Source organism: Osmerus eperlanus, chromosome 17 (genome assembly GCF_963692335.1).
Source record: "Osmerus eperlanus chromosome 17, fOsmEpe2.1, whole genome shotgun sequence".
Lineage (NCBI taxonomy): Eukaryota > Metazoa > Chordata > Actinopteri > Osmeriformes > Osmeridae > Osmerus > Osmerus eperlanus.
This window is the reverse complement of record NC_085034.1, coordinates 6,515,183-6,800,468: the sequence shown is the minus strand read 5'-3', so window position 1 is coordinate 6,800,468 and position 285,286 is coordinate 6,515,183. Positions and strand designations below refer to the sequence as shown.

The window sequence follows — 285,286 nt, the reverse complement described above, 5'->3', positions numbered from 1 at the left end:
AGGAGCTGCTTGGCTCCAAAAGAACATACACTTTCTTGGGGGATGAAGAGACTCCTCCGCTGGGATTTCTTCTGCAGAGAGAAGAGGAGAGTGTGGGTGGAGAAATGCTAGGTAGAACTGTAGTTATACCCCCCCCCCCTCCACTTCCCCCACTGCTTCGACCCTGCCAGCGTCCCGGGGGGGAATCCGCACAGACAATCCCTCCTGAATTCCTGCTCCCGTATTTTACATTCAAGACGCTGCGGCGGGGGTTAATAACGATGAAATACGTAAGTCATTCATTCAAGAGGCTGCAACACTCTCGAATGATGAATAGCATCGGTCCGGCCTCAACATGTCCTCATCGTCATCATCATCGGTGTTGGACCTGTTTCACTTCCTGTTTCACTTCCTGTTTCACTTCCTGTTTCACTTCCTGTTTCACTTCCTGTCCCCGCAGCAGTGGAGGGGACCGTGATCAGAGCGGTGGGAACCCTGGAGACACGCTGAGCCCTTGAAGGAGACACAAGGGAACCCTCGCCGCATGAAACACTGAGTGTTCAGTCCACCTTCTTGGAACCGTAACATCTTCTCTATTTCCTCCAGGCAATGAATAAAGCACCTATCTACACATCAATATCAATGTTCAATCGGCTTTCTTTAAGAAGTACATTTCAGTCATTTGACTTGCATGTTCATTTTGACAAACCCTGGTTCTATTTAAGGCAGGGCTCCCCGCCCAGGAGAAGCGAGCTTTGCATATGTACATACTACAACAAGGCAGGAAGCACAAAGTACATTGTAAGTCCTGTGATGGACTTGAAACAGTGCCGAAAGTACAGAGGAGGAAGGGAATAGTGGACATGTCTATAGGGATGCTGTAATCAGCATCCTGCAGTGTATTTCTTCACAAAACTCCATTTACTGTACAATGTGGCATTCATTATATTCTGGAATTAGCTGAATTGCCTGACATGATCATCTCTCATGTTCAAGAACCCCCACCCCCCCCCGGAAGCCTCCTTGAAGTCCCTGGTCACAACCGTGGCAATATTGTCATGTCAAACTCTTGTCATCATCTCGGATCTCGGTTTTAATTGCAACACAAGCGGTGCTCACGCTCCGAGCCAGTGGAGGCTCCTACACCGACAGAGCGCCGGCGGTTCAGAACACCATCTGCGGCGCTGGCCAGACAGTTCCTACTTCGCCTGGTGCCATCGCCGAGATCACAAGGAGCGGCATCAACACTTCCAGTGAGGATCCAACGTGCCTCTCTGTGGAGTAAGAAGGCTCTGTGGCCCTGGAGCCAAGATATGACTGCATGCCTTCCTCTCTCTCTCTCCTGCTCTCCTCCATCTCCTGTCTCCCCCTTTTCTCTCTTTCCTCCCTCTCTCTCTCCTGAGAGATGAGAGAGAGTGTCTGTTTGCCATGGCACCTGCTCCTCAAGACAGAACTGCTCAGTGGCAGCCTGCAAACAGGCAAAGTGTAACCACTCTTGATGTCATTAAAAGCTTGAAAACACCACTTCTGGATTTGTGCGACTGAAAAGAATTCCATCAGCTTCCTGTGAAAAAACAGAAGATCTTTGTGAGTTAAACTCCCCAAGGAGCCTAAATGTTAGAGTGGGATATAGATCCGTGAAACGTTACAAGGAATGTGCATCAGAAGGGATCTAACTAATCGTCAGCCGCACCTTGTCACAGATGGAAAACTGTCAAGATTAGAGACGAGCATATGTGTTCATCATGTATTCAGGGGGATTGTAGGATATATGCGGAAAACGGAGCGAACAGGGCCGGTTTGTTTTTTGAGCTGATGTGCAGTGAGAGCTGTGTGGTGGGAGTGGGAGGGGTGTGGGTGTGTGTGTGTGTGTGTGTGTGTGTGTGTGTGTGTGTGGAGGCTAGCCTGCCGTTTGTCTGATTGCTTTCAGGTGCTCACCGTATCGTGTTTCTCAATGAGGCCCAACACAGCAAGGGAGTGTGAATGTACGTGTGTACGGTGGCCCGTGTGTGTGTGTGTGGCGTTTCTGGAAATGTGTGTGTTTGTGTTTGTGTGTGTTATGTGTGTGATCTGTGGTGTTCTCTGGATGTGGGTGTGCGTGCGTGGGGGTGTTCTGTGTTCCATGGAGATGAGGAGGCCTAATGTATTCACACAGGTGTCCCAGCATCCTGTTCATCTGCTCTCTCACAGAGGCCGCTGTCTCGCTAAACAAACGTCTGCCTGTACTGTAATGAGGAGATGTGTGATCGAGAGCTGCACTTATAATAAATCAGCTGGCTGCATCCACTCAGGGTGCAAAACAGGGAGAGGGGTGGGGGGCAGAAAAAGAGAGAGCGAGAGAAAGAGACAGAAAGAGAGAGAGAGAAGGAGAGAGAGGTGAAGAGAAAGCGAGAGAGAGACAGATGGAGAGAGAAGGTGAGAGAGAGCCAAAGAAAGAAAGAGCAAAAGAAACTAAATAGAACCACGGCTAGAGGCAGAATCATCGTGGCCCCATATGGTGAATGCAGCATGGGTAACATGGGAAGGGAGTTTGCCTACCAGAAGCATACTAATGATTCACTGTCTAATTACACAACTCCAGAGGAGAGGAGATCATTCCCTTCAGGAGGACTCTGTAAGGAGGGACTCCCTAAGTAGACTCTGTACCTCTGGTCTCTCTTCCAACACTGTTTAATGACTCATGGAAGCTCTTTCACCTTCTAACTACTAACCTGAGCGAGCGTGACTGATGATAGAAGAGGACCGCTTTCCCAGCAGCTCATGTTGGACGTTTAACGTTTACATTAAGTCCCGTTCGTGTTTTTTCTTTCGGGGGGGGGGGCGTCAAAGTGCTTCACGCGTTCCCATTCCTCACTCCATGAAACAGCTGATCAAAGTCGTGTTTCACGGGGGTCTGGATCCACCGGGGTTTGTGTGATACGGCCGCTTCTGACGGTCAGCTGCAATGTGTCCACTCAGCCAGACATAGACGTGGCTCACACTATCCTGTGCACTCCCAGGACATCGACCCAAACGGCCAACCGTGACAATCTCTGCCCCTACGTCTGTCCTGCGAACCCCCCCACCCCATCTCCAGCTCCATCACCACCCCGGACAACCCAGACCAAATAGAGCTGTAGAGAGGAGAGAATCTCTCCGGCTTGCAGAACAAAAGAATAGGCAGAGATACACTGAGACGAGGGGAGTCTGGGAGATTAGAAACGTCAATCCTGGTGTCTTGTGCACCTTTCAAGGCCCCCTTGTGGGATCAACCAGAAAGTTGTAATGAAAGCGCAGGAACTTTTCTTTATCCCCTCCCTCTCCCCCTCCCCCTCCTCCTCCTTCCCCCACACGCCAATGCTAACACCACACCCCCATCATCCTCCCTTGCCTGTCCTCATTCTGCCCCCCAATGCAATCTCCCAGGGTCTGTGCTGGGGTGTAAGTGGTGGGAGGGGGAAGGGCGTGGCGTGCTGTGGGGGGGGGGGGCTGGGGGGCGGGGTTGGGGGGGGGATTCACACGTGGACCGGCTGGAACTCTGTCTGAACTCGAGGGGGGCTTTGCTCTTCCTGCTTTCATCTTGGGTCACTGTCAGTCGAGGGCTTTATCTCGATAAAGACGGCCAAGAGACGAGGGCCTGCAGGCAGCCTAACGAGGAGGGCGTCAGAGGCTTCTGTTTGTGAAGTCAAGACCACGGCGTTGCTGCCGCCAACTCTGCATCTCATTCCTCACTGTGGGGAAGTTTCGCTAAAGCATGACCTGCATGGTTTGTGGCCTCTGCAGCTTCCCCGGGTTTGTGTGTGTGTACGTGTTTGTGTGTCTGTCTGTCTGTCTGTGTGTGTGTGTGTGTGTGTGTGTGTGTGTGTGTGTGTCAATAGCGTGTACACTAAGTTGTAGTGTGTACATGTAGAAATAACAGAGGATCATCTGTGGGATTTTCATTGCAGACAATTTTGTAGAGACTACTAAGGATTGTGTTATTATATTATCTAAAGAAACCAATTGGAAAAGGGATTAGTGAGATTAGATCACATCCATAATGTGTTTCAAGTGAATGGAGGGTGAATTGGCGATGGTGGCAAAGAAGATATCCTCCAACACATAGGAATTATAATTGACAACAATTAATTTTATCTGACAACAATTCACTGTAGTTTAGGTGCCCTCGGGAAAGCCGACCTTACTGCTGGGTCTGCCTGTGTGAGTGAAAGGAATGCCTTCATCCAGCGTTTTCATCAGACAGATAAAGAAACTGTCTGGAAACAAAGAAAACTGACAAATCTAACAAAGACACATTCTGCCTGTTCGGAAGCGCCACCAGAACCGTGACAGTTATTGAAATGTATTTTACTCATTTATTATTTGGGCATTGTCAATCTTCTCCTGGCATTGTTGTCTCTGGTGTGCAATTCAGTGGCTGCAGGCGAACACAGCGGGTCACTCGGATGATAAATTCATGACACAATGGAGGGGAAACACAATGGAAGCACAAGCTACTCTGGTTGGCAATAGGCTACCATGTCCAAGGTCCAGACATCAGATACAGGCTATTGACAGACAGGTAGTCTCAATGACACAGGTAGCCAAACCCCCCCCCCCCCCCCCCCCCCGCTCGGCCTCACGGTTCACCACACCATCAAGGTCTCCTAGTTATTTGTATGTAGCATACTTATTTAGCTGGTTGAACTTTACACAAACACTTAATTGTGAATGCTTTTCGTGAGGAAATGAACCCGTTTTCTGCGGGATAATGAAAGCGGAGATGTCTGTCAGCAGACAATGAGAAGGTGGCTTTGATGGAAACGGATTTCCCAGACGTTCTCCAGAGCCAGATGGGTAGTTTTCATTGTTTCCGTGCTATTATTCAGTGGAGGATAATACGCTGCTTGTTAATTATACTAGACAAGGGAAACTCTTAGTTGGAGAAAGTTCCATACTTCGGAACTTAAGGCGTATTATAATTTTTTTTTCATTAGTTCTCTGTAGAATATGATTATTTCTTCCGGTTGCAACTTTCCTCCATAAAACCACCTGCAATTGTGTGAGTGATGCCATGGCAACCGATCCCTCCAATTTGACCATGACTCCCTCTGAACATTCGCTTCACCCATATCCTCCCGGTGACAGCAGAACAGCTGTATCACAAGCGTGCATGAGGTCTTTGCAGATACCCCGGAGGCGTTTGATTAGCTAGTGCTCTGATGAGACGGGGAAGCATATTGAAGCGTGTACTTTGACCCTGTGGCATAGAGGGGGAGGCAGAAATTGTTTAATCTATCACTTAAGAATAAATCTCTCCAGATTCCCGTGTTTTAGGCCTATGCCTGCAATCTGACACACTGTTGTATGTCGTATGTTCGTCGGACCTCTGGGGGAACTTGCAAGCATTAGCTTATCTGTCTCATCGGTGCTCTTAATTAGAGTCCTTGCTGATCCATTCCATGGCGTGAGAGTAGGTACTGCAACACGTCCAGAGATCCCTGCTCTGGTCCTGTTGGACTCCATCATCCAAGCCACACAGTACTGTCTGTAATAAGATCAGTAACATTGTGTGGACCTGCAAATGTTTGGTTCAGGAATGTGTGTCTCCATTTATTCAATTTATTCAACATTTATGTGTGTAAGCATATGGGTGACTAGTCTTCCACTTGAAAGGTCGGTCTCATAGGTAGTTCTCAGTTGTAATACAGTGGGAGCTATTTGCATAGAAAAGGGTATGCTTTGTTTGTTTCCTTTGTATGTAATTAGCATTTGGCTTATGTAAACTGATGTACACACACACATACACTCGCACACACTCTCTCACACACACCTTCTCTTTCTCTCTCTCACACACAAACAAACATACACCAGTCCTATTAATCAATGCAGATCAAGTCAGTGTATCAATTTGTGACACATGAACAATTATCTTACGTGAAATGAACCTGTTAAGTCACGCAACTATGACAATATTGGTACAATAAACCTTTAAGAGAAAACGATGGTGATGGTGAACACCACTGTACCTCTCCATGTTATCATATGGGTGATGGTGAACACCACTGTACCTCTCCATGTTATCATGTGGGTGATGGTGACCACCACTGTACCTCTCCATGTTATCATGTGGGTGATGGTGACCACCACTGTACCTCTCCATGTTATCATGTGGGTGATGGTGACCACCACTGTACCTCTCCATGTTATCATGTGGGTGATGGTGACCACCACTGTACCTCTCCATGTTATCATGTGGGTGATGGTGACCACCACTGTACCTCTCCATGTTATCATGTGGGTGATGGTGACCACCACTGTACCTCTCCATGTTATCATGTGGGTGATGGTGACCACCACTGTACCTCTCCATGTTATCATGTGGGTGATGGTGACCACCACTGTACCTCTTCATGATACACGCTGATACCCCTAGGATGGTGTGCATCTGGTTGCTGTCATCTGCAACATGTATTATTCGTGTGTTAGATACGCCACGGCCACAGGGCCGACTTGTTGTTAACATGCCTTCCTGTTAAGGAACGGGCGAGACATGCTCATTATGCTGATCCATCCTGACGGCAAATCTGCCTTTGTTCAAACATGCCTTTTTACATTTCTTCAGAGTTGGTTGGTCGTGTTCCATCTGCATCATTGACGTCATGTTTTTGATCGTTTTGAGGTGGAGTTTTTCTTTATGTTTGACATGATGTAGACAGTTTTGCGTGCATGTTCATTTGGAGGAGAAGTCATGACTGAGCACCTTGAGGAATGGCTCTCGCTAATCTGATATCCCCTCTCTCTCTCTCTCTTCAGAAAACAAGTGGTTTTAAATAGGGAAAAAACAGGTTTCTGATGGCACCTCATTTAGAAGAAGTAAATTAAAGATAGAGAGAGAGAGAGAGAGAGAGAGAGAGAGAGAGAGAGAGAGAGAGAGAGAGAGAGAGAGAGAGAGAGAGAGAGAGAGAGAGAGAGAGAGAGAGAGAGAGAGAGAGAGAGAGAGAGAGAGAGAGAGAGAGAGAGAGAGAGAGAACAGCAACATTGGTGAGAATGGTTCATAATGTTGGTGACACAGTTGGTGACACAATTATTTTTCTGATCTGTTGGCTGAAGAAAAATTATGAGTCCAAAGACAAACTTTAACTGAAGTAATTTCATGAGCTCATATCAAAAAAAGGCCCAGTTCTCCAAATTAGATTTTCAACCATCTGCTAAATTATCGTCCATGCAATCTCTCCTTTAAGGTTGTTTTAGTTGCTTTTCTAAATCTCAATTTTTTTATACACACTTTATCTTAGACCCAGAGGAGAATTTAAGGAAAACCCCTATATCGGCATCCACTGTCTATAAATGATTAGACCGAATTCATTCCATATCTATACTTTTCTCCAACATGTAAGGCTGACAGGGTCTTTTGTTATGCAAAACTATTAAATGAAATGAAAGTACAAAGCTAGCGATAGCATCATCACCGGTTTACACTGAGCGTCTTTAATGAAATTTCTTTTTCCAAGCGAATATGCGCGCTCCGTTCCCCTGGCGAACCGTTTTAATTACAAAACCCACATTAGATTATGAGACTATACAGCATATGGCAGAAGGATTGGGATCCTTTAATGTGCTCTTGTAAAGGCATCAGGAGGAGGAGAGGCAAAGAATGGCTTTCATTTACCTCAACTGAATCAAGACCGGAGAAAATGTGTGTGAGAAAGAGAGAGAGAGAGGGACAGAAAAGAGGGGAGAGAGAAAGACAGAGCTAGAGAAACGACAAGGAGAACGATACAGATGGAGCCAGCCAGATAGAGAGAGAGAAAATAGAGATAGCGTTCCTTAGTGTTTGCTCTCTGAACTGTATTTTACAACAGGTCTGCTCCCCCCCCCCCGCCCCCCCCTCTCTACAAATTACCATTCATGCGTTGGACAGTAGCCTGGAGTCTTGTACCAACTGTCAAACGTCAAATGTTTTTGTGGCTCTGAGGATCCTTGTGTCATGGCCTTCTGGTAGCATGTGCATATGTATGTATGTATGTGTGTGTGTGTGTGTGTGTGTGTGTGTGTGGGGGGGGGGGGGGGGGGTACTTTATGTGTTGTCCTGTCAAAACACCCTCTCTGTAGCAGACAAATGCTTCAGGTACGAAGGAAGATACTCCTCAAGAGGGCTCTGTAAGACATGTTGCGCCGCGTCGCTGTGGGCCAGGCTTGTCTTCTGCTGGAGGTTCTCCGTGTCTCACGCACTCTCGGGTTAGCCGTGAGGGTCACCTGACGTGTGAAAACAGTTCACTCCAAAACACAGGGCTTGAAATTCTAACTGAAGATGATACAGAGATCATGTCCATAAAAATCGGGAGGAAAATAAAAACATGTAAGGCTGAAATAACTCCAACAACAAAAGAAGTGTGGTTTCCTGGAGCAGTAGGCTGACCAAGGGGGGTTTGGATATCAGTAACACTCAGCATCCATTAGGTCGCTGTCATTTTAAATTCCCTTTTCAAGTCAACAAATGTACATGTAAATGTTTCATTTGATCTGTGTATCATGAAACTCCCCACAGTTTACTTGGATTTTCTGTCAAATTAAACCTGTTACATTTGGAATATATAATATATCCACAATTAGATGTGTGTGTGTAGGTGTGTGTGAGTTCACTCTTGATTGGGACTCACATTGGGTTTAGTGAGGAAGAGTGTGAAAGCAATCCATGTTTTGTTTTACAAAGTGAAGCTGATACATCTTAATCATATCAGTTTCAACAGGAAACTCTGTTGAGAGATCGATCCCAGAGAGAGAAAAGACATCTAGATGAATCTACCTACGGCATCAGGTTAGAGGTCACGAACGCAAAGGTTTCGTTACACAACCATAGTTTATTATTCGATGTTATCACTTGCACAGACAGAGTAAGCTTCAGCAATACCTGTTGGAAAGTTATCATCAGCAAATCAAATATATCAATCTGACTGAAAATAAATCATCTTTGGGAGGGAGGGGGGGGTGAAGAAAGAAAATAAATCACAGCCACTCCGCTAGTGCTGTTGAAAACGAATGAATGTATTTCAGCTTGCATACATTTACATAAACTTTACATGGCCATCCAGATCGGACTCACGGCTCAACACAGCAGAGACAAATTGACGCAGCCGACCGGATTTGACAGGGTGATTTTCAGAAGGACAGGAGCAGGTTTATAAGAGTACTCAGCCACTTCCATCCCACTTATGTTTGTGGCAGATATTATCTGACCGCTGAATAGCTCTACTCTAAAAATGCTGTGTTTCTCACAGAACAATACTTGCAGATGGAGGAATTAGAGAGCCCATTCTCTGCTGCTGATGACCCGCCCTCTGACAGTCGTGATTTAGAGTCGGTGTTCAGATAGCCGATATGTTCAGCATTTCTCTGGGTTCCCTGGAGCGTTAGCTTCCTCTTTCTGTGGTTCTACATTCATAAAAGGATCCTCTGATGTTAAAGTGAAGCATGTGCAAATGAATCTTATGCAGTAATGGACCTGGCTAATATCTGGAGACAGTGGGGCACTATACACAATCACACCCTAGAGTATCTGTGCTGGGGCAATCAGGTCAAGTTCTTTCATTTTTGTTTATAGGGTACAGTGGACTATACCACCTCCAGCCCTTAATTTGAATGTGTTTGCGTCTGGTTTCACTTAGGGTATGTTAGGTTTCCTTGTGACAAAAACTAGAGGAAGGCGCTTTAGCTTTTCTGATAGTCCTTCACAAAATATGGAATTGAAGAAAATCTGTTTGTGTTATCCTTTAAGAATTATCCTGCATCTTCACTAAATACAGTATACTTAAAGTTCACCAAATTGTATCTATTAAGCTCTCCTACTACAGTTTAAAATTTGGGGTTGTTAAACTTTTCATCAAAAGAAAATCCCCTTTGATATACTTATACTTGATCTTGCTAAAATACTGGATTTTCTGTCAAATTCACCCTGTTACACTTGGAATATATCGTATATTCAGAGCAAATACATATCCCACCCAAAAAAACGTACTTTACAAATGATATTTAGGCAAAAGTCACCATTGTAGTCAACTACAAGCAGTACAACGCTAGAGAATAAAAACACTTCTTGTCAACCACAGTTGGCTTTTAAAAATCAAAAGTCCCAAAGTTCACTCTCTTCTCTTCCAGATGTCTCTACCTGTTAACCTGTGCTTTCAAGTCTTTCTCCAAGATCCAAGTCCTCAGTGAAGCAAGTGTCTATTTACAGTAAGGTATTCAGCATCATCTCAGAAGTCCCTGGTGGTGTTCCACAGGTGCACCAGAGACTCTCTGAGATCTCTCCTGCAAACGCCTAGTGGTCCACCTGCAACAGAAACACATGTCTTTTAACGTTACGTTTGCTTGGACAAGCAGATATATAGGTCACACCAGGAGAAGAAGCTTTGCTGAGTTTCTACAGTCTAGTGATGCAATTGCATGATGAGCAAAAACCTTGAACTCATATTTTCAAAGTTTGGTTACGTCACAGTACAGTATGCCAAACACATTAAGAACAGACCAATCGTTGTCAATCTCAAAACCTTTTCTGTATTGTTTTGAGCGTGTCTCTTAAATGTACAGAGTTTAATACGAAAAAGCAACACATTAGGAAAGAGAAGCTATCAGTAGTTATTACGGAGTCTCTCTCTGTGTTCGCAATGGTCACCAAACAATGCAAACTCATTAGAACTCATAGCCAACCAATTTACCTCTGTCACACTGACTGCACACCCAGACAGGGACAATCATATGAAAATAATGCAAAACCTAGTTCAAAAGGCGAAAGGTGTTTTCTCAATAATTCATTCTTCAACTGAGTTTTTGCAATGAACAGAAATGATTGCGATCCACACTTTAAACTCTTTGGTTCTTTGGTTTTGGATGTTTTAGGAAGATTTATTTTTTGCCAAAGGAAGATTTTGACCTGTGCGTACAATAACATTTTCTATCATATTATGTTCTATTTTATTTGATTATATTCTATTGTGTTCATCCTCTATTCTATTCTGTAGTGTTGTGTTGTTATTTTCTATTCTAATCTGTTCTGTTCTATTCAATTCTACTCAATCTGCTGTGATGTCCTAGGGGGATTCCTGGAGAGGTAAACTGAAACAAAATCAGCTTTTGTTGCTGGGCGTTCAGCTTCTCCAAGCTCCTTATGAGATGAGCCCTGACTTAGCACCAGAGATGGTAAATTCTGTCAGATAAAAGAATGGTGGATGTGCATTTTTCTTACTTTACACACACACATCTACCCATGCACACACAAGCATAAAAACATAAACCTGCACACACATGCACACAAACATACACACCAAACCCCCATGCACACACACATGCCCCCCCCCCCTTCCCCCACAACTTGAGTCTGTCAGACACTCTCAAGACTCATTGTCGGACCCTCCTCCAGATTAAATTAGCCGTCATGAAGCTCCCACTGACTGACAGGCTCCTCCGCTTCGCCAAAAGTACATTCTGGAAAAGGCCTCCAGAAGCCTGGCTCACAGGGACCGGACATAACACCTCTGTAACCACGTCCACCACAAACCCCAACTGGCTGACGGGCCGACGGGTCGGTCTGACAGGCGAAGAGGGCTGCCACAGCTGCAGTAATGCTATGTCACTGCTGCTGAATTTGTGTAAAACGCAGACAGTTTTGACAGATTCATTATAGTAACCGACCCCACCAAACCTCGCCCCCAAAATCCAATGTGACACTCAACAATCAGACCGTTTTTTGGAGTCATTTTCAAAACTGTGCACTGCTTTCGGAAAATTTGCTTGAATTATTTTACCCACGGGAGGGATAAAAAAAAAAAAAAACACATTCCACCAAAGGCTGCTCTAGGCCTTTTCTAACTTGATATTACAGAACCCACATAATCATATCAAACCTAGCTGCAGTAGTTTTCGAAGATATTTAGGTTAGATATTTAGGTTTGCATATGTTAAAGGAGAAAGTGCCCTGTCGTGCATATTGCAATACATTCTCCAGCCCCTTCAAAGAGTCATTTACATTCAAGGCTGTCACTGTGATTAATGTGATACTAATTTGAGAATAATTCCATGCTAAAAAGACAAAGGGCACAGGCAGTGTTTTACCAGCAGAGAGAAGTGCCTTCAGTACAAGAAATAAATCCAGCACCACCCCAACACAGTCCTTCTGAAGTGACAAGGTAATGTGATTTTGTGAGATCGTCACAAAGGATGACAGAGAGAATATTAAAAGCAATGTGACACTTTAAAGGTGTGCCCCCCCCCCCCCCCCCCCCCCCGTACATGCCTGTCATTCCTAGAGTAGCTCACTGTGTTGCCAACAGGCTGGGGAGAAATTCACACTCTTTTACTGAAGGTGACTGAAAACGCCATTGAATACACAGATATGGAAAAGGTGTCTGAAGAAGTCACCAAACAGCCCTGGGTTGCCAGGCATTACCCACCCTCTCACCGTGGCAACCAGTCCTTTCCTGTCAGTTGGGGTTAACATGTGCAGAGTGGTACATCATCCTTATTTACATGAACATTTTAGTCATTTAGCAGACACTTACATACAAAAATAGTGCATCTGGTTAGTGTCGCAGATAGTCATGGACCAGAAGCGCACAGTTCTAACAGCATTACAGTGGTTAGTGACACAGAACGGTCTGTATTTTACAAAACACAGTGCATCGATAGCTTATAATTATCATAGAGGGTTGTGCTTGAAATACACTGGGGCTTTACCCGGCAGGAGGAAGACACATTCTAGGATGGACATGTCTTTCCAGGCAATGTATTTTCCATCTACCAAAAGTGCAGAAACATATAGTTGAGAGCTAAACCAATTAGACCAGTACGATGCTGTTTTGTTCAATTTAATTTAATGAATAGAAGAAACGGATTTCAATAATGCTTGTTTATTAACCCTAATCCTATCTTTTGCATTTAGAAAAATAACACCCAAAAATACATTTCTTATTGTGTCATCTTATCATATACGTGTATTTATTTTTTCAAAATCCAATTACATTATTATTTTCTCCAAGGTTTTACTCATACTCTATTTGGCAGCAATTAGTCTTTTGTGGTACATAAGTCATAGGTCCCTTAAGGGGACTAGACTTGATGAATCACACCCTGTTTAGAAAGTAATTATGGTGAATTAATTATGCAGTGATCGTTTTCCATCCAATTAACAGGTAAACAGTAATAGTTAGTTGATTACTCTTTTGCTGGTAAAGTACATGCAGAAATGAAAAACATGAAATACATTGAAACGCATTAAGTTAAAAACCATAATGTTTAACAGTAATATCAAAACGAACACCAAGATAATGGAATCAGACATCATCAACATCAACAAGAAGTATTCATTACCTTAATCCAGCTTCATGGCACCAATGGTTACCAAAGCTGATCCCGGTCGGATGAAATCTTTCCGGCGTTCCATGTTTTCAACGATAACAGAAAAGAGAGAGTGGAGAGGGGGGGGGGGGTGGTTTTAGATTTCATAAGAAAAGAAATTAACACGTGCATGTGGTTTGAAACGGTTGATCAATCCATTGATAGCGCAGTGGTGTAGCCACCAAAATGAAACGCTCCGTCCCGAGGTCCCGACTTCTCCCCGGATCAATAGGACCAGGCACCAGGCAGGTGTGGTGGGGCCAGTCTAAATAATTAACTACAAAGAGAGAAAGGCAGAAACCAAAGTCTAGGGGTCGTCATAACCCAGAGAAGGATGCAGGCTTCAGGTTACCGCGTTAAAAGCAAGTAATTGGAGTGAGTAATTTGCAGGTTTGGGGTCCTCAAGATGGCCTGAGAGTGCGAGGAAGACATGGCAGCAAATTGAAAGTAGGCCTCTAGGGCTTCTATTAGGGACGGCAAACATTAGCCATTTTTAGTAGTGCCACGGGGGATGAGTGTAATTTAAGATGAAACATCTTGACCTTGACAAATGATTGAAGTACAGTGAAGTACATAGAGCTATTCCTTTTAGCTGGTTGAAGGATTTACAAGGCGAATGATACAACTATTTTAAAGACACTTTTATCTAAAGCAACACATAGTACATGGGGGGGATTTGAATCTAGGACCTCTTGATCTGCAGTCAGATGCTCTACCACTGATATATACCCACACGCAAAGATGGTTCTAGAAAGCAGCTGGTTCTCTGAGACTGGTTTATTTTGAGCTGTTCAAGGGCTTACCTTGGTGGTCTTGATCTTGTTCCCCGTAGCGCAGCTCCATCCTTTTAGATCGGGCAGAACTTTGCACTCCTCTCCGTCCAGACAAGGGTTCATCTGGCACCACCACTTCTGCTCCACTATGGAGGCTACGGAAGACACAAACATCACTCACATTACAAGACATCTAACACACAAAATCAATCTGGGAATTGGTTAAATGGGTCGGTCATAAGGGTTGTCCGTTTGTTTGAACCTGCAACATCTTAATCTGTATTAAAATGCTCTACCACTGAATTATACCCAAACCAACATGAAATCTTGCAAATGTTGTAATTAATGTTCTTTATTCATACTTAAGCAGAAGGTCAAATCACAGAAACGGATTATCGGTTGATGTAACAATTGATCATTGCTGTACATCTGTAGATATGTTCTTTCGGTTTCCAACCAACCATGTTATAAAGGCTGCATTTCAAACAATAATAAGACCGTGAAAGGAAGGTAGGTCTCACGCTAAGATGAGACCCCAGGTATACCTCCATGAAAAGGGAAGAATAATTAAAAGGTTAAGTGATGATCATTTATCTGAGATCACCCACAGAGTGCTTTAAACAGGGCCGTTGGCACACAGCTTTAATTTGCAGAGAATGTCAATACTTAAAATGTCATGGAAGAGGTCAGACACAAGCAGGGACTGACTCAAGGTGTGATCCGCTCTCCAGCTCAAAGAGAAGGGCTATCTGCGCCTAGTTGGTGGTCTGTCACATTACCATAGTAAGTGATGTGCTGGGTCATTGATTTGGCAGCTTGAACTGGGCTGGCACAATGGTCCGTAATTGTCCTCAGTAACATTCAAGAGTCGCTTTGTAATCATCCCGGTTCTAGAACGCTCCTTCCCATTTTAGTGGAACGCTGTAGTCTTTGATTGATTGAAGTGGACATTATTAATGCATATACTGTACATGGATCCACCTTTTTGGGGTTGATTATCAGAGATATCATAGCACTATGGCTCTCAATACAGTAAAACATCCATGTATTGTTATTAATAGATAAGAAATACATTGAGGCTAAACTGTTCATCTCTGAAAGGCAAGCATTTCTTTGACTTGGCCTTCCGTTTAAAAATACTGTTGTTTTTTGTAATTTCACACTTATTTCATGGAAGCACCTTCCCTGCTTGCTGCAAATGAGATCTGCAGAAAAACAAATAATTTGAGGATTATGTCAAACGGTATCAACGTGACAAGAATCTGGCATCAGCACTCAGTTGCAGAGGTAAAAAAAAACCTGTGTTTGTCTTCCAGGCAAAACACCACACATGGAGACAACCAAGATGTGTCACGGAAATGAGATTTACTCTTGTGCCTCGCCACCCCAGGTTGTAGGTGCCACATGCACATTCATGCAGATTCATGCACAGTCTTGACGGTCTCCCACGTATTTGGCACACAGCACTATGGGCACTTCATACAAGTGAGAGAGTTACCGTTCAGAGCTAAAAGAGATATAAAATAGTCACTGTTGTCAGCAATGCTCAGCTGACTGTAACAAACACCAGGGACTGATGAGTCATAGAGGGTTTGAATGTCGGAAAGACCCCGTCTGTGCAGCTCTTTAACAGTAATTTACAGATATAAAGGTACTGTAGTGTCTGTAGAAATGACTGATGATCTCAGCAGAAATACCCCTCGTTTAGCTAAAGTGGTAAATCAATGATTCTGCTGGTTCGTACCATCTACGCAGGATGGGGCTGCCCTGGTTGTCCCGGCCACTTGTCCAGGGAAGCATGAACACTTGACAGTTTGGGAGCGTTCCTCTATTTTGTTCTTATTGCAGCACCGATGCAAGGCCACCACCTCACAGGTCCCGGTCCTGACATGGTGCACTGAGAAACACACAAAAACACACATTATTGCGACTTCAGGTACACTCACGTTTAATATTCATACTTCATTAATTTTACATTCTATTCATTTAGCAAATGCTTTTATCCAAAGGGACGTGCAAATAGTGTGCAAAGAAAATATGCATAAGATTAAGGATCAGAAGTGCATATTTCTAACAGTATTTCAGTGGTCATATAGTTTTACGGTTGTTAAAAAGTCTAGCTGCATTTCTGATACTGAATCATGCCCCTGTACATTATCAACAATTACACGCCATGCCCACAAGAAAGAACAAGATCCAAATGATTAAATATGACTGAAGAAACCTTATTTTCATCCCATGATGAGGTTATAAAACACAACTTAGATTATTAATTCACCTTCTTAAGATTAGCTAGTGTTGGCATTAGTCAGCTGCACTAAGGTGTTGTTAAGTGGAAGGAAGGGGGAATCATTGGTTTGGATAGAGCCCAGAAACAGCAGAGTGGTTAGGACTTACAGAGTCGCAAGTATATTTTAAGGGTGGGCCAAAGGAATGTCTTTTCATTTGGTGGCTAATTCCTTTAGAAGCTCCTGCGGTTAATAAAGAACCATGGAAGTCTTCATCAATTTGAAATAAATCCAGGTAATTGCAGGTAGTTTTTGGTCATTGTTTTGTTTGCCCTGTCTAAGTAGCTTCTCACTAGAAGGAAAGAAAGAGCAGTGAAGCTTTACTTTATTTACTGCTAGTTTCCAGCTTGTGCTTCATTGTCTGAATTATTTAGGGCTATGCAGCTTCATGCGCTTTTAATTGAACGTGACATTTTCTCGAGGTGTCTTTCAGCATAGTTCGTTATTGCCCATGTGGTAAACAACAAATTAAGTTGCCGTGCAGAACTCGGCCATCGCTGGCAGCTCTAGTAGCCCCAGCCTACAGTATACAGAGATGGAGTTTCGTACAACAAGCTAAATTACTAGCATAGCTTTGTGCACAAATATTACTGAAGCACAATGAAAAGTTATTGTTGTTTTCTTTCTTAAAGATGCAATACATTCAAGTGTTGTACTTTTTACACAGGGGAAAAAGTTTATCTGGATTGATTAGTTGGAACATCGCTTGATAATTATTTCTACCAGGCCAATGTACTAAAGCCATTGTTGATAGTAATTCGAGTCTGTGGATGTCATGGCAGGGCAGAGCAGAGCAGAGCAGGGCAGCTCTGACTGCAGAAACAGGGAAGGAGAGGCTCTTTGTATGCATACAACTTTTGATGGTGTTTGCTACGAACAAGCTCCCTTGTCACTGCTCATGCATCCCTAACGGAACCGCTCCCTTGGAAGTAGCGTGTCAGAGAGCTGACTCGTCCCAGCCCCCAGCCCCCGCCCCCCCCCCCCCCCCCCCCCCCAAAAAAAAAGCTATGAAAGACAAATATGCTCAGAGGCGTGGCGGCTTAGATCCGTGTAAGAGCAGCACTGCAGATGAACCAGCTCCAGAGGGCTGGCCTGCGTTTCACACAGAGCGGCGAGACGTGTTCAGACTGGTTCCAGAGCCTCAGCAGGGCCCTCTGTCACACCACCCTGCTATCAAACCAAGGAAATAGATTTACTTGGGAATGAGTTTTGTCTCGTAGCCATAGCTTCACCCTTAACCTGCTGTGCTGACATAGGCCCTGAGGAGGGTGAACAGCCTACAGGAGAGCACATATCAAGGTATTGAATAATTGGCGAGGCTGCATCACTGATTTGTGTCGGGCTGCTAAGCAGATCCGAAACAGACTCTGTGGGTCTCCATTAGGACAAGTGTAAAAAACAGCACATCATTATTGTCATCAAACAATTATGATTATCTGAAATGATTTCTCGGATGGAGTTTTTTTTTTGTTTAAGCTGTCTCTCTGTGGACAACAAGCAAGAGGCGTCAAGATAAATTGTTTACATTTCATCAATTATGAAGCAGTTTGTAATTACTGCAATATTCTGCTCTCGTGGAAAGGTGAAGAAAGTGAGATTAACTGCCCTTCTTTTCAGGCTGTGTACAGTCAAGAGGATCCTCTCAGTCACACTGTGGACAAGTCTGAGACTACAACACACAACGCAAACAGTGCAAAATAACAAGATAGTCAGTTTACTAAACACATACAGAAAATGTTATATTGACAATAAGAATAATAACAACAACAATGTTATATGGTATGTTGGTATAATAGTATACAGTATAGAGTACATGTAGACTGAAACTAGATGTCCGATAATCACACAGAAAAGCTTGATATTGCCATCTTCCACGGAAGCAGCAACAAGCCACGAAGGTAAATCCTCAAGGCACACTGAAAATTACACCAGGCAGTGTAATCAAATGTCGTTAAAAATACAATGTAATGAGATTGCTGAATTATTTCCTTACCCGAGTATCGATCATTTCGTTTGGCATGGATGGTGCCCCGGAGCGATACAAACTAGGCCTCCAAAACGGTCAGAAAGCTGTGGTCTAGAGTCAAGAGGAAACTACGGTTCCTTTATTGGTAATCCATGAGTTCTGTTACTGGCCGGCTAATTGTCAGATGTACACCATCAATGGAGAAAAAGCCTTTAAAAAGCACCTATGAACATGACAGGATACTATCATGTGATGCCTGTGGAGCAAAAAAGGCTGTCACATGGCACACACAGGGCTTACTGCTTACTGGGTGACTGAACACTTTGAAGGCCACTGCATATGGGTCATTTACACTGTCTATTCAATGTTCTTGTAGACTATGCAATCTGTCTGGATTTAGACCCTTCAACAGACTGAATACGATAGATTGATTTTATATCTGAATGGATATCTGAATGGATTAAGGATTCGAGAGATCCAATATCTGATCATATCATGAAGGAAGTTAGACCTTAGAGTCATTACAGCACATTTAAAAAAACTATTTAGAGTTACATATTCTTTCCACCAGCATATACAAAACAACAATATTGTGGAAGCAAAGAGCTAGTGTAAACAAGGTGATGAACTGAAGGCTGTGAGCCGAGTGAAGAGTCTAAGTCCATGTGTTTGGTGCTTTCCTGATTGACATGAAAGCTGAAGCACATGACTGTTGCTCCACATCTCAGCATATTAAACCAGACACATCCACTGCACTGACAGAACAGGAAGCGAGAGCATTTGGAAGATAAGAAAATATATACATATGTGTTTTGCTGACAGAATCCACCAATACAATTTATACATGTTTGTACTGTGTGTATGTATCTATTGGGGAGCACTCACAGAGAAAGGGCCTTAGAAAATCAATTTATTTTCTTGACGAAACCAACCAGATTTACCTGGTTTTTCCAATGGTATAATTTCTTACCTCTTCTGTTCTCATGGAAGAGTTTTTATTTTGTAGACTCTGAACGTGTTCTGGGTTCATTTCATCCCCTGAATGATAACAGGTTTAAAGCCACAAAAATAACTCTCTTGGGAAATTAGATGGTGCTGAGGCTATCAGATATAAATTGAATATGTGTGAGATTATTCTGATCCAATTCCTGCTTGAAATGATGAGCGCCTTGAGTGGAGGATCTCTGCCAATCAAAAAAGCCACACGCTGGCCCTCTGCCAACGCACGCACCTCTCTAATTGGTCGACGGAGAGGAAGTGAGCGCAACGTTTTCTGTCATGCCTGCGAATGGCCATCCTGCATGTCCAGGAAATCACCTTGCCAATTACCTGGGGCAGTGTATTACCAGTGGGGGAGATAGACTTGAAACATGTGAGATGCTTCCATTTGTAATGTTCACTCGTAATTGATCTCACTGGGTATAGCGATGCCCTCACAACACACACCTAATAACACAAGAGAATGTCTCAAGAACTGCTCCTATAAATAGTCCTTCAAAGCTCCAAACATTTGAATCCCATCACACAACCCTCAGATGAACATGTCCAATGTAATGTTCGGATTCGGATGCAAACAGTCTGTGAAAAGTTGTGAAACAAAAGTAGCAGGGCTCTGAAAGTTTTGACAACTACAAGACAAGCCAAACATCATCCAGACGTCTCTAAACAACATGTTGTAGGTTCCCTCAGACCACTGGCTAAAGGAGCTCACAAAGAGATCAATAAGCGGGCTGCTCTCGTCTGGGTGAACTTGACTTACCTCTGTGGCTGTCTGTTGGCAAGGGCATCTCCAAGAGAGTTACCATGCAGACCATTAGAAGTAGAGCACCTCTGGTTGCTTTCTGTCTGCATCGATCACTCATCCTGAGAGAGGGCGAGAGGTGACAGGATGCAGGGTTCAATTAGTTGGGTGGCGTATATGGAAATGTGTGAGCATTCATACTTACAGGAGCACCTGAGAACTCAGTGGGGAATCAATTCTACCAGCACCTGTTTTTTTTAGCTTACAAGGTTCCAAACACTGCTGCACATTTCCTCTTTATTTTGCTCTCTTGCACATTTTTCTTTTTCGTCTTTCTTTTTTTCTCACTCACTCACTCTCTCATCTCTCTCTCTCTCTCTCTCTCTCTCTCTCTCTCTCTCTCTCTCTCTCTCTCTCTCTCTCTCTCTCTCTCTCTCTCTCTCTCTCTCTCTCTTCCTCCTTTTTGACAGGTATGCAGGGGCCCTCTGAGCTGGAGAGCAGGAACAGCGGGTGAAGCCCCCCCCCCCCACTCCCCTTGCTCCCCCCTCCGCCCCATGCAGGCCCGACCACGGCCCCAGGTCACAGGCCCTGACAAGCTTGTTGACAGCAGCAGCGAGGGGGAGAGAGAGGGGAGGTCCTGGGCTCCACTGTTCGAATGTAATCCGTTCCTCCCCTCCCTCATCCCTGGACCTCGCGGGGCCTCGTCTCCCTAACGGAGCGAGGAGGAGATCTGCGAGGGCAGCCTGCAGCACATCACCCATCAGGCTTGTTATCCTTGACAGGAAATGATCCGATTTCAAATGAGAGACACAAGCGGCACGGTAATTACTGGAAGAGGGCAGGTATCGGGTGCCGTGAGCCTACTGCGTTACATGCCTCGTTTACGCCCTTTCATGATCACCTCGTCCTCTTCCTTCGCCCGGAGCATTGACGGATAGATTGAGTGTCCCTCTCAGGGGTTATCAGATTATTCATGTAATTAATTTCGGTTTTCAAAATGATGTAACATGACCTGACCTTTGAGGGTGTCGTTGGATGAAAAGACGAATGCAACTGCACGCAACTGCATGAAAAGGCCACTTAAAATGCTGTACGTACTCTATCACATCATACACCTCTATCGGTTAGCAATAAGTGAGTAAATACAAAAGGACTAAGCCTTCATTATACTTGGAAAAATATGCATAAGGCCTCTAAAACTAAAGATGCAGAGTATGATACTGCAAACTTAAGGTTGTCAGGATCTCCTGGGGAAACTGTGCTGAGCAAAGTCTGAAAATGTGATTAGGGACCTGCCAAGGTATTGATTTTCACAGACTGTTCATCAACTGGCTAAATACTCTCTCTCTAACTACACAATCACGCAACAGAGATAAATGACTTGTGTTGTTTTTTTGTTGTTGGTTTTTCTACGAAAATGTTTTGGGATTTTTTTTAACACATTCGCCTTCACATAACCTTTGTTTTGCTTCAATTATTATGTGAAAAATGCAAATGATATATATTTCACAGAAAAGAAACAGACTTTGTTTCTCATTAAGATAGTGACAGTGTGCTAGAATGTTCTAATTGTGTGTTTTATTCTAATAAAACCTCATGTTTAATGCATGCAGCACCTTTTCTGTCACAAAATATGAGGGTAAATGCATAATATATGTAGAAACTGCTACTGGCATAAAACAGGAATATCACACATTTACGTTTAGAGTACAGCAAACACAGAACAAACAGTAATAAACACATACTACCAAAATAAATTGCATAATTATTCTGGGGTTTGTCGTTGAGAGTTGAGGTTGTTTTTATCTTAAAAAGGCACCGGAGAATGTTATGTTTCTGTAGTAAATTAAAGCCTCTTGTCTCATTTTCATCAGAATATCGTGTTTTTTCCAAAGTGCCACCTCAGTGACTTTCCTATTTATATTTCTAATTCATGTTCCTAGTCATCTGAGATTGAAACTGTATTTCTTTACATTATACCCGAATCACCTTCAAAACACAGCATTTCCCCACATATTCTCAACTGAACTGAATTCTGAAGTAAATTTGGTTAAAAGCCAACGAAGCCCAGAAAGAGCCCAGCAAGATTTCCCTTTGTGCTGCACTCCGATCCTCGAACCCATATGCACCTCTTCTTTCTCATTGACTTGTCCCTCTGTGAAGCTAATAGAATGGCCACAGGCCGATGAGCAGAGCTTTAAAAGCCTCTACTTGACCTTGTTGAGGGGCACTGCCACTGGCTCTCCAACAATCGCTTTGCAAAAAGGCTTTTCCACACAGACTCGCAAAAAAAAGTGTTCGCGCTGCAGATCTATATGTATCTAGGATATTTTACAGACTCAGAATGGCAAATACCACTTCACTGTGGAGGGACTTGAATGATTAAATGGAAATTCCAATGAAATGTCATTTTAAATTGATAAAGGACCCTGTAAAGGTATTCCATTGCTCTTTTAGGAAGGGCCGCTTTAAATGTTACTGTACATGCTTCCTGGTTGTCTTCTATAGCTGTGTATTCACATTTATATTTTATTAATTTAGCTATTATCCAAATTACAGTAGAATGTACAAATAGGGTACATCTAAAGTACAGCAGAAGATCAAGGAAGAATACAGTTTCATTAGCTATTGAACTTTGAATTACACTTTTCAAGTTGACGCTACAAAGAGAGTGTTTGAGAGTGGGAGCTCCCAGTCTGCTCTGAGGTGATCTGAGGTGCGGAGCTGGGCCTTAGTGGTCAGGAGCGAGGGCTATGAGCCAGGCATCCTTCCTCGGAGCAGACGCTGCGATCTGACCTGAGAGAGACAAGAAGCATCCAGCAACACTCACTCACATCTAAACAAGGACGTCAGAGATGGAGGCTTTCTCTGTGCCAAAGAGTCAAGCTGTTGCAACTTTAGAAACTGACAGGAATTCAAGCCTTTTATCGTTGTTAACCCTCGTGCTGCCTTCGGGTCACATGACCCAAAGGTTCATAACGAACCATCATTGTGTTTACCCAATTTTACCCAATACAAAAACAAATAAAAATACTTTTCTTTTAACCTTCGCAATGTGGGGGGTCTGAGACAGCCCGACGGTTAAAAGAAAATGCTTCACTTTGTTTTTGTATGCGGTAAAGTTGTCGCAATACGACGGTGGGTCACAATGACTGATGGGTCAGAACGACCCGAGGAGAACACAAGGGTTAAATACTTTAGAGGTTCAATCATGGTGAAGGGTGCTGATATTGGTCAAACTGGGTAGCTGGCCAAGAATAAAGTAACTTGGGCTAGCTGAAACGCAGACCCGATGGTTCAGTACTGTTCAATGATCTGATCCAAAAATACGCTATCCCGTCACATGTAGGCCTACGTCACTTAATTTCTCTGCCGTTAAACCACTATACTGCTCATTGGTGGCTAAAAGGCTCTATCGACCTTGGCCTACTTAGAATAAACGCCATTTTGTTCCATAAACTACAATCTTGTTTGCAAAGGTGGAGAAAAAAACCCTCTTCCACAAGGGAAATCTATTCATCAAGACTTAGTTCATATTCATTTCCTGACTGAGTCAGACTCCGGCAAGGTTGCTTGTGCCAGTACACACATGCACATAAACACGCGCGCACACACACACAAACACACACAGACACGCGCACGCACGCACACACACACACACACACACACACACACACACACACACACACACACACACACACACACACACACACACGAACGACTTCTGTTTCCATACCCTAGTTGACTTAATCACACACACCAACTGCAGTCTTTAACACAGTAAATGAGGGCTATAAATGAAGAGAACTCCACTGCTGTGGTTCAGTCCCTTTACAATGACACAGTGGCTCAAGTGATTTGTGATGCTGTACAAAATGAACCCTGACATAGGTGCTATTCATCTCACAGGCTGTTGTTTTGGCCTGAAGTTGGACAAAAGGTGGCCCTTCATGTGAAGGAAAGGGAGTCAAAAATGTTGTTATTGACGGGAATGAGGAATGGGGTAAACAAGGACAGGTGGATGTAGAAAGTACAAAAAAAAAAGAATCTCTCTCTGTCTCCAGAGCCGGATTTGATACAGGGATTATCTCTCCATTTCTTTGTCCCTCTTTCTCTCTCCTGCTCTCGCTCCTTCTCTCACTAGATCCCCTCTTCTCTCTCCCTTTCCCGCTATCTCGTGCTTTTCTCAGAGCGTGACAGGTTGTCACCTCGCCTGGCTGCGAGACGACGATTGGACTGTCAGAAAACAAGCGTTGTTCGTTCTCCTCCGCAGCTGTAGTCCAGAGGCGCCCCGAGTCCGTTAACCTCTCTGTCACAGGAAACAAAAAGGGGGCGGCCATATTTGGTAACGCTTTCTGTCTTTGAGGTCCTTTTCAGAGTGATCCCAAACAGGACAACACAGCTGCCATATCACCTGCTGATAGGGATGCCTAGGATGCATTACTGACTGGGTTGTACTGTACCCTGAGCAATGTCCATCTGGAGTTTCCCTGGGCACAATCCTAACAAAAAAAATACAAATCTAACAAAAAACTGAAAAGATATAGGAAGCAATAGAATGCAGTGACCAATTCATATAAATAAAACCAAGGACCCTGTCAAGTCTGACCTGAGTGAGTCTGAACCCACATAGACAACTTCAAAGAGCAAGCGTTGAGAGACTCGTTACCCGACACTGACTCTGTGCGCCCTTTCATTCCAGCCATCATAATGACCTTCAGTAATGACACAGAGACGTGAGCCATGTAAGAGGCCAAGCTCGTAATAAACGCAGCAGCCAAATGGCTGCTATCCTAGTTTCCCTTTGATCAGACTTCTCATCGCCGCGTCTGAGACACACACAGCCAGGGTGATATTTCAATCCATTTCCCTTCAAATTATACCAGGCACCATTAGCAATTAGGTTCAGCCAGTGCATTTACACCCGCCACTGTGCTTGTTTCCCCATCCACCTCCCTTTATGAACCATGATCTCATCACACAACGGACTATTTTTAAGCGTCCTAATGTTGCTCTCCTAACCAAGGCTTTATGAATTATCAATGAAGGCAGTCCAAACATTTGTGTGGGATATTGCACAGCTACAACAATCCATGAAGTCATTTTTACTCTAAGAATAAGCAATATGAAAACCAAAAACACAGTTTATAGGTCATTCCTTTCAGTTGGCTCTTTAGGCACTTTCATCCGTCATCAGTTATGTGTTTAGTTTTCTTAAGCACAACAGAAAATGTGGTTATTCCCCTTCTAGACAAGTTCAGTAGCTACACATCTTAAGACATTATCTCCTCATCACACTAATGAATCACTAACAGGCCGAGTGAAATGACAAAACAAGGTGTCTGTCCAATAAACCTCACATTAACATGACGCTAAACCAGCGCCTTCACTTCTCGTATAAGTCGGATGTCATATAATTATTCTTTGGTTTTCCCAGTAATGTGAAAATCTTCCTCCAGTGAAGCCAAACTCAGGTGAGAGTAATCCAACAGTGCATTTATCTGAAGAGGATGCAGAGTGCCCCGTCCTCCCCAGTGTCAACGGACCTCCTTGGGCCTTCACCCTCCGCACAGATCGTATTGAGAATTTAACGGTGATTGTATTGTTGTGTATGACCTCTGTCACATCCGCACAGGAAGTGCAGCTCTGCCGGCACTAACAAGGCTTGATGAGGTTTGGGGTTATTTATAACCTTCCTCCATGCCCAAAGCGGATGCCCAATACCCACTCCCTGGGAGGGTGCAGTCATATCTGCATTAACTATTAGAACTCAATCAAATCATAGATGGATTAATGCTATAACTATTCTGTTCCCGTGCCCCTCCAACCCTGGACTCAACTCTTAATAACCAATGTGAGGCTCAGTACTTTTGATAGAGAAATGTGTAATAAGGTATTCATTTATCAGTCTTTGATGTTCAGCCAAAATGTGTTTATAGATGTGTTTTTACAAGCATTTAAAAAGCTATTGCTGTTGCTTATTGTGTGGGCGTCAATTCACATTGCTTTAGTTTTATTCTGTGAAACATTTAGGATGTTTACGTCTGCCGCAATTATATAAATATTGTATGATGTTAACTGCCTTTACTGAGGCTGCTTGTCTAATCGTCAAATTGCCCTGCTCTCTAGTGTGTGTGTGTGTGTGTTTGTGTGTTTGTGTGTGTGTGTGTATCTCACACTTTTTTATATGTTTTGACAACCTCTAACAGCTTGGTAAAATATTAATGGGGAATATCTTTCAGGCCCTGCTTTCCATCCTTTTACATGCCAACCCCACACAAGACTGCAAAGTGACTGCCTCATTCAGTTATGTATGTAGACTATAGGCATCAGGTTGAAGTAGTCTGTATACTATATGGGTTCGACATTAACTAAGCATTTGACATTTAGTAAAATGTTTGTAAAGACCCCAAGTGTTCAGCGTTGCACCACTTACAGCTGAATATATATTTAATATGTCTTGTGGTTTCTGACCATAGACAAGCAGAACCATCCACTGACCATTCCTGCATTTTTGTAGCAGATTTAACGAGCTATTTGGGAGCCCTGTTTATTTAGATATAGCCCATAAAGGGAAGAAATTGGAACCTTCCACACCAGTATCCCAGTCACAATATGCCACAGTCTATGACCGGGCCTGCAACTTTACAAGTTTTAGAGGACTGACACTGACTTTGATAGACGTTATTTGACAAAGAAAGTGTTCAAATGCAACATTGTCTTATGTTATGTGTATGACACACAGCATAAACTGTCCTGTACATGAACATGGCTCCTATGCTAGATGCTTGCTCAGAAAACCAGGAAGTCCCACCTCGGATTAACAGGAGCCAATAGGGATGGAAGAAGTCTGAACAGAGGTTGTGAGCACCTGAGCGCTTTGAGCTGGGCTTTCATGAGAAGAAAAGGTGAAGAGAGTGCTGTGCCAGAGTGAGATATGCTATTTATAGAGATCTAATGAAACTTCCTCCTTGCCGTACCAAGGACAGCCGAGAAAGTGACAGGTGATGATGATGAAACCTCTTTAATTAGCACCATAGCCCGTAATACCAGAGAGCCAATTATCATCTCAACACTTGACTCGTAATACTTACTGTATCGGGAAGGTTGTAAGATGCAATAAACCGAAACTGGTTACAAATATTTGCAGTGCTGTTGGTCCTCTAGCTAAATGGATAGGATCCTCAGTGAGCTGTGACACATTCTGCAGTATTCTCAGCCCTGCTACTAAGGGATATCTTTCGAGGCAATAACACTTCTTATTTTTTGCCCCATTGAACCTTGGGGACAATATGTTCGTAGATCCCTGCTAAGAGTGATAGGAGAGAGGGCCAAGGTGAGCGGCCCAGTCCAGGAATAGAACTCAATGGTCTTTGCACCCCAGCCTCTACACCAGAAAAAAACACCTGACAAATCTATCTAATGTGAGCCTCAATAAGTTCCTGCCACCTTAACGGATATGTACATGTGAGAGAGAGCGAAAGAGAGAGAGTCTGTGTTTGTTTACAGAGGCAATTCCAGTCACCTTACTGTAAACCGGGTTCAAAACCACACCTCGTATTTCATTTGTTCCGCAGCCTTGTTCTACAGCCTGGTAAAAGGAGGATCCATTAAGGATGCATCCCATCTCACAGGTTTGTTATGCAGCCCCAGCCCTTCAGGTTATCAACATCACTTCTGAGCATCCTCAACCCTCCCTCTCTCTTTTCTTCCCCTTCCCCCTTCCCCTTCCCCTCTCTCTCTCTCTCTCTCTCTCTCTCTCTCTCTCTCTCTCTCTCTCTCTCTCTCTCTCTCTCTCTCTCTCTCGCTCTCTCTCTCCCTCTGTCTCCCTCCCTCTCTCTTTCCTTCCCCCGCCATCTCTCTCGCTCTCTCTCTCCTTCCACCTCCATCTCTCTCTCTCTCTTCCTCCCTATGTCTCTCTCTCCAACCTCCCACGTGTCATAGTCTATGGACTGTACGGTATGCTTGGAGTAGCCGGCTCTGTATTTTGATGAGGCAGGGTTTTAAAATTCTGGAGAGGATCTGGGAGTGTTTAAACACAACGCCCGTGTTTTTTCAAAATGGGGGTGTCAGAGTGGGGGGGTCAATATAATTACACATAGCAATTGAGTGGAGGTTCAGACATTCAGTTGGAATCCCACTTTTTTTTTCTCCTCTCGTCCCCTCTCCTCTCCCGTGTCCTCCCTCCTCCCCAATCTCTCCTCTCTTCTCCCCCATCCTCCTCTTACTTCCTCTTTCACATCAGGAACAAGGAGGGTGAAAAGTTATTTTAGATCCTGTCCTCACGGGAGTTTTAATCCGCGCTAAGTGACAGGCTAATTTGTGGCATTAGATTACTTTCATCGAGACGGTTCAGGGGCTTCTTTGAACGCGCGGGGCCGTAAGCCGGTGCTCTGCCTTGATGGTCACGCTGACTCCTGCGCTGCTTGCTGTCACGGCGGGATCACAGAGGAGTCGTTTCCACCACAGAGCGTTGGACCGAAGTGGACCGATATATATCGGTCCACTTCAGTGTGAGGATGCTGATGATAGTATGTCGAGCACTTGGCTGATACGTGGTGTTCAGGTGCGATCATGTTGAGGTGTTCCGTCGTTATTCGTTGTTGGTGCTGCAGTCTTGATTTGTGTGTAGGGCCATTGCTGGTCTGCCTGTCTATTGCTTTGTGGCACCCGATGAATTTGTGAAAGGACTAAATGAATGCCTGTCTGTCAGTTCAGCGGTTATGTAGAGTTAGAGGTCCCACTAAACGGTCACAAGCCCAGATGCGTCTGCCGTACACACAATTTATTCATGAAACAAATTGAGAGGCAGAGACAGAAACACAGAGGTGCCGACGGGAAGAGAGACAGAGAGAAGGAAGGGGACTGAGGTGGGGGGTGAGGGGGGGGGCTCATGACTAAACAAAGATATAAACCCCCTAACCCTTAAACACAGGACGGGAACTCGTCCAAGAGAAGCCCCATTTGCCTAGGAACATTCAGGGTGTCAGAGGCCAGAACAAGTCGTTAAAGGCAATAGAAAAACGTGAGGATTAGTTGGAATTAATCCATAACTTTTCCCATCTTCTAGGAGAAAACGCTGAAATGGGGCGATATGGAAATGTAGCGGAGCACGGCAGAGAGAGAGATGAGAGGCTCCATCTCCCCTGGAATGAGCAGGGGCTAATGGCTCCCCTGGCTAAGATGGCCGGGCCAGATTGCATGTGGATTTAAATGATTAAGAACATGGTGTCCAGGGCCTCTGCTTTGTGAGCGGAAAGTAATGTATGACAATGAATGGTAAAATATGGAACCCCACATTTAAGGAATACATTCTGGTGATTTTGGAAATTCAGGGCTATATAATCCGGATGGTGGGATGATGGAAACCTATGTCATTTAAATGCACCATCACGCAGGAAATGACATAGTAATCTGTGTGGTGTGTTACAGCATGGGCCGGCTAATGTACAACTGGAATCACATGCATGCGGTAACCACCTGCACGTACATGATATGAAAGGAAACATTAACATGATGCAGTTTTTCCCAGTATCGGACGGGTGGACACAATTAGCGAGGCATCACACACTTGTCTCAAACACTGTATTTCTGCTCTAACTAAACATCACAAAGAAACTTCAAAGGATCCTCACCTAACCCAGTAAAAGGTGAGTACAGCAGAGGGGATCGGAAGGAAGCCAACAAATAAAACCCACATTAGATACAGCCTTCCAGAACAAAACAGGTCCTTCTACAACAAAATATGTAATTCCAGAACATAACAGGACCTTCTACAACAAAACATGTATTTCAGGAACAGAACCTGTAATTCCAGACCAGGTCATTCCAGAACAGGGCATTCCAGAACAGAAAAGTTCATTCTCAAACAGAACAACACATTCCAGAACCGAGCCCGCCACCTCATTAGAACCCTGGAGATGGAACAGTAAGCAGCTGGGCAAAGACCAGGGAGAACACAGTGATGACTACTATCACTACCCTGGCGTTCTCTTACCCGCGCAGCTGCAACCAAACTAGACAGGTGCCTGTGGATAATTGGTTTCCGTGCCGACTGGAAGCACGGCAGGGCCTGTCTGCAGGAGCTCATTACTATCAGTCAGAACGCGTCCAAAGCCCCCCCCCCCCCCCCCCTACACACACACACACACTCCCCAATCTTATACACACATGTGACTGTGGTGTGTATGTGTGTACTTATACTGGGGCCCCTCACACTGTTCCTTGTGAAACATTTATGTTAAAGTTGTCATCACTGCACAGTGGGACATCTTGGTTTAGATGGCTAATCAATAACCCATCAATGTAAAAAAAAAACAATCTCCCCAGGAATACATGATGAATGTTGGGATTGGACAGTGGAACTCTTTAGGCCATTTGGGTCCACGCTGCATTACTCCACTGTTAGTCCCTCTAGCCTGCTTGGCACAGAGCTGGACATGTGTTGGCATTCAATTGCCTTAATGTTGTTCGCTGAGTTAGGAAGACAAATTGGCCGAATTGTAGTGTTTGACTATTGTTCTCCAATCGCCCAGTCTGACTTGACACCCATGCCTGCGAGGCATCATTAGGCTAGCAGCCACAGGCTGGGCATCCAATCAGAGAACAATCCCCAAATCTTATCAAATGAACTGAAGACATTGTCTGTGAGAACTCTAAGGTTCACTTGGTCTGTCCTGATACAATTAAGAACTACAGGGAAAGACGGGCGCCACATTTCCAGAGGAGCTTCAAAGTGTGCTTTTATTCAGACACATGATGCAATGTTGGGCCAGAAATCTCCAATGTTTCTGTCCAACGGTAACTCCTACAAAGGCCTCTTCTCTAACACACTCACTGGGGTCCTATGGGGATGTGTTGGCCCTGCTACTTTGAATAATAATGCGTTGAGACTTCGGCACTCCACTGTATCATCTCAACACACACACACACACACAGTGCTTGCCAGAAGTGGAAATGCTGTGCGCCGAGCAGATGTTTCCAGACATGTGTCAGATCATCCTGCTTTAAATAAAGCCTGGTGAGGACAACTGACACCTCCAAATCAGGTGCAAGCTAACAGGATGTGGAGCTGGCTGTGTCTGGGTGATAGACCCATGGACTGCAGCACTGTGAACAGAACATCAGACTGAACAGCCAAGAACTTCCTGTGTCTTGCTGTTTCAATGCAATGAGTTGTGGACTGTTTTGATCCAGTAAATCGGCTCACAGTTTAGGGTGAGCAGCAGAAGTTCAAGTAATCAATAAATCAAGAGTTTGATCTACTGATTGATTGGTTGGTTGATTGATTAATTGATTGGTGGATTGATAGATTGGTGGATTGGTTTGTATTGGTGGATATTAAGATAAGCAATTGACATACTGTCGGATGGTTGCATACTTTCAGTCCGTTTGTGCACTATTTAATCTATTAATCATCCATGCATACATTCATCCATCCAGTCATTCATTCAGTCAGAATATAGACAGCAAGTGCCAGTGTTACTCTAGTCAGAAACCCTATCCCCCAGCCCACCCCAGCCCACCCACCCCAGACCACCCACCCACCCACCCAGCCCACCCAGCCCACCCAGCCCACCCCACCCCACCCCACCCCACCCCACCCACCCAGCCCACCCCAGCCCACCCACCCCAGACCACCCACCCACCCACCCCACCCCACCCACCCAGCCCACCCAGCCCACCCAGCCCACCCCACCCCACCCAGCCCACCCAGCCCACCCAGCCCACCCAGCCCACCCCAGACCACTCCAGCCCACCCCACCCTACCCAGCCCACCCAGCCCACCCAGCCCACCCCAGCCCAGCCCACCCCAGCCCACCCCACCCAGCCCACCCCAGCCCACCCCAGCCCACCCACCCCAGACCACCCACCCACCCCATCCCGGCACACCCAGCCCACCCCACCCCAGCCCACCCCAGCCCACCCCAGCCCACCCCAGCTCAGCCCAGCCCACCCCAGCCCACCCAACCCCACCCCACCCAGCCCAGCTCAGCTCAGCCCAGCCCACCCCAGCCCACCCCACCCAACCCCACCCCACCCAGCCCACCCCAGCCCACCCCAGCCCACCCAACCCCACCCCACCCCAGCCCACCCCAGCCCACCCCAGCCCACCCCAGCCCACCCCAGCTCAGCCCAGCCCACCCCAGCCCACCCAACCCCACCCCACCCCACCCCACCCAGCCCAGCTCAGCTCAGCTCAGCTCAGCCCAGCCCACCCCAGCCCACCCAACCCCACCCCACCCAGCCCACCCCAGCCCACCCCAGCCCACCCAACCCCACCCCACCCAGCCCACCCCAGCCCACCCCAGCCCACCCAGCCCAGCGCCCACCCTGGCTCCCCAGCCCTGGCCTTGTTGATATGCATTCCTAGCATGCTACTGTACGTGCATACCGGTGTGATTGGATTTCTTTCTCTTCCCCCCCTCGTCTGCTCTGTTCAGACATTCAGGCTGTGTGCCCTGCTTGACAGGAATCTGCGGGGCCCAGGACGAGGCTTTGAACTCCTCGCCCGACTGTTTCTTCCTCTGGTACCACCACCTCCTCCACCTCTCTCACGTTCTCTGTCTCTCTCTCTCTGTCTCTCTCTCTCTCTCGCTCTCTCTCTCTCTACATCTGTGCATCCATCCCTGTCTAATTCTTTCTTTCTCTCTCGCTCTCTCTATTTTTATCTACTGTATATTTCTCTCTCCTGTGATTTCACCTTATGGGTAGGAATGTAAATAAGGCGATGAGCGAGGCTCATAGCTGGCCCTGTCCCCTGTCTCCTGACATTTACCCAGTGAGGGTGTTTCTTCCCCATGAGTTATTCAGAGGCCTTGACAACTTACACTAACCTCTTTTTAGTCACATTTTATACACGCACACACAAACAAAACACACGCGCACACACACACAAACTCAACGCGCACATGTGCACAGTCCCAACACACACGTGTGACACACACCGTACTCCCCACACAAGCACTCCCACATACCCGCACAAAACAAACCAAAATTGTAATTGCCTTGTTGGATTGACAGCAGCTGTGCATCACAGTATCCCATCAACAGAACGATCCACACATGCCCTCTCTGTTGCCAGGGCACAAGTCACATCTGACCTACGCTGGGGTCCCTCTCTGACGGCTCTGAACCAACAGGCGACCATTAGTTGTTACCCACAATCCATCAGCCTCCGGCCTCCCAAGGGGACTCCATCTCCCTGTTTCTCTGTGGTCTCCTCATCCTGTTACTAATGCTTGACTCCATGTAACCCTTATCTCTGAGCTCACTACAATCCCTGATAGGGGCTCTGTGTCTGTAAGCAATTAAAACGCCCTATCTGGCAGATAGCAGGGGGGCAGCGGTCAGAGAGAAAGCCACAGTCTCCCACAATGCAGTGTTTAGGTTACAGCCTCCCGGTTCAATAACCCTGGGGAAGCAGTGTGCCACATCAAGCTTAGCCCGGCCATCCATGCAGCGCGGGCGTGCGCGTGTTTGTGTGAATACTGAAAGCAAGATTTGTTTGTGCGCCTTTGTGAGATTGTGTGTGTGGAATTGGTTAGCTATGCTTATGGGGACCAGAAGTTCCCTCAAGAATATTACAACAAGACCAATTTGAACTTGTGGGGACATTTTCTCAGACTTTCTTTCGTTTTGTTGGAATGACATTAAGGGTTGGGTTTAGGAGTCAGGGATAGTTTTAGGGTTAAGGTTAGGAGCCAGGGTTCAGGTTTGGATATGGGTTCAGGTTAGGGGTTAGGGAAAATATGATTTTGAATGGGGCTGAATTGGGTGTCCCCACAAGACTAGACTAGACTACTTTCTAACTGTGTGCGTATGTGATTGTGTCTGTGTGTGAAATGCTGCGTGTGAGTGTCTGATGTGCGTGCGTGTGCATGTGTGAATGTTTGAAGGCCGAATGAAAGAATACCGCAATGAGAGGAATACGACATCCTATGCCAGATGAATACTAACAGCTATCTAAATACAGCATGTTCAAGGCAATGTCTGCTTTCCTCTTCAATATGAGTGCAAATCTCCACAGTGAGTGCAGTACAGGCACCTCTAGTGGGTGCTTACACAAGCCCTTCTCTCCATTGTGGGCAGTATTTTTACCCACATTAGCTGAATGACTCAAGGGGAGAACGAACGTTGTGGTAAACATGAGCAGTCGAATACATGGGGGAGAGACAGAGTAGGGGAAAGAGAGGGAGATAAAGGAGGGGGGAGAGGGACAGAAGGAGAGAGCGACAGAGAAGGAGAGACAGAGAGGGACACAAAAAAGGGATACAAAGTAAAGAGAGACAGGGAGAGAGAGCGACGTGAAAAGACCGAGAAATAAAGAGAGAGAAAAGAGAGAGATGACGTTCACATTATCAGGAATGTGTCTTGGAATTGGTGTCTGAGGTTTGCTGAGGACCGGGCTGGTGGATACTGCTAAACAAACACTGGTTTTATACCAATGGGCCATTGTGCCTGGCCCTGCTAAGACGCTGCAGCCACTGGGCCACACGCATGGCTAAGAAGCTGCAGGAGAGATAAAACCATCATGAAGGGTTAGACATGGAAGAGGACCAGCAGTGTGAAACGGGATGATAGAGAAGTGGAGGGCTGCTCAGCATGGAGAGGGAGAGGAGCACGGGAGGGGGGACAGGGGAGGGGGGACAGGGGACACGGGAAGGAGAGGGAGGAGAAGAGGGGGGAGGAAAGGGGGAGGAGGGGGGGAGGAAAGGGGGGGATAGGAATGGATGCCTGCCAGCCACTCAGAGGAAGAGAGGGAGAAAGCGAGAAGGCGGGGGAGACAGGAAGAGAAAGAACGAGAGAAAGAGAGACAGAGAAGAAGAGAGAAAGGCTAGAAAGAGAAAAAGAGAGTGATACAAGAGAGAGAGAGAGAGAGAGAGAGAGAGAGAGAGAGAGAGAGAGAGAGAGAGAGAGAGAGAGAGAGAGAGAGAGAGAGAGAGAGAGAGAGAGAGAGATAGAGAGAGAGAGAGAGCAGGAGAGAAAGAGGAAAGAGATAAAAATATGCAAGATTGGAGAAAGAAAGGCCTGTGGGCAGTATATAGAATGTTGAGTGGTTTGCATAAAAATAGGATTCGAGCAAGGAGAGGTTTTGCATGCAGGTGATGCATGCATTTTATATATGTTATATATAACATATAACATGTTAGTTAGTTAGTTAATATTAGCAGTAATAAACTTCTAACCTCTCTGAACCCTCACAAGCTTTCTCCCTCCACGGTCATCATCATCATGATCACCGACCAGCAGAAGGACTTACAATAAGCGACCAATTTCGATTTACTCCAGGCCAATCAGAGTTAAGACAATAAGGAAATTATTTGGAGCGTGGGGTAATTTAGTATCCATTTCTGTTTCACAATGTGAGCTCCCAATCGTGTTGAGTTGATTTGTGTGCAACCAACCAAAGCCAGTTGTGCTTGTGTCAGATTAAACAGTGAAATGCACAATGTGCAAGACACAATGTACAAGACCAAACAATACTTCTAACTAGGTGTGGGTGTGTGTGGTTGTGGTGTGTGTGTGTGTCTGTGTGTGTGGTGGTGCATGTGAGTATGTGTTTGTCTGTGTGTGCATGTGGTGATGTCGCTGTGTGTGTCAACATGTGCCAGCATGAGTGCTTGTGTGCAGGTGAATGTGTCAACCCACATGGATGTTTTGTTAAATAGCTTCTCAGCTTCTGTGGCAAACGCTGGTGGACATGTTGCTGTTCCGGAATGTGTTGGCACATACACATGGATCCTGAGAGAGCCTATCAGAACAAGGCCAGCAGCCAACATTCCGAACAGGTAAACATAATGATGGAGAGGGAGAAAAGGAGAGAGAGGAAGAGGGAGAGAGAGAGGAAGAGGGAGAGAGAGAGAGAGAGAGAGAGAGAGAGAGAGAGAGAGAGAGAGAGAGAGAGAGAGAGAGAGAGAGAAAGAGAAAGAGAGAGAGAGAAGGAGGGAGGGAGGGAGGGATGGAGAAAGAGGAGAGAGGCACAGAGAGGTAGAGTGAGCTAGACTTTGTATGTAAGGGAGGGTTTATTTCTAGGAAAGGAGACTGTTTGGAGAGTGAGAGGTGTGTGTGGAGTGGGGGGGGGGGATCTATGTATGGGCATGGGTGTCTGAGGAAGATTTGGGGAGTGAAGCTCTGTTGTTCTGGCATTTTCCGCTCACCTACTCTTTATTCTGTGGCTGTTGAATTTGTTTTACGTCAATTGAAAAGAGCAAGATCAAAAAGAATAGGAGAGAGGGAGGCAGGGGCGTGGGGGGGTGTGGGGGGGAGGGGGGGAGGGAGGAGGAGGAGGGAATGCCCTCACTCCTGACTCACATCAAAGTCACAGTTGGTGCCAATCAGACCGCAATTTCCTAAACTATTTGTGATAATTGTTTTTTTTTTTTGGGGGGGGGGGGGATGACTCTAAGACAGGACTGAACTAAAGCTCCTGACCTTCTGGGGAGCGAGTCTCGTTGACTGAGGGACACTCAAGGAGCCGTCAGCAGACACCGTACACGCTTAGAAAGACAGGAGAGACACTTAGTTCCATATGTGCCTTTGAAGGACTTTTCTGAGATGGATTCCCGATAGATCTCTGGTTATCGTAGAATCAATTTGGGTTCCAATGTTTACTTGCGAAAGGTTTTGTATGGACACCGTGTTCTATTTAGAACCAAATTGTCTCCTTGTGGATATTTCGATAGGGTTCCAAGACAAAGCACATTTGATCTTTTTGGGGCTATCATTTTAGCTGGCTCCATGGTCACACAGTCCATCCACTGTCAGTGCACCAGTCTACCTTCCTCTGAGACTGCCAGTCATAAACACCAGTAAGACAGATGTCCTATAACTGTAGCATGGACCCTGACCAGGGGCATTGTAAAGGACAATGTGTTGTTTGACTCAAGGAATCATGTTGTTGCTATCAAAGCACTGTCAAAGCATCAGAATGATGTAATATTGGAGTTGAGATTAAGTTATTGTTGAACAGTGCCTGGTCAAACTGCACACTGCTCCTTTGTACGAACCACTGACTTTTTTTATCTGCTGAAGTTTTATATGGACTATTTATTTTGATTTTTGCTCATGAATAAAATGTTAAATGTATCATAGATGACCAGAATGGGGAGTAACACAGACACAGGCCCCCAAGCATGGATAGGGCTCCAGAGGAACCTGTGGTGATAACCAGGCTAGCACTGGACAATACGACACAACACCACGTCCTCGCATCTCCTCAAGGGTCCATTCAACCAGCTATGAGAAGTTCGGAAAATAAAAACCTTTGGAAATTGGATTTTATGATTGCCAATGCTCGCACCAGCTCCCACACAAGTCTCCTGGCAACGCTCTGGTCACCTGGCGACAGGCCCTGACTTCTCATATGTTGTACTTACTAAAATGCGTCTCAAGTGGATACATTAAAAAAAGTCTGTGATGTAAAGGACGCCAGGCCAGACTGACACGGGCAGAGGTGGAGGCGGGACTTGGATACGCCTCATGAAACCCCTCCACTGATCACCAGGCTTTCATGGGCTACCGCTGGTCAATACCACACTAGCTCAGTGTCCTCCACCTGTCCCACCCCTCCAGACCCAGGTCCTCTGGCGACTCCCCTGACCCCCAGCCAGAGGGAGGGAGACTGGACAGGGGGCCGAAGGACAAGAGGCCTGGGTGTCACCTCCTGGATCAATGGGGAAGCTGGGGATGATGGAGGAGGCATGTGACATGACCGGGAGGTGACATTGGCGGCTCCTCCCTCCCTCTGTGTCTCATGAACCCACACACACACACACACACACACACACACAAGCTCTCCCTTTCCAGGCTTGGTCAGACAGTTGGCGCCTAGCGCCGTGTTGCTGGGGGAGGGGGTGGGGATCCTCGTTTACACCTTCAGTATGACCAGTCTGGTGGGAGAAAGCCTAACATGTCCTAGACCTGGCTCACCCAATTAGACAGGTGGGATTTTGGCTTCTGGTCTGGGAAGTTTGTCTTCAGCAATCTTCCAATCCTGGTGTGGGTGCCTCTGTGTGATCTTGCACTCTAATAGGCCCTCGTTTAAATGTCACTTCATTTTGATGACAATGAATCAACTCAAGAGATTCCAAGTGATGTGAGTGCCTGATACTGAGAAAGTTGACGTCTATGAGAATGCCGAAGCCTTAATCGACTCTGACATCATATTGACGTATTCTAGAACTCTCATCTGTTATATGGGCTATACTGTTCTTTTACTTGCCACCAAATTAATGTATAACTATGCACTTCTGATCCTTGATATTCTGCTGTAGGCCTACTTTCTATACAGCATACACTATTTTAACGTGGTTTTGGACAAAGGCGTCTGCAAAATTATTAAAATGTGAAAAACATAATGTAATAGCCTACTGTTTTCTGGTTGATAGGCACTTTTAGGTTACGGGCAACTAGACCAAAAACACAATTGTGGACAATAAGTACTTTCGTTAAATTAAATTATTATTTAAAGTTGAAATCACCTAAATTAAGATACATTTTAGCAGTAACCAATCAATTTTAATAAAGAGATTGTCTGTACATGGTTTATTCCTTAAGGGAGACAAACCGGGTTAAACGGTGAAAGATATCAAGACAGTAGGCTATACAGTAAGCGGCTCCACTAGAGCTGCGCTTTTCCTAGATGAGGGCGATTGACTGACAATTAAACTCATGCTGTGCGCGGCTCTGGTCGAAATCAAGATTAAAGCGGTCTTACTCATTATCGCCGTAATTATTTCAGGCCTGTCTTGATATTGATGCCATACAAGTTAATCGCTTCTTGTGATTGAGCCAATCCGTCCTGTTAGTTTCTGAAGTGGATTCAGTGCGAAGATCTCACATTTGTAGGTTGTGCATCATACCTGCTGATCCGCTCCCTCCGCGCACCTCACGCCCTCCAAAGGTGTTACGGTTGCTTGTTAATCCATAGGTGCTGCTAAATTCCAGCTGTGTGTCTGTCAACTAACGACATCCGTGGGGTTCAGGTTTGTCTTGCTCCAGTCCAATACAGCTAACCCCGTTGGTACAAAAATCAAAAATATTCCGAGACACTAAAATCCTGTCCTTTATTTTAGAAACACACCCAAAATATAATGCACTTATTATGCACCTTTTAATTCCCACCCTACTATTGATAGACGGTTTCCGCGGTCGTCCTACCACTCCCGTGTGCCCTCAGTCTACTTGTGAAGCTTGGTTGGTTTGATGTAATAGTTTATTTTATCAGTCTTGACGGAATACAGAATAAAACGGAGAGACGGGCACGCAGAATTATGGCATTATGAGGTTCAAATCGAGGTAAAATTGTCCCGACTTTTCTCTAGTTGCTTCGCTAGTCAGTACCCCACGGCGTTCCTTCAGAGTGAAGCTTCACGCACAGCGTGCGCACTGATTTATCATAGAGACACCCCACCGAACGCTGGAGCGCGCGGACACAAGCACTATTCCATATAGTTAAATCCAAGTCCAGGCTATCTGAATAACCTGGGCATTGGAGATAATAGAAACTCATGGTTTTACCGCTTAAATCATATTGACCATTAAGGGTTTTATTGGAAAGGCGTTACTGTGCCAATGATTAATTGGCAGCCATGCGAAAATGAGCTGGATTGATCCACAATATTTTACACCTGAATTTTGCCACTGTTCAGTCTAACTAAAATCTCGCAAAGGGATGACCAAAGTCACCATTGTATTGAACAATTTAAATGACATAGAAATAATATAGCTACGGCATTTGCAGCTAGATTGGGATACTTAATGTTGATTTATAACTCTGTCCATCTATTTGTCTATGTTGTCCCATGATAGATTTGTGGCACGGGGTTCACGTCTGTATTCCGTCATCAAGTAGTGCAACAGCGCCACCATGTGGGTGCTTTCGTCATTGCTCTGACAAGTGACCCATCTTATGTTCATACATTATACTGTATATGTTATTTTACGACCATGTAATGGAGCAGCCGAGGCATTTTTCTATTGATACTTCCACCTTCCTAATTAATAATAAGAAATAAAAGTCAAATTGATCAAAAAAGTTTATTCTGTCATGAAAACGTTTCTAGCTACAGACCCTCCTCGCTTATTTTGCACAAATAGCAAAACTTTGTTTAATGCATATGAGGGAGAAAGAAAATCAACAAATAGAGGGATGAAGAGCTCCTCGTGATTGGATTGGCTGTTTATTGGAAGGGAGGGAGGGCAAACAGGAATGTGTTTCAAATGTCTTGTAAAAGACAAGGTATACCTTTCACTTGCTCCTCGAAAAAAAAAAAAAAAACATTTGGCAGGAGAATAAAATCTTATAAAGTCTTAAAGGCAATCTTGAAAGGGGCAATCCCCAAGGGGCCTCCCTGGGTATAGGACAGATCCAGGCTCTCTTGGTTGGAAAAGGATTGTTCGAGCTGCTTCTGGAAGGCATCAGCGGCTGCAGTAGTTTTAATCAGGTGGACTTCATGACCCAGAATCCCTCAGCATTCTTCTTTGATATAGATTTGATCGTCCGTGTCAGACTCCAAGTTTTCCAGCCTGTCAGTTTGTCCACTCATAATCTCGTCTGGGGTTTTCATGAACCTACACACACACACACATAATTGTTATACACACAAATATTAGCACCAGACATGTTGAGCTGTGATGATCATAAACCGTTATGGCAGCTGTGTATGATCCCCTACCTGAAGAGCAGTCTCTGCCCAGGCTCTTTCCTGATGATGTTCAGTTTGTAGTAGTGCCTCAGTGCTCGAGACATCTTCTCATAGGTCATATTGGTCCTATTCTGTAACAAGAAATACCGCAAGAGATTGAGATTAATAGGTAAAACTCCCAACCACCCTCCTGGTTTCTGGCTGGGCCTTATGTGCATGTCAACCCTTATATAAGTTAACAGCAGGAACAGCTCCTGGGTGAGGTAGTTTAACACATTCTCAAATAATATTTTCTTTTAGTGCCGACTGCCCAGTAGTGTTTTGGAAAAGTCAGACATGGATGTCTGCTAAATTACATTGGTTCCCTTGGATACCCTTTGCTGGATTACCGTGGTTACCTTTTGCTAGGTTGCCTTTTAATTAAATTACCTTAGTTACCCTTGGCTGGGTTACCATAGTATCCCATTGCTTGGTCACCTTATTTCCCCATTGCTTGGTTACCAGTAGCTAGGTTACCTTTTTTACCCTTTGCGGGTTTAACCTGGTTACCTGTTGCTAGGTTACCTTGTTTAACCTTTGATGGGTTACTTTGGTTACCTGTTGCTAGGCTACATCGGTATCCCATTGCTAGGTTACCTTGTGGTTGCCCCAGAGCCGAGCCAGGCCATTGGGGTCCATGATACGGAAGACTTTGGTCTCTGGGTCCTCCCAGCGGATGTAGTTCTCGTACCGCGTGTCTGAGAGGAGCTGGTAGACATAGTCCCACAACAGCCGGCAGTCTGGAACACACACGCACACCACGGAAACATCACGGTCACTTGCTGTTGGTGACCTTTGGACATTCTGACTGATGAGGACTTTGACTTATGGTCATTTCTGGTGACTAAGAACATCTTGCTTAGACAGCAGAGTTGTCAAGGCTTTTACTGTGTCCAACGTTAAGGTCTTGCACAAATACTGGAATCACTCTCCCTCCTTCCCTAACTCCCTCCTCCTTCCCAACACTCCATCTCCACTCCACACTCATCTCTCCAGGATTGTCCCCACCTGCTATCCGTCCAATGGGCATGGCCTGCTCCTCCGGAGGGGAGATGGGTACGATGACGTGGTGGTTCCTGAACAGCTCCTCCTGGTGGCCGAGGTTATGCTGCTGCTGCTGCACCAGGGAGATCTGGTGGTGTGGAAGACCCTTCCCCTCCCGCCCGTTCTCATGCGGAAGCTGGGGAGGGGGCACGCCTCGCCCGTGTCGGAAGTCCCCCGCCCCGCCTCCCCGCCCCGGGCTGAGCAGCAGGGGGTGCATGATGGCGCTGGGCATGAGCTGGATGACCCGGGGCGGGGGTCCGTCCTGGGCGCCGGGGCTGCCCGGGCAGGGGGCTTCACGGGGGGTGGCGCAGCGCCCGTTGGGGGCGGCCGGAGACACCGAGAGGGGGTAGAGGTCCTCGGGCAGGTGGTGGTTGCTGTCGGGCAGCTGGGAGGACGCCTGGAGGGGGTCCTCGGCGGTGGGGCGCTGGTGGGCGTGCTCCGGAGGCGAGCGTCGGAGGGCGGGGGCCAGCGGCGAGCGGGAGCGGTGTCGGAGCTCGATGGTGGGCGGGTGCTGGGGGAGGGGCTCCGTGCCTCGCGGGGCCCGGCGTACCGTTTCTGGTGGGAGCGGGGAAACGAGAGCGAGTGTTAAGCCTTTCGGGTATGTCAGGAACGCGAGTACGACGCTGCCGTTTAGTGGGTTAGGGATTGCGTCTGTAGATTGCACCACAGCACCACTCAACCCCCCCCCCTCCTAAACAATGTGTTCTATATCAAAGTCATCACTCACAGTTGTCAAATGTTTTTAATGCTTTGTATTGAATACAGAAGACATTTAAACACATTGTGGAATATATACCATTTGTACATACAGGGCTGAACATTAGATATTCATCTAATGTATTGAATGAATGAATCTGTGTCATTATTGTATAAAAGTGTAAGTTTGGGTTATTTTCCTCCTAAATTTCACTCCAAACCACTAGATGTCCCTACATTCTCATGCATAAACGTTACTATGTTGTCAGAAACAGCTTGTCAATAAGCTTAGACTGCCCTCTACTGGCTGGGAAAGATCAACACAGTAGATTCCGTCCAGGCCTTAAGCATGGCTGTATTTACCATCACACAGTAAACAGCAGAGCATTTGAAGACATATACTACGTCAGAGCGAATGACTCCTCACATGGACAGACACGGGCCTTGTCTAACTTTGTCATGAAGCAGAGCCTCACCAAGACAAACAAGGAAGTAAATATGTGCTTGGGTCATGGCAAAAACAATCACTTCCCCTGTAATAAACCAACCCAGCTTTTGACAAGGAACATTCATCCAATCGCTTGAGTAAATACAGAGGCTGTGTTTCCTGGTGGAGCAGGTTTTTCTGTCAACACCTTCCCCCCCACACACCCTTTCACTGCCCCCCTCGCTTTCTGGTCATTGCACACCTTATAGCACACCTTCCCCCAGGCCAGACTGGAGTCCAAAGTACCACTGGTGGGGAGAGAGAGGGCTCTCTTCTATCAGTCACACAGTGTAAACACACAAAGACACACACAGATACACATGTATGTATCTGTGTATGTACTGTATACATACACACATACTGTATACAGTAAACATAACCATATACATATATGTATGTAGGTAGCTATCTGCAATTACATCTCTGTACAGTAAATACAGGTCGACTTAATAATGCTACAGGAAGGTCTCTCTGAATACTCAGTATGAATAACAAGTAGCCACAGTACCGGGAAATACAGTCTTCTGCAAACGTTTAATGGAAAGCACCGAGATTCGGGCACAATCCATATTTTATGATTCTGAAAATAATTTGGTGCCTGTTAGTCTCTCTGGATTCATTGATGTGCTGGAAGGCACCTAGCCAGAATTCTAGAAAATCCAGAGACACTGGAACCGTTTTTATTTATTTATAAAAAAACACGCTTTGATGATCTAAACCAGCGTCCAGATCCCCTCATTAATTGACGTGATCACATTAGAGCAGTTGAATCTCTCAACAGAGGGCAGAACAGCGTTTCCACTTCAGCAGGACCAACCCAGTTCGCTCCTACCCAAATCCTGGGCTCCTTATTCTAGCAATGAGCTGCTTGATAAGATTAGAAGATTAGTAACAACTGGGGTTGGTTAGGGTTAGGTCCCGCAGCTCTGCAGGAAGAAGGCTACTGTATATACCCTTTCCAAAACTGCTTAAGAAATAAATGATAGTATCAATAATAATAATAATCACCATCAATTTCATAAAAAATAATAGTTATTTTTGTGACGCCTTTCGACATACTAGACGCACAGAAAAGTATATATACACACACACAACACTGGACTGTACGTTGTTTAAAGATGAACGTGTCCACTGAGGCCATGTGGACCGACTGAAGTTCTCCCACCTACCTTCAAGTTTGTGTTGCTGAAGAGCTCCCTCTGCCAGCGAGTGCAAGGAGTTCCCTGGGAAGTAGGTGGGGGGGTAGGAGACGTGAGGCTTCCTCTGTTTCAGGATGTGCTGCAGGAGCTCGTACAGGACGTCCCCTACAGACACACAGGGTCAGAGGTCAACGGATTCTCCCCCCGGGTGGTACACATACAGTGCAGTACAGTACACACAAATGTACATGCAGGCACCCACAGATCCCCCCCCCCCTTCCCTACACACACACACACACACACACACACAGAGCAAACCGGCTCCTGCCCAGATGCTTTTGGTAAATAACAGGGAAGTTACACAAGAAACATCGTCACACACACATCATAGATGGTTAGGGTCTGGTTCTGTATTCTGGCAAGGGAGCCGGACCTGAAAACCCCAAGACCCAAGTCATGGCTTGTGATTCTGGGCCACAGCCAGAAAAAACATTGCTACATCTACGATTGTCTACATCAGGAGTCATTTCCCATCCCTTCCCTTAAGGTTAAGGGGCTACACGCTGTGATTCTGTATGTGAATCACTATGGCAAGTGCAGACAAAGCCCTGCTCTGGTGACATATCAGACCAAGGCAGGGCTGCCCAACCCTGCTCCTATACAGATATTGTCCTGTAGGTTTACACTCCAACCCTGTTACAGGGGGAGATCGTTTCCTGAGGATTACACTCCAACCCTGCTCCTGGAGAGATACAGTTAGGTCCATAAATATTTGGACATTGACACAATTTTCATCATTTTGGCTCTGTATACCACCACAATGGATTTGAAATGAAACAATCAAGATGTGCTTTAAGTGCAGACTTTCAGCTTTAATTTCAGGGTATTTACATCCAAATCAGGTGAACGGTGTAGGAATTACAATACATTTTATATGTGGCCCCCCCCTTTTTAAGGGACCAAAAGTAATTGGACAATTGGCTGCTCAGCTGTTCCATGGCCAGGTGTATGTTATTCCCTCATGGGAGTTCGTTATTTCATTGACAAGGAGCAGATAAAAGGTCTAGAGTTCATTTCAAGTATGGTATTTGTGTTTGGAATCTGTTGCTGTCAACTCTCAATATGAAGTCCAAAGAGCTGTCACCATCAGTGAAGCAAGCCATCGTTAGGCTGAAAAATCAAAACAAACCTATCAGAGAGATAGCAAAAACATTAGGTGTGGCCAAATCAACTGTTTGGTACATTCTTAAAAAGAAAGAACGCACTGGTGAGCTCAGCAACACCAAAAGACCCGGAAGACCACGGAAAACAACTGTGGTGGATGACAGAAGAATTCTTTCCCTGGTGAAGAAAAACCCCTTCACAACAGTTGGCCAGATCAAGAACACTCTCCAGGAGGTAGGCGTATCTGTGTCAAAGTCAAAAATTAAGAGAAGACTTCACCAGAGTAAATACAGAGGGTTCACCACAAGATGTGAACCATTGGTGAGTCTCAAAAACAGGAAGACCAGATTAGAGTTTGCCAAAAAACATCTAAAAGACCCTGTACAGTTCTGGAACAACATCCTATGGACAGATGAGACCAAGATCAACTTGTACCAGAATGATGGGAAGAGAAGAGTATGGAGAAGGGAAGGAACTGCTCATGATCCAAAGCATACCACCTCATCAGTGAAGCATGGTGGAGGTAGTGTTATGGCGTGGGCATGTATGGCTGCCAATGGAACTGGTTCCCTTGTATTTATTGATGATGTGACTGCTGACAAAAGCAGTAGGATGAATTCTGAAGTGTTTCTGGCAATATTATCTGCTCAGATTCAGCCAAATGCTTCAGAACTCATAGGACGGCGCTTCACAGTGCAGATGGACAATGACCCGAAGCATACTGCGAAAGCAACCAAAGAGTTTTTTAAGGCAAAGAAGTGGAATGTTCTGCAATGGCCAAGTCAATCACCTGACCTAAATCCAATTGAGCATGCATTTCACTTGCTAAAGACAAAACTGAAGGGAAAATGCCCCAAGAACAAGCAGGAACTGAAGACAGTTGCAGTAGAGGCCTGGCAGAGCATCACCAGGGACGAAACCCAGCGTCTGGTGATGTCTATGGGTTCCAGACTTCAGGCTGTCATTGACTGCAAAGGATTTGCAACCAAGTATTAAAAGTGACAATTAGATTTATGATTATGTTAGTTTGTCCAATTATTTTTGGTCCCTTAAAAAGGGGGGGGGCACATATAAAATGTGTTGTAATTCCTACACCGTTCACCTGATTTGGATGTAAATACCCTGAAATTAAAGCTGAAAGTCTGCACTTAAAGCACATCTTGATTGTTTCATTTCAAATCCATTGTGGTGGTATACAGAGCCAAAATGATGAAAATTGTGTCAATGTCCAAATATTTATGGACCTAACTGTAACCTACAGGATGGTATCTCTCCAACCTTAATCCAGCACACCTGATAATTAGCAGGTTGATAAGATAAGTAAGATGAGGTTAAAGTGAACACCTACAGGAAGGGACAAGCTCTCCAGGAACAGGGATGGGCAGCCCAGGCCTTAACCTTCCAGGCTAAAAACACAGCTTGCTGTGACAGAAGGTAATGATCAAAACCAATCTGTCAGGTAGCTTTCTTTCCAGTTATAATCACAGTGTCTGCATGTTAAATCTTGCTTCAGCAAGCCTGGTTAACATTGGGCCAGTGTTTAGGCATGTTTAAGAGATTCACTGTATAAACACACTTATTGTGAGGAGACCTTTCTAACTTTAAAAAGGCTTCCCGTGAAGGAAATGGTTCTTATAAAGGAAGTAAAGACACCGCAGGAACACACACACACACAAACACACACACACACACACCCCTTTCAGTTCTCACTTTCTTGTCCTGCAACTTCTGTTCAAGCGGCAAGGGAAATTCCTGGTTGTTACCAGGTGACGGTTAAGGTCGGTTTGTACTTCCTGTTAGACCGTTTACCCGACGGGTCTCTACTTCCTCTACTAAACAACGACACAGATATACAGCAGTCTGTTCTCAGCAGCTGCCTGTCTGCCTGCCTCTGTCTGTCTGCCTGCCTCTGTCTGTCTGCCTGCCTCTGTCTGCCTGCCTGCCTGCCTCTGTCTGCCTGCCTGCCTCTGTCTGCCTGCCTGCCTCTGTCTGCCTGCCTCTGTCTGCCTGCCTCTGTCTGCCTGCCTCTGTCTGCCTGCCTCTGTCTGCCTGCCTCTGTCTGCCTTGTCTATCTATCTGCCTGTCAGTCTGCTTGCGTTTGTTGTCTCTCTTCCTGTACACTGGCTTCACTTATTAACTGTCACCTTTAAGTGTCTCACATTCACACAAAAAACCTGTTCCTCTGAAGTAAATGATTCCACAAGTCAATGAGTGTGTGTGTGTGTGTGTGTGTGTGTGTGTGTGTGTGTGTGTGTATGCGTGTGTGGTAGAGTGGAATTTCTCCAGGGATAAGTGATGTAGTATAAGGTAAGTAAACTCAGAATCACACACACACACAACCTAACTAGAACAGATGATGTGAGCAGTTAGACTCGGAGCCTTGAGAGTTGAGGTACCGGAGTGGGGAGAGCGGTAACGGAAGTCCTCCTTGGTGAGCAGCAGCAGGGCTTTGCCGTTCATCTGGAAGGAGCCGCTGTTGATTGGCCGCAAGGCAAACTCCCTCTCGGCCCAGCGTAGCCATTGGCTAACGTCCTCTCTGTTCCAGAACACTGGCTGTAGGCCTGCGAGGAGGGGGGGGGGGGGGGGGGGGGGAGTGTTAGGAGGATATGCAGTGGAGGAAAGGGGGCCAGGAGGAGTGGAGATAAGGAGGATGTGGGGGGAGGATGTGGAGAAAGAGCGGGGGAAGAGGAGGAAAAAGTGAGGACGGCAAGAGGAGATAAGGAGGTGGAGGAACAGAAAAGAGAAGGGGGGAGTAGGGGAAGAGGAGGACAAGGCGAGAGGAGGTAGGGGAAGGGAAAGAAAAGGATGGGAGAGGAGAGGAACAATCATGGAGTGGAGGATAGGGTTCAAAGAAGGAAGACATGAGAAGGACAAGGGAGAGTAGAGAAAAGGAGGAGAGGAGAAGTTGAGAGAAACGAGAGAGAGAGAGAGAGAGAGAGAGAGAGAGAGAGAGAGAGAGAGAGAGAGGATGAGAGGCGATGAGGGGAAAGAGAAAAACAGAGACATTGACATGAAGAGAAAGAAACAGAGGAGGATGTGAGAGGAAAGAGAGTGAGGTAGCAGAGAGGCGATGAGAGGAAGGAAAGCAAGGGAGGAAATGGGGTGAGAGGGGGCAGAGCCGGCAGGAAGGAGACAGGAAGGAAAGAGGCAAACATGGCGGAGAAAGAGTGAGCGAGAGCAAGGAGAGGAAGTTACAAGTGGAGATGAAAGCGAAAGAGGGGGTCGGTAGGGGAGAGGAAAGGAGAGCGTGAGAAGTCAACGAGAAAGAGAGAGAAAGCGACAAGGAGGAGGAGAGAAAAGGAGAAATAAAGAGAAAGAGGGCGAGAGCAAGAGAAAGAAAACAAGGACATTTCAAAACACGGACGTTGTTATAAAATATCGTCATCATTCTAATATCAGTGTAATGTCCCACACGTCATCATTAGCAGTGTCTCCCGTCATGTTGACATGCCTACCAGATCACATGACTTGTGGATCAGCAAGGAGCACACACTGAGGCCTGGTCGAGGGAATCAAGATGACACCGTGTCACCCTCAAGTCTCAAGAGACGGCTGTTGCTGTCAGCGAGACAGAGAGCGCAGCAATATTCTGAACCGAGTCTTCAGATGACCGCTGACCAGAATCACAGCTATATGTCCTGTCTGAGGGAGTTTGTAAACAACTAAGAACAATAACTACCAATAACAATAACTAACTCGGAGAAAGATTCAACAGTCAAACAAGCCTTTTGTCTAATTATACCAAAATACTGTCTTTTACAACCTGGGGGTTCTATTGCTAAATGTAAACTACAGGTATGTATACTACCTCAGCAGAGCATTGGAAGGTTTGGAAGCCTCAATACAGTTGGCAAGGAGATGGTAACAAGGGTGACAACCCAGCCAGCCAATAATAATCCTCCTTCCAACTTTGTGCCAACACTGCACCCTGTGACGTCAGAACTCAACCGGTTCAGACTCACAGTAGGATTCAGACTCAACCTCACATACTTTCATACATTTTCCATTTTGCATTACATTTCCATGTGATCCATTTCCTACGCTTTTAGGAAATTGGATCAAACACATAGTGACACATAGGTGCACATAGGTGCGTGTCGTTTCGAACAGTATTTGGGTGGGCAGAGCCCAGGGCGGTCTGTATGCGAGAGAGCGCAGCTGCCATCAGACGCTACACTGTCACACCCACACGCTACACGCAGAGGAATCATTTCATGCGCCTCGGTTATCGCCTCCCCTCCAACACTTCCTCTCCAGGCAGGACAGCTGTTATCTTTGGCCACCGGCGCGCGCTCCGTGTCACTGTCACACGAGTAATCGGAACCCGGAGCGATCGCTTCCCCCCCCACGCCAGTCAAACAAAGGAAGTTTTCACGAGAAGCGATCAATATGAAAAGAAACGCTGTCTAGATTGTCAGCTTCCCATTTCCTACTCCCCCCCCCCCTCCTACCCCCCCCCCCCCGCTCCCCCCTCCCCCCCCACCCCCCCTCCTCCCGTACCAACAAAGATAGTGGAGCAGGACTTTGATAAGAGTCAGGGCTAGACTGTCAGAGTGTGGCCCGAGGCATGTCCCAGTACCGACCCCCTGTAGTGTCACAGCTGGAACAGAGTGACAAGCATGTGACAGTGTGAGAACCAATAAGATCATGTTTCATCGCAGGTGAGTCAAAGACACCAGAGATCATGTGATCCACAGGTGGATAGATCTCCGGGCTTCTAACCGGAAGTCAAGGGAAACTGTATGATGATGACCTGAGTATGGCTCGGTCATACAACCCAAGGAAAGTCTTCAGGAACAGAGTCTTGGCAGAGTCAATAGCATGGAGCAGCCGTGGACGTCCTCTGAGTGTGACCTCTAGACCCTGTGATGCACACAGAGAGGGTCCTCTAGACCCTGTGATGCACACAGAGAGGGTCCTCTAGACCCTGTGATGCACACAGAGAGGGTCCTCTAGACCTGTGATGCACACAGAGAGGGTCCTCTAGACCCTGTGATGCACACAGAGAGGGGTTTTTGGTGGTCGGTGGGGGGGGGGGGGGGTCAGACATTTCTGTGGTATTGTCCTGTCCTCTCCCGGGATGTTGGAGGGGGGGGGGGGGAGAGAGAGAGAGAAATGGAAAAAGAGACAAAGAAGGACAGTGACAGAGAGAGGGAGGGGGGGGGGGGGGGAGAAAGAGAGAGGCTGTCAGAAAGAGGTGCCTCTCTGCCAAACCCTCAGAGATCCGGCCTGCCGGCTGGACCCAGCCATCTGCACAGGGCCCAGTGGAGGAAGGAACGAGGGAGGTGGAGGAGGAGGAGGAAGGGAAGAGAGGAGGAGGGGAAGAGAGGAGGAGGAGAGGCGGAAGAGAGGAGGAGGGGAAGAGAGGAGGAGGAGGGGGGGAAGAGAGGAGGAGGAGGGGGGGAAGAGAGGAGGAGGAGGGGGGGGGAGAGAGGAGGAGGAGGGGGGAAAGAGAGGAGGAGGGGGGGAAGAGAGGAGGAGGAAGAGCGGAAGAGAGGAGAAGGAGGAGGGGAAGAGAGGAGGAGGGGAAGAGAGGAGGAGGAGGGGCGGAAGAGAGGAGGAGGGAAGAGAGGAGGAGGAGGGGGGGAAGAGAGGAGGAGGAGGGGGGGGAAGAGAGGAGGAGGAGGGGGGGGGAGGAGAGGAGGAGGAGGGGGGGAAGAGAGGAGGAGGGGGGGAAGATGAGGAGGAGGGGGGAAGAGAGGAGGAGGAAGAGCGGAAGAGAGGAGAAGGAGGAGGGGAAGAGAGGAGGAGGAGGAAGGGGAGCCCAGACAACGTGTCCCACAACCAGTTCCAGCATGGGCTCTGTTTCAGCACAGGAACTTCCTGCTGTAAGGTCAGGGGGCGCAGAGGCGGGAGGGCGGGGAGAGAGGGGGGAGGGCGGGGGGGAGAGGGGAGGGCGGGGGAGAGGGGGAGGCGGGGAGGGCGGGGAGAGAGGGGAGGGCGGGGGGAGAGGGGGAGGCGGGAGGGCGGGGAGAGAGGGGGAGGGCGGGGGGAGAGGGGGAGGCGGGAGGGCGGGGAGAGAGGGGGAGGGCGGGGGGAGAGGGGAGGGCGGGGGGGAGAGGGGGAGAGAGGGGCAGAGAAGTGTACTGAGAGGGAGTGGGAGTGAGGGAGAACAGGGAGAGGAAGGACTGCTGGAGGGAGAGGGGGGCTTAGTGAGCTCAAGTGGGAGGGAGAGGAGGGGGATGAGGGAGGTAATAGGGAAGAGAGGAGAGAGAGAGCAGGGGAGAGGGAGAACGGGGGATGATGGGGGAGAGCAAGAGAGGGGGAACGAGAAGGGTTAGATCAATTGGTAGGGGAGGGAAAGTGTTGGTTGAAGAAAGGGAAGGTGGACAAAAGAGACAGAGGGATAAAAAGGAGAGAGTAGTGGGAGGGAGAGAGGGAGGGAGATGAGCGAAGAATAGACGCTGGTAACGGGGGATAAAAAGGAGAGAGTAGTGGGAGGGAGAGAGGGAGGGAGATTGAGCGAAGAATAGACGCGGTAACGTAGGTGGGAAGAAGAGAATGGAAAAAGGGATCACACACGCTCACAGAGATGGATGGAAGGGAAAAGAGAGAGAGATGCACCTTTCAGCCCCCCCCCCCCCCCCCCCCTTCAACCCTGTTCAATAGAACATCCTTCACATTGTCTTATGTGAGGGAATCTGACACATATTAATCTCAGTATTCAAGACAAATTCAATTTCAGCCTCCTCTCCTTTTCACCAGGGCGTTTGTTAGACGCATGCTTTGGTTCCCATATTTGTGTGTGTATATGTGTGTATATGTGTGCATATGTGTGTGTTTACAGGATGAGACACTCAGGCACGACCAGCGGATCCTGGGGCCCTTGACTAAACCGTGGGCTCCAAATCCTCTGATGACACATCATTTTACTCTGTGGATTCACAAGCCCCCACTCTCTCTCTCCTTCTATACTCTCTGTGTTCCTCTCTCTCTCTCTATCTTTCAGTATTTTTCTCTCTCACTCTCTTTCTCTCTCTCTCTCTCTTTCATACATTCAGACACACACAGTTGCCAAGGCAACTTGCAAGCACTTGGGATGAATGAAGGAGAGAAGGGATGAGATCACTAGTATCTTGTTTCGTTGCTGGCCTACAGAAGCCCCCCCCCCCCAACTTCCTCTCAAACAAACTAAAGACACAGGGAAACAATGTCCCCATTCTCCTTTAGACCTTGCCTCATGCCGTCCGAGTGACAAAACATTACCTGCGGTAAGCTGTTAAGTCTTCGGGTAAAGAAACCCAGTTTGAAGGTGAAGAAACAGCCCATGTACCTGACTGAGCAGAGCTCTCCCTGGCGGCTCTCACCTCTCCTGCTTGCTTCCTTCTCTTGAATAGGGCTGACGTTGGGCGTTCACCGTCCACTGGAAAGCTTTTCGGTAAACTAAACAGAGGGGTGGAAGAGTGAGAGAACGGGAGGAGCCTGAGAGGAAAGAGGGGGAGGAGGATGAGGAGAACGTGGAGGAGAAAGACAAGGGGGGGAGAGAAGGAGGAGGAGGAGGAGGGATGGCAATGACCTTGTGGTCCCAGTGAGTCAGAGACATGCGAGTGTGACACTTTACACATCTCCTCTGTTCGTACCCCCGCTTTCACTCATAACTCTCTTTCATTCTTCTCTCTCTGTGTGTCTCATTTATCTTTCCTCTCCTCCCCCTTCTCTCACTCTCCTCTTTCTACGTCTCTCTCTCTCTCTCTCTCTCTCTCTCTCTCTCTCTCGCTGCTTCTCATCCCCTCTCTCTCTCCCTGCTCTGTTACGTTCCTCTTCCTCCTCTCTCTCCCTCCGATAGGCGTGGCGGCCGCTGTTGACTCCCCCCCTCCCCCCCCCCGTCCCCTTCCTTCACAAGCCAGTACGCGTGTTCAAGTCCAACCGGCTTTGGACTTCATGAAGTCACAACAATCATAAAACCAGTTAGCAATCAAACACGGCTTTAAAAGCGGGGAAGTAGCACAACCTGTTTTTGATAGGTGGTTGTATTTTGAAACTGGGGTTGAGGGGGAGGAGGGAGAGAGAGAGAGAAACTGAAGGGTGACAAGCTGGCACCTGTCAGTGTTCCTGTGTAAATAGTTCCCATTTCCGAGAACGGGAGACAAAAAGTTCCATGTTTAGAAAAAAAGGAAATTGCCATCAAAAGATAATCAACGACTGCCTATCCCTCTCTGTCTACCCCCCCCCCCCCCCCCCTCACTCTGTAACACTGCAGGTATCTCTAAAGCACATGCGTTTGTTTTAAAACAACCTTTTTCCAAACAAGCTTATATATCGCCCCAAAAGTTATCGTCAACAGAATCTGAAAACCACGCTGCGCCCCACTATATGACCCCCTTCCTGTTGGCTTGCTACTGTATTCATCATTCCAGACCAATAGAAAGTATGCGGAGGTCATGCTTTCAAAAATGTTCATGTGATTTGGAACTCAGTGTTGTAGATGAAGATACTGCTTATTCGCGTGTTCCACGGTTAGAGAACTGTGTTCAAGTATAATACACTTTAGGGTATATTATTTGCATACCATCGTTACAATAAAAATGGATTGCTGACTTTGCCTTTTTGAGTATAGAGATTTTGTAACTACTGTCTTGTGAAAAAAATATATTTAAAAAAAACATACTTATATACTACATACACTTTTTTGTTATATTATTATATAATACTGAGTGCTCACACACACACACACACACACACGTACACCCCATGGTGACATGTGGAGCCGGTTGTGAACAGGATGCACAGAAGGCTGCTCTCAGTTTGGCCGTTGGCATGTGAGAACAGTTTCCCTTTCAGAGCAGAAAAGAGAGGGAGAGGAAAAAAACAACAACAACATTTATTCAGGAAGTGCCGTCTGCCCACTCAGGAAATTCCTGAGGATGAGAGCTGCTTCCAGGGGCAGGAAATTTCCCCTCAGAAAGGTTGACGCACACACACACACAGACAGACATACACACACATGCAGCCAGGCACACACACACAATGATTGCACAGCGGCACTATATACATAGTGAGACACCTAAACTAAATGGCACAGAGAGACACAGAGAGAGAGAGAGAGAGAGAGAGACACAGAGAGAGAGAGAGAGAGAGAGAGAGAGAGAGAGAGAGAGAGAGAGAGAGAGAGAGAGAGAGAGAGAGAGAGAGAGAGAGAGAGAGAGAGAGAGAGAGAGAGAGAATGCCGGCAGGCTAACCTAGGCCTACATGATCTGTGACATGCCAAAGTGTACAATCACAGCATAGGAAGTGAGAGCATGCCACAAGACAGGGCCCTCCCATGGGCTACAAACACACATGCATACAACAAACTGTCTATTAGCCTTCCAACTGCCAAACCAACAATGCTGCATTGATCTCCTTTACAACCCTCACCCCACTGATATCTATTCATGCATAACTTATAGACTAACACACAGCTACTGTGTTAATATGACAGAGACAAATCATTAACTACATTATTGTGCAAAACTGTATGCATACTTTAATGTACAGCATACATGCACATTTCCTGCTAATCACTCTGATCAGTCAGTTCATTTAGGTAATGCTGGCAATGTAAACTCCTGCTTGTCATGAACATATTAGGTCCTACATCCTAATCAAAATGAAAAGACAGATGCAGAGAAATGGAGAGACGGGCAGAAAGACTGTGTGTATGTGGGGGTATTTACTGTATCCCACTAAGGTTTGTTGTATCGTACAAACAAAAACACAAACTCTCACACGCACACAAACACACACATAGCATCCACCTACACAGCTCACACGCATGTGCACGGTGACACACAGTACAAACTCTGCTGTAAGAGGAAACACCATAGATCCATAGATTATTAACTATGTAATCCAGCCAGTCATCGGCAGGCATGTCTTCAGTCGCCTCACCAGAGAACCTGGTTTCCACGTGGAACTACTCCTCACATGTAAATGTTCAATGAGACTGCTCCTAGACTTTGACCTATTAGCTCTGGGTTTCTCTGAATGTGGTATCCACAAACAGCAGTGAATGAACAGCTCATGACCTGGTGTAGCAAACCTCACCACAGCCGAAGAAGCAAGTTAGGAGGTTAGGAGGAGACACAATCACTTTTAACCCAAAGAAAGCTGGACTTCCTAACCGATTGCTCCTCCTTCTCCTCCTCCTTCAGCTTCACCTCCCCCTGCACCCCCCCCCCCTTCCTCCTCCTGTTCCTTCCAACTGCTTCTTGTCCTGCTTCACCCCCCCCCCTTCCTCTGCCTCCCCCTGCTCCTCCTCCTCATGCAGGGCGGTGGGAGGAGGTTGTGTTCCCCACCTATAAGGGTTAAATGAAGCAGCATTCTTTCAGGGTGAGGAGCCGGCTGCCTCTCTCTCTCTCTCTCTCTCCCTGATCTAATCCACTTCCTCCCCAGGAAATGGAGAAGGCGGATTTCTGCCCACACTGCAATTTCCTCCCTTCCTCCCTCCCTTCCTTTCTCCTCGCCCACCAACCCCCCCCCCCCCCCCTTTTCCTTTCCTTCCCTGAGGACACATTCTCTTTGAATGTGGGGTTACTGGCTGAACTGTCTCCCAGCACAACAGGCTGTACATCCAGCTAGCAGAGCAGAGCAGAGGAGAGGGATACAGGCATGTTACTAGTCGTCTCCGTGTGAATAAAGTGCTGGATCAATGTCAGAAGGAGTGATGACTGAATAAAGAGAGTATCTTTGACACGACAGAGACACACACGGCTAAAGGGCTGAAAGGGTTTCAGGAGGAGGTATATTGCATAGTGCAATGTAGGGCAGAGATTTACCATTTGTGGAGAACAAGTCAACCAGTTATCAACAAACCAATCAGGCAACCGTATCTCCTGAAATTAATGAATAAAAAAAATATGTATATATATTAAATAATAGAAACACAGGTATTCTATGGAATGTTGTGTTCCTAAGGCAACACACAAGAGGAAGAGGAACTTGGATGGCAGGGGGGAGGTTCCAGTGTAGGTTCAACGTGCATCAACATTTATCTTCTCTATCAGGAGATATCAGACATCACCATAACATGACAGCAGTGTTTTACATTAAGGCTGAGTAGCACTAGCATGTTTGAAGCTGGTTAAATATTGATGGTTTCTTACACAAAGCAGGCCAGCCTCCTGTTTAAAAACTGTGTCTGAATCGTGGCACACTTCCAAACCCACCTGTCGTGCTACTGTCAGCCAGTGACCTGTTGAGACCTGCAGGCGGCCATGCCAGTAGACGTACCGGCAGTGTCACTGCTCCCCCCCGCCCCCTTCCCCCCCCCCTTCATCTCCTGACCCTGCTCACAACACTGGGGAGTGTCTCCTCACATTGTGTTTTACATCCTTCCTTTCTTTCTTTCCTTCCTTCCTTCCTTTCATTCTTACTTCCTTGTTTCCTCTGTCAAACTGGATCTCGCAAGTCTTGTGAAATGTGGTGGGTGGAGGCTTGGCGCCCATCCTAAAACCTTCACCTGCCTAATCGAATCCACAAACTCATCACCTTCAAGACGGCAGGTCCCTTTCTCTTCCTCCTCTTTCCTTCTCTCCGTCTACGGGTTCTTCATTCTGACATTTCTCTTCCCCCCCGTAGTGTGTGTTACTGGTTACACTGTCACTGCGTTACTGGTGACAGTGTCACCGTGCTTCTGGTTGCCATGTCACAGGTTACCGTGTCACTGTGTGTGTTACTCAAGCCCACGCCATGCCATTAGTGTGTACTGAGCTGTTCCGCGACCTGCTGACTGTGTCCTATCGTCATGATGCTTGGTGCTCCACTGTCCTCTATTGTTGTATGTTCTAGTCCAGTGCCTTGGTTCTAGTCCAGTGAAGCTTCACAGTCCAGGTCTCTGACCCTGCACACGCTCCAGCACCTCCAAGCCAGGGAGCTGGTGAGTACGGTGCATGTATGTGTGTCTGTATTCATGCGTGTGTGCGTAGGTGCGTGTGTGTGTGTGTTACTCACGCAGGTGCGCGGGCAGTCTGGCAGGCTCATCCTCCATTCTGCTGGCTGTCCTCGCTGCGGGAGCATGGACGGGGGAGGAAGTGGAGTTTGGCAGGGGGCTCGCGGAAGGACTGAAGGAGCTCCTCTCCTGCTATGAATAGGCACAGAGACACAAAGCATGCCTTACAAACCTCGCCGTCAGCAGCCCTAAACCCAAACACAGCCGGTGTCACCGGCAATACAGAGGCCGAGGCAGACCTTGGAGAGTCAGGGGTCCCAAACATCTCGTGAAAATGTGAAATGTGATCATGACTATATACAAAGTGCCATATTCGCGTGAAACACTTTTAGAAAAGGCAACAAAAACATTGTGAACATTGCAATGAAGTAACATCTGGGAATTGGATTCTGTAACATTCAATAGCATTCCATGTAGAGGAACTGAGTGTTTGCCTCTAAGCATGCCTGACCACATGCCATTGTGATTCATTCAGCAAGTCAAACAGAGACTACCAGTGCTAGAAGCCCAGTGTACCAGGAACTCACAGTGGAAATGTTGCAATAATCTTTTAATCTCCCCGATCACAACTTCCCTACTCCCTAACATCCGAGTAAGAAGGCTGCCGACCTCAAGCTAGCCAGTATCATCCAACGGACAGAAAAACTGCATTCTGTGACCGGGATTGCTTGTTCACATTGTCCACCTTGGGGGTGTAGTACAGTATGAGGATGAGGTCATTCGCAGTTCAAAGAGCTGTAGAGGCTTAACGCAAGTTGGGGTCTCCTACTGGATCCTTCGGTGCTAGGTGGGAATGCTAGTTAGAAGCATTCTGTGTCACTGACATGTAGCCTACGCCAGTTAAATAATTGCTACTTCCAGAGAAGAAGAATGGAGAAAACTCGTATATACATTAGCCTACAGATCATGAAGTCTGGGGGAAACTAGGACTACCTGGAACGAACGTAGACCACACGATCAGAGTTTAAAAATATATATATTTTATAGGATAGAACATAATAGAATAGCCTAATGTAGAATAAGGCCGTGGCAACTGTGTACTTGCAAGGATGTTCATGCTGCTTTGTGTTAGGCTACACGAGTGCAAAAATGACATTTACCATGCAGCTACTTGTTAGACAAAAAGTACGCGTTGGCTAACATGATAAAAAATCACGGTCGTGATGAGTATCTCAGGTAGGCTATGGGCTTCAGCGAAATCAATAAACTCGCGCAGCACTCACCGGGAAGTGTAGGCTACCACAACAACACAGCGGAGAAACGCGTCCTTCAGCAACAGATGATAACCAACAAACGTTGCGGCTGTCAACAACACGACCGCTCCAACTGCATCTCACACGGGGTCCTAGAACTTAGTCTTGTTTCTAGAGATAAGACAATACCTTTATTGGGATTGACGGGGATTCGGACATTTCTCGCTGTGTTCAGATAGTTGTCTTCCTCGCACTTTCCTTTTTCCTTTCTCCTCTTTGAAATAAACCAGACAATCAACCCACACCCGACACCTTTGCCAGACGAGGATTAAGCGCTGCGTAATCGAGAAGTTAAAGGATTTGTTATGTATCCATAGTACGACCACGTTTGTCATAAACACGCGAAACTTCTTTTGTTTTCCTGTCGGTGCGCGCTACATTTCGGCAACGCGTAGGTTAATTCCTTCCTGGAAGACAGAACTAAAAGACGGACATCTCTCCGTCCGTGCTCATTGATTTGGATGTGTAAACGGGCGAAATGACGTGAATTCCCAGCATTGAGCCCAGCCCCCTTAAAGAGAAACCCGAATCAGGAAATCGCTGATCACGTTGAAGTTGGCTAACTGCGGTTGGAACATTGTGTTGTAGTCCTACAAGTTAAGAAAATTATAAAATAATAGTAGGCCTATATGGACTTTTTTTGTAGCCTGTGACTGCTAGGCTATAGCTAGGCTATTCAACCACTGCACGGTGAAATCCAGTCCACATGGGTATTGACATACAGAATTAGCTGTTGTGTAGTAAGGCACCGACGACACATCCACTGTAATAATTCGGTGTAGTGAAGTATAACAATAGTCTAACATATCATGTTGTGACTTCGCAGCACCCGTCAGCCCAGTGCTGATGATATATCGCCCTCCACTGGTGAAAGTAGGCATACGCTGCGATACGACCAAAAGTATAATTTTCTTAAAGAATATGCTATGTAGTGTCAGTATTAGGCCTACATATATAATTTTGATATTTACACGCCTGGATAGCCTACTTAGGCTACTCAACATCATAGACTGTTACATAAACACAAATGTTCTATGGCATGTGTTAGTGGCTCTATTACCGATACACAAATAGTTAAAGGTTTATTCTAGGCTACACCCGTTAGGCCTACCTGTTACAGAACTGTATGTCTACTGTCGTCTACCATCTAGGCTACTCTGTCATTTTAATTTACTTTCTTTTTAGGCTTTTGTCAATCCACTCTTTTTTTCTTCTTTAAATGCGTAACGTGTTTTGCTGTTATTTTGGGTGGGCATAGGCTACTTGACTTCTCGACCTTTAGGATTTAACCATGCCCTAATTTGGTGGGGGGGGGGGGGGGGGTGGAAGATCTCAAACGTAACCTGTTTATACGCGTATATAACGCATCGCAAACTTATGACAAATGAGTAGCCTACAAAATAGTGTCCGAAATCATTTTTATTTACCATATGTAGTGCATTAGATTAGGTAATGGTCACATGTAGGAAATATAGCACTAACGCAGTTGATTGGCCAAGATGTGTTTACCTTTGGATCAGTTTCGATTTCGTTTCCTCAGAAATGAAATGTCCCTTTTTACCACTAGAGGATAGGCTGAGTTGGCAGTAGAGCGCTCAAACAGCCTGTACGCCATGAAGTCTGCAGTAACTAAGCTGCTCTGCATGAATAATGGATCAATGAATTTTGATGAATTATCGGCCAACTATTCGTTTGGCAAAATATCTCAATTGCGGGATGTCCTTATTGATAAAGATAGGTTTCATTCCGCAGTTGTTGACGGAGAGGAAACAGTTATAGCAAAAACCAGACTTCGGCTGTGTATGGCCAGAAATTGTCACGGATGTATGAACTTACACCTATGCAAACAATTTTTGCTTGGAGTTTGCCAAAGGTAGGTCAATTATATTTATAAGGAAATTAGTTTTTCCCCTATGAGTTCAAGTCATAGACTTAAAGGGCTTAATTTGAGCCGGAACACAATCCGGAACCTTTTTTATTGGATCCGGCACCTCCTGTGTCACTATGAAAAATAGTGTAAATTTACATTTTGTAGACGCTCTTATCCAGAGCGACTTACAGTAAGTACAGGGACATTCCCCCTGAGACAAGTAGGGTGAAGTGACTTGCCCAAAGACACAACGTCAGTTTGCACAGCCGGGAATCGAACTTTCAACCTTCAGATTACTAGCCCGACTCCCTCACCGCTCAGCCATCTGACTACCTAAATTACTGTTTGTGTAGTGTTCAACGCTGTCCGAAATTATCTGCTTATATACAGGTTCAAGTGTGTGTACGTGTGCGTGATATAAATACAGTGTTTATGTAATTTACAGTGGGTAGGGGAAGTATTCAGACCCCTTTAAATGTTTCACTGTTTCATTGCAGCCATTTGCTAAAATCAAAAAAGTTCATTTTATTTCTCATTAATGTACACTCAGCACCCCATCTTGACAGAAAAAAACAAAAACTTAAATAAATATCAAATGGTCATAAGTATTCAGACCCAGTATTCAGACCCAGAACAAAGAGTGAAATGAATAATGAATAATTTCCATACCCACTGTACATTAAGTGTGTTGTCCATGACGTGTGTGTGTGTGTTTGTGAAAGAGAATGTTATACTTCAATAACCTAGATCCTTGCTTTTGACTTCAGAGTGATGTGTCGTTTCGGCCATGACCTCTTCTTAGGACAAAATGCAACAGTGCTGAGAGAAAACGGCTTGGAGGTCCTGGACAGAGAAGAGCTTTGCACTTTGTTGCTCCAGAATGACTCATTCTTACCCCCTGTAAGTGAGCAATATATCTGTAATGTGTGTGTGTGTATAGGGTTGGCGGATCTGTTGCACTGTGTAGTTGACTTTTTTTTAGCAGTTCTATGTGTTGTGACTAGTAGTAATTGTTGAAACTATCAATTGTCTTGTTATCTGAAGCACGATTGCTTCTTTTGATTCTTTAAAACCCGAACTAACTGAACCTTCCTGCTAACCGGGTGGTTTAGTTTGCATGTAGAGAGAAAGAGACAGAACTTTTCAAGATGGGTGTCACGTGTCAGGGTTGCTCATCAGTATTGCTTCCACCTGCACATTCTTTTCTCTAAATTGAATTTGAGAACAAACATCCATGATAACCTCTCCTTGACCATATCATCCTCCTCCTCGTGGCCTCCTACCCCAGGTGTGTCACTCCTACAACAACGGTGTGGGAGAGTATGGGAAGTGCCCCGATGGCGAGAACTGCAGGAGGATGCACATCTGTGAGAACTATCTCCGCGGCGCATGCAGCTGTCCGCGGGCGCACGATTTCTTCGAGCCCCACCCTCTGAAGACCCTGCAGGACAGAGGAGTCCCCAACCACATCATCGGACGCATCAAGTCCATCTACACCAGCATCGAGGCTCTGAGACACCAGGATCGGGCAGAACACGGCAATCGCCATCGACCATCAGCCGGGGCCGCACCAGCAGACAACAGGGGACCGAACAGAGGGCCGCAGAGGGGTAAAGGTACTGTAGAGGCAGAACCAGGACGGTGGTGGTCAAAGGCCTCACGCCAGTGCAGTTACATTGCTGTCATATTCATGAAAGGAAAACAAGTTTTCTATGAACTAAATCATCATTTAATGGACATTGGAGGATACGATATGTACTGTAGTATTGTGCTGCTGGTTTTCCTGAACTACTGGTGTGACAGTCGATGTTGGCTTGACTAACCTTTTTGTTTATCTTTCCTCAGAGATATGTTTGTTCTATGTCAAGGGCAGCTGCATACATGGCGGTAAGGAAATAGTGATTTTGTAGTGATGAATCTGTTAATCCAAGCATTAATCCAGTTCTTTAGAGGGAGGTGCGTTTGATTGGCATTTAAAATTGGCCTGAAAGTTGACATCTATAGATCATTGCAGCTGGTACTGTTATCAAGTGCAGGCAAGCATTTCACAGTATTTGTAAAGAGTAATCGACCCAGGTCTGGTGTTTCAGACAGGTGCTTTAAGGTCCACTCCACCCTGCCCTACCAGTGGGAGGTGAAGGAGGGGAGGCAGTGGACAGCCCTACCCAACAACGAGGAGATTGAGAAGGACTACTGTGACCCATCAAAGACATACGGGTTTGTTCAGTTTTTGCGGAATCTTTTCTTGCTGAATCTTAATGCCACAATGTATACAGAACGTTACACAGTGAAGGACCTTCGATAATGACAGACAACATAGGCCAATATCTTTTTTATTTTCTCCCTCCCCAAAATGGACAGAATCTGTTTTTCCTTCTTTTTCTAGTCAGGGACTGGAGCCGGTGTGTTTTGATGACATGACCTGCGGCCTGAACACAGCCAGACGTCTGTCAACCATCTCGTCCGTCCTCCAGCCCAGCTTCATCCTCACTACTGAGTGGCTGTGGTACTGGCAGGATGAGTCTGGGAACTGGATCCAGTATGCTACAGCAGTGAGTTGGAAACACTGTAGTTCAAGTCTATACTGTCCAGAACAACACCTTAGGGAGCTAAAGAGAGTTATAATACTATGGAACGGTGTTTTAGACAGTTCTTGTATTTTTACAAAAGGTTCTTTCCATGGGGTAGAATTTCTCTGTAACGCAAACTTATTTCATGACTTCCTTGCAGAGTGCAGCCCTCAGGACGGCCAGCATCACCAGTGAGGATCTGGAACAGAGGTTCCAAAGTGACGACAAGTCAGACATGGACTTCACCGCAGGGTCTCAGAGCTACACTCTCATTTTCAAAGGTCAGTGAGGATAACTTGACAGGAAATAAATGCAGCACTGAAATCATGCTGTAGCTGCTGTACATTTTAGATCTGACAGATCATTTTAACATTAACAGCAGCAGTGTCCACAGGGAGGTGTTTTGTTAAATGAATTACCTCAAGAATAAGAGGCTTGTCTCCGTAGACATGATGCAGACAAACAAGAGATTTGGCACCAGAAGACCTGTGAGAAGACGGCCCAAATTTGTGTCTTTGTCTGATGCACAAACAATCAAAACCAGGTACAGTATTGATGGGGACATTATACCTCTTTTTTGTTGAGCGAAGTTTGGTGATGGAAGTAAACTATTATTTGTTTGTCTTGGCAGATCAAACCACATGTTTATTTTGTTAACAGTCACTGTAACTTCAACACCTCCTATTCAACACTTCCATTTTTCTTTATTTCAGCAAAAGAATGCCCAACAATCAATCCAATTTCAAAGCCTTACCAGGGCACTGGGACAAGGCTCAAACTCCTGACACAGGATTCAAGGTATGATCTCCTAATGTAAGGGCATTCCTAATTAGCCTGGCTCTGCTTTCCTACGTACTTCCGCTCAATTTTGATTTTGCTTCTGTACTAGGTCTGGCCATGAGGTAAGTAAGTCAGATGTCTCCGGTAATTTTTCTACCGGCCAATCAGCGAACAGAGGGAGTGGCTGTTGTGCGCTAGTTTGTGTTGTAGTTCCGTAATGGCGGCGGAGAAAGATGCGAGCTAAGCCATTCGGTCCGTTGTGGCAACGCTGCCGAATATCCATAAGTTAAAGCCGGAGCAAGAACAAGTTTTGCTGAGTTTTGTTGGTGGCCATGATGTTGTGGCCCTCCTCCCCACGGGGTTCGGGAAAAGTTAGATTTTCCAGCTACGGCAGCTAGCTCTGTTACAGTAGTGGTGAAGGAATTGGCTAAGGCGAACGCTAGCGATTGGTTATGGCAGATCAGAGTGGCTCTGGGCAGATCCAATAGTTTTAAACTTCAACAGAGTACCCGCCTACAAGGAAGTCAACGCTTGTCAATGGAGCAAGGCCAGACTCCTTGTACAAATGAAATGTACGAGAGTCTGGTTAGGACCAGGCTACTTCCTAATGCCCTTCTTTCCCATTCTTTATTGTGCAACTTTGAAAGAGTGTATCCCTCCTCCTATACATTGACATTATACCTCTCATCCTTTACCATTAGAAAGTTCTCCTCCAGACATCATCATCGGAGTACAAGGAGATCGAGCAGCTTTTCACCAGTACTGTCAGAGACCTACGCATTCGCAAGATCGAGAGGATTCAGAACCGAGCGCTTTGGGAGGTCTTTCAGTGGTATGCCCCTTTCTCACATGCAAGAACCACGTTTATCAAAGTCTGTCAGGATGTTCTGCGACACATCTATTGTTGTATGTTTTCTGAATAGGCAAAGGGATCTGATGAAGAAGAGCAATGGAGGAAAGAATCCAACAGAGAAGAAGCTCTTCCACGGCACGGACTCCAAGTACATCGATTCTATCTGTCACAGCAACTTTGATTGGAGGATCTGTGGAACGCATGGGACTGCGTATGGAAAAGGTGGGACAGGACAGATCTCTCGTCAGCATAGATAAGGTTTAACTTACAATACTACTTAATGTTCGTTTACAGTAGTACTTTAGTGTAGTTTACAGCAGCAGTTCACATTATTTTACTTTACTACTGTACTTTACGGTAGGACAAATAAATACTTAACTCTTTGTACTTTATAGTACTTTACAGTATAACTTTAAAGTAGTAACTTACATTATAACTGCACAGTAGTAATTTACAGCAGGACATTACAATATTAATTGACGATATTTTACATTAGAACCTTGCAACAATATTATGTATGCAGAATATGCAAAATGGTTGAATATTTCTTTGGATTATATATGTCTCTTCCTCCTCAACTATAAGGGAGCTACTTTGCCAGGGATGCCAAATACTCTCACAGCTACACAGGCCAGTCACCTGTCAAGTCCATGTTCGTGTCTCGTGTGTTGGTGGGAGACTACACCAGAGGAGACTCCAGCTACCTCCGCCCTCCCTCCAAAGATGGAGGAGACACCGTCTTCTACGACAGCTGTGTAGACAATGTGACAAACCCCTCCATCTTCGTGGTGTTTGAGAAACACCAGGTCTACCCAGAATACCTCATCACGTATGGCGATCAACCCCATGTTCAGGACTTGCCACACCAGGCATACAACCGTCGAGCACAAGCACCCACCAGAGCCTCAGTGTCTCCTCTACAGTATAGTCAATACACTACTCCCAATACACACTCCCCATATCAAAGGCAGGATGAAAACTCCAACAGCTCATGTGTTATGTGTTAATATTGGGTAATAAAATACTAAACTGACATCAACATATATATATATATATATATATCAATGCAAGTTGTACGTGATTTGAAAATATACAGCAAAGTTTAGCAACTGTATAATTATTTCTTAGTTTATCATTCTATTGGTCATTGTGTCATTTAAGCACTTTTAGTCTGAGTGATTAATCCCCTTTGTATTTTATCCTAATTGCATGAATCAAAGATTATCGATCATTTGTCTGTGTGTCCTTATTTACACTATCTCTTCCGTTTGCCTTTACAGTGTAGACAAGGCTAATGAACCACTATTCAGACTTTTTGTATTATTTATTCATCAGGATTCATTGCAGGGTATCCCATTGTAGAAAGTTATGTCATTATTTTACAAGGAAGCCTGCCTACAAGAAACATGTTCGATAAAATGTGGATATAGACCTTCTGTAAGGTAAGGTTCAACTAGTCCAAAGTCCTAGTGTAATGGGCTGTGTCTGAAAGTTTACACAGAAGAAAAGGCTGATGGTTTAGGCATGACTACTGCACCAACAAGGCCTGATGTGTAATAAAACAATTCATTCTAATTTAACAATGACTTTTTTGGGCTATTAATATGTCATTTATTTCTATAGAGGAAGCCCAGATACAATCTAATCTTCTGTTGACCAGCTCATCCACATGCTTTTGAAAAGAACATGTATTTAATATATCTAAATGCCAAGGTACTTGTGTAGTAACTAAATCAGTGGATTTTATTAAGTTTAGAGCTAACATGGCTAACCTCGTCAGCCATGTGAACTGTGACCCAGTGTTAACTGTGAACACCCTGGACCTAACACAAAGCTAACACAAAAATCTCTTAGCACACCTTGAGATGTGTTAGTAAGGATATATTCAGACCTAAAGCCTAGTATAAAGACTAATTGCTCTGTAATGTAAGATAATTCCGTTTTTTTGCATTTCTTCAAGGGTTTTTAGGAAATATCAACCAAATCTGTCTCCTGTTTTCATTTCAATCTGTCGTTGTGGGGTTATTTTGTGTAATTTCAGGTGCAATGATGCTCTCAACGTGCCTTAATCTACATTATGGATTGTTGGATTAAAGTAATTGAATTAAAATGCAGCTTTTTGTGTTGTTTTATTTGAATCTTCTTTTTGACATAGGTGGTGAAATTTAAAACTTGATTGAGCATGTCATATTTCCATTGTGTGGGTCATTTCAGTGGAACTTTGGCCTTTGAAGGGAGTGTAACAAAATATGATTTACATAACATTTGATTGGTGAATATGGGCAAAAATAGAATAAGTTTCGGTTTCGATTCATCAGTGGTAGCCCTGTCACAAACACAAGAACCTCCTCAAAGCCCAGCTTGCAGTGGGTCGCACAGCAGTCTATGTTGGGCAAACACAATGGAGTCTGAAATAACAAAACTACTGTGCGCAAATTATGGATCAATGAATGTCGATGAATTAACGGTCAACCTTTCTATTGGCGACTTAAATGAGCTGTGGAATTTGATTGTCAATCGAGAAAGATTTTCTATCGCAGTTGTTGACGGAGAGCGAACGCTTATAGCAAAAACCACAGTTCGACTGTGTATGTCCAAAGATTGTCACGGTTGTATCAAATTACACCTATGTAAACGATTTTTATTAGGAGTTTGTCACAGGTAGGTCAGTTATGGATACGGAGACTCAATATTTCCAAAAGTGTGTTTGAGATCTGTCTTTTTAAATAGGCTGCGTTAGCCTACCCTTTCACATATTTTTTGTCACGTGATAGGAATATTAAGCCTGCCTTATTGTAGCAAACCAATGTTGAATGTGTCTTTGGTGTTTGTGTGTGGATGTTAGAACTAACGTAGATATTTATTTGTGCCTTAAGAGCTGTGTGTCGCTTTGGACATGACCTCTTCAACGTTCAAAATGCCATGGTCCTGAGAGAAAATGGTTTAAAGGACCTGGACAGAGATGAACTTTGCAGCTTGTTACTCTTAAATGACAACTCACTCTTACCCCCAGTAAGTGAGCAATGTATCTGGAAAGTATGTGTGTAATTGAGTTTAAAAGGTTAGAATCACTCCTCAGTGTAAGAAAAGAGTGATTAATTGCATGAAGCTGGTAAGAGCTATTTGCATTGAGGAGGAGAAGACTTAAACCAATTCTGCTTAGTTACACAAAAATAGATAGATAGAATTGCTCTCTCAAATACTACTTCACAAACCCCTTTGATTATCCTCCTCGTGGCCTCCTACCCCAGGTGTGTCACTCCTACAACAACGGTGTGGGAGAGTATGGGAAGTGCCCCGATGGCGAGAACTGCAGGAGGATGCACATCTGTGAGAACTATCTCCGTGGCGCATGCAGCTGTCCGCGGGCGCACGATTTCTTCGAGCCCCACCCTCTGAAGACCCTGCAGGACAGAGGAGTCCCCAACCACATCATCGGACGCATCAAGTCCATCTACACCAGCATCGAGGCTCTGAGACACCAGGATCGGGCAGAACACGGCAATCGCCATCGACCATCAGCCGGGGCCGCACCAGCAGACAACAGGGGACCGAACAGAGGACCGAACAGAGGACCGAACAGAGGACCGCAAAGGGGTAAAGGTACTGTAGAGGCAGAACCAGGACGGTGGTGGTCAAAGGCCTCACATTTTGGAGGATATGATATGTACTGTGGTATTGTGCTGCTGATTCCAGGCCCTATTCCTGAACTGCTGAGTTGATGTTGTCTTGACTAACCTTTTTGTTTATCTTTCCTCAGACAAAACTGAGATATGTATGTACTATGTCAAGGGCAGCTGCAAACATGGTGGTAAGGAAATAGTTATTTTGTAAAGATGAATCTGTTGTATAATCCAAGCAGTAATCCAGTTCTTCAGAGTGTAATTTCAAAGATCACTGAAAGTGAAGTGCATTGGATTGGCGTTTAATTGGGCTGAAAGTTGACACTTATAGGTCATTACAGATGGTACTGTTATCAAGTGCAGGCAAGCATTTCACAGTATTTGTAAAGGGTAATCGACCCAGGTCTGGTGTTTCAGAGAGGTGCTTTAAGGTCCACTCCACCCTGCCCTACCAGTGGGAGGTGAAGGAGAGGAGGCAGTGGACAGCCCTACCCAACAACGAGGAGATTGAGAAGGACTACTGTGACCCATCAAAGACATACGGGTTTGTTCTGTTTTTGCAGAATCTTTTCTTGCTGAATCTTAATGCCACAATGTATACAGAACGTTACACAGTGAAGGACCTTCGATAATGACAGACAACATAGGCCAATATCTTTTTTATTTTCTCCCTCCCCAAAATGGACAGAATCTGTTTTTCCTTCTTTTCCTAGTCAGGGACTGGAGCCGGTGTGTTTTGATGACATGACCTGTGGCCTGAACACAGCCAGACGTCTGTCAACCATCTCGTCCGTCCTCCAGCCCAGCTTCATCCTCACTACTGAGTGGCTGTGGTACTGGCAGGATGAGTCTGGGAACTGGATCCAGTATGCTACAGCAGTGAGTTGGAAACACTGTAGTTCAAGTCTATACTGTCCAGAACAACACCTTAGGGAGCTAAAGAGAGTTATAATACTATGGAACTGTGTTTTAGACAGTTCTTGTATTTTTACAAAAGGTTCTTTCCATGGGGTAGAATTTCTCTGTAACGCAAACTTATTTCATGACTTCCTTGCAGAGTGCAGCCCTCAGGACGGCCAGCATCACCAGTGAGGATCTGGAACAGAGGTTCCAAAGTGACGACAAGTCAGACATGGACTTCACCGCAGGGTCTCAGAGCTACACTCTCAGTTTCAAAGGTCAGTGAGGATAACTTGACAGGAAATAAATGCAGCACTGAAATCATGCTGTAGCTGCTGTACATTTTAGATCTGACAGATCATTTTAACATTAACAGCAGCAGTGTCCACAGGGAGGTGTTTTGTTCAATGAATTACCTCAAGAATAAGAGGCTTGTCTCCATAGACATGATGCAGACAAACAAGAGATTTGGCACCAGAAGACCTGTGAGAAGACGGCCCAAATTTGTGTCTTTGTCTGATGCACAAACAATCAAAACCAGGTACAGTATTGATGGTGACATTATACCTCTTTTTTGTTGAGCGAAGTTTGGTGACGGAAGTAAACTTATTATTTGTTTGTCTTGGCAGATCAAACCACATGTTTATTTTGTTAACAGTCACTGTAACTTCAACAACTCCTATTCAACACTTCCATTTTTCTTTATTTCAGCAAAAGAATGCCCAACAATCAATCCAATTTCAAAGCCTTACCAGGGCACTGGGACAAGGCTCAAACTCCTGACACAGGATTCAAGGTATGATTTCCTAATGTAAGGGCATTCCTAATGCCCTTCTTTCCCATTCTTTATTGTGCAACTTTGAAAGAGTGTATCCCTCCTCCTATACATTGACATTATACCTCTCATCCTTTATCATTAGAAAGTTCTCCTCCAGACATCATCATCGGAGTACAAGGAGATCGAGCAGCTTTTCACCAGTACTGTCAGAGACCTACGCATTCGCAAGATCGAGAGGATTCAGAACCAAGCGCTTTGGGAGGTCTTTCAGTGGTATGCCCCTTTCTCACATGCAAGAACCACGTTTATCCAAGTCTGTCAGGATGTTCTGCGACACATCTATTGTTGTATGTTTTCTGAATAGGCAAAGGGATCTGATGAAGAAGAGCAATGGAGGAAAGAATCCAACAGAGAAGAAGCTCTTCCACGGCACGGACTCCAAGTACATCGATGCTATCTGTCACAGCAACTTTGATTGGAGGATATGTGGAACGCATGGGACTGCGTATGGAAAAGGTGGGACAGGACAGATCTCTCGTCAGCATAGATAAGGTTTAAAGAAGTTACAGTCCTAGGCTACTTGATGGTAGTTTACAGTTACTTCCCGCTAGTTTACTTTACGGAAAGCAGTCATTTACCATATTGTTTCCTGAATACTTCACAATTGCACATAATAGGAGTTTACAGGAGAACTTTCAGTAACTGTAAAGTATCAGTTTACATTAGAACTGTACAATAGTAAATTATTTTAGTTAAAAGTAGATCCTTTCAATAATATTATGTATGTAGAATATGCAAAATGATTGAATACTTCTTTGGATTATATATGTCTCTTCCTCCTCAACTATAAGGGAGCTACTTTGCCAGGGATGCCAAATACTCTCACAGCTACACAGGCCAGTCACCTGTCAAGTCCATGTTCGTGTCTCGTGTGTTGGTGGGAGACTACACCAGAGGAGACTCCAGCTACCTCCGCCCTCCCTCCAAAGATGGAGGAGACACCGTCTTCTACGACAGCTGTGTAGACAACGTGACAAACCCCTCCATCTTCGTGGTGTTTGAGAAACACCAGGTCTACCCAGAATACCTCATCACGTATGGCGATCAACCCCATGTCCAGGACTTGCCACACCAGGCATACAACCGTCCAGTCCCAGCATCAGTCTCTGTCCCTGCCCCATTCTCAGCTCCAATCCTTACACGAGCCCCAGTTATATTCCCAGCCACAGCCTCAGCCCCATTCTCAGCTCCAGTACCAGCCCAACGTTCAACCCCAGCCCGAGCTCCAGCCCTTGCACGACCCCCAGTTCTAGTCCCAGCCCTTGCACGACCCCCAGTTCTATTCCCAGCCCCAGCTCCAGCCCTTGCACGACCCCCAGTTCTAGTCCCAGCCCCAGCCCTTGCACGACCCCCAGTTCTATTCCCAGCCCCAGCTCCAACCCTTGCACGATCCCCAGTTCTAGTCCCAGCCCCAGCTCCAGCCCTTGCACGACCCCCAGTTCTATTCCCAGCTCCAACCCTTGCACGATCCCCAGTTCTAGTCCCAGCCCCAGCTCCAGCCCTTGCACGACCCCCAGTTCTATTCCCAGCTCCAACCCTTGCACGATCCCCAGTTCTAGTCCCAGCCCCAGCCCCAATTCTAGTCCCAGCCCCAGCATCACGTACCACAGTGTCTCCCTCCCACAATAGTCAGATAGAGGAAGATGCCCAGCTGGCCAAACTTCTCCACTTGACATACAACTTTCTACCAACAGACTCAGCCTCAGCCTCAGGTACCACAGTGTCCCCCCCCAACAATAGTCAGATAGAGCAAGATGCCCAGCTGGCCAGAAGTCTCCACCTGAGATACAACGTTCTGCCCCCGACTTCAGCCATGGCCTCAGACCCAAAGCCCTCTCCGGCTCTGGCCTCAGACCCAGAACCAGACCCAAAACCTTCCACATCATATTCCAAACAACAAACAACAAAGAAAGACAAATGTGTAATCAGCTAAAATCTCAAATGAGTGACTAGCAAACTATTAAACATTAACTTGCCACAAATCAGAAATATTAAAATCACGATTTTCTGGGTGAGCAGAAAAGTATGCTTTTTCTGTTTTGTTGAAACTTGTCCAAACAATTGTATTCAGCTTAACTTCATGTGTTGTATCATGCTATTCTTTCATAGTTACATATTTCAGTGGCATTTTAACCCTTTTAGAATGTGGTTGTTATTGCACACACCAGGATAATCATATTGATGAAATGTAACCTCAGCATCACTGTAAAACTGATTATGATAAGTTAATTATGTATTGATTGAACACATACGTTAATGTACCTTACACTAAAGCAGGAATGTATTCATCCATTTTCTCCCTTGTATATTTTAATATTTTCAGTTTTCACACGGGACTAATAAGGACAAAAAAATAAACTGACAGGATGTCAGAGTTTGTATCTCTTTAAGTGAAATCGTTGGGTTATTTATTTACAGCCAGTAGTCAATTACGTCCTGGCATTCCCTATATCTATACTACAGGACTTGCCTGGCTACACTGCATGATCAAGTCACAATACAACTGCTCCACTGTTTATGACCACAAGAGGGCACCAGCATTCAGTTGCTAGGAACCCCCTTCAACAGAAAAAACATCAAATAATTCACACATGACATTGGTCACTATGTACCAGTTACTCTTATAAAACTCTGTTCCCTGCAAGACAAATGTGTCACCAATGATGAGCTGGATTTGACAGGCCCCTCCAACATACAGCATGTATAGTACATAGCCTTTAAAATACTTATAGGGGTCTCTTGCATATTTTGGATTATAAATATATGTAATAATCTGTAAAAGTGATCTGTGAACCCAAGGTCTCACTGAAGTGTTTCAAATGGGGGAAGAGGGGGAATGATTCACGTGGCGTTAGCTTGGAAGGGGCCAGACAAGGTCTGGATGGATAGGACCTTAATGGCCACCAGGAATCAATACTCACTGGAAGGAGGGGGCTCTGATGGACGCACATAAAGACGTTCCCTTACCATCATCATCATTGATTCGGTTTCGCTGGGACAAACATCAGGTCTGGTTAACCCTGAACAGAACAGTACCATAGTACCATAGTGGAACAGGAAAGTTAAGGTTAGGGGATCTGAAAAGATCTATCTGGCCCTGTTTTCCACTTGTGCATTGGTTTGCTGCTAAACTCAAGAAATCCTTCCTACTCTGTAGGGAGTTATCTGGTGTTCATTTCACACTGTGGCCTCCCCTCTCGTTGATTTTCTTGACATTTTTAGCCTGGATGTCTGTGCCCCACCCTGTGTTGATTAACCCTGAAATGATTCAAATACATCTGTGCTGTGGAGGAACAGTAGAGCTAAGCAGTCTACTTCGTAAGAGCTTCCCTCCTTCCCTGGACCACTGGATGGATTGGCAGCCACTGGGCGATTGTTGCCAGGCGGAAGTGGTGCACTGTGACTTCCTGTTGAGAGCGCCGTGGGTGGAGTCTCCAAGGAACAGTGTGGGTCGGGAGAATCTGGTTTCCACTGTGGTATGCACTATGAGATATGAATTAAATATGACTCCTTCTCCTTTTTTGCCCCCCCCCCCCAGTGGGGTTTGAGATGATGCTAGTGGTGGTGGTTGTATCTGCCGAGTCAGGGGGTTTGCTCTAGGACTTAGGGAGACAGTCTCTGTCTTAGTTGGAAATCAGACAAATGGCCCTTTTCATTCTCAATCGATTAGAGTGGAAGTTAGAGAGCTCATATAAAAGAAAATCAAATAAAAGAGCACAGGCTACCACATGAATAATATTGTGTTGATTTAAAGGAACCCCGTTAATGGCTTCAGATAGAGCCAACTGCCCCGTGGGCTGTTATTGATTGATGTAGTCTAGTAGGCCTAAATGTGAGAGTCTTAACCCTTGTGTTATCTTCGGGTCATTCTGACCCATCAGTCATTGTGACCCACCGTCGTATTGCGACAGATTTACCGCATACAAAGACAAAGTGAAGCATTTTCTTTTAACCGTTGGGCTGTCTCAGACCCCCCACATTGCAAAGGTTAAAAGAAAATTATTTTAATTTGTTTTTGTATTGGGTAAAATTGGGTAAACACATCGATGGTTCGTTATGAAACTTTGGGTCATGTGACCCGAAGGCAGCACGAGGGTTAACAGCCGTGATCTATCGTGTAGAGTTACAATAAGCAAAATAATATTGGCAGATGTTCAGGTCTCCTCCACAGAGGAAATAAAATCTTAATCAATTGCAATGTTATCGTGAAAGTCCCTTTAAGAATATTATTGCATGTATTCAATTCCAACAGAATAAATAATTAAATTAAATACTCTCCCAAATTAAACAAAAGTAGGTGCCTCACCAACCGCACATATGCTATTTTTATCTGGTACATAACCTGAAACTAGCTCAGATGTATTAATAATATGAACACTTCTTGAACCCCCCCACCACTTCTCAATGACTAGACTCTAATCTTCTTTGCTCCAGCATCCATTGATGTTTGAACAAAAACGAACATTGAATATTCAGCTCTACTCTGACATTGGCATCTGTGCTGAAGCACAGCAGCCTCTTTGAAAGCTTGGCTGGAAATGCTCATTAAAGTCTAATTTCCACACAAACAATTCCAGGATTGAGAGGATAGGTAGGGATTAATTAAAAGTGTTATATCATGTCTTCCCTCCACTGAAATCTGTCACTGTATCTGCCCTGCTGCAGGAAGTTAAAGGGGAGAAAGAGTGTGTGTCTGTGTGTGAGAGAGGAGCGAGTTATGAAAAGAGTAAAGATTGTGTATCTCCAGTGTTAGGGTCTTTCTGACAAACCTTGTGAGACAGCTAGACTTTTTGACCACCTTATGTAATTATAAGACTGCATACTCTTCATAGCTATTTCAGACCCATCCATAGGAGCCCAGTGTAGGCAGTGTGTGTGTGTGTTCCTTTAAACATGGCACAGCAGGGCATCCCTATGACCAGAAGATTACACCTGGCAATAAGGTCGCGCCACGCAGACCGCCAGCCATATTTAATTCATAAAAGAAAAACTAACGGCTACCATACTTTGAAATATTTATGTGGATTGTCTATGTAAGTGGGGAGGATAGGGGTTTCTTCATAATTTCAATAAGGATTCATCCAATTAAACACATCGGACGGCTGCAGTAATGAATACATTACGCCGCTAGTGTTCCCACAATGCATTGTGGGACACGGAGACTGGCTGGCTGGCGAGGCTGAAGCGCGAGCTGCTGCCGAGGATAGTGACACAAGCGCAGAGGAGCATCACCACCCGCTTAGTTATAACATACAGCATCTCAGGTAATATGCTTCAGAAATTTTAACAACCGATTTGATACATGTTCCCGGTCAGTAATTGAATGTATTGAGATTGCCAATTCAGTTAGTCTTTGTTTACGGAGAGTCTCGATTTCCTGGGCATGGATCACAATAAAACAACTCTCAGGCAATCTGTGTTATTGAATTATTGCAGGGTCTCAATATGCATGGTCATTGTTTTCGTTTTGGCCTGTTTCAGCAAGGGATGCTTGCTTCCTGGGTCATCCTATTGTCTGTATTGAGCGATATCCTTTCTGGATGTGGCTGGTGATTTATAGCTTGATGTAGGGTGAGAAAGTCAGTCGGGGAATTCCCTGAGCCATGGCTTGATTGCATACTGCAATGTCACACCTGCGTGCAATTATTTTTTTCGCAGTGTTTTGGTTGAATTTGCAGAAAGCGTTTTCGCATCGCAACACAATTCAATCCGCAAGATGAGTCGCCCATAGTGGAGTGGCACGTATTGGATAGCTTATTACGCAGAGCGCGTCAACGCACGCACTTGTTGAAAATGGAATTTAGTTATTTATCAGTTAATTGATTATGACTTGATTTCGGCAATGCAAATCGTCACCTCATAGCCAAGTACAGATGTAGTCCGCAGAGACGTAAAGGATTAATTGTCATAATCATTCATATGTGACCAATGTATGTGTCCAATCTGTATATGTACATGGAAGCACCATGAAATATTTAACAGGTTGTCACAGACAGGATGTGCTCCCTGTATGTACAGTAGACTGTGATCTGCTGGAGGAGGGTGTGGAGCTTGGAGGAGAGTGGATGCGGGGCTTGGGGTAGTGGGGGACGGGTTTGGTTGTGTTGGGTGTGTGTGTGTGTGTGTGTGGGGGGGGGGTGGCGGTGTTTTTTTTGGTGGTGAGCGGCATTAGGGTAAGTCGTACTGGAATAAAACCCTGCTGCTCATCAGCAACCTCTGTGTGTGTTAGGTAGCTGGGTAGGTAGTACTGGAACCAGCCGAGGAGACATTCACTCACTAACGAAAGAAGCATTCCTCACCACTGCCTCCTGGCTCCTGGCCTGGTATCTTGGTGGCAGGGGGGACGTTGGTATGCTGCCATTTGCAGTCAGCCACCATCTGAGGTCATCGCCCCAACGCCCGTGTCCCCGGCAGAGAGGTGACGCAGCGTGATGGGCGGCGTTCGGTGCACGAGCTGCTGAGCTGGCTGACTCAGAGCTGCCAAGCTAGGCGGGTAGCACAGAGACACCCGGGGTTCCTTAAAGAACCCTTTCTGGGCCAGATGGCAGCATTTAGGGTTCCATGCAGCATCTTATGAAACAGAAAATAGTTGTAGGGTGTTTTTTTAATGGATTGTTACCGATGGTTCTGTGTCGCAGTATTTTATTTAGGGTGTAAGTTATGTAATGTCAATTTGAACATTAACACTCTGCATGCACTTTGCATTCTATACATTTCAGACATTTCATCACAAAAACATATGCCTGAACATCTAGTGACCATGATCCAGATAGTATGTTACTGTGACTCGCTTGTGTTACCGGTCTGACCCCTGTGGACAGAAAGCACCTTCTGTTACTCTGCCAAGTTTTCTAAGACTTAGTGTCAAGTACAAGTAGTGTGAGAGAAATGTTCAAAGAGAGGCTGTTGCTAGGCGACTGCGTCGTCAGATTTCTCAGGGTAGGCAGCGGAAACACTGCGTGTGTGAGTGTCTGAACACGTGTATTTTCGGAGCGACTGCGATCCACGAGGGGGAGCGAGGCGTTGAAACGTCCTGGGATTGAGTCCAGACACTGTTCCTCTCCTTCACCACGTCGTGTTAAGCAGGCCTCTTCAGGAGCTCCATTCGGGTGAGAGAACGCACGTTCTGCGACACCGGGGATGTACACGGTTGTCATGATTGGTCGTTTGGAATTCTGACACGCGCAAACTTGCGACGCACACAACCAATACTCACGTGTACATGCTCCTGCACACACACACACACACACACTAACCGAAACACTTCTCACTCTTACTACAAATACTGTTGTTGATGTTATCACCTGCTGACTTCCACAAACACATCCCCCCCGGCAGGTTAACCCCTCCCCACAGTTCTAGCCAGCTAGGTGCTACACTGTCAACAGCCTTCCGCCATCTTGTTTCGTTTTTATCATCACATCTGAGAGTAATGACCCTCTTACCCATGATATTCTGACCCTTGGCACATGACTCCTTATGAATAAATATCAACGGAAAGCATCAGAGAGAGTCTCATCAGAGGACCGGCGTGAAGACACCGGTGCCTCTGGTTGACAGCCTCTGACACACTCTTAGACCAGAGCGCTGGTACAGCATGTCTGAAGGCACCTTCACACACACACACACATCTGGAAAGAGAAAACCTCTTCCACAAGGGAAACCTAAGCATCGAGACTTCATATTTATGTCCACAGAATGAGTCACACTCCGGTTAAGGCTGCCGGCATTAGCACACGCACACTCGCCCACACACACATTCACGCACACGCTCACACACAAACATGTCCACACATCTATAGAGGTACATCATGTCGATAATTAGGAACAGCTATTTATTAACCCTAATGATACTCAGGGCTTTGTGTCAAGGCCTCGACAATCCAATTGCACATGCCACTGCACAGCTGATCAAGCAACGGACAAACACACACTGACACTCATGTCCTCCCCCACCCCTACCACCAAGCTCTATCATCACCACCCATCAACACAGCCTCCTGGTTGTCGGGGGCGCCCGCAGCCTAGTATTAGCCCGACACGGTGCTCTGTTTCTGGGCTGGCTGGGAGGTGCACCTGGCCCTGAGCTCTGGAAGTCAAGGCTCTTTGCTAATGGACCCAGGGAGACTGTGAGGGGATGGGGTTGGCTCCAGCAGGGAGGTTTATGAGCTGTGATAGGGCTGGGTGGGTCAGCAGCTGTAACTCAGTGTGTGTCAGCCGTCCCATTCAGACACACACACAGAGGCACACACACACACACACACACAGGCACATACACCCACAGCCACACATACACTGTACGCACATATACGGTACAAAAAAAGCCACACATATACACAGGCACACACACACACAGCCACACATACACAGTATGCACATACAGTACGCACATACCAAGTACACACACACAGGCATTTACACTGTAGCTGCAGTGCAAACAAAGCCACACACATACACAAGCACTCGCACACAGGCAAACAATCACTCGTCACTCGTATTGATGACACCTTATCACCTCTGTCTGCAGTCAAGTTGTTAGTGACAGGATCATCCTCACTCCCTCAGGACTGCCGGGGCGAGTGAGAACTGTCTCTGCTGTCTTTAGGGCAGAAAGATCCCGTCCCTTGTGGATCTATGTTATTGTCTCTGCTGTCTTTAATGGAGAACGAGGGCTGTCTCTTGTGGATGGAGTCTTAGGATGTATTAGTCTCAGAGGAGGACGAAAGCTGCTGAGAATTGCAAAGAAAAAGCGAGGTCAAGCTGTGTGCGTAAGAATAGTTATTTACCCTCTTGTGTTTTTCATAATGCAGATGTTTACCTGGTGAGCCCTTGTTTCAGCACCACAGTCAATGGACAGCTCCCTCGGGTAATTCATTTGACAGCTGAAGCTGTGATTAGTAGTGTGGGACGTAGCTTGATGTGAGGCCACATGTTATCTCTGTGTGTTTACTGCTAATGCCGTTGCTCTTGTCTTTGACGCTGGAGGGTTTTCCCTCATTACGATGCTCGACATCGGAGTAAGAGCAGTACTGTAACGTTTCACGCTAGGTTTCCATAAGTTGGAGAATTCGCTGAAAATCCTGGTCCGCTCTTTCAAAGCCACGTCACATATACGCCGAGGTGCCCCGGGTACCTGTCTGCTTTCTGAGCCATTTCAGATTCGTTTTGGGTCTGTTTGTTATGTGTCTTTGCAGCACTGACCGGAGGGCTAGCTGCCTGGCCGTGGTCAGCCTCAGTGGTGCCCTTTATTAGATCAATACAAAACAAACGCTGTTTTTTCCCCCCTCTGCTCCCTGCCATGTGCTGTCTCTCAGCCTCTGACTCCCCACTGATAGAATAAATGTTTCCTCCATAACCCTCGCCCCCCCCCCCCACCCCCACCCCCTATACTCTGTCAGGCCTCCATTCTCATCTCCTTTCTGGCACAATCCAATCCAGTGGCAATCAGCGTTTAATATCGCCTGCAAAAAGCCTTCCCCTCCATAAAAGGCCTTATCTGGCCCCCCCAGCCCCTGCTCAGTGGCTTCATATATTCACCAGCAGGTTTCTCCCGCATGTCACATCTCAGCCAGGCCTTTAATCAGCCCCTCCATCTCCCTGCAGACCCAACCCCCCCCCCCCCCCCCATAGTGGTACTGGTAGGACTGGTATCTCCTCTCTCTCTCTGTCTCTGTCTCTGTCTCTGTCTCTCTCTCTCTCTCTCTCTCTCTCTCTGTCTCTGTATTCGAAGCGCCTAATGGCTCGCGTCGAAATGCATTAAGATGTCTTGACGATTTCACTGGCGAGTAACTGAAGCCCCGCCCCCCCCCCACACACGCTCCGTTCGCATCGAGCAACTTTTGGAAGCATGTATGAAACCGAGTCACTTCGTCCCAGCCTCCCCTCTTCTCATACATGATGCAGATTGATTGGAATCTTGCTTTGTAGGATTTGCTTGCTTTAACCTCTATACATTCTCTCACCTCACCCCAACACCCCACCCCCTTTTCTCGATGCCCTCCCATCCCCCCATCCCCCAATCCCCCTCCCTCCTGCCTGAAGGGATATAGCTAATCTATATGTATGTGTCTCCTGTGAAAGACTAGCTACACAGTATTACGCAACCCTGGTTTCTGCTCATGAATGGTGACTGCGTTCAAAGGGAATGTGCTCCAGAATGGGGATGACATCAAAGCCCCGTCAGAGCCTAGCGGGACCCACTATCTTTGTCTGCACAACTGAACATTGTTAGCGTTACCTTGGCACATTGGAGTGGAATGATTGTATGGTATCTGTGCAGATTCCTCAATCTTCCTCTCTCGGTTTCTCTCTCCTTCCTGTCATCTCCTGATTGACTCCAATTCATTTATTCACATACCTCACATATTCACATCTGAATAAAGCAATATTCTGCACAAGGTAAAAAAAAAACAGCTTTCCTTTTTAATGGCTTTCTCTCACCCTTTCTCTCTCTCTTCATAACAGAACCACATCTCCCCTCTGGCCTGACCCAGCAACCAGCCCGTCACCATGAACTACCTTCGCAGGCGTCTCTCGGACAGCAGCTTCGTGGCTAACCTCCCCAACGGCTACATGACCGACCTGCAGAGGCCCGCGCCCAGCCCCTCCACGCCCTCCTCCTCCACCTCCACCCCCGCCTCCCCAGCCACGGAGAGGCGGCAGCCCCCAGTGGCACCAAGCCAGTCCCAGGCTCCTCCGGCGGCCTCCGGAGGAGGGGGGTTCCTCAGCTCCTTCTCCAGCGTGGTGAAGAGCGCCCAGATGGCCCAGGGCGTTGCCGCGGCAGCGCAAGCCAAGTCAGCCGCCGCCGCCGCCGCTGCCGCCACCGCCGAGGGGGGGTCTGGAGGCACTGCCCCCCCGGCCCAGCCCCTGAAACCAGTCGTACGCAAACCCAAGATCCTATTGGTCGTAGACGACCCGCACACGGAATGGTAGGTGGCCTCACCCCGCTAGCCTCACCCTGCTAGCCTCACCTTGCTAGCCTCACCCTGCAAGCCTCACCTTACTAGCCTCACCTTGCTAGCCTCACCCTGCTAGCCTCACCTTACTAGCCTCACCTTGCTAGCCTCACCCTGCTAGCCTCACCCTGCAAGCCTCACCTTACTAGCCTCACCTTACTAGCCTCACCTTGCTAGCCTCACCCTGCTAGCCTCACCTTAATAGCCTCACCTTGCTAGCCTCACCCTGTTAGCCTCACCTTACTAGCCTCACCTTGCTAGCCTCACCCTGTTAGCCTCACCTTACTAGCCTCACCTTGCTAGCCTCACCCTGCTAGCCTCACCTTGCTAGCCTCAACGTCTGTTGTGGAGGAGTCTTTATGGTAGAGACTTTAAGTACTGTTTATAAGCTGTAGAGTCTTCCTCAGAGTTTCAGGGTTTGGTTACGTAAGAGGATCTACGCTAGCCGGTTCTAGACAGCTTCCACAGCCCTGTCAGAACGTTTTTTTTATTGTGTATAATTGCCCTCTTTTTTCTTTTACAAAGCCAACCGAAAAAATCCCAGAATTAACCCTTTTGTCCTCCGTCTCTATAACAGAGTTGGTTGTTCTTCAGACCCTGCAGACAGACCTAGGCTCAGATCTGAGAGGACCAGGCAGCGTCAGACTCTCTGCTCAGAGTTTATCTGCTGTGGTTCATCTGTATGAGTCATAAGGATCTGTGTTGAGATTAGATCGCATTCTGCCTGTGAGGGAGGACTCCTCGGTCTGTGTTCTGTCACTGTGTCTTCCCGCTGTTTAGAGACCCCGGGTAAGGCTGCTTTCTGCCATGTTAATGATGCATGGAGTCATAATGCGTTCAGATGGAGTTATGATTATGTTCCAAAAAATAGCCTGTACACAAATGGGATATTTCTGTTTACTTGAGTGGATGGGAGATTAGAAACAGAACGTTTCCCAGACTTGAAGAGTTTGTTTTGCTCTGATCTGGCTGTGAGCCACAGAAAAACCTTGAGTGGCTGTGATCTCAAGACTAAAACTAGAAGGTGTTTTCCATATGTTATAGAGAACAATAAAAGAACCCTGGAAGACACTATTGTTCCTGATAGAACCTCCATAAGGTTCTGTTTGGAATCCAAAAGGGTTCTTTCTTTGCCACAGTGAGGCACTGTTGCCCAATGATACAAAATCTTGTCCCATTAAAATGCTCTCCTGTAGTCCACTGCATTCATTTGGTGCATTGACTATCCCAGGCAATAGAGGGCGCCATATGACAACCAAGATAGCCATGATGCCATCCTCATCCACTCACTGGGAGAAAAATCTATGCAGAACATGGATTTAACTTAATTTGATGTACACCTGGGCCCACCCTCCCCTACCCTCTCTCATGTTGAGCTGAGTACATAAATCCCCAACCTGCTCTTTCTTTACTCCTTTGTGATTGGTTGTGAACTTCCAGTCTGGCTATTGATCTTACAGAACGATAAAGACGCTAGCAGGAAGCTTTGCTATGAATTAACATGATATACTTGGACACCTGTCATCTCTTTCAAATCTCCTCGTAAAGTTTCCGTACGGATTGGTTAATTGGCAGTATGTTTTTCCCCTTTAAAGGGTGCCAGGTGTGAGATAAATGCCTGGTATACTAGAGGCAGCTACTGGAGGGTGCAGCTCAACAGTTAATGGTTGAACAAACCCCCTGAGATGAAGTACAACTCGTAAAATACTTTAAATGCCAAATATTTGGCTGCTGCTTTGGCAACGTGTCTGGTTCACGCTGTTGTTGAAACGTTATTCTCTCCTCCTTCTGTTAGTTTGCTCAGATCGATGTAAAACAAGCACGCAGCTCTCCCTCTCAACAGTGAGAGTTGATGGCCATCAACTATAATGTATACCTTTAGCAGACCCTTTGAACCTCTCGATCCGCAGTCAAATGCTCAGGCCACTGAGCCAGACCCATCACCCCGTGGGTCCCTCAGGGAACCCTGTTCGAGGTGTCTAGCAGTTTTCCAGCTCTGACGCTTGTCTCCCAGTGTATAATCCTGTAAACACAGTATAAAACAGGATAATACACGTCTGAAGGCAGACATCCACAGTGGATGACATCCAGAACACCAGACTTGTGTTCCTGAGGGATATTTTCTCTCTACTAATCTCATGTCCCTGTAAGGGCTTTCAAGGGCCATGTCGTTGTGACCGGTTTGAAGGGTAGCTCACGACAGTTTCCTGAGCTGCAGTCAACAGATGCTCCGTGTTCTTACGGCATCTCCGTAAATCAACATGGATCTTATCTCCCGTCAGGTTTTATGCTTGATAAAACGGCTGCCAGCCAAACTATTTTATCTGGATGGGGAAAGTGCTTCAGGCAGCACTAATCATAGCAGGGGAAAAGGTTGCCCTGCTTCTGTGGGGATAGGTTCAGCTCAGCGGTCGCAGGTTCAAATATTCTCTGTTGATACAAATAGGGATACAAAAAGACAGATTTCTCTGCCTCTGCTAATTGATGTGTCTTCATAGGGATCGGATTAATATGTGAGTGGTGTTTCATGACTAGTTGATAAAGAATGGGTTGGAGCGCCGCTATCTGGGTTGAGGGACAGGGTGTCCATCCCGGCCCCAGGCCTCGGTGCCACATTTTCTCCAGGGCATTCCAGAGGAGAGCCTGCATGTCTCTGGGGAAACCCTGTTCTCTCCTGACAGGCCTGGCCCCCGGGCCCCCAGCCCCCCCGGCCCCCTGTCCCCCTAGCCTCCCAGCCCCAGGCCTCCAACCATCACCCTCAGCTCTGAGTGAGACAGAAAGACGTATACAGCAGCTCTCCTCTACTTGTTTAGCTGTGCTCTGGTCTTACTCTCTTATATCTCTGCTCTGATGTACTCTGCTTAGCTTTCGACATGGCACTCTCTCTTTCTTCTTTCTCTCACCTCTCATTGGCCTTGCCCTGCCATTGCCACAGAGTGAATCTCCCTCTCTCCCCCCTTTCCCCTATATTTCTGCCTGCCTCTGCCCCCCCCCCCCCATCTCACCTCTCATTGGCCGTGCCGTGCCATACCCACAGAGTGAAGAGTGACATGCCGTGAGCCAAGAAGCTGTCACTTAGTTGTTTGTGTCCGTACAATGAACAGTCCCATCTTGTAATCCCAACCAGCCTTTCCTTGGTGACTGCTAACAAGCCTGTCTGCTTGAGATCAACTACATGACTCAGTTCTAGCACAGAGCAGGAGAGGCTAGTCTGCTCTCATGGTAAACATTACCGAGTACTTGACATTTGACATTGTATTCATTTTGCAGACCTTTTTGATGTACAAACAGTGCATGTAGAAACTGCAGCTGAGGATCAAGGCTCAGATGTGTACAGTTGTACAGTATTCTGGTGGGCAGAGTCAAGGAGCGGTCTTTATTTAATGGCCACATCACAGAGTATCCCTTTCCCAGCCACCAGGCCCGGTGAACCCAAAGAATGATATTACAGCGCACCAATCAGAGAACCCGCTGGGCGATGTGTATGCAGTGGGTGTGAGCGGCTTTCGGTGGAACCTGAGCCAAACTGTCTCTGTGGAGATGGGGTGTTTACATCTGGACGCAGGCGATTGGATTTGATCACTCCCGGGAAAAGCCAATCCCGTCGTCAATTCCGTCGATCGGTTTACGCGGCGACAGGTTGCACAGTTCCTTGAGCTCGGCCCGGTTGTTTGTAGCTCGGAGCCTCCTGCACGTGAAGGGGTGTAGCATGTTCTCTGTAGTATGCAGGTCAGGGGTTGTTTAAGATCTGCCGCCTCCGCAGAAACAGGCCGAGACACAGAGAGACAGGCAGGGAGGGAGACCCGGCAAGGAGACACAGAGAGACAGGCAGGGAGGGAGACCCGGCAAGGAGACACTGAGAGACAGGCAGGGAGGGAGACCCGGCAAGGAGACACTGAGAGACAGGCAGGGAGGGAGACCCGGCAAGGAGACACTGAGAGACAGGCAGGGAGGGAGACCTGGCAAGGAGAAACAGAGAGACAGGCAGGAAGGGAGACCCTGCAAGGAGACACTGAGGGGGAGAGGGAGAGGGAGAGGGAGAGGGAGAGGGGGGAAAGTGATTGAAAGAAAGTGAGACACAAAGACATCAAAAAGCAGAATGAGGGTGAAAATTAAGGAGAGTTAACGAGTTCAAAAAAGTTAAGGAGACTAAGAGAGGAAGACATAGGGCGCAGTTCAAAGAGGGCAAGAGAGGGAGAGAGAACGCGAAGGAGATCAACAGGATGTAAATCTTCACCAGTGAGAGGTACCTCTCTTTTTCCATACCAAAAGAGACACTAAAAGGTATGTTGGACTGTCAATTATAGAGAGGAGAAGATGCAGCTTCTCGAAGCATCCCACAGCTTGTTCTGGCCATGCTTGGTCTGTAGCATGTACATTACAAGGCACTGCAGGCAACAGCATGCATCCCTTGACAGATTGACGACCAGCCCACGCCTGCAAAAGGTCAAAGGTCAACTACAGGGGACCCACAGAGTGTTGGCAAAGACACAAGCTGAGGCTATAAACATAGCGTGCTCAACACGCTGTACATCTGAAATGTATGTAGCCCTTCTGCACACACACACACCCACACATATATATATATAACGTCCATATATTTTAGTGACATCCTCTGCAGTAAGTTGTGTGTGTGTGTGTCTAAATATGGAGTGAAGTAGCAGCTTCCTGTCTGTGGCGTTTCTTGACATGCCAGTCAAACTGTTAGTTTGTGATGGTCAAACTCGGGGGGGGGGTTTAATCAGAAGAACCTTCCAGACCAAACTATTTGTGTACAAATAAAGGCTTTGAGTAGCACAACAACATTCTTTGTATTTTGGTGGTGTCATCATCGAAGTGTCCTGTTGATATGAGACACACTTGACCTCAGTTTCCTGCCATGCAGTCTAATGGCTTAATGAGATAGACTGGGTCTGGCTGAGCTGCGAGGACCACAGGGCTTGTTGATGGAGACTGACTGTCCAGTCACGAGGTGCAGCAGTAGCCTCACATGTCCTCATGAGGAAGAGCATGAGTGGAGGTTATGACACGTCACCACTGGAGTATTTTGTGGGGGAAACGACTCTAAAATGTTCAGCCTTCCTGCCGTAAAATAAACAAGAATTAAATTCAAGTTGTTTTGACTGGGTGGTGTTATGACTACAGACTCTTGGGTTTGACCTGGGGGCAAACATGGAGGTGTAATGACAACTCTTATAACAACTTTCAAATATTCTATTAAAGTTATGTGAATATATCGTACATTTTAAGTACACTTCCAATTCCAATTCACCAAAAGGAAAATATGTTAGGCTCTGATTTAATGCAACGAAATGAGATGTAGGTGTACTCTTCCTCCACTTGGGCATATATGGCCACACCGATGAAAACTCTGAATAAGCAAGGGCCGAGAAGATCCTCCTTCCATTTACCGGTCCTTTCATACCTGTAGTCATGTCTCATATATTCAGACATCAAATGACAGGATGGGTCTTCACCAGCTGCACTCCCTCCTCGAGCCTCTCTTCCTCTCTAATTACCTGTCTCATTTCTCTCCCTCGCAGGGCCAAGTACTTTCGGGGGAAAAAGCTGAACGGGGAATATGAGATCCGAGTGGAACAGGTAGGTGCCTTTTAAAACTGAGGACTTACACGGATCAGACCGGAACAACAGGTGACTAAAGAAATGTTCTGCAGTGTTAAGAAGTGTTTGGCAGGGACACAGCTCCGTGGTTCGAGCATTTGACTGCAGATAAATAGGTCTCAGGTTCAAGTCTCTCTCTGTTTGCCGCTTTGGATAAAAGCATTGGCTAAATTCAAAATAATACAAATAAAATACAATTATTTGAATCAAACTGGTAATTCCTAATGCATGGAACACAACAGCCACACACATACAATCTGTTTTCCATATTCTTGAATCCAAGTCTAAATTGTAGAACTCGACACATGATTCCATGTGCTTTGGGCCTCTTCCAGATGACTGGATTCTTATTGGTTCAGCCCTTTTCAGTACTCCACCACCACAAGTTTTTGTATGAAGCTGTAGAGTGGGGATGACCAGGTAGCAAACTACAGGACATGGTTCTTGGGTCGTTTTCTTTAATCAAGTGTCTGTGAAGACGAGAAAGGCCTTTCTTTAGGCTGGCTTTCACTTGAAATAACACAACACTAGAGACCGGTCAGTTCTACATATTTATAATTCTTTCATGTGGAAAGTCTGTGCCAATGTATATGCAAAATACTTAAAGTCTAGACGCACAGTGTTGTTGTTTTTTTTCGCGAGGTAGATAACATCTCTCCCCTTCGAATGTGTTCAGCCATACATCTGTAAGCCATCGGGGTACAGTCGATCCAAGCTGTCTTGGAAATAACGAAGTCGAGGGATTTTTATGGGAGACGGAAAATCAGACCGCAGAAAAGGCAATGCCGCCGATTTTATAGTGTGTCTGTTTGCTTGGTTCCTTACTGCTGTGGTCAGATCGTATTCGTTCTGGAGCTCAGCTTGGGGGAGACCTGGAGTTAAAATCAAGATTTTCTTAATAGATCTGAAATAAAGGGGGTCTTTAGCGTTTAGTTGCGGTTCCCTGCTCTGCAGTGGCCCACAATTAAAACATGTGGCATTGGTAATTAGGCCCCCTAAGTCAACAAGCAGGAGACCACAACGTACCCCTGTGCCCCCCTAGTCATCCCCCCCATCCTGCCTAGAACTTCAGAGTCCCCCCACCTCGTCCCCAACATCCCTCACCCCTTAGCAACCACCTACTATGTTCTTGCCAAAACCTCCACAGTTTCCCAGAATTCACTCTCGGATCTTACTAGGGCAACGAGTCAGTTGCTGATTGCCTTCGCTGGCCCCGCCCAACTCCCACCCCGCCCTCGCCCCTCGCCCCCCTGGCCCTCGGCCCTCGCTCCCCTCCCTGGCTAAGCCAGGGCCCTTCGAGGGTGTCCACCCTGAGTGTGGAACATGGAAACCCAATCCCTGTGTGAAACGTTAGAGCGGCTCGTTGCGAGTGGCGCCTTTTCTAAAACGGCAATAAAAGCAGAATCCCCGGCGCTCTCCCTTGTTATTCGCCTCCTGTCTCTCTTTCTTCTCTTCACACCCTCTCTTTTCCCAGTCTCTTATCATCTCTCTCTTTTTCTATTCATCTCTCTTTCGCTGTCTCTCTTTCCCTCTTTCCCTCTCATTTAAATGTATTATTTTTCATACATAATATGTATAGAATAATATAATATATAACATAATATAAATGCAGTACAAACATACACATGCTGTACATTAAAAGCAATCATTGCATGGAGTGACAATATGCCTTGTTGACTGGCTCTAAAGTCATGGCAGGCTGCCACATACTTTGCAGACAAGTTTGAATAGTTAGGTTTGTCTCCTAATAAGAAAACCAATTTCTCTCAATTTGTTAGAGAAGTAACTTCCAAATTCTCTCTGTTTGTTTACAATTTTGAGGAAATATGTTCGAATTTCTTTAAGTGCTCATTCAGTTAGGAAAGGGAGCTCTGTGTCCACCTCTCCCTGTGAGCAGAGGGAACACTGCCTCTCCTCCCTGTGAGCAGAGGGAACACTGCCTCTCCTCCCTGTGAGCAGAGGGAACACTGCCTCTCCTCCCTGTGAGCAGAGGGAACACTGCCTCTCCTCCCTGTGAGCAGAGGGAGCACTGCCTCTCCTCCCTGTGAGCAGAGGGAGCACTGCCTCTCCTCCCTGTGAGCAGAGGGAACACTGCCTCTCCTCCCTGTGAGCAGAGGGAACACTGCCTCTCCTCCCTGTGAGCAGAGGGAACACTGCCTCTCCTCCCTGTGAGCAGAGGGAGCACTGCCTCTCCTCCCTGTGAGCAGAGGGAGCACTGCCTCTCCTCCCTGTGAGCAGAGGGAACACTGCCTCTCCTCCCTGTGAGCAGAGGGAACACTGCCTCTCCTCCCTGTGAGCAGAGGGAGCACTGCCTCTCCTCCCTGTGAGCAGAGGGAGCACTGCCTCTCCTCCCTGTGAGCAGAGGGAACACTGCCTCTCCTCCTTGGGTAGCCAGGGCTGCCTCAGATTCTGCCGCCAGGCTATTCTCACTGAGTCTGTCCCTAGCTAATGTCCCTTCCTTAGTTTCGATCAGACACAGTGATCAGGTAGTCTTCCACTGTGTACTGTTTGTTTGGATCCATATGGCTTTTATAGTTTAAAGTTAATTAGTTACATCTTTCTCTCCCTCTCCCGCTATCTCTGTCTGTCTGTCTGTCTGTCTGTCTCTGGATGCCATATAAGGTACCAGGCTGAGGCCCAGGCACTCAGGGCACACAGATCACATGATGCTGTAGTTAAAGCTCTAGGCTTTGATACTTCTGATGGCAGAGTTAGAAGAGAGGGATTGGGGGGGGGTTTAGTAGTAAGGTCTGGTATGTATTGACACAGTATGCTAAGATGATACTGTATGTTGCAGCCACACATGCGTACAGATACCTTTACACACAGACAAACACACACCCGCACAGACAAATTCGCAGAGACATCCACACACAAAGACTCATCTACACAAATACCCCCCCCCCCCCCCCCGCCCCACATAGACACACACACTGGCACACACACACACTGGCACACAGACACACTGGCACACACACACACTGGCACACAGACACACTGGCACACACTGGCACACACACACACTGGCACACAGACACACTGGCACACACACACACTGGCACACAGACACACTGGCACACACACACACTGGCACACACACACACTGGCACACACACACACTGGCACACACACACACTGGCACACAGACACGCGCCCCCCACAAAAAAAACTACCCCTAAAATTAGAACCGTTGACTCGCGAGCCCACCGTGATGAATCACTCGTCCAATCTGACAGCACCGGCTTTGAAGTTTACATTTGGCCGACGTCTCGACTCCTATAAAACCCACGGCTCTTTAACACCGAGCACAAAAGACAAGGCTCGCCGGGGGAGAGAGAGCGTATTACAAACAGAGCTCGAGAGTTGGACGGGGCTTACTGTAAAGCCTCAGATCAATGTCACCTTGTGCTTGAATAGCATCGTTTCAGAGTCAACACTGCGCGGCCGCAGATTCATCACATTCTTTCGTCTCGCATGTCGGCTCAAAGTCGAACAGTTTGCAGAGTTCAGGCTGGGCCTGGGAAGGAAAGATGTGACGCTGTCTGATTTACTAGCCCACTTTCTCGAGACCAGATGTTGCCTCCGCGCAGGTGGCTTGACTCATACCTGGCACGTCCGACCGAGCACGTTCCCCTGGATTGGCCTATCTTTGGCACCGAGCGACCTGGATTGGCCTGTCTACACAAGTCCGTTCCCAGGGGGGCTGTCCTATCTGTGGCAGCAGGTGACCTCTGACCCTAGCAGGTCCAGCCAAGCCTGCCCCCCGGGGCTGTCCTGTGTGTGGTACCAGGTTGACCCTGCGCGGCGCTCGGCTGCCGGCTCCTCTCCTTCGCTGCTCTTCCCGATGAGCTGCTCTCGAGGGACTCTTATCTCCGAGGGCCTCCGGGGGTTTGGACCCGGCGGGGGGGTTATCTCTGCACGGATGCTTCCCACTTGGCCGAACTAACGGCAGCACTTGAGGGGCCCGGGGTGTTGTGTGTTGATCAGACATTGAAGGATAAGGGTTTGGGAGGGGGCCACTGTGGGTGGGGGTTGGAGGGGGGGGTGAGCTATCACCCATAATGCCCGTTGTCTCCTTCCTTTGATGTGTTGCTGGGGGAGGCGCGTATCAGATGGTTGAGCGGTTAGGGAATCGGGCTATTAATCAGAAGGTTGCCGGTTCGATTCTCGGCCGTGCAAAATGATGTTGTGTCCTTGGGCAAGGCACTTCACCCTACTTGCCTCGGGGGAATGTCCATGTACTCACTGTAAGCCGGCTAAATGACTAAATGTAAATGTCATGCCGTGTGAAGGGCTCGCCCCCCCCCCCCCCCCCCCCCCGCCTAGCGATCTGCGATGTTCCAGCCTGGGAGGTTTCCTTATCTACGTCATCATCTTGGCAACACCAGAAAGGGACTTCTGCGGCCGTACTAATAGGCGAGTGGGTACGTGTTGGTGCTGGGCTAGAAAATGCCCCGTGGGTAGTTGTTTGGAGTACTCCTGCGTAAATCGCCAACGACACACTGCAATTTCAGCAATGGGACAGACGGCTTGATTGGTTATCCTGGGGGTCTGGCGGTTGTAAAATCTTCTCTGGGTTCCTCTCTTCCCCTTCCACGTTACTGAGCAGGTCGTCAGGGCCAACATCTGCTCAGCAGGCCTATGACCTCAGAGAGGAGAGGACGCCTCGTGCTGTGCCTTGCCGCTCTCCTCCCCTCCTCTCTCTTCTCCTCTCTCCTCTCCTCTCCTCTCCTCCCCCCTCCCCTCTCCTTTCCTCTTCTCTCCTCTCTCTCACCCCCTCCCCTTCTCTCCTCTCTTCTCCTCTCCTCTCTCTCACCCCCTCCTCCCCTCCCCTCCCCTCAGAGCCGGTGTAACCCTGTAATGGCCTCATACCTTCTTGCATGGCAGTGGAGGGCATCTGCCATGACGTTAGCCAAGAGAGGTTTTTGAGTTTGGACCCTCTGTAGATGACCTCTACAGCAGGTGTTTGAGTTTGGACCCTCTGTAGATGACCTCTACAGCAGGTGTTTGAGTTTGGACCCTCTGTAGATGACCTCTACAGCAGGCCACTGCAGCTATTTGCCCCTGTTGCTCGTGTTGTCCCTGTTGCTCTTGACGCCACAGTTGTCCCTGTGGAAGCAGGTACAGTAAAGAGGTTTAGTAAAGTCCCTCTCCCTACTGCTTTGCTGGTCTGTGGAGTAAAGTAGATACAATTGTGTAGTAATATGTGTGGGGAGTATGGCAGTATGGTATTATAGTATAGTAATATGATACGGGAGTAAAGCATTATGCTAGGGCAGTGTAGTAGTATGCTAGGGGAATATGAACAGCAGAGAATGATCCAGCTCTAGATTCTGAAAATGAACATTGCCACAGGTGGAACATCCATTTGTTTGGAGGTGAAGTGTTTCCAGACGGGATAAATGAGCCCTCTCTCTCTCTCTCTCTCTCTCTCTCTCTCTCTCTCTCTCTCTCTCTCTCTCTCTCTCTCTCTCTCTCTCTCTCTCTCTCTCTCTCTCTCTCTCTCTCTCTCTCTCTCTCTCTCTCTCTCTCTCTCTCTCTCTCTCTCTCTCTCTCTCTCTCTCTCTCACTCTCTCACTCTCTCTATAATTTTGCTCTCTCTCCGACATTGCAAATACACTTATTTATAGACCCTGAAGAAACCTCATGATAAGAACATTTTTCCTGGAAACAGGTTGATCATCAGTCTTGTCCCTCCCACAAGCTTCACTCCCTGAACTGTTGCTTTTGCACCTAAGAGAAGGTTGAGGACGACTGTTTGTTTTAGTAGAGTTATAATGGGCGGTTTGGGGTTGGGGTTGAGGGGTGGGGGAGGAGGGAAGATTTAGTCTAAATATGTCTCGCTCGTGTTGTGGTTAGAGGCCTCTATCTACAGGAGAACTTTGTTATTACTTCCAGGAACACTCCTCTTGCCCCTGCAACACACTGCCTCTTTAGAGCAAAACCTCTGAGATTTATAAACAAAGACTTTCAAGGGAGCAACAGGTGTATTTGCGGACCCATGAACAATCAGCCATGCTGGGTTATCCTGGTCATTCCAGGTGTTTGGCTCCAGCCCACCAATCAGGGGTACTGTTTAGAAGTTGTCACATGACCATGAGGAAAGGCACCTTGCACACCTGAACCTCGGTGACACCCATTAGTAAAATGCTAAAAATACCTCCTCTAGGATTCCAAAGGAGCTTTATCCTGTAGCTGGGCGCCAAAAGCGGAGGAGAAGAGAGTGAGAGAAACAGAGTGATTGGGAGAGGAAGGGAGGGAGGGAAGAAGGGAGAGAGAGCGGAAGGGAGGGAGGGCGGGAGGGCGGGAGAGAAGGAGAAAGGGCGAGGGGATGGGAGACCATATTTGGAGGCCCTTGCTGTGTTTACTGTGCTGTCCACCTACACTAAGGGCCTGGTAGCAAGCTGTGTGTGTGTGTGTGTGTGTGTGTGTGTGTACGGGTGCGTGCGTGCGTGTGAGCATGCGTGCGCAGCAGTGGAAAGCTGAATGCAGCCAGCTTTTCAGATCCAGCACACATGCGGCTGAAATAATGTCCTCCAGGTACACTCTGTCCATGCTTAAGCACTTCTTTGAACACAAGCCTGACTTACACCATGCACATCCCGAGACAGGAGGCGGCCAAGAACGCTGTAAAAATGAGGCTCTGCAGCGGCCCTAAGAGAGCCCTAAACCTGAGGATAGTGTTGTGTGTGTGTGTGAGTGTTTGTGCTTATGCGTCTGTTCTGTGTGTTTGTGCACGGGTGTGTTTGGGATTGTGAAACTGTCTGTGTGTGAGTGTATGCGTGCGTGTGTGTGTAAGCACTGCAGTAGAATACTGAGCTGTTATGGCCATGAGTGTAGTTTATGAAGTACTTTAGTGAGAATAACTTTCAGGGGAACTGCATCCATCTCTTCATGTCTTTGCACAGCGTCCCGGGTTACCCAGACTGTATGTTTGCCTACACCTTAACGGCTTACCTCCAACCAATGACAGTGGTCCTCTCAGAGAGCTGGCCAATCAGAGGAGACAGGGAGTGTGCGTTGTCTGCCAAGTCATCGCCCCCTCTCTTGTTTTATCTGGTCGCAGCAAATGTCAATGTAGGCTCCTGCAGAGGGATTTGATTTGCCAGGGTCATGTGATCGAGATATGTGTGTGTGTGTGTTTGTATCTACGATGGTGTTTTTATGTCCCGGTGTGTGTGTGTGTGTGTGTGTGTGTGTGTGTGTGTGGTAGTGTGTGAATGCATATGCGTGTGTGTGTCATGTCTTAAGAGTGTTCCTTGGCGCGCCCCGGCGCTGCAGAGCACACAGATGTTTCTTTCAGAAACGGGTGTGTATCAGCAGGGACGAACAGAGGGAAGGAGCGCAGCCAAGTGTCCTTCAAGCACTCTGAGCATGAGCAGCGCCTCGCTGTCCCGTAAACCAGATTACGGCATTTACTCGCCCCCTGCTCTCTTCCCCCGCCTTCGACAAACACTACCACAGAAAGGGGGGGGGGTGCTTTTCACTTGGCTAAGAAGAAGAAGAACAAGAAGAAAGAAAGAAAAAAATACACGTTTGGTTAAGTTGGCACATTGTTTTCTGAAAACACAGTCCTCCCTCTTGCTGATGTTCTTGCTTCCAAGGCAGTGAGACCCAGGGGGGCAATTTGTTGCATTTCAAATGAAGCTCTTGACATTCTGGGTCATCGCGGTTGCAGCGTTGAGCACATAGACCTGCTTGTGTTCCTCTGAAACATCCTCGTGGGGGCTACAGGGCAGATAAACCAGGCAAAGAAAGTATTGTAGCTTCCCTCTAGAAACATCCCGGTTCTGTACCGTATGACACTGCGATGATCACATTTCACAGTAGAAGAGAACTTTGAGAAAAAGCTTTCCCAGAGATGCCTCCGTGGGACTGTAGGCTGCCTGCCGGACAGACTTCTGATAGTGACATGGGCATCGGTTAGAACTTCAACAACGTTAAACGGGGGGATGGTTCGGGGTCATTCGTTTCGTTCGTTGGCCAGAGAGAATGCTGACACAGATGAGCTGTCCTTCTCTCACAGCAGATGTCTGCGGGACCACATGCACCACGAACTGCAGCTCCACATCGGAATAACGGTGTTAATGTAGCAGACTCTTTTATCCAAAGATGAACCTGAACCCGGGATCTCTTGATCTGCATTCAAATGCTCTACCACGGAGCTCGACCCATCCTCAGATGAGGGAAAACACACCCCTGCAGGGCTGTAACTACACACCCGAGGTTCAGACCTCGGTGAATCCAACGCTGGGATCTGATAAAGTGTTGCGTACGCAGATTAGCACCTCCTTCCTTTGTCATGTTGTGGAGCTAGCCCTCCTGATAAGTGAATTACTACTGCGTTCTATGTGGACTGTTTTGCTTGGGTGCAGACCAGATGCGTCAGATTGAGTTTTTCTCAGTGAGGGTCATTTGGGCGGCCATTAATCCTCCTCAACATTAGTGTCACTGCCCATGCTTTAAAGTGATGTTAAGGAAGACAGATGGAGGCGTTTCAAGTGTGAGGTCAACATGTTCAGGACCCCTCATTGGTTTCTGTGTTCCAGAACCTTGTGGGAGCGAAATACTTAGTGGGGGAGCAGAGACTGACTGGGCTGGGGAACATCCCGCTTGGGAGTACATTGACTGAACCCATCAACCACCATGACCCCTGGGACCTGACCCCATCTCATTTCTGTTGCTGTGTGGCTCTCCTGTCTGTTTGTCTGGGGTTCTTCAGCCTACTCCACTGTGCGGTTCTCATTGAGTTTTTTCACTGGTTCTGTTGACCAGATGAGTCGAATGAGAAGGCATTTTCAGTATCAACATTCCATTGTGGTGCTGATTATAACCGTCTTGGCTGTAGTCGTTTATCCCAGCCAAGACCAAATTGAACTCTTCCACGCTAAAGTCGGTCCTTACCCAAAACAATCTTTTCCCAGACTACCCCCCTCCTCCTCTCCTCCACTGCCTCTGTCAGAATGTCTGCGGGAGCTTGATTTAGTCATTAGGTATCCTGGATACGGCCTGTCACAGGGCCCTCACTGTCCACTGGAGACCTCAGACTGGGATAACTACATTTGTGCTTTTCTCTCTCTCTGTCTCCTGTTTCCCTCTCTCTCTCTTTCTCTGTCTCCTCTCTTTCATTCTGTCTCTCTTTCTCTGTCTCCTCTCTTTCATTCTCTCTCTCTTTCTCTCTCCATTCCCTTTCCAACTCTCCCTTTCTCTCTCCTTGCTGTTTCCCTCTCTCTGTCACTCTCTCTCCTTTCTCAGTTCACCTTCTCCCAACCTCTATTTCCCCCTGCTTCTCTCTCACTCTCATGACATCATAAATGATACGTTATTTTATATTCCTGAACAGGATTGGCACCATGTGATGCTCTCCGCTTCTGTGGTGTAGAGATAGCCATCCTGACAGAGATCCAAAGTGAATACTTATTGCAATGGAATTTCCAGAGGATTCAAATCTTTGGTTTCATATCAAAGTTACATAATATTCAGTTAGTGTGTTTGATCGTTATGCTAACGAGGCTGCATCTTTCCCTTGTGAAAAAAGCATTCGTTCAACTCAATTAAGTCTTTCATCTCAGGTTTCCTGTTTTCTCTGTTCAATGCAGGCGGAGTTTTCGGAGATCAACCTTGCCTCCTACGTCAACACCGGCTGCATGGTCGACATGCAGGTCACCAAGGGAGGAACCAAAGTGGTCAGGTGAGAGAGAGAGAGAGAGAGAGAGAGAGAGAGAGAGAGAGAGAGAGAGAGAGAGAGAGAGAGAGAGAGAGAGAGAGAGAGAGAGAGAGAGAGAGAGAGAGAGAGAGAGAGAGAGAGAGAGAGAGAGAGAGAGAGAGAGAGAGAGAGAGAGAGAGAGAGAGAGAGAGAGAGAGAGAGAGAGAGAGAGAGAGAGAGAGAGGCCGTGTCCTGCCTGTGTGGAGCCCGTCTCTGACGCATGTGCCCACGCCATCCCTCATCTGCCTCGTAGACTCAGGACAATGGCTTTTATTTCTTTTCAGTCACCATCAGACACATTAAAGAGAGAGCGAGAGAAAAATACAGGAGGAGAGGGAGAGGAAACTGGAGGATAAATATAAAATTGCTTCCGGTCACAGAAAGACTGGACGTCACAGATGGTACAGTGAAGCAGCTTTTGTTGTTGAGCTAACTCGTCTTATACCTCCAAGCTGCCAAACAGCAGTGAGTACATAAAAAAAAGGACAATATCAAAATTTACGCATTTCACCCCCTCATATCCTACTGCCCTCGTGGGAGTTCTTTTTTTTCCTCCAAAGAATGTGTCGTGTCAAAGACACAGTTGCGGTTTTTAGATGGCCGTTGCCATGACAACGTTGCCATGACAACGTCACCACGACGTCACTCGTTAGCTGGTGTACGGTGGTTTTCTCACCATTCCGCGTGTTTCCCTGCGCCGTGAACGCCGCAGTGCTCCCTAACGAGGCGCTAACGCCAACAGGCCACGTTTCACTGCAGCAGAGCAGGGAGATTACATCACCACCCTACTTCCTGACGGATGCCAGACTTCAGCCCCTGATTGGTTAATTAGATCAGCTAATGAGATGCATGCTGGTCCACGTCGGACCCATGCTTGTCCAGAGAGTCAACTGTGTGTGTGTGTATGCGTGTGTTGTGCTTTGTATCCACAACATCACCAGAAATCACCTCTTTATCAGTGTTGGGTGCAGCGTTTGGACAGGAAACCTGCAGGAAATGTTTCTTTGCCATGTGCAGCTTGAAGTGAAGCAGGGATAATGGCAGTTAGAGACTGGCTAGACTGGTAATAACAAACTGATTAAGTCTGCAGCTTGTTGGAGGAGATTCCTTGCCATCACTGAGTTCATTGTAAGGGTCAACCATCGTCAGCCCATGGATGGAGATGGTGGTGTTGGGCAGGGGGCGGTTTGAAAGCACCTCCGACGGCCTAAAGAAAGCAGCGCATAGGCCAAGGCAAGGCTTGACTGAATTTGACCCCTAATGATGATATATCCCTTTTTAGCCCCGAGACTGATTTGAAAGGAATGTCAATTGCTTCACTGTCTCATTCTCCTGTGTACATTTAGAAATGTTTCCCACAGATGTAGTATGGAACCCGATTCCCAAGGACAAAGGATTAGGAGCTTTTAATTTAATTACATCTTTCTACATCTCAGTTTGTATATATAGTCATGCAAGGTAGGGTAGCTTAGGTCTCATCATAGCTTAGGTAGGGTAGGTGAGGTTAACAGAGAAGACAGACCTGCATGCCCACAAACAGACAAGGTAGATTGCATTAGCAGATCCTTGTCTCGTTTTTTTTTGTTGTTATACATCCTGTCTAATGCTCTGTCTCATAAGCTACCCCACACACCCCAAACCCCCCACTTGAATCACCTATTTAACTAAGTGCCCTCCTGCTTTAAACAAAGCCTGTAATTCCTCAGTCTGGTTCGTGTTATTACAACGAGCATATCTTGCTGCCGGCATAATAGCTCAATTCAGATTTGGATCTTAACACACCTGAGGGTGGTTCCTCCTTCCTGTAGGAGCTCGGGGATGGAAACGTATATCCAGGCTGACCGACCACCCTGTCATGCTGTTGTCAGGAAAACAAACAGTCCCTCATATTCCCTTTAAACTCATAACCACTCTCATTTCCTTTCTGCGTGCTTATGTGTGAATGCATTTCCATGTTTGTGTGTCTGCGTGCATGTTCACAAAGTGTGCATGAGGGTGCGCGTGTTTTCATGCGCGGGTGCGTGCATGCTTGTGCTTGTGGGTGTGTGTGTGTGTGTGTGTTTGAGCCTGGGTTTGTGCACACCTGTGTGTGTGAGTTTGAGTGTGTGGTGTTTGACTGGAGCCCTGCCCAAGCAGCAGTCCCCTGTGGCAGGCTTGACCAAGCCACCGCCCATAGAGTTGAACCACGGCCAGGTCCCTCTGGTCCCTCTGGTGACGCTGGGCCAAGGGACCGTGACCGCAACCGCAACCGCTCCCCCTCTCGGAATAGTCCCCAGGCTCCGCAAGACCACACCACAAACCCGTGACGATCTATCATCAATCATGTACAGAAATGCCAGCTTGCTTGTTGGTCCCCTTAGGTGTGTCTCTAGGTTTTAGCTGGACCAGAAAGAGAGAGAGAACAATGTTGTTCTTTGTCCTTGGAGGAAGCACTGCTCACCACGAAGGACGTGCGAGGCGCCTCTTATGGAGGTTTTAAACCCTGCTTATCCAACTCAGACAGACTGATTGTGCGGGAGATTGCACCCCTGGTTGCCATGTTGAGGCTGGGGTTGACACGTGCACAGATGATGGTCTCTGGGACACGTGCACATCCATTCGGTCATCCCTCTGGGTGCTGCTGTTGGAGGCTTTAAAGATAGATGCAGCTGTAATGAAATGGCCGCAGATTGTTTTAATGGTCTCTTTTCCTTTAATGTGCCACGAGGACTGATGAAAAGTGCCCGAGCGCCAGACCATAATATGTCCACACCAGAATCTAACAAACAACTGTTCATGATCCACGTTGAGTTCACCTACAGTATGTCTTCTTGCCTATTTCTTTTAATGAGACAGCAAGCGATTTTTTTTATTGAATATAGATCCATCTCTGTCTCTGTCTCTCCTCCTCTCTCTCGTTCTCTCTCCTCCTCTCTCTCTCCCTCTAGCTCCATCTCTCTCTCATTCTCTCTCCGCTCTCTCTCTCTCCCTCTAGCTCCATCTCTCTCTCGATCTCTCTCCGCTCTCTTCCTATTTCTTTCTCTCTCTCTCTCTCAAATTAATAACTCTGTACCACAGGGTTCATCCTCCATTAAACACCCTTTATAGCCTCGCTGATGAGCTGTTCAAAGGGTGCATTTGCATATTGTCCGGAAAGAGATCTCTATTGGCCTTGAGTGATAGGGATCATAAAACAGAAACAGTCGGCTTCAATGTAATCCACTTCCCTCTGGGAGTCATGCTTGGGTGAAATTACTCTGATTTAAGAGATGGCAAAACAAAGCTAATGGTTGAAATGAGTGCGCTAATGTAGAATGTGTGTAGGGCAGCGCTGCCATTAACTCAGGCCTAGCAGTCACCACGCCAGCGGGAGCCGTCTCTCTGTGCTGATGACAGACTGGATGTGTGCAGGCAAGCTGGCGAACTCAAGACACGGGTCCTCCGATGGGGGTGGACGGGTTTGACAACTTTGTTGTCAGACATGCGAGTTGGTGTTCTGGTGTTTCTTAATAAACTCTATTCGTCTATAAGTGTACACTTAGTTGGTCTATACGTGTTCACTTGTGTATTAGCACACTCTGTATTAGTATGTTAGTGTAAGTGTTTAAGCGTGCACGGTGTTAGTCTGTAAGTGCACACTTGTGTATTAGCGTGCACTGTTAGCCTGTAAGGTGACGTTGGTGTATTCGTTTGCACTGTGCGCACAGCTCGTATCAGTCAATAAACAGTTTCATAAATAGACCGGGACCTTGGACTGGAGCGCGCCGAGCACAGAGCAGCTGCAGTCCTGCTGTCGCCGTGGTCACCGCGGCTGCCTGTGACACGGCAAGTGGTGCGTGTCCCGTCTTGCATAAGCACGACTCCGTGGCCTCGGCTGGCCTGAGACTCTCAGCTCGCTCGCGCCCCTCACTGGCTCCCCTCCAGCCCAGACCTGCGGAGTGGACGAGTGTGAGCTGGGGCCGAAGCGAGCGCGTCGTGCGCGTGTCACTTGCGTGACAGTCAAATGGTCGGGATTGGGAGTTGAAACAGGATGCGATTGACCGGTCGACGGGCATCAGAACAGTTCACTTGCAGCCCCCTCGTCAGAACAGGTGCCAGACACGACACGCATCCGAGTTGAAACGCGGTTTGGGGGATAAACACGCGTGAACAAGATTGAATCAGCGCAGCGTGCCTGCCTGCGGTTGAAGGAAACGCTCTCCTCTTCATCGGAAGCAGTAAATATACATATCGTACAGGCATTTGACCTTTTATTAATATACAGACTGTTCCTTGACTCTGACCACAGAAAGAGTCAGAACTAGGCACTCCAGATTCTTGATCTGCTGTGCCTTCCACAGTATATGCACTATTAGTATGTTGCTTTGGATGAAAACATCAGCAGATGCTTGAAGACAATGTAATGAGACATGTAAGCGCACCCAGATGTAACAGGACCTGGCGGGTCCCTCAAGGCCAGTTTGGCTCAGCTCCCAGAGCACTTTGCAGTGAGGAGGATTAGCCTGTGTTAATTGGCTAGATGGTCCAAAAAGATTAGGTACTCCAAGGAACATTCTGGTGCCCCCCACATCCCCCCCCCCCACACACACACACCTCCTTGACCCCCCCCCCCCCCCCCTCCCTCTATGTCCATTGGGTAGCTTTTTTGTTGTTGCAAACAGTGGGTTGAAAGGTAACGTGTTAATGTGTTGACCGATGACGGCGCCCGTTTGGGCGGAGCACTTGCAGCCTAACCCTAACCCCGTACCTCTTCAGACCAGCCACGCTACACAGACGCCGTCGCAACACAGGTCGGGGAGAGCCTAGGCATTAGGGAAGTGACTCCTTCCTGTGAGCGAGCCAGTGAGTGGTCAAGTGATTGAGGGGGAAATTGATGTGTTTATACGGTAGAATCTCCGGATGAAAGTATGGAAGCCGTATGAAATGTTAGACATGTTAGATATCCAGCTGTCCCGGTCTGTAACGCAGGCCTGAGCCCCTGAGATATACGGCCACCACTGACAACAGCTGCCCGTAAGGCATGCACGCGTGTTCACTGAAACATAATACCCTCTGTCTACATGTTAATGTACTCCAAAGTGCTACATGTCAATGTGCTCCAGTTAACAACAGGCTGTCCACACTAGATGATGTGTTTAGTACCCTAAAAAGAAGAGAAAACATTGTTGTTGTTGTCTAATGTCCTATGACTGCTTTGTCTCCGGGCAGATCCTTCAAGCCAGACTTTGTCCTGATTCGCCAGCATGCCTACAGCATGACTCCGGGCGAGGACTACAGGAGCTTGGTGATTGGCCTGCAGTTTGGGGGCGTGGCCAGCATCAACTCTCTGCTCTCCATCTACAACTTCTGCAGCAAACCCTGGGTGGTACGTGACCTATGACCCGCCCCTCGGTGTTATTCCATCCTCTCCTCCATTCTGAGCTCACGCTCTCCTCTCCTCCTCCCTAATCCCTCCTTTCTCTCGTTCCACTCGCTCCTCTTAAAGGGGCCCAGCGTTGAAGTGGCCTCAGACTGACTCATCAGGTCTCTTAGTGAGAGACATCACACCAGTCTGTGGGTATCTGACCCCACTGCATCTTCCTTCCTTCCTTCCTCAACATCCTTCCTTCATTTGAACGATCCTTCCTTCCTGTCCTCCTTCCTACCTTCCTTCCCTCCACCCCCTCTTCCACCCTCACCGCTCGCTTCAGTCCCCCCACCTTAACCCCCGGCGGGCCACTGATTTATCTGGGCTCTTAGAGGGAGTCATAACACCTGTGTGTGGAGCAGTCAGACCTGGTATGGCCTCCAGCAGGAGATGACTCACCCTGATTTAACCGTGCAGGGCTGATGCAGTACGGTGGGCTGGAACCACGCCACGTTTCACTTGTACGGTCCCAGTCCTCGCACCCAGACAAAACATGTCCCCCGGTGTTGGATAAAAAAAACGTTCCTAACCAAGCACGCACTTGACTTTTCAGAGGTCCGTCAGCACGGCCTCTAAATGTACTGTAGCCGGGGGCAACGCTTTCTAACTCTGCGCCCTGGGTCGAGGTAAACATCTGTAAGACGTCTCTTTTCTCACTGTTTGTGTTTCTTTCTGTTCTTGCAGTTCTCACACATGATAAAGCTCTACCATTCCCTTGGCCCGGAGAAGTTCCCTCTCAACGAGCAAACCTTCTACCCCAATCACACACAGATGGTGAGTTCCCGACCTCCTATCCATTTATCATGAGACCCTGCCGTTCTTCACTCATAACTGCCACAGGACCTAGATACTGTACTCAGATGATCCTCATACAGAGATTTAGAGGGTAAAGAGGCTTCTAACTATAAAATCTGTGTACGTGATATACCTGAGAGCCAGACTTGAACACATACACACTAACTGAAATCACCCAACGCTACAGTCCTGTATCCTGCATTCAAAAAGTCAAAATGTCCCTTCTTGTCTGCGATGTACCTGGGAGTGTACAAGCTTCTTCCAGTGGCAGGAAGTCTCCCGGCGCAGTGGGTACCTCTGTTTCCTGGCTCTTGGTTCCTCAGGGAACATGCGGCACCTCAGGTTCTCCTAATACTCCCCATCTCTTGGCTCTCTTGTCCAGTCACGTCAGCAGAGTTGGCGACGATGCCTCCGTCAGTACAAACACAGACGGCTCATAGAGAGCTGCTCTCAGAGTAGTCATAACAGATCAGTTGTTATGTCTCAGCACAGAGGTAAAGGCCTTGCATCTTCGGTGTTCCCATACACACATTACAAAGGCAGTGAGTGTGTGTGTGTGTTCAACTATGTGTGTGTCTGTTTCTTGGTGAGAGCCCCGACACCTGTATCTGTGTGGAAGCTGTCCTCATTATTTCCTTCTTTCCTTATTTCCTACGTTCCCTTGTTTCTATCTTTTCCTCTGCTCTTATCCTTTCATCCGTGTGTTGGTGTGTGAATGTCAATTGCCTATTGCCTATGAACAACAAAAACAACAATAGGTAAACAAATAAGTACAGACTCTGATAGCCAGTTTTTCATTAAATCTTTATTATAAAAATATAAAACACAGAAATTAAGTCAAACATTTCTGTAACCCTAACAAGAAAACATTTGCCCCCTCCCCCTTTATGGATCAGTGTATACACACAGAGGTGTTTTCAGACTTAGACCAGCTTCCTTTTTTAATGCACTCTGCATCAACTTGACCAAGTGTTTCTGTGTTAAGCAGAAAGTATATTTACACAAAAAATGAACCACGAAAATACTGAGACAGATACCACAGAGGGATTAGATCCATGCAGAACCACCAGAGGAGGAGAGGATGAGGGGAAACTGCTTGCAACTTTGGAAAGTCATGGACCAGGTCCATTTGGGTACGTGTGTGTGTGTGGTGTGAGCACGTCTGTGGTGTGAGCAGGTACGTAGGTACGCCTGTTTTGTTTTGCACGTCATGTAAGCAACTCTTTATAAACATAATGCGCTATTGTAGTATAAGTGTGTGATGAGCATTGAGTACAGTAGACTTGTATACTTGGCTTGGCATGCTCTGACCATAGTACACATAACGTACAGTACATGGCTTTTTTTGTCAAGATCATGGTTTAATGTCTGTCCAAGGAACTACAGTATCACTCCCTCTGGGTTGTCTGCTTGTGTGAGAATGGAATGGACTGAAGACTCTACCCCGTATTGGAACAAAAGCAGAAGAATTTAGTGACAATAATGTTACTTTGATTTGTTCATCTGAAACAGTTAAATACAAAACAAAAAATTGAATATACAGTTAGAAAACATAGCTTTGTGTGTGTGTGTGTGTGTGTGTGTGTGTGTGTGTGTGTTTGTGTGTCTGAAACCTCTGCTTAAAGTGTGATTGTGGGGGGGAAATAACAGACATGGTGGGTACCGGACGAGGAGTGAGAAAAGTACCATCGTTATAATCATCTAAGGGAGTTCAAAACACATAACTAACATTTCATCAACAATTTATAAACACAATTTGGGATTATGGTCGTTCATAATGGCCAAACAGGGATTTATGATGAGACAGTTTGGGCCAAAAACTCTCGTGAGATTTTTGGCAAATAGAAAGGCTTGTTGTCTGTTTTGATGAACAGACATACTTGTTCTACAGAGGTTTCAGTGAATATAGTTCATTGTTTTGTATCTTATATCATATACAGCAAATATAAAATAAAACCTTTATCCAAATCTCCACAAACAATTAAGTATTCCCTGTGCTTGTGCTGTAATATCCATTTTTTGTGCTTCGAGGGAAAATATATCATAGATTTACAATTTATTCATCTGTTCAATTCATTATTCAATCTGCTTGGTATCAAGAGCGACAAAAATAAACTTTGCGGTAAAAACAATCAGGGAAGCAGAGATTCATGCATCATCCATAAATAGACATGTCACAGTTCAAAACTGTGAACATACATACACATTGATGTGAATCAAGACTATTATTAAATACCAATAGAATAACTTTGTGTGACTGAAGCTTGAGGCATCGCATTCCAAGGTCGCATTCCAAGGTCACCTATGTTGGCACTGACCTTGCACTTTTAGAGTTTAAATATTGTTTATTTAAATAATGTATAAACTGTATTGCTTCAGCTCTGTCACCCTGCATCTCACACTAAATGAAAGTTGTTTTTTTACATTCATGTATTGATATTTAGCTATATATTTAAGCAATGTTTTTCTAATGTACACTGTGTTTATTTTTTTATATTTAAGATCTGCATTTAAAGGGCTGTGTTTATTGCTTTCCCAACCAAAAATAGAATCTAAAGGACATCTGGCTGACATTATTAGGTATAATTTAGTAGCATAACAAAAACAAGAAGGACGTTTGGTAGAACTGAAATGTACAGCATAAAACAAAAAGGTATTGTTTATATAGAAGTGCTTAGACACAGGCACTGATTGTTTTTTCTCTTGTTTAGTTTTTTAGTTTTCGTTGTTGTTTAGTCAGGGAGTGGTTTCTCAGGTCCTGTAATGGTTCACGACGGATGAGGACGGGGTGGGGGAGAGAGGGAGGGGGTCTGTGTGGGGAAGGTCAGAAAGGAAGAAATGACAGAAAGCAAGGAGAGAAGATGGCAGTGGATAATAGTTTTGGGAAAAGGTGTACGCTTGCTCAGGGGTCGGTGGCGTTGATAGTTGTTTTGTCACGTGAGGTCATCCCCCGGTACCAGCTGCAGTAGCCTTCCTTCTGTTGGACGCACGCGTAGTGCCGGGACTGGTAGCCGGGGTAACCGAAATGGGACAACATATCCGTCCACAGGCACTCGTTCTTTGAGGTCACAAAACAGGGCAGGTAGTGGCAGGGCTTTATCTAAAGAGAGAGGAGCGAAACGGAAGATGTAGCCATAAAGCAGAAATAAAATGATTTGAATGAGCACATTAGCGGTAGACTCTCTGTGTTAACTGTAAGCGTGAGTTTGATGTACAGATTGGTGTCTTGTTGTTGTTTTTTGAAGGGGGGACACACTTTTTGGTACATTTTGAGGACAAATAATGAGTTACTTAGTAGTGAACAGAGTGAGTCTACAGTCTAGCGTACGTGAACAGAGGCCAAGGCAGAATTAGAAACTTAATAGGACAGGGTGAAGCATGTGCGTGATTGGGTACACCAGATAACAGCTGTTGATGAAGAGAAAGAGCAGGTGAATTCATGAATCTGAACTTGAATACGGAGGTGGAAAAAGGGTTCATGGAACTGTTCTCAATGAAAATTACGGTAATTCTAACCATTACCATGTAATTTTACTTTCCTAAATTTAGATTTAGCTGTCTTCAGAAAGTCAAATATTCATTTTTTTATGCTCCTTCTTATACTTTGTGCTTATAGAGGCAATGGAGAAGACCAAAAAAGTTTGGAACTAGATATGAGCACTGTTTCAGGTATTGCGTTTCATTTGATAATTTATTTTTCTTTTTGCCCATGATCTTTCAGGAAGAAAGACCTGTATTGGAGTAAAGATGTGTAAAGACGTGCTTCAGTGAAAGCCTTGTGTGTGTGAAAAGCAGAGGAATCAGCAGTACAGATCGTAAATACTGGAGCGCGTGAAGCCGAACATGTTTGGTCTCATGGTGTCAGCCCGATCTGAGGAAAATGTCGATTTAGACTAAATAAATCGAGAGAAGATGTATAGTTCTTGTAAACCGGTACATTCCCTGTGGAATCAGATGTGTCTATATCTCCATCTGATCGTGCTACTGGATACAGCATTCGACAGCTGGGAATCATAGTGTGAGAAAGATGCAGGGAAAAAGTTGGCGCTAAGCTGTTTAGGGTGAGGAGCCAAGTGAGGTGAGATGTCTGTGCTGTCGGCGATCAACACAATTCAGCTTTAAAGTCGGTTGTTAAATGTAATAGTGCATCGATGGAACGTCAGAAGTGACCTTTCAGTTCATCAGACCTTAAGACTCGTTGAACAATATCAGTCTCTTGATTTTGCCGAATCTGCATTGTTAGGCAGTTTGGTTACGATGGAGAGGTGTTGGCCCTTAGGAAGCATGTCTGGCAATCTGCTTATGCTTCTGATGGCACCTAATGATGGGAGCAGATGTCTGGGGCCCTGCAGTACGGTAGGATATTTATGAGTTTGGAGACTACAAATACACGAGAGCAGACTGTGCATTAAGGACGTTCGCCAAAGATCTAGGAATGCTAGGGGTTTGGAATGACAGTTAAAAGAGATTCCAGCGTAGTTAAGTTATTTAATAACTCCCAAAGATCATCGTAAATCTTTCTTCTCTGTCTCCGCCTGTCACTCCCTGTTTCTTTTGTAACATTTCATGGAGGTACATTATCCGAAATGATGTGAAAATGAAAGGGGACACCTTCAAATTCCTGGTTCGTTGCAAGTATTACTTTGACAGTTGAAAAGCAAAACCATTCAACTACCATCAGAAATTGAAAGGTGTATTCCCCTGTAATCATACATGTACATGTGTCAAAACATAACATTTCAATCTCTTGGACAGCAAAACACATTTTAAAGCTTTCCAAGTACAGATACAAAGAAAATGCAATCGTTTCCACAAAGTGGCAATCTACAGGTAGGCTACTGCCTGTGCTTGAATGACCCTGTCTGTTGATAGTACATTTTCAGCATTGCATTATCATGTGTTTATTGGTGATCATTTCATTTTAGCTTCTAGCACATCGACATGAATTAACTAAATGAATGCATTAAAGACAATGCATTTTGACCCTATAAATGCCAGGCAACTAAATACACAATGTTTCCCTTTAAAGCGTCACCAGTAGTAGTTACATGTAGTATATAGTGGAGATTATATAGTGACTTTTTTGCACCCGATTTTGCACCTCTTTAGAGGAACTGGGGTGGAACTCAGGGTAGAACTCAGAGTAGGAACCTGTGCTTCAGCAGAGTGTTCTGTTGTCCTTTCCCCTGGTTTTTGCCTTTCCCTCTGCCCCGGCCTCTACCCCGGCCCCGGCCTCTACCCTGTCCTCGGCCCCTATCCCTGGCCTCTCCTTCGATCTGCTGCTGGGCCTGCTCACCGGGGGCGCACTGGTTCCCACTCACCCTGCAGTTGCAGCCTAGCTGGTAGCGGTGGTTGATGCCTTTCTTCTGGGACAGAGAGAGGCGCTCCCACCGCTCGTTGAAGTTGCACAGCCCGGTGTAGACCTTCCCATCGAACACGCGCCCTGGGGGAGGGGGGGGGAGGGGGGAGGGGAGAGGGGGGGGAAAGAGCATTGGTTGGAGATGGGAAACTTCAAGTGAATCTTTTTCCAGACAAGGTGTCGGTCCTGACCGAACATTGTAAGTCGATCTAGTACAGTAAGGCCATATTAAACCAAGACCGCTAATTCTGAATGTCCCAAAAGTCGTCAGTCCTCTATATTTAGGATCACAGCTTACTACCGATGTTAGGACTGCCACCTCTCGGAACAGGTGCACTGCAGACCACTAACACTCAAGACCCTGGCTGTTCATCACTCTGTATCTACCCAAACATGTCACTGCTGCACAGGGATCTGACGCCTAGCTAATACAGTCCCACTCCTTCCCCCTCCAGGCCCCTACACTTCAGCCCAGGACCTCTTTTATGTGGATTGCAGCAGTCTATTGCTGACTTAATAGGCCCTGTGGAGTGTTCGACGCGTTTCTATGTAGCTAATCAGGAGCCAAGCAGTCATCGGGCTTGATAAAAGGGGACGGCGTGAAGCTGATCTCTCAGTCGTCAACGTACTCAACATGCCTGTAACATAGTCCTGAAGCCATCGTCCCGGGAACCACAGTCCTTATTATAGACCCCCTGAGCAGAGACGGTGGGCTGTGATGTCATCGCCACCCTGCCACAGTAAACACACACGTCTTTGTTGCCTGGTGACTTCCTCCGTTTTCACTGGCTCCTGAGGCCATGTTCACAGGTTTAGGATATAGTGACGGGAACACGCTAAGCGTCTATATGGCCGGTTCTGGGACGTACAGTAAACTACTCTTTAACTCGAACCAGCGCATCGTAAATGCTCCTGCAAGAAAATGGCTGAAGCTTCCTGTTAATTATACAGAGCGTGGAGAGTGTTTTCTACAGTTTTTATGTCCAGAATAGGAGGGAAATAGACTTGAAACAAGTGCCCCTGGGCTGTGTTTTCCGCACAGTGGCAAGCAACAGGTTATAAATAGTGGGAAAGTTTGTGTCACAGAGCAGCTCTGGGGGGGGTGGGAGGGAAGGGACTTGCATTTAAACTAAACAAACTGAGGCTGCTGTTAGCAACCCTGCTTTTGTGGCCTTGTGTGTTGTTTGGAGGGAGCAGGACCAACATGCTCATGTGAAAGAAAAGTTCATTTTAAGACTCATGAGAAGAAGAGAGAAGTTTACTGGACTACCCGTTTGATATTTCCCATTTTATAATACACAATACAGAATGTTCAACATGAATTATTAGAATTTCGATTTGTATTTGACATTCAATATAATACTTTTACCTATTTTTTCTTAAAGGTTTTATTCAATGACAAAATCCCTCACCTGTAATCAGGTACTGGTATTTATTGATGTCGAACTTCACTCCACACAAGCTCTCGGAGGCGTCAGTATAGATGTGCTGAACGTGCTGCATTTTGGTGAATCCTTTGTACATCTACAGAATGTGGCACAAACAACATTGTGTTATAAACAAAATGCTTTCACTGAACTGCACACAACCAGCTTTTGACATAACAGGATTGAGTAATAAGCTGTTTCGAAAGCTGTGCCAAAACAATGAGGAATGGAAATGATAAAATCTTATCAGATGACATTTCTGGAAGAATTGCATGATGAGGACAACGTAACAGATTCTTATCTTTATACAAATACTAAATAATTGTATTACATTACTTATTATCACGTTGTCACATTTTTTATGTGTAAAACTGTGGTTTGTTTCAGCCAAATCAGAGAGGTACAAACAATCCTGGACTCAGTCAAAGTTAGCCCTGAGATTTGCTAGAGCTTTTGTACAATGTCATTTATTTGTGTGGAAACAACAGGAAATCCCTGTTTAGACATGCTGGTCTTGGGAAGAAAACAGTCATAAAAACAAAAATAAAAACTAGTCACGGGGCTCAAAATGAGGAGTTTCTGGCTGAAAAACTAAAAATACACAGGAACTCTCAAAGGAGTCAGTTTGTGGGTTTTGGAGGGAAACTCTTTCTTTAGGCACTCTTCATGATAAACTGTTAATAGGTCACAGGGAGGCCATCATTGCTATGTTAGATTTGAATCTCAAACAGATTAAACTAGATTAGACAAAATGGCCAGAGGCCAAGAGTTAATAGAGGAATATACCGTAAACAATTTCTAAGCCTAATCCCCTGTATCTTAAATGTTATTGTTGCTTAAAGGAAGTATGTAGCCACATATGTGACCTGGAGGAGGATAAGTTATTACCTAGTAATGCAATCATTCATTACCATACGCTGTATCTTCTGACGTAAATGATGCCTTAAGATGTAATGCCTATGAGAGCCTCAGTGATCACAGAGCCTTGAAGAAGCTTCTGCACTCTCTAGCTGCCTCATCATAATGATGTCTTCCACAGAGCTGTCACTGCCTTTGAGGTAGGCTATTTGTGAGATTACACACATTAGTCCATGAGTTTCTAACTGTTTTCTATATTACCGCAAAGTATGTGTTAGCCCTACAGAGAATACTTTGTTTTGTCCCTTTGGATAAAAGCATCTGCTAAATGAATAAAATATCCAATATAATGTAACCTGCCACATACCGTTCCACTAGGCTTATAGCACAGTAGCGGATCACAGATGTCTGGGTGATCTGCTGATATTGAGTTTGATGTTAGATATTAACAGGAGCTCAAAGTTTAGAGACGGCCATGACTCACCTTCATCTGCTTCACTGTGTAGCGTATCGTTCCAAAAGGCCCATCCTTCAGAAGCTTCTTGCCAACCACTTTGGCACGGATCACTGTGGATAGAAGACAACATATAACATTAATATATGCAGTGATTCAAACTGACCATATTTTAGAAGCCCCATCCATCAATCCAGCTTTTCAAAACTGGACAATTCAGACCCCACGATACACTTGACTTCCTTATTGCCCTTATTAAGTGACATCCAACAAGGAGTGGTCTCTGCAGGTCATCTATTCATCAGATTTTTGACTGCTGCCGTTTGCCAAGAACGTCTACTGAAAGGGGGGACTAGGGGTGGTGGGGGGGGCGGGGTGGAATTGAGTTTGACAAACAGAGACCAAAGGAGTCTCTGAGGACAGAAAAAAGGAGTTCACCGGCTTGTTTTTTTCCCCTTCTTTCAGCTTCATCTCTACATTGTAAAACCATGTGTCTCCTGTGTTTAAACAAGCTTCCATCTGTACTGAGAACAAGGGTGGAAAAGATCTTATCGGCCCTCGCCCTCATTTAAACAACGTCTAGGTGAAAACGTTCGGCCGCGAGTCCCAGTTGTTTGCTTTCACTGTTGGAGTGAGTAGGCCAGTTGCAGGTGACTAGCTTACGAGCAAAGCCTCATTTAGGCCGGTGAATAGCCCCTCCCCCCATACACACACACAGTACCTACTGCAGTCGTGTGGGCCCAGGGGTGGTTGTGTGTGTGTGTGTGTGTGTGTGTGTGTGTGTGTGTGTGTGGGGGGGCGGGGGGGACTCTGTCTGGTGTGAAGTTCACCTGCTCCCGGACACTAGAGAGTCACAGACATAACTAAGCCCTGGGATATTTGTTATCTTTAGCCTGGTGGAATTTCCTTCTCACATTCCTTTGAGGCTCACATTCCGAGATGGGTAGGAAAAAAAAAGAAAGAAAGAAGATAGAAGGGGAAAAAAGGAAAAGAGTCTCATTCCTTTCGACTGTAGTCAGAGAAGGCAGTGTCATTCTTACAGCCTGTGTATATTCAGTCCCATTTGCTTGGAAAGGACTAGAAAGGTGGGTGTGGATAATCAGACATACATATCTGACAGCATATTTGGATACTTGAGAACACCTTGTTTAGCTCGTATAGCATTCCCACCTCCGAATAAATAAATGACATCACTTCCAAGTGATCAAGTAAAAAATGCCACTGACATTCATGTAGCAAATCTCACATTCAGACAAACTGCAGATCATTTATAACCAATCTCCTCAACAAAAAAAAAAAAGATTCCCTTGGGGATTCATTCTGTCCTTCTCAAAGATCTAACCAAGGTCATATGCTCTATAAATCTTTCAGCTTGTATTATGAGCCTTCCAGCAATGTTACCTAACAAAGCTGGGTATGTACCTACCACAAATGCAGATAAGTGTTGAACAGAGCACAGGGCACAATTACTGGGGAATGTGCAGATATGAAACTAGATTCTGATCCCACTCCTGCATCTGATCTGAGCCAGTTATATTCAGGAGGGGCCCCGAGCAATACTTTACCCCTGACCTCCAAACAAGGCAAGAAGCATCAAAAGAATTGCGCACATAGTTTTCCAGGTCTTCTGTGGGTGCCTGCCATGAGTCAGACCTGGGTCAAACGCTTTCTCCAAATACCGTCAAATACTTCGGGGCACCGGATTTGGCTCTCCCGCTGACGTGAAACCAGCAGATCCGTCGCATGACTGCAACCGTAAGTAGCGGATTGAATGCAGTCACATGACTTTCCTATACTTTAATGTACTCGATCTTTCTCCTTGACCCAGGTGCGTTGCTGTTTGAGTCGTATGCGGTAATATGAAATCTAGAATTACCGGAGCTACACCATCCTTTTTGTTCCTAGTAACTGCCATTCCTGTGGACAGTGGACACTAATTTGGGGGTGTCAGTGTCATTGCTCTGTGGAATGTAGGAAAGAACCCAGCTGCTTACGGGAGAGTGGGTTTGTGTCATTCCCTTCGGTGACCTTTCAGCCTCTAAGGGAAGCCTCCCAGAACAGACTCCTCAGAATACGACGGTACTTGTTACCACAAGCTGTCTTTCAGTAAATGTGTGTCTCTTCAGGCGCCTGTTCTCCCACATCCAAATGACTAAATTGCTGATGTTTATATAACCCAGTTCCTAACCAAGGACTGCATATGATATCCACCTGACTTAAACTTTAATAGACACAGCAGCTCGAATCTCTAACAGCTAGGCTATATATATGGCACTGTAAGTGGCCCTCTCTCTCTTTCTCTCTGTGGTGCAACGGATAAGTAGCAATTACAGGGAAGTGCTACACCATTCTCAGTGCATGCATATTTATGCACTGAGGTATTTAAACAGATGTTCTAGGAAAAAGGAGGATTTTTAAAAATAACGATAGAAGAAATTAAGGTATCAGGGAAATGTGAATTAATTTAGCAAAATATCTCTTGTAGAGTGGGATTACTAAAAGATGCATTCAAATACTAATCTGAACACAAAGGGGATTTCAAATCACAGACCCTGTGGTTTTACTTTTGCTGAAGAATCTTGCAGTGCACTCCCAATTACTGACAATAAAGTCAGCCTCACAAGGTTTGTGTGTGTGTGTGTTTGTGTTTGTGTGTGTGCATGTGGATATGTGTATGTGTGAGAGAGTGGGGAAGTGACAGTCGGTTTTAGTATGCGTAACATGTTCCAACTTTGATGCGAGGGGGAGGTGAAGGATTCTCAGTGGGACACGCCAAAATAAACTCCGAAATGACATTCCCCTGTTGGAGGTGTGTGTGTGTCAGAACACTTTGATTGTGGGAATACACTTGACCTGGATTGAAAACCAATGTCCCTGTAGGCTTGGAATAGAGCCATCTATTTCATTTCAAAACGAATGCCTTTCAGTACATTACAAACAAAGCTCTGGTGGTTAAAGCAATGTTCGAGTGGTAGAAAAGGGATGCCTTAGTTAACCGATATGTCTCGTGCTCATTGGATGAACATGTCAAACTTGCGGGGAATCCTGCACCTTTTGACCTATTGTAACAGGCCATCCTGGCAGCGAGAGATGAAGCAGCTTGGATAGCAGTGAGTTGGTCCCAGGTGACATAATGTTCCTTATAACAGAACCTGCATTCTCTTACTCAGCGTTCGATCGGTCTTCCTGTTGGGGAGCAGTTAGATGGTGAAGTGGAGCTGACTGCAAGGAAAAGAGCCTGAATAGATTCTAGTTACTCAGTGTTGCTAAATCACTATCCCAAATCCTGTGGAATCTCTGTCCCAGACACTACCAACCCCTATTCCAAGCTAACCCCTATCCCAAACCCTACCTAACCCCTATCTCTAAATGACCTATATCTCGCCCTAACCCCTATTTAACATTTAACCCGATTCCAAAGAATAAACCTTTAGACTAGGCCTACCTAATCTCTCTCTGGAACTTTCTAACGTGTCATTGGTGACAGGAACCTCCAGCTCAACCCCCGGACTTTCCCTCATATCCACTAATACATATTGTCTAACCGTACACCAGATCAGTCTCTCTCTAGGTTCTTATCCCAGGCTAAGCATGCACACAAACCTGAGTGTAATCTTCTGTATTAAATCGGTGCATGGTACAAGTATGGGGAGCTTTGCTCCTGTCACCGCAGGGCTTTGGGACTGGAGGGTTACAAACCCTCAGGGCCAAAGTTGAAGGCTGGAACATTAATCTGAAGCTTGAAAAGCTTTGGGGGAAAACAGCCCTCTCCTTGAAAGCGTGTGAATGGGCCTGTTTCAGTTGCCACCAAATCACAGCCAAGCAGGTTCACACACTCACCCCCCCTAAAAAAAGGCATAATTGGCCCAGGTATACAGGATGAAAAATGTCAGGAAATGGCTAATCCCAGTTGTCTGGAAATGCAGCGATGATGGGGTTCACTGAGGTAGGGGAGGAGACTTCAGCATGTTGAACTCCCAATGGTAGTTTGTCACTGCGCTTCTTACTCTGAAATCCCCTCAGGTTGTTGTTGTTTAGCCTTTGTTGTAGTATTTAGCGTAGCCTCATTTCCTCATTCACAAGGCTGTCTGGTTCATTCGCCATAGTAGATGACGCTTGCGGTTAGAAAACGGGGCCTGTGAAACAACAGGAGCATGCTTTGAACTGGCCTCCGGGTCTCTAACAGGGATGATTCATGTTCCCCCATATCGCCTTTGAAGTTGACAGTGGAAATTAGAGCCTTTCTCCACACACCAGGCAGTGCTGCTCAACTTGGGACACGTGAATGAGGTCCCCATTTGCATATGCATCCACTTGTGCTCCATGTAAAAACCTTGCTGCTTGACCTTCACAGAAGGTACATCTCTGAGATAGGAGATTTTTGCTTCAGGTTTAAGGCACCGCTGCACCATTCTGTAGTCGTTTTTTCATAAATATCCTGAATTTTCATCAATACTGTTTTTATCCAATACATTTTGCTGCACACTGTAGGATTCGGAGGGATGTTACATCACTGAGTTGCTTATCAAAGCGTGTCAGTGTTTTGTAAACATCCACCTCATACCACTAAGATGATGCAGTACACGTCTTGGAAGGGTTTTGGACCTGTTCACCATCCCACATTTGACATACCCTGTTTTGACAATCTTATGGCACGCATTTGTTTGGATATGTCAAGAAGATTCAAATAGAAATATCAGTCACTGCACTGTTTGCTGGGGCACCAGAGTTTTGCTACACTTTCCAAAAGCGTCATGGCCGAGCCAAGTCAAACTGCACATACTCGTGAAGCTTGATCACAACACATTGGGAATGTTGCATGCTGTAACGTGCTTCAAATATATTCAGTTGCGCAATAATGCAAGAAAATTATCTTCTAACGTGGAGAGAAAATTGCTCAAAAATGATCTCACAATGCATGGATAGCTCAATTACAGAGTCTTGGAGCGATATATTGATACAATACCCTGTTGCAAACTTCAACTTAAAAAAAAGAATTTCATCACTTTCTTCTTTGTTGAATGTTTAATGTTAAATGTTTTACAGAGCATGCTTAGATGAAAGGCTCTTGAAGTCAAAAACATCCTAGTACTGGCTCTACAGCTCCATGCGTATCCAACCATAGTGCTTAGCAGCAGAAGGGAACAGGCATCCAATGAGCCACAAGCGTTCAAAGAGACCGCTGGGCTAAGCCAAAACCTTGAAAATGCGGATTTTGTGGAGCTCACAAAATATCACTGGCCCCATTGAGGCTAGGCCTAGATTCTACGCTGGCATGCATCTTTCCTTTGCCAACACCATGAGCTGAAGCAGGAGTGTTGAAAGGGACTGGCTGCATGACTGTTTGTCATGCTGACGTTTACCTACACCTTCAACACAATGCAACCAGGTCAACTGGTTGAAGGCACCTCCACAAAATCATTCATTCCCTTTGGCATTATTGTGTTTCTCGGAGTTACATTTACATTTAGTCATTTAGCAGACGCTCTTATCCAGAGCAACTTGCAGTAAGTACAGGGACATTCCCCCGAGGCAAGTAGGGTGAAGTGCCTTGCCCAAGGACACAACGTCATTTGGCACGGCCGGGAATCAAACTGGCATCCGTTAGATTACTAGCCCGATTCCCTAACCGCTCAGCCACCTGACTCCCGGAGTTGCAAACACTGTGAATGAATGGTTAACTTAAAAACGGCATGATGATGTACTCATTCAGAACAGCTCTGCCCTCCTGTGACGAGAACGGCAGCGTCCGTCTACAGTAACTGTCCTCTCACTTCTCATCAGACGGCAGACACAGCCTTCTGCTCGGACTGAGGAGCACTTGTATAGAAGAGGGAGAGGCAGAGCCCAGTGACGTCATAGTTGGTTCCACTGTGAAATCCTCCCACAAATCTGCTTGTTCTCTGCTGAAGGGCACTGGACCACTCGAACCACCTTAATGGACAATAATGGCCATCTCTTTCAAAGCTAATCTGCTCACCCATATCCATAGTGTGTTTGTGTTTGTGTGTGTGTGTGCGTGCATGTGTGTGAGAGGGGGAGAGAATGGGGTCGGTCGAACACACATTGACCCAGCGGCAGAGGAACTGCCCCAGTTCTACAACACACACACACGCACACACACACACACAGGGCTAATAGGCAAAGAGCTCTTCACTCAAATACCCCCTCTGAAATATCTCAGTTGACCCCTATCTATTCCGCACTGCCTTTTTTGTTAACCTGCCTAAGAAACCCCTATTATACTTTGTACACATTCTTGGGTTCTAATGTATAAATGGGTCTAAGGTAACAACAGATTAACGCGTGGATCTGGTTGTATCAAATAACTAGTCAGATTGGGCTGGGATTCCTCAGTAAAACAGCACTATTCTGGGATGTCAGTGTAATCATGACCCGGTGTTAAAGCATGCATTACAAAGCCTTGTCCCTTCTCCGTGGCTCGAAGACCTAAGTGGGTCGCAGTCTCAGCTCTACAAGCAAATAAATGGCTCGCATGAACACCAAGTGAGCCTAGATAAATAACTTGTCTTTGACTGAGCTGTCTAAAACGGACTCCGTACATAACGCTAGAATGTTAGGAATTAGCAGATCCAAGTATGTGTAACCTGGGCAGAAAATTGGGCAGAAAACTTGCGTTGTGTGAAGAATGAGGGGCAACTGAAAACCGGAGCTGGAATATAGAAGGCAGAGAGCATGCTAGGCTAGATAGAATACCAAAAAAAGACCCACCAAGATCACTTGCTATTTTGGCTCTTGAATAGCATAGAAAGTCAAACAGTAAATTGATCCCAGGACAGTAGCAAAACAGTGAGTCTGCACTTTAAATTTGCCGTTGCTAACCTCCACACATGGGTGCAATATTCAAGAAGCAGTAAAATAGTTGGCTGGCTACCGTCTGCCTGTCTGTTCCGTTTTATTGCTCAGCAAGAGGTAATTTGCTCTGAAAAACATTATAGTCAGTGGGACCTGTTTCTATGGAGACGGTTAGCTCGTACTCAGGAGGAGAGAGAGGGAAAGTGGGTTTCCTTTCGCCTTACTAATTTGAGAGATGACGCATTGATCTATTCTCCTCAAAATAAACGTGCTGTAGTAAACATTACATCTGATACAGTTAGAATGAAGTGTGTCAGGCTATTTTCAAACTAACTTGGATGACTAAAACCCGAAATAACTTTGCATTGTAATGAACATTTTGCACAGAATACAAGATACGTTTTACGTTCATTTTAAATGCTGAATACGACCAAAATAATGTGTAATGAAAGAAATACAATATTTGATTAAGGCAATTCACACATTAAAATCAGATTTAAAACTTATCGTTCAGCTTTTCATGAGTACTGTAGATTGATATAGTGCGCGCGATAATCAACCTATTAAAGTAATCGTCAGAGCTCTAATGTAACTGTATTAACCAAAACTTTGCCAACAACCCTAAGGAATCTAGTGAGACCCTCTTCTTCCCCCCCTTTAAAATACATTTTTGAACTTTATTTCTCAAACGTGAGACTCACCTATGTCAGAGTTGCAGTAGGCATCTTGCGGGTGCGAAAGAGCGCACGAGCAGCCTTCTGTCAGTTGGTTTATCAGGAGGCTGCCGAAGACAAGCAGCACGCTGGTCAGCTGGTAGAACGACTGCATTTTTTGGACTTTTTTTTGTCTCTTGTCTTGTAGTCTAACTTTAAATAAAACAAGCGTCAAGTTCGGTTATAGCTCTTCAGAGTATCCTAGTTGCGCTCGCGTCTCTGCGTATGTCCAACGCCTGTCTCCGGTCAAGCTGTCACTGCTGCTCTGCTCGCGAGTCACAAATTACATATAGTGCGCTGGATGTGAACGCCCCCCAGAACCACCTCAGACGACAGACGGAGCGGCCAATCACGACTCACGATGATGCCATTCAGAATCACATAGACATGGCATTGGAACTTTGCACTGGTTGTATTTTTTCTTTCTCTCTTTTTTTCTCATCTCTAAAACATTCCAGTCTCAGCCCAAACCGCTGGAAACAGCTCACTGAACGGAAAAACATACGAGTCTGATGTAATTCACGTCACCTACTGTGTAATGCATGTTGGTCCATACCTGCTTTTGCTTGTGCCAATGTGCACAGTGTTTGTCTAGATAGTCTGATGTCCTTACTGTATGGTCATCTGGTCATATGTTGTGAATACAGAACAGTTGAAAGCAGTGTGTCGCTATGAAAGCAGGGTGTTTCTACTGTTATGCAGTCATACACCATGTGCCCACAAGGAACTCCTGTGTGCCCACTATAAAATGAGTGGTGACACACTGGTGAGGGGTGGCACATGGAGGTGGGTTGGTAAACTGCCAGGGTGGGTAAAACAGATACATAGAAAATAGACATCAATGCAGAATATAAAATTAAACGAGAGACTCTTTGAGACTCTCATGTCGCATTTATCGGCCAAATTCTAGTTTTTCTTGATTTGACACAGATCCTCATTAGCTGATGCATCAACATCGACTAGTCGTCCTGGGATCTGCACAAACATGGCCAAACATTAAAAAAAAAGAGAAGAAGAGAGTTCCAAACCGTAGCAAATAAACATAAGATAACTGGTACCGTCAAGCTCCTGTCCTACACGCAGCCATAATTAACCGTTTAATCCTAATCACGCTTTAGTCCCCTTCTGTTTATGTAAGTGTTCAGCGAGCCGAGGGGAGATATCACTTGGGTGGCTTTTCTCCGGGGATTTAAGGAGCCAGGTTAGGGACGGCCAGTTATGCAACCGAGCCGGAATAATCCCAGGTTTCAGAACCATGGCACTAAACAGGCTTTCTCATTAACACTTCTCAATCTTCAGGGATTTTCACTGTTTACCCCCTCCTCAAAAGTGGAGCGGCAGCTCGCCAAAGACAAATGACATACTGTTTATATAAAGAATGGCAGTCTGTGTGTGGAAATGTTCATTTGTAGTTGAAAATACATTAATATATATAAACTGTACATATGGGGTTTTGCATGACAGACATATTTCTAAGGCATTCAAATCTGTATTCAGTGTGAGTCAAGGACGGCCCTGTGTTCTCATGTCATATTGTTGAAAGAAGGATGTTACACGTCAGACTGCAGGTCATCTGCCAGTACACTAGGTCATCTACTATGTTGGGATTAACTGTAGGGGAGCCTGTTGATTTTAGCATTACCCTCATCCTCTTCTATGGAACATAATATTATTTTTCACAATGCACTTACCTATAAAATTATCCATTGTTTGTTCAGTGGTGCGTGTCAGCACATTCTGGAACATTCGCCACATTCTGGAATGTCTGGTGGCTGTCCAATAGGCAGTAATAACTAACATGTTGTTGAGTTACTGGCATGGAATGGGATCACACTGAGGCTCCTCAGACCAGTAGCGTCAAACGACATACCTCGACCCCACAAAGGTGTCGCAGCATCGCACCAGCTTCCAGGGGGCTTCCGGAGAAACCGAATCAGAAAACATGGCCGCCATCGTTAACCATCAATCAAGCATTGTTACCAGTTGTGAGTCATTGTATTTGCGCCATTCTTCTCTGAGTCAGTGTCTGGGGGTTAGAGGAATGAGGGTTCTCGTTCTGTGTTATTATTTCTCTCAATGAAATCTCCCAGGACCGGATTCTACCACTTCCGTTGCATTGACTGCCTGTGACATCACCCAAAGCCAAAATCAGACATTCCACAAACAAAAGGTTAATATTATCAGAATTGAGTTGTTGATTACATAAGAGAAATATGTAATAGCAAATATTACAATACCTCTTATCTGTCTTAGCAGTATTTTAAGTGTTGGATAATCACTTTCGTACAGTATGTTCAGTATTGCTGTGTCATTGTTACAGTCAGAGATTATAGATTGTTTGGGTGCCCGAACATCCGAGATATGCACTCTGTCACATCTCACCACATGTCCTTCCTGATCTGTTCGACAAAGGAAGAATATCTACAAAACAGAACCCTCCGGAAACGATGTTGTCTAAGTAGGCCAGCGTAGTAAGCATAATAATGCAGAGTAAAGTGCATTTTCATCTCCAAAAGTCTAAGTATAGCCAAGACCTGTTATTTGGTTGGCCCACCGCCGGGGATCATGGGAAGACAGTGTACTGGAGGTGTCTGGAGCCTGATCTTCTCTGTAATGACAAAAGGGAGCGGGGCGGTGACTCAGAGGAAATACCTTTCATCTGCCTGACAACCCGCTAAATAGACACAGGAAGAGGCACGAGCTAAAAAAGATTGTGAATGCCGAAAAGGCTCTCTGGGGGAATACAACCAAACATGACTCACTGGTCATGTCCCCCCACCCCCAGAACACATGCCATTGTGCTTAAGTAGGACACCGTGATTAATTCATTTAAAAAATGAAATGTAAAACACACTTACAGTATCAGCAGCTGCTCTGTAGTCCACAGTAAATGCTCATGTTTGACAGGTCAGTCAAAAAAGTGGCTCATTCAGGAATGGAGATGAACGCCAGTGTTGGACGTTGGCCGTGAGTCCGTTGAAATGTTGACCACCCAAACCATTCCTTGTTGTCTAAGCTCAACTTTGCACAATATGGCGGCCTCCTAATGAAACGCAGTCATGTGAGCTCGCACATATGCTGTCCTCAGACCTTGTGTCTGAGGACTGTAAGACTCATAGAGTGTAAGTGACAGACTATTCAATTAGGACTTCTCTTTCCTGGACTTCTGGCCACCCATGCGAGAAAAATAAACGTTATACTTACATATATTAAAGCTGGCAATAAGTATGTGAATATACAAAATGGGTACATTTTAAGCACACTCAAATTGTGTAGACAACGCTCTTACGTAACACATTTGAATTTGTTTTAAGTATACTCTTTTTCTGCTTGGGCAAACAGACCAAACAAACCTCCCTTTAGATGGCCTGGAGGACGAACCAGATTAAACAGTGTTAGACTTCATAAGCAGTGGAGTGGGGAGTTGCATGTTTTTTTCCTCAACGAATCAAATCTCAAACATCAGAGTCAGTGTTTGCTTGTCCTTGTGTTTAATGTGAAATTGTTTACTGCTTCTGTTTTGACTTGGTATGCTCAAAGTCAACATTGATTGTTTATGTGCACTTCTGATCCGATTATGATGCACCATTTCAACGTAATGTTTTAAATGTGCTATAGAAATGTGCTTTGGCTTGATCTGACTTTATCAAATAGCTTATCAGAAAAGGATACGCGGATAATACTGTTATCTGAGACCTGTCAGCACAGAACGATAGTTTCGAGACGTCCTCCCCCGCTTGCCCTACAGATCAGTTAACCAGGAAGTGTAATCATCACCGTGGAAGTGCTCATCCCCTCCCAGTGTTTATCATAAGCCCCGACGATTCCCCATCTCCTTTCAACATTTCCCCATCAAAGCGGCCGTGGATGTCAGTGACTCCTCTCAAAGCGGGGCCACGGCCCGCTCCCCCTGCTCCTCTCAGGGAGGTTGGAGCATGACTATCAGCTTCCAGCCCCGTCCAGCGGAGGAGGCTTCTGGTCCGGAAACACAAGCACGACCCTGACCCCCCCCCCCCCCCCCCCCCGGGTTCCCACTCACTACGGGGGCCTTCGTCCTCCAGGCAATAAACTGTGACGGATAGCCGGTGACCTCTGTGACAGTAGTGGGACCATGGTGCACTGCACCGCTGCCCTGCTCGGAGAGTGAGGCCGTGCTGGACATATTTGGTATGCGGTCCGAACCGCCCACCCCCCCACACACACACACACACACACACGCACACACACAAAATGACTATGTTTGCTATGAGATAGCCACCGCACCACCCACCACACCAGCCATGAATGAGTGGGGTGGGAGGGGGGAGTGGGGGGGGGCACATGACTGCATGGAAATAGCTGAGGTACAACGCCATGACGTTGAGGGAACACCGAATTCTTGTGGTCCTACTGCATGCTGAGAAACAAGATGACCTCTCAGTTTGCATGATGTAAGGATCCGTCGGTCCAAAAGACACTGGATGACTGTCCCTAATTGCAAAGCTCTGCTTGAGAATGGTGGAGTATAACCTATAACTGTATGTCATTTTGACATTTGACATTTTAATCATTCGGCAGATGCTTTGATTCAAAGTGACATACAAATAGTGTATGTACAGATTTTGGGACTCTGAAGACCTAAATAAAGTTAGAACAAGGCATTGCTGATCCTTAATTTTCTGCAGTACTCTCTATATGCCCTAATTGTCCGTCGCTTTTCATGAAATCATCTGCTAAATGGATATCATGTAAATGTACAACAATGCTCATCAGAGTGTTTCCTCTGCTCTTAAACCAGCAGCATTTCCCAGAAACTGGAGCCAGGAAGAGAAGATATGTGGGAGGATTGTATGGGGTGAAGGGCTGGGTGATGGGAGGAGGGTTGTCAAGGTTAGCTAATCCGTGAGGGAGCCTAGGGAGACCCGTGATTCACGGGTCAGGAAGGTGGAGGACTGTGGGTTTGCCGGATGTGGACGTCACAGTTTAGGGAGAGTTCAGAGTTAAAAATAGACTTGGTTTCATAGGACTACCCCTGTTCTCCATTTCTTGCTCACTAATTGGTAACTAAGTGACCGTGATGTTATGAGGCTCTCAGGAAACAACTTTTTCTGGGGTTGGTGGATTGTGGTCTGTGGGTTGTGTTGTGTTTCTTCAAACTGTCAAAGACAAAAATCTAAGTGACGTAATTGTGTTTTTGTAAATGTAGTTTATGATTACAGTGAATGTGGACTGTTATAGTTACTGTAAATCTATGACCAAGGATGCAGCTCCTTTTCCTTCAGAAAGCTGCCATTTGGCTTGGCCCATCTTCAGCACGTTCTGTGGTACAGACATCATGGGTCACATTTTGCTGGAGCAAAACATGTGAAATTGAAGTTCACTGCATTACTGATATGCTGCGCCTTGGCTGTGCCACAGTGATCATTAATCATTTTTTGATTCTTTCATTCCCCTAAAAATACAAATGATTAAATACAAATGAATAAAAGTGATTTCATATGCTTCTCCTTACATTCTGAAATGATATATCATATTTTCAGCTCTGTACTGACAGGTTTAATGGGTGTAAGTCTGGTTGACAATCACTGACCACTGTCGACCGTGATAAACCCTACTAACCTCAGTGGGAGGTACTTCATCCTATTTTCCTTTTCACTCCTGGAATCTCCCTGTGGCCAGACATAAGATTCTACACAAACATTTATCCACAGCATGGGAACTCTTTTATTTTCCTAGTTGTCCATAAATCCAAGATGGTGTTTTGATAACTGAGGGAAAATAGTCAGCTAGGTCGCGGATTCACGAATGTGTCGTCTCCCACTCCCGTTTCCAACTTTGTTGTATGCATCTTATTACAGTGTTTGGAGTGTTTAGTCTCACGGCCTTGGCAGAATATTGTATCGGTCTCGCTCTGTAAACTGGTCATAAAGTGTCCAAGCGTTGCGCAGACATTGTATAGACATTGTTTAATACGGAGTAAGTGTAAAAGCCACACATTAAACAGAGTTGTTTATAAAAAGGTCATTCCCTACCCACCCACCTGCCCCAGCCAATTCCCGACAGAACCCCTCGTCCCTCCCCCTCGACCCCTCCACCCTGACAGTCTACATGCTCTGGTTCCTCCTTGTGGCTGAGCACACTGCTTCTCCAGGTGAGGGATGGCCGGGAGCCCGGAGCCCAGGAGGAGCAGCCAGGGCTGGGGAGGGAGTGAGACATCAAAAGCCCTGAGACCAGCTGCCCGGTTCTCAATCCCAGAACCCGCCCTCCAACAGTATAAATAGAGTCCCATCCAGCTGTTCCCCCCCAATTTTTCATCCCTTGATGCTCTCTCTCTCTCTCTCTCTCTCTCTCTCTCTCTCTCTCTCTCTCTCTCTCTCTCTCTCTCTCTCTCTCTCTCTCTCTCTCTCTCTCTCTCTCTCTCTCTCTCTCTCTCTCTCTCTCTCTCTCTCTCTCTCTCTCTCTCTCTCTCTCTCCTCTCTCTCTCTCTTTCGTCTCTTACCCTTCCTCTCGTCCCCCTGGTGCCTGGTATTAAATTGAAAACAGTAGTGCTGCTGGCACTTAAGCTCTGCTGTGGCACAGAGTTTTCAGACGACGTCCCCTTCCTTCCTCTGGTCCAAACCTGCGTGCGGCTGAAACCTTTGAAGGTGTGTCTCACAGACTGCGTCAATTCCACAAAGATTTCTGTCTTTAGCCTCCAACTTTCCTCCTTCGAGTGGAAATCCCTTCAGCGTTGGTGCTCCCTGCCCTACTTCCTGTTGAAAGGCACGGAGCGTATTATAAGGACAGGACGTGCCAGACGTGTCATAACAAGGCGTTCCACCTGGAACCACTGGCGATCAAAACCAAGTCCAGGATTCCACTGTGCTTCTATGTACAGTAACAATGGCACATTGTACACACGACATTCCACAGTCCACATTCGACAGTATCGAAGGCTTTCTTCTTCAGGCGTTACCTGGGTTACCTCTCTCCCTCCTGACCATCACAGAGGTCTCAAACGGATCCCAAACGGGGTTCGCTTCCGTCAGGCAGCGCCAGCGCCTGTTCCGTGTGCCTCGCCCCGGTTCTCCTTGACTCTGAACTTGTGAATCCGTCGGGCCATGTTAGACTTTGGCCCTGGATCAGGCTTTCCCAGTGTGTTCGCTCGGGCGGGAACGGCGGGTTTTAATGGTCTGGGTGTGGACGGGATCAAATCCATTTCCTCTGGTCCCTCCGTAGACCGGTGCTATAAAACGTTTTCTGAATATGCCCTTATTTTACACTTATTGTGTTTTCTTTACTGTATGTGTTTTATTTTTAACGTACGGTCTGTGCCTCTAATGGGCCCTCACTGGTCGTAGTGTAGTGCAGTTTAGACTGGAGAAATACTTAACTGTACAATTGACACCTACTTATCAGATTACTGTAACACTTGCTAAGGTGTGTGTGTGTGTTTGTGTGTGCGCAGGGGGCGTGGGAGATGATCGTAATAACTGTCACCAGTCCTCTTACTGCCCTGCCCCCGCCCCCACCCTTGCCCCCTCCCCCGGCCTCTTGGTTTTTTTTTTTACTTTCTCTGAGAAACTTTTCTAATGCCCTACAATCTCTGTCTTTGTTGTAGTGTCTACTGATCCCAGTAGAAATGATGTAAACACAAATCTGTTGCCAGACCACCTGCTCTCTAGTCTGACAGACAAATTAACTTTTTAGATGTTTTATTTGTTCCCCTTCTCATTAGCATATTGTTAAAATGGGAAACTCATCAGAGCGGGGCAAAAAAAAAACGTTCCTCAATCTGTCATGGAGCTTATTTATGATTACAGCCCAATTTCCAAATGGAGAAGTTGTGTCTGTAAACATGACGGTTATCAACTTTTCAAGTTTGATGTTCGAGTGAAACTGTGATACGGACTGATTTAAAGGGTGATACACATGTAAAATAATGACTGATTGATTTCAAATATGTAACTAATTACACTGCCTGTATGCCTGCCCTTTCTCTCTCTCTCTTTCTCTCTCCCTCCGTCCAACTCTCTCCTTCCCTCTCTCCTTCCCTCTCTCCTTCCCTCTCTCTTTCTACCTCTCTTTCTCTCTGTCTCTCTCTTTCCATCTCTTCCTCTTTCTCTCTCTCCCTGTTTTCTCCCTGAGCGTGTTCCCCCTTTACTACGCTCTTCATATGAGCTTCCATCATGCGAGCTTCCAGCTTGTCACCTGTATTTATGAACCCTGTGACTTTGCTGGGTGTGACTACAGACATCCCCCCACCATGGCCCAGACCCTGTCCCACGTCACACGCCAGCTCTGCGTCCAAAACAAAAAACCTGGAAAATGGGAATCCCACATCTCGTTTGCTCTTAGACAGAGAGGAATGTGTGGCAGCGGTGATCGTTTAACCAGGTCTGGCCTCGCCGGAGGCCTGTCTGTCCCGTTGATGTTATTCCCTTTTCATTCCCCCCCCCCTTCTTTTTTTTTTGACTGAACCCTGAATGGCAGCTGAAATGTAGGTTAGTGAATTGATCTGCACTAATAGGTCTACCCATTGACCACAGCAAGCTTGACCACAGCACTGAACTGAAATAAGGCTCCACTGGTGGTGGAGGAGTCTGGCCCTCCACTTAAGCATGGTGAGGAGGGGGGGTGGGGGGGTGGAGGCATCTATGTGTTTACCTAAAATGAATAGACTGGGATGGAAGTAGGATCTGAGTGTTCTGTTATTAAATCATATGGGTTAACCAGCTGTAATGTTGCCCACCTGCAGCTGGTCTGTGTGTTTAGAGAGGCTGTGCTGCAGGGGAGGGCCCTCTCATTAGCTGTCCCTGCATCTCTCTTCTGTCTAATTCTGCTTCCTCTCATTGACCCAGAAAATAACCCCCGTGTCATGACTGACTGACTGATGGTGCGTTGTAAATATGTGGTAAATGGTGATTGATGAGAATTCGGTTATCTTCCATTTCGATTTTGTTTCCATTTCGGCAAGGTCCAATATTGGATTTATGTAAGTGATGGTTTTGGAAAAGCCACAAAATAAAGGCAATTCAAATGACAAACACAACCCTATTCATCGCACAATCATGGTATTTTGTTATTTTATGCTGTTTGAAGTACAGTAGACCAACATAGCTAAGTTTGTAACAGGTGTAATAATTGTGTTCTGGAATAAACCTTAGCTATCAGATGAGGCTTATGCCTCAATGAGGAACAGGGTGTCGGACTGCACCCAGTGAGTAATCATCAGGTGGCTAGGCGTGTCAGCCGTCTCCATCAAACGTCTCTCCTTCTCCCAAAATCTGGAGACCTGTTTTCCACACGCATGTTTCAGTCATGGAAACTCGCTGGCATGGGTCCAAATAGGACCCCTGTTTCCATGGCAATAATTAGCGTGCGCTGGTAGAAGGTTGTAAACAGTAACATCGTGGCGATGCAGTCCACAGTCCGTCATGTGGTTTGGGGCGGCTGGTAGCGTAACAACAGCAACAGTACAGACCAATTAAACGGCGTGTCTGAGTCTTGATACCTTCTGGGAACAGTGTGTCCTGCTGCCATCATGTTGAGAGACATGTTTTGCTATGTCTGTACAGCTTAATTGGGGTCTTCTGTGGAAGTCGTTTAACATGAGTTCCGTGTGTTGTCACGGCTGCCTTGGCAACAACCTTGAGCTACTGTTGTTCGAGGATAGAGCAGAACAAGGACAGTTCTCGACCTTTGAAATGTATTTCTAAGTTACTGTGAAAAGAAAATCCACTGGTCATGTCATTTGGCAATTAGGAAAAAGATTCATTTGAGTTTATTTACATATACAGAACAATTACAATTACATTATTACTTCTAAGTAATGACAATAAACATACATATGTGAAATACTAACATGATAATAACAAGAACCCAAGATGATAACGCCTCCCAAGACCAGGTGTGCGATCACACTTAGCCGTCTGGTCATTGATCTGCCGTGGCTAGCCTCGTGGCTGGGCAGGGTTTTCATGTGGAACTTCCCTTCTCCCCCTTCTCTGCCAGCGCCGTCTTTTGAACAGCAGCTTGGGTCACCCCCCCCCCCTCCCGATCGCCACTCCTCACCCCCCCGGGTCCCTCAGTCTGGGCAAGCCATTGCCCTCCTCATCCACCCATTGATGTGGCAGCTCTGTACGGCCGTAATAAAAATTAGGGGATCATAAATGCTTAGATGGATACACCATGTGCTGAGATGGATAATTGATGTGCCCCTAAAGAGTGGTTTAACCCCCCTCCGTTCAGAGCCAGGAGCCTCTTCAGTATACAGCCGTGTCTCTGTAGTCAGGCTGTCTCCCTCTCAGTTGGCTGACCCGGAGGAAAACGGGTTTCGATGTGATACTGTATCTCCTCGATGACTGATTATTGCGTGAGTGTTTGTATTCTGAGGAGGTATGGCTGGCGTGTGGTCTTCCTTCCTATGGGGAAGACTCATTAGTAGTTGTATTGTACAATATTGTGTTGTGTGAGTTTACACTGTATGTGTCATTGTGTTGAAGACACCCATATCCAAAATGGCCTCACTGTTTCCAACCCAGGCATTACATTTACAGGAACCAGAACTTTGAACTATTGCTGTTTTCAGATGATTTACTCATAATCATCCGTAGGTCCCAATATAATCTATTGGCCGGATGGCACCTGCATAGGCTGGTAGGCATGACTCACTGACACACACACACCACTCTCAGTGGTCAGTGCTGGTCCATTGGACTCTGCTTAGACTGTGGAAAACTACTGAGGTCCGGTCATTTGTAGAAGAAAAAATGTTTCGGGTGACTGCTGATGATGTGACGGTGAGTGTGTGCGTAGGTTGTGACTGGCACCAGAAGCCTCTTCATATGGGCGTGGTGTGGTTGTGGGGAGGGAGGAATTTCACACAGAGGTGTTTAGAAGTCCTGAAAGACTGATTCACTAACGACTGAAGCACCTCAACTTGAATGATCTGCTTTTCTTGGCTTAAGTGTGTGTGGACGTAGACCCTGTGTTCAGAACCAGACCCAGGGCTTCCCTGAAGAACTTCCATGATGTCCGTCTGGTGTGGTTAAGTGGCGGGAAGCCCCTGTCATGAAACCAGACCTAGACTGGTGAAATCACAGGCCGTGTTATTAGCTTTAGCTAGTATTTGTGTGTGTGCATGTGTGTTCAGATAATTTCTTTACCATACTGGCTGACACATTCTTAAAAGGCTTTCTGGAATGAAACGTCCAGTCTGGTCTGGAAAATGAGCTGTGTCCAATAAAACACGCTTCTGAAGGCCCTTAGTCTCCAAAGACCACAATGGATATTTCATAGATGGAAACAATGGGCTGAATCTTTTTTACAAACCGATAAACGGCTTCAATCACCACTGTAATACGTAGACTATCCCAATAAGAAAGAAACATTTAGTCATACAAAGAAAAAACAATTGCTTGATGTTGCACTTGTGATATTGACTTTTTGCTGTGCTTTCTAAATGCACTCTTAGAATACCACTTTGGGTCAAAGATATCTGCTGAACGAATACAATTCAAATGTAAAACCAAAGACAAATCTGCAAATCAATCTAGTGTTTTGATCCTCTGTCACACATCAGATCTGGCTTCTTCATGCTTGAACACAGAACCTCTTCCGGGAAGTCCATGCAGGTATTACAGTAAGTTGCTGTCTGAGTTTTGTTTTGAGTCAGGATGACCGATGAAGTGAACAAACAGTAAACACAGAGAGCCTCGTGTCTCGACCTGAGGGTGGGGCGTGGGTGGTGCGAGGAAACGGAGCACAGATGGCCTTGTTTGTTCCTGACGTTCGGCCGTGTCCCAGCTGCTCCGGAGGATGTGGTCTCGTCTCCGTAGCGGAGCGTCGGCGTGTGTGCTATAGGTCCCGTCATCTCCACGGTGATGGGAAAGCCTGGGGAGGCTGGCCCAGACAGAGTGGGCGTCGAAAAACGTGCCCGCCCCATAACAAAATATATTTTCCCTCTCCCTGCTCTCTCTTCGTGCCTCTCTCTTTCTCTGTCTCTCTGTCTCTCTTTTGAGCCAGGGTGTGATGATGTCACACCAGTGTTGGCAGCTATGTGCCACAGCAGGTGCCTCCTCACTGGTTAGCTTCCATGCAGAGAGGGTGAAACGAGATAGTCTGAGATGATTGCTGTTTGAGAGTCTCATACCAGACTCTAGATGACTCTGCTGTCTATAACAGTCTTCATAGATGACTCTGCCATCTATAACAGTCTTCATAGGTGACTCTGCTGTCTATAACAGTCTTCATAGGTGACTCTGCTGTCTATAACAGTCTTCATAGGTGACTCTGCTGTCTATAACAGTCTTCATAGGTGACTCTGCTGTCTATAACAGTCTTCATAGGTGACTCTGCTGTCTATAACAGTCTTCGTAGGTGACTCTGCTGTCTATAACAGTCTTCATAGGTGACTCTGCTGTCTATAACAGTCTTCATAGGTGACTCTGCTGTCTATAACAGTCTTCATAGGTGACTCTGCTGTCTATAACAGTCTTCATAGGTGACTCTGCTGTCTATAACAGTCTTCATAGGTGACTCTGCAGTCTTTAGAGGTGACTAGAAGTTTCTATGTCAGTCTTCTTAGACGTGTTAGAGTCTTCACAGCTCTCCACTGGCTGATCACAGATACTATTGAAGAGTTCGAAATATTGAAAGAAGTTTGCCATATTTCAATATAAGTCAACTTTTTTTGTAGCAAATCAGACAAAGTTTGTCTTTGAACAAGGGTAAATGAGAACGAGATAGATACAGTATATAATGACATTAGTCACTGTTTCATTCTGAGCCAGTGCAGGCTTCTGTTATCTGAGTCTGACGGGCTTTGTGCTAGGCTTTGTGATATCAAACGGTTGACTCATTGTAAGTGATTATGTAATGATCATTGCGTGCTTCAGTGTTTGAAAACAGATTATAAATTCATAGCTAACCTTCCATCTTACAAACCTATTATTCCAGTTCACTGATGTTTGCAGAGATGGCCCTGGATCTCAACAGCACAGCTTAAGGCTTGTGACCTCAGAATGCCTCAACAACAACAATGAATGCTGACGTCTCAGTAAACAGGCGTGTGATTGGCAGATTGGAGTGTTGTCCAGATGGAACACTGACAGCTTCTTCCTGTACAGTATCACTGCTGAGTCATGTCGACTGGTAGCTGGATGGTGATGTGTGTGTGTGTTTGCATATGTCTGTCTACTACTACTGTCTACTGGCTATTGCATTAACTCTGAGATATCACTCTCAAGTGGGTTTATCTCATCTGTGTGGGAAAAAGAGATTAGGGATATAAAGAGAAGCGAGAGGAGAGAGAGGAGAGATGAGAAAGAAAAGATCTGAAAACAGAAATGAGAGAGAGAGAGAGGTAGAGACAGAGAGATATAGACTGAGAGTTGAGAGAGAGAATGAGCTGAGAGAGAGAGCCTCGTAAAGACATTCCCAGGCCAGATAATAAAAGCCTCTCTTTTTAGATTCCAGATCCCATTTACAATCATACCGGCAGATTGATCCAGGTCCCCAGAATTTGTTTAAAAAGAGACCTTTAAAGTCATCTGTTGACGTTTCATTTGCTTTCATTACACATCACCATGCCTGTGGTCTGGCCTGGTGGTCCAAACCCGGCACAGCAGCATGTGGTCTTCCACCCCTCTGCTTCCCAGAACTCTGCTTTTGTGGAACAAACCAACATTCTTCTCAATGTACCTCATGCTTCCAAAATAAGGTGGCTGTTTGAGTTCAATACGGAGGTTCTATGTATGACGGATCTTTATACACTGTGATCTCCGTGTTCCGTCTTTCGTCTGGTCTTATTCGGCGTTAAAGGTGGAAAACGTTTCCATTTGTATTGAGGTTATATCTTCATAAATATATAATTGAACGTCTGCCGTCTCTCCTACTGTACGGTGTTACCAGAGATATCTTGAAACACTGACAGGCTTGGGGAGACCTTGCCAACATGCCAAGCCTCATGGGGAATTCGAACCCATGATCTTGCTGTGAGGCAGCAGTGTAAAGCAGCGCTCCGCCATGCTGTACTGCTGTCCGGTGCTAATGACGTGCTTGTCCTTCGTCCTCAGGCCACAACACCAGCCTTCCCTGTGGTGGTCAAGATGGGCCATGCCTACGCCGGGATGGGAAAGGTAAACCTCTAGCACACATGCACGCATTCATACACAGACACCTCCAAACACACATACAGACACTTGCACAAACACACTTGTACACACACACACACTAAATGCCTCTCTCCTAGTCTATCCTCCTCACATATATCTAGTTTTGAGTGTGTGTGTGTGTGTGTGTGTGTGTGTGTGCGTGTGTGCGTGTGTGTGTGTCTTCAGGAGTTGATCTGGTCTTACCAGAGTCTTTGTTATCTCTGTGTATCTCAAGACTGCCAAAGAAGATGATGGCCCCTGCCTTGCTAGAAGCTAAGGAGGTAGGGATAGGTTGGAAGCTGGAAGTGAGCCCTGTCCACTCCCATGATCTCACCCTCATGAGAGGAAGGAACGGGAGCAGTAGATGGGGGGGGGGGGGGTTCTTGGGGGTTTCCATGTTCGCAGAAGGCTAGGGAAGAGTGCTTCATTTATATAAAATACATTTCAAAAGAACACATTTTGTGTCAAATTCAAAGACACACACACACACACACTCGGTCTTTCACTCGCAAACTGACTGACTGCTCTGTCTAGGTCACACAAGGATCCAACAACCCAACAGCCAGCTAAAAGAAGGTTTACACACAGACACACTCACACACATTAACACACACATCAACACACCCATACAGACTACACACCTCTCAGAAAGAGTTGAGCGTCGTGGACATTATACAGGACCTTCTGGGCAAGGTCTGTGCATTCACACAAACACACACAAACAGACACTTCCTACATGTCTATCGCCTCTCCATCTGAGTATCTGTGTTTCCTCCACAATAGATTGCCCAGCAGCCCTCTGGGGCCCTGAGCCCAGGCGGGTGGGGAGCAGAACATACCTTGTGTGACCTCTGACCTCCCTGAGCACGGAGGGCCACCGCAGGTCAGGGCTGAGAAAATCACATCCCCGTTCTCTTTGCCTTTTAAGTCAGCCGTGCTTTTTAAGACAGTGAACCTGTCGGGAGAAAACGAAAACGGTTGCTGTTGTGAATCATGTGTTTGGGTTTGATCTAACTCTGTCTTTCTGCATTTTGATGGCTTCTCCGTGTTCCATCAGGATGTTAGCTGAGCTTTGAATCCTGATTGAGCTGCAAGCTATGTGAGGCAAGACTCAGATACAGACAAGCTCCTCATTAGCTCTGGTCGTTTGTCATCGGTAACTGCCTGAAGTCATACCAGAAGAAGAGCCCACAAAATATGTGATAGAATATGTAATAGAGTAGAGTATGTAAAATATATGTTATAGAACCTTTTAGATCTCTCACCTGGGTTCTTTCTCACTTGAAAGGATCTATTCTTGCTAATTGTTTTGTCGGTGGTTTTACCAGTGGATATAATGGCATAATGTTACAAATAATGGCCGGGTTTCCCAGATTCGTTAAGAAGCTCTTAACGCTATGAGCTTCTTAGGAGCGTTCTAAGAGCGTTCTAGAGCGTTCTTAGAACGTTCCTAAGAAGCTCTTAGCGTTAAGAGCTTCTTAACGAATCTGGGAAACCCTGCCAATATGAATGATGACCTCTCTTAAAAAAAAAAAAATTGTTGTCTATGTCTGACAGACAAAGAATTATCTGAAATGCCTTTGCCACAGCATAATGATCTGATAGACCTTGAGGACTACCTCCTTTATGGAGTTGTTCGATTTTTTTTGCAGACACTGCACATTGGTCAGTCAGCGAGGCAGTTTGCTCTCCAAAATTAGGCAGCTTTTCCACCTCTCACACACACATACACACGCACACACACACATGCACACAGCTCTTGATCTGGTTGCCAGTGTTTACTGCCTTGCGTACTTTGGGGTTTCTTATTCCAGTATTGGCGTTTGCTTTATTTACTCAATGCATCCTGATTCTCTGCGTGGTTTCACAAGTGAACACCAAGTGAACACCATGTGAACACCATGTGAACACCAAGTGAACACCATGTGAACCCTATGTGAACACCAAGTGAACACCATGTGAACACCAAGTGAACACCATGTGAACACCATGTGAACCCTATGTGAACACCAAGTGAACACCATGTGAACCCTATGTGAACACCAAGTGAACACCATGTGAACACCATGTGAACACCAAGTGAACACCATGTGAACCCTATGTGAACACCAAGTGAACACCAAGTGAACACCAAGTGAACACCAAGTGAACACCATGTGAAAACCATGTGAACACCATGTGAACACCAAGTGAACACCAAGTGAACACCATGTGAACCCTATGTGAACACCAAGTGAACACCAAGTGAACACCAAGTGAACACCAAGTGAACACCATGTGAACACCAAGTGAACACCAAGTGAACACCATGTGAACCCTATGTGAACACCAAGTGAACACCAAGTGAACACCAAGTGAACACCATGTGAACACCATGTGAACACCATGTGAACACCAAGTGAACACCATGTGAACCCTATGTGAACACCAAGTGAACGCCAAGTGAACGCCAAGTGAACGCCATGTGAACGCCATGTGAACGCCAAGTGAACGCCAAGTGAACGCCAAGTGAACGCCAAGTGAACGCCAAGTGAACGCCAAGGGAACGCCATGTGAACGCCATGTGAACGCCATGTGAACTCCATGGTGTGGCTTTGCCTGCTGTTCCTGGACCTTACTGCAGAGGCCTGAGCCAGAGAACAAGTTCACGTATTACATACTTTCCTTGCGTGTTCAGGAAACCACTGTTTGGCCTAGTTCACCTGTCTGTACATGGAACAGAAATGGGATGAAAGAGAGAGTATTCTACCTCTGACTCCGAAGACTAGTGCAATCACTGCATGTTTAGTATTTTGTACTGGCAACCTGTGGTTTATTTGTGTTTCTTATTCCTATTTGTTCTCCTTGCCAGCTGCAAGGAGAACCCACAGAGCTAACAAGTCCTCTCTTGTACAGTATTAGGACTAGAAACTTCTCCCTCTCTTTCTCATTCACTACTTTTTTGGATTTCTCACTCCTCTTCCTCCTTCCGTTTTGTTGAGCCTCGAGAGACAGGGAGGGAGACAGACAGGAAGGGGAGTGAGAGAGTTAAAGAGAGAAATGTGGAGTGAGAGAGAGGGAGTGTACTTGAGAACATCACTCCCCCCCGCGCCCTCCCCGCCCCCCCCCCCCCCCCCCCGCCCCATGACAGCAACTCACTGCTCTTCCCACACACCCTCCCACACAGCATTATGGGGGAAGTAGTTTTGATGGAAACATTGAGACTAACGATAATGAGATAACAAGGGCATGGATTAGGACTACAGCCCTGGGCTTCATCATCCGACATCCAACTCATCGGGCACTGACAGAACGGCATACATTGAAGCCTGTTGATTTATGAGGGTGTCTCCCCTACCTCCTGTTTCCCAGGGTCTAATGGAGGACTTGTACTACTAGATATGTGTATATTAATGTAAACATATAGCTGGTAATTAAGTGGTCTGTCTGTTTCTGCTTCTGTCTGTGGCACTTGTTGGCCCCCATCCATCAAACTTGGTTACATGATGGGAAAGATATCTATGGCTGTACCATATGATGCTTGTTTTCTCGGAATTCTGTTGGTTGGTACAGTACCTGTACAATTTGGTGTATTCTTTTTTTGTACTTAATATTATCTGAAGTTACCCAAGCTTTGATTGATTTATGTCATTTTCCTTCCTGTGTAAATCTCTGTGATATCCCTTTACCTGGGAGCTCCGCTGAGGCAAAAATGCAGATCAAAGCTGATCCGGAAATGTTTTCCACAGCGGGACGTCTAATTAACCTGTCTGTGTTACGGTAGTTTGAAATTCCATCAGGATGCTCCAGTAAAGCTAACCGCTAACCGCTAACGACTCCTCTTCCCAGCTTTGATAGTAGCACGCTAGGTGATTAGCACGGCGCTCTCTCTTCCTGCCCCAGATCAAAGTGGAGAACCAGGAAGACTTCCAGGACATCACCAGCGTGGTGGCGCTGGCTAGGACCTACGCCACCTCCGAGCCCTTCGTCCAGTCCAAGTATGACATCAGGATCCAGAAGATTGGCAACAACTACAAAGCGTACATGTAAGCATGTACGAGCGTCCTGTTGGTTTTTAGATTTGAGAGAGAGGGGGAGTTTGAGGCCTGCAGTGGGATTGGGATCGCTCCTGTCCCGCAGGTCCCAACACAGGGGGCGGGCAGTTTTAACTTTGCTCCAAAAATATACTGCGGGTCCCAGCCAGGATTTGGAGTTTCAACAATGCAGTCAACAAATGCAGTTGAAAAACGATCAGCAGCATGCAGACAGTGTGTACAGTAGAATTCATGAGCCCATACCCTATCTGCCTTCAAGCAGCTCCGTTGAAAAAAAATGCTTTGACTAAGAGGAGTGGAATTGAGGGAGTCTTATCTCGACTCCCTGTCCATGGCTTCGCCCATGAAAGCAAGTCTCAACCAGGCAGTGACACAAGCATAATATAGGCGTGCATTGCAGTCAGTGTTGAAGCATACGATAACATCTTCCCCTTGGGGTCTTCTATTGAACTACAAAAACAACAGTGCTGAGTGACTGTTTATCGCACTGTACAGCTTGTCACTATCCGCTCAGGGGCTGAGTTGTTCATTCTGTTTATCTGACCTGGTGTTCTGGTTTCCTTCTGGGTTGTGAGTTCCATCCGGGGTTCTCTCTAGGTTTTAAGTTCCATCCTACTTACCTGGACGTCTGTGTTCTCTTGGGGTTCCTTGTTCCGTCTCCCTGATCTGGTGTTCTGGGTCTTTCTAGGAGGACATCCATATCAGGGAACTGGAAGGCCAACACGGGGTCTGCCATGCTGGAGCAGATCGCCATGACGGACAGGTGAGTGCACTGTACTCTACCCTGACAAACTAACGTCTGTCATCTCTAGACAGTTCCATACAGTAGTGGGTGCCTGGTATCATTCTAGAAAGTTCTAGAAAGTTTCCAGAATAGGTGTCTGCCACAGTTTTTTAACTTCTAGAAAGTTCCAGAGTAGATTTCTGCTTTTCACTGGTTGTCGCTGTGTTCCAGGTACCGTCTGTGGGTGGACTCCTGCGCGGAGATGTTCGGAGGTCTGGACATCTGTGCCGTGAAGGCGGTCCACGGGAAAGATGGCAACGACTACATCATAGAGGTCAGAGGTCACCCCTAAAGCCGGGCTGGGAGATGACGTCCGAGACGAGGCGCAAAGTCCACTTGTGAACCGCTCCTCACGTCGTGACCCTTCCCCTTGAAATATGACCTGATCTTGAAAAGAAAAACACTTTTGACACAAACCAAAACAATCAACTCCACTGTTCCACTGTAATATTGGACCCTGATATGTCCTTCAGCCTGACCAATCAGGGCTTTAGAGACACCAAGGCCCCCGGGCAGTAGCTCTGGGTCTTGTACAACAGTAGTCCTTTTCTCAGGGTCAGAACATAACAACAACATGCATCATATAAACCTACTATCCCACCCACCCCCTTATCAGAGCCTGCTCGCAGTCACCAACCCAACATCAGGTTTGGAGACCTTGTTTGTTTTTCATGAACTCCCTTAATCAGACCATTGGCCAGCAAATATGATAACCTTGAACACGGTTGGAGTTGGTGCACATGTTGAAATATCATTTCGGTACCAACATTATTGTGACTTTCATTCCCCCCCTGTGGGTGATTGTGTTATCCAAGTCATTAAGTAAGAGACAGCATTGAGAGAAAGTGTCTGGAGGGGAGAGAGCTTAAGGGTGCAGCCAGGACAGATCTGGCAAGATTGAAACTATGAACAAATGATTACTCTGCTAACCAAACAAAGCTTTTAGAATTCAAATAAAGGCATGCCTGACTGACTTGAGCTCAGACTCTTGTCTGCAGGCATATTTTGGGGAAATGTGTCTGCCTGTCAGCCAGTTTGAATGCCAGCCTGCCTGCCTATCTACCTGTTTGCTTGGTTGGTTGGTTGTGTGTCTGTCTGTCTGTCTGTCTGTCTGTCTGTCTGTCTGTCTGTTTCTCTGCCGGTCTCCTTTATGTCTTTCGGTCTGGGTGTCTGTTGTGTGCACAGTGATGTCATAGTCACCTGGGTAACACAGGCCCGCTGATCTTGCAGCAACACTCTTATGTAACCAATTAATTATTTTCAGTGCCCTGGTGGTCTGTGTGTGTGGTCATCAGGTTAAAGATTTATATGGATGGGTGTAACAGTATCTTGGATTAACATCTCGTTAGATTAAAAGGTCTCATATTTCAATAGCATGGCAGTAGTGTACTGTTTGAGGGGTTTATCCTGTATTTAAGCACCTTCAGTCAGATCCATGCTATGTTACTGAGCTGGGGTAGCCACCCAGAGCGCAGCTCACAATGAGACTTTATGCTGCAGGTATTATCGAGTCCTATCTCAGCATAACCTGTGGCTGGGTTGATTCTAGTCTGCTTGGCACCCGGACCCACAGCCAGGACACATCTGGTCGTGAGACAGATCCACCAGGCTCTTCCTGTTGCTCCAGTGAGCTCACTTGTCTCTGGACGAGGCCTGTATCTTCTCACACACACACACGCAAATGTACTTTGGAAACTTTGTGTCAGGACTAGAAGAGATAAGTACATTAACCCAACATGTTTGGAGACAACTGCCTAGTAACATACAAATACACAGACACAGACACACACACACACACTCACACACACAGAAATGTGACAGTGTATGTATACACACACTGTCTGAAGTACCACCAGTCCAGCTAAGATAAATCGTATCCCTCTAACCTGACGTATTGAGACTGGTGACAGCATGACATAATACACAGCATGCTCAGCGATTAGGTAATCCTCCCTCTCTGTCTCTCTCTCTATATACTTCTCCCTTGTTCTCTCTCTTTCTCTCTATCTATGTCCCTTTCTCTCACACTCCCTGTCTACCTCCCCACCACACCTCTCTCTATCTCACTCTCTCTCTCTTTCTCTCTTTCTGTCTCTGACCCTCTGACTTCCCCTAAACAAGTCTGGTTTCTGTCTGTCTCAGCGCAGGGCACAGGGAGAGGTGGTAGGATGAGGAAGGGAGGAGAAAGGACGAAAGGAAGGAAGGAGAAGAAAAAAGGGAAGAAGAATGAGAACCACTCGAGTTGAGCTTTCAATGACAAGTCTCCTTTTAGACCTGATAACAATTCACAATTGGCTTTGCCATTATTCGGCGTGTTTCCTGTGGGCACTGTGGAGCTCCTCTGTGGTCTGTGTGGGCTTTGTCATGGCAACCTCCAATTGTTTGTCTATCACAGTCGCTCAAACAGCAAGTTGTCATAGCTCTACGATGTCCATATTTAGACTGATGGCTTTACTGTGGGTGTGTGTGTGTGTGTGTGTAAAATCCTCAGGAAATCTTGTCCATCTTCCCAGAGAGCTGAGGGTGACATACTGCATTATCATACGCCAGCCACAGACTCGGAGATAGTGACCCCAGTGACACAGTCACTTAACAATGTTACGTCATTACATGACTCGCTTCTCTCAGTCTCTCTCTGTCTCCCTGCGATCTCTCTTTCTCGCTTCCTCTATCTCTCTTTATCTTTGCACCCTTCTTTTTCTCTCTCTCTCCCCCCATTCTATCTCTCTTTCTCTCACTCACACATACACTCACACACTCACACACACACACACACACACACACCCCCCTCCGGATGGAATTTAATTAGCATCGACGGAGACATTAGCTTGTTGCATGTCCCTCTCAGTGGGAACCTGTTTGTGTAGCAGTCCAGATATTACCCATGACACCTCCTTTCTAGTGAGAACTAAAGTCTTTCACCGTTTACAGGACATTTCCAGTTCATATCAGCTGATCAAAACATACAGTGTATCTTTATGTTGGCCTGGAGTGGGATATCACAGATAATTCTGCTGATTATCTTTTCTACTCAGATTACACTGCAGGATGGAGAATGACAGTATTGTATGTTAAATGAGTCATGAGAATCACATTCAATTAAGATTGGTAAAAGACAACATATGTTCTAAGGTTTGGATTTAAAAAAGCATGCATCCATGCTCTTAAACTAGATCTGCCGTAAGTGCACAACAGCAGTGATCTTTCAAACCAGTAAGAGAATGTTCTGTTTCGGTTCACACTATTGAAGAAATCCCCTCATTCACTAAAACAGAAAATAAATCCCCCCGCTTCCAAGCCAAGTTTAGATGTTCCTCATGTTGTAATTCCTGTACTGTTCATCTCAGTACAGACTGTACACCATCTAGCACATAACAGCCCCCAACCTCCCTCTGAACCAAAGCCCTCCCCTTCTTTCCCAGGGAAAAACACCCAGATGTACGCAGGGAAACGGAACACAGCGCAGCCCAATAAAATGACACAACAACACCTCCATATTCTCATCCCGTGGGGGCAGGGCAGCGAGGCGAGGCGCGGCCTGGCGGGTGTCTGGCTGGAGATGTATCCCTTCTAGACCCGCTGGGTGTACCCGTGTCTCGGCGGCCACCGCAGGGTTGTTTGAAGTGAGACTGGGGGGCGGCCAGGCAGACACTCCCCTGGGCTGTGCTCCGTCCCCTGTGGTTATGACTCACGCCGACACACACCGCCGCATGGCCCCGCCCATGCTCCCGGGCCCTGGGAACAGGAGAGCTCAGTAACTCAGCCCCCGGGATGCGAGAGTGCAGACAGCAGGGCTTTCCCCCTGCCTCACCCATCACTAGCCAGCCTCACCTCACCCGGGCCCCCCGAGCCTGACCCTGAGCTTCTGTCTCTTCCCCTCTCTGCCTTCGTCTCTTTCTGCCCGCCCCCCCGCCTCTCTCCCCCACCTTCCTCCCTCCTCTCTCGCCCTCCTCGCCCTCTCCACTTCCCCTCTCCGTCCCACCATCTCCCTCCTCTCTCCCTGCCTCCTTTCTCCCTCCCTTCCTCCTTTCCCCCACCCCCACCTTTCTCCTCCACCTCCCTCTCCTCCATCTCCCCCTCCCCTCCCTCTCCCCCCTGCCTCAGCCCATGTCCCGGGGCATGCAGCAGCACATGCACAGCAGGCTGAGGCAGGGGGGATGTTTACACCCTGTGGCCGGGATGCGTGCCATGCCGTGGCCTGGTCCCGCTCAGCAGATTGGCTACCCAGCAGGCACGGCCCGTGTGCTACTGCCTGCGGAGGACAGCTCCTCCCACCCTGTTTGTTTTGGTCGCGGTCCTCCTCCTCTTCAGAGAAGGAGGCGCTGGCGGTGTGGGGGGGAGGCACGTTGCGTGGTGTTTGGGTTTGAGAAGGCACGTGTGAACAGAATGGGAGGGAGAGAGTGTGTGTGTGTGTGTGTTGAGATCATCCTTTCTATGGGTTTGGCTAGCGCTGATGAGGGGGATCACACATGAGGGGACTCATGCAGAGCAAGCCGTAAGATGTGCGCGTCATGTTCGGTCATGTGTGACTATCCTCCCAGAATGAATGAAGGAGATAGAGTCTGCTTCATCCATTATTCACAAGCATTGTGATCTCACCCGGAATGTTCTTGAGTTATCGGGTCACTATTTTTCTTATCTCGTATTTGGACCGGAACACAAATAGTCACATTCTCATTCTACTTGAATTGTGAGTGAATGGTGTGATCCAAATGCTCAGGATCCCGAAACCTTCAGATCCCACATTTCCACTCACAGATGAAATACTGTACGTCTCAAAGAATCTGAAGTACACCCAGGCTGTGTTTGTCTAAGACTGCCCTCTAGTGACAGTTCTGCTAATGTGCACATTTTTGTTGTTCTGTTTGTTCTGTAATAAGGAATTTGAGAAGTTTATGAATGATAAATATGTTTTAAAATGAAACAAGATGCATCTCCCCAGTCCTTGGCTATAAAAGATTTTGAGCTTCTGATTGGTGCTTGTCGGCAGGTGATGGACAGTTCCATGCCTCTGATTGGTGAACATGTGGAGGAGGACAAGCAGCTTATCACAGAGCTGGTGATGAACAAGATGGCAAGTGTCCTCTTGGGAATCACCACACCACTGCCTTCTGCTGTCAAGGTAAGGTACCGCACGACATCAGCAACCTTTTGGATTTGGACAGTTTCGACTCTCGAAAAGCATAGCAATTGAGCTCATTTACAACCAGCCAGCTAGTGCTTTACGACAGACTTTGATTAAGCCTTCATATTGATAATTGTACCTTTATCTGGAATGCTAAATATACACTGTATCAATATATATATACCGTACATATTGAACTTTGGTAGGAGTAGCTTGTATGGAGTTTGAACATGATGTTTCTGATATCATCTCTCAGACGCAGCCTCAGAGCTCTCAGCCAAGAAGAGCCCAAGGTAGGCCGGCCTCTCTCCACACATCCTCTAACCCAGCAGCTCATCAGCAGCAGCATGTGTGTGTCTTTGCTTGTGTGTGCGTATGCATGTTTGACTGTGTGTGTGCGTGCGCATGTGCGGGCACCTGCGTCTTTGCATATGTGGATGTCTTTGTATACAATGTGTGTGTATACACGTGTGTGTTTGGTGTTCAGGGGGAAACCGCTCCGCCTCAGCCTCTCCATCCCAGTCAGCCCAAGGTTCCCCTCAAAGAGCCCGCTCTGCCAGCACTTCCCCCAGCCAGGCCTTCCAGCCCGGCCCCATCCCTGCCACCTCCGGCCCCGGGGCCCAGAAGCAGCCTCCTCAGCTCAAGTAAGTTAACCTGGTACGCACGGTGGGGCTCATCATTTCTTTCAATTCCTGTTTTTCCTATATTTTGTTCAACTTTTTCATTTTTGTCTTGGGTCCTGCATCGCATGATCTATAAATAGGCTCGATGGATATACAGTATGTGCAGTACGTGTCTGTGTGCCTGTGAAATGCAGATGTATCTGTGAACAACAAGGGGTGGAAACCCAGTTTGGTGTGTTTCCACGATCTGCTCCAGTTCATGTTGAACAGTTTCAGGACTGACTCAGGAATGTCTCTGCAGACATTGCACCTTCTAGCAGGAGAAACACAGTCTCCGTGCCAAACAGTACTAATACTCCTGTTTGACTTGCAGACTGTGTCTGTGATAGCACTAGTATTAGTACTAGTGTATTAGTATTAGTGTATCGAAAGACATCCAACTTATTTGCTGTCTTTCTTGAATAGAACAGGTGTTAATAACAGTATGAGAAATTGAGCACGTAAATAGGGTCGTTTTCTGTTGGGTAGAAAATTGCTAAATCTGTGGCTGTGAGTACAACATGTGCAGGTGAGCTGGGACACTGATGTGGAGACATTAATAAACAAACAAAATATATGTTTTGGTTTTTCCCATAATTTTTCTTCCAGTAAATCTCAGTCGCTGACCAACACCTTCAGCATCACAGACCCGTTGAAGGGGAACCCCACAGATGATGAGGCCAAGGCAGAGACCATCCGCAGCCTACGCCAGTCCTTCGCTAGCCTCTTCTCCGACTAACACCCTCTTCAAGACTCTTCCACCACTCAGCAGCCATGGCTCCAGGAGGGAGGCCCGGTCTGTCATCACAGGTCTCCCTCCAAACAGGAAGCACCTTCCACTTCCTGTTTCCTACTTCCTGTTCTCCACCCTGTTGCATATTTATTGAAAAAATGTCAGTTGGAAAGGTTCCGACAATTAAATTAGTCTGGAGTTTTGTGCAGCGCATGGTGTAATTGTTTTGCATCTGTCCTGTTGTCAAAAAAAGTGCCCTAGAAATGTTTAGTAAGATTAGCATTTTTATTTATTTTAAGAGCATAGGTGTTTTCCTCATGTAATTTGACTTACATGGCTTTCTGTTTTAGGCAATATCACAGTATTTAGAAATTATAACTAATAATGTTGATAGGTTCAATAGCGATGTCTAGCCTATTGCTGGCAACATATCAGAAATAGAACAATTGCCATATCTAGTTGGCTGGCAAGTAGTTAATGTAATTTCACCTGGGCCTATGATTACCAAAGTATTTTTGATAAAACCAGAAACCCATTTGTTAGGTCAAGATAACCGCCACAGTACCTGTACACATGCAATCTAAGGAGCCGCAAATACTGTAAGAACTTGTCTTCCATTACAGGAAAATCTTTCCCCTGAAGCCATTAGTAGTTACTACATGATCTATCTTTGTAAATAGCACTACGTACAATTATCCAACATCTGTTCGTAAGCCAGTGTTATAACATAGTTGTGGAAACCCATATTCCATGTAAAAGGTAAAGAATGTGATTTTATCGCATGATTGTAGCAGGGAAAAGTCCTCCATATGTAATAAAGGCAAGTGGAACAGTGTCAAGCAGGTTCTATTAAAGCGTTGGGAGCTAGAAGAGATCCCTTTGTCGATATCTGAAGTCAGAGATGACTCCTGGAAGGCAGGTATCTGTGAAACATTACTACATTATCTTACTGTAAACTCTCCTACCATTAATACAATATCATTGGGGCTTTCCTAATCTACTGGAATGTCCCATTTTACAACAGTGATAAGTGCATGACAATGAATTCAACGTAAATATGTTTATGTATCCTAATCTGTTTGGAATTGAATATGAATTTCATGGTTTTACCTCATTATTGCAATCAGTTTTCCATGTCAATCTCTTCTAAAAAATGACAGATTGATTATAATGACTGTGTCCATTTTTTGGTGCATTGCTTTGACGTACAGAATACTTTATTTTAGAATTTCAATTTGACATTTTGTAAGTATAAACGTAGTTATTTAACTATATTAATAACCACCTTCTTTATCTTCAGAAATTGTACTTGAAGTTGCACTATGCTCTCTGGCTAGCATCAATAATAGTATTACTTTTAAGGATGTACAATTAATACATTGTGGATTGTTTTTGTTGCACTCAACAACCCCATTAAGGAATTCTAAATGTTTACGTTATGCTCGATGATTTTTATTTTACAGTTTTAGACGTCATTTCTTTGCCTTGGACACTGTGTCACAAAGGACCAAATTGCCTGTTAGACTTAAGACCATTTAAATAAGTATGTATTTTGTTTTATTCTTGATGACATTTGTCAACCACTTTAAGTAATAAATACTTCAGTATAAAAAGCCATAAAAAGCCATGATGTACTGGGAATATGATGTCGTTCTGGAGCAGTGATAACCTATGAGGCTGTGACGTAAATGAGTTCATGTATACTCGTTTCACTGTGGTAAATTTTCCTCACAACATCACTCCTGCTTGTAATACTCTGTTGTTCATCAATTGATAAACCCAAGTGTCTTTTGTCTATGAATGGTAATTTAATTGTTTCATTTAATTATTCTGATTTCTGTTTTCATATTTTCCTTTTTTCTTACTCATAATGTAGATCCACAGAAAACGCTGATTCAAAATGGTGGGAATGTCATCCAGTAACCAAAAGTCCAGCAGATTTTTCAGTGTTCACAGTGGCACTGATCAGAGTAGACGAATCCAACTAAAGTTTCGCTGTCCCTAAACTGGCAAGCAACAACAAATATTTAGACTGTCTTTCAGCATTTCTCAACATTGTGGTAAAAAAAAAGGTGCAATAATCATCAATCATGTTATATTTAATGTTATGTTTCCTGTTAGCCATTAGATTTTACTACACATTTCAACTGTTATTAAGTGATGAACTGCTGAGAATTAAAAGGCGACTCAAGGTTCATAAAACATTTGCATGTCGTTACAATGAATAGTGAAGGGCAATACACCTTGAAAGATGTACTGTGAAGCTGTCTTCTACAAACAAAAGAAAAAACAAGGACATATTTCAATAAGATGACTACACACATCTTCTGTAGAGTAACCTCACCATTATTATGTTGACAGGTTGACAGCAGACTTATTGCGTAAATGTTTAACTGATGTGTTCAGTTTACCACCCAGACTGTCTACTGTGTTATGTTCTCTCATGGTAACTTCCTGCTGGATGGCAGATATTATTGTATGCTCTATAGTGTAAAAGTGTAAGTGTGGCATGAATTCTGACCCTGGTGTGCCTCCGATGTAAGTTGTTGTGTAGTGTTACTGTCTGGCTGATCTGTGTATGTATGAAGTGTGATGCATCATGTGCGTGTTTCTGTAATTCATGTATTTTTGTTCTTTTGATGTCAACATTTATGTTAATAAAGAAAACAACTTTTTACATAGTTCTGAGTTTTTATTTATACCAGTATACATGTGCATTCTAATAACTGGTGTTAAGAGATGTGTTAAATAGGCTATAATTACTCTGAATTAAATTATACGTTTAGAATCAGAATCAGAATTCGGTTTATTCGCCATGTACAGTATGTTATACAAACACAGAATTTACTGTGAATTTACACCCTAACCCTAAAGTACAAAAGTTTAACTATTTCTAAGAACTAAACAATCTAAGAATACAACCATTTAAATATAAAATAAAATATATATAAAAATAAGAATAATGAGCAGCGTGAACTGTTTAACTGTTTACTGTTTAACATGGCAAAAGTTTACAAACGGTAAGGCCTATCATAATTCTCTGCACAAATGTGTCCAAAACTGATACATTCAAGTTAAATCTAATAATATTCAGTTAAATAAATTAGGAAAATATAAAAATATGAGTTCAATTAAATGTTTATATATCGTAAAGCTCGAAAAGCAAACAAATCTTTTGAAGCTCCCTCGCATTACTTGTTGAAGTCCCTATCTACACTCACATCTAACTGATACACCTTCATTCAAATTTGCACTACTATAATATTTGTATTTTTTGCACTATTTGTATTTTTTATACTAATTGTATATTATGTCCATTGTATATTGCCATTTTATATGTCATATTCTTTATTTTTATTCTTAGGATTAGTGAGACTTTGTACCTTTAGTAAAGGTAGACCACATGTTTAACCGTTGTGTTATCTTCAGGTCATTCTGACCCATAAGTCGTTGTGACCCACCGTCGTATTGCGACAACTTTACCGCATACAAAAACAAAGTGAAGCATTTTCTTTTAACCGTCGGGCTGTCTCAGACCCCCCACATTGCGAAGGTTAAAAGAAAATTATTTGTATTTGTTTTTGTATTGGGTAAAATTGGCTAAACACAACAATGGTTTGTTATGAAAGTTGTTTTCTTTATTAACATAAATGTTGACATCAAAAGAACAAAAATACATGAATTACAGAAACACGCACATGATGCATCACACTTCATACATACACAGATCAGCCAGACAGTAACACTACACAACAACTTACATCGGAGGCACACCAGGGTCAGAATTCATGCCACACTTACACTTTTACACTATAGAGCATACAATAATATCTGCCATCCAGCAGGAAGTTACCATGAGAGAACATAACACAGTAGACAGTCTGGTTTGTTATGGGTCATGTGACCCAAAGGCAGCACAAGGGTTAAGTTAAGATTCCTATAATGTTGAATGTATGCACCTTCCTGCCAAAGTAAATTTCTTGTCTGTACAAACTTTCATGGCGATTAAAACCTTTCTGATTCTGACAAGGACATTGCTTTGGGCTGAGCCTCTACTTTTTACAACATTTGGCTCCGCCCCATCCTTGATCAGATCTACACATTGATCTGAGATCGTAACTGCATGATCCATAATCCGAACTGATTGATTCTGATGTTGACTTCAGTGATCTGTATCCAGAGCTCAGTGTTCTTCTTGATGCTGACTTGAACGAGCTGAAACCCGAGGTGCACCGAGAGTTTACTTCAGATCTTTTCTCACCATCCACTGTGGAAAAAGACATGCATAACACACAATTATACGTTATAACCATATACATAATGTATCTGATTTAATTCAACAACTAAATGTTTTTTTTTACATACAGTAATCTCACTTCCATTATATTCTACAAAACATCTCACCAGAAAAAAACTTTGTGGCAAGATAAACTTAATACCAATGTTAAAAAACAAACTTTTCTACTTACAACTTGGAGTTACAAATGGAAAACTATGAGTTTTCCTGGTTCTCATTCCCTGTGTCATCTCTCTGTAGAATGCCCAGTCCTCCTCCACCGTCTCATCATCACTGTCCATCAGATCTTCCACTTTCACTCTGTGAAACGGCTCCGCATTTTTTCTTGCCACCATCTTCTTAATCTTATCCAGCAGCTCTGTGACCTGTGATCTGTCTCCTAAGTTAATGTTGTTCAAAACATGATACCTGTTTTCACACTTCTCAACAAGCCACTGGAGGGCCTTTCCTTCACTCTCAATGTGCTCCTCAATAGTTTTGTCTTCCAGCCAGTCTCCATGGGTGAACAGTATCACTGAGTGATGCCAGACTCTCTCACCCAGTAGTTTCATGTGATCCTCCACAGATTTCCTCATTCCCTCTCTGAAGGGGGGCTCAACATTTATAACCAGGAGAAAGGCATGGGGTCCAGGGAGACACAGCAGCACACTGGACTCAATCTGCTTTTTCACCAGTACAGGAGTCTTTTTCGAGGATAGGTCATTATACCAACCAGGAGTATCTACCATAGTGACTGTCCTCCCTGATACCTCACCTACAGCCTTCTGGAGTTTGGATTGAGGTTGTTTAAGGTCCAGGATGGACCTTTGTGAAGACTTTTTACCAGATCCTTTAGATCCAACCAGGATAATCCTTACAGCTGGGAAATGGAACAAGTGACTGTTAATGTTCTCTCTGCATTCAACATTATTGTAATGCATATTGTGTGTTTCATTTTTCTATTCTTTAAAATGAATGTGTGTATTTTGTCTATGGAATCAAATTTGACGCTCGTCTTCCTAGCAAAACGAAGGCTATTAGCCTTGCTAGCTTAGGCTACAATGCCTAGGTCTATCTGTATTCGTCCACGTCGGCATTATACATTCTTACGCCAATTAGATGATTTCGAGGCTCTCATATACACACCCATGTAAATCTCAGAAACAGTTTGAAAAACTCATGAAACATGATCAGTGATATTAAAAAAAGTTGAATAGATATCAACAAGCTGACCCCCTGGGTAGGTCGATATCCTAATGAAAGATATTATTGCCTAGAATTCTATAGAGGCTAGTGTTCAAATAGTTACTATTAACGATTAACGAATTTAATCAGAATCCACATATTTACCCATTTTGTCTTCTGTCCTTTTGTATGCGATAATTTCTTTACCAACAGTCAAGCCCGTGTTTGTTTAGTTTTGGTTTTGGTTTCAGTTTAGAGTCATTTCAGACGCTCTTATCCAGAGCGATTTACAGTAAGGGACATTCTCCCGAGGCAAGTAGGGTGAAGTGCCTTGCCCAAGGACACAACGTCATTTGGCACGGCTTGGAATCGAACTGGCAACCTTCAGATTACTAGCCCGATTCATTCCCCAACCGCTCAGCCACCTGACTCCTGAGTTTGAATCATAGACTGTAAATAAGCAAAAAATAGCGGCATTGACATTTTGTTATTGGGTGTGCTTTGCCTTCGGCAAGGGCACAACCTTTGTTATCTCACATATATATTTGGGTGTGCTTTGCCTTCGGCAAGGGCACAACCTTTGTTCTCTCACATATATATTATTATTTTTATTATTCTTTTTGCCCCCCTAAAACTCAGTCAATATTTGGCCTACATAGACAACCTAGGTGTCAAAAGTTTCGTCTTGGTAGCGATTGAGTTGCTTCTATTGGGATTTACGTTCCGTTGCATGGCTTAAGTGGAAATTAAGTTTTTGTGGCGAAAAGTGAAGCTAACGGTGGCTAACTTGCTAGCCACAGTCAATGACGCTACTTACGTCACTAACGTCACGAAAACTCGCGTGACTACCTCTAGCAGAACATTAGTTTAGCAGCTCGTTAACTTCTGGGAGATAGCTAAGCTAACTGCTTTACTGCAAGGCAGCTGCAGAAACGCCACAAGCAAAGAGGCCAGGGTGATAACTATTTACTAATTTTACTTTGTGATATGACACACAATTGTGACGTGTAATGTACAATATAAGCTGATTTTATTAAGGAAGTACATCTACTTTCGGAAACAGTAGTCTACTATTTCACTGAAGTATTAGCATCATGACATTAGCCTCTGTTGCCCGGGCAACACATAACAGTGGTCTATGATGCATCTGTTTTCAATCGTTAAAATAAACATTCCTCACAAATACATTTTCGTTGTAGGATTTATTATGACATTACATTACAAGTAAACAATTTGTGGGTGAAATTACCATTACCTGTGGTTTCAAACCAGTGTTGCTCACTGAAACGCTGTAGCCTATGCAAGACACTACAAAAACATTACACAGCTGAAGGAAGTCAAACGGCGACAGAACATGTTCGGCACTCCCCTTACTTAAATCAAAAATCTATCTAACTACTAACCTGAACTTCATTGCCACAGCCTAAACGTTGTCAATCTGTTCATGAAAATAATTAATTTCAGCCTAAACCGTACAACAGAACGTTAAATCCAATTCAACCAACGCAATCGCTACCAAGACGAACACAGCAGTAGTCTAGTACTGTGCCGTAGTAGTACAATTTACCGGGGCAGTTTCTCCACACAGGGTTATATCGCATTTTGCGTTGTTACTGACAATGATTGCTACCAGTGAGCTTTTTATGAATGAGCGATTTTCCACTAAATAAATGTCCATCTTATTTACGTTTTGGGGGGCATATTTTCAGTTAGCAGATGGTACTGTTTGAATCGCGATTCCATCTTCTACTGCCGGGTAACGTCGTAGAATAATCTTCAAAGGGGGTTCTTTATTCATGAATGAATGCAATGAGTAGGCTAAATGTCTGAAAAAGAGATTGTCATAGAGATCAATTTTTACACCGGTCTGCCAAATTTATTCGTTTTGATTCAACGATGAGGCTGCTTCTTGCAGGGGAAATGAGAAGACATCTATTTAATTCTACACTTCACTCGTATTTTCAGTTGTAAATGAGCAGCAAAAAAAAAAATGCTTTTAAATCTATGTAATCTTTATAAATAATAAGTATGCATTTTTATATAAAATATACAGAAATATCAGTTGTAAAAATGTCATTCAAAAACGGACCCCTGTGCAACCGACGCAAGCAAGCACACCCTACAATTTCCCCAGAAATTTTACCCTCTCTAGTTTAATCTGTCCTTCATGTTGTAAAGATCTCATGGCCAAAGTCATAGTTTTGAAGTAGGTTATGCTTCAAATGTGTGAGCTTAAAAAAAAATGCTTCACTACCAACACTAGTCTGCAATGATAATCGATTTACAGTCGATTAAAGTTTCGTTCGACTTAAATTTCTCAAACGTGCTAGGTAACGGAAGCACCATAAGGTGGCAGTCACACCACAATTTTACTATTAACCTAGAGTCGAAATGCTTTGAAACTTGCAGAGCCAAGAGAGACATAAAATGCTGTAACTGTAAACATTTGAACTCTTAACATTTTACAAATCACCCAATTGAATGCGAAATATATCTAAACAATTGTGTTATATATGTTATGTTATTTTAATGTAGGCTATGTATTTCTTTTTACCACACAATGACAAAATGACCATAAAAACAAATGAATGGCTCAAGTAATACACATTATTTTACATGGAATTATATTTAAGAATATTTTCTATGAAAAAAGGTAGGCTTCAAGTCTCACAAAGGTGTAAGTTGTCTCTGATTTTGTACACAGTAGCAGGACAATTGCAACCCTTTCCTTGGTGCAGTTGGTAATGTCAGTGCCCACCTCCAGTATGGCGTCAATGGAAATCATTTGTGTAATACCTAAATTTAACTCAGTTCTCGTCCTTCTACTCACAGTACCTACTCTTACTACTCAAGGTCTGACCATGCGTCATCACAATCTTCATTCATTTGATAAAGTCCTCCCACTCTGAGGCATGGAGTGTTAGCGTTCATGTTTGTGTCATTGTGGGGGTGTGTGTGTTAGTGTCTGTGTGTATTAGTGTATGTGTGTTACAGAATGGTCTCTTTACCTCAGACCAGTCTATTGTGTCTTGGTCACCATAGAGAGCGAGAACAAAATTAAGAAAGATAAATTCTTAAAACAAGGGAAAAGCCTTGGTCGTCATGGTAACTGTAATGCTTCACAGCGCAGACCGCAAAGAGAGGAAGGAAGAGAGAGAGAGAGGGAGAGAGAGAGAGAGGGAGAAAGAGAGAGATCTAGAGAAAGAGATGGATAGAGAGAGAGAGAGAGAGAGAGGGGGGGAGGAGAGAGAGAGAGAGAGAGAGAGAGAGAGAGAGAGAGAGAGAGAGAGAGAGGAGAGAGAGGGAGGGAGGGAGGGCAGTTTAGCTGGAGAGGCCATACATCTCAATTACTCCATGGTTGGTTTCTTATGGGTGCGGATCTCTCATTGGTGTTCTCTGTGTATTTATTCAGTAAAAATGCTGTGTGGAAACTGAGTTCTGCTGGTCAGAGTACCCAGCTGCTGAGGCAGCATCACACAACAGTGTTTGAACTGTGTCAAAAAAGCATCAGTCTGTCACACAGGGCTGTATATTTTCTACAAGGCAGCCCTCGTGAACAGGCTGTGTCATGCCTCATGGCTGAGAGACAACCCCAGCACGATATACAGTACAGTGAACGTATTGTTCTGTTTTGTGGCTCGTTAGCTGTAAAACTTCTTCTGCGTGATTACTAGGAACTCTCAACAACAGAAATGTAGTCAAGTTGATCCTGAGGTATATATTTGCAGCATATTCACTTTTTTTGTGGACACACACCACCTACTTCACCCAGATTGATTTTAAGAGGACGTTTTCAGCATTCATACAGTCTTCTTCAGTCCAGGCTACCCCACACCGTAACACCACAGACTTCACATTAACCTTCGAGTGTTTTAGAGGTTGTTGTTAAATAAGAAGCCTGGACACTTTTCTTTTCTTACTCGAGGGAGGGAGATGAGAGCTAGTCTGACAGCTCCTCTTGGCTGGCTGTTATTGCTGGAACATTAGCCCTCTCTCCTCCATGCTTTCATTTCCTCCATGCATCACAACTGTTATCCCTTCCTTCTTTCCTTTCTTTCTTCTCCTTTTTTCTTGGTCCACAACGGAACGTTTCATCACAAGGGTCTTAAGACCCTGACTCTTGTTGGAGATGCACGTGGACACACACACACTCGTGCATACGCTCACCAACACACACAAGCAATCAGAGTGAATTTCCTGCTATGCCTTGCATGCTTAAGAGATTTGTCTTATCTATTATCCAAATAATCCTTTCGTTTTTTTCGGGGTTTGCAGTTCTTTGATGTGTTTGTCTGTCTGTGTTCCAGCTCACCAGCGCACGAGTCATCTGGGTCGAAGCCCGTTTTCCAAATTTACAGCCACTTTAAGTTCAGCATAGAGCTGCCTTTCCCTTGATTGGCTAGCTAAACAAGATGTATGGGGCTTCTGAAAGGGATAGATTATTAAACCTGTCTTAGACATTTGCCAACGAGGTAACTTGGTATCACCATAATGAGCATGCCATACAATACCACCTGAAACTCTATCAGACCATTACACTTCTGATCCTTGACTTTTTGCTGTACCTAAAAAACAAGTCTCCTAATTGAATGAAATGTACATTATTACAAAAGTAATAATGCTGTCCATACCAGATAGATACTGTCATAGCACTTTGCCACTACAATACTTAAAGAGCTCTGCAACCCTTGACAGTAGTTTGCCCTGCATGTGGATGTGTGTCATCAGAGTATGCAGAGTGGTTAGAATGACTTCAAGGACAGGTAGCTGCTACAAAAAGAAATACTTTTGATGTGGTACACGGCAATCTGTTAGCTGTCTTTCTGTACCATGTGTGTGAGGAAGGGAGGGAGGGAAGGAGGGAGGGAAGGAAGGAGGGGAGGAGGGAGGGAGGGGAAAGGGAGAGTGGGAGAAAAATATATCCATTTAGTTTGAATACAAACAGATACGTTCATCCCCTGCCTCGCAGACCCAGCAGGGGTGAGGATGATAACAGCAGGATTTGATGCCACTGGATGGTGATAGGCTCCATAACAACAGGGGGTCTGCCTGCCCCACCCGCCCCTGCACTAAACACCAGACCAGGAACATGGCCTGTATGTCACCAGTTTTGCAGTGTCTCCACAACCAGCCTTCTTAAGGCACCGTCATGTCCTCCGATGTCCAGCTACCACCCCTGAGGGCAGATTTACAAAATATGTCACATGTCCTTCAGCACGTACACGCGAGCGTTCAAACAAGACCTCACTGAGTAAACAGCATTGTTCAGGGTGTGAGGAGAGATCGGACAGGCCTATTATGTCTGCCTACAGACTTCATGTATGAAGGGGGTCAAGTAAGCTAGTTTAGAGGCCCAATCCGCTGTAGTGTAAAGGGACTGGCTGGTTTTCTCACAGTGTCCAGGAATACACTTGTACATACAGTACATTTCTTACAAGACTATAAAGCTCCAGAGTTGTTTCTGTTGGTTGTATTCTATATCCATCCTGTCATGTGACGGACAGCTTTCTGTCCCTGGGACCCAGCAAATGGGGGTGGGGAGGGTGGTCTCTACAGGGAGGTGCAGCCCTGGGAAGGCAATGGCTACATGTCAGTTATTTCATTTACATTTACGTTTACATTTTAGGAGGATCCTCTTAAAATGACAGCCCTCCTTGTGTCTGTGGAGAACACAACTAGGCTGCCTTCTGCCTCTGTCTGTTTAGATTGGATTCCTTTGCTTTTTTAGACATTGATCTCTCTCATGAGCTTGTTAATTCATTCAGTTATGTAGGACAGTATCACTCATGGTGATTGACAAGCTGTATGCAAATGTGACATTTCTGTCTCTAAGTAGGACCCCTCATATGAGCACCTTAGGTATTTAATATACTCCCCAAACACCAAGCAATGACATTTGTGTAATTACAAACCAACAAAACACGAGGATTAATAAAGAAACAAACATTTTTCCAGACTTATAGACAGAGGGTGTTTAATGTTGTTTTAAGTACAGTTGCACACTAAAGGTGGGGAGATTCCCACACAGGGAAAGGCAGAAACATATCAGGTACATTTCAAAACAACAAAGAAACAGAGTGTCTGGTTAAAACGCTATTACAGTTGTATATCGTTAAAACGTCTTCAAAGTCGACACTGATTAAGGCAATATCATACATAGTTTACATTTAAAGGTAAAATGACACCCAATGAAGGAGGTCCCTGGAATGTGACTGAATAAATCACAATCCCTCTAATCTAAGAGAACGAGCTTTGATTACCGGACATATATACATACACATATATACTTTATGCATATATAAATATATATTATGTTTATATATATATTTATATAATTTTACATAGGCCCCTTTCCACCATGATCTTGTTCTTCTTTGAAAAGCAGGAGATAGCATCTGCAGCCATCTTCTGAACCGGCATAAGGGTGGCATGGTTTGGTATGGGGGTTGGAGGTTGGGGGAGACTTGTTTGATGTTAACATAGCATGATGGATTTCATCATCATGAGCGTATGTTTGTGGAGTGTGTGTGTGCATGTGTTTGGTGGTGTGTGCATGCGGTGGTATGTGTGTGTGTGTTTGCGTGGTGGGGTGTGTTAATGTGTGTGTTTGGTTGGATGTCTGTGTGTGCATGTGTGTGTGTGTATAAGGGCTTAATGAAACTCTAGAAGGTCAACCAGAACCGAAGGCCAGAGAGCCTCAGTGGAGGGCTCAGTGATCGGAGGGGAAGATAACGCTGTTGGTGTTTCACCGAGTCATTCAACACTGCTCTGAGAAGAAACACACATACACAGGGCCCACACAGCATGTCAAAACATTCCCCTACAAACAAACTAGGCAGAGGAAACTACTAATCATTTGTCCATCATTTATGATAAACAAAGGTGGAGTTCTTGGCATGCTGTACATTTTATGCAGCCCGGTATATCTGTTTTTGTTTAGCTTTACTTAGCATTTTCTTTTATGTCGTTCAAGATGGTGAAGCTATAGGTTACAAAACTGGAGTATTCACATCGTGTTGACAGCCATTTTGTAGAATTTCCCAGCATTGTTTAGAGGGCTCAGAACCACTGGTCCTGCATAGAAGAGGTCCCATGGTCCAGACTGCCTCAACCGATCCCATCCCCCAGAGACCTGTTCCCCATCTAATGCGGATGTTCCACTGCCTGTGACCTGTGACCTCAGCATAGCAACATGGTCATGCATCAACCAACAAAACAACGTCCCTTAAAGCCACGGGTCACCGGCGCGGTGGGAACAAAAAAAACATCGGCCCCCTTTGATTTTATACACCGACAAAAAAAGAAAGAGTCATATTCACACCTCCTCAGTTCTTCTACCGTCCGTGGCGGTGAGATGTGCGCAGGGGCGCCCTCTAGCTGCTGATCTTGGTCAGCATCTTGTTGATGGCCTGCTTGACGTGCGTGGTGGAGCTGCGTCTCCTGGCCTTCCCCTGGACGGCCTTCCTGCGCCGCACCTCGCGGCACAGCTCGTGGAACGCCTCTGCCACCGCCCCGCCCTCGTCGGCGCACGCCGAGCACTCGTAGAAGGCACACGCCATCTCGGCGGCCAGGCGCTCGCCCTCCTCCGTGCCCACCTGCCTGGCGTGGTCCAGGTCGGCCTTGTTGCCCACCAGGACCAGCGGGACGTTCTTGGGCCTCTTCACGTCCTCCAGGAGGCTCCGCAGGGGCGCCACGTCCTCGAAACTGCCGCGGTCCGTGATGTCGTAGACGATGACGAAGCCGTCGCCCCAGCGCATGTGGCCTTCCTTCTGCTGGGTGTCCTCCTGAGGGGCGAGACGGGATTAGCGACGGAGACATTTAGCATGCGGCGCGGTGGAACTCCGTGGAGACGCGTAGGCAAGCACTGAACCCCCCTGAGAAAACCACGGAGGCTTAGAGCGAGAGTTTCAGCCTTTGTTTTCGGAGAAAATGTCCTGGAGAATTCTAGTGTGTGTGTTTGTTTTTTGTGTGTTTTTCTTTTTTAAGAAAACTTCACTTTGAGTTATTGACAGTCCTCAGGGAGTGTGTGATCTCAAGACTGTGATTGTACCTCCCGCGCTTCACAAAAATACCCTAACCCTAACCCTGCTAAGCCACAAATTTGGAGCGCTACATTCAGCACCGTGTGCAAACTGAAGCAGCTGCTGCATATTGTATCAATCTAGAACTATCTGTCCTGCTGTAGCACTGCGTACTGGCCGTGTGGCAAATCCCCTGAGTCTCAACCTCACTGTAGGGAGCACTGAGATTCTGATCTCACGTTATTGGCTTGAAAAGACCATATAAAAACTGGAGTGAGCCCACATTCCTGCAGTGGTGCAGAGACTGCGGTCGCCTCTGTACCTGGCTGACTTCTGAACTTTGGGATTTACGAGGTACAAAGACGCCTCCGAGTCCAAGATCCAAGATGTCTTTAATCGTCATCCTCAATCCCCATCTGTCTTTATGTCTACTCCCACCTCTTAATAGCTCTGAGGAGAGCAGAGAGAGAGAGGGGGGGAGAGAGACAGAGAGAGAGAGAGAGAGAGAGAGAGAGAGAGAGAGAGAGAGAGAGAGAGAGAGAGAGAGAGAGAGAGAGAGAGAGGCACACAGAGAGCCAGAGAGAGAAAGAAAGACAGACCTGTTCCTGCACTGGCCCTCATGTTTGCACTCCAGCCCTCACCTTACTGACCACCTAAAATAGACCACAGACTGCCTGTGTCACAGGGGAAATCAGTGTCCACCTACACACAGCAGTGAAGGCATATTCATCTCTGAGCCGGGAGCTGCTCACAAGCCAGTCCGACGGAAAGTGTTTAGAGACTGTGTGATTAGCAAAGAGAGAAACAGCTGGGAGAAAGGCCATGGTTACACTGCTAATACCAGAATCAGAATTCGGTTTATTCGCCATGTATGTTATACAAACACGGAATTTACTGTGGCAGGGAGGTGCAAAACACTAAACATATACAGATCTTAAATTAAGTAAAAGTACAAAAGTTTAACTATTTCTAAGAACTAAACAATCTAAGAATACAACAATTTAAATATAAAATAAAATATATATAAAAAATAAGAATAATGAGCAGCGTGAATGGTCAACATAGTGCAATCGGATACTGAGATAAAGTGGCTTATGCATACTGAATTGCCATTAGATGGACTTATAATAGTTAAATAAGTGAATGAATGTCAATTGGAGTCCTTGGCCTTGTTGAAGAGGCCAGTAGCAGATGGAAAGAAACTGTTCTTATGGCGTGAGGTTCACAATCATACTGACAGGTTCTAGACCAGAACTCCACAGTATAGTTGGCAATACAGCAATGTTGATGATGTTCACTTTGATTCACTGTTGATGATTGTGACGGTATAAGATAAGTATAATGCTGTACACCCTCTGGATGTGTCTGTGCCTACCTGCCCTGCCGTGTCCAGGATCTCCATGGCCACCACCTCATCGTCAATGTTGGCTTGATGGCGATATGTTGACTCTGAAAGCAAAAACAAAACCTGGTCACCAGATGCAGATGGTTGCTATAGTGACCGATGACCCCCGCTTGGTCCCGCTGACCTCCACTTTACCTCCAGGCGTTTTGACCAATGGGACGAGAGAGTGTCTTACACCTGTTCAAGGCAGCAGGTGTGAAGTCTTGTGGTGACCTTTTCTTTGTTTCACCTTTTAAAGGGTTATTTCCCCAAATTTCCCCTTGTACAAAGCCCGTCTGTGTAAACACCACACAAGAATCCTAGTAAAAAAGGATCCCCCAGCAAAGGAATATTTCACTGCACTGAGCTGGCTCCACTGTAGAGCCAAGCTTTTAAAAGCCTGCCGAACCTATGAATGTGGTGGGTTTGTTTTCCTCTCAGAGACATGCTGGGGGTGTTCTACTGCTTAGTTTTGTGGCTGTGGAGGAATGGCAAGTTAACACCGTCAGGATGGTAACGATGTGTGCGTATCATCCCTGGCTCCGCCCCGGCGCGGCCTGAGATGTAAATCAGAGTCCTCGACTGAGCACATGAGACCTCAGGAAGCTGCGGGCGAGCGCCAGGTTGGTGATTTACATCCCCCTCTAGACACCAGACCGTCCTCTTAGGAGCAGGGCTACAGTCTGCCTCTGGGACAGCTTGTTTCAGCAGCTATCACTCACACAACACCCTGCTCCCTCCACCAACACCCTCCTCCCTTCTCCCTCCCTCCCTCCCTTCACCACCATCCACCCTCTATCCATCACCATCCTTCGCCCTTATCCTCCACTCTCCTCCCTTCTCCCTCCACAAACATCGCCCATCCTCTCCCCTCCACCCTTCACCCTCCACTCTCCTCCCTCCGCTCTCCTCGCTCCCATCCTGCCTCGCTCTCCCTCCTCCACTATCCTCCTGTCTCCTCCCCAGCCTTCCGTGTTGAGCTATCCCTGTGTGGTAGAGTACTGACAGGAGGCCTGAGAGTGATTTAACGACTGGTCCAACCTTCCAATCTGAAGATCTGACGAGAGGCCAAAACCCCAGTCATTTTCTTGGCAGCAAATAAGTCATTCCTTTAACACTCGCAGCCTCTCAGCACGGTTCCTGTTGTTGCAGAAGACAGAAGGAGGAAGTCTCAGTCCAGACCACTGCTGCAGACGAGGAAAACGATTGGTCATTAGCCGCCCCTTGATGCTGATGTTTGTACTCGTCACTGAGGTCTCTCAAGGAAACATATCTGGGTTGTCTTGCTTATTTAAATGCTTCATGCATTAACCAGCTGGCATCCACGCTGTTCCATGCGACATCTCGTACCCTTTGCTGTGACGAAATGCCACAAAATCCTGCCTCTTTGTTGGGTGCTCTATCTGTGATTTTGAAAATGTAATCAAATGCAATTCTGTTCACTTCATGAGATTAGATCAGCGCGTTGTCTGGTGGTGCAGTTTTACAATGTAAACGTATTTGAGTTCGTCCACATTCTTATCGGGCTCACATGCTTTCTATTGAATGACAAGGAATGGCGTTCTCTTGAGTAGATGAGAGAGAACAGGAGACAAAGATGGGAACAGGAACAGCGGCTATGACCTCTTTCGACTAAGCGATTTCATGAGCACACTAATACAGTACTGTGTATAGGTATTTTCCTCCACTGTACAACTAGGAGCTGGCTCAACCTGTAAATGCAAAACATTTAAAGACCAGTGTCATGGCAACAGGCATGACTGTGGAGTTCTGGTCTAGAACCTGTCGGTATGATTGTGAAAAGAACAAATGATCGTGTACAATTATAGTTCTCTTCTTTTACAAGATGAAACTTAGGGAGGGTTTGTTTAGAGCCAGTATGTGATGTGTTATCCAGGGTCAGATTCAATGAGACCAGTCTGGACTTGTCCTTATCTGAGAACAAAAAAACTCCTGTGAAAGGTCAGTGTGCTTGTTTTTTACCTATCTTAAGTCTAAAGGGTAGTCACTATGGTGAATTGTATCCACATTTTGAATGCTTGCTTCATAATCACATCCCCTATCAAGTCAGGGGGAGAATTTCGTCAGCGCAATAAATGAGAACGAGGTGTACAGGACGGCCATAATCATATTCACCAAATGGAGTTACGTAACAGTAATCACAGAAAGTGGTCGGGGGGCGTCACAGGTTAATTTTCCGGGGTGGAACGATTTGAAATAATGAAAAACAAATAAATTAACTGACAAAGGTAAACAGATGCCTGGAATCTACTGAGGGAGGCAGGGAGGGAGGGAGGGAGGGAGGGAGGGAGGGAGGGAGGGAGGGAAGGAAGAGAAAGGAGGAGAGGAGGGGCGAAGGAGGAGAGGGGTAGGAAGGATATATGTATACATATATGTATACAGTATCATCTGCTGCTCCTGATTAAATGACATTGTTCATATTATGCTATTAAAACTTGATTAACTTCTTGAACCAGCAGAGGCCAGCGAAGATGTACTATTCTCATAAACACGATGAAATCGGTTCCAGACTCTTCTCTGAAGTTCTTGGAAATTAATCTTCCCTGTGTCGTAACTCAATCTTCCCTCAAAGTTGTTGGCTCTGCGTGGCTTACAGCTAAATGCTTCATCTTTCACACAAGTCTGGTACAAAGTTGGGAGTTGGGAGAAAAATCCTGTTGTGGTAGAGCCTTCAGTCCTGCTAGCTCCTGCTTCAAAAACAAGTGCTTGAACCTGCTCCAATGAGAGCCCCACATGCAGGCTCTACTTTGCATACTAGACTGGCCATGGGACTTTCATGCTAACCCAGACCTCTCTCAGACTCTGACTCTGAGAGAAAAGTCTTTAAAACCACAAACCCAAGGCTCAGGTGTCAACAGAAAGTGTGTTATGTCCAGTGCTATCGCCACCTCTTTTGCCACACTAAAAGCCAAACAAAGCAGCTTACTGAAAGTAGTGTTTCACTGCTGGTGCGCCCCATTGAACGTTAAACACCCACAAATATTTTTTTTCTATCAGGAAAGTCCATTAATACCATACTGTTATTTACAACAGTGGCCTGGCATATAACACAATGATTTTTTGTAAGGACACGGGATTGGAGAGGTACCAAGGTGCCTTTTTTTTCTTAGAAGACAATATGCCACAACAACCTTGTCTTGGACATAAACTTCCCGTCGGAACCCTGGCTGGCCCCAGTCAGGATGAAGCCCCAGAGGTAAATCTGATTACACCGTGGCTACTGTCTGTCCACGTAAATTCTAAATCTTTTGAAGCCATCTTAAAGTGAAAATTCCTTGGGTAAGTCATAACATTCCAGTCTCTGTCTGACGGGAAAGGGTGGCGTGGGAGGGTGGCGAGGGAGGGAGGGTGACGAGGGAGGGAGGGAGGGGGGAGGGAGGGAGAGGGGAGGGAGGGTGGCGAGGGAGGGAGGGAGGGAGGGAGGGAGAGGGGAGGGAGGGAGGGAGGGAGAGGGGAGGGGAGGAGCGAGGGAGAAGGAGGGGTGATTCATGGAGGTACTGTAGGATGGAGGTAAGACATTTCCCTGTAGAAGAAACGTCAACAGTGGAAAATATGTTTCTCCCCAAAGTGAAGGCCAATGGCTTCCTCTATCAATGCATAACATTCATTTCTGAAATGACAGATCAGCCTTGTGGTTCATTTAGCATGACACAGACAGACAGCCGAAACTATGAGGCAGTCTTTTGACAGGACATTAATTGATCTTAAGTCAGGTAAAGCTGTAAAGCTGCCTTCCCCCTACCATGTCGGGTGGATAGCTATTTATTTGAAACAGGAGCATCGAGCTGCCATCATGCTAAGATGTCTATATGTCTAGAGGCAGTGTGGAGGTCTTGTATATTAACTAGCGGCGAGTCATGTGACTACACAGTGTGGAGGCCTAAATGTCTTACCTAGAGTTGGGTCATACTCCCAGATAAAGCGTCGGGTCAGAAACCTCACCACCAGAGCTGAGGACAAACAGAAAAGAAATAGTCAGAACTCACATATCGCCACAGGAAATCAGACATCAAACAGAGACAGTCAAATCACCAAAGCACAACATGACGTTAAAGTAAACACAAAAGCTTTCAATGGCTGTGTCGAGATGTTTACAATGATTGCAATGAACACTTTCTCCGGCCCGGTGTACAATATTGCCAAAAACGAGCTCTGATCTGCAGATATAATGACATCCACTTCAGAGCAGACAGGAACCCACTGTGGATGTTGGTAAATTGTGAAGGGTACTGTGAAATGCAAACTACTCTGCTATAGCAGAATGTCATCAGAATACTAACTAGCTTGACGAGGTTTATGTTATAAGAGCTAATAATAATACTGAGAGGGGGGGGGGGGAGGTAACAGAGTGTCAGAGAAAAAGAGAGAGGCTAGTTAGAACCGGCATCTGGTCTCATCAAAGCATAATTGCCCTCTGGCCTCTCAAGCGTTCACCTTTCTACGACAAGCCTTTCCATGAGCCGCTTCTGTAAAAAAAACATTCTAGCCACAACAGATGACTCACAGCCTCCACAAAACCCAACGATGAAATATCCTGCCACCGTGACACTGGGTGGACCGTTCAACCCCGTTTTGTCCTCAGAGCCGGATTAAAAGCCCATTTGGTTTAGAACCAGCCTCCCTGAGTGCCGCCTGCCCGTGAAAACTAGCAGGAGAGGACGCATGAATGGCATCATGTGATGAATCCCTCTCCCACCACTTAGCCAGCATAAACACATTCAGTAGAGTGTTATTAGCGATGAAATATAAATAATCATCATAAAAGTTTAGTGGCTGAGGATATTTTAATAGTATCTTCACGCCAGCTGGCTATGGGAACTGATGGTTCCCCTGCCAGTCCATTAGGTTAGGTTCAGGAGAGAGAAAGAGAGGAAGAGAGGAAGAGAGGAAGAGAGGGAGAGAGGGAGAGAGGGAGAGAGGGAGAGAGGGAGAGCGATAGTGAAGGGCTTGGTAACCACATATCATCTGAGAAAGAGAGAGATGAAGAGGTGAGAGGGAAAGAGAGAGCGAGGAAGTGAGAGATGGAGAGGCGAGATAAAAAGATAACTGAAGAGCTTGGTAACCACATATAATTTGTCGGACAAACATGACCTGACCAATAAGTGGATTCGAGAGAATGAATATTGACATGGTTCCAGCCTTGCGAACCCATCTTATACTGTATAGATATACAGCTTGAGGAGCGCTCATTGATATCATTAGCCCTCCTTTCATCTACCAATCGGCACGGGGCAGGGATGCTAAAACGTTGAGTCATTCGGGAGCCTCCCAGCATCACTTGGTATGTTACCGTCTCGTTAACTGATGAGCTAAGACGTTCCGCTCCAACGGAACCAAACATTCATCGTTCCCTTCATTCTGCTGCTGCCTTATCGTTCGGGGCCGGCGCTCTCCCTCTGAGTTTTCTCAGATGCTAAATATAACATGATCTACTCCTGGAAATTCTGGACCAGGAACCCACCACCATGTAATCCAATTCATATTCCCAGAGACCAGGGGCCCAACTGTGCCAGGCTGTCTGCTGGTACAGTAACGCTTCTCTCTGGAGCTCTGCTCTGGAGGTGGGAGCCTGGCTCCCCTCCATCCTCCTGTGCCCCCCCTGCCCTCCATTCCCTTCCCTTCTCCTCCTTCCCCTCCCCCCCATCCTCCCCCTCCCTCCCCTGCTCTGTCAGGGCCCCCCCATCTATCTGTTCTACCTGAGAGATACGACAGGTAGGGGCAGGTTACATGTCACTGGCTGTAAGCAGGGCTGTTTATCAGTGTTATTATTCCCCCCCTCCCACCCAGTAAGAGACATGGCTAATGGGACTGGAGGATGCTCTGTAAGGCTGCCAGCGGACCACCGCCAAGGCCTCCTCTGGTAACAGTGACAGCAAGGCTACAAAGGCCCCATTCTTCAAAGTTGGACCTCCCCTACGACCGTCCATCAACCGCCCCCTCAACCCCCCCCCCCACCCCCCTCTCCTCCACCCTCCCTCCCTGAGTAGCTAGTGTCAAGAGAGACACAGCTAAATATCCTCCTCAGCCACTCTGGAAAGCTCATAACTCAAACTCGGACAGTCAACAGTGGAATCTTGCTGCAGTGTTTCCATGAGGACATGCAAGGTGGTGTATGTGTGTAAAGTAGTGTGTGTGTGTGTGTGAGTTTGCACTCTTGGTCCGCTCCACTGTCATTGTTCTCCAACAGTGGTGGTGTTCACCACAGGGGCCGACACACGCCTCAGTAACTCTGAATAGGTCTGAGTGGTCTACTTGAAACTGGGAGGGTATTGCTTTCATAGCGTCAAGCGGCAACACTGCAGCTTTCTACAGCGTGACAATGGGGAAAATTGCTTTGCCTTTGAACTGGAGGGGAACATTCATCATCCTGCCGTCGCTTTTTCCCCAATGTAATTAGCCACTACAAGGAGGAGCTATAATGCCAAATGGACAGCCTCTGACACATTTTATTTTGTTTTTAACCCCCGTCAAGTCTTTTCTTTGAATTGGAAGTGTTTTGTTTACGGAGACGTAGGAGCTTCAGTTTTGGTTCCAGCAGTTTGTCTTTCCACAAGAATGTGGAACTGTGAGTGGCCTGAGCATGATCACGATCATAATCATGTTACGTAATACACTATTAAGTTATTCATGAAACTGTCACATATTCAAATTGCTGTCGGCACATTAAAGACAATAAACAATTATATAATATCAGTTGGTGCAATGCCCAATGAGACATCATGAGACAATTCTTACAAAGCCACCTTTCATTAGTGGAAGCCTGTCAACAATCTCATGCTTTTCGTGTTCCTCAAATACTCCCCCATGCCCCCTAATTGAATGGCTCTTCATTGAATTACGTGTTTCAACTCCTTGTTTTACACACTATGGTTCTGCTAAGCAAAGAAGCACATTCCCCTGCTAAGGCACTTAAATATGTTCTCAAACAAGGACTGCATGTCGTGCAACATTCAATTAATCTCAAAGCGAAGTCTGGTAGACAATGCAGGCAGGTATGGTGAAATCTACACTGAATCTTGTCTTCCATTGTTGATTTTCATGACTCCAGTGTCTCTGAACATTGAATTTCAGGACTTTATATCATATAACATTTACATTTAATCATTTAGCAGACGCTCTTATCCAGAGCGACTTACAGTAAGTACAGGGACATTCTCCCGAGGCAAGTAGGGTGAAGTGCCTTGACCAAGGACACAACGTCAGTTGGCATGACCGGGAATCGAACTGGCAACCTTCGGATTACTAGCCCGATTCCCTCACCGCTCAGCCACCTGACTCCCACATATAAACACAACAAGGAGCGTCACAGTATAAATACAATTTACCGCTGCCAGAGCATACAACGGATGTTTAGTTACTTCGTGTTTTTTTATACAATTTGATTTCAGAATATAGAAAAAAAATTATGAACTGTTCCAAATTCAGTCACAAAACAATCAAATTTAGATCCAAGTTGGTTAAAACCGTCATGGTTGTTGTATGTAAAGACTGATGAACACATTATTTTGATGCTTAATTGTTTTGAGTAAGCATTTGTACAGTGTAAAAGCTTCAACACATTTATTAATTTAATACAATGCCAAGAGTACTAATTACATTTTAGATGCATTCTCGTACTGAGGCACCTCTGTAAGCCCAGACATTCTTGATATAGTAATGTTATCATTGACACTTTCATCCACAGCAGTGTTAAAGAGGGATTATAATCTGTGGCCTCTTGATCTGCAGTCAAGCTCTACCACTGAGCCCTATTCCTTCCCCTCTCACTCTTTGACTCCTTAAACTGGGGTCTGAAACCCTCACTGCTAACCAAGACCAAACATACAACTGGTACAGCAAGTTTCTACACAGACAGGTTCATGAGCAGGACTTCAGATCTGTAAATCCATCAGCTCACTGAGACTTGGTCCAGGCTAAAGCCCGTTACTGCCACACCGCCCACTCCTGCACAGCTAAAGCTCTTCCTAGCATTGGAGAAGACCGAACTTGATCCTCACTTGGTCTAAAAGTTTGCTAGCAGCTGGACGCTCTGCAGTGGGTGTCTTACTGCCAGGATCAATAGCCTCTACAGCCCAGAGTCAATAGAACCAGAGTGGCATTGTGCTCAATAACTGAGCTGGGAAAGATCTTGAGCCTGGTGCAATAAGGACAATAAATAACCGACAGACAGGCTGAGACAGCCACAGACACTGATGTTGGGGTCCTGTAGATGAGGAAATGAGATGTGATTATTGCACTGTGGTAGTAGTATTTTTGTTGTATCTGTTTATTTTTTTATATTAATCTATACATTTTTAAGCTAGATACTGTTATCGAGATGTTATTGTTGCATTGTAGTCATGGAGACATTGTTGTTGCACTGTAGTATTATATGCTTTGGATAAAAGTATCTGCCAAAAGGATCAAATGTCAAAGTTTCCTCATGTTCTAAAGCCCGGGAACAGGTTTATTTTCCAAGACCTACCAACAAGTGACAGAAAGAGAGGTTGGGTGTGGGGGGGGGGGGGCTTTGCATTTGATCTCTTGCGTCAACAGAGTCCATGGGAGGTATTCACCAAAGCCCTCTTTTTGTCCTACACGCAACATGTAGTACATTAGAGGGAGAATGGCATTCTGGCTACAAACAAAGAGCTGGCAATTAGTGGCGTCCAGCTCCTTGTTCTGGACTAGTGCCATGTTACTCATTCACCACCCTCCTAGTGGCTCAACTGCAGCCAGCACACAGACACCCTGCAGGCTACTCTGGTTTCACCAGACTCCCAAGCACACCACTACACAGCCTGGGAGATACTGACTTTGTCCCATATCTGTGCTCATGTGTGGGTATGTATGTAATGATGTATGTGTGTACTCGTGTGTGTGTGAGGGTGTTTTGGGGTATGTTTGTACGTGTGCTTGTGTGTCTTAGCCTGATCCTTCGGACTGTTGTTAAGATCCCATTCCTTAATTTCTGGCCTCAATCAGACCAAAGGACCTCAAAGACCAGAGGAGTTGGCAGCTAGCTGCCATCTAAACACTGCCTCTCCCAGGTGCATTACACAACAATATCCTCACAAAACCTCCATGACTGAATTCCATTCTCACGTTTCATGACGTTATTTGGTGTCTCGCGACCTCGACTGGAACAGTGTCCTTTAGAGACGTCCGTCTGCTTATGGTTTACTTTAGCGCTGGGAGATCCAATCATCTTGTGGTGAATCATTGACTCGTCTGGAGTGGGTTTCCATAGCATAGTGTAAACACACAGAGCTAGGGGGCTCCTTGTAGACGGGCTGGAGAACTGGCTCCACCCGTCTCTGCATCCCTCAACTCCACTGGAGGAGACTCATGTTCAGTCTGTCTGACGTCTCAAACCTGGGAGGGAAAACCCATGGGATCTACACACAAACTTCAAGCAGCACCTTTTCTGATATCAACATTGTGTAAGTGTACGTGTATGTGTGTGTGTGTGCGTGTGTGTGTGTGTGGCTGCCTCGTGACTCTCCCCTTCACGTGTGTCCAATCAGTTTCTGGGGTGGATTATGGTCCAGAGATACTCTGAGATGTTGTATAGATTTGGTTGAGATGGATGTGATGATCGATTTGCGATAGACTCTGCTCATGAATAAGAACAGATGAAATCAAGCCTAGAACGAACAGATGTGTGTGCGCTTATGTGTGCGATTTTATAGCGCCGCCTATATATGATATTAGTTGCTATGCATGCAACAATGCTTTGAGTTTTGCTGGCTTCTTTTATTGCACTTTGAGCAGATACTGTATGCACCTGGCATTTCAAGTGAACCGAATAAAGAATTGATTTGGGCTTTGCATTGCAATGTGTGCTTTCAGGCCTGTCTGCTGCTTTCTTCTTGAATAAGAGTTTCAGAAATCATGACTGGAATTACAATTAAGCATCACACCAAGGTTGGAGGTTCATACAGTGGCTTGTGACAAAACCACAGCACGGCTCATTCCAGCTCCACAGAACAGCGTCAAATGCCACAAAATTTGCTTTTGACAAAGCAAGCAACAACAAAATATCCAGACCACTTCCTGTGGTCTGGGTCAAGACTCCCAATGTCAACACTCAGCACCCAGACCCAGCTTTCCCAGCATGCCTTTTACCATCACCAGACTCTCAGAGCTCTCTGCGTTGCCGCAGTAACAGGCCTTCTATTTGGTCTCGGATGCAGATTGAAAGGTCATCAACGTCAGTGAGATACATGGATGTTGACGTGCTCAGGGACTGCTCTGCAGTCAGGGGCGACTTCCACTACAGACACTGCTGCCAGAAAACGTAGACAGCATTTCCATCTAGTTAGATAGGCCTAATATCATCAACGTATTACCCTTCCTCTCTCATGAGATTATTATGGGATTCATTACTGACAATTATCTGTTGTCGGTCGACACAGATCTGCCTTGCGTCTGCATGACTACACCCTTTACATCCTTCCCCTTTCCGCTCATTAGCGAAAAACGCATATGATTGAGGTTGCCAATAAGCCTCGTTCCTATAAATATGATTTAGAACATGGCTAAGACAAAGGAGATGGAACGCTAGCTGTCAGAATGACTCAATGTTTCACGTCAAACTTACCGCTACTTACCCAGAGATATAATGTGATGGCTGCTTCAGCAAATGTGTTTACAGCTGTACTTTTGATGTTTGTGTGAAGAATATGATGCACACACATACACACTCTACCTCTTTCTCGCCACCTACTTTACCAACTCTCCTGAAGTACCCTCGTCATCCAAAAAAGCAAATAAATGAGTCCTGTAAATCTAACGCACAGAACAGCGTCACCAAACTTCGGATAAGCAAATCCCTTTCTTTAATTTAACACCGTCATTAATCATAAAATATACGCCTTGGAGAGCCCGGGCGGAGGAAATGAATACCTTCATCTAAACACCAGAGAGGTCTGTCTGCCTCCGGCCTCCGGCCTCAACACACACACACCATCCACTCAGCCCTGCTTCTGTTTATAGAGTGTGTTATACACACTCCAGAAGTTTGAGAGCTTTATTTGGCTTCTTGATTGATTTCCCTCCAGCCTGCAGCCGTGGTGCCGTGATAATTCTGTCTGCAATTAAGCCATCAACCGTCCTGGCTGGCCAGTGGCCTGTTGAGTCAATAAATCAATGCCACTCCAAAGCGTGCCACACTCACTGCCTCACAGGAACATGACAGAGCACGTATTTGTTAATCCAGCTTTCTTGCGTTGAAGGTCAATAGTGAATGATAGTCTACTTATCAATATTTTGTTTATTCTTAATACAGGGGTTATGATTTGAAGTATTAAGTACATTCCCTTTGATAAATCTGGAACAATCTATCTAGAAACCAAGAAAAGGAGCCTAACTATTTGTATCAACAACCATTTGGCATGTTACGTAACAGTATTACAGACTCTGATTGGTTGTTGATCGAAACATCCAACTGTTTACTTAGGTGACTGTTGACACAGAGGTTAAAGCATAGGCCTGATGTATTAAGCATGTCTTTAAGTTTGGTATGGTGATAGGGATCATGATTCACTGTGGTCTGATTGTATTTGAGGAGTATCCTGTGCTCGCACGCCATCTCTATTACTCTTTAATGAATACATGTACCGCCAGGAGAACCCTTCTCTTAGTACTGAAAGTCCCCTGGCTCTTTCGCTCTCTCTCTTTCTCTCTCTCTCTCTTTCTCTCTCTCTTGTTTCAACACAACATGCACATGCAGTCCATTAGAAATAGGCCCAATGTGCAAAACACAGGGCAGCACAGACCTAGAGAGCATGAGCAACACATGCAAACAAAGTACATACTGTACTCCATCCCATTATTTGACCTTGTCTTCCCCATCCAACGTGCTCAGTGCCCCCTGATCACCTGCAGCTGATGATATCTCGGGTTTGAACACACCCACACAGGTGTGCAGGCCACAGAGATAGCTGGAAACAGGTCTCCCCGGGCCCAGTCTCCCGTTTCACTTTGAGAGAGACTGAAAGGGGCCGTGAAACCCGAGTCCCTCCACTTTAAAGGTGTTCCATAAGAGCGAGAGGGGCGGGAGAGAGATGAAGAGAGGGAGCGAGTCCGAGCCAAGAAGGTGATAACCGGAAGAACACGAAAGAAAGAGGGAGGAAGAGTGAGAGAGATGCTAAACAGAAGAGAAACCTCCAGAAAGAGAGACCGAGCAAGAGGGAGTGAGAGACAGAGAGATGGAGTCTTTCTCCTCAAAGCCCCAAGGCTGCGTTAACTAGGGCACCAGGGCGGCTATGATTTCACACTTCTCTGTGCCGCTGAAAGGCTGAGCTGGCTGAGCTGGCTGGGGCTGGACTTACAGAGGGCATCGAGTTTCTGATAACACACTGGATCTCCAACTCATTTGGTCACTAAACAATATGAGCTTAACTCCTATTCAGCCTTCCTCATGTGTAACCCAGATGATAAGTGAGATGCAGTGGGGTTTGGGATCAAGTACACTAGATTTAGTCAGTTGAAGGTGATACTCTGGTTTTGTCTTGCCCATCTGATACCTCTTGTGTTGTCCTTCTAATCTGGGAGTTGGAGAATGTAGTCTTTGTCGGTGGTTTTAAGACTGATGTCTGTGATTGAGTGTGGAGGACCCTATTTCGAACACAGACTGCTGTATAGCTTTGATTGCGAAAACCATTAGGATCACTGAGAGATCAAAGCAGCCATGTCCGAGAGGTACAACGAACAAGTGGCTTTTGTAGGTTTATTGCTCTGGCCAAATCATATCCAGATGTTACGCCAATACACTTCATACAAGCTGATGAATGTTTTTATGAACATATAATGAAAATGACATGAGCTTCATGACTTGAGAGCAATTGACAATCATGTTGACATCTAGGGAGGGGGGAACTTCTTTTAAAGGCACAGATGAATCAGAACTTGATTGGATGTGAAGAGTGGGTGGACGACCGACCAGATAAGACAGAGCTGTGTGTGAGTCTGTGTGTGTGTGTGTGTTGTCTTAATTTTCCAAGTGGTTCCAAAAAAAGGAAACATAAAGCAGCGTATTTCCTAATAACCCACCTCTCTTAAAGGACAAGAAAGAAACGACTTAATAGATCCATCATGAAATTGTAAGAGCACTCTCAATCTCCTGACACACAGTGGGGGAGGGAGGAGGGAGGGAATGGGCAGATTTTTTGTTACAAGAGGGAAAAATCCGAGCGATGACTCACACTCCTTTAAGGCGGCAAACTCCGGCACTGAGTGCTTGCAAAGTGGCCATAGGGCGAGATGGAGGTGGACATTATCAGCGCTTGCGTTGGCAAGGGTCTAAAAATAAGTCAATAGATAGCAGACACAATATAATCCGTGAAGGAGAGAGGCAGAGGGAAACAGAGAGTGAAAGGAAGAGAGAGAAAGAGAGAGACAGAACGTGAGTGAAGTAAAGAGAAGCCCACCTTCCTGTGACACAAACGCACCCTTTCGCGGGCGTTCCATTGTGTGAAGTAAGATTGCAGCAGTTGAATAGGGGGAGAGCGTGTGTGGGTGCTGAGGCTGATTGAAGGCCTTTAGAGAGGGAATAGATAAGGTGAGTTCTGAGCACATCCTGTTCCATCCCAGGGACAATAGGAGGCTGCGGGGAGGGCAGTGTGAGGGGGAGGAAGAGATGGAGAGAGGAGAGGAAGAGATGGAGAGAGGGGAGGAGAGGAAGAGATGGAGAGGGGAGGAGAGGAAGAGATGGAGAGAGGGGAGGAGAGGGGAGGGAGAGATGGAGAGAGGGGAGGAGAGGGGAGGAGAGGAAGAGATGGAGAGAGGGGAGGGAGAGATGGAAGGAGAGGGGAGAAAGAGAGGGGAGGAGAGGGGAGGGAGAGGGGAGGAAGTGATGAAGAGAGGGGAGGAGAGGGGAGGGAGAGATGGAAGGAGAGGGGAGAAAGAGAGGGGAGGAGAGGGGAGGGGAGGGAGAGATGGAGAGAGGGGAGGAAGAGATGGAGAGAGGGGAGGAGAGGGGAGGAAGAGATGGAGAGAGGGGAGGAGAGGGGAGGAAGAGATTGAGAGAGGGGAGGAGAGGGGAGGGAGAGATGGAGAGAGGGGAGGAGAGGACGAGATGGAGAGAGGGGAGGAGAGGAAGAGATGGAGAGAGGGGAGGAGAGGAAGAGATGGAGAGAGGGGAGGAGAGGGGAGGGAGAGATGGAGAGAGGGGAGGAGAGGGGAGGAGAGGAAGAGATGGAGAGAGGGGAGGAGAGGGGAGGGAGAGATGGAAGGAGAGGGGAGAAAGAGAGGGGAGGAGAGGGGAGGGAGAGGGGAGGAAGTGATGAAGAGAGGGGAGGAGGGGAGGGAGAGATGGAAGGAGAGGGGAGAAAGAGAGGGGAGGAGAGGGGAGGGAGAGATGGAGAGAGGGGAGGAGAGGGGAGGAGAGGACGAGATGGAGAGAGGGGAGGAAGAGATGGAGAGAGGGGAGGAGAGGGGAGGAAGAGATGGAGAGAGGGGAGGAGAGGGGAGGAAGAGATTGAGAGAGGGGAGGAGAGGGGAGGGAGAGATGGAGAGAGGGGAGGAGAGGGGAGGAGAGGACGAGATGGAGAGAGGGGAGGAAGAGATGGAGAGAGGGGAGGAGAGGGGAGGAAGAGATGGAGAGAGGGGAGGAGAGGGGAGGAAGAGATTGAGAGAGGGGAGGAAGAGATGGAGAGAGCGGAGGAGAGTGGAGGAAGAGATGGAGAGAGGAGAGGAGAGGAAGAGATGGAGAGAGGAGAGGAGAGGGGAGGAGGAAGAAGAGATGGAGAGGGGGAGGGGAAACGAGCAAAGAGGAGAGGAAAGGGAGAGGTGGAGAGAGGAGAGGAGATGAAAGGGGAGGAAGAGATGGAGTGAGGAGAAGAAAGGAGGAGAGGAGAGAGGATAGGAGAGGGCTGATGCTAATGTAATCCATTTCAATCAAAGTTAAGAGCTCGTTGGTGGACCCTGAGTGCCAGTGTGTGGGAAGAACATATCACATGCCTCATTCCTGTAGAAGAATGTAATTACATCTACGCAGTGCTTTTCATTCCCTCTGTGCAGTTTACATGGTTAGCCAATGACGTATTGACCTGATGCATAGGAGCGATTATCAGCCTGTCACAATCTCTGATAGTGTACAGTAAGTAAAGCATGTAATGTATGCTATCCAAGGTTTGAAAGCAAAACAATTTACAAACTGTCTGTGAAATGGAATACTCACCCAGCCGCACACATACACACACAAACACACACGTGCACCCACACACTCACGTGCACACACGAGCATAGACTTTCAACAGCATCAGACATGCAGAAGCCTGTTCGTCACCCTCCATGCACGCAGTCCGTACACAGGCAACACAACACAGTCTCTGGCCCCTCCCTGTATGCGGCCCCCATCTTCATTTCCTGTCACCCCTACTCTCCCACACGCCTCTCAACTCTTCTTTCACCTCTCATTTCCTCTCTCCTCCTCCTCTCTGCTTCCCTCTCTCCTGTCCCCCCTTCTCTTCCCCAGTCATCGCCCTCTATCTTCTCTCCGCAGGCAGCCAATAGTCAAGTCGATGAGTGACTCCCCGCAGGCGGGGGTGAGCCCTCAGCCCGCTGACAGACAAGGGAGCAGGACTGAGTGTCTGTGCTTCCTGGTGCCTCCACAGAGCGCCTCTGAGAACCCTTCCCCTCCTGAGCAGCCTCTGCTGCGGACAGACTGAGAAGGTCCTTCCTGCTCTTTTCTCTCTCTCTCTCTCTCTCTCTCTCTCTCTCTCTCTCTCTCTCTCTCCCTCCCTCCGTCTCTCTCTCTCTCTCCCTCTCTCTCTGACATGCTTGAATATTCTACTTCTTGTTTGGGTTGGCGTCAGGCCAGCCCCTGGTTGAGTGATATTTATGGCATAGAGGCCACATGCTACCAGACAACAACACTCCCTGTGGGCCACTAAATCACTAGGATGAGGGGAGGGTTATAGGTTGGCCCACAGTAGGCTTCGACAGAGATGTAAATCAACAGTGTTATTGTCGGACATTCAAGAGAATGGCTACTTTTGTTTCTTTTCGTTTTTTGATTCCAACTCATTATCACAACAAGCAAGCTCTGTGCTTCATTCGCAGTAAGTGCATGAAAGTGTCTCTCTGCTTGTGCAGAGTGTAACAGCTCTCTAGGATGCTCCTTGGATCCATCCCAGGTCAAAACAAGAATTACTGTCTGTGTGCTGTCCATTTGTCAGTCAATACCTTACAATCTTGTTTGGGTGTGTGTGTGTGTGGGAGCTTGTTTGTGTGTGTTTTAGAGTTAAAACAAGTCCAAAATGATCCTGGAAGTTTCGCAATCAAGGACATCAAAGACAAAAAGCCATTTTGGGCTCTAAGGAAACCTTTGAAGTGGAATACAGACTACAAAATCAAATAAATACTTTTGGTAATAAATGGCTATTAGATATGTTTGCTCAGTATTGGTCTTTCAAAACATATAGTGCCAGTGCCCCTATGTACGCCAAACAACCATTTCACACACGAGCAACATAAGCAAGTCGTAACTCACCAAACCCATTACATACACCATGCAACGTGTAACATGGCACAGAGTTGCTCAGCACAGTGATTACCTAAGGCATATACAATGTGTGGCTATAGCAGCTCTCCAGAACTAACATGAACTGGAAAAACACAAAGTAGTTAATGCAGTAGGCTGAGAAGTTTTCTAGAATGTCTGCATTATAGAACGTCTGCGTTCCACGGAAAAATATACTGACTTTCCCCCCCAATGCAAGGATGGTGGTTACTAGGAATTTGCACTTTGTCCTTTAACGAAATGTGTATCATTTATGTGGTCTTTGATTTGCTACACATAGAAATGTAATATTCTAAGGTGATAAGGATGAAAGTATGACTGTGTGTGCCAACTAACTTTCGAATGTCTTTTCACAGGAATTGATTTGTGTTTGAAAGCATATCTTCGGGTGCGGCTCAGACTTGCCAAGCAGGGCTAAACCCACAGGTCCATGGCCTGCTCGTGAGCTGGCACACCCTCTGATTGCCTTCATCACTACCTGCAGAGTGCAGAGATGCAGGTGGAGTCGAGCCGCCGGCTGTGAGTCCCCCAGCAGCCGGGACACGAGAGCCTTCTGCAGACTGCTGCTTTCAGACAACACAACAACACATGACTGCAGGGGCCTGTTAACAATCAGACAACCATCAGCACATCTACATGCTTGTGGACTGGGGCAGGGAAGCCAACAAGGTTTTTTTTCTTTTGGCTCCCATAAAAAATTTAAAAACTGCCCATATCCCTCCCCCTTTACAACATATATAGTGGGCACATTTTTGAAAATTGGACCTTTGGACCTGAATTAGAGAGCACAGCACTTCAGGGAAGGAGTCAGGGAAGATTAAAACCCAGATGGACGGGAACAACGTCCATTCGAATCACAGATTCCCTTCCTCCTGGAGATGCTTAATTTCCTGAACAAGCCCTCCTTGAACAGGGCAATCGTGGGCTTGCATAATGCAGCCCACCGTGATGAAGGAGAGAGAAAGAGAGCAAAAGAGAGAGAGAAAGCAAGAGAGAGCGAGGAGAGAGAGAGAGAGAGAGAGAGAGAGAGAGAGAGAGAGAGAGAGAGAGAGAGAGAGAGAGAGAGAGAGAGAGAGAGAGAGAGAGAGAGAGAGAGAAAGAGAGCGAGAGAGAGAGAGGAGAGAGAGAGGAGAGACGTCTTGTTTACGTTGGGTGCATCCATGGATATGGTTGTTCCTGGTCTTCAAGCCTATTTCACATCTGTGAGAGAGTGGTCATTCAATCATATAAGCGGAATACCGAGAGGTCCAAAGCACTCGGTCAAAATGAGAACACCATTTAAATTGATCTGTAGCTAATGTGTAATGTGTGTGAATGTGCCTGTGTGTGCGTGTGTGTGTACGTGCACGTGCACGTGTGTGTGCCCTGTCCATGCAGTGTGAGAGTGTGTTTAGACCCTTCCTGAGTGAGCTACTTGCATTAAGCTGATTCATGGTCAGCTCCTGCCGCTGGAAACCATAAACAGCGGTCTTTCTGGAACAGCATGCAGACTTGTATTATTGTTACCTTTCTATGCCTCAGGAATAATGGAGAAAGAGAGAGACAGACAGAGACGGAGAGGCAGGGAGGTAAGGATAATTAGAGAGAAAGAGAGAAACATATATGTAGAGAGAGAGGCAGAGAGAGAGAGAGAGAGAGAGAGAGAGAGAGAGAGAGAGAGAGAGAGAGAGAGAGAGAGAGAGACAGAGAGAGAGAGAGAGAGAGAGAGAGAGAGAGAGAGAGAGAGAGAGAAAGAGAGAGAGAGAGAAGGAAAGAGACAGAGTGAGAGTGAGAGCGTGAGGATGTTTGAGGAGCTAGCAGTCGGGCAGACGGGTCCTTTTATGGGGCTGCTTTTCACACTCAATAAACTCCATTTCCACTTCTGGATTCCCAGATAAAAGAGTTAAACTCAGGCCAAAAGAACATCCAATATTGTGGGTGTTTTTGTGATGATGAGTGTGTGGGTGCCTGTCTGACTGACAGACGTACTGAACTTTTACCCATTTATACCCATTCCAGACACCAACTACCTCCTGTGTGTCAATAAACCACAGCCTTGGAAACAGCAGTCAGATAACCTGCCAGTCAATACACTTAATACACATGATTAGGACTCTTTATTCTTTATTCTGTCTCTCAGTCTGTCTCCCTCCCTCTCTGTATATTTCTGTATTTATTTCTCTCATTCAGCATTTTGCTCTCTCTCCCTTTTTGTCCCCATCCATCAGCGTGTCTGTCTGTCTGCCTGTCAGTGAGCCTGTCTGCCCTACCCTAGCCCTGTCTGTCTGCCTCTCTCCCTCTCTTCTTGGTGACTAGTGGGATCCAGATCACCCCAGTACCTCCAGTCTCTCTCTCCAGTCTCTCTCTCCAGTCTCTCTCTCCAGTCTCTCTCTCCAGTCTCTCCGTGTCTCTGCTGACTCTCCACAGCCCTGTCTGATGAGCGTGCTCACCATCACTTCTCCATCACGCTCCTGTTCGTCTACAGAAATAGATCCCATTAATAACCCCCCTGTACCTCTAGCACACACATACACACATACACACACACACACACACAAACACACACTCACCACCAGTCCACAGTCCCAAGCCAAGACAGAATCACTTTTTTGAGGGAAGGTGAAACTGACAGTCTGGGGAATTAAAACAGCTCTGAGCCACATGGTGCTACGGAACAATGTCATATATGAGACAGAGCCTGGCAGAACAACTCACTGTGGCACCTTCCAGTACTGTATGTCAACATCTATCCATCCATTAATAATCCATCCGTAAAACGCCAACATTGAGTATTATTATTTTGTATAATATTATATTTGGGGATATGTGCAGGTATCTGAGTTAGGGAGATATATTGTGTGGGTGTGTGTCTGTCTCTCCTGCTGACCCAACCTCTAACCCCGGCTTCAAAGCTAACTCAAGTGGCTGTCAGCCAATCAAGGCCTGAGTGGGAGGGGTCACAGAGGTAGCCGTGGTCACAGTCGGACTAGGAAGCAATTACACCCACATCTGGCCCTGGAAAGCCTTTATGCACTCTCCCTCCCCCTCTCCTAATCACCCCCGGCCCCACCACAGCTCTCCCCTCTCCCTCTCGTCGACCATGCTCTGGCTGTGAAGTACTATGAAGCCATGGTGGAATACTTCTCTCCAACACACTCCAGCTGACTTTGGTTGGAATCTACTGGATGGTTCCAGCCATGTATTGTAGAGATGACTCATGTTACATAACTATGTTTTGTATTTTTAATATACGAATAGGCCTGGTGAACACCTGGTATGAGAACATAGTTGTGTCCTGTGGTGATTCCAGTGAATCAGATAAATCATCGTCTCTTATCAGCTCTGCCATCATCTCCAACATCCTCTCTCATGGTCTCTCCTCTCTCATGGTCTCTCCTCTCTCATGGTCTCTCCCCTCTCAAGGTCTCTCCTCTTTCATGGACTCTCCTCTCAAGGTCTCTCCTCTCAAGGTCTGTCCTGTCTCAAGGTCTCTCCTCTCAAGGTCTGTCCTCTCTCATGGTCTCTCCTCTCAAGGTCTCTCCACTTTCATGGTCTCTCCCCTCTCAAGGTCTCTCCTCTCTCAAGGTCTCTCCTCTCAAAGTCTGTCCTCTCTCATAGTCTCTCCTCTCAAGGTCTCTCCTCTTTCATGGTCTCTCCTCTCTCAATGTCTCTCCTCTCTCAAGGTCTCTCTCCTCTCATGATCTCTCCTTCTAGTTCGTCTTCTCGGTCGATGCTGACCGATTTTCCGCTTCCTTTCAACCACAGTCGCCCTCAGACACTGACAGGCTTTACGATCACAGAAATGCACCTGAACAGCCGGGGAAACTAATGACCTCGTCTTCCAGGAGCGGGAACTCGGCGACCTCCGCTTTCAAGGCTGTGATTGGATTCTAAAAGAAAACGCTTTGCAGCAGATAGCAGGATGTGCGATACAAAGCAGGTCTCCTGCATGTATCATCATCCACCTCCCCTCACTTGGGCCTTGACGTTTACAGCAGGACACACTGTGCTGGGACAATAGGTCTCCGACTCTTTTTATCTCCACTTTACCACACACTGTGAAGACAGACAGGCACTGAGACGCTGGGAAAAACAGTTTTTGTGCTTGTTTTGTGCAAAACTGTAATCTACAGTCTATATCCTTTGAAGTCAATGTTCAGTACAAATGAACATTTCATTGCAATATATTTTTTCTATCAAACTGTATACTTTTCCATTGTATTCTATCGTACTCAAATATATTGCATCATACTCTCTTCTATTCTATTCTAATATTTGCTCTTGCATTCTGTTACATCCAATCCTGTTGTTATTGTATTACATTGTATTATGTTCTATTGTTCCACTGGTGTCCTGATCACTGGGCTCCAAGGGGGCACATGCAGCTGCCTGGGAGCCCCAGAGGCCTTGGGGGAACAGGGTTATCATGAATCTATCTATCTGAACCACATGTCTCCTTATTGGAGTTTTCATGACAGGCCTTTCCAATGACCTCCAGCTGCACTGGTATTACATAGGTGGGCTTCTTAGACAAGTGAAAGGAATGTTTTCCTGCACAGTAGATTACCACAGACAGAAATCGGTTTTAATTAGCAGTCGGCGTGAAATGTATGCCGTGTTATCCTGTTGGACACTGTAGATAGTGTTGGTAACTTATCTCTCTGGCTGGGTCATCGACCTCATGAGTAACAGAATGATTGAATGCAAGATTGATTGATTGTTACTTGGTAAATGACAAGTAGGACTGAAAGAATTAACAACCATTTGCGTATGAGGTTTTTGGCAGACTGCTCAAAGTTTGTTCTGAAGGGGATTGAAGATATCAAACCTGACAGAAATACTGGCAAGATGAAAATGAGAGCGATACAGACGAGATAAAACAGTTACAGATCTTTGGACTGGCACAGAGTGAGAAAAAACGGGGGACAGAAAAGACAAAGAGAGAGAGAAAAAAAAACAGAGAAAGAGAGAAAAGGAGAGAAAGGAAGAGATAATAGAAGAGTGAAGTCAAGAGAAGAGGAGAAAAGTAGAGAGGAGAGAATAAGACAAACCTACCGGATTTTCCCACCCCTGCTCTGCCGAACACGGCCAGTTTCACCTCTGGGCTCTTGGCCATGACCACGAACACCGAAAATCAGCCAGCCAATTACAGCGCAGCGCTGACAGTTCCCACAGTGGGTGTGAGATCAGAGGCCCATCCTTCACACCACGCAGGAGCAGGGAAGTCTGGGGAAAGAACACACCACACACCAAATGCAGGATTAGGGTCTGAGGATACTGCTGTGACTGCAGCAATGAAAAATGATACATGAAGGTCTGTTCCTGTTTTTTATTAAGACTGTGAGTCATAAAGTCAAATAAAAATACAAAACGGTGTTACAAGATAACAAATCAAAACTAAGTGCTTTGAAGCTTTATATCTCAAGATAATCCAAGTGGGAATTATCTTGCTGTTTTCATTTGAAAAGGGGTAATATCCCCCTCAGTGAGAACAGTGGTATCTTACTGATAGTGCTGATAGCCATGCAGCCCTGCTGGGCTTCATGTGACTCAGGTCTCCATGCAGAGCCCCTCTCTAACAGGCCGTCCATCACTAGGAAACAAGACTGGTGTTTACCAAGGATGGACCTCTTCTCTCTGACTGGCTGTTTCTCTGATTGACTGGCTGTTTATTGGCTGGTCCCTGACTGGCTGCGTATCTGCTGGTATCTTCAGCCGTGTAATGGACTGACTTACTGGCTGTTTCATCACCTATCTCACTAACTGACTGGTTCCTCAGCTATCTAAGTGACTGTCTCACACCTGCTCTTCTGCCAGATTAGGCTGAGAATACCATCCGCAGCGTTACCGAGGGCAACCGCATCATCGCTGATGTGAGTCACACACGTCATGTGCAGTGGTGGGCTTTTAGCAGCCATTTCTATCAGCACTGAAGAGATGAGTTAGAGAGAGAGAGAGAGGGAGAGAGAGAGAGAGAGAGAGAGAGAGAGAGAGAGAGAGAGAGAGAGAGAGAGAGAGAGAGAGAGAGAGAGAGAGAGAAAGAGAAAGAGAGAGAGCGAGCATATGGCTGGCAGTCTGCTGAATTACTCATTCATATTTATGACAGATAACTATGAGCCCAAAGCAATGTCAATGCTACACTTATCTTTTTTGATTCACTGACAAAACGTATCCCGAACGCAATTTGACCCAATTAGTTTATCATTTATAATGTATATGATTATCGTAACCCCTTTCAAACATTCGCAGATGCACAGGTCCCTCAACCTCATCTGTTTACTAGACTGGTTCATGTTGAAGGCTAATGACTCAATTCATCACTGTCCCTCACCCTTGATTATAACCTGGCTCTATCTTCACATCCTTCCACACCACCACTCCATGACACGTCCCACCATAGCAACATGCCACACCAAACCATCACAACACACCGCAACCCCACCATAACACACAACGCCCTGCCAGCACGCCACACCAGAGCAACTCGCCACATCAAACAATCAAACCACGCCCCTGCCGTAGCACAATCACGACACAGCCCCTCGCCATGCCACCCCTCACCCTCTCGCCATACCACATCCCAACACACATGGCACAGCACAATCCAACCCCCAGTTCGGACCAGATCACACCATACCACATACCACCACACTGTCATGTCTCACACACACCCATACACGGCATTCCACTGCTCTGCTAATGAGATCGTGTGTCCCTGTTCGAACCTCCCAGGTTCCTGCAATGCTCAAGTGGAACATGATTAGCACCATCAACATGGCCAAGGATGGACACATCTGCATCCCTCCCTCTCCTCCCTCTGGCTGAGCAGGCAGGCCTGGACACAGGAGGCTCTCTCTCTCTCTCTCACACACACACACACACACACACAAACCACCCTAACATTAAGATGAGAGCCTTTATCTCCTAACATCCTTCCTCCTGCCAAAGCAAATGAAGGCAGAAGACTCAAGAACACTCAGACTGCTATTGCTGTATCTCTCTCTCTCTCTCTCTCTATCTCTTACACACACACCATCACTATAACTCAGCAACATTTACCAAATGCAACAGCTGGTCAACCCACACACCAGAGGGCAAGAACACCCAGGATGAGGAGGAGGAAGCAGAGAAGGAGGTGAATTAAGAAGAATGAGGAGTCCAAAAAAGAGGAGGAGGAAGAAGAGGCCTGCACCTGGCCCCCCTGTGTGTGTGTGTGTGTGTGTGTGTGTGTGTGTGTGTGTGTGTGTGTGTGTGTGTGTGTGTGTGTGTGTGTGTGTGTGCGTGCGTGCGTGTGTGTGTGTGTGTGTATGTGTGTCTGTGATTACATGTGAACATGTGCAGATGTATTTGTTTGCCTATAGCTCTCTCACTATATCGTGGTGAAACATTTTGTTTAATGTTGTGCCATATGTTTCATCTGAATTATAAGCGCTCCCGTTTGGGCGGGGACTAAACACAATTAGCCTTTATTTTTCTTTCCACACAGAACCAAACGCCTAGTACATCGACTCAGCCTTTTCGGGCCTTGCAGGCTACGTTGAGTCAGCAGAGAATCAGGGTGGTGGCCAAGGCCAGGGACAGATTACAGGGTTCAGACGCGTACCCTGGGTGGAGACCTGACTGGAGGCTTGAGCCATGGTGAGCCGCATGCTAAAAAAAGGATCTTCACAAACCACAGGGGTAGTAAATGTGTCTGGTATTCCCTTCACACTGTCAGGGACTGTTGTGGAATCAACAGTGGACTACGGAGTTGGGTGTGGAATCTTGCATGGTTAATGTAGAAATAATAGCCAATGTATTTAAAACTTAATAACAGTAAGGGCCTAAATCTTTATGAACATGTTAAATCTGTATACTTTCCACAGTCTGAAAAATTAAGCATATTTACGGGTAAATCAGCTATCTTTTGGAACGCTCAGAAGCGGATTCCACAACGTTATACAAATCTGTCACGGCGGAGCGCTGGTTAAAGGCGGTCGACTGTTCGCTTTCCTTTTGACTCTCCTGAATGACCTGCTCTCTGAACATCTGATCTCTCACACAACACTCCGCGCTGTCACATCAAGACGCACCAATCACGTATTTCTCGATAATATGTTCCTTATAAGAGCACGTCATATTATTCTAACTTCCACATGCCGATGCTGGTGGCTGATCGACTTCATATGAGTGTCACTACATCATGACAAGTTGTCCTACACAATAATTGAGTTATATCTTCCAAACATCTGGTTATAGCACGCAGTAGGCCTATGGCTCTCAGTAGCCTATATAATGTTGGCATATGAGGATAACCACTATATGCTGGAAGACATAGGTTATTAGTCTGTTGTAGGCTATCCATTGTTGTTCCAGAACAGCCGAATGACAATAAACCCATCAAACTCCCCACACCACAATGATATGTATTCACATTTTATACAAATTTAAAAATGTTATAGGTCTACTTATAAAATGCAAGTCAAGTCATTTGGCTGCAGTACGCGGTCCATATGATTGGTCTGATTTCATTTGCCAGCAGAACCAATACTGGGTGTGCGGTCAACGTAAACAGACAGGGATAGTGGACAATGAACTGGAGTAGGCTACATGTCACACAAGAGAAGAAACATTTTACGGTTTTATGGTCCACTCACCGGAAATAGGATACGATGACAACAATTTGGTATTTGAGCAAGCTGATCTCAGCTCTAAAAGTTGATCAGTTTTCCTCCACTTTGCGTAAACGTGCAGACGATTTCTTGACCTTCCCAAAACCAACACACGATATGGACGCAGGGCAGCGCATGCACTGCTAAATGCGATGGGTAGACACCCCGGATGTCGTCCGGTCCAAACTGACTAAACCACGGAACAACTGCACGTTTGTCCGAGAGCTTGTTTCAACTGGAGGGTAGTTGAAAGACTGAGAGACAAGCTGCTGAACTTGATATTTAAAACCACAGTGTGCTGCATACCCTTGCATCCTGCATCAATTTGAAGCGGCACAGCACCCTCTACTGTCGGCATATAAAACTAATGGAGGGAGAGGAGTTGGAGGAAAGTTCTATGAAATCCTTCAATATGTTCTGTGGAGTTAGGATATTGAGTTAGGACTTGTGGAGTAAGGATAGTGACCACACGTTGGAATAACTGCCCAACATGGAGCAGATAATAAATAGAAAGATGTTTACATCTTAAACATGATAATATGATGATAACATTTTAGATTATTTTCTGGTGACGTGATGTTTTTTTTTGTTTTGTAACTTCGTTAGAGACTTCATCTCTGCAATCATTTATGCAGCTTTATGCAGCTCATGCCAAGCTAAACACTCGAGTGTTATGGAAAATAAAAAGCGTTTATTATAAGCTTATGCATGTTGGAAAGTGTTTGTACTTGTATGTATTGTGCCTCCCACAATCATTCAGTCAAAAGAAAATATTTATTAAGATCTATAAACATCTTATTTCTCAAAATATGTATTTGAAACATTCAAAACAATCATTCAAGATACCACGGGAGAAGACCTATTTGTAACGTAAATCGAAATATCAAAAACTTTACAAAAAGTCAATACCCCTGAAAAGTATTAAATCATTTGTAACAGAGATGGTTGTCAGGCAGGAGACACACAACCACGCCTTATATACAAAGTTCACTAAAATATGTACAACATGATCTTATTTCCAATCATTAAACAGCGACCCACAGTAACCTATATTCACAAAAACTAACATAACAGGATTGATAGCCTTTAGACTACTTTTATTTCCATTTTCAATGTCCAGTACCATGATAGATAGATAGATATATGATAAGCAGAGATGGGTTATATGATGATCAGATGGTTTAAAAACTTTTTCAAAAACATTTGGCATTTTGGTCTTGGCCAGTTTTAACTGGCTAATCCATACCCAACCAGGATCTCCTCAGGCTGAAAGCATCATTGTATTGTCTTGCAAGTTGACCAACATGCAAGTTGGGTCCATGTCCAGTAGAGGGCAATAAAGACCCACCACACACCCTCCCATACAAATATCCCCAGTCCTGGTCCAGGCTGCTCCAGTCTGGATGGATGGATGGTGCTGGATGTCAGTGGATCAGCCCCATGGATCAGAATGGTGCAGCTGGTTGTAGTTCTGAAGCTCGATCTGGTCCTTGATCTGGTTGATCAGGACTTGGGACAAGAGGATCCCCACCAGCTAACAAGGAAGAGGAATAACAAGAAGGTATTTCGTTCACTAGTGGCAGCGGAGACGTTTGTGTGTGTGTGTATGAGCATTTATGTGTCGGAGCGTCAGTGTGTCAGTGACGGTGTGTGTGTCTACCTGTGGTATGGCCAGGCCCAGGGCTATGCCCCCGAGCAGAAACAGGTTGCTGTGGATCCAGTTCACCAGCTTGTCGATGCAGCCGTTGGTATAGATGAAGGCTCCAGCCTCCAAGTACTTCAGCTCCTGCATCCCCTGGCCACACATCGTGTTGATGACCGCCTAGACATGAAGAAACATACTTCCAGGTTAATCCGATAAACCTGTTCAGCTAAACGGACAAGCCACGAAAGATAATCACAGAGGCCAATCCGATATGTGTGAACAGTAAGAGAAGGCGTGGCTGACCTGGTCTTTGGATATGAGGCAGCAGGAGAACGGGACAGAGCAGCGCTCTCGGCTGGGGTTGTCTGGAGTGCAGTTAAAGTACATGTTCTGGGACCAGTCGGTATATGTCACACCTCCACAGCAGCTGAACTGGGGAGGATTCAAGTATAGTGTTTAGAACTGACATTTTTATGAAAGCTTGCGTCCTATAATGATGAGATTTTATGTAAATATCATTACTTCTTTCTGTCCGAAGTCAATGAGGTTTTGAAGATCAATGTCATCCCTGTAATGAACGATAGCCCTGTTGATGATCTCAGTCACTCTATTACGAGCCTTTGGGAGGGGGGGGAAAGATAACAGCAATTTCATTTCCAACTATGCATCCTGTTAGTGAAGGCCAATGATAGTGAAATTAGTGAGTCATTTAATTATATACATATATTTATTCACAGAACACAAACCTCTATCATTTTTCTCAAAATAAACATCCCAAAAGGATTGCGTGTGTGAAAATAACAGCAGTCTAATATACTGAGCAACAGAGGGCGCTCTTTACGTAGAAGAAGGGGGCTTGGTGAATGTACAGGTTACCTACTGCTTCTTACTATACTACACCGCTGAAAGAAACTTTAATACTGTACCTTATCTGAGAAGACAAAGCCAAGGACGCCAGCAGCTAACTGAAGCAGGAAGATTATTGTCAGGCAGATGCAGAACTAGGGGACAGAGAAAGACTGTTTTCATTCAAAGGCCTTTCACAGTGTTTTCAAAGCCTTCAAGTGTTATATAACTTCTAGAAGCACTACAGTATCTCACCTGAACACAACATCATGTGAGCTGTCTGCTACATTACGTGACTTGTAGACTACAGCATGTCACCTGTACACTACATCATGTGACCTGTACATTACCTCATGTGACCGGTACACTACAGTATATCACAGTTCAGCAGGCAGACCAGACCACTAACCGTTTGCAGGAGGCAGATGTTCTCTCTAAGGGAGCCCACACAGCCAGTGAAGGTGATGAGAAACATCAACACCCCCACGACCATCAACAGGATGGCAGGGTCCACGGACAGACAGGCCATAGCGGCCTCTGAAGTACCCAGGGGAGAGAGGGGTGATGGAGGGTGAGAGGTGGAACAGAGAGGGCAGAGTGATATGTCAGACAGAGAAAGAAGGGCAGGAGATGTAAAGATTTAAAGAAGGGGATTTGAGAGGGTCAGATGAGATTGTGCCAATACATCAAATATTTGGTTAATTTTTAAAGCACACTGAGCTCCTGGTAATTCTTTTTTTAATAATTCACAGACATATAAAAAAAAAAGTGAAATAGGATTTGTAAGCAGTAGCATTTCTGAAATTCCTCATGACAAAATTACCTTTGGAATCCTAAACTACTCTAACTAAAACCTCTCTAATGTGATCCTGGCCATAGCTGCCTTTGGTGTGTTGTCTGTCTCTGCATTCAATAGGCATGGTTATAACACAAAGCCATTGAGGCAGTTCTTGAAACTCAATACTGCCCATGCACCAACACTTCTGGCAACATATGCGCTGATTCCAGCCCTAACAGCACACCAAACACTTTCCTCCAATCACTTATTAATCAATGTATTAATTGTATATTCAATTGTGTTAATTCTTGGTTTAAAACATATTTTACGCAGTTGGTTTACTTTCATTGTGTACAGTGGGGTATTTATTTAACCGAAGGTTATTTACCTGCCTGCTTCATCATCCGGGCATACACACCAATGGATACCATCACCAAGGAGATAATCTGAGGGACACAGAATGAGAAAAGAAAACCTATGGATCAATGTAACGCAGTGAGGAATGTTTCAACATTCTTTCATGAGAAACATACAAAGGAGTGTGTAGCATTCTCACATTAAAATGAGGTCGGAAAAATTGAATACTCATCATGAATCATCAATCATATGAATAAGTAAAATCTCAAATATGCCAGTGGGAGTTAAGGAGCAAACGTTTAATCTTTGGTGTTATGAACACTGGAGATGCTGAGGGGGGCAACTTAAAAAGCAGAGCATGGGGTTGTGTTCTCTTCTGTCTCTGCTTTAGTTTGACTAAATTAACTTGGAACGGTAAGCGAAGTCTTGTCTTATAATGGGTCTTTCACTCCCCACTCAACACTGAGGGGGCTACACAGCCCCAACACAGCCCAAACAATACAGATCCCCCTCCCCCAGGGTCCCCCCCACCCCACTCCCTCAGGGTCCTCCCACCCCCCTCTTCCAGTCCAGACCCTGTATCTAGTTACCACACTACACCTTGTGCTTTGGGGAGGGGAAGGGCAGGTAAGGTTTTATACCTGACAAAAGAACAGGGACAATACACGCTGTTTTTATGTGTGAATAAAAATGCTGACATTTCTAAAATGCTGCATGACAGCAACAGAGAATCTGGTTATATCACAAACTGTACCTAGACTATCTTTTTGTTTGTTGAGCCACAGATACAACACAATTATACAGACTAGATTTTTAAAGGATCCTTGTCTCTGACAGCCTGGGGGGATGGAAAACCAAGTTTAGAATGCATTCCACACAGCACCTATGCAAGTTTGCACAAGATTTTATCCTGTTCCCACAAGCCCAAGATCTAGATACAGTTAGAACAGCATGCACTGCCTGAGGTGGCATTTTGTGATAGAACAGTCAGGATTTTTTAAGGTTAAACTTAAGTTCTACAAGTTAGCAGAGGCTCACTTTTCACTCTGTACGGATCTGCGTGTTTGTTACCACTTCTCTGTTGAAGTTTCACAGTACATTACTCATGTTGCCTCAATACTGGGCATGTATGTTTCATGGTGCAGAGTAGACAAAGCACTGGGCATAAATCCATATAAATACTGTTAAGTCATCCATTCTAACACCTCAGAAAAAGGATATGAAATCGTAGTCTGCAACAACAATTTGTTCTAATTCTGTGGGAGTTATGTATGAAATCCCTCTACTGTGGTACAGTGGGTGGGGGTTTTGGCTCTCTATTCACTTAGAACAGCACATTAACTAGGTTGGAACATTATTGCATGTGACACACTATTAGTAATGACTGTACACAGTGTGTTGTAAGCATTACACCGGAACTACAGGCCTAGATTCTAGGAGTGCTGGTATGGCAAGCCATCCTAAAACATTGTGGCTGCTGTCGTATCCATGATTAATTTTCTGTCTAACTGAATAACAAACTCCTGTTGGCTGTATGTTATCTTTGTTTTCGCTATTCACTGCAAATTCCGTCCTCTGACCTTCATGCCTCTCTGCTAGTGCCCTTCTGGATCTGACTTGTTCCCGTGGAGCTACTATCATGACATGAAAGTTGTGTCACATGCATTAGTGAGTCAGTCTAGTTTGGAGTATATTGTTTCAAAGAGCTCCAGTGCCCCGTTGACAATCTGTCTCACACTGACATTACTGGTGCCCTACAGCTTCCCCATGGGGATTAATAATGTACCCATTCATCCAACCATCTATGTATCCATCTATCTATCTATCTATCATGATGAAACTCATTGACCCAAGAACAATGAAAGCCTTGAAAGAAAAACAACATTTTAAAATGAGAAAATGTGTGTGAGGACATCCATTTTAGCCAGTACGCCATGTTTAAAGTACCCTCTCAAGATCTGAAGGGAAACAAGTTTAAAAGGGTATTTACAAATATTAACTGACAACTCCTTGGTGGTTTGAGTGAAGTGTCTGAGATGCGTAATCTGAACGCTTATTTGACTGCCAAATAGATGTGAATGCAGGATAAAGCATGAGGCCCTCTTCAGACAGAGCCCTGCGTCGCTCCATCAGCATATGAATCAAATAATCTTAGAGCCTCTTAGCAACAGTGTACTGCACGAAAGGGAGTTGTGAAACTGGATTGGCATAAAGTACAGTGTATTAAGGCTGGGGGGGAAATATCTTTTGTGTTTTGTTTACTGAGTCGATGTTAAATGTTAAATTGATTTTAATCTTAAGGGCAGATCATTCTTGATATAGTGTCTAATTTCGTCCAAATTAGACTATTGGAAATAGGTGAAACTTTCAGTGGAATGTAACTGTGTTCAGGTATGGACAGGCATTCCTCAACACGCCTTGACCTCTTATTATACCATCACGATGTTCATCAACAACAACTAGATAAACCACAAATGATATAGCACAAGTGTAAATTCGTATAACATAGAACATCTAAATCAAATGGAGAGGGACAATTATGGTCTATCTGTAAAAACAACAGGAGGTTAGTCCCATAGTAGACTGAACACCTGATAATACTAATAAAATCAGTCGATAATGCTTATCTCCAGTCTCAGTATAGACAAGAAAATCCGGTTTGATACTGGAATACTGAATCTGGCATACTCACTTTATTTTATCCTGAAATGTTGATAGAAAAGTAATAAAATAAAATGAGTTTATGTATTGCTGCTGCACTACACTGAACATTACAACCCTCCAAAATAAATTATTAACCTGCCTAAATGCCTAATCCGGTTCAATTGTTATGTTAACTTGACTTGAAACCAACCAGAAAAGAAAGCAGTAAACAGCTTTACCATCGAATACCTTGTTTTTCAACACAACACTTACCCAAAAAATTAGGTTGAAAATGAAAAGTAAATATTTGACCACTGGACTAACAAACGTAAAGTCCTCGTCATATTCCTGTCCCCTTCTTCTCCCCATGTTAACAAGAATATCCAGATAGTTCCTGGGTAAATAACCTACAATCTTGGTATAGTAAAGTTCAACTCAATGCATTCTGTAGGCTATTGGTCACAAAAGCATGTTCGCGTTTTTCCCGATGATTGGCACGTTTAGTCATATTTCCTTGTTCATGCTTAGACAGGACACGACAGTGATTTGAGAAACCGAATGAACAGCGCTTGGCTGTCAAGAAGAAGGCGTGTCTTCTCAACTTGAAGCAGTAGACTGTCACCTGAAGTGACCGGTCTAGCAGCAACATACGGCGAACATGCTAAATGAAGCCTACACCATGTTAGGCTAGTTAGATTCATTTGATATCCTCTTCGTGGCTTAATACTAGTCATTTTTATGCATCGGCTGGTGTGATTGTGTGATGGCAGGATCTCATGATTTACTGGTCGCTCCGTCCGGTTGCAAATGTCTAATACCCGGGTCTAGGTGCATTAGGCTCACAAATCCATTGGCCACCACGTCGCAAATTGTAAAGTTAACGGTTTAGTCAGCACGCAAGAACCATGCTTCTGCCTGTGTGACGGGTAAGTCGGTAAATCAATGATCAACCCAGTGATGTACAGTTGCCACAGTCTGTTGTTAGCTTGCAGACAAGCACGTCATCTGGTGGTCACATACTGTCTTTGTATTTTATGCCGAAACGGAGGTTAAGCCGTATTCGGAATAGTATTCGAATAGTATGAATTTTTGGTGAGGAATCGAAACAATATTAGGCCTACCTCAGTCTGTGCATTAAATACAAATATAGACGATTAGAGAACGGCACAGAGAACGCCAGATACATTCACAATTCCTCTTAAAAGAACCGTTTAATTGTAAATATCGGAGCTTCCCTTAATTCATGGTTACACAAAGACAATTTTGTCCAATTCCAACAACAAACTACATTTTAATGTAAAATACAAATCCCATGACCACGGGACGTCTGACGTATAGCGTGACGTGTTCGACACACGCATCAAGTGATTTTCTCTGGAAGAGTACATGCAGCTGTCGACGGTTGTGAAAGGGCATTCCGGGTGTTAAACTGTAACTGGAGTCCCCGGTGCGAGGTCAGTGTGTATAATATTGGTGTCTCCCTAGTGTGTGGCATCCTAGGCAGAGGTTGCGAGAGGTAAGACATGGTCCATTGTCCGCATCTTCCATATAACTCTGAATGTCAGCTTATGCAGCTATCCCATCCCTATCTCGCCATAACCTGCATTTCAGGTTTTAACCCTTCAAGTAACCTTTATTTGTTTTAAGGCATATATATTTCTTGCTATTTCTGTCGTTATTAGTGACATCATAACCAACTACTTACAAACTTATGTAACTATAAGGTTAACGTAGCTAACTGTGATTATGGCTAAATGAGAGAGATCTCTCTTATTAGCAACAGTAGCTAGTTCCATGGCTACTTAACTAGTCATGTAGATTTTCATGAACAGGTTAGCTACTCCGCAAGTGTGTGTTTCGGTGGCGTAAGAATTGATTCATTAGTGTCCTCAAATTTGTACATTGAATGTTATTTAGTAAAAATGTCAAGGACAAGGTGGCTGTAAGTGCTCTGTACAACTAGTAGATTCCTTAGTGTTGTGAGTTGCATCTTGAAAGGTCAGGGTACTATCATGGTCTGTATTGCTGTGACCAGCCTGTCTGAAATGTAGCTTGGGCAATGTCATTGATTACAAATGAACTTCTAGCCTTTATTGATTTAAAGAGCCATTTATTGATTTTCAAAGCAAATGTTCAATGTTGCATGTTTCTTTTTTCATCTGCCTCTTTTCCAACATGATCTCTTATCAAATATTTAGTTATCAAGAAACGGACATGAAATGTTTTGCACCTGTAGTTTACTTTTGAGATTTTTCTGATCAATGAAAAATATCCTTAAACATAATTATGTAGCCGAATGAAAGCAAGCCACTGTGTGAACAGGACTCCACCACCAGAAGCAGCGCCAGAATTGTGGTTTTGTGTAAAAAAAATAAAATTAAAAAAATAAAACGTATTTCTGTCTCTTCCGTCTCAGAGCAAGACAGTAAACCAGAAGACCAACCAACAGAGCAGGAAAGAGAGAGGGAAAGACTGCACGATTGAGTAAAAGAGGAAGAGGGATAGCTCCACCCATCGAGCAAAAGCAGGATATAAGTGCAAAAGCCAACCAGCCAGATGGACAGTCACAGTTAAGTGGAGACAGCCGGACAGAAAGTTGCGCCCAACTTCCCTCCCCCTCTACGAGCCCTCGTCTCCTCCTGCAGCTCCTGCCCACCTGCCATGCCCGGGGGGTCCTCTCCGTGTTATGGAACGTGTGACGCTTAGCGAGGAGGATGAGCCCTCTCCGCTCGTGTACCGTGTGGAGCGGCCCGTCTACGACGAGGCCTTCCTCGACACCCAGCTTCTGCATCACAGGGTCAGGAGCCCCAAGACCCTCCAGAAGAGGCTGGCGCAGCATGTCAGGTCAGTACTCCCTGTCTCTGCTTCAATAGTGAGGCAGTGAAGCTTTTTGTGTTTACTTCTTTGTTTGGTCTGTCTTTTCTCTTCCAAGCGCTTTGGATTTGAGATAATGTGATGACTTATGAAAGTGAGATGTTTAATGCAGTATTATCTAGAGCGTTTGATGTCTTTTTGTTCAGTATCTGAAATAAAACAAGGAGTATCTTAATGTAAGGGAGGGAAGTGTATTTTGTTGGCAAAAAAGAAGGCGTTTTTTAATTGGAGAAAAGCACCCATTCATTCTCTTGTCTCTTCCGCTTTCTCTCCCTCCAACACAATGACCCCAGGTGTTCGTCTGAAAGGGCCAAAGCCATTGCTCTGAGTTTCCTTCCCATCCTTACATGGCTGCCGTCTTATCCAGTCAAGGAGTACCTCTTTGGCGACGTGGTTTCAGGCATCAGCACAGGGGTCATGCAACTTCCTCAAGGTCAGTAGCTATGAAAGACATTGTCAAGGTCTATGTCATACATGAACATGGTCAAGGTCAGTACCTGTGACATACATTAACAAGACAAACATAGTAGGCAGATAAGGTTCTAGCATTTCAGAGAAAACCCCCAGATGCCAGACTTCCCAGAAAGCTTGTTGTTTTGTAAATTTCTTTTAGAGGGGGGGTATTATTTTAGTATATTTCGTTTCAATGCAATCTCTCGTGTTTTTCTGCCTCTGTCTCTCCATCTCCCTCCCGCTCTCCTTCTCTTTGTCTCCTACTCTCCTACTTTCTCTCTCTCTCTCTCCCTCCCTCTCCATCTTGCCTCCCTCCCTCCCCAGGTCTTGCCTATGCGATGCTGGCTGCTGTGCCCCCTGTGTATGGCCTCTACTCCTCCTTCTACCCTGTCCTGCTGTATACCTTCTTTGGGACCTCCAGACATGTATCCATAGGTAAGCTCTGTTTTATTTCTCTACTACTAGGAGTTATAGAACGTCAATTAGTATACAGTATAGCTTGTTGGGTTGAAGGTGTCATAGATTTGAGCTTGCAGAAGTTTCTGCAGTAGACTAACTGCTGTTTTCCTCTTCTGCTCTTATCTACACTGACACCAACTTACAACTCAGATAACTTTAAACCGTTCCTTGACTCTGACCACTGAAATACTGTTAGAACTCGGCTCTTCTGAGCCTTGATCTGCTGCTATACTCTCTTTATGCTGCTTTGGATAAAATGGTAAATCAAGTGTAAATGTCATGATAAAAGCGGATCAGGATGTGGCCTTACAATACTGCCTACTGTCTGGTCTTGTTTCCCAGTGGAGATGAAGGGTAGGGCCCCAGGATGGGAGGGGGGGGGCATAATACCAAGCCTATTACTTCCCAAGACATTTAATCACACACCCCCACCCCAACCTGCCAACCCCGACCTAATAAACCATCACCTTTAAGGATACTTTATATCCTGTCATCTATTATTTCCCTGGCAACTGTTGACCTTTTAACATAGCCAAGAAGGTTTCACAATATGTGCCAAGAACAGGTTGACCTCTATGAATCATGTCAAACGTCTTTAATCAAGGGTGTGTTCTCTGAACGATCACTCCAAAACTCACAGATGACAAGACTAATAGTTGATTGTTGGGTTAGTGTAGAATTAGAAATGTTTTGACAAGGCACGACATATTGTGATTTGGAATCTGATGACCTTGCCTGATTTTTGGGAGGTCATTGGAGTTCATGGGATTTACGTTACTGTCAAGTAAGGACAGCCATTTTTTACACTCACACATTTTTAAAAGGGCTTGTGCTGTCTTCCATTTCACCTGACACGCTTTTACCTCCCCCACTATGGAAAAGTCCTGAGTCATGCCTATACACAAGAGAAACAGAGAATAGTCAGCTGGGAACTGATTTAGGTTTTTGAACGTTGTCCCACTGGACCAGAAGTTCTCAATAGGGTTGATTACTTTTGATATTTGACAGCTAGTTCTGTGAAGTATCTACCTAAAACATTAATGTCTGGGCAGTTGTCCAACTGTTTGGCAATAAGGTCTGGTGAACAAAGGCATGTATGTCTACACACACACACACCTCTTCCCAGAATTCTTTACTGTTGAAAAAACAACAACTATATGAGTATGTAGAAGGCCCCCTGCTTATTACTATAAGCACAATGATGTAATCTGAGATTACTCCCCTCTACAGGGGGTTGGTTTAGGTGTGGCTTTGACGCCTGTGTGTGTGTGTGTGTGTACACTGTCTGGGACAACGCTGACGCCTGGCCACTGATTTGTAGTTATGAGATTGTCTCTGAGCCAGGCCTAGTCAGTGTTAGCTGGTGCCCTGCCACACTGACGTCGCCTGAAGGAGGTGTTCTGGACGCATGTCAGGTGGGAGCACAGAGGAATGCAGTTCTGAGAAAACCTTTTTATTATTTATTTTAATAAATCATTTGGGGCGCAATGGCCCATACCCGAATACATTACATACAAGATGCATGAATCTACTTAACTAAAATGCTTAAATAAAAACAACCCAGGGACGGGTCAGTGGGAGTGGTCATTTTAAAAGGCGCAGCGGATAGTTTGCTGCTGTCCAACAACGAATAATCACACCAAGCACCATGTGATTTAATGAAATATATATTTATATATTTTTTTAATTATTTGTTCATTTATTCAATAAAAAAAATTCAATTCAAAACCATTAACAGGTGGTTCTTGGGCAGCCTAACAGCGTTTGTGTATCGGCTGTCTCCTCTGCAGGCACGTTTGCAGTGATCAGCCTGATGATCGGCGGCGTGGTGTTGAGGGAGGCCCCAGACTCCATGTTCACCATGCAGGCCCTGAACGGGACCAACGGCACCCTGGTGGACACTGAGGCCCGGGACACCAGGAGGGTGGAGCTGGCCGTGGTCCTCACCACCCTGGTGGGAATCATCCAGGTGGGTCTGCCTTCTGCGACGCTCCCCCTGACCCGTCCCTCACACACACACAGACATGCACGCACAAGTTTCAGGGTGCAAGTCAAACAGGTCTACCCGCTTGAGGTTGTTGGGCTTGCGATAGGATCTCATCACCAGGACACCGTCTCTATTGTGTGTTTGTGACGGTGTGTTTCTGCACATGTGAAACCCAGTAGCCAGCCTGTCGGGCTCTGTCTCAGGCTCAGCACTCAGTGTTGATGCAACACGCTGGGATCCACACTGTTTGTTGATGTGCGAGCACACAGCCCTATCGGATGCTTGCTCCTTGTCGTCTTTGCGTATTTGTTTATTTTCTCTCCGTGGCATGTACCAACAGTGAAGTCATGAAAACTAGTCGATCATTTATTAAGTATTGTTTCATATTGGAGGTTGTTAAATGCGTAGACCACATATATTTCTCATGCTTATGCATTTGCCTAATGCCGTCCTGGGTGTGTCTAACATTTGATGAAGTCAGAATCACATCCTGCTGTAGGTTTAGATCATTTTAACCTCTGTACCCCCCGTCCCCCCTCCCCTTCCCCCAGCTGGTGTTTGGGCTGCTCCGGTTCGGCTTTGTGGCCATCTACCTGACGGAGCCTCTGGTCCGAGGCTTCACCACCGCCGCAGCCGTCCACGTCTGTGTGTCCCAGCTCAAATACCTGCTGGGCGTGAAGACCCCCCGCTTCAGCGGGCCCTTCTCAGCCCTCTATGTGAGACACACTCTGAAACACACACACCCCCACCTAGACACCCCCACACACTCACATACACACGCACATACATACAAACACATTCCTAAACCAAGCCTCCTAATCCCCCCTCTAATTCCGCCTTCCCCCCCAGAGCTTGAGGGCCGTGGTGAGTGACATCACCAGCACCAACGTCACCACGCTCACCGTGGGCCTGGTGTGCGTCGTGTTCCTGTACGGGGTCAAGGTCGTCAACGAGCGCTTCAAGAGCAAGCTGCCCGTCCCCATCCCCGGGGAGATCATCGTGGTCATCGTCTCCACCGGCCTCTCCTACGGCCTCAGCCTATCAGAGGGCTACCTGGTCGACGTGGTCGGGAAGATCCCCACAGGGTGAGGGAGGTCGTGTCTGGCCAGCGTAGCGGCGTAGCGCAGCATTCGAATGCCGCGCAAATCCAAACGCAATGACGCCTTCTCTCGTGTGAAGGCGGTAAAAGCTTCTCTTTCAGCAACGTTTGTGACGAGAAATATTCCCTCCATAACGTGTCCTGGCTTGCCTCGTCAGCTGGCTTTTCACACAAGACGTCTGTCTACAGGCTCCTCCCTCCGGCGGTCCCCACTTTCTCCCTTCTACCAAACTTGGTCACGGATTCCTTCGCCATAGCCATCGTGGGCTTCTCCATGGGGATCTCTCTGGCCAAGACCTTTGCCCTGAAGCATGGCTACAGCGTGGATGGCAACCAGGTGTGTTTGGGCCAAGATTGGCATTGGGATGTTCCGGTTGTTGAGATGATGTTGTTGTTGTTGTTGTTGTTGTTGCACTGGGGTTGAGATGATGTCATCGTTTCACTGTGCCTGGTTCCTTGACTCTAACCACCAAAATACTACTGGAACCACACACGTCTGATCCTTGATTTCCTGCTGTACTTTCCACAGTATATGCGCCTTTTTGTATGTCGCTGTGGGTAAAGGATAAATGACGGCAATGTCAAATGTAGTCAGGATAGTAGTGGTGAGCCACTGGTGTTCTACAAGTGATCTTCTGCTGAGAATCTAACCCCAGCTCTGCGCTGCCCCTGTGCGTAGGAGCTGATCGCCCTGGGGATATGCAACTTTGTCAGCTCCTTCTTCCACACCTTCGCCATCACCTGTTCTATGTCTCGCAGCCTGGTGCAGGAGAGTACTGGGGGCAAGACGCAGGTAACACACGCACGCGCACACATCCTGTTTCTAAGGACACAGTGTATTGTCATGACTGAATGGGAATTCTTTGGCTCCTAAAACATCATAAAACTATATGGCTTAGATAAGTCCCAGACACTTCCTCTTATGCTTATAAGTTATAACTAAGCGAGATAATGGGAAATGATAAAGACGTCATTACTAATCTTATCTCTCTTTCTCTGTGTACGTCAACAGATAGCTGGTCTGCTTGCTTCACTGGTGGTGTTGCTGGTGGTTGTGGCCATTGGGTTTGTCTTCCAGCCCCTGCCACAGGTGGGTATGAGTGTGGAGCCACACACAGCCACAGCCACACTGTGGTTGTCTGAGCCAGCTCAGGGGCTAAAGAGGAAGTCAAACATGAAAACAATCTTTTCCCCCGAAATGATTATCCCCCTCTAGTCTCTTCACGTACCTCACCGCCAACCCTGTTCTGCACTGTGCCACTGCAGACGGTGCTGGCTGCCATCATCATGGTGAATCTGCTGGGCATGTTCAAACAGCTGAGGGACATTCCAGTCCTGTGGAGAACCAGCAAGATTGAGCTGGTGAGTCATGACGCCACACAACCACCCAGCCTCTGACTACGGCTCACTGCTCGTGCCTGGTCACAATGTTTTCAATGCCGTGGTGACAAGACGCGTGTGTATTTTTCCCTCTCTCCCCCCCCCCCTCTCTCTCTCTCAGGCTATCTGGATTGTTTCCTTTGTAGCTTCTGTCCTGTTGGGACTAGATTATGGCCTGCTCGTGGCTGTAGGATTTGCAATACTGACCGTCATCTACAGAACACAAAGGTGCCTGTCCGTCCTCTTCCTCCCTTGTCCCCATCCTTCTACCCTTTTCATTCAAAAGTAAAAGTCTTCCGTTGATCATCGCAAAGCATTTCATTCGATATCTCGGGTGTCGGTAGACTTCACAATGCTGCGTCCTGCGATGTTAACGTTGTCTCCCTTACCTTCCCTCTAGCCCAAAGACTCTGATCCTGGGACAGGTGTCCGACACGGGGCTGTACTGCGATGTGGACGAGTATGAAGAGGTGAGCGGTGCGCCGTGCCTGCCCCCACTGTGATGGTAGAACTGAAGGCTGAGGCAGAGGAAGGGGGGGATGGGTACAGCTCTGTGGTTTGAACATTTGACTACAGATCACAGTTTGCAGGCTTTTTCCCTCCCTGTACTGTATATTGCTTTGGAGTGTCTGCTGAATGAAAACGTTACTCTTTTCTAAGACCGAAACGACAGTGGTGTGACAGGATCTAAGTTCCTGTGATTGCGTTTGTTTCCAGGCAACAGAATGCAAGGGGATCAAAATCTTCCACTCCAACTCCTCGATCTATTTTGCAAACAGCGACCTTTACGTGAATGCCCTCAAACGGAAGGTAAACTACATGTGTAAGCGTGTATGTTGCATGCACATGTGTCATCAATAGCAAAGGGTTAGTTCACCTTTGGTCAGCCAATGTTTGACTGTAGCCCGTGAGCTCTTAGAAGACAGGTTTTCTTGTTCCTACAAATGCTACGCTATGTCGCCGCTTTGAAAAGTAAATATTAGGAGATGGGAGTCCAGCGAGATGGCCTGGCTTGATAAAATGTCTCTTATTCAAATGTTTGCAGACAGGAGTTGACCCCACTCAGCTTCAGGCTGCAAGAAAACTCCAGAAAAAAAGATTTAAGAAAGAGAAAGCTGAGAGGGACAAACTGAACCAGAAGTCGCCCCAGAAGATGAATGCTGTGGTCAAACTGGTGAGCCCTATGGTTGATAAGAGTGCACTGTGGTATTTGTGTGCATTGATTGTGGATCATTCACGCTCTCTCTCCCTGTTCAACCCAGTGTATAATAACCAATGGCAACCTCGCCAGTCAGGGCAGCCACAGCAAACTTGACTTATCCTCTCCATTCCTCCACACACAACGTCTGCACATGACCATTGTACAGCATATTTTAGAAGTCAATAGGAGAAAAAAATCCCCCCAAAATCAAATCAGACCTAGGCTATGATTGTCAGAGGCCATTCATAATACCCACGTTTCCTTTTTATTGGTCCAGGACTTGGAGCAAGGCGTGACCCACGAGGTTGTGGGTGGAGGCGTGTCCCAGACCCACCTGAACCTGCTGGGGAATGGGCAGACAGCCGAGGCCAGCACAGAGGAGTCCGACTCCGAGGTGGTCAGCTTCTTGCAGCCCCTCAGCCCTGTCCGCTCCATCATCCTGGACTGGACCCCGGTCAACTTCATCGACTCTGTGGGAGCCAAAGTCATCAGATTGGTACGTGGCTCATATTCCTGGAGGACTGAGACCCTGCTCTGATGAGACCTGGCCATGTCACAGTGACCCCGTCATCTAATTGATATCAAACTTAAACATGCTCACTCACTCACTCACACACACTCTCCTCGTTCTTCCATCCTGTCGGCCGTTTCTATCTCACTGGTTCCTAGGAGAGGGGTGCTCCAAGGTGCACCCCTGACGTTATTGGCGCTCCAACCGTGTCACATCCTGTCAGTGTGTGTCGGCCCATGTTCAGTGGCCTCACCAGGCTCTCTGTCTCTCTGCAGCTGGTGAAGGAGTACGCAGCTGTGGACATCCAGGTGCTGCTTGCTGGATGCAGCAGTGAGTACCTCTTCTCCTAGGACACCTTGCTGTATTAAGGACTACACGATATAAGTTGTTAACATATAAATGCGACATCTTGTCTTCTGTAAAGGTTTTGCTGGGGATCTCGGGGGTTGATTTATGGTCTATTTGAGTCATTTTTTGTTTGCTGATTGTAAAAAGGGCTGCATGGATTCAAATTAGATTTGATTTTTTACTTCTTTTTTTTTCCCCTCGCAGGAACTCTGCTCGCTGAACTCCGCAGCCTGCAGTTTTTCAGTGGGGTTGTGACCCCGGAGATGGTCTTTCCCACGGTCCATGATGCAGTGCTCCACTGTCAGTGTCACACCGTCCCACATGTCAACCACACTGTCCAATGACGCTCCCCACACAAGATGGCTTTAGAGTGGGCAGTCATATCAGGGCGGAGGTGTAGGGGAGGCATGGAAGCTGTCTGGCCGAGCACAGGGGGGGGGAGGTGGGTGGGTGGGTAACAGGTGGTCCCTGTTCAGATCTTTAACCATCACACAGGAGACACTGTAGACTGACTGCTATTCCACAAGTGCAATTTTTTTTTTTTTTTTATAAAAGATGGCGATGTATATTTGATGAAAGATTGGTGTAGTTTGGTTTTATTGCTAACATTCCTGCAGTCTGAGTGCAGTTCTATTGAGGCTTTTGTTTGTCGAAAGGATTGTATTAGCTTTTTTAGAATTCCATTGCACTTTTCTAGGTTTACATCACATCACAGGTTCAGAGGAAGAAATAGAGTACTGTGTTCAGTCCAGTTTTAGTATGGATTGCTGGAGGACTTTACAGGCACTGAGGGACAGTTACAGCCTTAACATAATCCTGCAGACAAGTTACTGTGTTGTATGGGCCTCTGTTACACATTGGAGAGATCTAGAAGCCTGTCTTTATTTCACTGCTGAAATCCTAGTGAATGCCAGGACTTTACCATCACCATGTGAGTACAAGCACAAAGGGTTGTTTAAAAGTGCAAAAAGTGCTCACTTTGCAATTGTCACAACTACATAAAAAAAAAAAACATTCTATTGTCTGTCGAAATGTTACTCATAGTAATATAAAAGACTGTATAAGCGAGACCAGTCATTATACCAGCATTGCATCTAGTGATTCAAATCATATGAGTGCTCTTAAGTTCATATTATGCTGTATTGTTACTTGTCAAATGTCTGTAATATCTGATGACCCAAGCTCTATAATAAATATTGTTTTTGTAACATCCTAATTGTACTTATGCAGACACATTCTAACTATCTGCTGTATTTGGAAGTTAAGCAGGGTTGCTGGGTTTGCATAAACTGTTTTCAGAAAGAAGTTCTTCGAACACCCATATCACAATAAAGTTTTATTTTTAGGTAATTTTCCAAGAATGACAGAACGTTATGGTTCAAGTCCCCCTTCCCGTCCCCGTGACAACAAACACAAACAAAAACATGATCGAAGGGAAGCCTCAGTTGTAGGTCATGTAGCGAGGGGTAGCGCTGAACTTGGCGTAGGACTTGATGACCTTGTTGACTGCCTCCAGGAAGTCCTTCTCAGTGGCGATCTTCCTGCGGGCTCTGATGGCAAACATCCCTGCCTCTGTGCACACACTACGGATCTCAGCACCTAAGGAGAAACAAGGACACAAACTCGTTAAGATAATGGTTAAATCTGTTAATTGCTGTTGTCATTAGACATTTTCTTTGATAGTTAAGTTCTGTTGCACATAAGCTCATAGGGCAGTGGTTCTTAACCCTGTCCTGCATGTTTTAGATGTTTCCCTGCTCCAACACACCTGATTCAAATAAATGCGTCGTTATCTAGCTCTGTAGAAGCCTGGTAACGAACATGCATTTGAATCAGGTGTGTTGGAGCCAAGACATCTAAAACATGCAGGACAGGTGGTACTTGAGGACAGGGTTGAGAACAACTGCCTTAGCACATCTGGAACACGACTTCAAATCTGTCAACAAGCAGGTCAACATGTCCAGGGGCGGTCCTACTGAGGGCGGTCCTACTGAGGGCGGTCCTACTGAGGGCGGTCCTACTGAGGGCGGTCCTACTGAGGGCGGTCCTACTGAGGGCGGTCCTACTGAGGGCGGTCCTACTGAGGGCGGTCCTACTGAGGGCGGTCCTACTGAGGGCGGTCCTACTGAGGGCGGTCCTACTGAGGGCGGTCCTACTGAGGGCAGAACTCACCGGTGCTGTTGGGACACAGACGAGCCAGCAGCTCAAAGCGGATGTCTCTCTCCACACTCATAGAGCGGGCATGGATCTTGAAGATGTGGGTACGACCCTGAAAAACAGCCATGGTTCAGATACACTTGCCTACTGTCAGAAAGCCAAACAAACACACTGACTCCTATTGATCTGCCTGGTCTACTCAGTCAGGGTTCCTTACCTCCAGGTCAGGCAGACTGAACTCTATCTTCCTGTCCAGACGCCCAGGTCTCATGAGAGCGGGATCCAGGGTGTCAGGCCTGTTGGTGGCCATGAGGACCTTGATGTTCCCCCTGGGGTCAAAGCCGTCCAGCTGGTTGATGAGCTCCAGCATGGTCCTCTGGACCTCGTTGTCTCCCCCGGCGCCGTCATCAAAGCGGGCGCCTAGACGACGAAGGTTCCAACGATTCCGTTTAGGCATGGTTAAGTCAACCACAACACACCTACCCACAGTAAATCCCGTTACTGTGTTTTAAGATTACGTTAAACATAAATGACTGATCGCTGACCTCCAATGGCATCAATTTCATCAAAGAAGATGAGACAGGCCTTCTTGGTTCTGGCCATCTCAAAAAGCTCACGGACCATTCTTGCACCCTGAAATTAGGAAGGAAGGTGGATGGAGGGATGGATAGAGAGACAAAATCGATATTAAGAAAGAGCGAGCGGCCAGATGAAAGCCACCCATACACTGAACAGCAGCATCACACTGCAGGTCGTTCCTTCATTCCTCGTCCAGGTTTGGGACTCACCTCTCCCACGTACTTCTGGACCAGCTCAGAGCCGATGACCCTGATGAAGCAGGCGTCGGTGCGGTTGGCCACCGCTCGGGCACACAGGGTCTTACCGGTGCCGGGGGGCCCAAACAGCAGGACCCCCTTGGGGGGCTCAATACCCAGGTTCACAAACCTCTCAGGCTAAAAGCATAACAGAACAGGAAATGTCATAAAACACTAATGTAAACACTACATTTTTTGTTTCATTCATGCATTTCAGCATACAGCACGTGCTGTTTAGCCTTCCATTGGTTGTTTTTATATGGTTAATAAGGATTTATAGTACTGCCATGTCTCAGAGAAGGGCAAAGGAATTTATCTTAGTCAAATATTTTAACATACCACTGGATAACCTACTGTTTCGTTCTAATCTATATCAGTATCAGTGAAGATTTGATTTCTGCTGCTGCTTTGTTGCAACCCACAACCTCATTACTACAGGCTTGTGATCAGATGATATGCCGTTCTCTGATCGTTAACAGAATGATCACCCACACTAAAAATATGTTAATACTCACATGAAGTAGAGGGGTCTCCACCACCTCTCTCAACTTCTCAATCTGCTCCTTACAGCCACCCACATCGCTGTAAGTCACATCGGGCTTCTCCTCCACCTACAGAGAGAGAGAGACACACACAGAGAGAGAGACACAGAGAGAGAGTGAGAGAGAACGGGACAGAGAGAGAGAGGAGACACAGACAGCTAGGGATGGGACGTATGGCACTGACACATCGATGCTTGTGTCGCAAAACCAATCCGCACAGTTTCGAAAAAGTGTTTTGGAGCTTGTATCAAATTACGAAACCACGTGATAGATGACGTTCAATGCTTCAAACGTCCCGAACTGGTTCGAAGTTTTGCAGCTCTTCTGAACCAGAGCCATAGAGGGAACGAAGCCACCGCTTCTTGTTAAAGACAAATCTCACATTGCCAGAGAAGCAGCACAAGGCATCGCTCGAGTTTCTTCCATGAGTCATTATTATTTAACCAAATCCGTATTGTAATAATTATAAATCTGTGCACTTGAGTGTTGTGTTGTATTTCATTGAAATGAAATATAACATGATAGGACTAGGTAGGTCTATACAGTGCCCAGAAAACAAATGTTGATGATTCGTCAACATTGTCAACAGTAATAATAATTTGTAAAAATAAAGTCCCCCCAGTTCACAATAGGCCTACATATCACAAATGTTAAGAATAAGAAAACATCAGTGTAATCTAGTTTAATTGATATAAAAACCGTATCGTATAAAGTCCGTCCACCCGCATCGACAAGAAACGGCTTTTTCGGTGGTGTAGCTGGTTAAAGCGTTGTACGACAATGTATTAATAATGCGAGTCTAGATACCCGAGTTCGCGCCCCAGTGCAGGGAACCTCAGAAGATATTCTTTAACTTTTACTGTGAGAAAATGACTTAATTCTAACGGCCTACAGATGTATCACAACATTTTAATGTGTGAGCACTAATATCGGATAAAAATGAACACATGCAGCCTTAATTAAAATATTAAATGTAGGGTAGTCTACCGTCGGAGACAACCACTACGCCCCATTCAGCCAGTTTAAACGGCTGCTAGATGACGCTGTTCATTTTCAATGCGCCGATAGTTCGGCTCTTTGGGCCGGCACAATCCGGAAGAAACCACCAAAGCTTCACAAGGTATCGTTCGCCCATCCCTACAGACAGCACAGTCTTATCAGGGTGGACGCATCCCATTCCATTAACGTGTACGCTTCTTTGGCTTTTGTCAATAAAAAGCTATTGATTGTTGTTTTACCTGCATCATTGTTACAGTTGGGTCAATCTTAGGGGGCAGAGGAATGTGGATCTGGTACTTGTTTCTGTCAACACTAGAGAAGTAACAAAGAAAATACACGCGAGTATTTGTTTTGATGCCGTCGTCAACGACATTCCTGTTACTTATTTCATCAAAACGTTACAGCAGTTTTGCCCTCTTCCTTACCCGACCCTCATGCCCTCCTCAATATCAGTAGGGGCCACCTGGTCGCTCAGGTCCACCACAAACTTAGCAAACTGTTTCACGTTGATGATGTACTTGGGGTCTTCAGAGTCGGCATTGATGATTTTTGTGCATCTGTCAAAACAAAACAGAACCGCAATCCATGCCTTCAGTATGTTGGAAACCAACAGCATTTGATGAAAATGACCATTTAATATATAAATTATGAGTCTGTATATATAAATGGCTGTACAATGAATAATAGAACAAAGAAACGGCATCGTAGTATTTGACTTAGATGAAGCCTTGTATTCAGTGAGGGCGTCGGGTACCTACCTAGCCACCTGTAGAGGCTGCTCGCTCTGGAGGGTCTGTTTGTCTGCAGCCAGATCCCATAGTGCAGGGGGGGCCAGCCCGGTGTCAGACTCCTTGATGCCTGGTACAGACAAGCACACATGCAAGGTTAGCACATGTGCTACTACACTATCAGTATGTCGGTCAAGGATTTCCTGTGCGGTAGAGTGTATGCCTGAAAGACATACCGGTCAGCTCATTAATCTTCTTGAGCAGTTGCTGGATATCATCCTCAACCTGTTTTATTTGTCGGGAATAAGTGCTCTGGCCCTGAACACCAGAAAGACAGAAATCACAGATTGTAGTGAACCGTGATCTGCTGTCCCAGATACTATTTGAGATAGTGGAGACCATAACACACCGTAGCATAACAAATGGCAATTAACAGGCTGGTGTTACATACAAATAGTAATGTGTAAGGTTTATACTTACATAGGTTTTCAAAAGGGCAATGTCCCCCTCGTCCAATGCTGAAAGCAAGAAAAAACGTTGGTGAATGAAGTGCCAAGACTAGCCTAGCTGAAATAGCTAGCGCTAGCTAGTATTGTTGATGCTGCTGAACTTGATTTATAACAACATTGTTAAATACCTAGGCCAGTTTAATATGCTGCATATACATGTATACCGCTAAGTAACCACACCAAATGCACCCATATCTTCTACAACACAGTATTCCAGCTAGTTCCATTTTATGATCATCATGACGATGACTTGCTGGTTACAACATTGTTGAACTGGCTAGCTAGCAAGCTAATGACGGTCGTTAGCTTCCTTCTAGCATAAGGATAGCTAACAAAGGAACAAAAGACGTCCAAACATTCATGTAGTACCTCTGATAGGTTTATCTTCCTTTTCCTCTTCTTTAACTTTCCTCTGGTCTCCTCCTAAATAGTCTGGCATGGTCAATTCAGGTAAAATATGTTGACTACAGAAAGAGTTTGTACTTCTGCACAACAAGGATTACACAGCAAGTTTGGACTTCCGCTATGTCTGCTAGGACAGGACACAGTGGTCGGAGTACTATTAAAGACGCACCGTGAATGGTGAAATAACTTTATATTTTTCTTAATGGTTAACTTTATGCGTGACTCAATACTATATTATTTTAAAGTAATGGCCGCTATAAATTCTTGAAATATGGCGAGACAAAATAAATAAGAGTCACTGAACATGTTTGTTGTGAAAAAAAATTCGGAACCAAAGATTACGCAGTACAGTGCACAAGTACGGATTTTCAACGGTGTAAGGCTCTACCCAGTAAGGAACTCGTCTAAGCAGGCCCATGTGGTGCACTGAAAACCGGGCGACAGGACAGCACTTCAGAAATATCCACCTTTAAAATAATACATTTTGCATCTTGATGTGTTTATAGCTCGCGTTTCCAAAATGCTATTAGAAGCATTAGAAGGGGATGTTACAGTCGTCTGTAATGCCATTACCGGTAAACGCCTGATTACCTAATATAATGCTTATTTTCACTCTATCCGTTAGCATTTAGCTTTATAGCTAGTGTAGCTTGCTCGCTTGTAGCTAACATTAGCAACTATAGTTGCTTATAAGTGTGTGGTAGCAAGTGTTAAGTAACGGTAGCGTTTTATTCACATTTACACAGATATTGGAAGTGAATTCATTGGATATGGACGAACAAATACAAACAATACTTTGACAAGCTTTCATAAACTGTAGTACTTGCTAGCCCTCCTGAAAACACCTGCTGTGCTGTACTGATTTCTTTTTGACAGTATCAGCTGCTAGCTAGCTTTGTATGTAGCTATGTAGTATTTATCCATATTATTGTTAAATTGTAGAGCCACCTGTTTTGTTAGGCAGATTATGATGTTCCTGTTTAAGTACTGTAAAATGGTAGATGTTTAGTATATACATTTTCACTGTCTCTCTTTTTCAGCCTCTGTACGGATTGAGGTGGAACCAGTTGGCCGTTGGTTTGAGGCCTTTGTCAAGAGGAGGAACAGAAATGTGTCAGCCTCCTTCCAGGAGCTGGAGGAAGAGGAGGAGCTGTCTGAGGAGTCAGAGGATGAAGAGCTACAGCTGGAGGAGTATCCTTTGCTCCGAACGCTGGACCCCAAAGACTGGAAGGTAGCTAGCAAGCAGGCTACTTCAGATGTTGCCTTTTGTCTTGGGGACTCTTGCCATAATAAATGGGAGGGGTATATCTCAGTGGTAGAGCATTGGTTGCAGATCAAGAGGTCACAGGTCAAACATCCACCCCCCTCTGACTTCAAATGTTGCTTTTGACAAGTGTCTGTTAAACAGTATATTTTAACATATTCATTTTTGTTTTGTCAGAATCAAGATCACTATGCTGTCCTCGCTCTGGCACATATGAGATACAAGGCGACCCAGAAACAAATCAAAGCTGCCCGTGAGTCTTTCACCCTCACGCACCATGGCCTTGTTACATTTTAGAACTCCCTAAACACAGCGCTAAAGCTGTATTAAGTTATTTACTCTGAGTTGTATCCACACAGACAAAGCCATGGTCTTGAAGCACCACCCAGACAAAAGGAAAGCTGCTGGAGAACAGATCGTAGAGGGAGACAATGACTACTTCACCTGTATAACTAAAGGTAAGAACATTAATCACTGCTGTCTTTATATTTTCTCAATCGACTTTCTTTTTATAACACAAGGGTGTCCGCTTGTCTAATTCCAGCAATAGAGATGTTGTCCGACCCGGTGAAGAGAAGAGCGTATGACAGTGTGGATCCTACTTTTGACAACACCGTGCCCTCGAAGGGCGAAGCGAAAGAGAACTACTTTGAGGCGTTTGGTCCCGTGTTTGAGAGAAACGCCAGATGGTCTTCCAAAAAGCACGTGCCCAAACTCGGGACCATGGATTCCACATTTGAAGAAGTAGATCATTTTTACTCTTTTTGGTAAGTATCGAATAATAGGTCACTGTTGACAGGAACACTTGTCATAGATAATGTCCACTGGGAAATTAATTAAGATGAAGTATTACACTTCCACTCAGTGATATATTTTGTTCTCAATCAAGGTACAACTTCGACTCATGGAGAGAATTTTCGTATTTGGATGAAGAGGAAAAGGAGAAAGCTGAATGGTGAGCTACATAACGACACGCTTCCTGACTGCTAGTATTAGAATACCCCCAAGAAGCCATGTTTAGAGCGAGTGTCTGATTTGTTCTCTCTCTCTCTTTTTTTTTTATCTAGTCGAGACGAGCGGCGATGGATTGAAAAGCAGAACCGGGCTTCCAGAGCGCAGAGGAAGAAGGAGGAGATGAACAGATTGAGAACACTAGTTGGTAAGTCCTCAATAAATAGCTTTTGATGGTAATAAGCAATGGGGTCAGTGCATGCTTGAAATGTGTCCTTGCCTCTCTGCAGACACCGCCTACAACTGTGACCCCAGAATAAAAAAGTTCAAAGAGGAGGAAAAGGCCAGGAAGGAGTCTGAGAAGAAGGCCAAGGCAGACGCCAAGAGAAAAGAGCAGGAGGAAAGGGATCGAGTGAGTCCCTGACATCCTTGACTTAACATCTGGATTCACACAATCGCGCCTCCTAGAAAGTCGTATCTGTACTAGATCTGTAATGTTCATGATCTAGATATGCAATGTTCAAGATATGGAATATTTAGGACCTGGAGCGTTCTAGATCTGGGATTTTCAGGATCTGCAATGTTAATATTTGTGGTTCCGCAGGCTCGCCAGGCAGAACTGGAGGCCGCCCGGCTAGCCAAGGAGAAGGAGGAAGAGGAGGCCAAGCAGGCCGCCTTGCAGGTCAAGAAGGAGAAGGACATCCAGAAGAAGGCCATAAAAAAAGAGAGGCAGAAACTCAGGACTACCTGCAAGGTGCTGACAGCCCTGTATTACACAGAAGTTTGAACTGATTGTTGCTTGTCTTTGTCTTATGAGTTCATTTTACTCCATAGAACTGGAATTACTTTGCCGAAAACGAGTCCGACAGTGTGAAAATGATGGGGGATGTGGAGAAGCTGTGTGACGGCCTGGAGCTAATGAGGTGAAACGAAAGATGGTGTAAAAGGATACCGTTTGTGGGGAAATCCAGTTGGTTCACTGTTTTATATGTTTATATATCTTCCTGTGTATCGCAGTTTGCAGTCCCTCAACGAGACCTTGGCCGCAGGTTCGAAGGAGGAGGGCAAGGCAGCTGTAGAGAAGGAGGTACTGTTTGCAAAACGCACACCAATCCCAAAGATGTGACAACCCACCCTAAAATTCAAGACGGGGCTTGACTGTGGCCCGTGAATGCCAGCTGGACCGCTAACGTGTGGGTCCTGCCACCTGTGTGTGTGTGTGCGGCTCCTCTCCAGGTCCAGGGGGTGAACGCCCAGCTGCAGAAGGAGAAGGAGGCGGAGGTCCAGGCCCGCCAGGCTGCACGCACGGCCGAGCAGGCCAGCGGGGGAGGAGGAGGCGGGGGCAAGGGCTGGAACGAGGAGGAGCTGCAGCTGCTTATCAAAGCGGTCAACCTGTTCCCAGCAGGAACCAACGCCAGGTACGCTGCTCAAACCTGGGCCCCATGGCCTGAGTTTCTAGAACCCCAGGCCAGGCCCACTCCCTCTCTTGGTATCCAGGCCCAAATAGTTTTTGGGATACTAATCTCATCTTGTCCTTCAGATGGGAAGTCATCGCCAATTACATGAACCTGCACTCCACCAGCGGCAACAAAAGGACAGCCAAAGATGTCATCAACAAAGCCAAGAATTTACAGAAGCTGGGTAACTATACCCCTAATTTCTGATCAGATGACTTTGACCAGTTCCCCAATTACTGTTATTACTAGAATTATACAATAATCAGCTGTCTTGTAATAATGTGACTGTCTTGTCTTCTGCTTCAGACCCCGTCCAGAAAGATGAGATTAACAAGAAAGCCTTTGAGAAGTTCAAGAAGGAGCATGCAGCAGTTCCTCTGACAGTTGACAACGCAGTGCCATCTGAAAGATTTGACGGTAAGTCATTGGTTTAACTCAAACATTCATGTTAACTCTTCGGTCTGCTGGTGGGGGGGAGGTCACAAACATCTGAGTGGATCTGTGTGCGCTCTCTCAGGTAGTGCCGCGTCCTGGACCGGTGAGGAGCAGAAGCTGCTGGAGCAGGCCCTGAAGACCTTCCCCGTCAGCACCGCTGAGAGGTGGGAGAAGATCGCTGCCGCTGTCCCTGGACGCAACAAGAAGGACTGTATGAAGAGATACAAGGTAAGCTGGCCCCCGTCCGTCGGTTTGTATGTGTAGTGCAACACTGATTCATTATTTATATATCCTGAACTCTCCTTTTTTCCCTTGTCCCAGGAACTGGTGGAAATGGTCAAGGCTAAAAAGGCTGCTCAAGAACAAGTGGGTGGAAAAAGCAAAAAATGACAGACCTGAAGCAAAACGACAGCAACAAACAACTAGCACCCATGTTCTTTTAAAGTTATTGTGTTGGTCTTTATTTTATAATAAAATTCAAGAAGGAAAAAAAAAAAAACTACAGAAGACTTAAATACTTTGTAAAGTTCAGTTTCAGTTAATGTACTGTACAGTCGGCTGCTTGCTACTAGCTTTTGTAATTCTCTTCAGAGGTCAGGTTTTCATCCAGTACATCTCACTGCGGATGCGGTTGTAGTCTGGGAGGTGTTCAATCGGCCCTGAAACAGATGTTTTAAATACACACACAAATTGAATTAAAATTGAAAATTGACTTGAGTAGCAGACAATTATGGTCTTGAACAATACTGAATGTACTGATATTTCTTCAACTGTTAAAATGGACATGTGTAATGGGCATATGATGAGAACTATTGAGCCAGTCAAGTGGATTAATGCAGAGATCTCTGGCTATCACGAAAGAGACATGAGTACATACCAACTGCTGCAATGGCCGGTGGTTTGTCATAGATATATTTTGTACACACGTCCTTGATGGTCTTTGCATCTATGGCCTGTTGAGGTGGACACAAGGAAAATAATATTTCAAATAAAGACACTGCAATAATTTCCCAAAACATTCAACAGCTGTCTTTGGTATGTTCTGGTTTGCACCTAGCCTAGTTTGGCTGCATTATACAAAGAGAGCCTTTGTTTCCTCACATCGATTCTGGCCTCCAGTTCATGTAGTGGGATCCTCCGGCTGTAGCACAGCATCTGTCTCCCTATGTCCTCACAAATCGGCGTGGAACCTACCGGAAGGACACCGATTTCACATGTTTCATTTCATTTAGCAAATGCTTGCATCTAAAGCAATGTAGAAATAGTTCAGCAGAAGATCAAGGTCCTGAAGGGCATAGTTCTACAGTATTTCAGTGGTCAAAAGTAACCACATCTCCGCTACTAGTCATGGTGAACACGATGCGAGAAACACCAGTGTGCAACGCTCACTGCTTCACCACATGGATATTATTTTCCTATACTGATTGAAAGGTGTATTGGAAATGCAGTCAACCAAATGGGAGGACCTACCATCAAGATGCAACAGCATGTTTGTTTTCAGGAGGTTCTTTGCCCTTGCTACTTCGTTTTCAGTAACACTAGTACACAAGGCCATCCTGAGGACAAGGTTTTGGTCAGTAAAATCGACACCAGCAATGTCTGTCCCCACTCCCGATGAAATGATAAATATGAACCTTACAAGTACAGTAATACTGAAATGGGTCTGATATCGGTCATGTTGGGCTTCCGTGTTTCGATTTCCTAGTCCCTCACCATTCCAGCTGGGTGAGGTGCACCATCTCGTTTATAGTGCCAGGCTCACACACCATGTAGAGGCCCCACAGGCCTGTGTCTGTGTAGCACGTGTTGAAGGACTGGAAGCTATGGCACAGGTTGCCCTGGCATGCCATCTGTGCCATCTTACTGGAGAGATTCTGGCAAGACAAGGAAATGGCAGCAGGGTTGGTAAGTGGGATCAGCCAGAAAGCTGACCGTCACTGTGTGTGTGGTAAAGTGGTGTTTTGATATAACCTTGGAGGTTTTATTACAGTATTATTTTTTATTTAAGGGAACAGCACATAGGAAGTATTAGGCTGTTTATCCACTCACCACACCACCCCCAAAAGAGCGGTCCCAGTTTCCGATCAGTGTGTTGGCAACCATGAGAGGAATGGTGTCAGGGTGAGACCAGCCAACAGCCTCGATCGCTATGGCAATGTGTGCCAGGGGCATCTTGTCGTCCCGAACACGGATCTAGAAGAAAGAAAACATCAAAGATGCTTATTATGAATGTATGTGGTGGACTGCATGTTGTTGGTGTTGTTGTTGTTGTTTTTCTTTTACCTCACTTCCTGTGAAGTTGCATGCAGGAAGTGTGGGGGCTTCTCCCTTGTATCTGGCAGGAAGCTTCCCAAAGTGGTACTTTGCCAAGTCAATCAGCTCATTATGAGAGACCCCTGACAAAAAAAATAAGACTCAAAAAATGATCTACCCCATAAATAATGGTCATTCAGCAGACACTTTCATCCAAAGCCATGCCGAGTGTGGGATTTGAACCTGCAACCTCTTGATCTGCAGCCAACCACTCCACCACGGAGTTATACCCAATAAACCAAATGCCTGTTTATCTCTGACCTATATCATGAGGAGAGTATCTTACCTCCAGCAGCAGCTAAGACTATTCTGGGGCCTTTGTAGTGGGTTGTGATGTATTCCACCAGATCTCCTCTGTTAATAGTTCTATAATGAAACATACATACAGGAAACATTAAAGTTACACTCTTATATAGTGGGTACAAGTGGGTTACACTCTACAGTGGGTGTATTCACTACATTTCCAAGGGAACCCTTCACACACACACACGCTACAAGAGATAATATCGACTACAGTTCAGAGCGGCCAACTTACTTGATGTTTTCAGTGGGCCCCAGGATTGTCCTACCCAGAGCTGTGGTTTGATATGCTGTGGCATGGAGGTAGTCGAAAACCACTTCCTGTAGATTGGTCTCCACTTCCTGCATCTCCCTGAGGATGACCCCTCGCTCGCGCTCTATCTCCGACTCACCCAGCATGCTGTTCTGGATGATGTCAGCCAGGATCTCCACAGCTGTAGACAGGAAAGCAGAGGGGAACGTTAAATACTGTAACACCACTCACATGATGATGATAAGTATGCAGCACGTGTGGCTTCTGTGAAGCCCTTTCTGTGTTTGTAAAAGGGCTACACAAGTTTGATATGATTTGAGCCAAGGCTTCTCAATGAATAGGAATTAATAATAAAACATGACAGTGATGTGGTGTTGCCATACCTCTGGGCAGGTCCTTAGAGAAGGCTTTGGCATAATACACAGTCTGCTCTCTGGAGGTGTAGGCATTCAGATGTGCTCCCATGTTCTCAATCTCCAGCTCCAAGTCAAGCTGAGAGCGCTTTCTTGTACCCTTTCAAACAACAGACACACAGATCATTTAACAAATTATGTCTAATAGGATTATATGAACACTATAAATGTACATTTGAACATAATTTGAATCTGTCATCTCACCTTAAAAGCCATGTGTTCCAAGAAGTGTGCTGTGCCATTGTTCCTTTCATTCTCATAGCGGCTTCCAGCGTCTATCCAAAGACCAACCTGACATGGAGATCACAGTTTATTCTTCATCAGAACCCTAACCGATCCCTCCTAATCAAACGCCTTTTATTCCAAAATGAAAGAGGGATTCACAAATTGAGGATTCAGTCACCACCAGGTGAATGATTCTTAAACTTCTACTGCACTTTCTATATGCACTAGGCTATTTGTACATCGCATTGGATAGAAGCGTCTGCTAAAAGAAATGATATAAAATGTGGTGTAAATGAATGGACTAAACAAAAGTGACTCAACTTTGAAGGATATGGATATAGCTACGTACAGTGCAGGTAGATAGACCAGAGTCCTCAGATGCAACACGAAGACCATTTTCTAACGTGGTAACCTTGGTTTCTGGAACATTTAGCACCACTTGCTGTGCAGCCTGTGTTGACAGGAGTCTGTGCGGTTCAGTTATGGGCTGCAATGGAAAACAAGAAAGCGAGGCATGCTCATGTTATCATTACATAAGCTGGTTGCAAATGTACAACTCATGATGACTAAGTATTCCTTGACGTGGAATGTTGTGCAATCCCTTAAAACTACCTATCTAAACATTGAATTGCCGTACAGCCGACTACAACTGTATCCCTTATTATAAACACTGAAAAGGCCATACTGCCTGCCATGCGTTTGCAGCTATAGATATTTAACAACATCCTTCAGAAGGCAGGTCGGCCATGCAGGATCTCTTTGATCATATTCTACCCTTCGCGAACATGTATTTAAGTCGAGGTTTACGATTGATCGAAAATAACCGTCCGACAACGGAGTCTTACCTTGGTGAAGGCACCAATCTTGAATACATTCCTATTTACAAGGTACCTTCCAGCCGAGGCGAAGCGCTGTAAGGACGTCGCCATGCTGTTTGTGTCATATGGCTACATCGCTCTGCGCATGTGCTACTTGTTGAACTGACGGAAAAAGAGCCCAACACCATTTTCGGGGAAAAAACGAATCTGTCAATGAACAAAACATAAAACAACATGAAAGAATATGGGAAATTATCAACTTGGCGTATCTGACTTGAAAATATCACTAGCTTTATGCTTCTGATCATTCATCTGGTCTGAGTGTGGCTTGTTCACAACAAGACCAGAAGATGGCAGCAGAGAGCATTCCATTTTCCATGTCCAGGTTTGACCACTTTCATTGGTAGATAAAACGTTTTTTTCTTTTCCAGAACAATTATAATATTTCCACCTATTGCATCATTAGCGATTGCAAATATATAGTAATATACTAGGGTGGGGAAATGTACATATCTGTAAGGAATTATTTTTATATTCACCTTGTGACCTTTAGGCTGGATAGCCTTTGCTGGAGGATAAATATTACAAGAAAATGGCCTATTAGATAGTGAATCTTCTTGATTCCTAATGTTTATTCTTTCACAGAGGCGTCTGTCGTGTTTTTTAATAAACAGTGAAATGAAAGCACATTTTTTATGGGGGAAAAAAAACATTCCATGTTTATCTAAAATGAGTATTTTACTAAAGCAAAACTAAGGCAAAGGTGTCTTTGTAAACTAACATCCGCCACAAAAAGAAGTCTACTGTCGCCGTTGCCTGCCTGTTTGCTTCAGGCTGGAATAAAGGGTTCTTTTGTAACTGTGTGGATTTGTCAACTGCATCCATTTTCTCAGAAATGATCATTATCTCAGTACATGGCTTCCACATGAAAGCCTTGCAGCCCGTCAGCCAACACGTTTGATATTCCCAACACTAATGGCTGTTTTCATTTCTCTGTTACTCCTCTGATAAGCTGTTTCTGCTTCCACAAGTGTTGGCATCACCAATTACAGAGGCCAATGTATGTTAAATAGGTTAAAGAAATGTGACCACTCAGTTTACAATCTGCTTTTTTGGATGTACAAAGGCCAACTAGTGGATTCAGTGCACTTTTATACTTTGTTTACCGATATCAACTGGTTGTATACAAAAATGTCTCTTTTAAATCTTAGATAATTGTTGACATATGTTGGCAAAGAGTATGTTGAAATGCACAGGGTGTGAACCACGCACTGTCTCATCTCATAGGCTATTGTCACATACACGCTCTCTGGTCTTAGTACCGCTGTTTCTGTCACCTGGCAACGACTTGTTGCTTAGATACCACATGCTGTTTCTTATATCCATGCCAGGGGCGGTTTTAGGCACGGGCGGACCGGGCAGCCGCCCGGGGCGGCATTTTTTCATGTCACATGGGGGGCGCACGAGCATAAAATAAATAAATAAAAATCTCTGCGCCGCGAAGCGGTTTTCTCTTTTCTATCATTTCACTGTGTGGGGAATTGGCAAATTGGCGCCCCCTTCAGGCAGCTGCAGGCACCCCTGCTTGCTGAGAAGGTGCCGTGCACAGAAGCTGTGTGAAAAAAGGGGAGAGGGACAGACAGCTCATCTGACTGGGTCTCCCAAATGGAACGGACAATTCATAATATTATAAATATAGGCCTAAAGTTCCTGCACATTTTTGTTTTTTTTAATTGTGTGAAATGGCGAATTAAAAAAAATGGGTATAGGCTAATTCTTACGTTTGTTAGCCTTTTTGCTATGATGCTTGCTATGCAACAACAATATTTCGGTTTTAACTCAACAAACACGAGATAACATTTCACCATAATAGTGTGCTTTGCAACAAAACTGTTACAAGTTCAGTTATTATTTATTTTCATTATTTAGGTTAGGCCCTGTAATTAGCCAATGGAATTTTCAAATCTGTAGGTAGTTTCAAAGACGAACATTTGCTATTTGCTACAACTATATTTCGTGACAAAGTATAGTTTAACGTCATAACTAAAAGTGTTCCTCCCTAAAAGTTATATTAATATAGCATGTAATAACAGACATTTAGCTTGTAAGGGCATGTTTATGTAACCCTCCTATTATGTTTGGTGTCAATTTGACCCCAGGCTGTTTTAGCTGTATAGAACATAATCGGTCTTACCACAACAGCCTTTTGATTTCAGGGGGGGGGGGGGGGGGGGGGGGGCGGGGGGCGGGGCGCGAAGGGCGTCTCGCCCTGGGTGTAATTCAATGTAGAACCGCCACTGATCCATGCGATGAAAAGGGGACTGGTTAAAACGACTAGTATTTTTGAACTAGGGGAGGTGTTGAGTGTGTTGTTATGTGTAAGAAAGTTGTCAAACTCTTTATCTTTTACAGAGTCTACAAAGAACACACAAGCTTCCTTAACTGGTTTCCTTAACTGCTTGTCAGGAAAATGTTAACTATATTGTCTGCATCTTTTCAGCCCTGAAACTATTTGCAAGCGACGCTAGTATGTTAGTTTGTCATTAAGTTAAGTGATGGCAAAGTTCTACAAGTGGTATACGTGGCAGTCAAACTGACATATTCCACAGCAGCAACATGTTCAACATTATATGTGGAGTACTATCCTAGAGGTACTAAGAAGATTTAAGGTAGAAACAGTTGCCTTATAGTTTAATTGACATTCAGTTTGTCAGAAACTTCTAATTGTTATACTTTTGCTTTTACATATATCTACACCTATTTAATTTAGGGCATAGCCAATCTACATCCATTTAACTTAGGGTCCAACCGATCTTCACCCATATAACGTAAGGTGCAGCCAATCTAAATGCCTGAATAAACGTACCCCTAGGAGTAGAGCAAAATTATGATTGACAAACATGTCCCAAAACGTAATATATATATTACATTACATTACATTTATGCATTTAGCAGACGCTTTTATCCAAAGCGACTTCCAAGATATATATGTGTTCAAACTACTGATGCAACAGAAAGATGTAGTCAGTGTTTTAACTCTGCTCAGAAGTTGCTGCCTATTGTTGCTCGGTCATTAAAGAACGTAAGAGTCAGTAGCTGGGGAAGGAGAGAAATGAAAGAGAGCTCTGGATCTGTGATAAAATTAGACGAGACTAAAGAGGACAGAACAAAAAGTTCCCTCTAAATGGAGGGAGAAAGAGGAGAGTGACAGATGGAAAGAGAGAGTGTTTGCTTAGACACAAGGTCACTTTCTGAAAGTATTGGTTGTTATCCGAAAAGGTCAAATGAAACTAAATTTAAATGAATAAAGGGCCTATTCTTAGTTTGTTATTCCACAAGAGAATCAATTATCTTTATCAAAGTCAATCTGTTGTTTTGCTCTTTTGTCCTAAATTTATTTTTGAAAGTATTAACTTCCTTTGCAATTAATAGTCTCATGAAAAATGCCCATTGTGTCAAGATGTATTGCTCTTTAATAATAATTTAATAGATTATTATATAATTAAGATATGTTGTATGCAGAATATGACATTCGAGGGAGATTCTACATTTAAAAGATAACAGTCCTTTTGACCTGATCCAAAGAAGGAAGCATATTCTGAAACAGGTCACCCCCATGTTTCTAACAAGGACATGTCCTAAGGAAACAGGCTATGGACTGGCTCTATGGTCCAAGAACCTTGCCTCTCCTGGAGCTTGGTTTTCCACTTCAGTTCCTGATTAAGATCAGCTATCTGGCAGAACTATTTTTAGTGAAGACACTACTGGGAAGGAAGAGGGGGAAATAGGCTGGCTCTGATGTTTTGTTCTCCAGCCAGCACAACACGGCCTGTTTATGGGGAAATACCTTATTCATTCAACCACGCGATGGGCTTCTCCAGACTTCCTTTCCACGGTGATGAATGGGCCCCATGGATATTAAGTAGGCTGTGCTTAGTCTACAGTATTATTCTAGCAGTAGAAAGAAAATGCATTAGACTGACCGTTATTTTGGGCAGTTTGAAGGTTTTGAAAAAATGTTCTACCAAGATACTTTGTCGGGCGACGGTATTGGCTGCACACCGCGACTTATAGTGGAGTTTTTGTGGATCTCTAGGACTTTTGTGGCTCAAATTGCAAAGTAGCCTACATCTCCACTTTTGCAAACTACAGATGAGAAATAAATAATGATGGTTCAGTCAGAACATGACACTTTGTTTATTAAGGGAACAACCAGCAACAGTCCACATGCAATGATTGAGCCTAACTGAAAGTCAGAGTTAGCAGGGGATTCATTTTTCATTTATTTTATTTACTTACGTCAATTATTTACACAATAACCGACGTTCTTCTATTTTATTATCTTAACAAAAATTACAATGTGAGACAGCTATCTCCTCTCGTTTTTATTGAGATCTAAACGAGAAGAATACATTTACATTTATGCATTTAGCAGACGCTTTTATCCAAAGCGACTTCCAAAAGAGTTTTACAAAAGTGCATAGGTCACTGATCATAACAACGAAATAGCCCCAAACATTGCAGGTAGCCAAAACATGAAGCATACATTGTGAAAACTAAGTAAGTCCCAAAGGGAAGAACCATAAGAGCATGTAGTTGAACAACTATAAATACATCTAGAATAGAATATATCTAACGAAATATTTCACTTTTTAACTCGAGTGGTTTGTGCGAGGGGTTGCTTTTCCATGTGGGGGTGCATCTGGGGGCACAACACCGGCATTTTGATTAACGATAAGATACAATTGTCTTTTATACGACGTTCCTAATTTGAGAACCAAAGTCACACATTCCAGAAGAGACTATCTAAATGAACCAAGACTGTGCTTGCAATGTTTTAGGGAAGCAACTGCGGGTGCTGAAAGGACAGCTCCTGGCTGACACGAGAGGTTGGATTCTTCACATCCTCCACCGACGGGCTGTGTGAAGTTGAACAAAGGGATTAGATACATATTTTCATCGATATTTTTTGCGTGCACCTTTGAGTTTAATCTATTGAGTCCAGTAGGAGAGGATGCCAACACATGCGCTTAGCCGCGTTGACCTGTTGAGGACGCGCACATTCAACGCCAATTGCACTAGCTTTAAAACAAAGTTGTGCTTGGCTTTCTGTGATTATCCACGAATACAAACATTTAGTCATTTAGCAGACACTCTTATCCAGAGCAAACAAAGCACGTGTTAGAAGAATGCAACGGGTTAGCACTAGAAACCCAGCCTGAATTAAGACACGGAGAGCGAGGGAGGGTGTGTCCCTTGAGTAGACGTCGTTTCACGAGGAAGACGCTCATTCCAAGAAGAGATCAAACCAAACCCAGGTCCGCGCGCCCCTCATACACCACGGTGGTGTGATGACTTTCCCAAAGAGGGCACAAGTCTGAAGCTGACATGATCAATGAGCGAATGAGCTGTTCCGTGTGACTTCACCTGTCGGAGGGGCGCGAGGGGAGGAGAGAACAGGATCCCCCGAGGCACACACACGAGCAGCGTGTATTTGGTGCCATACTGGTTGAGAGCATTCACATAAGGAACAACTAGTGGGGAACTGACAGGCGGAAAGATTAATGCTCTCCTTTTACGCTCGTATAACACTAAGCGTCATGGAAGCACCTGGTGGCTGAATGTGGATGCGCTCGGGTTAAATCTAACGGAGTTTCTGGAGATTTCTTAACGAACTGGGTGTGCACTGTGCTCGTTGTTACTCTGGTCTACACTCGATACTTTCTTTATCAAGTCATGTCTTATACAGAGCGATGGGCAAGTTTGACGACAACGAGAGGATAATCCTCAACGTTGGGGGAACCAGGCACGAAACGTACAAGACAACCCTAAAGACCCTACCGGGGACACGGCTGGCCCTTCTCGCCTCCGATTCTGACATCGAGTCCGTTTTGGATCAGCTGCAACAAGTCCCCGGCTTCATTGAGTACAACGCAAGGACCAACGAATACTTTTTCGACCGCCACCCTGGGGTTTTCGCCTATGTGCTCAACTATTATCGAACCGGGAAACTTCACTGCCCAGCAGATGTCTGTGGTCCGTTGTTCGAGGAAGAGTTGTCCTTCTGGGGCATCGATGAGACGGACGTGGAGCCTTGCTGCTGGATGTCATATCGGCAGCACAGGGACGCAGAGGAGGCGCTCGACGTGTTTGAGTTAAATGTTGATACTGGAGATGACGATGAAGAGATAGGGAAAAGACTCGGAATTGAGGACGTGGTCGCGGACGGTAATATCAGCCGCTGGAAAAAGTGGCAACCGGTGATTTGGAATCTATTCGAGGATCCCTATTCTTCCAGAGCGGCAAGGGTAAGGGCGCGCGGCCGCGTATGTGGAAAAGTCATTACAATGGTCTAAACACCAAAGTTCCCCTATCTTTTGTTTCCAAATAAAGCACAATGACATAATCCACTGACTCATGCTCGACCAATACAATCATACATTTGTTTTTAATGTATTTATTGTATGCACGATCAAAAGGCAACGCTAAAATTACGTTTCAAACTTAAAAACAACCAAACCTTTTCAAATCAACAATTGTCCCTAATATTTTCTAGTTAACAATGACGTGCTCCATTCCGAAATACGCGATAAATTAGGAAAATGGGTATTAGATAGCTTACACTATTATCAGATTAATAAATACCTTTTTTGTCTGTTACAAATGATCAAATATGACATTTGCGATTATAGCCTATACACTACACAGAGGGGAACCTGGAGGAATCCCTTAACAAAACACTACTGTAGCCTATGTCAGTCCGACTGCAACTACAATATTGCCCTTCATATGTTCTTGAATCGTATGCTTCTGGTCTCATTACGCACATAATAGCCAGGCTGCTTATGTATAGCCCTTGTGCTGCCTTTGGGTCACATAACCCAAAGGTTCATAACGAACCATCGTTGTGTTTACCCAATTTTACCCAATACAAAAACAAATAAAAATAATTTTCTTTTAACCTTCGCAATGTGGACGGTCTGAGACAGCCCAACGGTTAAAAGAAAATTCTTCACTTTGTTTTTGTAGGCGGTAAAGTTGTCACAATACGACGGTGGGTCACAATGACTAATGGGTCAGAATAACCCGAAGTTAACACAAGGGATAGATGAGATGGAAGATATTGTAGCCTAAGCATTTACCCAATTACGCACGCAAATGTCACACTGTTGCTGGGATGAACTGATAAAATGACCTTGAATTCATGAGGAAATCTTCACCCATTATAAATAAGTGAAAAATAGGCCTACACTTAATATGACAAATTTGAAGCTGTCTGGCATTTGAAGTTGTTTTCCCAACGCATAGCTTTACTTGGTGAATGTTCCTTCACCTAAGCATGCTTCAATGAATTCTTGACAGTTATTAACACCTGTCACAAACAATGACAATTATTGTAAAACATTTTTTGTTAAATTAGTTGTCCCTTCTAGAATTATTTCTGTACCTATAAAAGACAGGAGAGATCATCTTCAGGCCTGCCAGATTATTGCCATGAATGGATGTGTGACAAGCTGAGGGGAGACGTCACGTGACACTGGCTGCTTACAAACACTACATATTCTAAGACATCTTACTGTCCCAATCTCCTCCCTCTGAAGAGTGGTGTTCACGAGCATATCATCTCCCAATGTAGCAGTTCCAGGAATAGCATTGTCTGATGTGTGTGTGTGTGTGTGTGTACATGTGTATGTGTGATGTCAGAGTTGTTTTATACACTGACAAGTCTTCCAAAAACAGAAGAAAATCTGCAGACGGAGATTGTGATAGTTCTGTCTGCCACTAAGACCTACATAGATGCATATGGTATTTATATACATGTTCTCTCTCTCTCTCTCTCTCTCTCTCTCTCTCTCTCTCTCTCTCTCTCTCTCTCTCTCTCTCTCTCTCTCTCTCTCTCTCTCTACCTGTCTGTTTTCCTACACCCAGTGCCAGTTTGAAGTCGTGGATAATTGGCTTTATCCTTCTCTCAGTGAGGTATGCTCCAGATGAAACTGCGAAAAAAGTCAGCTCTGGACTGTTGATCTAATCGATAGTTAATTGTTTCTCCAGACGTCTAATCCCAGCCCCTGTCTGCCATCTCCATTTTTAACAAATGGAGGCAGAGGAGGAAGGGGGGGAAGGGGGGGTCCAGGCTGTGCTTTGACCTTGGTCCAGCTTGCCTTACTTGTACTCAAGTCAATATGCAGGCAACTTTTCCGGCATATTTCCTTTCTCTGTGTGTGCGCGCGCGTCTATGTGTTTGTGTGCGAGAGTGGGTTGTTTCGAGAAATGTGTACAATATGATTTTGTGCATGTGCTATGTGAGTGTAAAGAGAGGATGCGAGACGCACAAACACACGGACGGACTTTCCACCCTGTGCTCGGCATGCAAGGAGACCCGCAGAGAAGGAATTAAAACGACCCCTTTTCATGTGCGAGGTGATAACCACTTCTGTAATTGTGTTCAAAGAGGTTGTATCATGGGCCTCCCACCGTCTTTCTTCCCCTCCTCCTCCTGTTCCTCTGATGATGGTGGTGGTTCAACAGCGGGCACAGCAAACCCACTGTTCACCTGCACAGCGTCGAGGAGGGAGGGGGGTGGGGCTGCTTGACTTTGATCCCTAAGCCTCTCAGCTCTACTGCCTAGGCTGCTCGTCTTTACTCACCCCCAAGCATTAAGGCTGAGATCTCTCACCTCCCAGTGTGTATGTGTTTGTTTACGTGTGTGTGTGTGTGTGTGTTGGAGTGTGTGTGTGTTTGTGTGTGCGTGTGAAAGTGGACCCTCTATGCTCTGATCCCCTGTTGACACGACAAGGTGTTAATGTAGAAGAGCAGGGACTTATCGCAACGTGCAATGTAGTATTTGCATATAGCGGATGTGTGACATGAGACTAGCTACAGTCACATCCCAATACTGTTCCCTGGAACACTGTCCCTGTTGGATTGGTGTCAACACGTGTGGTTAGAACACTGTCCAGGAAACCCTGCTCACACTGAAGATATTCACATATTAGTAGGTGTTTATGGTAGCTATGCGTCAAATCCATGGATATACAGTAGTATAGTCCCCTTGGCCATGCAGGGTTGTGTTGGAGGAGCTGGTCAGGATTGTGCATGATCATGACGATGAATGTGATGGTGAGGGGGGTGATTTCGACAATGATCATTGTGTTGATGAAGATGATGCTTATGATTTTAATGGTGACAGTGAAGATGAGAATGACGGTTGGGGATTTAATGATGACGACAAAGACGAGAGATGAACCTGGATGCACCTTCCACGTCTGTGTAACCCCCACCCACACACACACACACACACACACACACACACACACACACGCAAACACACCAACCCCCCAGGACTAAACACCAGGTACGATGGAAGTTTGATGAAGGAGTGGATCGTTCTTACAGAAGGAGAACCAATACAGAGAGTTCCCTGATATGATCCCACCACAGGCTTCAGCATCCCAGCAGCCTGTCCATGAGTGTGCATGCCTCTACTCCAGGAAGTAAAGCCAGGCAGGGTGTCATCGTGCTCCTCGATGCCCCCCCCCCCCCATGCTGTTGCTATTGATGTTGCCATGTTCTCTCTCTCTCCAGTCATGTTTCTGATTGCCCTGAACCTGCTCACTGTGTGTGTTTTTTTCTGTTTATTGTGTGTGTGTATTGTTTGTGTTCGTTCTGTGCCCTGTGTTAATCTGTTTGTGTTTGTCTCTCTTGTATCTTCTGTAGTTGGCCATGGTCGGACTTGGATGGTAATACGCCCCCCCCCCCCCGACAACCCCCGTCCCCCCATTCCATGTTTGCTCCCCCTCCAGGCTGAGGTCCTAACCGACACCCTCGCCGAAACCAAAGCACTCGTGCCTTCCCCCCCCCCCCCCCCCATCCATAAAAAAAAGAAACAAATATTTTCCCATGATCTCATCTGAGACTTGCAGCTTGCTTCCGCCAGTTAAGAGGTTAACCCCACTGCGTCTGGGTACCTCCGCCGTGCGCCTGAAGATGCTACCGGGGCCAGGCTGAGCGCTCAGCCTGTTGTCATGGCAACATCATTCGCCTCATGCCGGCCTTGTTTTCATTGAGAGCTGCCCGGTCCATGAAACCCAATTGATTTCAGAAATTACGTCAACCATAAACGTCAACCTTTTCTCCATTACCTCCTGTTTGTATCACTTTGCATATTTCGAGTCTCCCCCACAAGGTAGGCTTTTCTAAAGCCATGTGAAATACTAATAAGGGTCTTATGTGCATGTAAAACTGATACCAACACTCACACGCACCTCATTAATGAAAGGCATTGTGTGTTCTGGCTGTTTCAAGCAGAGGCTGACCCAAACACCTACAGGTGTGTGTGTGCCAACACCACAACAGCCTATAGGGACGTCCTCAGAGGACAGAGGGTGTGTTTGTGTGTGTGTCAGTGGAAGGGGGGCAAGGGGGGGGGGGGTGCCGCCGTGGTTACCATCCCGCCGAGCAAACCCCGACTGACGCGTAAACAGAAAGCAGACCTGACGGAGGGTGTGTAGCAGGGCAAATGGCTGCCCGCGCGTGGGTGGTGACGGCACGCCGCTGGGCATGTTTGGAGCCACTGCCAGTCACGTTAATATCCCCTGTCAATCATCGCTCCCTTTCTTCATTGCCGGGTAACATGGAATATCAAAACAACGTGGCTTGAGATGGGTTTTAGGAAAACACTCATGGTAATCAACAAGTTTGTACTGAACGGGTCCTTTTTGATAGCGTAATGTGGGATTTCCTCTAGTCTAACACGTTTAATGTGTTTAAACAATGATGTTGTACATGTTAGTGGGGCGTATGACCTCTGTGACTGTACGTGCATGTTTGTGAATTCCAGAGAAAGAGAGAGAGAGAGAGAGAGAGAGAGAGAGAGAGAGAGAGAGAGAGAGAGAGAGAGAGAGAGAGAGAGAGAGAGAGAGAGAGAGAGAGAGAGAGAGAGAGAGAGAGAGAGGAAGAGAAAGACAGACAGGGAGAGAGGGACAGAGGGAGAAAGAGAGAGAGAGGGAGAGAGAGAGAGGGAGGCAGATAGAGAGAGGGAGAGAGAGATAGAGAAAGAGAGGAGAGAGAGAGATAGTGTTCATGGATTGTTAATGAAGGAAGGGTATTCTGTATGCATGAGGGAACCCCACATCTCAGAGAGAGCCCCACATCTCAGAGAGAGCCCCACATCTCAGAGAGAGCCCCACATCTCAGAGAGAGCCCCACATCTCAGAGAGAGCCCCACATCTCAGAGAGAGCCTGCCATGTTCTAACTTATCTTCTCTTTCTGTTTATCTCTCTCTTTCTTGATATCTATATCTCACTCCCCCTATGCTCCAATGACCAATGTAGGAGGCAATTGTTGCATACTTACGACATACCTGCAGCCATAATTGCTTTGAAAGACATAAGACTGATAGATTGTGGGAAGTCATCTGTGTACTTAATTACTGGTATCCTAGTAAGTCTAAAACATACCAATAGACATTATCAGCACATTGTCACTTACCTGGAAAGCGAAAGTTCCTGGTATTACCCCCACACCACACCCTTACCAGCTGAAGCACATCTCAAATGAGCATGACCTTGAACATTCTCAAGGACATTTTAGAGGTGGTTTCAGGGCTGTGGAGGTTAGAAAGACAATGTAGGCCAGCACTGGTAAGGTTAGAATTCAACTTTTGGGGTGTCCACATTTCAAAACCCCAAAACCTCAGAACCTCTGTACTTAAGTACTTCAGAAACAAACATTTTGAATCTCAGAAACGTAGATCCTGAGAACGTCAGAACTTCTGAGCCTCGGAACCTCAAAACCTTAGGATATCATCTGATAGTTCTAGACATTAATAACAGCTGGAACAAACATTCTCAAACAACAGGTGTGATGGATACACACACGCACTCTCTCACACACACACACACAAACACACACGAACACGCACACACACATAGAAACATTACTCAAGACTGATTTTATAAGAGATGTAGATCTCCAATCTCAGCATTAATGGATGTGGTGGCATGCAATCTCACCATCTCTCCTCTTCCCTTCCATGGTCCTGGATGCCAGGCAGGGTACCCGACACACACCAGCCACATTAGCGTGAATAGAAATACCGTTTGTCTGGGTGGAGTACTGCATTATTGATGCCAAGCCACTCACTGTCATGAAGCTCATACCAAGGACAATGGTTTCATTACAGATGCTATTCTCTGGGCTGTTCCCCCAGCTCGTGGGGTCTCACATTAAAAAGGTGATTAATAAAAGAGAATTCAAAGTCGATTAAAGTTTTTTTTTGTCAAGCAATCTGTTTTCAGACATCTGTGATGATTAAGACTTGGGGTGGAATAGATTTGAGTGTTTGAGTTGGAAGTTTGATTTACACTGGAATTAAGTGAACCAGGGGTGCATCAGCAGTATCAATAATGAACCCATTTCCACCCTCAATGAAAATCTGGGGGATTGCTACTGAGGTCTGGTGTGGGGTATCTAATATAATGTGGGTTAGTTAAACAAGAAACACATTCAGACATGTGGATTATGAATTTGAAAAAAATCCCCATAAAAATACATCAGTGGGCTAAACTTCCAGACTGGGCCATTAAACTTTCTCTTTCAAGATTCATTGAGGATTTGTCACTGGTGATGTATTGGGAATAAAAGACCCAGAGGACATTCCAAACAAAGGTCACAATTTTCGCAGTGGCGTCAATTTTTAGACCTCAGACATTTACATTTACATTTAGTCATTTAGCAGACGCTCTTATCCAGAGCGACTTACAGTAAGTACAGGGACATTCCCCCGAGGCAAGTAGGGTGAAGTGCCTTGCCCAAGGACACAACGTCAGTTGGCATGACCGGGAATCGAACTGGCAACCTTCGGATTACTAGCCCGATTCCCTCACCGCTCAGCCACCTGACTCCCCAGACAAAATTGTTTCTCTAAGTTGTCCATTTTAGAACATGGTATGTACTGGGGATAGTGTTTATTTCCTCCTCCTTCCTGGCTGGGGAAACAGCCTAACCGCCTTTGATTTCCAAATCCAATCCTTCATTTAACTCTGAGGAGAATGTATTTTTAAGATCCACATGCAAAGAGGGCCAGACTGCAAACTGAAAATGTCAGAGCTGCAATGAGGCGTTCCGTAGATGTTCCACCTTGTGCCAAAATGGAGTTGTCATCTCATATCCCTGTGACCATGCCACTGGCTGCCATCCGAAGGACACAATGTCAAATAAAGCTGTCACAGACTCAGGACAACTTCTTTATTTCAACATTTTACATTTTGTTTATTTAGCAAGAGGCTTTCATCCAAAGCGATGTGCAGAAAGTGCATAAACAAAGTACAGCAGACGATGAAGGATCAGAAGTGTAGGGGTCAGAACGCCCCCCTCACCCCCCCTCACCCCCTTCCTCCCTATATCCTGCCCAAACTACGGACAGTTTACCATTTCCTTTCCCCCCTCTCTATCCTTTCAAAATGCTAATTGCATGCATGGTCATTCCCCTGGCTGAACTCCTGTACTTTCAACTCCAGCTCGCTGATGGTTTTCATTGGTTCAAAGAGCGGCCTTAAAAGAGCGGCCACTATTAAATCCAGCCGTGTCGGAGCGAACGCTGCCCAATTAGGAAGGATGTGCCGCCTGCTGCACAGACTGACAACAGAGGCACAGGAGGCCTGAAATGGACCATTGATCATGGCGAGAAACATCTATCTGTCCTCTGTACTGCAAATGAGGGTAATGGTGGGCCCCACAATGACTGGATCCTCTGCCTTGCTAACTCTCTAAACGATCATCAACCGAATCTAATCGCGGTGCGTTTAGTCCGCTCACTAAGACATGTCTCCAGTGAAGTTCATCTTTCTCGGTGATCCCGTTGTCTTATGCCTCGTATATTAGTCCTGCATGCCCCGCTCCCATCCTGGTGAGGGTTATGAATGGTAATGGAAAGCTTCACCAGCTCTGTATTGACTGAATCTGTAACCGAAGCCTCCCTAGAGGTTGCGTCTTGGAAAGAGCTAATCGCGCAAAGGGTCAGCAGGCTGACTCTGTCCTCTGGCAGAAAGTAAATGTCAGTCAGCCGCAGAGACGGAGGTAGTCAGTTGCTGAGTAACAACCCAGACCTCCCCTGTCATGGAATGCCATTTTTGTGCCTGGGAGAGGAACTGTCCACACGCTAGGTGGGAAAAAGACACCGTAGATGGATCCAAGCCACGCTAGGTCCTAGAGAGAGAGGTATACCGAAACTTCACCGATTGAACACTGTCAGAAACCTTGTCAGAACAGGAAGGGCAGCAACCCTGGTGGCTCACAGGGTAAAGTGCGTACCACATGGGCTGAGGCCGTATGTCTTCCTCTCTCTCTTACCAGCCTTTCCTGTCTACCTTGAACTGTCACATCCAATGATCCAAAGTGTGAAAATGTCCAAAGGTGTATAAAAAAGAAAAGAACAGGAAGATCTTTCTGTGCTAAAGAACCAAACGTTCTATATAGGTCTGAATCACCCTGCCCCAAAACGATGTCTTTACACACCTTGTATCCAGATAGGAAGAGTAGGCTTAATATTTTCTTGTTCCTTTCTCCAGCTCAGACAATCTGACATCCATTTCATCGTTGTCTAAAGCTCTCCTCAACCTTGGTACAGGCTGACAGGACCTGGTGGTACCTTGTTAAGAAGACTGCCTGCAATCACTTCTAAGAACCCTCTCCATGCTCTGTTGACCCCTCACCCTCATGGCTCTCGTGATAAAAAAAACCCTGTCATAGAAGACTCAAGTATAAGGAGACTCACCCTGTCAAATGCAAACTCCCACATCAGAGGTGCTGATGTATTCGAATGTCAAGCCTAGTTTATTCAGATTGTACCACAGACGTTCATATTGAATTAGTTCTTCTGTTTTTGGTTTGTAAAATCCTCTCGACTGCATGTTAAACAACAAAGTATTCAAACCTGGTCTGCTATTAGGCCAAACATAATAGATTCAAAGTTCACTAATGCAAATGACACAAATATACAGTACAGCACAGGCCAGCATGGACTGATAACCGCCTGTCTGCTCCTCTCCTCCACGGTTCTCTAATCTAGGCCAGGTAAGTTGTCTCATCACCACTATCAGGGGTTCTCCAGAGGAGTGTTTAGAACACCTCACTTCTCCTACTTTTATCCAGCCGTCTTGTCCAGTGAGAGGCGAATGGAGAGGAAAGGGATGTCCCGCTTGGTTGCGTTTTGCGCTCCACTGCCCTCCGTAAGGGTCTTCTGCTGCTGCTAGGCTACCCTTCGGAGCCTCAGGCCAGCGGAGGGAGCTCAGGCCAGGGGAGGGAGCTCAGGCCAGGGGAGGGAGCTCAGGCCAGGGGAGACTGTGGAGTCTGTGGAGACCGGCTTTGCCCCTCTGAGGACAATTTTTTTAATCGCATTAAGAATAACTTTTATTTACACATTCTCACACCAAAGTATGCTTTACATAGGAATATAAAATAAAAGAATAATAACAGTTATATATATCAATATCAATATCAAATACAAATACACATATATAAAGGGTAAAATACAATAGAGTTAAGCAAGACTCAAATAGTGAACAGTAGGTCTAGTTTGTTGGGGAAGAGAATGTGTTGAATAAAGCGATGTATTTTGAGTTGAGTTTTGAAAGAAGAGAAGCTGTTTCAAGCACAAAGGTGTTGTGGTAGTTCAGCTTTGTTCCTCTGAAGGGGATCTCCTAGTTCCTGTGGAATGGATGTGTGAACAAGTTACATCTGGACTGCTCTGGGGAGAATGTTGCGGCCTGGACACCGCAAAGCACAGCCTCAGGCTCACTTTAATATTGTATATTGTATTTTATTTGTAACTTTATGTTACCCTTTATTATTATTTTTTGTTTGTTATAAACATTCAGTTGTCTAATTCTAGGTATCAGACCTGGACAATGAATACATATACAATAAAACAAAACAACACGCATTCATCAATCAAATAAATGGTAATTTAATCAAATGCATTTGAGCATGTATAATTTGTAATCTCTTGAGGATGCTCTGCCTTGCCGACCCATCAGTTACAGCACACATGTATGCAAAATTCCACACCAATTTATGTTGATTAGAAAATTATTTGTAAATCATATAGCCTTGGCTCGTCAGAGATGACATTTGATATGGAAATAACAAAAAAATAATTTATATTGGCCCCAGGTATTTTTTATGGTTTTGCTGGGTATTAAATCAATAGGAACCACGTCAGAATAATCAGATGGTGCTTCATTCGTCAGGAACCCTTGATAACAGACTCATTTATATGTTGTTTTCACCCTTTAAAATCCTGCATTAAAGACACCTTACAGGGCTGCAATGTTGGAACTGTATTATTGAAGCATAATATTGGATGTCTCTTGAAAACTACCAATCAGATTTGAGATTTGTTATAATGTATTGGACAAATTAGAAGAAAAAAACCAAACCTAACCAAACCTAACCAAACCATAAGTATAAAGGCTGATGCCATTGCTATAACCACCAGTTGTGGATGATAGTTAACCCTCGCAGGCCTGTTCCATTCCTGGTAATTCCAATGTAAAAATAAGAACTGTATTAAGATATGGCTTGTCAGCTTATCCTCACACAGAAAAGAAAAATGACATAAACATGTTCGGAATACGATAGGGCTGTTTATCTCAACTCACAGTGCAGCCCCCCAGGGAGGAACAGCCATGGAGCGGGTCACCAGTAATCCTTTGCCTTTGATACTCTGCAGTCAAATAGACTATTTATTGTCAGCTTGAGAAGTAAAACAAACCAAACGGGGGTAAGATGCCCATTCACACCTCCCCCTGAGGCATTGTAGCCATAGCACATGTTGAAGCATAACACAATAGTGCCCTACCCCCTCTCTATACATTATCTCCAGGGACCAATACAAAACCTTAACCGTTTAATAGCAAGCTCAAGGACATAGTTGTTGTGGGCCCTGTGAGCATTAGAGAGCACAGCCTTTAAATCACAAGCTAAATCCTTTCGATGCAATAACACCATTGATATCCTAAACACTCCACTGAAAGGCCCACAGCTGGCCTTTTTATTCGAATCGGAGGATACATGCGAGAGATGGGCTGGGGGGGGGGGAGATTGACAGGTTTACGATCAGTAGAGGGGTTATGCTTTCGATTATTTGGAGACTTATGTTGGTTTCTCTCTGTGAAGGTCAAAGGAACATCCCGTTTGAGCTGGGTGTCCCAGCTCACCTCAGAGTTTGGCCACCTCTCTCAGGAGATGCAAGGTGACCTTTTGGCTCCAATCCTCAGAATTGTGTCCCCGAGGGCGGTGTGCTGGTTGAGCGCTATCGAGCAACGCCGACCGCAAGGAAAAAAGCAGTTGTGGAACATACAAGCAGTGAGGGAAATCTGTCTGCTTGAGAGAAATGCTCTTTCACCGTGGTCCTGATTGTTCCTGCGGGGGGGGGGGGGGGGGGGGGGATTGAAGGGGGCTTTCTGGATCCATAGTAAAGGTCTAAGCCAATCATGTCATGTTCTGCAAAAATAAATACTATATTATTGTACTGTGAAAGTGTGTAGATAGGAAAGCCACTCATACCACCAATTTTCTTCTTTCTTCAAAACAAAATTGCATCCACTGCCATCTGACTCATCTTTCTTGTAGGTGTTTTGTGACCTTTTGACATTTGACTGAATGCAGCAATAAATAACTCAATTTCACGACTTTCAGCCTGTCTTGAGAGCAGAGATGCCCTTGTCAAGTTCTCCAGCCAAGGAGAGATGGGAAAACTGAGGTAGAGCTGTAGAAAGACAAATATTTTGTTATCTGCCATTTGGTGTAAATATTCTAACAGACAGTCCATCAAATAGTAGTTTGCATCTTTAAGATGATCAGCATACAGTAGCACAGTCTTAAATGTCATTTGATAAGATGCCTCCCTATTTATATCGAAGAATATGTCAACCCTATCACAGCATGTTCTAGTAGCATGCCTCGAGAGTTTCTTGACTGCCACGATCGTTAAAACACAGAGCCATTTGATGCTTTTTATTGGGCCTGGACTCAAATTGGGAAAAGGGAACGGAATTTGGGTTTGTAGACTCCTGTCGGGCCAAGGACTCAGGCTATTTTAGAGCTTCATTTAAATATCACATGTGGGAGAGACCGTCTCTCATGGCTATGGCTGACATTAGCGTAACGGCGTGTCGTTTATGTTCTGGTGGTGTGCAGAGATATTTGACAAGAGTTTGCGAGGCTTCAGCTAGTGTATGCGTGCCACCGCTAGCCCATAAAGCTTCTTGGCATTTGTCTGCTTCTTCGGTTACCAGCTCTCTTACCTAGTCATTATGAAAAGAAAGTGTTTAAAATAGACACCTGTGTCAACTAGGAGCCTTTTTAAATCCTGCTTCTTGGCTTTGCAGGTGCTCATGCATGCAGGAAAAGGAGATGATAAGAAATATTGCGCTTGTTAATGTAGCCTGAAATGCATATTTGGACTGGAACCAAAAAACATTTTTTTTTTGTAAGAACCCATTTCTGTCATCATACTGTTCCTAGTCCTGCTGTTTTGGCATGGCCAAGGTAGCTTTAATACTAGTAATAATTGTAATATTAGTATTTACTATTATATTGATAAGAAGATGGATCAGTGAAATCCATCTGAGAGATTGTTGTGTTTACTTTTGCCCTCGTCTCTGGTTTTCCATGGTGCTCTGTCAGGCCAACCCTGCCCAGGGTGGTTTCCTTTTTTGGGCTCATTTTTCCAGGATCTGGGTGAACTCTCATCAGGGTTGGACTCTAAAGCATCTCCTCGAAATATCCACCGCCTCTTCCACAGCAACACAGTTTAAACCCTGAAAAGGGCCAGTAGTCCAGTGTGTGTGTGTGTGTGTGTGTGTGTGTGTGTGTGTGTGTGTGTGTGTGTGTGTGTGTGTGTGAGAGAGAGAGAGAGAGAGAGAGAGAGAGAGAGAGAGAGAGAGAGAGAGAGAGAGAGGGGGGGGGGGGGAAACAGTGGTATTGCGAGAGAAAGAGAATCAGAAATAAGGAGGAGAAGAAGAAGAGAGGAGACAAGGGAGAGAGACAGATAAAGAGAGAGCGGTTGGGAAAAGAAAGCAAAGTCACCCATGTGTTTAGGGCTTATCTAAATGACCACTGATATCACGTTCTGCCAGATGCTGAATAAAGCCTGATTTGAGGTAAACAGCTTGACTTTGGAGGGATTACACTTTTGAGCTTGCTGTAGCAAAAAACTAGAGTCCGAAAGCCTGAATTCCTGCTGCCATAAGCCAAGCTCAAGTGTAACTCAGAGACTGTCTGGACGAAAGGACACCAAGGATCTTTAGACTCTGAACTTTTCAGAGTTCCAACTCATACTGCAGGGTGATGAAATGTTAGCTCCACAAGAAGCCTACTAGTGAACAACTGTCAATATCACAGCTCATGATGTAGTTACTTTGACGCTCATCAAACTCCCTGTGCGCGCGTGTTTTCGAATACTATATGTGTCAGCTCCCCTGACTACTGTGTCAGATATAAATGCCATGGTGTGTCTAAATACACTCACCAACCCAGCATGTAAATACAGCCTCCGCCCTCCTCAGACACAGCCAATTATGCTATTCACTCGCAGCCATGCGCTGAACCGTGACTCCTTGAACACTAGGACCCAGAGCCGGAGTTGTGGATGTGGTGAGGGCGGCTCTCCACGCCACGCTGCTGCCGCTGGCTTGTTGGGCTGGCCATCCAAACTGACCAAGAGACATCGCCAAGAGTGATGGGGAGCCCTGACTCCTTCAAATCACCCCTCCCACCCTCTGCAACCTCCCCCATCCCCTACCACCCGCCCCTCAGCCCTTTCTAACCTCGCCCCCCCATCCGTGTCTGAGACTATTACACACCTTGTCCTCCGCACTCCAAGTCTCGAGATCCGATTGGACGGTGGCGGTGGCGGCAGGCGCTCGCCGTCGTTGGTTCTCTCATCTCTCAGCTGCCTGCCTGCTCATTAGGGATTCCTATTAAGAGCGTCAGGGCTCACGGAGAGGCTACATCTGGGTAGCCTCCTCGTTTCTCTCCGCTTCTCTCCGTTTCTCTCCCTCTGTCTCCCTCTGTCTCTGTTTCTCTACCTTTCTTTCTCTCTGTCTCTCCCTCTCTCTCTCTCTTTCTCCTTCTCTCTCTCTCCATGCTGCAGAATTAAGGTAATTTGATAGTGTAACAATCATGGAAACGCCCCAATTTAAGAGGTAGCCTTTCACAAAGTCAGTAAGGTGTGAGGGGAAAAATGTGACCAGTAGCAGGACCAGGTGTATGACTACTGGGGCTCAGCTGTGTTCTCAACACTGTCTTGTTCCTCCTGTAGTAAGTCTTGTGAGCGGTCCTAGGACGGTATACTGTGTTCTCTGCCCTGGTCTGTGTGTGTGGATGGGCTGGGTCTGACTGACGTACCTCAGGAGACCCATGGCACGGGAGAAGCCCTGCATTGACACCATCTGTGCCACGCTTGGCCTAGCCCACCAAGCCCAACATCACATGATCATCCACTAACGTCACTCCTGCAACTCGCACCACGGGAGCTTAAAACTCAAACACACACACGGGCACTCACACACACAGGCACAGGCACTCACACACACACACAGGCACGCACACGTGCGCCGCCACACACAGTCAAACTGGCCCGGACACACATCCAGGCGTGCATGCATACAGGTACGCACACACACACATGCACACGCACACATGCACAGGCATGCACAGGGACCCACACATGCATACACATGCTCAGGCACACATGCAGGTACTGTATGCACACACACACCAACAAGCTTCAAACCCCTGAGCTTTTGGCGTGATATGAGTAGAGCGGACAAGAAAAAAAAAAAAGATCATTAAATAAATAAATGAAGAAACGTCTTCACCAAATGCTAAAAGACGAGGTCACTACCCATCAGGAAAAGGCCTGGCCGTCTCCCATCTCCCAGCTTAATTGCTCGCGTCACATCGAAGCCTCCCTTGGCTGAACTTGTCAGAGTGGCTGCTTTGATCTGTCCTGCAATATGTCTGTTGTGGCCCGTCCACATGGAACCAACACCCTGACGTCTGAGAATAACACTGCAGCGATGAGCCGAGGCGATAACCATGGGTTATAGATCTAGTTCCTCCTCTCTCTCTCCCTGGCTCCCTCTCTGGCCCTCTCTCTTTCTCCCTCTCTCCCTCGTTCTCCCTTTTTCCCTCTCCCTATCTGTCTCTCTCTTCATTTCCCTCTCTCCATGTCTCCCTATGTCTCTCTCTCTCCCTGTCTACCTCTCTCCTGCTCTCTCTCTTTCTCTCTTAGAGTCTCGACCCCCCCCCCCCTCCCCCTCCCTTCTCTTTGTTGTTTCCCTCTGTCTACTCAATGTGGGAGATCAGAATTGAAACTCTTTGTAAACACAACCCTCGCCATCAAAACATGTCCATCCCAGTGTTGAGTATCTCTGGAGGATCTTCTCCATCCGCAGCAGTGTTTATGCCTGGATCACACCGTGTCTCCCAGGCTCCAGTTCTCCAGGCCTTGCTCCTGATGGAACCTGCGGGCCCTGTAATGTACAGTGACATATGAAAACACTCAGGAGGTCTGGCCTGCAGTCCCAGCCCCAGGCCCAGGTGGTGGGGGTGGTGGTGGTGGTGTGCCTGACTGGGGGGAAAGGTAGAGGAATCTTCCCAGCCATGGTTGAGATATTTCGGGACTTTCCCTTCTGCCCCGGGGCCTCAAGCCCCCACGTACTCACAGTGTTTGAGTGGTGGAATGGGGACCCCCCCCCCCCAGAGGCTAATCCCTGTGGACTGCGACAGTTCTCCCCGGCCTTCGCACAGGTGCTAACTGGGTTGTGCCAAATGACTAGTGAAAAGCTAAGAGAGTGGAGTCAGAGTGAGTAAGAGTGTTACAGAGCTCAACACGGTCTGAATGCAGAGAAAAGCCCCAGAACAAATACCAAGCAGGTATTCCGGCAGGTCTGAACAAACTGGATAGACTGCAGAGTGACATTTCTTATGAGATTCTAGAAGATTCTAGAGGGTACAAGTGGTTGTGGAGCCTTAAGGGTCATTCTGGGATCCAGCACTACAGACTCTTTTTCTTGAAATTGTATTGTGTCAAAAACCCTTGATCTTGGTTGGTGTGTGATAGATTTCCTGCTTTAATGTACCTACAAAATCCATGAGACAGTGAGAAAAATGTGGATCGAGAAAGAGAGAAACATAAGAAATCTCACACTGTACTGTCGTGTTTCGATGCTACAGGACATGAACGATGAAACTGAGGTGATGTTTCGCTCTAAGTCACGGAAATATGTTCAGTGATCTGACTTAAAATATCCCCATTTGCATAGATATTACCTGGTACATCTGAGGGTAAATGTAATCTTCAGTGTCACACCAAAGGGCTGGCATCCTGGTCCAAGTTGTCAATCACACTGACTGACATGTTAGAATTATACGCTAACAACTATGTTCCACCACTGCGCCTCTGTGAGCAGTTTGAGAAGAGGAAAAAGCTTTTGGTAACTGATCAAAAGCACTCTCAAAGTAGTCCTTTTGAGAAAAGGGATCTCCTTTGCAATGTATTGAGGCCATGGCGTCCTCTAGAAGGTTTGATAGTAGGGTATTACCTGGCCTGGAAAGGGGCTGTGTGGAGCTATTTAAAAACCTACATCCTCCGAGCGGATTGCTGGGGCCATTCAGTGAAGCACTGCACAGGCTGATGACGGGGAGAATGTCGTATTTTCATAATGCATGACACAGACCCCGTGGCCCTGAGTGATGTCTTGGGGGTGAAGGGAACATGGTTTCCATCTCTCCGCTTTTCTCCCTCTCCTCTTTCTCCTTCCTTCTCTCTCTCTCCTGTTTCTCCTTTTCTCCTCTTCCGCTAGTTTGTCTCTCTCCGCTTTCTCCTTTCCTTTTCCCTCTCCTCTTTCTTCTTCTCTTTCCTCTGTCTCCTCTCCTCATTCTCCTTTTCACCTTCTCTCTTTCTCTCACTATGTGACACGCACACTCTCTCTTTCTCTCTCACACACACACACACGTACACACCCAACACACAAATCCACCCACTCACCTTTCTCACTCCTTCTCTCTCACACACACACACACACACACACTATTTTCTCACTCCAAAGGTAGCATGTGCTCTGTCTCCTTCACAAACCCAGATTGGAGGAATATTCTTGGCTGGAGCAGAAACGACAGGGGAAGAAAGGATGAAGTATTGGAGCGGCTCTGAGCTATTTCTTTGGAACCCAACAATGTTTATGTTTCGGTAGGCTCAAGAAAACCGTCTTTTACGATCAGCAATCGGACCATGGGGCATTTGTATTGTCTGGCTTGATTACAAGTAAGAGTATAAAAAAAGAAGAGGAAACACTGACAAACCCGAGGACAGGATTTTTTTCAACAAGTATATCATGGCTCTCGCAAGTTCTCATGGGTAAATGGCTCCATGCCCTGAAACATTCTTGGATAAGGTTACATCGACTGGGAATACACCCTGGCTACACTTCCTAAACACTCCGCCACTGCCTCTCACCCCCCCCCCCCGCCCCTCCTCTTCTTCCCGTCACCCCCGTCTCTCCATTTCTCTCGACCCCTCTCTCTCTTCCCCTCACCCCTACCTCTTGTTCACTCACCCCCCTCTCTCTCTCCACACGTGCCCCCCCTCTCTCTTCCTCTCGCGCTCTCCCTCTTTTTTCTCCCCTATACCCGCTGTTCTCTCCTCACCGCCCTCTGTGCCCCGAGGATCCATGCCTATGGTCATACGTGCTCAGTGTGTGCCTGGGCACACTGCGGGGTCATGTCAGAAGGGATGTGTAAACCTGTCAGGGTGGAATGGGAGACCTGGGGCCCGGGGACACGTTAATGTCTAGCAAAGGCCACATTTTATGAGGCTCTTTCTTAACCCCTCCAAATAGAGGTGATTATGGGGTGTGCGTGTGTTTAAGTGTGTGAGTGTGCGTGCGTGCGTGCAGGGGTCGGAATCCAGCGTCCCTGTGACCTACCTCATTGTTCGGTCGAAACCCAGACGCTCTCATAATAGCAGCACACCTCATGGGTCCCTGCGACAGTGCCTCCGCCGGCTGGTGTGTGTCACCCTTATTGGTCCTGTGACGGACTACGGTGCACCCCGGTCCAGCTAGCCCCCATGAGTCACTGGGCTGCTCATACCATATCCTCCGCTGTGTCATCGCCCAGGGAGCGCTGTGGTCAGAGCGCTCGGTTGACGCTGTAGAGATGAGTAATGTGGCTCTTCCTCACCACGACTGACACCTCTGATGTCGGGCTGTCACGCTGACATTCTCTCCGCCACTGGGTTGGGTTTGTGGCTGTGGAACAATGCATGTTGCATTCAAATAAATGTGGCGTATTTGTTTGATACAGATCTATTTGTTCGCCAAATCTATTTGTTTTCCAAATCATTTTCAAAGTACCCATATTAATAATGCAGATGAATGGTTTACAGTCTTGGAATAGCTAGCCATCTTGGACTACTGAACTTCCCCCTGGCTAGCTACTCACTTCAGGGATGTGGTTTATGAAACTGTGAACACTGGGGTCTAGTGATCAATAGCCATTAAACTGGAAGGCTACTGTTTAAGTGCTAGGAAGTGTTAACACAACAGGATGGACTCCAAACCTCTTAGTGGCACTTTCCTGTTCGGCAAGAACAATCAACAAAGTCCCTGAACAGAGGCCAAGCCTACAGGGGAAATAGGTGATGTGATGTAGGATGGGTTTTACACTTTGACGTTGCAGAGACAAGCGGCCTCTCTCTAAATGGGTGGGACGGGTAAGATGAACTCTGGCAGAATAATTAACCAACTCTGGCCCAACGCATCATCCCCATCTGTTGGCTCTCTGGTCCAGTAATGATAAAGTTCTGTGCAATCATTTTCTTCACCCATCCTTCCATTCATCCATTCATCCATCCAGGTTTTCCTAATCCATCCATCCTTACTCATTCATGCGCTCCATTGTGATGAGTAAAGAGGGAAAATTACGTGTCAGAGAAAGCTAGATGCATGCAAAGAGTTCTGGTGTGTACTGTGTGTTTTGGTGTGTTGACTGTGTGCTTACTGTGTGTGTGTGTGTGTGTGTTCCTCCTGGAAGCTCCCACTCCTCTGTCCTGTGTGGCAGCAGGAGTGTTCCAGCGCAGGTGGTGAAAATAGAGCAGCCTGTGTCACCTCAAGGAACCTCAGGTGACCTGTTTCGGGAGAGGTAGAACGTTCTACCCTCCAGGGAGAAACGGGAACCCTGGGTTCTACCTCTTGTGTTCCTCTCTCTGTGTCTCTGTGACTTTGACACTTTTTACCCTGACCTACATAAGCAAGCCGGCTTGCATTGGAACAGAATGATGTAACTATCGTTTTAACTAGGTCTACCCCGTGATATTAAGGGTATAAGTCGGTGCTCTTCGGGTTCATAAGATATTTTTAAAAGCACCTTGCGAGTGCTTAAAAATATCCTGTCCTTGTTGGAGTCTGGTAAGTGTGGATGAAGCAGTGCACTCCTGTCTTGTGTGGTCATTCTTGCCTCCTTCTTCCTCCTGCCTCCCCCTCTGCCCCATATTAGTGTGTAACATTATACACCTGCCCAGCACACAGGGTAGGATGAGATGTGTGCCCTTTTCGCATCGAGTCGGCCGTCCTGGCACTAATCCTGTTGGCAAGCCCTCTCCTCTTCACTTTCTCCTTTGAAGGAAATACTTTCTCACTGCTCTATGGGACAGCGCTTTGCACTTTCCCACCGCAAACAGCAGTGATCAATCCCAGGAAAGTGTCTGGTTGGCCCATTTATTCCCCTCTCTTTATTTATAGCCTTCTGCAGGTGTTTGATTCTTCACCTATCCAAGTTTTTCTTTTGTACTTTTCTTTTTCTCTTTTTCTTTCATAATCTCCTGTGTTCTTATTTGGAGCCTGTCTATTTATAGACCTGGAATGCAAACAGGCAAGGAAGAGTTTAGGTGTAAAATGGCTGCCAGGGGGTGTCAGATTGGTGATTTGTCACCGGGCAGAAGTTAGTGAGCTCTGAGGACAGAAATAGCACTGTCATATCAAGCCAATCAGGCGTAACGCTGGAATAAGGGGTCTGGCGTGGGCCTGGCCGGGTCACTGACCTCTTCTTCCTCCTTGGAGTCCTCCTTCATCCACACCTGTCACACAGCAGAGCTAAGCGCACGCACCCAAACGCCTAGCATGTGCATCTGTCGTACAATACGTATGAAGTCCTTTTGGATGTTGTAGTGTCATTGTGTGTAGAATGCTATCTCTTCACGTCGTACTGTTGTCAAAATTATACGCATTAGCATTATTCTATTTATCTTTAATTTACTGCTTGTCTCAACTAAACGATTAAGTCTGTTCTTGATGCAGATGGAGTTGTTGTGTACAACTGACTAACACTTCTTGACACTCGCATTGCTGTGGACCAAGTTGTTTTTCTTGGGATTGGGTTTTTGCCTGAGGGTCAAATGTGTAACCCCTGCGCTGTGAAGCCCCAGGCAACAGCACAACTGCCTCTATCACTCAACTTGTCAGTGGATAAAAATTCTCCCCATTGTCCACCTGCAATTGTAAAGGCAATTGTAAATCCCTTTTCGCCTCCCTGTGAGGTTAAATCAGGACTGGGAGTGTGAAAGGGAGTGGGGGGTGTGGGGAAGGGGGTGGGGGAGCGTGGGGAAGGGGTTGGGGGGGGGGGGGTTGGGGGGGGGTGGGTGTTGATTCATGTGGTGTCGTTTCCCCAGAATGGCCAGGACTACTGGGACGTGGCGCACACTCCACAACAACAGACGAGCCCATTGGTCATTCCTCATCTCCAGATAGCAACTAGAGAGCAGGTGTGACTGATGACCACTTTGGAGTTTTAAAAGATAGGTTTTATACTGGCCGAGGAAGACTGAGGATGGGATGGATGGATGCACCCAGACCTTTCCCTCCCTCCATTTCTTGCTCTCTCCATTCCTGTGTGTTTTCCGTTTTTCCATCCTACACCTCGAACGTTCTCTCTCTCTCTCTCTCTCTTACGCTCTATCTCTCTGTCTGACCTTGACAAGAAATAATCATTGAGAATCCCTGGCTTTTTCCACTTTGTGGGGCTTTGAGTGCAGTTGCGGGGGATGGAGGGAGGGGTGGGGGCTGGTGAAGGATTCCAGTACTTTGTCTTGGAGACCTCATCCGGGATTTGGGGAAGGGCGAGGAGTGTGGTTTAGTTACGGAAGCCGATACCCAGAGAAAAGGATGAGAGCAAGGGCAGAAAGCTGGATAGATTTGTACGAGGTCCAATATGGGTAATGTGAATCTTCTCAGCGTTATCTCTCTGTTTTCGCTCTCTCGCCTTTGTGTTCTCTGTCTCCTTGTCTTGCTCTGTCGCTCCATTCCATCACATGTACATACATGTACTGCACAAACAAGCATGCAACTATTTTTCCTTTGTCTTAAAGTCTTTTCCATGTCTCCCTCTCTCTCTCTTTCAATATATATATATTTTTTTATATGTATTTTTTTACTTCTATCTTTCCCTTTATCCCCTCAGAACTGTGGTGCTGTCCACTCCCTCTAGCGACCCACTTCTGTGCTTACCAAACAGAGCTCTCCTGTGCTGTGACACACCCCAGCTTCTCACATTCTGCTAGAGGACAACACCGCACGCCTTCACTCTCCTCTGCCAACAGCGAAGAGTTTCCCTGGTCATTTATGTAACATTAGACACCTTTAAATCAACGTAGGCTGACACAGGTCATGTGCGTTTGACCGAGGTGAGGTACAGGCAGACACCTCATCGCGCCTCATGCTCCTGTCTCGAGGGGGCTGATGGGAAAATTAGCAAATCTCTTCTGCACTCTCTTCCGAGGGTCTGTTTGGTGATGGCCCTCTTGCATGATAAGGCATCCTGAACTGGGTGAGGAGATCCCTTCACTGGGTAATGTTGTGTGTTTTTGGGTGGGGAGAGAGGAGCAGGGTGAGGGAAAGGGTGGGCCAAATGTGAGAGTAACTTCATTGTAACTTGGTTACAATTAAATGATTGGTACTATTTGGTATATCATTGGTACTTCTTGAGTAATTCCTGAGTGTGGTATTATTCACTGACAGGTCCCCCTGTCTAGACTATTTTTTAAATGTCTTTAGCGTTCATAGCACGCTGTGTATTCAACTTTGTTGACACTGCTGGGAAGTGAAGTCAGTACAGACTCTCCATTAGGGTTCGTTTTAGGGTACACCTGCGCTGGGATATCCAACCTCCTTACAATCATCAGGCTCCTTCATCTGTGTAACCTGTGCTTGAATCACGTGACTCATACTGTGCTCCTCCCAGTACAGCTCATCACTTATCCAAAATCTGGCATGATAATCATGAAAATAACTTCATGAATCATTAATTTTTCCCCTCTCTGGCTATTTGGCTAAATGGATACAAACGTTCCAGCTTAATTCCATTATTCAACGAGAGTGGTGACGGTGAATAGTTGGGCCAGTTCTCCTGAGCTGGAGGAGATGGACTCATCCATCATTTCTTGTCTCCATTAGGGGTCTTCCTGCTTACCGGTTACCGGCTCGATTAGGAGGAAAACTAGCTGGATATCAGTCATTGTTCACAGAATAGTAGGAATGCGTTGTGTACATATAAACAGTACACTGCCAATACTGTAGATGTCGGCTGAATTGTTGTTATCTTTACTGTTATATTATGTTCTTAGATATATTTGTTTTAAATATGTACATAATTACCAATTTGCAATAATTTGCAATGATTAGAATGTAATTACTTCCCTATATTATATGATATTATATTACGGACTGTAGTATTTTTTACAATATCAAGTTGAATCTATACATGTGTGCTACAAATAGACAGCTATCTTACCTATGGGCCAATCTGTGCAGGCTGAAAGCACTACTTGTATTAATAATTCAGGGAGCGCACCATAAATAGATTAGCGACGACGCACCAAACAGCCGTTTGTTGTGCTGATCGCTTTGATCTTGTCTGAGGAACAAATGGCTGCAAAAGCTCAAGAAACCCTATTAGAAATTCCTGCCCACCATACTGTACTGTATACCCACAGTACCCTACTGTACTGTATACCCACAGTACCCTACTGTACTGTATACCCACAGTACCCTGCCCACCATACTGTACTGTATACCCACAGTACCCTACTGTACTGTATACCCACAGTACCCTGCCCACCATACTGTACTGTATACCCACAGTACCCTACTGTACTGTATACCCACAGTACCCTGCCCACCATACTGTACTGTATACCCACAGTACCCTGCCCACCATACTGTACTGTATACCCACAGTACCCTACTGTACGTTCCGTAATTTCTCCAATGGGATGAATAAAGTATCTATCTATCTATCCAGCTATCTGTCTATCTATCTATCTATCTATCTATCTATCTGTCTGTCTGTCTGTCTGTCTGTCTGTCTGTCTGTCTGTCTGTATCTAACACTGCACACAGTATCCACCGATAGTACTGAATATCAAACAAAGCCACAGACCCTGATAGGATGGTGGGTCAGACTGAGAGAGGGAATGGAAGCTGACTGGAACAATATTTACATTGAGTACTGAGTAAATACACTCACTAATCAATGATTTACTGATACGTAGTAATTGTTTGAGCAATGATTATTTACACAGAGGTCAGTGTTTTTACCATCTCCCGGTAATTGGTAGCTTTTAAATTCCGTGATGTCCTCTATGCAAGGCAATATTGTCCTCAAACAGAAGTACTGTGCAAATGCTGTCAACAGACGGCTCATGACACCAACTCATGTATTTATTACAGTGACCAGGCATGATCCTTTCTCTATTCTGGAAACTCCTGTGGGAGCAGGCAAGCTGTACTGCATTCCTCTATGAGACTGGCAAATGGGAAATAGATTATTTTACATTGTGCCACAGGCAGCGTCGCTTTTACAGTAAAAGTCCAGTCTGGAGGTCCAGGATAGGAGTAATTTATGAATGTATCCCCATGGCCTGCATCATACATGCAGGCAGAGAGGCCTTGTGTGGACTTTGCTGGTGTGTGTGTGTGTGTGTGTATGTGTGTCCTTGGGCCAGAGTGAGGAGAAAGAGTGAACATGGATTGTTTCAGTGCCTCCCTCACTGGATCTTTCCGAGCATCGTTCCTGTCTCTGAGGGTATTCTGATACTGCACGTCGCTTCATGCCTGCTTCAAATGACCATCCATGTGCCTCAGGGGCTTTGGGCATTCCCCTGGCTGATCACACCAGCCCATATGCTTATAAATATTATACGGCACCCCCATCAATTCATTCGAAATTGCTCACTTCACCATTTCCGGGACACCCCCCCATGAGATGTGTAATTCAAACCCTGCGTGATACAGGCTCTAAGGATAGCCTTCACACAGTGACCTTCAGTGAGTCAACGGCCCAGCAGGGATCAAATTACCGGTCAAAACAAAACAATATGGAGTACTGGCTCAACGTGGCCACCGTGCTGTGTGTTTCTGTGGCGTTGGTGGTTGTCATATCAACTAGCCTGGAGGGAATGATCAGTGCTAGGTGAGGGGCTAGCCCATCCGCCAAACCCATCCCCCTGGCCGTTACCATGGGTACAGCGGCGTCCAACGGTGCCTGACTGTTGTGAACAGTAAGCAGTAGCGATAAGGTCGTCTGGACGTCGACCCCGGGGGCCAAGCTGTCAAACACGTTCTCCCGCCGGTCGTCGGGACGACGGCCCAGGCATTGTCACACCTGGCCTCGTCTTGAGAACACTCCTTGACGTCAGCTCACATCACGTCCTTTGCACGAACCGATGTCGCCATAGAAACAAACGCACCTCTGTCGTCGTCCTCTAGCCAGAGGCCACGGCCCAGCAATAATGGCGAAGATAAATAGAGATGATTTTCTGAAATGACACGACAAAGGAAAGAGAAGGGTTGACGGAATCATCCGGAGTGTGCTTCCGTTTTTCATTTTTTAAGTGTGATCTGAGGCTCTGCACGGGGTATCATATCCTGTGTCTCATCTGAACTCCCTGAAATGCTTATTTTTAGATGTCCTCGTGCTTCCTTTGGGTGGGTGGGGATTAAGGGTGTGGGGGGAGTTTATAACACATCACTTTTGAAAATCAATCACTGATTTTTTAGAATGCTGTTTTTCAGGGGTGTTGGGGTTGGGGGATGAGGTTGGTGGGGGGTGAGGTGGGGTGGGAGGGGGTGAGGTGTGGTGGGAGGGGCTGAGGTGAGGTGGGGGCTGCACCATAAACAGAGTTCACTTATGCCACCAGACTACGGGGCGCTTGGCCCCTGCTCCATCTCCCCGAGTGTCATTTCTCTGGGGGAACCGGGGGTCCATATACCAGAAAGTACCAGAAAATACCCAGAATGCTGTGCAGCTGACCCTCCCAACCCTGCTATTTGTGCCTGACCCACTTGGGTAGTGCTTTACTAAATAAAGCACAGCCAATATGGAGCAGACTACTCATCTGAGAACATGAGTGACAAATAACAGCCCTGTTTAGTCGAGGAGCGACGGGTTGTTCTCAGCAATAAATGATCAAGGGTTTAGTGTGTGTGTGTGGGGCGGGGGGGGAGAGGGGGGAGAGGGGGGAGGAAGTGTGGCGCTTGGTTCTATGGGAGGAGACGCACAAGTTTGTCAGAGCCTTAGGCTTATTTTTTTCATTAATATATCCCTGTACCTTGATAGTGTGTTTGTTAGTTTTAAAATGACAATGATATATTCATGTATTCAGGAACCCATGAAGGGCTGACTTGGTATTTATTAAAGAATAAGGAAAGAGAGGAAGAAGAAAACGGAAGGGTGGGAGTTACGTAGGAAGGATCAAACGTTTAGTAATTCTGTCTCTACTTATACAATTGTATCATATCACATTTGATCTTGATCGAGAGAGATTACTGCTTTTTGTTTGTTGTCAAATCAGGGATCATAGAACTTGGACCAGGATGTGGTTGCAGACATTATAAAGTGGAGTTGTTGAATGTCTGTGACTGATCTTCACCTCTGCTATCTATTAACATGTCTGCCACTTCTGCCTCCCTACATCTCCTCAGTCAAATGAAGTTCCATTAGAGGCCCCATTGATGTGAGGTCTGGGCTCTGCTCTGAGCAGACACACAAAACACATTTGCCACACAGAAAGCGGCTCTACTTATTTGGCCTGAAAGGATCTTTCAGCTATGCTACAAATCCCCTTCAGACAACGTCAGCGAACGGAACGATCGGTACATGACCTATTCACACTACTCTGTGTTTATGTGAAGTCCGGGTTGAGTGTGTACTATTATGTCTGCCAAGCTGTTAAACAACGTGATGAGATGCTATTTGACAGGCCCCTCCTGGCACATCCATTGCAAAGACACTGGTTATCCACTGACATCTACTGTGTTGCATACAGTATGTTTATCTATACAGACATCCTTTGTATATATACATCTGAGCCTTCAGCATCAGCCATTGTCCTATGAGGATGCTGAGCTCCTTGTCTATTTATAACTGTTGTCGTGTGGTACATGGTCATTGTACATGGGCATTGTGTGTGTCTCTGACCTGTATTGTGTATTTGTAAAACGTTCCACCCCTCGTACCTCTTTGATGACTGACAGTTACGAACCAGCTAATGGGCTGCCTCCTTTCATCTTTAATTGCCCCACAGCAGATATGGCACAGTAGGCTACGGGCGGAGGGACATGACTGTCTTTTACCTCTCCTTCTGGTAGACCTTCAGATGCCGTGTAGACCGGCAGCGCTGTGTCTAACGTGGATTAAACTGTCTGTGCCTGCCCCCCTCCTCATCTACTTCACTAGCTAAGGTGACAATGAATTATTCAAATGAGAACGCCTGAAATTTTGGGATATGCTATTTTTAGCCCGTCATCTGGTGGGTTGCCAAAAGCTGTGGGTTTGAAAGGGTTCCCCAAGCAAGAAGGGCTGTCATGTCATGGCAAGATGTATAATGAGCATGAGAGAGTGCATGGAGAGAGAGATGGAGAGAGGGCACGGGGAAAACCGTGGAAGAAGAGAGGGGAAAAGACAGAGGGAAATTGAATGACAGAGGATGAACAAACCTTCCTCTCTCATAGAAAGATCTGTTATCTCGCATTTATTCCTCAGTGATTATCTGAATACAACCTTCTCAATTTTCATCAATCAAATGTGCATCTGGTCCATTTTAACCTAAGCCTGCAATTTTTGTCAAATAAAGGGCCAATCAGCAATCCAGTAAAGTGACCACCCAGTCATTATTGCTTCTTGTTTTGTCATATTTCAACACAAGAAATCCCTCTTTCATTTGTGTTGGAGAAGAGAAAAAAAGAGACAGAAATAGACAGAGACAGAGAGACAGAGAGAGAAAGAGATAGAGATAGAGACAGAACGGGGGAAATCCCTTTTCCTTTCTCTGCCAAATAACAAAAGAAGACTTTCGTCTTCTCCACCTCCTGCTATTCCTCCCTCCCTCCCTCCCTCCCTCCCTCCCTCCCTCCTTCCTTCCTTCCTTCCTTCCTTCCTTCCTTCCTTCCTTCCTTCCTTCCTTCCTTCCCTCCCTCCCTCCCTCCCTCCCTCCCTCCCTCCCTCCCTCCCTCTCTCCATCCCTCTCTCTCTCTCTCTCTCTCTCTTTCTCTCTCTCTTTCCCTCCATCCCTCTCTCCCTCTCTCTTTCTCTCTCTCCACATCAACGTTTCACCATCTCGAGCTGTCAAAAAAAAAGAAAGGCGCCGTTACCATGGCGGCAGTGGATGAGGGGAGAAGTGGAGGCTGTGGTGTGATAAAAGGAGTCTTTGTTTGGGGACTTCATTGTAACATGGGACAATCTATTACTTGTCCTGTCGCCTCGTTTCTCCCAGATACTCCTCAGTATCTCTGTGTGATCATCATTTCCACGGTGCTACTGGCCATTTACTTTATATGAGTGTCTTTTATCCCGGGGTTGGTCCCCTATAAAATGTGGCTGAGAGAGAAATCGGGTTGTTTGGCAAGTTATGTATTTGCGTGATGTTGGTTGTGAAAACCAAGTAATCAACCAATCGGAGTAGAGTGCGCTCCTTTTGGTTTGTTGTCTAATTTCAGAACAGATAGGAAACAAGCCAGCTGGAAATAGGGCCAATTACATATGCTATTTGCAGGGAGATGATGTCTCTGGATGTGTGATCCCTGCCTGTCATGTGTACACATGTATGACTGTGGCTGCATGGTCTTCCCCCTGTCATTAGGGTCCTGCTGCTTGTTCCCCAGTATGACACCGCTGTGATGTCAGCACTGTGATGTCAGAGGGGGGGGGGGGGGGGGTCTTTGAAGAGACAGGAGCAGCAGGCAGGAGCAGACAGGAGCTGCAGACGGGGGTCTGCCTGGGGTCCCTGTTCCCAGCTGGAGCCTCTGTGTGTGTGTGTGTGTGTGTGTGTGTGTGTGTGTGTGTGTGTGTGTGTGTGTGTGTGTGTGTGTGTGGGGGGGGGGTGATACTGAAGCTGGTCTGTGTGTGTTTGCAGCCCTGATGGAGTGTGTTTGTGCATCCCTGCGCGGGTATATCCACTGCCTCCAGTCTTCCTGAAGTGAGAGTGCATTATAAGGGTGCATCCATGCGGAAAAGACTGGCTTGCTCTGCCGTAGCTGTTCCAACTAGCCCAAACCGCAAATCACAAATAAGCCAGTGGAGGATGGGAAAGGAAGCTTCGGGGATGGGGTGAAGGATGGGAGGTGAGTTGTTGGTGATGGTGGTGAGGGGGGTCATCCAAAAAAACGTATTTATGTCGAAACCTTCGGGGTCCCCCTCTATGTGGTGATGTCACACACGCTTTATGGGGGTGGTGATGGCGGAGGGGGGCGTGGGAGGGGAGGTGGGGCGGGGGGCGGGCACAGAGCCAAGACAGTATGGCTGTTTTCAGTCATGTGGTGTTCGGCTGCTCCTTACGGAGCCGGGCTGTGAAGCTCCACATCCATGGCGTCAAAACAGATGGTGGAGGTCCAGAGGAGGCGCCAGTAACAGGCTTTCTGATTGGCCGGATCTGACGGGCTGTTTACGAAGAGGATTGCGAAGGCGTGGTTGCCTGATCCGGGAGGGATTTTTTCCCGTGGATGTCTTACCAGGGTGTCCCAACACGGCAACGATTTGACAATTTACTTCTGTTCTCTCGAAGCGTTCCTCACCTCAGTACCCCTCTCATCATCCTCCCAGCCTGCATTCTCTGCCCACCTCTTCTTGGTGGAAGCCATCATTGTATCAGTTACAGTTCATCGTATCCCACTGGCCCAGCTCCAGTGTCAGTGTGCCTGTCTGACTCTCCTGCTTCCAGTCAGACTGGTGAGGCTAATCTGTCGGGGGGGGGGGGGGGGTGGCGGCAGGATTGAACCGTGTTGTCTGCCGTCCTCATGTCTCCGCGCGTCCACACACAGCTCCAGGGTGCGGCGCCCTGACAAAGTGATGCGATTTGTCTTCTAAAGAAAGACCCGGGCATCGGGTCTTGTCTGCGAATTGCTTCCCGTCGGCTGTTTGTGTTGGCTGATAGGCCAGCTGATTGGAGCAGCTCCCCGTAGAGGGAGAGGAAGAGAGAAGGAGCCTTGTTTCACCGGCCCTGGTGATAGAAGGTTAAACTGTACCCGTGCCGAGTATTTGCCCCTTGAGGGATGTGGGCCTCCTCAAAATGTCCCCCCCAATATATTGATATAAAAATATAAATGTGCTACGCTACGACAGGCAACCACACACGCTGTCCGAAATTATAATTTTAAAAATGAATTTGTTGACTCCATGGCTACGGCCTTGTTATAAAGACAGGAAAGCAGGGAGGGAGCAGGGAAAACATGCACACATTTTCTCTTCTTCTCTTCTTTTCATCTGTTCTTCTCTTCTTGTCTTCCTCTCTCTTAGCCTCTTCCTGTGTGTGTCTGTGTGTGCGTGTGCACGCGTGCGAGGGCATGTCATCCTGTCTCTGTCCAGTGACATCATTTGGTCGTTACAGGCCATAGTGGGGACTAATGAGAGAGTGGAGATGACGCACATCCTGTCATCCTGTCACACGTGTATGTGACACAACATTATACCCCAGCATTAAGCAGCAGTTGTTCTTCTCTGAAGATACAGCATTTAGAATGTGTTGTCACATGTGGCCACGTTTAATGTTCATTACTACACTGTCTGTTTTTGTTTGCTGGGTATGCTCTGCACAAGGGCAAACTGAACAAACACAATCTATCTTGGCAATAATTGTTTTGTTGTTGTAATGAATGGAGTTGAAATAACAGTTGATTCACAACTAGGAAGTAGAAAAAAGGAACAATAAAAAACGAACTCCTGTGAACAGATGATGATTTGGTGATTTGATCATCAAACTTCCGGTAACAGCTGAGCTGTTGTCCTGCGTATCACTTTAACATTTAGAATTGATTCACCACCGTCATACACAGCTGTTGTCTTGAATATGTGTGGGGTTTAATACTTATTCATGATTGAGTTGCCAGTTCACTGATTCAGTCAAATGAAAAGAAATCATGGATGAGTAGTTTGACGGAAACCTTTTGGTACAAAAATAATTATGAATAAAAAGCAAAGACTGTACTGTTAAAGTAATATGTATAAAACAGTGTAGGAACCCATGTATAATACATGGATCACGGAGCATGCTGAGATTCTGAAAGCACAGTGCCACTTCCAAAGGAACGAGAGTGACCCACATAGTGCCAGCAATACCCTTAGCAAGACAGTGTGAGTCATGCAATCCAACCAGAAGACAGAGTGATGTGGTTCTGGGAAGAGAGCCTGTCACGTCACACCCTTTGCTGTGGTCTTAATTGCACCATGCCTGCTTAAAGAAAGGTTAAGTATTGAAGTAAAACGGAGCAAGAGAAATTGATGGAGGGTGTAGAGAGGGAAAGTGGTAAATCGTGCACCTTCGGCAAATACAAAAAACAGACACACACACCTATACTGCTGATTGTCCAAAGTTACCAAAGTTATGGTATTCTTTCTTGCTCAGAAGACGGTTGACACAATGTGGATCACACTTTTTTTCCCCCTCAAATCCTTTTGTGCTTTCGGCATGATTGTGGCAGCATGCTCAATCTCCATATGTCCAAAAATGAATTGTGTGTCACCTTGATATTAGGGTGTTAAATGTCAGTGACGGTTTGTGTGTAAGGTCACCGCAGTTTATGTCTTTAGGTATTTAGTCTCTAATAACTGTCAGTCGACTAACATGATCAATCCCAGTTACAGTAATCCCAGATCCATCCCAGAAGCCTCTCCTCCTTCCCATCAACCCCCACCAGTAAACGAGGCTTGAGGGCTAACAAATAGGACCCATGAGGGCTGTTTATCTGTCTCTGCCTGACTTTTCCTTGGGGCCTTCTGGAGAACCGTGTTCTGGAGACACTGTAGCTCGGGGACGCGAGAGAGAGAAAGGAGAGGAGAGGAGGAGAGGAGGAGAGGAGGAGAGGAGGGGGGAGGAGAGGAGGGGGGAGGAGAGGAGGGGAGGGGAGAGGAGAGAGGGGTGCCACTTGCTGCTGACAGGCCACAGAACCTTGGCCAGTCGGTCCCAGCGTGCCTCCGTCCCTGGCCGCTCTTCCCCAGCATGTGTCTGTCCCAGGCCAGAGGGAGAAGTGCTTCCTGTGGCCGGCCATATGCCTAAAGTCCTGGGCCAGCCAGGAAGAAAAGGGAGGAGAGGAATATAGAGAGAGACAATCATATAGGGAGAGTTGGAGAGGAGGGCGGGGTGGCAGGAAACCCTCCAGAGGTGACCTCTGCTTCCCGCTCGTCAGCAGCAGCAGGGTGAACATGTGTCTGTAGTAGTCGATGATGCTCCAGCAGCATTGTTTGCTACTGAGAGGTCAAAGTTGGAAAGCATGGTTTTGTTTTGTCTTACGATACATAGTTTCATGGCCCAAACACGTAATCTGGGACGTTTTGCAACCTTCAACTTTTCTATCTTCTTTGTTATTAATTTTTTTGATTCTGTATTTTTATACAGTACTAGACATAGCATTCAATGTTTATTGAATGTGCTTGCTAATAGGTTGTACCTCAATCTGCAGTCATTGTATCTAATGGCAATAATCTTTTCTCTCCTCTCTCTATCGCTCTCTCTCTCTCTCTCCCTCTCTCTCTCTCTCTCTCTCTCTCTCTCTCTCTCTCTCTCTCTCTCTCTCTCTCTCTCTCTCTCTCTCTCTCTCTCTCTCTCTCTCTCTCTCTCTCTCCTGTCTTCCAGTTCGTAGCCTTTGCCTCCTTGTTCTTCATCCTGGTCTCCATCACCACCTTCTGCCTGGAGACCCACGAGGCGTTCAACACCATCGTCAACAAGACGGACCCCGTGCGCAACGAAAGCCTTCCAGACCCGGGCCCGCAGTTCGAGATCGAGACGGACCCCGCGCTCACCTACGTGGAGGGAGTGTGCGTCCTCTGGTTCACCATCGAGTTCCTGGTCCGGGTCATCTTCAGCCCGGACAAGCTGGAGTTCATCAAGAGCGTGCTGAACATCATCGACTTTGTGGCCATCTTGCCGTTCTACCTTGAGGTGGGGCTGAGCGGCCTGTCGTCCAAGGCTGCTAAAGACGTGCTGGGCTTCCTGAGGGTGGTCCGGTTCGTCCGGATCCTGCGCATCTTCAAGCTGACCCGCCACTTTGTGGGTCTCCGCGTGCTGGGCCACACGCTGCGGGCCAGCACCAACGAGTTCCTCCTCCTCATCATCTTCCTCGCCCTGGGCGTGCTCATCTTCGCCACCATGATCTACTACGCCGAGCGCATCGGCGCCAACCCCAACGACCCCACCGCCAGCGACCACACCATGTTCAAGAACATCCCCATCGGGTTCTGGTGGGCGGTGGTCACCATGACGACGCTGGGCTACGGAGACATGTACCCGCAGACTTGGTCGGGCATGCTGGTGGGCGCCCTGTGTGCCCTGGCGGGGGTGCTGACGATAGCCATGCCCGTGCCCGTCATTGTTAATAACTTTGGGATGTACTACTCCCTGGCCATGGCCAAGCAGAAGCTCCCCAAGAAGAGGAAGAAGCACATCCCCCAGGCTGTGCAGGGGGGCTCCCCCATCTACTGCAAGGCCGACCTGAACCCCCCCTGCCTGAACCCCCCCTGCCTGAACCCCCCCTGCCTGAACCCCCCCTGCCTGAACCCCCCCTGCCTGAACCCCCCCTGCCTGAACACCACCTGCAACAGCACGCAGGGCGACCTCTGCCACGTGAAGGGGAGCAGGGTCCTGGAGCGCCATCGTTCAGGTGAGGGCGGGGGAAGGAGGGGGAGGGCGGGGGAAGGTGGGGGAGAGCGGGCGGGGGAGAGCGGGCGGGGGAAAGCGGGCGGGGGAATGCGGGGGAAGGTGGGGGAGGGCGGGGGAGGGCGGGGGAAGGTGGGGAGGGCGGGGGAAGGCGGGGGATGGTGGGGGAGGGCGGGGGAAGGTGGCGGAGAGCGGGGGGAGGGCGGGGGAAGGCGGGGGAGAGCGGGCGGGGGAAGGTGGGGGAGGGCGGGGGAAGGTGGGAGAGTGGGTGAGACCGGGGTGGATCAGGCTGCGGTGGACTAGGGCTAGGGCAGAGAAATATTCATGTGGAGCTTCCCAGGCCGGTGGGGAATGGGTTGTTTATGTATAGAGGAGAAGACACAGAGAGGGGGAATCTAGAAGAAAATCTCATTTCAGGTGGAAAATCGAGGCCATTTGCCTGACTCTCCTCGGGGGAACAGGAAGGGTTTTCCCTTCTGAACGGTCTCCACCTCCTCTGCAGCTCTCCTCTGCGTCCGTGAAAGATTGAACACTTTCGACTCACAGCTTTTGTCAAATTGCCACAGCGATAAGGGAGGCATGCGAAAGGAATTGTGAGCTGGGGGATGAGGGTGATGGGGGTGAAATACTGTATATATATATATATATATATATATATACTGTATATTTACACATAGATACAGCATATCTTGTTTTAGTGTAAGATTTTAGTCCGGGATAGACAGTCTGGCCTCGGAGGAGGGATTGTTCTTTTGTGTTTGGATGAGTAGGTGGCTGTTTCTCCACTGCAGGGTTGTGTCAGTAACGTACTCTGACACGTCTGATATTGATGGAAATTAGTGTCGACCTCTGTGTTCCAGCTTTCTTTCTTCATTTCTTTGAATGAAGAAATTCCTCAGGGTATGCGTATGCTCTAGGTTTTTGTTTGCAATAAATTATTTTGCTAGACATAATATTTGTATTTCATTAGTGCGGGCCATGGTTTTATAAGGCATTTAAGATTCAATCTGTAAATCATCCATAGAGATTTCTTTTAAATGAGCCACCATTGTACAGTACTGTAGCGTACATTGGAGATTTATCTCAATTCCGATTTGTCTTCTCATACATTTCTTCCAGATAAATGTGTTCTCTTAGCATAAGGTGTGACTCCGACACCTCTCGCCTCTCTCTCGTTTCTCCCGGGCGACTGCTTTCATTGCAACATGATACAAAGCGTGGCTCGACTCATTCCATCAACTGTGTCCTCTCTATATGAACGTTGACCTCTCGCTCCCTCCGTGTGGCGGTCCTCATGGCATTTGGCACGTGCTCTTGATGTGGGAGGCTGTTTGATGTTACTCCTGATCCCATGACCCCTCACTGTCTCACCCCCATCCACACCTTTCCCTATTTTTTTCTCCTTCTCTCTTTCTCTTTCTTTTTCTCTTTCTCTCTGCCTCTATCTCTCTCTTTCTCTCTCTGTCTTTCTCTCTGTCGCTCTCCCTCCCTCACCAACACCATCCAGTGCTCTCAGCAGACTGCAGTGGAGGAAGTGACCTCACCATGACCCCAGAGGAGCGTGTCCCCATGCGTCGGTCCAGCACCCGGGAGCAGGACCAGAGGAGCGAGGGGACCTGTTTCCTGCTGGCCGCCAGTGACTACACCTGCCCTGCCGATGGGGGGATACGCAAGACAGGTACTGAGGTGCCATCCCATAATATGTCCTACTGACACATGTGTTTTAGCAGGAAACCATCCCACTTCTTTCATAAGATCTCCATATGACGTTTTGTTGCAATTGCACTATTGTAAAGTGTTACCATGATGTTATCATGAAATGTACCATAGTATGTTGTTATTTTTATACCCATCGGATTCCTGCATCTTATTACTAACAGCACTCACAACCTCAATTGAACACTCATTGCATATTCCTTTCTTCCCAGACACAAAGCTGTGTAATCTAGATATAACTGGAATAAGATGTTTCAAATATAAATTATTCAGTTAGTGTGTGTGTAATTTCAAGATGGGGTGGGGGGGTGTCATAGAGACATGAGGTAACTCATTTTGGTATCTATATACAGTGTCAGAACAGACTAGATGTGTATATCTTGAAGATTCAAAAATCCCAAAGGGAATGCTAATTTTCATTTATTGTACTGGAATGTAGACCAAATAATCAAATGAAGACTAAACATGAAATCAGACTCACAAAGCGATAGACTGAGGAATACATAAATGTGGATGAGTTGTTACTGAACGTCTGATTATTTCCTGTGCTGCATGTGCAGCAAATAATTGTCCTGCTATGATATTTTTATGATAAAAAATGTGCTTTTACATCATTTAATGAACGTTTAGGCCTAAAGCTTCTTTGCTGTCCTAATTCCTCAATTTTATCTCCTCCATCTTGAAGCGTGTTAATGTTGTGTTAATCTGCAGTGTAATATGGTACTCGGTTAAACCTCAGCTAATTGCCTGCCATCAGAAGTTAACTGCCTCTCCAGAAGGCTATCTCAATCTTCTGCTTTTCACGGAATAGCTGTAGGGCCTGAAACACTCTTTGCTACTGTACTGGAGAAGTAGCAGAGTAACACAAGTCTACCAGTAATTACAAGTTCAATATATCCACTTACGTTCCACACTCTCAGAACTTGAATAAGAATTCCAATCCTGTGAAGGACGAGGTAGGCGTCTTTAAGATGACCACATGTGTCACCAAGCACCACTCTCGGGTGCTTGGTGAAGAGCACCACAACCACTACCACCACTAATCTGCCAGCTCCTCAATCAGAGGATCAGCTCACTCTGCCCCAGGCACCCCCAGCAGCACCCTGCCATGGTACCAGCACAGCGCTGGGCCCGGGGACAGCCCACCTGGGACTGGCTTTGGCTTCCCCCGCCGCAGAGCAGTGCATTGTGGGGAATGTAGTCACCCGGCACTGCCCAGTACCACGCTACTGAAGTCCCGTTGTTAGGGTGAGGAGGCGGGCGTCCAGCTGGGCCGTGAGTCTATGCTGGCCCAGTGGGTGGTGGTGAACAGCACCGTGCCAGGGTTCATGCATTAAACATGCGGCCCTTTCTCGAGCCGTGCTGCCTGTCGGCACGGATTCAGGCCCAGCCTTTGTTCCACCCCCTCTGGGCTGGTTGTGAAGCGGCTCTATTTAGAGTTCTCTTTCTGTGCAGTGAATGGAGCTCTGTTCGCGAAGGATGATCGGATTTCTATGAAGGTGGCTGGTCCTCTTCTCGCCGTGTGTGTTTACGCTACTAATTGGTGCGTTGTGTTAACGCTGGCTGGTTCGGAGGTTTGACGATAGCGGATACTTGTCAAAGTTTCCTCGGCGGTCTTGTTGCGTTTGGTACAGTAACAATGTGGAGCTATGAGATTATTATAATAGACTTCAATGTATTTCACTGGCTCTCTCTGCTAAAGACTCATTATCACGGTCATTACCATTTCTATGATTTTCTGTTGGAAAATACTTATCATTCTGTATACTGCATGATGTGTGGTGTCCAGGGCATAGCTCAACATGGCATGTACCATTTTTACATAACTCTGTTTTTGCTGTTTTTTCAGTGACTGTTATACCAAATGTGAGCAAATTAGCATGACTGTATATAATGCCACTAATTTGCAATTGGAATATTGCATATTTGTCAAGGATTATTCTTAATACATGGTTGAATTAACCACACAGTAATGATGTCATTGTATGAAATAGGCATGTTGGCTTTACTTCCTCTCCATAAGGATTTAAGATAATAGTTTTATGACCTGCCAACGTATTCAGTGAAATGGCCTCACCCTCTATCTATCACCTGGGGTGTTTGTGCAAGTACTCACCATACATTATGTTGCTGTTGCTCTGTCTCCTGTCTCCTGTCTTGTCTCGGTTCACTTGGTTGGCTTGGACTGGGAACGTTGACCGTGTGCCTGCCTGTGTGTGTTCATGTCCCCGTTCCTGCCTCCCCCCCGGTGCTCGCTCGCTCGCCGTCCGAAGGCTATGAGAAATCCCGAAGCTTAAGCAACATAGCAGGCATGGCCGCTAACGCTCTGAGGCTGTCTCCCGTCACCTCGCCCTACGGCTCGCCCTGCCCGCTCAGACGCTCCCGATCCCCCATCCCCTCCATCCTGTGAGGCCCCGGCGGCCTCCACCTCCACCCCCAACCCCCCCACACCCACATACACCCACAACAAGCCATTGATAAGTAACAACATCGCTCAGTCATGTAGACTTTGTAAATGCTGTCGCCTTTGATCAGACACTATCAGGGCTGGTGTTAATGGCTCATGTTATCCCCATCCCCTAATGGACTATTGATGCTGTAGATGTTGACTACCTTAGTTTAGCTTGCCCTACGTCACTTTGAAATTACGATGAGTTCAATATTATTGTATATTAATGGCAATAAGGGACTTTTTAGCGGTTGCCTGAAAAGTAGCTGTCACAACATTTCATGATGGAGACTTATAGGATCAGGGAAATTATATGTTGCTATGTTTCTATATTTTGAAGAAAAAAAGTGCTTCCAAAAAAGAAAAAATTATGTTGCTTCATTTTAATCTCACATGACTGTTATTGTGTCTGCTTGTTGTCATTTTCTTTGGGTTGGGAGTTATGGGAGATGTGTGTATAGGACTTTGTGTTGATTCACTCACGCACGCACGCCCCCTCGCCCACCCCCCTGTCACTCTCACCTTCCACTAGGCCTAGTCATGCTTGCATGGACCATCCTGTCATCGTCTGCAAGCAATGTGGTGGGAGAGACAGACAGAAAACCGGAAAGAAGCGAAGATCAAAACTGAGGGTCTGGGAATGTGCCTCGGATCTGACCTGCTGTGTGTCTGCATCGTGCTTTTGGCTTTGTCTCCACTGGCGGAACTGAACACACAAGAAAACAAACATTATTGTTATTTTTGTTATTCACTTTGCATGTGGGTTACGCTCGTCTTCTGTTAATTTCAACTGTGTTTGGTCGACTTTTGCCTTGTTGCCAAGCTGAAGTGTGTCCGATTGTTTACTCACAGATAACTGCAAAGAGGTTGTCTTTACTGGTTTCACTCAAGCAGAGAACAGCGTTCTGTCTTAATGACGGAGGGATAAAGGCATCTCCGCTAAGGTAAAATTGTTGTCCTAGTGGCATGAAGGTTCAGACCACAATGTAGATCTACAGTGTGCTAGATCTGTGCTTCTGGTGTTCAGCAAGAGGGGTAATTCAATAATTGAAACCATAAACATTTGGATTTCCTGAGGATCTCATGACCTTTGACGTGAATATGTTCTCTTTCTCGCTCTCTCTCTACCTCTCTTTCTCTTGTTTTCTCTCTTTTGTTCACTCTCTCTACCTCTCCTTCTCTATCTTTTGTTTGCTCTCCTTCTCTCCCTTTCTCTGTCTCCATACTTCTCTCTCTCTATCTATCTCTCCCTCTTTACAAAGCCCTAACCAAGAACCATACTTTGTGTTAGACCTCTGTTCTCTGACAGACAGCAGGAATGTCCTTGATGCATTGCCCATGTCACTAAATCTTCCTCACACTCGACCGGTATCCTCTTTACACACACACACAAAAAGAAATTCATAACATATGATTCATTATTGTTTATTAATTGATTGATTCATTATTGACATTTTACGCCATAAATAAATTGTTGCCAATGTAACAACAGGTGCGAGGCTGAGGCGAGGCTGAAGACCCAATCTTATGTCTATACCAGTAGCAGTAAGGTTGCTAAGCAACTGGCTCATCATCATGTGCATCTTACGCTTTAACACAAACTGTCTCCAAATTAAACACAAGCCTCAGCTAACAGTCTCTCCAGACTGTATGTATGGGAATAAATTATTGAATCACCCCTTGCTCCCCAATTATGGCAATACTAAGCATTTGAGAGTTTACAATTAAGTCTATACATTCATAGAATGTGATAGATCTGTGTACAGTTCAATCCATGTTTACATTATGTTAACTGTAAGTGAGAAGGGGGCAAATGTAAATACATAGATTTGAATTAACGTCAGTCTGCATGTTAGCGTACTCAGCTGTATTCTATAGAGGCAGATGCATTTCTGATATTTAGAGATGTGACCTGTTTATATTTTGTTCAGACTTTTCATATGTGAATGACGGTGGGATAGAGCTATCATCGGCAGTGGATTATGACTCGCTATGGGTGTGGATCCCCCATTCAGACAATGAAGCGTTACCGTGGACACGGCCCAATGGAACACTCAGCCAGGAGATGGAGGCCTGATTGACAGCCTCAGGTCCACGATCACTCTGAGAGGAACTGTCCGAGACTTAAAACAAAGAAAGTTCTTGGAATCATAGGATTACAGTACTGGAAAAACTCTGCGACTATTCTGATTCCACTGCGAACACTGACTACTTCTTGACATGAGGGGGGAGGGGGAAACAATTCAAAGTAAAAAAAAATCTGAACAATAAAAGGACAACTCCTAAAGCGAGGCTAGCTACGGTATATGTATAGACATGTTGTATTTGTAAATAGGACACAGCACAGCACACCTGGGCCAAGGAGCTCCTCCCCTCACCTGTCCTTTGATGGTGAGTCAGGTAACGAGGCAGGTGGCAGAGAAGATCCACGAACTGTCATGTTAATCACTCAATTTACCGTGGTGTTTCCCATCGCAATAAATGTTTTAAGACGTATCAGTTGAGGCACTTTGTGTTCTAAAAATGGAGTGTATTCATATATGAACTATTACATATATACAGTGTAGAGAGACTAATGTGCTAAGTTGAATAAATGTTCCATACGGCCATCACTGCTTTGGTTTCCCTTGGTAGTTTTCAGTGGGTTCATTGCTCTGGTGTGTGTTTTACAAATGTGTGTATTTTAGAATACGAAACTATAGACCTATAACAAGCAATTGGTAGGCCAAGTAAAGTAAGACCTACTTATGAAATATTTACTTCCCTCGTATAACCAGCTTGAAACAATTATAACACGTTGGAAAAAATTATAACGATTATTCTATTGAGATATGTTACCCTGGACTTATGAACACCATCCCCAAAAAGTAGATAAGATTTGCAATAAAAATCCAAATCCGAATGCACCGATTCACACTGTGATTTTAGTAACCGAAAATGAGGACACGTTAGTCTATAAAAAGAAATTCAAAGCAAAGGAATCATCCCCTCATTGGCTGAATGAGGATTGATTTGTGACTCTACCAATCGAAAGACTAGGATGTTCAACAGTCATTGGCTGTGAAGTTTCCTTCCCTTAGCCCCAGTCCTATCTTTGTAACAGTACACTGCTGCTCTGACCTAACAATGAGGTCACTACTCATTATGTATTCTATGACAAAGTTGTAATTCTAAAGATGTTTATCCTTTGAATTCAGAACATGTATTTTTGTGTCTCTTGTAGAGTACATTTCTTGGTTACTTGTACAAGTCATGGTAGTCCAATGCTGTGCTTCTCCATATCCTCCACAACTGTCAAGGTTTATTGATCCAGGTTCATGTTTTGTATGTTTTAAATGTGAGGACAATTCTAGTTTGAAGTCTGTATTCGTGGAGCCATCTGTTGGCATTCTGAAGTGCATGCTAAAAAACCATATTGTCAAATTGTAAAAAAGGACAACATATATCACGTTGAAACAATGTGGATAGAGTAAACGTACATGCTATGTGAGAAGATCACATAAACATATTTATCTTTTAAGTGATTGTTGGGTTTTTTCTTCAACATGTCACGGCAGGTTGACATCTAATTATTCATTTACAGTCAATCCAAGACAAAGGTATTATTCCGAAATCATCCGATTTCGTCTTAAGGAAAACTACATTAACGACCACAATGCCTTCACCACTAAGATCCAGCTAACGCATCTTATTCTTCTGTTCGTGAAACAGAGACCAGACCCACAGTTTGTTGTAATCTACCTCTGGAATGTACCTTACTGCTCCTGCTATCAACAATGACAGACGTGACGATAATGAGAGGTCTTCCCTCTCCCCCTGTTCCTGACCCTCTGCTGGGCTTCTTCTTTCTCTCACTCCTGTCCAGAAATCAGCCCCTCACTTAGAACCAGGTCTGCGAGACATCCCGACTATCTTTACTCCCGTCGCCATGGAAACAGCCGCCGACGTGCTGGGGAGATGTAAACAGCTGGGGATAGAGTGTGTTGTGTTCCACACACTCTCACTCTCACACACGCATGCACGCATACACCTACACTACACACACACACACATGCACACAGACACACATGCACTACAAGGCATCCTTTGGCCCTGTGCTGCCAAGGGGCGGTTGAAATTTCCAAATACCAAAATCGTGCCCATGAATATTGCATCAGAGGATACTTTACCCCCCCCCCAGACACACACCCTCCACAAACAGCACACACCCCCCAGTCCCCCCAGATTGCCTCACTCCCTGACTCAAGCATGACTCAAACAGAAAAGGACTGTATGAAGTTACACCTCTAGTCTAGGGGTTCAGGTTGTTCAGTCAGCACAAGCCCCTCTCAAAAAAAAGAAGAGAATGAAAGAAGGAAGAAGGACGCATCTCCATCCGATGATGAATGACGAGGGAGATGGAAACAGGCCTTTCGGTGGCAACGTTCCATTTGAATCCTAATTCAGTAAGTAGTCTGTAATGAGATTGACATAGCCTGGAGGCTTAGTGGGTTAAAGTGAATCTGATAACAGAGTAGGTCTCATTTTCAGGCATTGTTTCACGTCCGTACTCGAAAAGCCACAGGAAATCTCTCAAACGCTCATTTAACTGAGACAGACCTCTCCATTGACTACCAGGAGGGCATGTTGTAGTGGTGTGTGTGGAGTGCCAGAACACGAGAGGCCAATAATCACAGCATTAGCTCTTGGAAACAGACAGATGAGATGACTGTAATGACAGTCGAGCTACAGCGCGGATGAATCATCATCATATCGTATCCTGTGCACATCGACCAGTCATTTCTGTGAATTTGACAAATGTGCCGGCTGACATTGAATGTTGGATTGTGCTGTTTACTATTTCCATTCCTACTTATGTATGTCTTTATAGAGGAGATATGAGATTGATTTCATTTTTACAAAAGTAATTTACATGTATTAATTTAGCTTTTTTATCCAAAGCGACTCACAAAATAATGCATTTATATTAAGTGCCGCAGAAAATCAAGAACTAGAAGTGCACATTTTTAACAGTATAAAAGTGTTTTGTGCCAAGGAACGGCCTGTATTTTACCAGATACAGTGCAACACATCACCTTCACTACAAGAGTGCATGTTTACACAGCTATGGAATATAGCAACAATTCATGAGACTCATTTGTTAATAACATCTTGAGCTAAAACACACTGCATCACAATTAAGTCCTCTCACATAGTTTGAGTCTGAAGATGGGCAAGCAGGTGATGCTTTCAATGACTTGTTTGATGGCGCCGTGTGACTCTGAAGGTTAATTAGATTTTAATGGTGCCTGACTTTTTGTGAAACCAAACAATCGGAGGCACAGCCCCAGACGCTGAAAGCATTAACAGCCGTTTTGACGACATCTGTTTCATAATAGAAAGGTGACTGACACAGGAGAAATCTGGGAAACGACTGATAAGCTGGACAACATAACTTTTCTTGTACAGTTACATAGGAATGTAGTTCAAATCACATTAAATCAAATGTATTTGTATAGTCCTTTTTCCAAGCAATGTCAAAGAGGGCTTCACAGATGCCCATAAAACTGTACCTAAACCAACCTAAACCCTCAAAGAAGACAAGGATAAACTCCCAGGAAACTCAGAGAACAAAAAGGAAGCTTATGAGGAGCAGTTCAGTGAAGAGTGTCCTCCTCCATAGATGGTGTGATGCACACAGGTGCAGACCAAAGGCTGAATACAATGCAGTGAGACAAGGACAATGCAAAACATGCAAACAGATGGCGAAACACCTGTATTCACAAATGGAGTATCCTATTTAGAGGTTGCCGTGTACAGTGTAGTTCTGCAGTTTCATGAGGTAAAGTTCTGTGAAGTAAAGCATGTGAAATAGAATTCACAAATACGGCAATGTTGCTATGTCAACTATAGTTCTTAAACAAATACCAAAGGGTCAGCTCACATAGCTTTCTGACTCCCATTGGATATCGATGTAGCCTCATCAAACAATGAAACAGAGCAACTGTCTTCCCTACGGGGGTGTAAAAGTACAGCTGCAAGACTGAGATTGCACTACACAGAGGGAGAGGAATAAATACAAAGGACTGGCAAGCATTCCACAAGAAGAAGAATACAGGCTAGGAAGAATCAAGTTCCCAACGATAGGAGGATTGTGGTTACAGGCCTATGTTCACTTCTTCACGTTCACTATCTTTTAAAAATGTAATGTTTGGTCACTAATGCATAAATTAAGCATGTAAATATGTTTATGTTTACATGATTAACTTTGTAGCCATCTAACACGAAACCATGCCGTGCTTAACGAATAGGCTGTAACTAATGAAATTCAGACAGTTTGTGGAAACAAACAAGCTATTTATGAATTAAAGGGAGCCAACGTTGCTATCATCTGACAGTTTCAAAATTAGAATTTGTGAATTTTGTCTTGTTTTTGTACATACACTATTTCCCATGTAGTGGTGACAAAGTGGACCATCTCAGTAAACTTCCAGATTCTTTGATCATACGCTCCAAAATCCAGCACATCCACAACCCTGCCCTTCCTCATGTCACCATAGTAACGCATCGAGTATGACTTTGGCGAGCTTGTCTGATGTCGCTGACAATTCCCTTGCGTGGGATGCTATAAATGTCTTCAGCCGTGCGTGCGTGTGCATGTGTGTGTATGTCATCATCAGGGGGCTTTCATATTGGGCATGCTCAGTGCCTTAGCGACACATACAGGCATTGTGCTAGATCACAGGGAGAGTAGAAACCATACAAAACACGGATTGGTCACTTATAGGGCAGTGAAAGCACACAGTGGGTGAGTTCCTAATTCATTCTCTCTGTTTAGCAGATATGTCAGATTTGAATGTATCTCTCCTTTCAGATTCATTGTCAACAGCAAAACAGAGAGCAACTGTTTCTGGGCCTCATCTGTAGCGACATAGCCACAAGCTGTTTTACATGTACTTGAGGCTGGTTTCAAATAAGAGTTATGAAAGTAAGTTGGCTTTTCACACTCAACATTCCAAGTGATCTGCTTTGACTGTGTGTAGAGGGACTCTCTGAAACTTCAGACCCTGGTGTGACAGACATGTCATCATCCATGAGAAGTAATCTGCTGTTAGATCTCTAAACAGCAGGCATTAATAATCAATCACAGCAGCACAGGGACACAAAGGACCCTTTTTGCATCGCACAGGAATTGGTGTCCATGATTGGTTGTTGATCTTTAAAGAACAATAAGGAATGGAAACGATAGGTAATATCGATTCCCTGTTCCAAGTTTGTGCCAAATGATGTTGCGTCCTTGGGCAAGGCACTTCACCCTACTTGCCTCGGGGAGAATGTCCCTGTACTTACTGTAAGTCGCTCTGGATAAGAGCGTCTGCTAAATGACTAAATGTAAATGTAGGTAATAATATATGTTAAAACAAAGTGATTTAATTCGGGTTTACTCTGCAGGTGTGTCATAAGAGTCATTGAAAATGTTTTAGAGGTGCACAGAATTTGCTCTTATTTTTTATTTATTGTCAGAGCAGCTCCATTACTCAAGTACTGTGTCATATTTGGGCATTTGGAACTTTTCCACTATGTCCAATGAGATGAAGAAATGTCTTACAGCACTGCAAAAAGGCTCCGCCCCCAAATGGGAGGTTGCTAAGAGACAGATGGCTTGATTAAATCAGGCATTGAAATCCGAATGGGAATTATGTATGTGTGTTCTCAAGGTCAAGGAAGAGGCAAACATGCATACACACACAAACACACACACACGCACACACACAGGCATACACACACATAGACTTATTCATATACACACCAAATAGACATCCACCCACATACACACATACTGTACACACACAGACATTCACACACATGGTCACTGCAGACCAAGGCCCACTGTAATTGATGATCTTGTCTCTGTGATTGCACAGAGGATACAAAATGAGTTTGGTTGCCTTATCAACCACATTGCATTGTGGGTCTAACTCACACACTCTCTGTGGCCTCCAGTTGATATGATCAAAAATATAGCAATCAGCGGATAGAATCAGCAGAAGAAATCTTTGAATTACTCATCTGTGAGTAATCATCACTGATTCAAATGACAGCAGAGTTTTAAACAAAGATTATGTACAGTCACTCAATGCTTATAATGAGTTTGTTTTTACAATACATTTTTACGTTTCTCTTCTCTCAGGCGGACATGTTCTTAATAGTCTTTTCTTGAAACAATAAACATCACAACAGTGGTCTTGCTTACTTGTGCGGAGTTGTGCAACCAAGCTTCAAATTGGAGGAACAAAACAGGGTCTACCAGACACAGTAAGTTTCCATTTTCAGCTTGTGTCCTCATCACATACAAGATCGAATGAACACAACGGTTGTTTATAAATAACAACTCTCCCTCATAACCATTTCCATCTGAAATAAACGTCCAATGGAATTTGAAATTCAATGAGGAAAACAGTCATGTGCTTTAGTCAACTGAAGATATCAAACGTTCATATGCCTGCCAGACTGCCTCAATCATATACAAACAGGGATGAAGGCTTTACTGGAGACAAGGCTATATTTATCTGTCTATTTTTATACAAATGGTGCTATTTATGGTGCTGTACACATGCACACACACTGTGTGCGGAGCGAGTTATTGAAAAACATTCATTTCAGCGCGCGTGATCCTCCCCTGCAATCTCAGACATGTCATGTATGGTGTGTGTTGATGAACTAGAAGGCAATTAAGCTGTCCTCTTTCCCCATAGCCCTTGTAACTGGCTGGGTGAGTCATGCTTTATATATCCGGGAGCCTAATTGTTCTGCTGCATTATAATTTTTCCCAACATCCATGCCAATTTAAGTTAAATTCATCAATTAGATACACGTTATTAATTCCGAAGGAAACTCAAAGTGTTCAGGTAAACTATGAAATGTGTTAAAATAGGGAGTCGGTTTGACACACGAGATGTCTATGAATTGCAACTTCTGAGATCGCACTCTGTAACTGTGACACGATATGATGAAAAGGGGCCGATGTTCTGAAATTTGAATAATTTACTGTGATGTTTCAGTCTAAAATCCTAAAATAATATTTACAACTTCAAAAGCGTAAATTACACTTTGCATACTGAAACGGTAATAACTAGGGGTCATTTCAGGCTATAGATTGAGGTAGTAAAGATGCAGGGGTACTGTGTAGGGTTGTGATGTAGCCTCTTATATGTAAACCTGTGGTATGGGCTAGCCGCATACACTACTCTCCCCATTCCTAGAAGAGAGAGAACAGGGCAACAAAAACAGATCTTTTATAGAGAATTAAAGAGACGCTGAGGTGTAATTCACAGAATCCATTTTGACTCGTTAATTACTGGTGGATTAAAGCCAGCTGCTTTCCTAGAGATACGTTCCTGCACTCAGTGACCGTTGGAGCCTCTTGCATCTTAGTAAGGAACAGTGTTAATTATAGCTGTGTGAGCTCCCCTTGCCAGATCCTCCACTGAACACCAGACCTTTCACATTGCTTTTATTTTACCAAACATTTTCAAGACAAAATAAGGCCCACAAGACAAACTGTTGTTTATTCACCTTTTATTGTGAACTACTTTTAATTGCTAGACATGCACTGCCAAAGCCAGAAAATGATGCATATTAATGCATTTGTTTGCAGACGTTCTACCAGGCTGATTCAAACACCTGTCTGGAGTCCATCCATACCACAGGACCTCAGGTTTAGAGTTAAAAGTGCATTAAATAGAAACAGAAAAAAACAGTTCTGGGTCTGGCTACCAGAATCCCCTTAAAGAAGTTGAAAACATGGTAATCACTGATGAAAGTTGCTACCGATCAGGATCACCACTTCTTGCCAAGTTAATGTGTGACTCAATGTTAGACTCATTAAAAGGCAAGTGCAGAATCAGTAAATGATGTAAGATTAATATACATGGCTACAGTATATAGTTAGTAATTCAATCATTTATAGGCGATAGTTTGTACAGGATGACTTCACTAAGCCGGCCTTCTAGTAACTGTCCAGAAAATTTGGCAGCATTTGAGAGGATTAGAAACACTTTTCCTTCGAACCAGGGGGAGACCTACTTACAGCCTACCAATTACTGTTGCTGAATTAGTTTAATCAAAACGCTTCAAATCAACCCGGCTTAGGATAAATTAGTAAAGGGACTTTGTCCCATATCAAATTAGAATACGTGAATCATAATAAAGTCTACCTGCAAAATTAGGATGTTCGTACTAATCTTTATAAAAACGGGGTACTCCAATCAAGAAATCTGACAACATACCACTATATTTTACCTAAACTCTGATATTGAGGGAAATAATGGGAGCGATTTGTCACTGTCTTTTCTTCTCCAGAGAAGTCATTTCTCGGAGGCTTAGCTTGAATGAACAGGACCAACACAGCGCTTTGAAGGTTATCCGGTATACATGTTCTGCTTGGCCTGTAATAAGCTTCGTTTCATGGTGAAAGATTGAAATACTGGCACTCTTTTTTTGCATGTCAGAGCTAGAGCTTGTCCTTGAAGAGTGTCTAAACTGTGCCGTATAAAGATCCATCTTCAGAAGTCCATCTCTCATTTTGAAAGCAAACATTAATATCAGCCTTGTGCATAAAGTATAACATTGTGAGAAATGTAGTTTAAGACAACCCATTTACATTTCTCAAATGAAAATGACATCTATTTTCATAAGCTATGATCCTCCTGTATAATAACTACACATTTGTATTTAAATCTCATCTCTGTATTTACCTCTACCTTGTATTTAAACCACAGTTTGAGTTTCCACCCTCCGCTCTGCTGTCTTCATGTAGATATACCAAGTCAGTCTGATTGGTCAGCATGTTGGCGTCTCGCAGAACGATCAGTCCGCTCTTCATGCACTCATGCGCTCATTTCCCCTGGCTGCGACATATGATTCGCCATCCATAGCTTTCACCTCCTATCAAAGCAACGCTCCATCATGAGTGAACTTCATAGGGAGGTGGTGTTGGGTTGCATGTTCAGTGTAACTTGTTAGCCAGTGTCATTTACATCCATTATATAAGCCTATTTATATAGAAATTGTGTCCTAGATACAGTGCAATGGGTTACTGGAAAGTAGTTACGTTTTTTACTTTGCAACTGTGCTTATTAAGATGTTAGTAAGTGTGACAGATACTGTGTGTAAAGTAAAGTAAAGTTATGACCTTCTAAATTGGCCTTCTAAAGTTACGTTACAATCTTTTTCATTCATCAATCGCCGGGTCAGAATGAATCTGACCCCACACAGTGAATATGTGCACTGTTAAAGGTAAATTAGGATCTATGACCATTTGCCAGGGTATTGATCATTTTGTTCCGCTTACTGGAGTTGATCAGCAAAAATGAACAGTGTAATAATTAATATGCAAGTGTTTCAGGTTTCAGTGGGAGTCAGGTGGTTGAGCGGTTAGGGAAGCGGGTTAGTAATCAGAAGGTCACCAGTTCGATGTAAATGTTTCCATCCCTTTGAGGCCATTGTGAAACAACTTTTGTAAAGATGTATTTTTTATATATATTAGCCTTGTCTTTGTCCCTTGAACTTGTGAAGTGCCTTATGCAACTGCACTTACTTTTATCTGTATTTATCTGTTTGGATTGGAATGGACACTATGACTACTGGTATCCATAATAATGAATGAAATAACTGACATAAGTTTTAGAACTTGACACTGGACAAAATGACACTGACATACATTTACAAGGCACAGAGGAATGACAAGTTCAATTCTGGGGTTACAATCAAATTTGGTCATTTGTATTCCCAGTTATCAGTGTCCAACGGATCAGTAACCAATCACCTCATAAACTCCAAAGCAGCTAATGTTGCTAACGCTTCAGCACACACAATGGCATACAAATGACGGTCCAATTGCTCCCCTTACCCCCCATGCTTTCACCAGCTCTGCCAGTCAGGTTTCATTAGCCTTATCAGTTTATTAATCAACCTGTAATTAAACACCAAAGACCTCCAAGGCCCCCTCTCACCCAGGACAAAGGAGTGTCACCTCTCCAGTTATCCCAGTGACAGTCTCTTCAGATGACCCTGGGGGTGGGCTATGACCTGTCACCCTGCCGCCATTGATCATGAATCTAGAAATCGTTCCTGTCAACTTGCTTCAAGGTAAATGGTAAAATTGCCTTTTGTTGAGCGTTTAGTCACAGGTGTATGGATTTGTTGTGGACTAACAGAAATACATGTCAACATGCCGACATATGGATATTTTACTGTAAACTTGAATTGAGGTGAATGTTAAATGTATTGAGAGCTTAGGTGTAGATGTATGTACTTGTTGTGCACATGTGTTGAAAATGTATGTAAACATATCACAAATCCTATGTAATTTCTTCATGTATGAAATACATTCATAGCATTGCTACTACTGTAGAATTAAAGAAAAAAGAAAAAAAACGTACATCCTGTCGGACAATCTGTGGAACAGTTTGGACCAGTTCCCTCCAAGAGCCAGGAGAGGCCCTGAGGTGACTGTGGTGAGCCGTTCAGAGGACAGCACGCTTGGTTACCTTGATCCACCCCATCACACACAAATCCAAAAAATGTTCCCCAGTAAGTAGAAGTCTGAGGAGAAAGACCCTCTAGGCAGCTTCCCTCCCCTGGATAAAACAACCCTTCAATCTTCAGATCACTCATTGCTTTCTGGGATCACTTCACCTTAATCCCTGCCTGGGGAACGACTGTCTACACTCCTCACTGGTCAGTCCCCCACATCAGGGTGTTTTTGGAAAGAGCATTCTCCCCAGCTCTGTTCACCCCGATGAACAGTCCAGCTTCAGCCCTTGTAGCTAATTAGCGACATGCTGCATTTGACTGGTTTCCTTGTCGGGTACTAGCATGCAAACATGACTCCTGGTGACGCTAGGAGCACCTGTCGACGGCCGCTCAGGCGCGCTGGCTAATGGTGAAATTAATCCAGTTACCTCAGAGACCCGTAGCATTTCATCGAGGTTTCAGCTCCAGAGCTTTTAGCAAACGTGACACCTGGGGCTCTGGAAGTGTTGCAGCGTGCTGTAAAAGGAGGCTGGAGGATGTGTTCTCTGATGTGGCTTCTGCAGGAAGTCAAGCTATCAGAACATTCCCCCCTGCCTCCAGCCTAACTCCACACAGACACACATACACACATGCACCATCGCATACACACGCACAAAAGCATGCACACAAATGTCCATATTTACAGTTTTTGAGTGTCAGAGTTTATGTTGCCGACGTTTAGCTTGGAATGTTTTTCACTTAGTAAACTTGTTTAACCTCTCTCCAAAACGCTTGTAGTTTTGGGTGAGAGACTCACCATTGACCCATACACATGACTTCATGACCCTCATTTAGAAAAAGACAAGCCAACTGAGGTGATGAAAAGACACGTTTACAATGCCCACTAGTGCGGATGCATGGAGGCCTATGTTGTCTTCAACTATGGAAAGGTTGTTAGGGATCATGTCCATGCAGAGTGATACTTGTTCTAACAAGCACTGCAGTCAACATAATGAGGCTTTACAAATGTTCCAATTTAGTCTAGTTGCTCAACATCCCATGTATAAAGCACTCTTCTTCCTTGCATCATGTCTTCACTTTGAGCATAGGGTACTTAATTGAAATGTGCAAAATATTACGAAAAATAATTTTAACTACCTAATTTTTTTAAAGTAAGTTCTTTCTCTTAGGACATTCATCCACCCATTTTGCCTTTTACTAGACCATCAATACTGAGGGCTGTAGAAACTGATTGTAGAAACTGTGGTGAATTTATCTCTTCAGAGTGAAGCTGACACTTGCCCCAGGCCCCACAAGGATCTTTGTTTGATTAGCATCCTTTGATTATTACTGTCTGAATGTTGAATATTGTTGGCACCATTCTGACCAGGAAACGTCCGTCTTGATGTGAGTGGGATGATAAAAAGTGCCGCAGTGACTCACACACACACACACACACACAAAAACACACACACATGCTCAGACGGTATACACACCAAACACACACACACACAAACACTAAACTCACACATGCTTATGTACACACACAGACAAAAAACACACACCACACGCAGTTACAAGCAATTGCTCGAGAAACTCCGCTTTGCCCCAGAGCATTTAGTGCTCTCAAGATACTTCAAACCCATAATGCAACAGGAGTAAATAAAAAGGTTAGAAAGTCATCCATTGCCCGGGTCTACGTACTACACATAATGTAGTATATTCTATCCTGAGCATATTCTTGGCAGTAGATCAAGAGCTTCAGTATGAAGAGGCATTGGTAGACAAAGAACTAATGCTACAAGACAGCTAGTAAGCTATTAGGAGATGTCTTTTTTCTTTTCTGTGATCCATTATACACTATATTTTTCAAAAATTAATAATGCATCCAATAGCACATTTGTGTAGACGGGCTGAGGTGGGACAATTCCTGGCAGGCTTCCCAGAAACTAAATAAACAGAGAAAAGTCCTTGACATAGAGCACTTAGTGACAGTGTCAAATAACCCAATAATGGTGAATGTGTATACAAGGCACTGTATTATTACACTGAGGGTTGCTATGACTGGGTCAAGATGCTGTCTAGGGGGATGCAGTGCATTCTTGCCTTGTCATCGCCTGGTCTGTTATTGGGTGTGCTCAAGCCTTCGGCGAGAGCACAACCTTTGTTCTCTCACATATATATTATTATTATTATTATTTTTATTTCTTTTTGCCCCCCTAAAACTCAGTCAATATTTGGCCTACATAGACAACGTAGGTGTCAAAAGTTTTGTCTTGGTAGCGATTGAGTTGCTTCTATTGGAATTTACGTTCCGTTGCATGGTTTAGGCTGAAGTTAAGTTTTTGTGGCGAAAAGTGAAGCTAACGGTGGCTAATTTGCTAGCCACAGTCACTGACGTTACTAACGTCACTAACGTCACGAAAACACGCGTGACTACCTTTGGCAGAACATTCGTTTCGCATCTGTTAACTTGGGGGATAGCTAGGCTAACTATAGCTTTACTGCAAGGCAGCTGCAGAAACGCCACAAGCAAAGAGGCCAGGGTGATAACTATTTACTCATTTTACTTTGTGATATGACACACAATTGTGATGTGTAATGTACAGTATAAGCTGATATTATTAAGGAAGTACATCTACTTTCGGAAACAGTAGTCTACTATTTCACTGAAGTATTAGCATCATGACATTAGCCTGTGTTGCCCGGGCAATACAGTGGTCTATGATGTAGCGTTCTCTGTTTTCAATCGTTAAAATAAACATTCCTCACATATACATTTTCGTTGTAGGATTTATTCTGACATTAGTAAACGATTTGTTGGTGAAATTACCATTACCTGTGGTTTCAAACCAGTGTAGCTCACTGCAACGCTGTAGCTTACGCGAGACACACGACAAAAACATCTAACTTACACAGCTGTTTAGGAAGTCAAACGGCGACAGAACATGTTCGGCACTCCCCTTACTTAAATCAAAAGTCTATCTAACTACTAACCTGAACTTCATTGCCACAGCCTAAACGTTGTCAATCTGTTCATGAAAATAATTAATTTCAGCTTAAACCGTACAACTGAACGTTAAATCCAATTCAACCAACGCAATCGCTACAGTACCAAGACAAACACAGCAGTAGTACCGTAGTAGTAGAATTTACCGGGGCAGCTTCTCCACACAGGGCTATATCGCATTTTGCGTTGTTACTGACAATGATCGCTACCAGTGAGCTTTTTATAAATGAGCGATTTTCCACTAAATAAATGTCAAGCTTATTTACGTTTTGGGGGCATATTTTCAGTTAGCAGATGGTACTGTTTGAATCGCGATTCCATCTTTTACTGCCGGGTAACGTCGTAGAATAATCTTCAAAGGGGGTTCTTTATTAATGAATGAATGCAATGAGTAGGCTAAATGCCTGAAAATATCATGAGAAGGGAAAAACTTAAAATGACGTTTAAATCATAGAGATTAGGTCAATTTTAACACCGGTCTGCCAAATTTATTAGTTTTGATTCAACGATGAGGCTGCCTCTTGCAGGGGAAATGAGAAGACATCTATTTCATTCTACACTTCACTCGTATTTTCAGTTGTAAATGAGCAGCAAATATGCTTTTAAATCTATGTAATCTTTATATATAATAAGTATGCATTTTTATATAACATATACAGAAATATCAGTTGTAAAAATGTCATTCAAAAACGGACCCCTGTGCAACCGACGCAAGCAAGCACACCCTACAATTTCCCCAGAAATTGTACCCTCTCTAGTTAAGTCTGCAATTGCAGCTATCACCGCACTAACAATCAGGAAAATTGTTCCTTTCGGTCTGGAGTTGGTCTGGACCCAGTACATTCCTGAATATACTATCTGTTATCTTTTGAAATTGTTTTTGTAAATGTTTTTTTCAATGCCGTTTCAAAGAGTCAGTAAAATGGCATGCCTTACTGTATCTTTGTCCAGTGTATTCTAGTGTCAAACTTAGTTCAGCTATCCTTCATAACTGATAAGTTTTGACTGTTATGTCATCAGCATGTTTTGGGAGAAAATCTGAAGAAAAATGAAGAGGCTGACCATGAAGGAGCAGAAGGGTATTAAACGTATTGTTACGAGTTTGCCCGGCATGGAGAGTGGATTCACTTGTAGCTCGAAGGGAAGGCACTTCATTGTTCACTTTTGTCTGGTTAAGACTTGGGGGGGGGGGGGGGCACATATTTCTATGCATGTGATTAAATGTAAATTGATTCTTTCTGACATCCTCACCCCCTCAACCCTCGACTCTTCAACCAGCTAGGAATCGACTTCAGATGACAAAGAACCAGAAACCCACCAAGCCCACCAAGTACCTCCCCATGGCTCCTCAACTTCTGATAACTGGGCTACAATATCAACGTTTTCTGAAAACGGATGCAATTTCCATCAAGACAAAGAACCGTCCTTTCTCTGTTTTTTTCTACTTCACATGAAATGAAAAGATCATTGGGTTAGCTGACAGTGGCAGTCCTTGTGGAGGAAAAAGGAAATCTCTCATATGAAACCCAACTTTAAATGGTTTAGGAAGGAAGACAGAAAGAAGGAATGAGAGAGAAAGTAAGAGAGAGGGAGAGAGAAACAGGGAGAGTGAGCGACTGAAAGTGAGAGGCAGAGCTAGATGAGAGCGATACAGGCACATACTCTCTCTTTCACACACACACACACACACACACACACACACACACACTCACTCCTGCACACACATGCACACACTTATTCACAAACACACACTTCCATTGCACTTCTCCAAACTGTGTGGTTATGTGGCCATCCTTTCCAGCAGAATTCTCAAGCAGACATCTTGGGCGTAGTAACACAAGGCTAGCCTGGCGCTACATTCATCAAACTGACAGAGGGGGTAAATACAGAAGCAACCGACCAACCGTCCGCCTCAGAGAACCATGCTGCACCGCTCAGCCATTTCAGAGTGTTACCTCAGATCTCAGACTGGAGATCTACGGGGGAGGGAATAGGACATGGGAGGAAGAGTAGTTTCCCACAGTAGTAGTTCTACCGAGTAACATAAACACAGACATCACTGAGCCATGCAAGTGAAGTTGAAGAGGAGACAGTGCGGGAAGTGTGTGGGTGGGTGTCGGGGGGGGTCTTTTTTCAACTGAGTTGTGTTGACCTTTGCAGCTCAGGTTATTTCAGAGTTGTTTTGCATATATTCATGTGACCATCTGTTCTAGAAGATGCATATATTCTACAGGGCAAATGTTTTAATTGGACTGATTATTTAGGATTTTTTCCATAGATTAAGCTTTGATCAAAAAACATGATATTTCATCAGATTTGGATAAAGTAAAGCAGTGATCTGCAGTGGATAGGGTGAAGGACAAAAGTATTCTCCACACAGTCAAATGCTCCACCACGGAACTATACCCATCTCCTTGCATTGGCAGTGTATTGTGTTGATATATATTGGGCCATACAGTATGTCAATATACTACTTCTGAAAGACGCTTTGATTGAGCTTAGATGAAATCTTGCCCTTTATCAAAAGTCTTTGAAAAGGGCTTCAGGAAAATATATTGTTTGAAGTTGCATCCGTGGACACATCAAGTAACTGAATTTTACTTGTTGACCTTTAGTTAACGGGGGGAAAAACCTTGACGGTTGCCAAATAATTGTGGTCCTTGAAGCCTATACTGTAGTTTCAAAGTGAACATAGGAGATATTTTCCATAATTTCGAGAACTAGTTCAGTACTCAAGACCAGACACAGACATGTTAACATTCCAACTTGGAGCTGACATTTCTAAGGCATTCTCCAAAAGGACAAAATGGCTGCCAGGGGAGATGACCGGACACCAGAGAAGGAGCCATGTGATGTGTCTTGAGACAAGGGACAAATGACTGTCCTTGTGTGCCGTTTGAGATGATGGATGGGATGCTCCCACTTTTGACCCTCTCTGATCAGGTTATCAGTCAGGTTAAAGACAGAGGACAGCTCCTTGTGCTTCAGCTTATCTCTCCTCAGCCTGATGGTGAAACCTGCCATCTATCTTCCTACTGTCTGGCCCCACCATTGCTATATGAACCGTTCGTAAGTTTTTGTATACCTTTTTGTTTGTTGCTATGCTTTTGTCTTTTAGCTTTTTCTTTCATGTCTCCTTGCTATTTCAAGGCAAAATCAGCCATCAGGAGTTTCGAGATGAATCCTACCGAAAACCACCTAAACTAAAATGTCTCCACTTACAGTTACGTCATAGTAGTTGTCTTTGTGCTTTGAAATATTTTTACTGTTGATTGTTTCTTCTACAGGTGCACTCTTGCACTCTTGTGGGGAGTTTCATGTTGTCCAATTGTAACTTGTTTAACTGCATGCTCTTATGGTTCTTCCCTTTGGCACGTATTTGGTTTTCCACAATGTATGCTTCATGTGTTGGCTGCTCACAATGTTTGGGGCTATCTCGTTGTTATGATCAGTGACCTATGCTCTTTTGTAAAGCTCTCTCTTGGAAGTCGCTTTGGATAAAAGCGTCTGCTAAATGCATAAATGTAAATGCTTTGTCACTAACCGCCTCCTGATTCACGGTGGAGGTGAATGGAGGGCAACACATATGATTGAGTGCAGAACCCTTCTTGTTCTTCATTGCCAACCTAATGGGATACCATTACCACTTGCAGGCATGTGGGCAGGCTACGCTTGGAGAAGATACCATCTGCTGTGGAGTTTGCTGGCAAGCCACCTCATTTATAGTGCTTAACATGGTCTTTTTATAGCCAAGGGTCGGAACAGTGTGTGGACAGAAGGTTTTCATCATCAACTGTTGAAAAACAGCAACGCAAATATGTCTCATGAACAACCCTCCCCCCTTTGCAGCTACAATGGTTCCATCCCTCTTGTGTGGGGCTAGAATATTGGTGAAAAGAGGGGTGTACCTCGGATGGGGATGATGGACGAATTGGTATGTAAGATTTATCAGAAGCGGTAGTTCTTTTTTACTTGAAATGTTTGCATATTTGTCTTTCTTGCTGAGCATCGTGTCAGTGGAAGAACAAGCTAATACATTTACAGTCTTGTAAATATGCAATATGGGACATAAAAATAGCTTCAGAAACAGAGTGCCTGTGCCTCTCCTTGCCTCACAGTGCAGATTACGAAGCACATTTCCCATCCAAAGGATGTCAAAACATGAAAACGTAAAACATAGATATTGCCAGTATGTTCAGCTGTCTTGTGTAGATATCAGCACTGTAGTGACACATGGGGAGGAGATGACTCAACGACACCCTCCAACTATCCAGCCCACATGGGAAACCTCCAGTGTGTGTGTGTGTGTGTGTGTGCATGCGTATGTATGGGTCTGTGTGTGCACTTGCAAGCGTGTGTGTGCACTTGCAAGCGTGTGTGTGTGTCGGGTGCAGAGGCTCTGGAGACCACAGACAGCCCAGGATGAGCGGCAGCCAGGCCTCTCAGGTGTGCCTACAATAACCTGCCTCTGGTGAGGAGCTCATCCACGAGTCACAGCACATCCGAGTGATGAGGGTCCAGTCTGCGGCCTACCCGGTGCTTCGCTGGGCCTACCTTCTGCCGGGGCTGCTCTACCTTTTAGTAGTGCTACTTGATCTGCTCCCTTCTACTTCAGTGCCATTTCTTGTCTGACAGTCCCTGTTTAACTGCTGTTGACTAATACGCGTGTCTAAACTCCAGAGGTCCCACAGTTGGTGGAGGCAGAGGTTTTTTCGTCCATAGTCCACATGTGAACTCCAGGTGGAATGTCCTGGGATGAAGGGAATTGCGTGTACGTGTATTTTTTTACTTGTATGCGTGTTTGTGTGTATGTATATGTGTGTTATCGTGTGTGTGTGTTTGTGCATGCATTTGTAAAGCATTTGCCCTTGAGGGAGTGAGCTTGTCTCCCTCTCAGATCAGACACAGCATAAAGTGAGTGTGTGTGATAACCCAGGTTTCAACAGATCACAGAGGAGAAGCGATGATACGAGACACCGGAGCGCACAGCTACATCTAGAGAGATAGCAAGCCTCACCTGCTTCACAGTCATTTCTACGGAGCAGACAGGCACACGGTGAAAACAAATAGTCCCCTTAAAACAGGGATCAAGACCAACCACACTGACCCAAAAACTCCACACACACACACACACACACACAAGTGTGCCATCCCTGTAGTACACACACTTTTATAAAGATGATTTTCTGGAATATTCCACCATTATTCGGGGAAAGTCTACAGGATGATACTAGGAAGCTTCACACCATTCGACTTCATGTACTCATGCTTTACTAGGTTTACTACAGTAGTCTATTACATCACTGGCTGACCATGCTTGTAATGAAGCGGACACGACCAGTTTTCCAAACAATCCATTACTGTACGAACAAAGAAAATGCATTCAAATAAGACAGTGAGACTGTACAAGAAATCTGATGTTAAGTGAAGCATATTCAGGTTGTAAAAACGTTTTAAGAGCTGTTATCTTCTCTGAGATACGGTACAGCACACTGTAAGGTAACACGTGGTGCTGCTCCTGTGGAGTAAAGCATAATGTTTATTCAATTTAGCCCACACACCCGCTCATATGTATATATGCGCTCACACAAACACACAGTCGCACACTCTTATTGTGATCAGATTATGTTGGTTTTGCTCAACCAAGGTTCTACAGAAGAGGTCCTTGAGGGTTCATATTCTGTGCAAGTTAGTCTTCCAAAAAACACAACGACTCTAAGTGGTTCCTGGGAACGTTCTTCCTCTCTCTCTCTCTCTCTCTCTCTCTCTCTCTCTCTCTCTCTCTCTCTCTCTCTCTCTCTCTCTCTCTCTCTCTCTCTCTCTCTCTCCATCTCTCTCTTTCTGTCGCTCTGTCTGCTGGCTGTAGGTGAACTGTGTGAGAGCGATTCAGTCTGAGCGTGTGTGTGCCCACTGGGTCTCTGCCCCAGTCTGTGTGGCCTCCTTTTCCTCCACACCAAAGTGATGCGTCTACCCGGCAGACAAAGGCGATCTGTCTTCCTGAGGAGTGTTCTCCTGCTGCTGCCTCTTTCCCCTCCGAACAAAAAATAAATAAAAAATGGAACAAAATAGGTGTCTCTATTTTGGTACTGCACCACCAAAGCAAGACAGTGTCAGTTTTCCCTGACTTCTATACATTAAAACTTGTGGGTTCGCAGCACTTTATGGATGCAGTTCCCTCATTCAGCTGCTTTATCCATCCAGTTCACGTTCTCCCTTCAAACAAGTAGGCCATCCATTCTTTAACGGATCGCCATGGCAACAAGGCAACCACATGCGACATGGTCGTCAGTGATTATGACAAGGTTTATATGACTCAAAGTTTGTTAACAACAGGGTTATTTTTTTACAGGTCCCTTCTCTCTCAGGTCTTGGGAAATCTGAATGAGTCTTGACGTTCGAGAGCTGAGATTAGTGTTGTAAAACTATCACGCAAAGTCACAAGGACGTAAGCAGCCTGTGTTAGAACAAAGTGACGAGCCAGCGAGAGACTGAGAAAGCTGAGGAGATCCTCAGGGGTATTTCCCTGCTGGGCCTTCTCCCCAAGCTATATGACAAAGCAATCATGGAATAATGTCTCAGAACAGCTATCTGAGCTCCGAGAAATGCGTGTGTGTGTGTTGAACCTAAGCTTCCTCATGTGACATCAGCCTGGGATGAGACTCGGACATGCAGTGACAATGCTCATCTCCATCACAAACACTCTCTGACCTGGGTACACTATGTCAGTGCTCCAAAACAAGCAATGTTGGGGTTTTTAGGGAGCTCTGAATATGGTCCAAACTTCCATTGGAAAAAAAAGTTACATTAGGATATAACTTATATAAGTCGTATATAGGATATACTGTATATATATAGGATCTCACTGGATGAATAACAGGGGGAAAGCAGCAGTCTTTGAAATAAAGAAAGGTTCAACTTGCAGTTGCCTCTTAAATTGAACCCTTCTGTTCGTCACTCAAAATTTTATTTTTCAACGTTTTTGGAAAGGAAATAAGAAGGTGCAGTGGTCTCTTCAATTTTATTCAGTCCTGTATAAATATATGTTATATATATTTATCTCAGTCTGTCTGTCTCTCTCTCTCCCCTCTCTCTCTCTCTCTCTCTCTCTCTCTCTCTCTCTCTCTCTCTCTCTCTCTCTCTCTCTCTCTCTCTCTCTCTCACTCACTCACTCACTCACTCACTCACTATTCTTCTTTATCTCACTCTCTCTTACTCATTCCCCCACCTCTCTCTCCCATCAACCCTTTGACAGCTCTGACCTTGGGCTGTATCAGTATTCATCGCAGGCCGACAACTATCAAAATGTAAATGACAATGGGGAGGGAAAAAAGACAGACTGGAATGGGCAAGTCGACCAATGAGGCATGGCACAGGCAGAACCAACTAACTACTATTTGGGACACACTGTGGGATAGGTGGCTTCTGGGGTGAGTGGTTGGAGCTTTTGTCAGAAAAGGTTGGTCAAGTGACATCACATACCATTTCCCTTTCCTCCAGATGGCAGAATCCGACAGCTCTGGGATTTGAATGTGCTAACATAGCCCACCGTTCCACCCTTCAGATGTTTCCATCTCAAGGAGACTATTGACTGCCTCAAGCCTTTTCATTTCTCAACCTATTTAAGCTCCAGAAACTCACACCAATTGCATCACTCATAGGACTCATAGATCCAAGCACCAAACTGCCCCTTGAAGTAAGGCATGGCTCAAGCTGCTGCTATGATAGGCAGTACATTTACATGAAAGGGCATGATTCCTACAGCACAAACAAACATGCGGGCACACACGCACAGACATACAAACACAGAGAAACACAGGCACAAATGCAAATGCCTCAGAAATAACATTTTAACATGCATCTCTCTGGCTCTGATTGTCCGGCTGTGGTCCTACTGGACTCTGTCTGTGTTCCTAACCATAACCATCAAAGGCCTTTGTTTTATTAATCACACTTCTTTCATCACGGTGAACCTCCTCACTATAAGAAGTCATCTGAAGGTCTTTTTTAAATCTCTTTGTTTCATTACCTGAAGGCTCTTCGATATGGCAGAAGCCGATAGATCATTATTATCCCTAATAGCTCGCCTCACAACATTTATTAGGCACTTTGTTCCAGTGACTACCTTTAGTATTTCTCTCCTCTCCCTGCCATCTGCATGGAAGCACAGTAACTGATCACAATGTCACAAAGCACCACAGTCACAATAGCACAAGGCACCTCAGTCACATAAGCATAGTTTCTGTGTTTCAAGAAATGATGCGTGCCCAGTAGAGAAGTGCAAAAACACGTGATTACTGTAGAAAACAGAAACATTTACATTTAGCAGACGCTCTTATCCAGAGCGACTTACAGTAAGTACCGGGACATTCCCCCAAGGTAAGTAGGGTGAAGTGCCTTGCCCAAGGACACAACATCATTTGACACGGCTGGGAATCAAACCAGCAACCTTCTGATTACCAGCCCGATTCTCTAACCGGTCAGCTACCTGAAACCTTCTTGTATGAGGGGAAAAAGGACTTGTGCTGCAAAATCATTTCAAATATCCCAATAACAGATAATAATGACTTAGAGTGAAGTTATTTATTCAGTTGTTGAAAATCTCCACACAAGCCTGAGAAAGCAGTAGCCTCTAGCCCTTCAGTAATCTCTAGGGTTGGGTCTTATCTCTAGTGCTTATCTGAGGACACTGGATGTTCGTGTAAATTTATGAGGCAATTCTAAAAGGCAAAACAGTTTGGAGAACAGTTTCTTATCTCTATCTATTCTGTAAGGTTCTAAGCCTGCACTCATTGATATTTGGCAAAGCAGGTCTGAGGCATCATATATCTCATACGCGTCTGTGGTATGTGTCTGTGTGTGTGTGTGTTTATTTGTGGTGTGTCTTTGCTTGTGATATGTGTGCGTTCAGATATCAGCTGAGAATCACAGATATACATCACACATGACAGGTTGCAGTGTTAAAAGCCCTCATATCCAACTGAATCATTTGTCTGAAAGGTAACAACCTTATAGGACATTGTGTATAATGTGCTGCCATGGGATGGTCATCATTACACAAGGTTAGAAAATAAAGCATGCCTGTCTCCTCATATTGTTGCTCCACAATGTGTGTACGTAAAACATCTCAAGCAGACACTTCTCAACCATTTTGTTTATTTATTTAGTGATCACATTGTGTTCATTCAGCAGATGCTTTTATCCAATGCAACATATAAATAGTGCATGTAGAAAGTACAGCAGAAAATCAAGGATCAAAAATGCCTAGGTCTCACAGTATTTCAGTGGTCCAATTTTGTTCTCCAACAGCTCAGTGTCACCATGAATACGTCACTGTATGTGTGCCACAGTATCTTTTTCAGGCTTCATGTCAGTGCAGTTATGTCATATTTCTGTGTTTAGTATCAAGGAACTAACTGTATTTTACCAACCACAGCGCAAAATAACATAATCACAGCTACCAGGTACAATGCAGCAGGAACAGCATCATATCTAAAGTGCAGCCATTTCATGGGGTGCAGAGACAACAACATGGAGACAAAGGACACATTTACAGGTGTCACAAGAAGGGATGTCCTACTAACGGCAGCTTTGGGTGCCTGAGGCCAAGGAAAACGAAGCTAGTCCAGCTGGAGCCTGACGTCGTGCCTCTTGAGGCCTTGTCGGAAGGTTGGTGGAGACAGAGAGGTGCGTAGCTGAATCCCTTCATCACTGCGAAGCATGGAATGAGCGGCAGCCTGGTGGCTGCCAAGTGTCAGAGTGGATGCGTGCAGATTGATGATGTCCTGGAGGTAAGGAGGGCCAGAGCAGGTGGTCTAAGTGTAGGTAAGGGTCAGGGCCTTGTGTCTGGTTCTCATAGCGAACAGTCAGCCAAGGGAGCGACCTCATCAGGGGAGATGTGAGTACTCGGGATGATTGAATATTAGGCATTTAGCTGCTGTATCAAGTGAATTAAAGTCCCTATTTAAAGCCTCCCCTTTGTTGTTATAGTACCTATTATAGATATAAATTCCAGATTATTGTTCTGTGCATACAGCAGATAAACGACTATACTCCAAACTCCAAAAATATATCTGGATGGGATACTGTCAATGTTTAAACACGGCATTGTAATTTTGTTATTATTTAGTTATTAAACAAGCCCGTCTTAGCATATGTGTGGAAGCCAGGAGAAAGTCCACAGCGTTAACTAGGTTCCCAGACAGCCTGAGCTACACAAACTCTCTGAGTGAGAGGATACACCGCACAGCTTGTCAACAGTGTAAAATATTGGCTTTGATGTCTGGAAAACCCTCCGTTGTGAGCATGCCAACTGTGACAGCCTCGTCTTGTTTAACCTCAAAATGACTTCAGCTATTAGGAGCACTGTCAGCCTCCACTGCAGTACGAAGAGATTTAATTTTTCTGTTTCCGGATGTTTGCTGTGCAGTCATTTGAAAAGGTAATAGACTTACTCTCAGGAGCTTCCAGGGGTAATGGGAGTATGAACTTGTCTCCAAGTTTCCTAACAGCATGGTAAGATGTACACAAATGCAATACACTTGAACTGAGTTGAGGGGAAAAGACTGTGTAACCCTTTAATATCTCCAGGAATAACAAATAATAACAAATGATATACAAAATTCACACCAAAAAAAAAATGTGGGGGGACTATTAAACACATGTGGTGTGTGTGTGTGTGTGTGTGTGTGTGTGTGTGTGTGTGTGTGTGTGTGTGTGTGTGTGTGTGTGTGTGTGTGTGTGTGTGAGGGTCTGAATTTGTGTGTGTTTTTGTGTGTGTGTGTGTTTGAAGTTGCACTCACTGACTACATATAACCACCACAACCACACTCTGTAGGCAAGGATGTCTTATTCAACCCGTAAGAAGTTGGGGCCAATTATGGGGGAAGGTTTCCATGCCGACGAGTCAGTCACTTACTATAAAAAGACGATGGTGTGTTACTTTACATAATTCCAGTCACTTCGGACTTTCCAGTCAGCTTCTCGGGACTGAATTTGTTACTGAAGGCTTTTTTAAGACTTTTCTAACATTGGAGGTATTCTAATACTATGGAGTTCATACCTTTACACAGACTGCCTCACAGCATGGTTAGGAATTACACCAGTTGGAGATGCTCTACTAAATTAAGATACAGTAACTGTGTATATCCACTACAACAAACATTATGAACAATGCTTTATAATTAGCCTTATAATTGCCTCCTATTTGATGAGCATTGGGCTGCCTGTTGTCAACATTAACACCTGTGGAAAAGGAATTTATCAACTTAAGTTAATGCAGAACACAAATGTTGTGACCCGCTGAACAGTACAGAATTGACAGAAGACTTTCTCGGAACTCCAAGACAGACATGTAGTATGGCGTGGAACCTGCCTCTGTCTCGGAGGAATTTACAGTAGACTTTGGTTACGACTGTGTTGGTCTGTAGTCATTCATTTGTAACTTGTGGCTATTTGCTGAAAGCCAACAACAGAAAAATCTAATGACACCAATAGTGTAAAATATACTATTCCATACTATACTATTCTATATTGGAATATTGAGAGGTCTTAGGTTTTTTTGCTTCACAAATCAATACATGTTCATACAGAGGGCTCTTTCTGAGAGCAGCTTTCACTGAATGAACCACAGCGATCATTTACATCAGACAATGAATTGTGAGGACAATGAAATGTTTTATTTTATTCCTTCCCATTATCACTTTTAACAGCTGTCCATGTGCTTTCTCCCCCTCCTTCTCTCGTTGTGGT

At 45.5% G+C, this 285,286-nt stretch overlaps 14 protein-coding genes across 24 annotated transcripts; 6 read left to right on the top strand and 8 right to left on the bottom strand.

Moving 5' to 3' along the window:
- Positions 1-8,787: 8,787 nt before the first annotated feature.
- LOC134037882 (chemokine-like protein TAFA-2) lies at positions 8,788-39,474 on the bottom strand. 2 transcript variants are annotated; one of them, XM_062483441.1, is made up of 6 exons: positions 38,961-39,474; positions 20,116-20,219; positions 15,847-15,999; positions 14,133-14,257; positions 13,303-13,606; positions 8,788-10,270 (listed from the first exon to the last, which is right to left on the bottom strand). In XM_062483441.1, exons 2-5 carry the CDS (start codon positions 20,216-20,218, stop codon positions 13,595-13,597), a joined length of 393 nt encoding a protein of 130 aa, XP_062339425.1. In that variant the 5' UTR covers position 20,219; positions 38,961-39,474; the 3' UTR covers positions 8,788-10,270; positions 13,303-13,594. The 2 variants fall into 2 exon arrangements, with proteins under 2 accessions (XP_062339425.1, XP_062339424.1); XM_062483440.1 differs by having other exon boundaries at positions 13,303-13,359.
- Positions 39,475-40,118: 644 nt separating this feature from the next.
- etv6 (ETS variant transcription factor 6) lies at positions 40,119-59,234 on the bottom strand. Of its 4 annotated transcripts, none has more exons than XM_062483145.1 (8): positions 58,626-59,234; positions 57,246-57,372; positions 47,711-47,875; positions 44,181-44,315; positions 41,793-42,383; positions 41,382-41,524; positions 40,776-40,876; positions 40,119-40,671 (listed from the first exon to the last, which is right to left on the bottom strand). In XM_062483145.1, exons 1-8 carry the CDS (start codon positions 58,653-58,655, stop codon positions 40,569-40,571), a joined length of 1,395 nt encoding a protein of 464 aa, XP_062339129.1. In that variant the 5' UTR covers positions 58,656-59,234; the 3' UTR covers positions 40,119-40,568. The 4 variants fall into 4 exon arrangements, with proteins under 4 accessions (XP_062339129.1, XP_062339127.1, XP_062339130.1 ...); XM_062483143.1 differs by having other exon boundaries at positions 57,246-57,375; positions 58,626-59,232; XM_062483146.1 differs by having other exon boundaries at positions 57,246-57,375; positions 58,467-59,229.
- Positions 59,235-60,076: 842 nt separating this feature from the next.
- LOC134037470 (protein mono-ADP-ribosyltransferase PARP12-like) lies at positions 60,077-66,683 on the top strand. Of its 2 annotated transcripts, XR_009932528.1 has the most exons (13): positions 60,077-60,369; positions 61,134-61,266; positions 61,655-61,982; positions 62,212-62,253; positions 62,457-62,583; positions 62,753-62,918; positions 63,097-63,217; positions 63,384-63,480; positions 63,650-63,734; positions 64,418-64,548; positions 64,640-64,791; positions 65,155-66,006; positions 66,114-66,683. XR_009932528.1 is itself a non-coding variant. In XM_062482754.1 (12 exons), exons 1-12 carry the CDS (start codon positions 60,110-60,112, stop codon positions 65,574-65,576), a joined length of 2,064 nt encoding a protein of 687 aa, XP_062338738.1. In that variant the 5' UTR covers positions 60,077-60,109; the 3' UTR covers positions 65,577-66,683. The 2 variants fall into 2 exon arrangements, 1 of the variants encoding a protein (XP_062338738.1); XM_062482754.1 differs by having other exon boundaries at positions 65,155-66,683.
- Positions 66,684-66,905: 222 nt separating this feature from the next.
- On the top strand, positions 66,906-72,264 carry LOC134037469 (protein mono-ADP-ribosyltransferase PARP12-like). 2 transcript variants are annotated; one of them, XM_062482753.1, is made up of 13 exons: positions 66,906-67,230; positions 67,446-67,581; positions 67,821-68,172; positions 68,330-68,380; positions 68,610-68,736; positions 68,906-69,071; positions 69,250-69,370; positions 69,537-69,633; positions 69,804-69,888; positions 70,013-70,143; positions 70,235-70,386; positions 70,722-71,440; positions 71,477-72,264. In XM_062482753.1, the coding sequence occupies exons 1-13, from the start codon at positions 66,971-66,973 to the stop codon at positions 71,861-71,863; spliced, it is 2,784 nt and encodes a 927-aa protein (XP_062338737.1). In that variant the 5' UTR covers positions 66,906-66,970; the 3' UTR covers positions 71,864-72,264. The 2 variants fall into 2 exon arrangements, with proteins under 2 accessions (XP_062338737.1, XP_062338735.1); XM_062482751.1 differs by having other exon boundaries at positions 70,722-72,264.
- Positions 72,265-80,392: 8,128 nt separating this feature from the next.
- Positions 80,393-146,150, top strand: LOC134037876 (synapsin-3-like). Of its 2 annotated transcripts, XM_062483432.1 has the most exons (13): positions 80,393-80,858; positions 86,429-86,486; positions 96,107-96,198; positions 101,401-101,557; positions 102,284-102,373; positions 132,058-132,120; positions 136,018-136,160; positions 136,858-136,932; positions 137,125-137,227; positions 141,944-142,075; positions 142,335-142,371; positions 142,566-142,722; positions 143,350-146,150. In XM_062483432.1, exons 1-13 carry the CDS (start codon positions 80,440-80,442, stop codon positions 143,477-143,479), a joined length of 1,656 nt encoding a protein of 551 aa, XP_062339416.1. In that variant the 5' UTR covers positions 80,393-80,439; the 3' UTR covers positions 143,480-146,150. The 2 variants fall into 2 exon arrangements, with proteins under 2 accessions (XP_062339416.1, XP_062339417.1); XM_062483433.1 differs by lacking the exon at positions 142,566-142,722.
- On the bottom strand, positions 103,180-118,294 carry LOC134037877 (metalloproteinase inhibitor 3-like). Its single transcript, XM_062483434.1, has 5 exons — positions 118,010-118,294; positions 110,523-110,605; positions 109,166-109,277; positions 107,716-107,837; positions 103,180-105,494 (listed from the first exon to the last, which is right to left on the bottom strand). Exons 1-5 carry the CDS (start codon positions 118,134-118,136, stop codon positions 105,297-105,299), a joined length of 642 nt encoding a protein of 213 aa, XP_062339418.1. The 5' UTR covers positions 118,137-118,294; the 3' UTR covers positions 103,180-105,296.
- Positions 146,151-147,406: 1,256 nt separating the features above from the next.
- On the bottom strand, positions 147,407-148,788 carry LOC134037875 (GTPase IMAP family member 4-like). Its single transcript, XM_062483431.1, has 2 exons — positions 147,943-148,788; positions 147,407-147,740 (listed from the first exon to the last, which is right to left on the bottom strand). The coding sequence occupies exons 1-2, from the start codon at positions 148,688-148,690 to the stop codon at positions 147,526-147,528; spliced, it is 963 nt and encodes a 320-aa protein (XP_062339415.1). The 5' UTR covers positions 148,691-148,788; the 3' UTR covers positions 147,407-147,525.
- Positions 148,789-154,891: 6,103 nt separating this feature from the next.
- On the bottom strand, positions 154,892-183,781 carry rerg (RAS-like, estrogen-regulated, growth inhibitor). Its single transcript, XM_062482961.1, has 5 exons — positions 183,483-183,781; positions 179,902-180,072; positions 162,254-162,310; positions 158,331-158,404; positions 154,892-156,718 (listed from the first exon to the last, which is right to left on the bottom strand). Exons 2-5 carry the CDS (start codon positions 179,960-179,962, stop codon positions 156,308-156,310), a joined length of 603 nt encoding a protein of 200 aa, XP_062338945.1. The 5' UTR covers positions 179,963-180,072; positions 183,483-183,781; the 3' UTR covers positions 154,892-156,307.
- A 471-nt stretch (positions 183,782-184,252) lies between these two features.
- On the bottom strand, positions 184,253-190,316 carry tspan33a (tetraspanin 33a). Its single transcript, XM_062482960.1, has 8 exons — positions 190,040-190,316; positions 187,155-187,212; positions 186,398-186,525; positions 186,069-186,143; positions 185,665-185,760; positions 185,446-185,574; positions 185,158-185,319; positions 184,253-185,031 (listed from the first exon to the last, which is right to left on the bottom strand). Exons 1-8 carry the CDS (start codon positions 190,133-190,135, stop codon positions 184,930-184,932), a joined length of 846 nt encoding a protein of 281 aa, XP_062338944.1. The 5' UTR covers positions 190,136-190,316; the 3' UTR covers positions 184,253-184,929.
- A 797-nt stretch (positions 190,317-191,113) lies between these two features.
- Positions 191,114-201,290, top strand: slc26a5 (solute carrier family 26 member 5). 2 transcript variants are annotated; one of them, XM_062482694.1, is made up of 18 exons: positions 191,114-191,220; positions 192,183-192,610; positions 192,934-193,073; positions 193,418-193,528; positions 195,343-195,521; positions 196,091-196,255; positions 196,389-196,624; positions 196,828-196,975; positions 197,318-197,431; positions 197,651-197,728; positions 197,905-198,000; positions 198,140-198,246; positions 198,419-198,488; positions 198,736-198,828; positions 199,064-199,192; positions 199,497-199,715; positions 200,006-200,060; positions 200,283-201,290. In XM_062482694.1, the coding sequence occupies exons 2-18, from the start codon at positions 192,453-192,455 to the stop codon at positions 200,420-200,422; spliced, it is 2,238 nt and encodes a 745-aa protein (XP_062338678.1). In that variant the 5' UTR covers positions 191,114-191,220; positions 192,183-192,452; the 3' UTR covers positions 200,423-201,290. The 2 variants fall into 2 exon arrangements, with proteins under 2 accessions (XP_062338678.1, XP_062338677.1); XM_062482693.1 differs by having other exon boundaries at positions 191,124-191,282.
- A 111-nt stretch (positions 201,291-201,401) lies between these two features.
- Positions 201,402-206,368, bottom strand: psmc2 (proteasome 26S subunit, ATPase 2). Its single transcript, XM_062482695.1, has 12 exons — positions 206,198-206,368; positions 205,800-205,837; positions 205,556-205,637; positions 205,350-205,449; positions 205,017-205,148; positions 204,831-204,903; positions 203,566-203,661; positions 203,024-203,188; positions 202,781-202,868; positions 202,453-202,655; positions 202,251-202,347; positions 201,402-201,677 (listed from the first exon to the last, which is right to left on the bottom strand). The coding sequence occupies exons 1-12, from the start codon at positions 206,265-206,267 to the stop codon at positions 201,520-201,522; spliced, it is 1,302 nt and encodes a 433-aa protein (XP_062338679.1). The 5' UTR covers positions 206,268-206,368; the 3' UTR covers positions 201,402-201,519.
- A 253-nt stretch (positions 206,369-206,621) lies between these two features.
- dnajc2 (DnaJ (Hsp40) homolog, subfamily C, member 2) lies at positions 206,622-210,895 on the top strand. Its single transcript, XM_062483047.1, has 16 exons — positions 206,622-206,808; positions 207,274-207,464; positions 207,675-207,750; positions 207,857-207,955; positions 208,042-208,264; positions 208,387-208,452; positions 208,565-208,656; positions 208,739-208,860; positions 209,053-209,202; positions 209,283-209,371; positions 209,466-209,535; positions 209,685-209,866; positions 209,989-210,089; positions 210,212-210,322; positions 210,423-210,568; positions 210,662-210,895. Exons 1-16 carry the CDS (start codon positions 206,754-206,756, stop codon positions 210,728-210,730), a joined length of 1,842 nt encoding a protein of 613 aa, XP_062339031.1. The 5' UTR covers positions 206,622-206,753; the 3' UTR covers positions 210,731-210,895.
- Positions 210,856-214,825, bottom strand: pmpcb (peptidase, mitochondrial processing subunit beta). The gene is made up of 13 exons (XM_062483048.1): positions 214,690-214,825; positions 214,194-214,331; positions 213,824-213,910; positions 213,590-213,719; positions 213,189-213,387; positions 212,940-213,019; positions 212,624-212,736; positions 212,390-212,533; positions 212,054-212,214; positions 211,811-211,896; positions 211,442-211,530; positions 211,218-211,293; positions 210,856-210,999 (listed from the first exon to the last, which is right to left on the bottom strand). Exons 1-13 carry the CDS (start codon positions 214,771-214,773, stop codon positions 210,935-210,937), a joined length of 1,452 nt encoding a protein of 483 aa, XP_062339032.1. The 5' UTR covers positions 214,774-214,825; the 3' UTR covers positions 210,856-210,934.
- Positions 214,826-219,917: 5,092 nt separating this feature from the next.
- On the top strand, positions 219,918-261,553 carry kcnc2 (potassium voltage-gated channel, Shaw-related subfamily, member 2). 3 transcript variants are annotated; one of them, XM_062483271.1, is made up of 7 exons: positions 220,855-220,970; positions 224,380-224,402; positions 252,849-253,718; positions 253,794-253,872; positions 255,376-255,546; positions 258,886-258,977; positions 259,965-261,553. In XM_062483271.1, exons 2-6 carry the CDS (start codon positions 224,400-224,402, stop codon positions 258,945-258,947), a joined length of 1,185 nt encoding a protein of 394 aa, XP_062339255.1. In that variant the 5' UTR covers positions 220,855-220,970; positions 224,380-224,399; the 3' UTR covers positions 258,948-258,977; positions 259,965-261,553. The 3 variants fall into 3 exon arrangements, with proteins under 3 accessions (XP_062339256.1, XP_062339254.1, XP_062339255.1); XM_062483270.1 differs by lacking the exon at positions 224,380-224,402 and having other exon boundaries at positions 219,920-220,970; XM_062483272.1 differs by lacking the exon at positions 224,380-224,402 and having other exon boundaries at positions 219,918-220,970; positions 257,858-261,553.
- Positions 261,554-285,286: the final 23,733 nt, after the last annotated feature.

Excerpts from the sequence above, each read along its gene's own strand:
- LOC134037882 (XM_062483440.1), bottom strand. The coding sequence starts at position 20,218 with ATGAGTGATCGATGCAGACAGAAAGCAACCAGAGGTGCTCTACTTCTA. Across the intron at positions 14,258-15,846 it reads AGCCCCATCCTGCGTAGATG|CCTCCATAGTGGAGCAGAAG; the intron begins GTACGAACCAGC and ends TGTCTTCCGTAG. Across the intron at positions 13,360-14,132 it reads ACAAGATCAAGACCACCAAG|ATTTCATCCGACCGGGATCA; the intron begins GTAAGCCCTTGA and ends AACGCCGGAAAG.
- etv6 (XM_062483143.1), bottom strand. The coding sequence starts at position 58,655 with ATGTCCGAATCCCCGTCAATCCCAATAAAG. Across the intron at positions 57,376-58,625 it reads CCCCGTCAATCCCAATAAAG|CAGGAGAGGAGCTCCTTCAG; the intron begins GTATTGTCTTAT and ends GCCTATTCATAG. Across the intron at positions 40,877-41,381 it reads GGCTCTGGGGCAACCACAAG|AATAGGACCAATATGACCTA; the intron begins GTAACCTAGCAA and ends TTCTTGTTACAG.
- LOC134037470 (XM_062482754.1), top strand. The coding sequence starts at position 60,110 with ATGAAGTCTGCAGTAACTAAGCTGCTCTGCATGAATAATGGATCAATG. Across the intron at positions 62,254-62,456 it reads GGGCAGCTGCATACATGGCG|ACAGGTGCTTTAAGGTCCAC; the intron begins GTAAGGAAATAG and ends CTGGTGTTTCAG. Across the intron at positions 64,792-65,154 it reads TGGGACTGCGTATGGAAAAG|GGAGCTACTTTGCCAGGGAT; the intron begins GTGGGACAGGAC and ends CTCAACTATAAG.
- LOC134037469 (XM_062482751.1), top strand. The coding sequence starts at position 66,971 with ATGGAGTCTGAAATAACAAAACTACTGTGCGCAAATTATGGATCAATG. Across the intron at positions 67,231-67,445 it reads TTATTAGGAGTTTGTCACAG|AGCTGTGTGTCGCTTTGGAC; the intron begins GTAGGTCAGTTA and ends TTGTGCCTTAAG. Across the intron at positions 69,371-69,536 it reads CTACACTCTCAGTTTCAAAG|ACATGATGCAGACAAACAAG; the intron begins GTCAGTGAGGAT and ends TTGTCTCCATAG.
- LOC134037876 (XM_062483432.1), top strand. The coding sequence starts at position 80,440 with ATGAACTACCTTCGCAGGCGTCTCTCGGACAGCAGCTTCGTGGCTAAC. Across the intron at positions 96,199-101,400 it reads GGAGGAACCAAAGTGGTCAG|ATCCTTCAAGCCAGACTTTG; the intron begins GTGAGAGAGAGA and ends GTCTCCGGGCAG. Across the intron at positions 137,228-141,943 it reads GCAACGACTACATCATAGAG|GTGATGGACAGTTCCATGCC; the intron begins GTCAGAGGTCAC and ends GCTTGTCGGCAG.
- LOC134037877 (XM_062483434.1), bottom strand. The coding sequence starts at position 118,136 with ATGCAGTCGTTCTACCAGCTGACCAGCGTGCTGCTTGTCTTCGGCAGC. Across the intron at positions 109,278-110,522 it reads ACACAGTGAAGCAGATGAAG|ATGTACAAAGGATTCACCAA; the intron begins GTGAGTCATGGC and ends CACATTCTGTAG. Across the intron at positions 105,495-107,715 it reads AGCTAGGCTGCAACTGCAGG|ATAAAGCCCTGCCACTACCT; the intron begins GTGAGTGGGAAC and ends CTCTCTCTTTAG.
- LOC134037875 (XM_062483431.1), bottom strand. The coding sequence starts at position 148,690 with ATGCATTACAATAATGTTGAATGCAGAGAGAACATTAACAGTCACTTG. Across the intron at positions 147,741-147,942 it reads TCCATTTGTAACTCCAAGTT|TGGATGGTGAGAAAAGATCT; the intron begins GTAAGTAGAAAA and ends CTTTTTCCACAG.
- rerg (XM_062482961.1), bottom strand. The coding sequence starts at position 179,962 with ATGGCCAAGAGCCCAGAGGTGAAACTGGCCGTGTTCGGCAGAGCAGGG. Across the intron at positions 158,405-162,253 it reads GGAGTATGACCCAACTCTAG|AGTCAACATATCGCCATCAA; the intron begins GTAAGACATTTA and ends TTTTGCTTTCAG. Across the intron at positions 156,719-158,330 it reads TCCTGGACACGGCAGGGCAG|GAGGACACCCAGCAGAAGGA; the intron begins GTAGGCACAGAC and ends CTCGCCCCTCAG.
- tspan33a (XM_062482960.1), bottom strand. The coding sequence starts at position 190,135 with ATGGGGAGAAGAAGGGGACAGGAATATGACGAGGACTTTACGTTTGTT. Across the intron at positions 186,144-186,397 it reads ACATCTGCCTCCTGCAAACG|TTCTGCATCTGCCTGACAAT; the intron begins GTTAGTGGTCTG and ends TCTGTCCCCTAG. Across the intron at positions 185,575-185,664 it reads TTGACTTCGGACAGAAAGAA|TTCAGCTGCTGTGGAGGTGT; the intron begins GTAATGATATTT and ends AATCCTCCCCAG.
- slc26a5 (XM_062482694.1), top strand. The coding sequence starts at position 192,453 with ATGGAACGTGTGACGCTTAGCGAGGAGGATGAGCCCTCTCCGCTCGTG. Across the intron at positions 196,976-197,317 it reads ACAGCGTGGATGGCAACCAG|GAGCTGATCGCCCTGGGGAT; the intron begins GTGTGTTTGGGC and ends CCCTGTGCGTAG. Across the intron at positions 198,247-198,418 it reads GTCATCTACAGAACACAAAG|CCCAAAGACTCTGATCCTGG; the intron begins GTGCCTGTCCGT and ends CCTTCCCTCTAG.
- psmc2 (XM_062482695.1), bottom strand. The coding sequence starts at position 206,267 with ATGCCAGACTATTTAGGAGGAGACCAGAGGAAAGTTAAAGAAGAGGAA. Across the intron at positions 205,838-206,197 it reads GGAAGATAAACCTATCAGAG|CATTGGACGAGGGGGACATT; the intron begins GTACTACATGAA and ends TCTTGCTTTCAG. Across the intron at positions 203,662-204,830 it reads CAACTGTAACAATGATGCAG|GTGGAGGAGAAGCCCGATGT; the intron begins GTAAAACAACAA and ends CTCTCTCTGTAG.
- dnajc2 (XM_062483047.1), top strand. The coding sequence starts at position 206,754 with ATGCTATTAGAAGCATTAGAAGGGGATGTTACAGTCGTCTGTAATGCC. Across the intron at positions 207,465-207,674 it reads TGGACCCCAAAGACTGGAAG|AATCAAGATCACTATGCTGT; the intron begins GTAGCTAGCAAG and ends TTGTTTTGTCAG. Across the intron at positions 210,323-210,422 it reads GCCATCTGAAAGATTTGACG|GTAGTGCCGCGTCCTGGACC; the intron begins GTAAGTCATTGG and ends GCGCTCTCTCAG.
- pmpcb (XM_062483048.1), bottom strand. The coding sequence starts at position 214,773 with ATGGCGACGTCCTTACAGCGCTTCGCCTCGGCTGGAAGGTACCTTGTA. Across the intron at positions 213,911-214,193 it reads CTGGTCTATCTACCTGCACT|GTTGGTCTTTGGATAGACGC; the intron begins GTACGTAGCTAT and ends TCTCCATGTCAG. Across the intron at positions 211,294-211,441 it reads AACTGGAGGCCAGAATCGAT|GCCATAGATGCAAAGACCAT; the intron begins GTGAGGAAACAA and ends CCACCTCAACAG.
- kcnc2 (XM_062483272.1), top strand. The coding sequence starts at position 220,416 with ATGGGCAAGTTTGACGACAACGAGAGGATAATCCTCAACGTTGGGGGA. Across the intron at positions 253,873-255,375 it reads CCTGGAGCGCCATCGTTCAG|TGCTCTCAGCAGACTGCAGT; the intron begins GTGAGGGCGGGG and ends AACACCATCCAG. Across the intron at positions 255,547-257,857 it reads TGGGGGGATACGCAAGACAG|GCTATGAGAAATCCCGAAGC; the intron begins GTACTGAGGTGC and ends CGCCGTCCGAAG.